A 243,793-nucleotide genomic window follows, 5' to 3' on the forward strand; every position below is an offset into this window, starting at 1 on the left:
GATATTTTGGATATATATTAGGTAGTATCATTACACTTGCAAACTGTGGGTACTTAAGAACACATGCAGAGCATGCTACATTTGCAGAAGGCATAGTGAACAAAACAACAAAATGCAAAACATAATGAGGTATGTCACAAGGGAATAGCACACATATGAATACCTCTTATTAAGGATCATATCTGCAGCATTAAGCCTCTCAGAATCCACTTTTGGAAATTCATGGTTTGATGCAAATGGGATGGATTCATGAATGTCCTGTATTGAGAACATTGAGCTGTTGCATGCACCAGTGACTCATCATCATTTATTATAAATATAGGTTATCCTTCCTGTCTGAAGGTCCTAATAGCCCAGCACCCCTACACTTGGATCTAGGATTGTTTCCATAGTAGGAAGGTGAATTTGCCTGTAGCTCTTTCTCACCAATAGCAGGACTAAGAGAACTGATTGCTAGTATTAAATAGCATGCCCTCTGGCTATGGAACAAAGCTTACCTAAGTGGTCAATGCAGGGATCAAACATGCAAATGAGTTCTTGCTTAGTACTGGGTTGACACAACTAAAATAAGCAGCCAGCATAATCAAAGAATCCTATGAAAAGCATGTTAGTGTATTAAAATCCGACATCGTTATTAAATACCTACTTGCAGAGGCCATCATGCTGCTCATTGTCAAGTAATTAAACAGGCACCAACATTACGGGTGATTTTAGCTAATGTCAGAGGCATTCCTCTCATTAAAGTCTGCCTAATCACTACATCATGATTGCCCAAGAAAGTAAAATTCAAAATTGCTGAAGGCATAAAAAAAATCTATTTTCATATTGCCTAATTATCTAAGGTGTGAATATATATGATTTCACAATTTGGGGAGCAGAATCTCCATGGTGATTATATGCAGCAAATTTCTTTTATAACTGTGAAGGAAAACTTTCCCAAATCTAGGGGAAAAGTGTTTGTTAACATCTGTATTCAATATGTTGGGAATCCATTTATGCAAGGTTTGTACATAAGTCCTAAGCACATTTTGCTGCTTTATTACAACCAAAGACTACTCAAATTTTTATCTTTCATTTCCTCCAAGATTCTTCAGTTTTCTTGGTTAAAAAAAAAAAAATGGTTCCTGCATGTAAAGTTTCTTAAAGCTCAATTTCACTGCATGTGGCAAGCAGAATACATATTTCTGAAGCTTATAAATTTTCCCAAATAGCAAGTAAGTTCAACACACTTAGTTTGATGTTTAGTTCTGCATAACTTTTTGTTATGTTAAGAAACATAATAGAAGATAAGTAAGTCCCATTACAAAATGTGCATTTTTCTAGTAATTTAGCAATAAGCTGCATTTATTGAAGCACAAATGTGTAAACAACAGTCAATCCTTTAGCAAGAATTTAACAAATCCCTACTACTTGTGTATCATGGCCCTGAGCATTACAGGAGATACAAAAATATAAAATCTGCCCTTCTTTAAGGAACTTATTGGGTATCATGAGGAGTAAATAGGAATGTGTCAGAATATTTTTGGCATGCTAAACTATAAAGGTTCTTATGTATTTGTGAGTGTTTTCCTACATATTTTCTACCATCTCTCCTCTTTCCCCAACCATGCCCTCCATATTTAAATATTTAGCTAGGCATAAATGCTTCTGATTTTCACTTTACATATGAAATGTGACACCATCAGGTAGAGGAAAAATATATTTCTTCCTAGTATTTTGATTTTCAAAAGGCTAGTACTTAAGAGAAAGTAAAAGATTCATAAGTAGATGAAAGATTTTGCAAAACACAAATAACAGTAAGCCTGTACTGTTCCCAGTCCTCATCCACCCAGGTTACACAAGAATCCCTAGGACTAGGATGGGGAGGAAGGGAACTGACAAAGGCAGACATATTGATGCATCCCAAAGATGAGGATCACATACCCTGGATGAAAAATAGCAACATTCTAGGAAGGCTTGTGGGAACAGAAAGCAAGAGGCCTGTACCTCACATCTCAGGTAAAGACACAGAGAGACATTAGGATTCCTTCCCAGGTGAAGACATGGGAGAGGAATGACCACGTGTAGCACACTGGCAGACACTGCCTTCTGTAGCCTCACTGGGATTTCTTCCCCTTTCATGGTGCAGCAACACAGAATGGTGTGGCCACATGACCAATGATGATATCAGGGCAGCAGAGAGAGCAATAGACCTGTGAGAGCCATATTGGTAGAGTACAAGTGCATCTCCAAAGCACCCTAATTAGAGGTGAAGACTAGCAGAAAATGCCATCCCATAATATGACTGTTGGAGCTCAGGACTTTCCAACCCAAAACATGCTGCTGTCATATATTGATTGGTTTAACCATAGGTGCTTGGAAAATAGCAAATGCTGGGAGAGGCTTTCTCTGAACTCTCCTTATTACCTAAAGACAGATCTTCCAAAAGAAGTTCAATTGTCACAAATACCCTCCCCAGGAGTTTCAACAACCAGGTAAAATTGACTCTTACCATGGGAGAAGAGACTAGAAGTCAACACCACACCCAGACAAACTTTGTGTCACAAACTATAATACTTCCCACCTATTCTTCTAAGAGCCCATTCATCTTTCCTAAAATTCATGTACTGTCCCCTAAGAGACCTTTATCCTCCATCACCTTTCCCTATCAAAATGGTATTTAAACTTTGAATTCTGAGCTACTTCAGAAACTTTATCATTTTCCCTGGGTATCTCTCTTGTGTACATGAGGTATACATGTCAATAAACTTCTTTTGTTTTTGTTTTTCTTTTATTAGTCGTTTTTATCATAGGAGTCTCAGCCACAAACTCAGAAGGGTAGAAAGAAGATTATTTCTTCTCCTCTATCATTGAATGGCCAAGGACTTGATGGGCCAATACACGCTTACTGTACTTGAGTTTTGACGTGTAACATTGAAGATCTAATGGCCCGACACTCACCAAAGTATTTCCCAAGTCTCTAGCCTCAGGTTCTATAGAGTTTAGACAATACTGTGGGGAAAAGGACAGTATAACTTTTCACTGGGGTTGTAGGTTGACCACCCCAATGAGAGAGTCAAAAGGTAAATTCACTAATTATAAGAAATGAAGAACTTTGAACTTTTCCTATATTTTAAAATTGCGAGTTTATATTTATAGCCAGCATTCTAGAGTAAAATCATTAGTACATAATTAGGTCCTATCTTACAGATAGCAAGAGCTCTGACTTCTCACATTTTTGAAGGCCTTCAAAATGAACATAAATCACTCTAAAATTTATCTGGGAGGGTTTCACAAGAGAGAATAAACCAGAGCTGGACATTTGAAGACAGGTAATGTTCAGGGAAGCTGGTTATCAGGAAGGGAAATTTACTGAGAGGAACAGAAAGACCAGAGAAAAAAGGAGAAAATGGGATCAGCATTACATGTCACAGAGTACGGACAGTGGCCAGCTAGAATAGAACATGTATGGATGTAGAATTAAATGAAGTATTTAACTAAAGATAGTAAGATCAGATGAGCTTGAACAACAGTGCGTTCTGCATGACCACACATGATAAGCAGTGAAAAGCCCAGTCTACATTAGGATTCTCTTAAATATGATCATTTCCAACCTTTATAAGCAATCTTAAAGAGGTTTTCTGAAACTAATTGACACACCAGATCATTCTTCTCTCTCTGCCAAGTGTTTGTGTGGCTGGAGGTACAGATAATAAACTGCAGAGCAAAACAGTGTAATAGGCAAGGAGGGAGACTTTGAAGAAGGGTCTTTCATCACCAGCACTAGAACAGAATGGCATTTACATGAAATTGATTTTCAGTGGTAAAATTATGCTTGTGATGTTCCATTGTAAATATTGACAGCATTAAAAGGAATGTCTAAAAGACGGGCACTAAAATGTCACCAGAAAAAGGCTGACTAGTATTTATGCTAAATTCCTCAAATTGCATCCCCTTTTTTACATAAGTAGTGATGCCTCAAGAAACAAAACAGATAATTCTCTAGAGCTATGAAGTGAAAGGAAATGAATGTGCCTACATTCATATACAAAGACACCCACTGCCTCTCGTCATAATGACACAGGGTTTTTTTTCCCCATCTTTGAGGATTCTCAGATAAGAAAGCTTACATCGTTCCCATATTGAGCTCAGAGGATGAATAGACAAAATAAAATCATCGTAAACATAAAGGCCCCTTTCAAACATTAAAGGATTTCTAGTTATTGAGCAGAGAATCAGTTATTGATGGGACTTTGACATTTGAACTTAGAAACATGTTTATCTATTTAATGAGGAATTAGACTAACAACTTGTTAATGATGGGAGGGGAAAAAATCAGACACTGCTGCTTCTCTATTAGTTGTAATAAAACAAAGGCTAAAAGGCACAATCTGAGGATTTCACTCAGCCGAATTTCTAGAAGCTTTTAGTTTGTCCTGTATCATTTTCCATGTCGACATCTAGCAGTTTCATTATGAATGATCAGTAGCTTGTGTACTGTCTAATTCAAGAAAATAGGAGGCAGTCTTGTGATCTCCGATATAATATTTAGAATTATATGCAATTATTCTGAAAGAAGAACTTGAAGAACTATCCTGGAATTCATTTTAAGAATATTATTACTCACATAGTACGTTTATTAAGTAATTTAGAGCAAAATATTTTATTGGGTTTCTAATTATATTACAGAACATTATATTATATTTTTGAGCTTGTGCTAAAATATCCTTGGAATGAATCATAATTCTAGGATTAATAGACTTACAGGTTTTGAAAAAAAGAAAGGTTCCCTTTGAAATATTGCAATTAGTGCTTTGCATTGCTACTGAATAATGCTTTCTTTCTCAAATTATTCTGAAGAACGTAATTTAGAGTGATTTGTGCAGAATTTTATTATAAATTTGAATTTTGACAATGACATTTTACATCAAGAGACAAATTTGTTGAGAAACACCAAATGCAGTCATTCTAAAACTGTTATAGAAGCTAAATACCTTCTGCTATGATCAATAACAAGCATATGCATAAAGGTACAGTTGCCATATCATAAGAAAGTCTATGGATCTCAGGAAGAATCACAATCGGCCATTTATTTGGGGTCAGCTAAATAGTAAGGCTACTTTTTTAAGTTGAGTGTCTGTGCCAAAGTGATGGTAGAGCTTATTAAAACAGAATAATTGGCAGAAAATAGGCCTGCTCTTCAAATGCCCTCAGAAAACTTTGAGCTATGAAAACGTTCAGTGTTCATTTCCTGAGTATCTATTAGACTGTGGCTTTCTAACATGAAGATAGTAGATGAAATCAATAAAGAGCCAATGAACTAAGTTGCTAGCCTAAGGGAGAAAGTTGGCATGATTTGGCCAAGGTCACCTGGGGCAAAACTGAATTCTGAGCACAAGCTTCCTAACTGCAAAATCAGGTCTACACATTATAATTCTCCTGATTTTCTCAGGAAAGGAAATAGTGGATATTGTCCATTTATATCTTTGTTTAGTTATGTCCACACTTGCATGTATGCCATGATTGAAGGCTAGGGGTGTATAAACTGGCTACTTTTGGGGAAAGAAGCACAGGCTGGAGTCTTAGAGTTAGAGCCTAAATTGGAGCCTAAAGCCCAAGGTTTAAAATCTGATGGCAGGGTTGTTTTAACGATCAATGAAAACAGTTTGAAATAGTGAAAAGTACACTAGAAAGGAAATAGAGATACGCAGGCTTTAGTTGCAAAAACAATTAAGTCTGAATGATTAGCTGTCTGTGGGCCAATAATTTAACCCCTAGATCCTGAACCTGTAAAACAAAGAAACTGGACTAAGAGCACCTTGTATTACATAAGATCTTTTACATTTTGGGGGAAAAAAAAACAAAACACAATTTCAACTTTTCTTCATTTTTTTCATCAGTTAAAAACTTCAGATGTTTGGATTCATCCTTAGTCTAATCAAGGTATTGTGCCTCATAAATACTAAGCTCACAATATACACTCCGTTCAATGAATAAAATTATTTTTGAAAAGAGGAATAAGGGAAAGATTTTATAACATAGGATATTATTTTGTAATTAACAATAAAATCAACAATAATCAAATTGGTTTCTCATGCTCACCACTGTTTCTTTATAACTGTATCTTACAGATCTGTCTGAATGTAAATACAGTATCTCGATTCTTCCCAACCTCCATCCAATCCTGAATTTCCTCTTGCCATTTTGAACACCATTGTGTTCTGGGGCTGCAATCTGTTTGTACCATTGATAAAGTCAGGGCCTCCAACCTTTGTCACCTTCTAAAAGGCAGGGAATACATCTGTCTAGGTATCCCATAAGCAGGTATCCATAAATTATATTATTTGAGAAATAGGTAATTGGTACGTTTGCTGGAGTTCCAAATACGATCCTTAAAATTACTAACCTAACAAGGCTGAAAGTTTGATATCCAAATATCCTTGTCTTTTTGAGTACTAAATCATACTGCCTAAAAATGTTTCTTCTAACTCATTGCTATAAGATTATCTGAAAAGTACTTAAATTGACAGGATTTATCCCCAACGTGTGGTGAAGACACCACTTGCTCATGGTCAGCATTCCTCCACCTTACCTCATTCTCTGGACCCAGCTCCCAGGCCCCACCACTTAAACCTAGAAGAGGTTAGAGGAGAGAAAAATCACTATCCAGCTAGAAAAAAAATAACTAGGAGTCCATCATCTTGTTTGAATTATTAGTAGGATCCTAGGGAAACCAGGCCACCTTGGTAGCACCTGAAGACCAGAAAGCTGGGTACAAAGACCAGACATGGAAATTCTGATAGGAGAGTAGAGGAATGTTGAAGACAGTCTTTTCCCATTTTAAATTTCTCCAAGGATCAGCCCAATTCACTAAATTTGAATATGACTTTACATTGGATGAGAACTCTAAGGTAATATCATAAGGAAGAGAGACAAGGTGTGCAAGGTTGTTTGAGGATTAAATTGGAAAATAAAAGTCAATCATTTATTATCAACCTTAATTTGTCTAGTTACCTTTTTTTAGACATAGGTTTTAAGCCAATTCTAAATGAGGGTTTGGATTCTAAATCAGGTTGGAATCATGTCATAGATCATTGGGCACAGATTTGGAAGTCCCCGACAGTCTAAACATTGAGATCTTGAGAGAAAACTGAGTTTGTTTTTCCCGTAAGATATCCTTAATATGTTTTGACAACCCAGACCCATACATTTTAGCGTATGTATGAAAGGTATGTGAAGACAATTTTAGCATTGGAGCTGGGTCAGCAGCCATTCTGCTAAAGCCCAACCATTCAGCATTTATGCTACTTACTTACCAACTGGCAAATACCTATAAAGGTAATGAGTTTAACTGGATTCATCTAAAGCAATGGTGCTTTAAGCCAGTGTCTAACAAAAACTCATTTGGAAGAGAGAAAGAAATCTCCACTTAATTGGGGACAAAACAATAATATATTTCCATCCTCAGCTGAGCTAAGTAATGAAGTGATGAAGGTGCAGTAAAGCAACACCCTGGCCAGAAGGGGTAACATACAACCAGAAGCTCTGTGTGATAGGACCTGCCTGTGGCCAAGGGTCTGAGAGGGGTTGTGTTTGGAATGGCTTGAGCCAGGGAATTAGTCATGGATACCAGGAAGATGAGGAAGAAAGGAGAGCAGAAAGAGAGGAGAGAAGAGGGGAAAGGCCAGGGGGGCAACAAGCAGGAGAATAAGGCGGGAAGCCAGTATTGGCTGGAGGGGGGGGCGGCAAATCCTCAATTACACTCCCACAAGTAGGCTATTTTTATGTCTCAAGTTTCCTTTAATAGACCTGCACTATCTGCCAAGTGTAAACCATTTTTCTATTTGTCCACTCTTCCGTTTCTTATTTTAAGGGCCTAATGAAATGAAAATTATGGAGGAAGAAAGGAGATCTTAATAATAAAGTTATTTTGGGAATAAAGACCACAGCCACGCATCCCCTCAGTGTTGATCCAGCACTCTGCTTCGAACTCAAGAGTTCTATGAAAAGCCTGAAATACGTAAAAAAAAAATAGGATAAGATGCAGAATACTCTGAAGACCCCCGTAACTGCTAGTCACCGTGGGTGTTTTCAAAGTTTACGATCATCTTACTTAATTACATTTTCTCCTGAGAAGCATGGAATGTTAAGAAGTTGAAAATGAAATAGACTTATCTATATACCTCGTATTATGCAGAAGAAACTGAGCCCCAAAGCCATTGAATGAATTGTGCTAAAACACACACAAGTTCGGTGATGATAACAGGGTAATGCCCAATTTTGATACCATTGCCACAATATTAAGATGGTATCTGTGCACACTTATATGAATATCTGTACCTCAATACACTATTCACTTTTGCCTATTCACACAACAACAACAACAACAACAGAAAGCTTTTAGGAAAAAAACTATTATGTTTTCTTTTCTGTAATCCATGCTTTGATCTCCTGAGACTGATTTAGAGTGAATAAAGACCGTATAAATAAGTCTTAGAAATGTGATTTCTTTAATGTTTGTAGTATTATAATGCAGTGTGTATTAAAATGTAATTGCCAATAATCTTCAGTTGGTCACACAATGAAGAATTCACTTTTATGGTTCTTTCTGTCTCAATCAGTAGGTTGAATCTTCAAGAGATTTCTCAAATGAAAATAAATGGCCAGTTAAGAGTTGGAAAATGTGTTTGAACTTTTTAATATAATCATCTATATATTGTTTCAAAGAATTTTCAGTATTCATTGAAAATATATTCCACGTAGAAAGTCTTCAGTGACAACCCAAAAGAATAAATACCAGATAAAAGGATAACATTAGTGTGTCACATCAATATGAAGAAGGAAGTGTGAAAAAAATAGCCATTACTCCTTTGGCTGAGGAAATAAATGTAACTTCTCTAAAGTTTGGTTCTGTCATTACAAAAAAACAAACAGAAAACAAACAAAAAATAGTATAATTCTTTTAAATTTTCACTGATGAAATGTATGTGTGCTCTTTAAAAGGGTAAGTAAAATGTAAAGTATAGGGACTTACTGCCATCTTGTGGAATGTTTGTTATTGTATTCTGAAATATCTTTTCCCGTGCATTTTTTAGAATGTCATTTTGTGTTGCTATTAGTTAGAAAATGACTCAATAGTTCCCCAGCAACTAACCACAACTAATATTATTTACAAAGCAAGAGATGAGAAAATGGATGCATTTTTCTTGATGAAGATTTTGATTTCTTAGTTGGAGATTTAATTTCCTCAGTGCCCCTTGTTTTTAGTCATTAACTTATCTACTTCCCCTGTTAAGTGGATTTCGCACATAATTTAATATTTTTGATTGTCAAGGATACAGAGTGGAAGAAAAGAAATGTTAACAGAGTGTTAACAGGCAAAGAAAAAAACAAAGAGCACATTTTGTCCTGGGAAGTTAGGGCAGTCCAAACATCTAGAGCAATTGTTGCAAAGTCAGTTGGTACTACACAAAGCTTGGTCCTGGGATTGGCATCACCTGGGAGCTGTTAGAAATGCAGAAACTTGGGCCTTATTCCAGACCTGCTGAATCAGAATTTGCATTTTTATGAGATCCCAACTGATTCACATACACAGTAAAATTTCAGAAGCACTAGCAAAGTCCTCCATATTTCACTCCACTTACTTAGAGCAGAATATGCATGCACGCGCACACACACACACACACACACACACATACAATGTTACCTGGAGTGATGACAAGAGGCAAGCATCAAAACACCTGGCTTCAAGTCTATATTATTTAATTTTGTGCATTTGAGTTCAAGCCCCAATAATTTAATTTTTGTGGATCTGAGATTTTTTTCTTCTGTAATGTGCAAAAGGGTGTTTATAAGATGATTCTAATGTCCTTTATCATTCTAAAATTGTTAGATTTATTATTTATGCATCAGTTGCTCATTGGGTTAAAGATCCATGCATGAGCAAATTGATCATCCCAATACTGATTTTGACCTGATGATTAAATTTCAAATTCATAGCTTGCAAACTATCTTTCATCCCAGCAGAAATGTTTTATCTGGTATGCAAGGTATTTTAAATTTTTGAAATTATTTACTAAGATTTTTTTAATTATGATTTTACCACAAAACTTTTGGATCTTCTTCTCTTGGAAAATCAGAAAACCTACCAATGCTTAGCTCACGTTTCCACATGGAAGCAATTACCTACGGTGGAACTCCACTCTGCCCCAGTCCCCACTCAGCCCTATTCTTCACATTGATGCCCGGTCCTTGTGGGCCTTGAGGTCAGTGACCTCTGGCTTCGATGGTGTTCTCAATCAAGTGTTTAAACATGTCCAAAATCTATAATGGACTAAATGAAAACTTCCCCTCCTTTATAAACTCTAATCTTCAAAGCTGAATGGTGTCTTTCTTTGTAGCAATAATACTCTTACTTAAAGGTAACCACTAAGTACATTTAAACAAGTAGAAGCCACATCACTGCCTTTTCCAGAGGAGGAAAATACCTTTGATCATGGGGGTTTTCACGAAGCAAATATTTACTGAACAAGGTGCAAGGTGGTAAAATAATTTTGCACAAGACAGAATAACTCTGCCCTCATAGAACTGACGGTTTTACAGGGGAGAGACATAATTGAATAAGTAATTCCAATAACATGTGATGGTGGTCCTGATAGAGGATGTGAGCTGGTCTAGAAGTGTTCATACCAGCCTTTAAGCTGAGACCTCAAAGGTAATAGTAGCCATCCAGTGACAGGGATGGGAAGAAGAATGTTCCAGAGAGGGAAGAGCATGAACAAAGCCCCAGGGGGAAAGGGAGCATGGCCAAAAATGAAAAGATAAACAATGTTGCTGGAATGAAAAGAAAGAAGCAGAAATCTGACATGAAATAAGCTTCAAGAGACAGGACAGTTTCTAGACGTTGGATGTTCTCCTAGGAGCTGGGGGAAGCCCCTCATGGGGCTTAAGTGAATAGCCAACTTCGAGCTTTTAAAGTATCACTCCGATTTAAGTATATGTCTATAAGCATGTGTATTCACAGAAACTATGGGCATCAAATACATTCATGTATGTATCACCATCAAATTCACAATGTACTTTGCCAAATTGATTACAAATATTAATTCATCATGCCCTAGATGCACCGTGGCCTAGTAAGGACGTATGTTTCATAGTTTACAACATATTTTTTTATGTTGTTGAATCTCTGTTGATGAATCTCTGAGATAGTACATATAACTTCATTTGGGGGTAATGCTAAAACGTCTAAGTTTGCGCCCTGTTGATGGTGAGGCAGGCAGAGCCCAATGGTCTCCCAGCTCCACTAACACAGACGCTTGCTATGTAGGGGAGCCAGCGTTCCAGCCCATGACCTTTACTCAGGGGTGCACATGAGGTTGAATGCATTATCCCTTGACCTCCTGGCTGAAAGCCAGTCTTGTCTGGATGATCCTACTGTTTCTAAGCAGTCCACAGCTGGGGGACTTATTTAAGATGGCACTTCAGTGTTTTTAAGGCATTCCTTCTGTTCAACCTGCTTATTTTATCCCGCTTAATGCAACAGCCAAGCACTGCCTGGGCCCCCTGCTGTCGGACATTGATGGCACATTTCAGTCTGAACGGAGTTAGATTGTGATTGCAAATAACATAGGAAGGTGAAGTCTCCAAAATTAATTTGGATTTACTTATTTTTTAAAAGCTGCACAAATTTTTCCCACCCTCCTCCACCCCCCAAATTTTCTTTCATTACCCTATTTTATGGCCACTTGAAAGTGTACAGTCACTTTCCTTTTTTCATGTCATTATTACCATGTACAATCAGTTTTCATGCCAATTACCTGTCATAAGAGCCTTACCCCAGTCAAATTGTGAAAGGGATGTTTCTTCAACTACAAAAATACTTTTCTCTATTTAGCTCCAGACATCTGAACCAGAAAAAAATCACCTTAAGTGATGAAAAGCATGGTGTGCAAATCAACTCTCTGGGTGCCTGTGGAGAGATTCACATCCAGGTAAATAACTCTTCAGGCCCCCTGGTCAGGACTTATCAGCAGAGACCCTTCCGGGCAAGTAGGAGTTGAGATGCAGGCGAGAGCAGCTGTGTGCAGTGTAGCTTCAAAGGCAGGCAGATAACTAGACAGATCTGCCTCCAGGCAGGTCCTCGACAAGAGAAAGCCTATCAGACAGGCAACACTTCTTGCCTGCCTAGAAAATAAACTGGAAGCCACAGGGGCTGGGGTTCCGAGTCAGGAAACTCCCTCAGCATGTCCTAGAAGGCAGGTCAGCATGAGGCAGGCAGGGCCACTGGGCACGGAACTACAGAAGCCCAGCCTTAGGCTCCTTTCAACATTCTTCCTTTCAGTGGAACAATGTCTCTGGAAGAAAAATAATTTCTTTTAATGAAGTACTCCCTTAGACTGAGGCAATGCTGAACTGTCTTGCTCTCGAAAGATAAAGGGGAGAGTGTAAGTGCTCGTGTGTGTTTGTTGTGTGAGGTATAAACGCAGCTGATATATCTGTGCATGTATTTACAAGTGTTCTATTCACACACAGTTGTAGCATTGATATGCAGCCCAGGTAATGATTCTTATTATCTTATCTTGAGTTCACAGCCTATGATTTCAGGAGAATTTATTTTTAAGGTGAATACAGAAATCAAATATGAGAAAGGAAACATAGCTGGCAGATTATTTAAAACAGCCACAGCAATAACAACAACTTATATAGGCTTGAATTTTCCCAGGTATAGTGTATCAGAGATAATGGTGATTATAAGAGATTCTAAGTCTGTCTTACACACCCCGCCTAGGACTGCCTGTTGGTTAGTTTTCTCTGTGAAATCAAGTTACAAATTTGGAAGTCTCAAAAAACAGACCATGAAAGAGCTGAGCAGATAACTGTGAGTGACTTAATACCCAGTGATATAGACACAATAAAGTCTAAATCAATGGTTTGATAACATGTGGCTCTAAATTTCCTGTCTTTAAAACAAATTAGAGCATGTAAATTTGGTTACATTACACAGTGTATTTTATAGAAGTTTTTGGCTACCCAGACTTATCCAAGGCTAATAGAATCCCAACCCCTAAATGCTAGCAATATTCCATATCTGGACCTATCACCACTTCCCCTGCTAGCATCCACCATTTCTAAGAACTTGTCTGTGACTATCAGTTCAGAAGGTGACCGCTTCTCATAGAGAAAGAGGAGGAGAAAGGTCAGAGAAATAAGAATAATGTGATCTTAGATAAAGGCCCTGGATAGAGCTAGGGAAGACATGTGAGTAGGACGTTTAAACACTCAGGAGAAAGTGAAATATGAAAAGCAAAGAGTATAAAGAGATCAACACAGATGGGGATTTTTTCCTAGCCTAACTGTGTTAATAGCAACTTCTCCAAATGTGTGTGTGTGTATAATAAGGCATTATATAACCAACCAGTGTTAGAAAGAAGCCAGATCACTGGGTGTCTAAGTATGATACTAGAGAAAAGATTACAAATGTATATATCCAGACAATTAAAGTCTGAATTATAGAGACAATAACACAGAAAGAGACCTTGAATCAAAAGACATACACACTACATAGCTCCTATCACATTCCAAAAGCATTATTAATTCATCAATCCACCCATCCAAGAAATGTTCACTGAGCATCACTTCAGTGTGTTAGATTCTATGCTCAGCCCTGGGGAATACAATGAACAAAACAGAATCCATTGTCTTATAAGGCACACACATTCTACAAAACAAGACAGAGAAAAAACATATAGACAAATATGTGACACGAGAGAAGATTGTGATAGGACTTTTGAGGCAAAATGAATCAGGTTAAGCGTTAGGCAGAATATGAACAGGGGACTGTGGTAGATAGTAGCTCTTCTACATGGGGGTTTGGGGGTTTGGGGAAGTCCTTTCTGAGTAACACAACAGAGCTGGGTCAGTGAATATCTGGAGAAAGGTGGTCACATGAGGCAAGAACAATGAGGGTCCAGCTCAAAGACAGTGACAAACTTGGGATGTCCAGGGAACAGGAACAAGCCAGAGTGAGCAAAGAGAGAGTGGCAGGAGCTGAAATGAGACTGACGGACAGGGCAACCCAAGTGGGGCTTTGGAGGCCATGGTAAGAAGTTTGGATTTTTTTCTAAGTGCATTATTAGAAAACACTGTGGGGGTGTGGATCAGGGGAGTGGGGAGTGGCATGATGTGATCTTTTCTTTGAAAAGATTTCCATCTCCTGTGTGGGAAACAAATTATATCCCCAACAGAATGGAAGCAGGGAGACCTGCTAATAGGATGCTATTGTGGTAACCCCGAAAGAAGATGACAGTGGATCAGAATACAGTGATAAAGGAGGTGATAGGATGTGGACTGTGACTTGAGTTTCTCCACACCTGACAAAGCTCGCAGAATCATTCTACTTCAGAAATTGCTATAGAGGTAATCTCAACCCAGGCCTCTATATTCCATCAATTACTTTGCTGTTTTGAATAACATCTACCTTGATGATGAGTTCCTCAAACTTGCCTAATGATAGGGACTGGTTAAATACACCGTCTGGGCCCCCCCGCCCCCTCCCTGCAGTTTCTGACTGTGTAACCTTGGTGTAACCTTGGTGGGGTCCATAAATCTGTTTAACAAGTTCTCTAGGAGATTTTAACAACAGGGCAAGTTGGGGAGCACCGACTTTAATAACTGAATTTTGTTATTCTCCGCATTGATAGACAAGTCCACCTCCCAGTGAAAAATGTACTCCTCATGACTAAAGGTATTGAGGATATCACCAAAGACATTGCTTCCAATTCTAGATGCAGTTCAGAATCACACAATGGCCTTGATAAAAATGTTTTTGATCAACAGACCAGAGTGAGCATGTAGTCTCACTTATCCTACAAATTTCTTCTATTTCCACTTGCTACTGTGCTGGTTCAAATTCTCATTATTTGTACTTATTTTCATTTTCAAAAGTTCTATCAGGAATTCCATTGCTAGCTCAATCTTCCTAGTACATTGCATTGAAAAATACTTCTCTCCTGCTTAGAAAGTTTACTTGGATCACTTTTTCTATAATTTCCCAAACTTTGGTTCAACTTTCAACAAAACCTGCTATGTATGACTGGTCCTCTGCATAACTTTGTAGTTTTCTCTGTTCCTATTCCCTTAAGAATCCCCCTGCTCTGACCTTTTAGGTCAACAGTGACAAGGACTTCACAATTCTTGTAGTTGGCTCATGTCATTCTTTCCTTCTTTCTAGAATTGTGCCTATCTAAACTTTACCCCTCCAGGGGGCGCCTGGGTGGCTGGGTTGGTTGAGCATTGGACTTGCATCTCAAGTCATAATCTCATGGCTCATGAGTTCGAGCCCAGCGTAGGTCTCTGTGCTGACGTCTCAGAGCCTGGAGCCTGCTTCGGATTCTGTGTCTCCCTCTCTCTCTGCCCATTCCCAGCTGGTGCTCTGTCTCTCTCTCTCTCTCAAAAATAAACTAAAAAAAAAAGAAAAAACAACTTTACTCCTCCTTCAAGGCCAGGAGTGGGCTGCTGTACCCATTTTCGCCAGCAAGAAGTGATTTCTCCTTTACCTCAACTTCTACGGAATGACTCGTTAAAAATTTTTTTTCCTTTCTTTTTTTAATTTTTTTTATGTTTTTAATATGAAATTTATTGTCAAATTGGTTTCTATACAACACCCAGTGCTCATCCCAACAGGTGCCCTCCTCAGTGCCCATCACCCACTTTCCCCTCCCTCCCACTCCCCATCAACCCTCAGTTTATTCTCAGTTTTTAAGAGTCTCTTATGGTTTGGCTCCCTCCCTCTCTAACTTTTTTTTCTTCCCTTCCCCCATGGTCTTCTGTTAGGTTTCTCAGGATCCACATAAGAGTGAAAACATATGGTATCTTCTTTGACAAAGCAGGAAAGAATATCCAACGGAAAAAAATTTAATGTTTATTCATTTTTGAGAGCCAGGCACAAGCAGAGGAGGGCAGAGAGAGGGGGAGACACAGAATCTGAAGCAGGCTCCAGACTCTGAGCTGTCAGCACAGAGCGGGATGTGGAGTGGGACCTGGGGCTCAAACCCACAAACTGTGAGATCATGACTTGAGCCAAAGTCAGAGGCTTAACCTACTGAGCCACCCAGGTACCTCTCTATGGAATGACTCTCCAGGCCATTTCTATATGTTCTTTCTTTTCTTTCTATTTCCAGTATCTGACACAAGTCAGGCTCTCAATAAATAACTGTATCACTTTGAGGCTCCTGGGTGGCTCAGTTGGTTAAGCATCCAACTTCTGCTAGGGTCATGATTTCATGACGGCTTGTGAGTTCGAACCCCACATTGGGCTCTACGCTGACAGCTCAGAGCCTGGAGCCTGCTTTGGATTCTGTGTCTCCCTCTCTCTCTAATCCTCCCCCGCATATACTCTGACACTCTCCCTCACTCTCTCTCTCTCTCTCTCAAAAATAAAAAAAAATAAAAGAAATTAAAAAAATAAGTGAGTCACTTTATAAACATGCATTCAGTGAAATACATTATTATGAAAGAATAAATGTATTGACAATGTTTTCTGAGTTTATTTATATCCTTCCTATCCTCCAGGTGATTCTGATGTGCACTCAGGGTCAGCAAGGCCTCAGACCACTTGTCATTGGCACTAAGTAAAACTCAACTGAATTCCCTGGGCTGGACAACACAGACCACCAGTTCTAGTGAAAAGAAAAAATGTCTAAACTGTAAAGCTTAGTCAGAACTAATGTTCAGGATTGAAGCAAATTTGTTAATAATCTAGAGGTGTAAAACCTTCCAAAACAAAGTCGTCTGCCTTGAATTGTCCCTGTGCTCTCTATAGATAGATCTAACTCACTGAAAAATTAATCTCATTTTTACTTCATCTAGCCCCAGTAGGACACAGCTGCACTCATGTTCATCTCAATTGATGGAGTGAAGAAGCCTCATCTTTATTCAGTGTGAAGCAGCTGCCAAGAGAAATAGCCTCTGAGAGATGTAATAAGTTCATGAGGATCACCTGTGTCGTGCAAAACAATATTTGATTTTTTTGAAAGTTTAAACCGATTGGAAAGAACATATGAATTAAGCATCTAGCTTGTGGGTGAAAAGTTTTGCTGCAGGGTGATGGAGTGCACCATCAAGGTGATACATTTCAGACATTGCCTTCATATGACACAAGGGGATCACGGAACAAATGGAACAGAGGAAATTATGACCCACTGACCAGCACGGATTCACAACACAGGAATGCTGCACAAATATGCTCTATTCTTATCGTGGAGAATAAGACTTTGGACAAATAAAACAAATGCCAAAGTACAGGTTTTCTCTGTGTCTGAACATAAGCTACGAAACAAGGCCGCAATGGAAATTTGTGATATATTTGGGAAACTATTCTCTGCTCCTCCACAAATGTTTCACCTTCCCTTTTTATCTTCAAATTCTAAATTTCTCCCTTTCTTCCTATTCTATTTGATGCAAAAGCTTTTTGTTTGACTGCTAACAAAACCTTAGTGTTATGCTCCAGAGGAGATTGTCTCTGCTCTTGTCTGTCAAACAGACATATGCTCAGTTTAACAAAATTGCTACCAAGGGAAGGCACACACTCTCTAAGAATTATGAAGCCATTCTCCTAGACTCATCAAGGTCTGACCTTTTAATAGGAGACAGTGTTTACTTTAAGGTGCTATAATATTGAAATTGGGAATAAAATATTGAGTTTTTTTACCTGGAAAGAAATGTGGAATGAAAATAAACACTGGCAAATTTCCCAATACATGTCATGGGCAGTTATAAGTAATTTACATTTACCTGTTAATTTACCTTTTATCACAACTCTTTAAAATCTCATTGTATAGATGAGGAAATGAAACAGAAATCACAAACCTGGGTCATCAGCTAATAAGTGACAGAGCCAGGATTTGAACTTGGGCAGTGTGGCTTTGTAGCCTTGATTTAGCCTCTTAAATACATTATGTTAAACTTCTACAATAGATTTTGGTTGGGCAATGTAAGGATTCACAGACCTTTGGAAAATTCTAGCTGAAGTGGTAATTTTTCTGGTATAAAGAATCTAAAGAAAATGGTATATGACTATCTTTCTGGGATCATTATAAAGTAGTCTGTCTTCTCAGCAAGTTATCATACTGCTTTTTTCTTTGTGTCCTTTCTGTAACATTGCAACAAGCAATAGCAAAATCTACAATATTCTTTCAGCTCCACCTCTGGCTTGTGGTTGACTTTCATCTCCTATGTATTTATCTTCATTCATAAACTTGAACCCTTCTTGTTATTGTCTCCCATTCTAAGCACAACCCAGGTAAAATCTCTATATAAATTTTGTGTTTTCTAGTTCAGAGTGAGTTAAGTATTCACTTACTCAGGTAACCAGAATAATCAAACCTTTTAGATTATTTTCATTAAATAATTATATAATACATATTATTATGAATATATTCATAGTATATATTCATATTATTTTCATATAGATTACTTCATTATTACTTTTTTAAGTGTATTTATTTATTTATTTTGAGAGACAGAGAGACAGAATGAGCAGAGAGGGACAGAAAAAGAGGAAGAGAAAGTATCCCAAGCAGGCTCTGTGTTGGGCTCAAACTCACGAAACTGTGAGATCATAACTTGAGTTGAAACCAAGAGTCAGATGCTTAACCGACTGAGCCACCCAGGAACCCCTCATTGTTACTTTCAATAAAAGCTATATTCATCTATAAAGGGAATCCTGGGCAGGTTGGTCTAAGAGATCTGAGCACAATGAAAAAGATACTAGACAAACAGATTGAATAAATTCCTATTAAAGATGGTTCATTAATGTATTTGCAAAGGACCAAAAACTGTTATACCAGAACCAAAAATTATTCTCTCATTCTTGGGTAAATTTCCCATAAATACACATCTTGGTCACTAAGCAAGTAAGTATAAAAGGATAAGCACAATGTTGTCCTCACTAGTAATAGAAAAGCAGCTCACAGAGCATGTCTTTTGTGCCAGGTTATATAACACACATAGGAACTCTAGGAGTGGCTTAAAATAAAAGCAAATGCAATTCAGTTGATAAGGTGGATCCAAGAGAAATACATTGAAGAATAAAGTGGTACCAAAAAAAGAAGCCTTAAGGATATATGTGACATATACGGAATGACTAACCTTCCTTCTCAGACTCATGCCTCATATCAGGAGGAGAAAGCCAGGCATTGAAAAGAAACATGGTGCCATTTAATGTCAAGTAAATAAAAGGGAACTTCTTTATGTAAACCATGGCCTGAAGATGAGAGACTAGAAAATGGTTGGTGCAAAGTGATTATAAGAAGCCCACTCCTCTAGCCTGTGAAATGGCTCTGGGGAACACCTGTAAAACAGAGAAATGTGCACATGGGATAAGATACTACATGAGGCACAAGGGTACCTACATAAGGTATACTACATAAGGTACACTACTCAGAGCACATGGTTTGCCATTGCTTCTATATATTTACAAACTGGATGTATCACGAGAGAACTTAATTAGAAGTCTGCTCAAATTTATTTGCAATCTTGGTGATCTCACCTCAGAGAGAATAATGGAAAAGTTAACACATGGAATCAAAGTGCAATCACTTTCTGCTGCTCTCCCATCTCTGTCTTAAACACCCCAACAGCAGACAAAGAAGATGCCTTTCCTGTGAGACACAAGGTAGAAGATGTAACTTACCGGCAGGTGTCAATTTTACCACTTCCCCAGAAAATAGAGATGAACACATTCTGTGGCCCAAGAATAAGTAACCTGTCACAGGAGTTACAATTAAATACTTTAAAGTTGAAGGCCAGTGTAAACATACATAAATGATGGAACTTCTTTGCTCAAGATCTCCTAGGTGCTCATGGCCCGCTTCTCATATCCCCAAATTGTTTAGCTTCCATTTACTTCCTCACTTCCAGATATTTAATCTCATGCATTGATTTTGTGACCAACTTTGAATACCTTACTTTGGCTCTCCATAAGTAATGCTATTCAGTACTGAAATAGCCAATTCCTTTCCTGAACTTCCTCCAGGGAATCACAATTAAATCTTTTCCTCCATTAAATAAGAGATGCCTCTAGGCAGTTCGCATTATTTACTCTAAGAGTTATATAGTCAAAAACAAGAAGCAAATCCTTACAAAGAGTTATCAGTTCTGTGTGGTCAGAAAAAAAATCAAGTCCCTTCCCTCACGAGTCTATAAGTCTTATTCTTCTAGGTCACATCAGCCGGAGAATACAAAAAATGTATACCAACATTTTCCAACCCAAAATGCAAGTTAAATAGCTATAGTAAAATACTTAATATGCTACATGACATCAACTATTTCTTCTTTTGTGGTTCCCCCAAATACTTAGTAACTTACATTTTTTATTATGCTTCAATAATTGCTCCACAGAAGTGGAGACCATGCCCTTGGCTTACACTCTTAATACACTATAAACCACAAAATCAACTCTTTTGTACTCCGATCTTATTGCAAGATCTCCAGTTATCCTACACATAATTTCAACAATTCTCATTTAATCAGTTTCCTATCCCATCCCTCTGGGTTTCACACCCTGGAGTTTGCCTAGAAGACCCCTCGAAGACCATTCTAGTGCCTTTTCTCTCCTTTTCCTAGGAGCCCTAGTAGATGTCTACTCACTAAGCCTTTTCATGTAAACTCTTTCCTTCCTCAAGAGGACACTGCTTCTTCACCAGACACTGCCATAGGTAACTGTGCATGGAGAAATTCTTTCTCTAAATAGAAACTTTGGGGACCATTACAAATAAGCCTCAATACTTTGAGTTTTTAAATTGCATGGGCATTCTATTTGTAGTTAGGATGTGGGAGATCTCTTGCTCCTGTGCTCTCATTATCTTACTGTTTCAAAAGCCTAAGGGACTGCCAGTCTCCCAATATCACAATCCATTTCAGCCTTTTCTTTGTACCTAATGCCCACGTTCCAATAAAAAATTACAATATATGTAAAGAAGCAGGAAAATGTGATCCTGATCAAAAATCAAGAGAAAAATCAGTTAATAAAAATAGGCAAACAGCCAAAATGCTGGAATTATAAAATAAGAACATAAAAATATTACTGATAAATTTGTATAAGAACCTACAGGATATTATAAATATAATGACCAAAGACATGTGAAACTTCAGGAAAGATTTAAAAACTATAGAAGAAAACCAAAATAGAAATCTTGAAACTAAGATGTAAGTATTTCAAATAAAATATTCATGGGATGTATTTTAGAAACATATTGGACACAACAAAGAATCAATACACTTGAAGACAGCATTTAGAAATCACTCAAACTAAACCACAAGTAGAAAGAAAAAGATTTAAAATAATGATTGGAATGTAACAGTATTGAGCAGTCAAACATATACTCTTGACATCCTACAAAGAAAGAAAGAAGGGGGAAAATGACACAGATAAAATATTAGTCAAGGTAATGGCTGAAAACTTTCCAACATAGGTTATAAACATCAAGTCAGAGATCCAGGAAGGCTAGTAACACCAAATATAATAAATGCAAAGATAACCACACCCAAGAATATCATACTCAAATGACATAAACCAAAATAAAGAGAAAAATCATATGGGGAAGGGATCCAAGATGGCAGTGCAGGAAGATCCTGAACTCACCCCCTCCCAAGGACACACCAAAACTACAATTGCATATGGATCATTTCCCTCTGAAAAAGACCTGAAAACTAGGTGAACAGGTTCTCCACAGTTAAGAACAAAAGAACCACATCGAGAGGTGTAGGAGAGGCAGAGACACAGTCTTGGCAAAAAACCTCACCTCCAGCCCAATGGTACATAACAGGGAGGGATCTCACCAGCCCAGTTCTTCTCCCAGAGGAGTAAGGGGTTCGTTCCCCACATCAGGCACCCTGGTCCTTGGTAGAGGACATGAGAGATGAGCTCCCAGAAGTGCCTGGCTTAGAAAACCAAGGGAAATAAAGTGCTATAGGAAACGGAGATTCTCCTTTTAACGGGCTCACATGCAGTCTCACTTGACCCAGGATCCAGTGCAAAAGCACCAGTTTGAAAAATGCCTTGACTGTATGTGAAGGAAATTCATTTTCTGGTCTGGAGGCATCTGCTAGAGGGTCATAGGACAGTTGGGGCTCTCTCCAAAGATGCAGGCACTAGCAGATGTCATGTCTATAGTCCCCATTTACCCCTCTGGCACAGTTGGGCACACTTGATGTAGCACCCTCCCGGTGCCTCATTGGGACAAGCAGAGGCAAGGGGTCGTGGCGCTGTCCCACTGCCTTGCTGAGGCCAGAAGGCATGGGTGTTGCAGTGATCCCGGCTCCTTGGCCCACACAGGTGAGTGCCAGTGGTCATGAACTTCTCTTGCCCTCAACCTGGGGCCTGCATGTGTGCAAACAGGCACTCTCTCACAGCATTGCTGGAGCCTGAGTGCACTCATTCTCACAGTCAAGACATTTCCCCACTGCCTTTCTGAGGCCAGTGAGTATGTCCCATTCCTACACTCACTGGCTGCCCTGCTAAAGCCAGTGGATACACACAAACTGCATGGGGTGGCCATGGGGACTGGTGTTCCTGAACGGATTTCAGGACTTACTCTAAAGCTACAGTAATTAAAACATGGGGTAGAGGCAAATGATAGAAAAACAGATCAATGAGCTAGAACTGACTCTAGAACTGGAGCCACATACATATGGCTAATTGATTTCAACAAAACTTCCAAGATACTGAGACAAAAATGTCTTTCCAACAAATGGTGCTAAAACAACTGGGTCTGCATATGGAAAAAAATAAGAAAAGCCCCACCCCTACCTCATACTATAACAAAATTAATTTTAAATGATCAGAGACCAAAAGTGGGGACTAAAAAATGTCAAGTATCCAGAAGAAAACACAGAAAGTAATCTTTGTCAAGAAATTGCAAAGATTGCTTAGATAAAAACTAACCATATTGATAAAATAAACTTTATCAAAATGTAAAACTTTTGCTCTTCAAAAGGCAAAACACAGATTGGGATAAAACATTTTCAACACATATGTATGGCAAAGAACTTGTATCCAAAATATTTTTTGAAAAACTCCTAGAATCCAATAATGAAAATGAAGAGCTCATTTAAAAAATGAGCAAAAGATTTGAACAGATACTGCACAAAAAAAATTCTAATGGCCAATACGCATATTGAAAGATGCTCAAAATCCTTAGTCATTAGAGATATGGAAATTCAAACAGCAGTGAGAAAAAGCTCCCATCATACTAAAATGGCTAAAAATAAAATGACTGACAATACCACGTGCTAGGGCAGAGGTGGTATGTTCCTGGTCTGTGAAACGGTATAATCACTTTGGAAAACAGAATTAAAAGATAAACTGAGGCATATCAAAATTTTTAGCTGTTTAAGCAAAGATCAATTCAAATTTGTCAGTGCCAAAGCAGAAGTGGTGAGGAGTGCTCTACAAAAGGAGCTCCTAGAGAGATTTTACAGAGAAAAGGCGGAAGCAAAGTAAGACAATTACTAATTGGCTATAGCTCAAAGCCTAGTTAGCTATTTGTGATTACTTGTCCCTGGGTTTCAATTTTGTACACTTGAGGCATTTATAGGTTTCTATTTTGATTAGCCACCACAGCATTAGAGCCACCTCAGTCTAATCATCTTACTAATTTCTCTTAAAGTTTTATTTATTTTTGAGATGAGAGAGACAGAGTGCTAATGGGGGAGGGACAGAGAGAGAGGGGGAAACACAGAATCCAAACCAGGCTCCAGGGCTCCAAGCTGTCAGCACAGAGCCCGTCGGCAGGGCTCGAAACCATGAACCATGAGATCATGACCCGAGCTGAAGTTGGACGCTTAACCGACTGAGCCACCCAGGCACCCCTCCTTATTAATTATTTTAACAATTGTTAACCATTTTTTTTAGAAAATGAAACATACATTTGCCACATAACCCAGCATCAACTGGTGAATGGCCAAACAAAACTAATAACAAATAAAAAGGGATAACTTATTGATACACATAACAGCAAAGATGTATCTCAAAAATATTACATATAGTAAATAAAGATTGACATAAAAGAACATACTGTATGACTTAATTTTTATAAAGATGTAGAGCAGGCAACACTAAGCTATGAAAATAGTAATCAGATAGGCTCACAATAAGGATTGAGAGTATTGGAATGGCCTACAAAGGACGGTATCAGGGAGTTTTGGGGGAGATGGAAATATTGTGTCTTGAATTAAGGTGCTAGTAACATGGGCATATTCATTTGTCAAAAGTCATCCAACTGTGCTTTTACACTATGTGCATTTTATGTGAGCAAATTATACTTTAATAAAGTGATTGAAAATTAGAGAGGAAAAGAGAGAGAAAGGGAGAGAGAGAAGGAGAGAGAGAATGATAACTAGATATTGTTTGCACAAATAGATCCCAGGTTGATTTCCAGATGTGCGTATCTAAACTCTTTGGTCCTTTTGTCTAGGGTCCTTGTTATTCTCCAGTGCCTTGGAAAGGCAATTTCCCTTCTAAGAGTGAACTGGGGAAAACCACTCTAACTGATTTGATCAACAAACCCAAACCCACCTCTATTTAAAGAGAAGCCAATTTGAACATCCTATAACTGCGTGCAGACCCTGCCTTGCTTGAAGGGGTCTGCCTAGCAATGCCATAACACATAACTCTGCTCCAAATGAGATTGTGGTTACTGAGGCAGAGCAGAAACATTTGCTATGCTTATTTGCATTAACCAATAGTCAGACTGGCCTTGGGGCTCAAAGCTATTTGTGGAAGGCTCTGTGGTCTACTGAGCTGATGAAATGCAGAGGTACGGGCAAAGGGAAGGTATAAAAAAGAAAATCGGCATACATAAGGCAGGTTTTTCCTTTCTAGCTTTTTTCCTTTTTATTCTTTGTTTTTCATTATATTCACAGTGTTACTGAAAGCGTTATATGTGCATAGGATGAAAATTATAAAAATAAATCAACGGTACAGAAGACTATACAGAGAAGAGTAAGTATCCCTCCTACCTAGTCCTTCTCTGTCTAGAGGCAAAATCTATTACTGTTTTCATATATGACATTTCAGAAATAGTTGATGTATCTGTAACTATATTTGCTTAAAAATGAAGCAAGCATCATGAAAAGCATGAATTCCTGGGCCAGGCTGCCTGAATAAGCGTCCTAGTCCCATTGTTTCCTATTTAGTGATCTTACTCCAGGTGTGGTCTCATTTCCCTTATTTGTGAAATGTGCGAAATGATCATACCTACTTGATGGGGTGTTGTGAGTATTCAACAAGTCAACCAACAGTAAACTGTCACCTAGAATAATGCATATTCTGTGCCTTGTTTTTGCCTTTAATGATGTGCTGTGGACACTTAGCAGGTCAAGCTATATAAAGGCATCTCAGTGTTTCTGACTTGCTTATTTTGTTCCATTTCACAGTTCCTTTTCACATGCTTTTTTTCCCTCTCCAAAATGACCACAATAGTTTGAGTTGATCTGTCAGCCTTTTTACCTCATATTTCCAATAGTTTAATCTTTCCCATTGTACAGCCTTTTATTTTCTTTTGCTGATATTTGCCCTGGCTTCTCTCACTGATGTTTTCATATTCTAAATATTCAAAGATCTTTTCTTGCACTTGCCAGAATGCTACTAGTGAGCTATCTTGCAACCAGGCTCAGACTGCATGTCAGTATTCAGTTTTTTTTCCTCAATGTACCTTCCGCTTCTCTCAGATTTGTTATGTCTGTGCTCTTGACGCACATATGATGAGGGTTAAATAAGCAGCCTATCATATTTGCACTTTTGCCTGTACATCTGTTAAGTGTAGGATTCTGGTAATGCAATATTACTCTTAACAGTAGTAGCAGATACTACATTAGAGCTTATAATATGACTGGTTTTGATCCAGCCATTTTGAAATCAGGTATGGCCAGAAGAACCATGTTTATGTTGCACAGATAGAACAGGGCTCTCTGAGGACCCAAGGCTGAGACTGGAGATTCTTGGAGATACAGTTGTTCATGTAAGAAAAAGAGGCACGCCATTTTTACGGATTTATTATTATTCTTCAGGTGGGAAGAAGATGCCATCATGAAAAAAAGCACATGGTCTTTGTTAACATAAGGCCAAAAAGGGTAGGCTCACTGTTAATAATCCCCACCCTTCACAATAAAAAATGAAGTCAGAATCCTAGTGGTGCTTCCATATTAACCTCTTACTCAGGAAATTGGGAAATAAAGGCTAAGCACTTCAGCCTAAACTTTGCAATATTACCATAAAACTCTATTTTCTTGTAAGTAAAATGGAGAGAGTAACAGTATCTATCCTCATAGGATTACTGTGAAAAGCAAAAGTTAGAGAAGCCAAGCACATGGGAAGAATTCACTAAGTATTAGCTGCAATCATAAATGTTTCTCAACAAAATCTTCCAGTGATGAGGATTTATCTGTTGGTCGCCTGGGAAAGGAATAAAACGGAGACCTCAGTGTACAGTGTCTAGGTAACACTTGAGAAAAGAGGCCCTTTTAAGGCAGACTGGATGTGAGGCAAACGGGCCAAGCAATAAGTCAGCTGCAATGAAATGCAGACCAAGGGAGCAGGTTTGGGCCTGAGGAGAGTGTCCATATTTAGGAGTGGAGCAACCTGGACTGGGTTTCTGGATTATAACTCAATCAAATAGGTTGAATACAGATTGCACATCTTGAGATTAAGTGAAATGCTCAGATTTATACAGCAGATCAGTGGCTAAACAGGATGAGGATTCAGCCCTGCTTTGTGAAGACGAGATCCGTTTATCAATCCCAGTAGGATTAAGAGAGTGGAGGGACAGTGGAGGCAATGCTCTTTATCCAGAAGAATGCCAAGATTCAATCTCTCTCTTAATAATGGAGTGAGGAGAAAATGCATTGAGTTGATCCTCTTTCAGGGCTGGCCCTGTATTCCCCTGCTTGGCAGGCAACCAGCCTCACAGGGCCTGGGTAGGAGAGGGGTAATAAACCCACCCCTTGGTGGCTGGACACTCCATCCAGTCCCTGAGCAATGATATGTGGAATCATATGTGGAAAAGAGGACGATGGCAGAAGAGTTTGCACTGTTCTCATACACAAACCCCTACTTATAATTTTACCAACTGACAGGGCCAGTGGCGCAATGGATAACGCGTCTGACTACGGATCAGAAGATTCTAATTTTAGCAACTGATCCAATTCTTTTTTCTTTAATTCTCTTTACGTATTTTTGTAAGTATTAAGTAACAAGCTCTTGTTTTTAAAATAATAACCCTATACTACTCTTACCATGCTTTGATACTCACATGTCTATATACTGTACATTATATTTATTTTAAAACATTATTTCTGTAAACTGGAGGTAGTGAAAGACCAATGCAGGTTCCTGTCTGTCACTGTGGTTTCCCCTCATCTCTGCTGCTTCTAGTCTGTTCTTGATTCCTGCACTTCATAGCCATCTGCCCTTCCTGACTGCCTGCCCTCAGACTTGAGGATCCTGACACAGAAGAAATAGATTCCCATGGCTGTTTAGCCAGTCCCTATGGTTTTTCGAGGTCAAAGCCCTGTAATAAATCCAGAGATAGAGAGATGGAGAGAGAGAGAGAGATAAATACATAGATGATAGAGGGATAGAATTCTTTCTGATTCTGCTTCTTCTCCCCTCATCAAATCCTAAACACCTTTCGTGTCTTTTTATTTTGTATGTTATTGTCCACTTTATCAAATTCAGCTAAGCTTTTTGAGGACAAAAGTTTGCATAGAATATTGCTGAATACCTAGAATACTTACTAACACAATGCTGGCACATAGTTAACTCTGAACCAACCTGTCCTACTATTAACTGTGTGATGTTTTTTCTGGATACATTTACATGCACCGACTCCCAGTCAGGTCTTCCTAACCTTGTGGAACATTTCATCTTTTAAAAACAGAACATTTCATCTTTTAACAGGTGCCGGGGCACCTGGGTTGCTCAGTCAGTTGGGCATCTGACTTCGGCTCAGATAATGATCTCATGGTTTGTGAGTTCGAGCCCTGCATTGGGCTCTCTGCTGTCAGCACAGAGCCTGTTTCAGATCCTCTGCCTCCTTCTCTCTCTGCCCCTCCTCTGCTCATATTCTCTCTTTCTCAAAAATAAATAAAAACATTTTTTAAAACTTATCACATTGTACCCTTAAAATATAAAAAAAAAAATAGTAAGTGTAGTAATAGTAGTAACTTGTACTATTAGTACTCACTAAATGCCAGACACTCACATACATTACCTAACTGAAGCTTCCCCACAACGTGACGCAAGTCACAACTGGGGAGGCTAGCTTTCAAGTCTGTGTTGTTAACCACTATGCTATCCTGCCTTTCAATGCAATGATTTATTATATATAGATTTTACACTGTCTAAGATTACACTAACCAAAATTTCTAGTGAATGAAACTTCTATTTGTAGGATTTATCTTTTTGAGTAATATATGTGTCAGGGTCCCAACAGGAAACAGATGGCACACTCAAAATAGGATAACTGCAGAGGATGTTATTTACAAAGGGAGTGTTGACATAATGAAGGTGTCACAAGGGAACAAGGAATGATGCAATAACCAGTGCCTTAGTAGCAGCTGAGTCCTTATCACCCCCTGGATCTGTAGGAACTAGGGGAGAACAGTTTCTGGAGGTAAGAGGGAGAAAGAATTGCAAAGTGAGCCACAGTGAGAGGTCAAGGGCACAGTCAGTTCAGGGCGATTTTGAGGCAAGGAACTAGAGAAAGAAATACTATGCCTTCTCTTTCTGTTTTCCAATCCCTTCTTGGGGCTTCTCCACTGGTGAAACCCAGCTGAAAGTCAGACAAGTGACAGGGGTCCATTGATGTGCGCTGTACAGATCACCCTGGTAGAATCAGAGAGCAGGGTGGAAAAGGGTAAGGGGATTGAGGGCATACTGAAATCTTCTGGCATGGGTCCATTCTGAAATGTTACCAAATAAAAGGCATAGGGCAGCTCACATGCCCGTCACCATCTTCCTCCCTGGGATATGAAATGTTTGCTTCCAAAGAAGACAAATTAAAACCTACAAATTGGGTAGCAGTACAGATTCTCTTTCTGCCAAACAATTAAGCTATGTCTAATGTATATAAACTTAAGTTTAACATTTCTCCTTGATCACAGATGAATCTCTGGATAATTTCCAAGACACTAGCACATGCTTGTGGTTCAGTTCTGCTCCGAGTTCATCCTGATGACAGCTGGTTTTTCCTATGGCTTAACTGTGTCTTTAAAAGCAAATCTCCAGATAACCATGTCACACAGAATAAAGAAAGCATTCCCTTTTTTCCCTCACACTGCAACCCTTTGCTTTCTGACATTGGACACATGCCATGTATTTTGCATTAGCTCTGTGGCAAATGTCTAGTGTTACAATCCAAGCACCAGTGCTCATTAGCCTTTTTAGGAGCATGGAGACCAGAGTTGGAAAGGTACAACTTGGAGAAATAATTCTCAGTGAGCAACTAGCAATTTGCCAAGCAGACAAAAAAAAAAAAAAAAAAAGAAACTGAGGAAGGGGGAGGAGGAAACCCAGACAAAGTTGTCTGAGTTAATGAACCAGAGTCTGAACCCATGACAGCAAAGGAAAAATAAAAATAGTCAAAGAACTCCTGCACAGCACTTACGGTAAAGAATAAAAAAGGATGCAATGAGTGGGGTTCTGTGAGCTGTTTCTTGTAAATTCACTGATGCTTAGCACCTATGTGGAAAGCAAAAGGACTAAGTGGCTGGGGAGTGAACCTGGACCATCCTGACAGATGGAGGGGAGGGCAGATCATCGGGAGTTCATGTCATGTTGAGAGAGGGCTGGGCGCCCAGCCTGGACACCAAAGCCTCTGCCCACTCTGGGCAGAAATACCTCCAACTGGAAGGATATGACACAGCTAATGCCAGTCTTTGTTGAAAGACCAGCCCATACCTGCTGTATTCTCACCCTCATTCAGCACACACACACACACACACACACACACAGATAGATAGATAGATAGATAGATAGATAGATAGATAGATAGATAGAAAACCATGAATATCCCAGGCACATACACTTCATCCTCTATGACTTTACTTATGCCTTCCATGCAGGCACAAACATTATAAAAGTTTCATTCTAGCAGAAGCCAAATTCTGCAGAATATTATATGAATGAAGGAATAACCAAGTCTGCTGGGGTTCTTTGTGTTTATCTGGCATGATAGAGCCTGAGGAATATTTAGGAAGAGTCTTGCCAAGGATCCACTACGATTCTAGTCACAAATGCCAATGTGTGGGTAATTTTTTTTCGCACCACCAAGCAATAGTCAGACACCAGCAGAGTGTCCTAAAATTCAACTCAATTCTAACACTGTCTACCTGTAGATAGCATCAGATCCCAAAGGTTGGGGGCTCAGTCAGATTTATTGTTATAAACTGCAATGTTACATCCACAAAAGCAAGAAATAGCATTTCAATCACAGAGGGCTAGAGACAAACTGGAAACTTGTCTTATTCACTATTGGAGTTTTTTGTATTTTTTTTAAAAATGTTTATTTATTTTTGAAGGAGAGAGAAACAGAGTGTGAGCGGGGGTGGAGCAGAGAAAGACACAGAGACATAAAATTCGAAGCAGGCTCCAGGCTCTGAGCTGCCAGCAGAGAGCCTGATGCAGGGCTCAAACTCACGAACCGCGAGATCATGACCTAAACAAACTGAGCCACCCAGGCACCCCGAGTTTTTCCTATTCTTAAAAAGATATGCAATTCCAAAGTTTGCCCAATCTATTTAAGGAAACAAAAGGTTGATATAACAGTAAACTAGATGTGTCTGTCAGTATGAATAGTCTTTATGGGAACTATTAAAAAAAGAAAAAGATAATAAGTATAGTCCCATGAACCAAGAAAGTGGATCTTTGCAGTTCTATAAATGAGAAACCTCATCAAAAATCTATGTGTGTTCTAAAAAAAATTTTTTTTTGAATTAAAAATGAAAAGTCATGTATCCTCCCCCCTTCCTCCTCCCAGCAGCAGGGAAAGGAATTGTGAGCAGCATCTAGTTCTATAGTAAGTTTAACAGATACTGCTGTCATTGTGTCCCTACTTGCCCTCTTATCAGATAGTGGCTAGAATGGTGCCAAGGTTTCACGTACAAACATTTCCTGACCTGTACACCATTCCCTAGGAGCTTTACTCTCTGATAAATAATCTAATAAACACATTTTGTGGAAAGGAGTTGAAATATTTACATTTCAATTCGGATTTGCTTAATACCTAACTTTGTTTTTTCTAAAACTAACTTACTCTGGATTGATCATTACAAATTGTGGTGGCTCCATACTGGGTTCTTTTTAGTTGAGGAGGCCCTGTGTTTGCCAGGAGATTCTTGCCTATGTGGTTCTGGGTTGTGGTTGCTCACAGAAAAATATTCATGAGAGTTGGAAGGTAGGGTTGAAGGGGTAGCCATTTTTACAGTTGGGAGGTTGGCTACTGTGGCAATAGCTTCTAGTGCCATCCCTGATCTTCAGCTCACCTTGTTGGGGAAGAAGGGGGACAAGCCAGGCTTCAGCTCCTCCCTCTTCCACCACTTACCCTCTCTGACTTCAAGACCTGGGCTGGATATGTGTGCACTTTCATGGTAAAGGCACTGGCTTGCCCTGCAGTCATCCGTGTGATGAAGATTAGAGATGGTGATGTTCAGATGTGGGTTCCACTTTGTCCTCATGGGTTCTAGCTTGGTCCTTGCAGATAGGAGTTTGTCATTGCTCTTCCTAACTTCATGTTCGACGTCCTTCTCCATTGCTGCCCAGCTGATGCATAGTCACTTCAGGCCCAGCACCTGGCATGAAGGGAATAGCCTTGCAGAGGCTACTCCCACCATTTCATAAGGATTGATCGACCATGACTGAGACACTAAGACACGCTTAGATTTGATCATTAAAGGTATCATGATTCCTTCCAGTTTAAAAATAAACTCTGGGAAAATACTCAGTTCAAAGTTCACAGTTGTTTCTTGACTGTCAAGGTACCTCTTTCCCATCAAAGTGAAAGCAGAATGCAAGGAGCAGGTCATGTGCCCACACTGGCACCTTGCTGGTGCAAATGACAAGTATTGATAGTACACTGGGCCTCTTAGCATCAACATATCTACCCACTCTAGAGCATAAGGGATATTTGGACAAGCACACAGAGCCCTTAGGCAACTGGGCATATGGCCCACAACCTCTCTAGACCCTTCCTGCTGTCAGTTTTACTCTCTCTTCTTGTGCTATGTTGGTCTCAGCAGCTTGCCAGTAAAGAGGTCTTCTCTGGGGAACAGGAGCTCTGTTGTTCTCAGGGTGTGCCTAACTTACCTGGTCTTCTGCCTTATCCTTATTTTAGGGAAATTGGCATAAGAAGGGAGCTGGAGCACTCAATTCTACATTCACTCGTTTCCCTCCCATCTCTGCAGATCCTTCTGCAAGCACAAGAAGCTTATGACCTTCCTTTGATTAGTGGAGAAAAGAACACTTCCGTTTCATTATACACTTCTCCTTCCCCTCTTACATTCTATGACTTCTATAAAAGCCCTATTATCTGAGTCAGCCAGCCTTGGTTCTTGTTAGAAGAAGGATGCTTTTGGAATTTAGAAAAACCCCTTCCCTCTCAATAAAGCCTTGCTCTGAAGACACTGTCTCATTGGAATATATAAAATGCCAATTTGAAACTAGAGTTAAACAATAACACCTTTGTTCTAGGCTTCCCTGAAGCAAATAAATAAATAATTGCCTCTGAATCAATGTCATCTAGGTAATGGGGACAATATAGAAAAAAAACTACATCAGTGTAATATCTCAATATTATTTTTTTTAACATTTATTTATTTTTGAGACAGGGATAGACAGAGTGTGAACAGGGGAGGGTCAGAGAGAGGGAGACACAGAATCTGAAACAGGCTCCAGGCTCTGAGCTGTCAGCACAGAGCCCGACGCGGGGCTAGAACTCACGGACTGCGAGATCATGACCTGAGCCGAAGTCGGCCACTTAACTGACTGAGCCACCCAGGCGCCCCAAAATTTATATTTCAATATTATTCTAGCATTATACCTTTCAAAATTTTAATTACTATATGTAATATCTAATAGTTTATAAAGATTATAGGTGAAAGTGAGGTAATGAATGCTTATATCCATAGATGCTTAAAATTGAAAAAGACCACAAGGTTAGGTGGTTAACTATACATGTTTCTGGTAGGCATTGTGTTTGGTTATTCATGAAAGAGACTGGAAATGGAAAAGGATATAAAAAGATGGAAGTTTTATTTTGTTTTTTTTCAGGTTATAAACAAAAGAAGGTAGATAGTCCAGGCTGATAAGGCCCTAAGAACTGAGCCTGTTTCTATCTTTTTGTGCTACCATAGTAAATGTGTCTCCTTCATCCTCAAGGTCATACCATCATTCTAAATACAGCTGGAGCTACCGCCAACACATCTGCATTTCAGGCAGGAAGCCAGAAGAGAGACAGGAAGGACAAAAAGACTTTGTCAAAAGTTCCCTCCAATGATTGCTCCTTATTGATCACAGTTATCTGCAAGGGAAGCGGGGAAATGTAATTTTTCATCGCAAACAATAATCCCAGATCCTGTTAGTAAGAAAGAAGAGAAAGGATACTGGTTAAGCCTTGAGCTGTCACTGCCATAACACACTTCTACCAAATTGTCATCCAGCTTCTGGACGATCTTCTCCAGTGACAGAAAAATCTGCCGCAACCAAAAGCAAACCAATTTAATAGCAGACTGACTTTTTCCTATGTCTACCTGAAATCTGCCTTCGTGATACACCTGCCTAGTCACTAGTTCTGCCCTATGGCATTGATGAGAACAAATAGTCTTCCTCCTCTACATTTGCCCTTCAGATACCTAAAAACACATTTTTCCAAAACTTCCTATTGTTACCTTGTTATTTTGTGTTGTTGTATTTGTTCTACCAGACTTCATTTGAAATAGTCTGGATTAATTCTGTTTCTGGATTTACCTCCCTTTGCAAGTTCCTCTTAAGGTAGGATCTCAAGGGTGAACACAATATGTTCAACCTATCAACCTATCAATAACTCCAGGTTATCTGGTTGCACCAGATCTAAGGAAGTGATTGGAATGATCACTCTCTTAGTTAATATATTGAGTGGCAATTAGATAGCCTGTATGGAAATAGTGGCATTAATCCAGAAGAATTTCTATAGAATTGGATACATTTACTCTATCTTTATCATAAGTGGTCATTTAGTCTACTGAGCACAGAGCTAGCTACAAATACACAGACACGTAAAAATGAACCATGCTCCACAGCTACAGCCCAGTTACATTACCAAGAATATAATTCCAGAGCTTAGAATGATAGTAATTTGAATAGGAAGGCCAGAAAAAATTCTCAGTCAGACTATTTTTACCTCCCACTCTGGCTTAGTCCTCCCTTCCCTAAGCCTGGACCAGACTCTCATTTTGCCATATGCTGCCTGGAGTTTGAGCAGTATGCTTATTTCTATATGACATGGGAATGGCACTCAAGAGGAACTAAGTGCCTTTGACTTACATGACTGAGTGAAAATTTGGAGGGAAAGAGCCCCCAGATGCAGATGGAAGAGGCACCATGTGGCTCAGCTGTAACTGCTGGAAGACTGGGTTTGCTGAGGAAGAAAGATGCTGACAATAGATGTCCACATAAAAACCGGGAATGTTGAACCTACCAATCTTTAGGTCCCACTGAGGTGGCAAAGTGGGATAATAGCCTCTACCATATGGCTGCCATTGATCATTCTTCCAGAAAAACCCAGCCAGTCCCACAAATCCAAGTCACCAGAGAGAGCGGCAACTCCATCCACCTAGTTCAGCTGTAGTCCCCTGGCCACCTGAGGGAGGCATTGGCATTGCTTGTTCACATTATATGGAAAGTGAAGTGTTCATCAAACCACTCAGAGACTTCATGAAGAAGGCCTCACCTATCAGGAAGCCAAACCCCAAATCCATGTGTTCAAAGTGTTGTACATTTAGCATGCCCCAGATGCTCAGAAGTCATTCGAGCATGCCTGTCAAAGACATCTGCCTATTGAGGCTATAATGCCTAATATGAGTTATCACTGGTTTCCCTGGTAGTTTTGCCCACAAAATCTTGGGATTTTGTATTGATCCCAAACCATTAAGTTCATTGCAAACAACATGAGCAAATTTGCATGCTAGAGTCCACACTAAGCACTTGGAATAAAATAAATAAGACGCGGTCTCTGTCCTCAAGAAATTCACAGTTTAGTGGCAGTGAAAAGACAAGGAAGTAAAATTTGAATATGATAATGTTATTTTAATTTCAAATCAGAAAAGTACCTTAAGCCAAAAAAAAAAAAAAAATTGTGTATGCTGGGAGGGGGACAGAATTTACTGACAAGAAAACTAGATGTGCTGGTTTCTGCCACAGATGGATGAATAGAGGTACTTAAACAATAATGTTCTGGATCCATTCTCCTGTTTTGCCTTTATTCTCATACTTGATCTCTTCCCAAAATGTCAGTAATGACCCATCCACAGCTCCTGATTACCCCAGTCTTAGTACCCTCAGCCTTTGAAGGAGGAAAGACTTCTTTACAAAAGATTCCAACAAATGTCCCGGGAAAGGGTTGTCATTGACTAGCTTAGTTCCATTCCCTGACCCTCTTCCACAAATGGGAAGGGGAGAGACTGCGCCACATGGTGGGGAGGAGTCCCTAAAGGAGAAGAGCTGTTCCACGACCAGAAGAAGAAATAGAAAACTTGACAGATTAAGGCAAGAGAGGATCTTCACACATGCAGTCATATGGAATAAGAATCATGCAAGATAGAAACACAATCTTATGAGAAAAAACTAGAGTGCAGAGTATATGATCAATGAGTATATGATCAATGAGTATATGATCAATGAGGCTGGATTCACACTATCAGTGCTGAGACCTAAGAAATGTTACATCAACTCTCAGCTTCAGTTTTCTCTGCTATAAAATGAGGATAATAAGCCTATCTGAATTACAGGGTCATCTGACCTTTAAATAGGCAATACTATTTATTGACTTTAAATAGGCAATACACATAAAATCCTTAGCTTACAGCCTGCACAGAATAAGTGCTCAATATATCTCTATCATCATCACCATTGTTGTTATTATTATTATTATTATGGTCATTATTTTAAGAGAATGGAAGAGACTAAGGACAGGGGAGGGGTAAGAGTTTAGGATAGGCCTGACATTTTGTGTTGATTAGGATTGGTATTGGAATTAATGGATTTAGGCTGGAACCAGGCTTTGTGCTACGGTTAGGGGATTCTAACTCACTGCGTGCCTCGCACTTTGATAACCTAGAGAACCATGAAATGTTCCCAATACAAGAGGCTGCATCAGAAAAGGCTTCAGGACCTCACCATGAGGCCAAAGGACAGGGCCCTGTGGTCTAGTGGCTGCTGGTACACGGTGGTCCTCTGGCCCAACAGTCCACTTCCCACTCCATCCAAAATCTGCACGTTTTTCTGTCTCTGTTGTGAGAAGCTGGGTTCTGCCTATCTTAGTAAACTATTTACCTGCCACTCACCTCTACTTACCTACCATCACTGGCACTAAATTTAATGGTCACTGTTGGATTCCTTTACTTATTCCATGTGCCCCTTACCAGTTTTGGTGACCTTTTTCTTCCTACTGCCAGCACTTCTGGCTCTTCAGCGTACTGTCTCAGGCCACTGACACTGATTTATGCTTTCTTACAGAGAGCACAAATTGCTCAGGAATTCATATTTCCCAGGGAAGCCCTTAGGTAGTGATAATAACAAGTGGAACTACATTCCAGAGTCCCCTGTAGGTGGAGCTGGAGCCACCCATCTCAGTACTGTACCTTCCCTTTCCTGCTCCCCCTGTTTGCCCACAGCATTCTTCTGGACTTGGCTGCCTTAATCAATCAGGGTCTACTTTGGGGAACTCAACCTAAGAAAATTGCTGACCATCCTACGCCTGGGTAATGTTCAACAATTTGGACAGCTTTATATTCTGCCCTCTGTCACAGAGGTTTCTTAAGTAACCATAACCAAGAATTTATTGGAAGCTATAGATTCTGCCCAGAGAGGGAAAAAAAATACACAAAATATTCCCCATTATTTCATAGGGTTCCTGAGCTCCCTAAAAGCCACCTATGGGTCTCAGTTTTTAAACATTTGACGTTGACACACAATTTAAGACAGGGAACAAAATGTAAACTACCAAAATGCCAGACAGATTAAGACAACACAAACTTAGTGTGTTTTACTTTTCCCAGGGCCACATTAATTGTGTATTTTTTTAAAGCTTATTTATTTTGAGAGAGAGAGTGAGGGAAGGGCAGAGAGACACAGGAAGAGACAGGATCCTGAGCAGACTCCCTGCTGTCAGTGCAGAGCCTGATGTGGGGCTTGATCCCCGAGATCAAGAGTCAGATGCTCAACCAACTGAGCCACCTGGACACCCCTACATTAATTTTATATTCTATCTCTTGTTTTGCTTTATTTTCCCTTAACAAGTTCATAATTGTACTGGATGCGTTTAATTTGACCCTCAGAGCACCTTTCCCCACCTTCTCTGTGCTTTAGGAACTGACTAGGCGGGCTGCCTTGCCCGCTGGCACTCCATTTGGCTAATAGGAATAACCATCAGGAGATTAGAGGGAAAAGGGAGAAGGAGGTCTGAGGTTTCCTTTCTGTTTCCTCCTGCACAGTAACCTCAGACAGGCAGTCTCCTCTGACCCAAGCACAGAGCTCCACGTCCTATGGCCCTCTTCACAGGACTTTCCTGCTCCACATTCTGGAAACTACTCCCTTCCCTATACCTTTAGGCTTAGAGTGGCAAAGGCTTACTAATTTTAAATTCCTGGGGTACCACACTATCCCATGTGGTTTCTCTCCGCTAACACAACTTTGTAAATAACCTTTTATTAAATTCAGCTTAATTTACTCAATTTGAGTGCCAGCTGTTTCCTGATAATGGCCTTAACTGATGCATAATAAATCACCAAAAGGCAGTGACTATTTTTCCTTTGTGAGGCTGGACAGAGGTTAGAACTGGGATAGAGCTGGGGCACCTGGGTGGCTCAGTGGGTTGAGGATCCGACTTCAGCTCAGGTCATAATCTCACTGTCTGTGGTTTCAAACCCCACATCTCACGGTTTGTGAGTTCAAACCATGGTCTGTGAGTTCAAAGCCTGCTTCAGATTCTATGTCCCCCTCTCTCTGTGCCCTTCCCCCACTCTCACTCTGTCTTTCTGTCTCTCTCACAAAAACAAATAAACATTAAAAAAAAAACTGGGCTAGAGCTCAATTAAAATTAGGATTGGGGGGGCACCTGGGTGGCTTAGTTGATTAAGCATCTGACTCGATTTTGGCTCAGGTCATGGTCTCATGGGTTCATGGAATCAAGCCCCATGTTGGGCTCTGCACTGACAGTGTGGAGTCTGCTTGGGATTCTCTCTCTCCCTCTCTCTCTCTGCCCTTCCCCTGCTCTGTCTCTCTCTCTAAATAAATCAATGAATAAGCCTCTAAAAAAAAACTATTAGGGTTTGAAAAGGTGACACTGCATGATACATAGAAAAGTTAAGAGAGTAAATCTGGAGCATTCTTATCATAAAGAAAAACATTTTCCCCTTTTTTCCTGTCTTTTCCTCTTTTTAAAATGTTTATTTATTTATTTTGAGAGAGAGACAGACAGAGAGTGTGAGTGGGTCAGGGGCAGATTGAGAGGGAGAGAGAGAATCCCATGTAGACATCATGCTGTCAGCACATAGATCCCGAGGCAGGGCTCGATCTCACAAACCATGATGAGATCATGACCTGAGCCGAAATCAAGAGTCAGTGCTTAAAGGCTGAGCCACCCAGCCACCCCTTTCATTTCTTTTAATTGTATCTTTATGAGAAGATGGATGTCAGCTGAACCTGTTATGGTCATCATCTCATAATGTATATAAATCAAATCATCAGAATGTATGCCTTAGATTATACAGTGATATATGCCAATTATTTCTCAGTAAAACTGGGGGAAAGAAGATTAGAGTTGAAGAGATAACAGCTATAAAGATGTGCCATCTTGCTCTTTGGTCTCAGCTGGAAATTTAAAGTTCAGACATCAGCCGGGGTGAATTTTGTCTTCTCCTGTTAGCTACTAGAGTCACAAGAATATTGCATGCTTAACACATGAGTAGTTATTTGTTGAAACCTAAAAATACATGCCAGACGTTGACAACCAAATATTAAAATGAAGAATGTGAAATAGCTCCATAATTTTTATATTGACTTCATGTTGAAAGAGTAACATTTTGGATATATTAGGTTTAGTATAATACATTATTAAAATTAATTTCAGTTATTTATTTTTACTGTTTTGGGGTTTTTTTTGTTTTCATTTTTTTTTTACTTATGTATTTTGTTTGAGAGAGAGAGAGCAAGTGGGGGAGGGACAGAGAGAGAAAGCGAGAGAGAAAATCCCAAGCAGGCTCCATGCTGACAGACACGGGGATTGATCCCATGACCCTGGGATCATGACCTGAGCCGAAATAGAGAGTCGAATGCTTAACTGACTGAGCCACCCAGAAGCACCTATTTTTACTCTTCTTAACCTGACTACTAGAAAATCTTAAATGACATATGTGTCTCATACTGTATTTCTACCCGACAATACTGCTATACTGTTATCACCTAGTTATGTTTCTCTCTCTCTCTCTCTCTCTCTCTCTCTCTCTCTCTCTCTCGAATTGCATATATTTTAGTTCCTTACATTTGGTTACTCTTCATAATGTCCTTCCCTAAGTTCCCTACTACATGTTCACCACTCCACAAGTCTCCTTCTATAATCTTCTCTGTCACTCTTAGTGCCCTCTATTTTAACATCACTGCTTTGATGCAAAATACATGGTCCACTGAAAACACAGAAAGCCAAAAGTATAATGACACCCAGTCTATAATCACTCCTGTTTGGAACACACGCTCTGCTTCTAATTTACATTTTTCATATTCTCTTGCAGCACTGAGAAAGTAAGAAATGCTAATTCTTTTAAAGTGCATGTAGCCATTCAAAGTGATAGGAATTTTCACAGGCATTCTATTGAAGGGTGAGCAGATTTTGGCAAGATGGCTACACTCACAAATTATGTTCATGTAAAAATATCTCATTTTTAGTGAGAAAACGACATACTGATTTCATACTCTTTTATAATGTAAGAAATGTATTCATGGTATCTTGATAATAAAACTGAGCATCAAATAATTGTTACACACATTGCGGCAGTTATCTTAGTGCTAGAAATACTAACCCTAACACACAGCCTTGCTAAAACTATGCCATATGATGTGACACGAACTTCCAAGCAGAAGGTCTGCCCTAGCCCCTGTAGCTCAGCAGGGTGAATCTGTTACCTTCAACATGATGGGAAAAAAATACATACAACCCCACTAGGCTATTTTTACGAGAATACTAAGATTTTCTTTTGATACCAATGAATTACACAGAACTCTCGGTGGCAAATAACCCAAATCTAACAGGCCTTGGTGGAAAAAGGGACTTTATTACTTATAATGAAAAAGCATTCCGATGAAGTCATATAAAATCTGTTTCTTGCTATCTCTCAGTTCTTTCTTTGGTATTACCTTAGCTTTCAGAAAAGCTCTTTCCATGTGTTGACAAAGATAGTGACAAGTCAATCAACACATATAGTCTACAGCTTAGCAACACAATCCAAAAGGAATCATCTCTTTCTGGAAAGCTCCGAGGGGAAGCCTCAGACCAGACTCTCACTGGGCAGAGCCCTACCCTTGAGCTAATCAATCACTGTGACCCTGGTTGACCAGGCTGGGATCACGAGTCTGACTCTCGAAAAGGAAGGAAAAATTATTCTTGAGAATGTGGAAGTAACATTTCCCAAGTAACAAGGGGGACTGTATCAGCAGAGTAAGGGATATCAGACCTGCCAAATTATCAGATGTGCATGACAACAAGGAGATAAGCAAATGAGAAGCTAACATGAAAAATAAAGCCCTCTTTCTTTTAACCCAAATTGCTTATGATACTTCATAGGCCAAAATTCTTCAATTCTGTTTAGCCATTGTTACTGAGAGAGAGAGAAAGAGAGAGAGAGAGAGAGAGAGAGAGAGAGAGAGAGAGACTTTATCAGTGAAAGTTTGAGAAAGGGTGTTCTTTCCTTAACCATTAAGACTAGACTTGATTCTGAATAAGCAATGGGTGGGAGGGTCGAAAGAGGTGCTCTAAATGTATCCTGGAGAATCCTGATGAGTAGGAGTAGAGGATGTTAACATTTTCAAATCTAAAATTTTAGGTTCAACCCAGTTGTGTCACTCAACCTGATTTCTGTTTGATACTTTGCTAACTTGATGATCTATCTTTGTCTACCAGCACAGAAGCAATCCTGGACCCAGAATGCTGACTGTGTTCAGATTATTGTCAATCCACAAATAGGCTCTTAATGTTTGGTGTGGGACTGACACAATGCTCAGTGCTCTGAGCGGTGCTAAAAACGTCTTAGACATGATCCTTACCCTTAAAGAGCTCTCCTTCTGGGGCACCTGGGTGGCTCAGTTGGTTGAGTCCGACTTCGGCTCAGGTCATGATCTTGTGGTTCGTGAATTTGAGCTCCGTGTCAAGGTCTCTGCTGTCAGCATAGAGCCTGCTTCGGATCCTCTGTCCCCTATCTTTCTGCCCCTCCACCTCATCTCTCAAAAATAAATAAACATTTAAAAAGCACACCTTTAAAGTGCAGAAATAAAGCTAACGTGCTTGAAACAAAACTGGACAGTCTTGAGCGATGACAACAGGGCTAAGTGTAACTGCCACAGGCCACTGCTCTGGAAACTCAGAGCAGAAGAAAATCAGTGGTAGTTATAACATGAGAGTTAAGAGGCCACTACTTTCTGCACTTGATCAAGAAAGAGTGAAGAGGAATGGCTAAATTATTAAATTCTGACTTCCTATCATTTAGCACTTTATTTCCTAATTGTTTACTAGAAGTGCATAAACACTTTTCTAAGCATTCTCTTTGTTTTTAGATTATTTCTATGCCCTTGAGCCTGTTAAACATTTGTAAATACAAGATAAAGTGAAGTGCAAAGAAACAAAGAATCAAAGATAAAAATCTTCAAGCAAATTGTTGACATGGTGTAAACAAATTTTTTTCTTAAAGTCACAGTCAATTCACTAATTTTCATTTAAAAAAAATTACATCTGCAATAGCTGATGTAAGCAAAGGGTGGGCTTTTGATATATATTTATTAAATACAAAATTTGAAAAAGTCGTTCTGTAAGAAGTCATCACACCGGTTAGAATTTGGTGGGTATATTGTGTATGTCATCTCTTTCATTGGCTAAAGCATGCATCTGTTAGGGTTGCTCCTAGGTCAGGTCATTTGTCTCTGGTCTCTGGAGCTGCAGAAGGTCCAACCTATTATTGATCCATGTGCTAGGCTGGTATTCTCTACAATGATTGGCAGTCTGGAAATCTTCAGTGGGATGTAAATAATGTGTAAAGCTTATAAAGGTAATTTGCTAACTAGCAAAACTGTATTACTGTTTTGAAGACAATAATTGTGAAGAATCACAAAAGCTACTCTTTACCCTTAATTGCATTTCTACCTGATTGCTGAAGATGATAAGGAACCTCGGAATGTGCTAATTAATATGTCATAGACATATTAACAACCAGAAATATGAGTCTTGATGTTCCTTTACTTTTAACCTGTCATAGAAACTTTTTTAAAGTCCTTTCTTAATTTATTATATCAAATGCAAATAAATGTTGCTCAAGGTTAAAATAATTTTATGCTGACAGAAATCAGATACTATGCATTATTTGATATAGAGCCTAATATTATATAGTATACAGCAGCTTGCACTTATTTCTATTTAAAGCAGCACTAAGTGACTAGTAATATCATATGATTTATATTTTCATATGTATAGTAGAAAACCTACAATTTTATATACTTAAGGCTTAAGTATGGGTTACAAACTACAAATGTTCTCCATTAAGAATCATATTTTATTAACAAAATAAATATTTCTGTCTTATTCTTAAAGATGCACATTAGTTTTAAATCTAATCTCTTGCCCACAGAATTGATGTAGTTTCATTTTTATTTAATAAGAAGTTTCTTTAAGAAAATCTATCATTATCTTTTGAGTGTTCTGCCGTATTCTGATAAGCAGATATTTAAGCTTTGAGTATTATTTAGCCAAGTCTGCTGCCTGCTCATTTCTTCTATTCATGGCTCCCCCTAAAAATGCATAAAGAGATGATTTTTTGGTTTTATAAATGCCAGCCCCCAACACTGAGGTTAAAGAATGAAGTTGGCTCTTTTCAGGCTACTAAGAGCTCTAACTTGCCTTTTGAATCCAAGCAATTCTCAAATATTTTTGAACACAGTCAGATTTAAATTGGGCAGAACTCAACTGATCCAGTACTGAACTCAGTTGCACACACCAGTAGTGAAAGAACAGCATGAAAAAGAATTTGAAAGGAGCTCATACAAATTATGTATCATTTACTTTTTAAAACAAGGGTCACAAACCTGTGATCTGTAGACGCCCCCTGGCTCACCAACTGCTTTTGTAAATAGTTTTGTGGGGTTTTTTTTTCATTTTACCACAGCCATGCCTATTTGTCTACATATTGTCTGTGGTGGCTTTTGTGCCACATCAAAGTTGAGTAGTGGTGATAATCTCCTTACAGTCTGCAGAGCCTTCAACCTTTGCTATCAAGCTTTTTACAGGAAAAAAAAAGTGCATATCCCTGGTTTAAAACAAGTGCAGTAGTATGTATATACACTGATATTATATGAATAGTAATTTTCTATGAACTTAATACTAACTAATTAACTTTATAAAGCATATCTTGATAGTAGTTTCAAGATACTTCTCAGCCAGACCATTGCCAATGAGCTGTCATAATAGAAGCAAAGTATAGGAGCACTGTGAAAATGTCTGCCTTGAGAAGTTTCATATGGGTGGAAGAGTAGAGCATATATATCTTAAAACTTCATTTGGAAAAATGTAGAAGGATTATGCTGAAGGATTAGCTATGCAAGAATTAAATGGTGATGATATAATGGCAATTTATAACTACAAAGCAAAAATAGCCACTGAAAGCCATCACTAAGGCATTATTGATGCTACCCTACTAATATGTAAGAGATCATCCCAATGACACATGTGTCTGTGCCCAGAAGCTTTCCAACAAGGCTTTGAGTAGAGTCCTGAATTCCGGGTCTCAGTAAACATACTAGCGAGGCAGTAGTTTTAAATTAAAAGGAGATGTTGGTAACCCTTATTAACATTCTGGTTTGGTTACCAGTAGGTGACCATTAGTCATCTGTGAAAGACGAAGTCTTTAAAATTATGAATTAGTTGCCTCTAAAGATGCAAAAAGTCTTGTCCATGTCCATAGTTCCTAAATTGTGTACCAGTATCTCAATCAAGGCAGCTTGACTTACTAGGCCCTGATGAGGGAGCATAAGGCAAGCTGACAGGCCACAAACACCACCCCCCCCCCCCAACCAGGTGGGATATGTGTGATATTCCTCCGGCTGCCCAAGAACAAAGGAAAGGGGGAAAACAAAGGGTTAACTGATAGAGATGATAGTCCTGCAGGGCCTAAGTCTCCATCACCCCTCCAAAGTGATGTGGGAAACAAAGACAGAAGGAAATGGCAGATAGAACTAAATTTCCTTAAGACCTGCAGTCCACTGACAAATACTTGAGGCTGGCAGACTAAAATGTTTCTCCTGGAACTCCTTACTGTCTTAATGTTAATGCTTTTCTAGAGGGAAAAACAACTTTAGTTTGACAATAGCCAGGCCTCCAACATCCTGTAAGTCTTTAGTATATGAAAAGCTCATTGGAAACTTTCCTTGGACTTTACCTCCCCCCAACTCCATAGTATAAAACCAGTCTCTCCTCATGATCCCCAGGGACAGCTCTTCCTCCCCACAGGTCCTGTCCCCATGCTTCAATAAAATCACCTTTTTGCACCAAAGACATCTTCAAGGATTCTTTCTTGGTCATTGGCTCCAGACCCACAGTCACCCCAAAAAACCTCATCAGCCTCGAGCAGGCTAGTTGGCTAAATTTAATAGCATATTTGAGGAAGGACTACAATAAATCACCTTTATTACAGAGATATAGAAGACTATTCCATACTACTCCTCTGTGATTCTCAGTCATCCCTATCTATCAAGCCAAGACCTAAATGGAGAGAACAGTCCAGGACCTGGAATGAACCACAGCCACACTCCCAGCATATTTTCTTTTATCATGTTTCTTTGTAGTATGAACTCAGAAGAGATAAAATCTCCACAAGCCCAGAATGCAAAAGTTATAAGGTTGTTTGATCCTGCCACAGGATGAGTATTCACAGCCAAAGAAAAAGTGCTCTCCTCAACCACAAGTCTCCTGACTCAAGGCTTACTGCTTTTTCTGCTACCAGTGGCACAGCCTTCTGGATGGCTTGATTGCTCAGCACCCGGAACACAATACTAGCTCTGAATTCTAGCAGGGAACACTTTGCCACCCCATTCTCTCTATCTACCACTGTTTTACCTTCCCATTTCATTAAATTCAAACTGCTCCAAAATCCAGCGAGACTTGGTCTATAAGGATCTTTCGGAAACTCAGCTACAGTCTTTGTCCTGACACACTGTGGGCTTTATATTTTATGCATCAACTAAAATTATACATACTTTTGGATTTATTTTCTTACAGAAATTTGGAGAATTTTTATTTTTTTTATTTATTTATTTTTTTTTTTTTTAATGTTTATTTATTTTTGAGACAATGTGAGAGACAGAGTACAAGCAGCGGAGGGACAGACAGAGGGAGACACAGAATCCGAAGTGGGCTCCAGGCTCTGAGCTGTCAGCCCAGAGCCTGACGTGGGGCTCAAACTCACGAACCATGAGATCATGACATGAGCCGAAGTCGGACGCTCACCCGACTGAGCCGCTCAGGCGCCTCTGGAGAATTTTTAAACTGCCATGCATTATTTTTTCATTTGGTTTCAGTTCTTCTTTGCAATGGACTCTTTTTCTTAAATCCTTTGGTTGATTGTCCCATGGCAAAAGAATCTTTGTCTTGCACATTCTCTAATGAAGGTTATCTAGAAGGAGTGATGTGCGTGCCACTGTCTTCAGATGGAGTGCTGCAGACAGATGGAGGGTGCTCGGGGGGAGAAGAGAAATGAGAAGCTGGATCACACTGTGTATTTCATTAGTATTTTGTAGAAAGATTATGGTTCAGTGGGTTGAGAATATCACATACATCTATTTCCTAAATGGTGAATAAATTCAAAGACTGTGCTTAAACTAACTTCAATTTTATAAGTGTAATTTGAAAACCTTCAATGTGCACATGGTGGCATGTACTTGCACTGCCCTGGATCGAATACATGAAGCAGTAATTCATTTGTTGGAGGCAGCACAGAGTGGTGAACAGAGCACTGGCCTGCTAGATAGAGCACCAGAACTCTCAAGCATGCCTGCCACCAGCTGGCTTTAGGACCCTCAGCAAGCTGCTTGACTCACCTTGGACTCAGAGTCCCTGTCTTTAAAATGAGATAACTGATTAGCGATAACCACAATAGACTCTTTCCAGCACTAACATTGTATAAATCTGCAAATTATCTAAAAGTCTTTGCCCTGAAAGAAATCCAGACCCGACCAAAACAAAACTAGGCAGTGTCTGTTTCTAATATTCCCAGAATTACTGAAATGATTCCAGGGAGTCTGAGAAGGTAATGAAATTTGTTTCAGTCTAGTGAGAGTCAATTTGAGCCTACTGAGTAGGTTAGTATAAATGAGTAATCACCTTGGGAATACAAGTAGCCAATTTGATACTGAAACCACATAACTGGGAAGGGAAATCACTTTTGTTTAAAGCTTGTATTTCAGAAACCAGAAAATTATTTTAGTAAGATGATCACCTGAATTTCTACTACACATACATTCTCAGGGCACCTGGGTGGCTCAGTCGGTTAAGTGTCTGACTTTGGCTCAGGTCATGATCTCACGGTTTGTGGGTTTGAGGCCCACGTCGGGCTTTGTGCTGACATCTCAGAGCCTGGAGCCTGCTTCAGATTCTGTGTCTCCCTCTCTCTCTACCCATCCCCCTACCCTGTTCATGCTCTGTCTCTCTGTCTCTCTCGAAAATAAACATTAAAAAATGCAAAAAAAGAATCCTTGTACATTCTTAAAGCAGAGTCTATATTCTTTCAGTTGTCCATGTACTATAGATGTATGAAGAGGATCTGGTAACAAAGGGGTGACTGGTCAAACCAGTAAATAGCAGACACTCTGTAGATATCTTTTGGTAAGGTGACTAATGCCATCACTTTAGAAATTTTGCTACAATTATTAAATTTTTGATCAGCATCTTTTATTTTCATTCTTATTGTTTGGTTATGAGATGCCCATAAACTCTAGTGCTGGTTTTGATACCATTCAAGAACAAAGCTACAGGAAATTTATTCTTGTATTTGTTTATTCATCCAAAAGAACACATTGTTGAAATGTGCCAGTCTATGCATCTGGTAAGACAAGTAGAAAAATCTCTCTTTTCCACCATGGAACAGAGGCGTATCAAATGACAGCAATGTTATCAGTGTTATAATAAAGATATACAAGAGGCTGATTAACAACCGAGAAGGATGCATTTGATTCTTTTTGGTGTGGGCAGGAGGGCTTCACAGAGGAGGTGACAGTGTTAGAGTGTCAGGGATTCTACACAGAGGAAATAGCATTTACAAAGGCGAAGTGGGAATTCCTGTAAGTAAGGCACCGTTAAAGAACTGTTTGCATTTAACATCGCTGAAGTACAGGGACAATTGTGGTGCCAACCGTGAGAGATTATCCTGGGCAAGAAAAGTCTCAGTCAGGGAGGTTTTATAGACTATGCTAAGGAATTCGGATCCCATCTATCAAAAGGGAAAACATTACATCATCCAGTATGCAGTTTAGAAAGAATGTGGAGGGAAGATGTGGAAAACAGATTGCAAGTGAGACAGCTGAAGAGATTACTTTACTTTATGCCATGTTTATAAAACCAAAAGAAACATTCTTTTTCCTGTAGAAAAATGACTATGGAAGGAGCATTGTCTTTTACTCCATTCTGCCTGAATAAAAAAAGTTACAGCCACAGGATTGTTGAAGCCCACTTGCTACTATTGATTTTACCCCTCTTAAGGATCCTTCCTGGGCTGTCTTCATCACAAAGGATGCCCTGGGGGTTTAATGACTCCTGTATTGGTCAAAGTCTCCATCTGAGGGGAGAAAAGAGAGCGGATGTACTGCATTTTGACTCTTGGAGCTGAAATTTGGAAAGAATAAAGAGAAGATAAATAAGAATGAACCCGTTAAGACAGGAGTCAACTAAGCATCTCTCCCCAGTGCGCACTCACTCAGTTGCCTTCCAGAAGAGGAAAGGCTATTTTAATTCCTCACGCTGTCCACTGAATAGTGGAAATAGGCTTGAAACTAATAGCTAGATGACACTGAATGTGATCTGTAGAATATTTTCTATCTCCATTTGGTAGAGAGATTCTTGTGTTTGACTATAAAAGTAAATTTTTCTGCATTTAAAGATTTATCTTTTGGTCTTGGTAATATAAAGTTCTAAGCATAGAAGCAGGTCCTCTATCTAATGGCATATACTTTTTATTGTAGTAAAATATGCATAATGTAAAGTTTACCATTTTTAACTATTTTTAAGCATTCAGTTCATTGGTTTAAGTACATTGATATTGCTGTGCAACCATCATCACCTCCATCTCCAGAACTTTTTTGTCTTCCCAATCTGAAACTCTAAACTCTCCATTCTTCCCTCTCCCACAGCCCTAACAACCACCATTCCATTTTCTACCTTTATGACTTTGACTACTCCAGGTATCTCGTATAAATGGAATCATGCAATAGTCATCCTTTTGTGCCTGGGTTATCTCATTTGACATAATGTCTTCAAGGTTCATCCATGTTGTCCCATGTGTTAGAATTTCATCCTTTTTTATGACTGAAGAACTTTTCATTATACGTGATTGCAGTATAGCCACATTTGGTTATCCATTCATTAGTTAATAGACTCTTGGGTTGTTTATACCTTTTGGCTATTGTGAATAAAGCTGTTGCAAACACTGATGTAGATAAGTATTCAAGTATTCAAGTCTCTACCTTCTCTTCTTCAATGCTTTCTAATTCACTTAAGTGGAATTTCTGGATCATATGGTAATCCTACACTTACTTTTTTTTGAGGAACCACCATACTGTTTTCCACAATAGTTGTTTCCACAATACATTGCCACCAGCAATGCACAAAAGTTCTAATTTCTCCACATCTTGTCAACAATGTGTTATTTTTCTCTCTCTGTGTATGTGTCTATTTGTGTGTGTGTGTGTGTTTAAATAGCCATCTTAATAGGTGTGAAATGTTATCTCACTGTGGTTTTGATTTGCATTTCCTTAGATAGTCTGCATCTTATTGTGTGCTTTTGGGCCATCTGTGTATCTTCTTTGGATAAGTGTCTATTCAAGTACTTTGCCCATTTTAAAATAGGGTGATCTGGGGGGTTTTGTTGTTGTTGTTGTTGTTGTTGCTGTTGTTGAGTTGTAGGAATTCTTTGAATATTCTGAATATTAATCCCTTATCAGATATATGATTTACAAGTATTTTCTCCCATGCCTTTTCATTCTGTTGATAGTGTCCAATAATGCACAAAAGTTTTTAATTTTGATTAAGTTCAGTTTCTCTATTTTTCTCTCTTTTTGCTTATGCTTTGATGTTATATCCAAGAAATCATTGCCAAATCCAAAATCATGAAGCTTCCCCCTATGTTTCCTTCTAAGAGTTTTATAATTTAATTCCTACATTTAGGCCTTTGACACATTTTTAGTTAATTTTTGTATATGGTATAAGGTAGGAGTCCAATTTTACTCTTTTGTATGTAGATATCCGGTTTTCCTAACACCATTCGTTGAAAAGACTCTCCTTTCTTCATTGAATGGTCTTGGCACCCTTGTCAAAAATCTCTGACATATACTTTTAAATGACTTTTAACTTGAGGAAAGTAGGAGGGCAACAATATTGCTTTTGCTTAGTTTATGCCTAACAATAAGAAAGTAAATATGTCTCTCTTAGCTGTGGCCCACTCCCTCAAAAATGTGGAACACTAATTGCTAGGAAGTAGAAAAGAGAGGATGGAATGATGGGAGAAATGTTATTTGTCATAAGATGTCATTTGCTCCAATAAAAGAGTAAAACCATAGCAGAAGAATAAGGCTACTTCACACAGCCCCACCTCATTCTATTCATTACCAGTTTGTTCCCTAGCTATGACTATTGTCTTCGATCCCATCTTCTGGTCTGGAAAATGGGGTTAAGTTTGTTATCCCACAGGATTAGTGGGGATAAATGTTCCTAGATATTCTGTAAAAAACAAAAGGCCCCTCAAATTTGATATCATTGTTGTTGATTTGTTGATGGTCTATGTAAATTGTACTATCTCTTTCATTATGCTTCTATTTCCTTACTTAAAAATCAGAAACAATAATACTACCTTCTCAATAATGTGTACCGTGTAACTACCTGTTCGACAAATATTAAAATGCCTCTTTCATATGTGACTTGAAGAAGCATGTCTCCTGCCACTCAATTTCAATTGCAGTAATATTTATTGAGAATTTACCTTATGCCAGACATGGTGATAGTTGGCTGAAATCCCAAGCTGAAAAAGCTAAAGTATCTGCAAATTATACCTGTAGTATAATTTAATCCCTTTAACTTCTAAAAAAAAAGTTTTACTGGCTTTTACTGCATAAATAAATACTTTCACTATCTTCAAATTTTATAAAGAAAACCATCATGTATATTTATGGATATATGCAGATATGCCCTTTTAATCAGTTGTGATTGATTTCAAACTTTGAATTCTGAACAGTTATACCAATTCAAGTATTTTTAAATTTGTAGCTTTTAAATAAAAGGATACCTGCATATTGAAACAAGTTGTGTTTGCTTTTTCTCTTCTGACAAAACACAAGGTTCATTGATTTCTCTGCATTAGATATATGAAAATGTATTCTGTAAACTTAAAAAAAAAGTTTGAATTAACAACAATGAAAGTTTATTTCCACTTACATAAAATTTTTTTTCTTAAAATAGACTGTGAGAGAAGATTCCTTTCCTGAGATTTACTTTGAAATCAATCAAAAGGAGTATAAAATCTAATGCTCTTCACAGAGAAAAATGTGACATTGACAGCTGAACTGTATTTTTCCAAAGATTTTTTATAAACAATACAGATTTGGTGCTGTTTGTCTCTTGCAACTTGGGAAATCAGTTTTTAACCTGGGAATTCTTTCTAAATACCAGAGACTAGCAACCATTGTTCTAGTAACCTAAGAAAGGACATAAAAGCATGGCATTTTTTATTACTTTTATATCCTTCACCTATCTGACTTCCTTCTTCAGTACAGACTCTATTTTTGAGAAATCTTCCTGACCCAGAATAATAGCCTTTGCCTGAAGACCAAGTATTTAATCTTTCTTCCACTTCTTTGACATTTATGCATTCATATGCCTTTACTTTCATTTCTTTATGTCTTTCTCCCTCACTAGACCAGAATCTTGTATTTATTTTTCATAGCCTCTGGCACACAGTAGGTACTTGATGTGCTTCCTAATGGTCCTCTTCTTCCGGGAGGTACCAACTGAGATAGAAGGGGGAGAGGTAAGGCAAAGAGTAGCTAACAGAGCATGCAGATATAAACATAGCTCCATTTATTCATTCAAGTGATATTTATTATGCACGATTTTTTTAGTGTGTCAGACACTGTTCAAGGAATTGGGAATATATCAGGGAACAGAAAAACAATGTCTCCACTGTTGTGAGTTTATACTTTCATGGGGAAAGATGGACTGCAAAAAATGCGTGTAGTTATGTACACATACACACACATTTGAAGTGCTGATGAGTGCTGGGATGAGATCTATACAGAGATAAAATATTGTCAATGGCTGCTTTTTATATAAGGCACATGGAGGCTTGACTGAGGGCAGCAAGAGAAGAAGCTAAAAGACAACTTAGGAGGCTACTGTACCAGGAGGCTGTCGTCCAATGAGATGCATCGGATTGGAGCACTGGAGGTGATAAGAAGGGATCATATTCTGCGTGTAATTTGAGGATAAATTTAACAGGATTTGCTTATTGGATGTGAGACGTGAGAATAAAGTCAGAGTTGACATTAGGATTTTTGGCCTGAGCACCTGGAAGGATGGAATTTCCATTTACTAAGATAGTGAAGCTCAGGGAAGAAGCTGGTGTGGGGAACAGAATGAGGATTTCTGGTTATGGACTGAACTGTGTCCCTCCAAAATACGTTGAAGCACTAACTCTCAGTATCTCAGAATGTGATTGTATTTGGAGATAGGGACTTTTAGGAGGCAATTAAGATTAATTAGGTTATAAGGATGAGGCCCTAATCCAATCTGACTGGTATCCTTCAAGGAAGAAAAGGAAGGCACGCCAGGGATAAACACACAGAGAAAAAGGTCCTGTGGAGACATAACACAAAGACATCTATCTATAAACCAAGGAGAAAACCAAACCTGAGAAAACCAAAGCTGACAACACCTTAATCTTGCAATTCCAGTCTCCGGAACTGTAAGAAAATACATTTCTATTGCATAGGCCACCTAGGCTATGGAGACTAATGCATCTGGATTTACTGCCTCTACTCACCACTTACAATTATTTAGAGGCTAAATGAATTCTGATGTTACCATATTTGTTCACTTGTTTAGTATTTGTTCACATGTGCTTGCCTGACTGCCTGGGAGGGTCACCCCTATCTATGACATGCCACAGGAAGAGCACACAGATACAAAAGCTTCATCTTATCAAGGTATCTTCTTCACCAGATAACATGTATTTTCTCTTTTCCTTGTTTTTAAATGTTTTTATTTATTTTTGAGAGAGAGAGAGAGAGAGAGAGAGAGAGAGAATGAGCAGGTGAGGGGCAGAGAGAGAGGGAGACACAGAATCTGAAGCAGGTCCCAGGCTCTGAGCTGTCAGCACAGCCCTATGCAAGGCTCAAATGCACAGACCAAGAGAAGATGACCTCAGCCAAAGTCATGCTCTTAAATGACTGAGCCACCCAGGCACCCCACTCTTTTCCTTTTGCATGAACTGGCTTTGATTTCTTGCTTCTCAAGTTGGTAATCATTTGCCATTGTCTTCACAGGGTATAGTTTTACAAAAGCATCACACATTTCCCCCCATTGCATTCTTTCAGATAGGTTGCCAGCAAAGTGTTAACACTGAATTCTGGACATTAGCACAAATACTTGATAAACTTTTAAATCTCTGATTGAATGTCAAAGCTATTGCTTGCCTATTGTATTCTTAGTTATCTCCTGGTAAACACACACACACACACACACACACACACACACACACATTCACACACACTGGCTTTGATTCTTCTGTCTTTCTTGTATCATAATTTGAACTCATATTGGCTTCAGTATTTCTGGCCCTTCAGAGGAGTGTAAATTGTATCAGAGGTTGTAAATTGTATTGGAGATAGACACAGGAGGCAAGAATGGGACGACGCTATTAATTTTCTACCAAAGTAATTCAATTCTCCACCTAACTTAGCGTGTGCAAACCTGGCTTAAAGACCTGGTTTTTAGCAGCACCGTCAAGGCCATTCCTAGAAACTGGAGCATTTGCTAACCCAGACGTAATGGCTTCATCCCATGTGCCTCTTTCAGTATTGCATTCCAGAGGGTGCATAATTGCTTTGGTGAAATATTGCAAAATGATCTTATAGTGTGATTAAAATATTTTCACAACTGTTGTCAAGGGAACAGTGTAAATAGATTTTTCCGTGTGATCAACTAGATAACCCTGAAGCTTAATGATGTGTCCCTGGCTTAGAGTAGGTTAGCATGAAATTTAATTTGTGGTAATCTGCCTCAGACCAATGGAGGACAAACTAACCTCTAACTGGGATTTACCCAGCTTCCAGCACATATAACTCAAGGGTGGCATCTCTAGAATGATGCCTCCCTCTGCAAGGAGGCAGAGGAAGCTGTGTTTTGCCATGAGAAATCATTCACCAAATTTTGTCAATTCTCCCTCTGTGATAACTCTCCCATTCATAGCTTCACCTTACCATCACTGTCACCTACTTGAGGAGACGCTTGTCACTTTAACTGTGGGTGAGGAAATAGCCTGCATCTTGGTTTACCTACATCTCTCTGCAGTTCCTTTTATTCCACCAGATGAATCTTCCTAAAGTATGCATTTTTTTCATGAGATTTCTTACTGAAAATCACTCAGTGGCACTTTTAACCTGGCACTTGAAAACAACTACCTTTCCAGACTTCACATCAGCAAGTCAAGTTTTTAGCTATTTTTCTCTAGCCTAAGTGTGTAAGAACAGTCTACTCAAAACGTAAACATTTTAGCTGTTTCCAGGTCTTTCTCCCAGTGTGACACCCACCTTCTTTGCTTGCCTTTCTTCCCACCCATCCTAAAGCACAGCTAAAATTGTGCCTTAAAGCATTTCCAATTCCAGACTTGGCCACGAGTAAATTTATCCTGGCTGCAACTGTTGTAAATCATTCTGTGTTAAGTATTCAGATCACAATAAGGCATTACTTCTACTACCTTCACCTTAACAAAATACATATATTTTAAGAGACTGGTCTTTGTGATTCCAGCAGAACACTAGAAGTTTGTTATCTATAGTGGGTGAAATAAATAAAGATCAAGGATGCTGTGTTGAAGGCAGAGATTTAATTAATGTTTTCAAAACGAAATTTGAAACACTCTTTTGGGAAGCATCAGTCAGCATTGGCTTTCCACATAGCCTCTTGAAGATTTGTCTTTGAGAAATGTGGCCAACAAGAAGAAATACCTAGATACTCTGATTTGAAGAATCTCCAATGAAAGATGCTGGTTAAATCAATTTACAGCAAAGACTACAGTCAAATGCCCCACACATGGAGACAAAACTTGGAGCTTTTTATGATCCTGTCTTAAGTATAATGAGCCTAGCATTTCAGGAGAACTCAAATAATAAAGACAAAGCCTAAACCAAAGAGCGAGAGGAAAACTTGGAGAAAATAGAAATATGAAAACAGAAGAAAGATTCACATACATATAATTCTTTTTATTGTCCTCAGAGATAAGAAAAAGGATACCATAAAAAATATTCAGAGAATACATTGGAGTTTTTAGAAATCATAAGATAGGAGGTGCCTGGGTGGCTCAGTTGGTTAAACCTCCTACTCTTGATTTTGGCTCAGGTAATGATTTCACCATGCATGAGATCAAGTCTTGCCTTGGGCTCTGCACTGATGGCACAGTGATGCTTTGGATTCTCTCTCTCCCTCTCTCTTGCCTGTCCCCTGTGTTCTGCCTCTCTCAAAAAAATTAATAAACATTAAAAAATAAAAGATAAGATGAAGAAATTTAAAACTCTGAAGAATATTTGGGAGATAAATTTGAGGAACTGTGGGAGGGAGGGAGGGAGGGACGGAGGAAGGAAGGAAAGGAAAGGAAAGGAGGGAGGGAAGAAAGGAGGGAGGGAAGAAGGAAGGAAGGGATGGACAGAAGAAGGAAAGAAGGGAGGGAGGAAGATAAAAATGAAGGAAACCCATTAGTGGCCCTCAAGACCTAATATCTGAATCACAGGAGTTTCATAAAGGGAAAAGATTGAAAACAGAGAGAATAAATTGTATCCAAAAAAGAATGAAGTTAATTCTGAAGAACTGAAGGGCTTGTGCTTATACAAAGGAAGGGACCGTCATAAAGGGTACACAAACGCAGGCAGCACAAGAAAGGAAAACAGGCACAGACAGTGCTGTCTCATCATTATAACATTTCAGAACCAGCGGGCAAAGAAAAGATCCTCAAAGCTTCCAGAAATAAACATACATACCCTACACAAAGAATTGAGCAACACTGTTGCAAGAGGTCATCGGAATGACGTGACCACAAATTGACCTGGGAGCTGAACGCTGGTAATGGAAGTCTCCTCGCCACCCCCGACCCCATTCATCAGGCGTGCTTGGGGAGTGAGTTCGGCTTGCCTTCCCCATTCCCAGAGGCTGCCCCAATGACACAGCCTGCAGATAGTGCTGTGGTCCTGAGACTCTGCGCGGTACTCGTGACTGAACCCAGTGAAGGCCTCTATATAGTCTTCTAAGATTTGGCAGGCGGGTGGAGATCTACCCCTCTCTAGCTAAAACCCCCAAGAGAAACCTCCCAAGTAAGTTCCCTTTTGCTTATTAAAACTGCCGCCACCGATCTGGAGAGGCCTGCCTCTTTCTTGGTTTTCTTCCTGTCCTCCGTGTACACTCAGAGAACACTGCAGAGGAAGGAGCTTGTGAACAAACAGAAACTAAAATACGCTGGAGGAGCAGCGTCCTTGAAATTCTGAGAGAAAATAATATCTAACTTAGGATTCTACATTCAGCAAAGCTAGCAGTAAATGGAAGGATGATACAAAGAGACGTTCGGGGATATGCACAGTCTCAAAATTTACCTGGCGGGCATTTTTCTTCAGGACACGACTGCTGGAAAAATCCAGGAAACAGGAACGCAGGATACCAGAACAGCAGGGAATCCGATAAGGAGAGAGGAGACCCGCGGCAGAAGGCTGGTGGAGAGAGATCCCAGGACCACGGCGCTATACAAGGTAGGAGTGGAAACAGACCAGATTGGAGCAGGTTAAAAGGCTCAGGAAGCAGCTCTTCAGAAAATGAAAATGATAATATTGACGGTGTCTGAATATACTGAATGCTATTATACATCTGAGAGAGGATTGGGGAGTAAATTAGTCTACATAAATAAAAATAAATAAATAAACAGGGGCACCTGGGTGGCTCAGTCTGTTGGGCGTCTGACTCTGTTGGTTTCGGGTCAGGTCATGACCTCAGGGCTGGTGGGTTCCAGCCCCACCTCCAAGTCTGCGCTGGCAGTGTGGAGCCTGCTTGGGATTCTCCCGCTGTCTGCCCCTCTCCATGTGCACTGTCTCTCTCTCTCAAAGTGAATGAATGAATGAATGAGTGAATGAATGAATGAATGAACAAACTTAAAAACAACTAAACAAATAAAAAAATAACAGAAGAAGGCTGTTACTCCATACAAATAAAAGTTGATCAAGTTGGGAAAAGTCATCCTAATCAACTACAGAGCTCAGCTAGTGATCGTATTTACATAATCATAATAATGTAAATCCTGCATATTAGTGGAATTGTAATGATAATGGGAGTTTATTAAAGGTAATAGAAGACAGGTGCATGTATATGTGTGCAACGTTCACACATGTGTGTGTGAGCATTTGTGTGTGGCTGTGTAAGATGTGTGAGAAAACGTGCTAAAGCCTCTTCTTTAGTAGTGGGAAGTCAATAGGTAATGCCTACCACAGAAAAATTCAGAAGTTGATCATTTATTATTTTGAGACATAGATAAAAAGTTTTTTAAGTGTTTAAAGAATGGGACATATGGGAGATGTTTTGGGAGATTGCCAGAATTTCTGTAGAATAAACCATGTTCATGTATAACTTGGATAAAAATTAAAACTAAGTTTAAAAATTCAATTAACGATGCACACATGCACACACACATGCACACACACCCACAGACACAGAAGAATGGAGAGCTTCCGAGGGCAAACTGGATTAATTCCGAGCATTAGAGCAGCTTGTCCCTACAGCGTTAGATCAATGCCATATCAATTTGAAGTTGGAAAATTCCCACAAACCTGCCTGGCCTGACTCCAGGGCAGAAACTGCTTACTAGCCACAGGCCCTTGGCTGCCCTCCGCATGGGCAGAGTACCTCACCCTCTAGGTCACAACACACTGGTGTAGAAAGATCAATTAATCTGTGTGTCCTAAAGAATTTGTTAATAAAATACATTAATTTGTGAATGATTTTCTTTTTTGTAAATTATTACAGATGCAAGTTTTTGCACATGTTTTTATTATATTATATTTCCTTAGGTGGTAGAAAAATGTGTGTACTGTAATTACACACATTATATACTATATACATATGTACATTACATACTACATTACAATAGTTATGGCAGAAAATTGGCTTAAGCTGAAACATATCTAATTAATGTTACTACCAAAACATGAGTAGTATGAAATACCATCCATCATGTGTGTTTTATCAACTTTGTTTTTGAAAAGTGAGTCTCTTTGATGTAATTAGATGCATCAGTGTATAACCGTGAACTTCATTTGTTGCAAATGACAGAAACTGCTAAAAATAACTTAAAGGAGGAAAAGATATATTAACTTCTCAAGTTTGGAAGTCAAGGAGTTATCCTTCAGGTATGGCTGGATCCAGGTGTATAAATTATATATCATTATGATTCTTTATCTATATATAGCAATGCCAATTCCAGTTGATTGTTTTCTTTCCTAAAAGGGAAATATTTCTTCCATGAAGCTAAGATTGATGGCAGTTATATAATTCAGAGTTTCCTGACCTTAATTTAGCAACTCTGATAGGGAAAAAGGGTTTTTTTTTTTCATGTGCTCATGTATGAATTTAAATAAAGAATTCTGATTGATATGTATGAGCAATATGCCTACCACCTGGACCAGTCACTCTTTCCTGGGAGACAAGTTTCAGTGATTGACCAAGCCTATATTATATACAATCCTATGGTATACTAAGATTGACAGTTCCACCAAAATTACACATAATGGGAGTAGAGCATTTCTTTACAGGAATGGATTATAATGTGCCCTCAATCCTATCACCCACTCCTCTACTGATGTATGCCTATCATCATATTATTAGAATTAAACACTTTGTTAAGGTTTTGATCTCTTTTAAAATATAAATATCACCAGGACAGGAACCTTTTTAAGCTATAGGCATATAAATCCTTCTGTTCCAATCAAAGTGCTAAGAGCAAGTTTGACAGGTTGAAGGAGGAGCAGTGGGGATTTTTCATGGTCAAATTCTAAAGCAGAAGGAGAGACTACATGAAATTACTAGGAGTGAAGACACTTTAAATACTTTATTATTTTGCCTTGATTTCTGTTCTACTTAGCTATGAATGCAAATGGTCCCCAAACCTAGGGGCTTAAAATGACAATAATTTTTCTCTTATCTCTTATGGGTATGAGGATTTATGGGTATCTACAGAATGATTCTCACTTGGCATCTGTCATCCAAGCATATGCAGATGGTCGTGGTGGCTGCAGTTCCTCAAAGCTCCTTCACTTACATACCTCGTACCTGTCCTGGAAGAGCTGGCAACAGGTCCACAACTCTCCGTGTAGCCTCCCCTACCCACCAGGTAGGGGCTTCTCTACAGTGTGCAGGGTAGTCAGGGTACTCACACTTTTCACCTGGCATCTGGCTTCTACCACAGTGTGTGATCCAAGAGAGTCAAGAGGAGCTACCACTTCTCTAAGACGCCAGGTTGGGACCTGATTGGCATCACTTTTGCTATATTGTTCAAAGCAGTCCCAGACCAGCCATATTTAAGATGATTGACGAATAGATTTCACCCATTGATGGGAGAATGGTTGACACAGACAGGGATGGAAGGAGTTGATGACTGCCATTTTGTAGATAAGCTGCTACAACTACCATGTTCTGGAATATTTTCTGTAAACAGCAAGGATGAAATTACTTTGTACCCACCTAAAAGATGCAAACGACTATTGATTGTTCACTTTTTGCCCATTCTTCAATGCATCTTTTCACATTCTCTTTACTTCAGAGAGATAGATGTAAATTTTCATAACCAAGAGACAGAAATGTACAATATAGTAAAAAAAATTGCATTTATTACAAATTTTACAATAATGCAATTTTTGATGGGATTTTTGGGATTTTTTTTGTTTGCTTATTGATCTTATCACCCACCAAATGAGCAAAAGTTAAAAAGCATATTCAAAAGTGAAAGCATGATATGAAAGATATAGTTTCATATTTTATAGTTGGGAATATATCAGCAACATGGCAACATAATGATGAGTGGAAAGAATATAAATTAAAGTGCCAATTTTCTTTGTCACAATAACTCCCATTTTGGGAAATCTATCCTTAGCAAGTTACTTGATGAGTATGGAGAAGAACGAAAAAGTTTTCATATAAAAAAGTTATTGTTGCATCATTATTTATAGTAACAAAAGTTTAGACTAATTTAAGTGCCCAACAATGGAAATATGGATAATAACCTTGATACACCAACCTAAAGGAACTTATGTCATCATAGAAAAATATATTTATAAATAATTTATAATATGGAAATATTTTTGCTTTCATTTTGAAAAAGAAAAAGAAAACAGAATACAAAATCATACATGGACAGCATAATCGCAGTATGCAATATGAATGAAAAGCTATGCCAACAGAAAAAAAGACAGAAACAAAACCTTCAAAAGATATACAATGTTTAAATAGCTAGATGATTGAACTATGAGTAAATGATTTTCTTTTTCTGACCTTTTTTTCTTCTTATTTGTTTATTTATTGAGAGAGAGAGAGAAAGAGGGAGAGAAAGAGAATGAAAGCAGGGAGGAAGGGCAGAGGGAGAGAGACTCTCAAGCAGGCTCTGTACAGTCAGGGCAGAGCCCAATGTGGGGCTCAATCCCACCACGCTGGGATCATGACCTGAGCTGAAATCAAGAGTGGGATGGTCAACCAACTGAGCCAGCCAAGTGCCCCTCCAGATTTCTTAATGACACTTGATCTTAGCCAAAAGACTGAGAAGGATTTTTTTTACCTGCCAATCTGAATTTGGAAAGAAAGAGGTAGTGTGAAATTCTACCTTCCTCTCGACCAGGACCACAGATAAGGATATGGAAGAGCTGACTTTGGTAAGATTCTCACCCTTTATAGCTTCTGCCAGTTTTTTCAGAACCCTGTCCGCAGGCTCTCGAATGAGGGATCCCATCCTGGTCACCCAGAAACTATAGAGGAGGACAAAACTTACCCTCTTCCCTCAATGGTGAGTGCTTGGCTGAGACCCCTTTTTCTCCAGAACACCTAGTAAACAGCTTATCTAGGTTAAAGCTGCTGTGTGTGGGCAGCTGGGGTGAACTCATTTGGTTAAGTGCCTGACTCTTGGTTTTCGCTCAGGTCATGATCTCACGGTTCGTGAGTTCTAGCCCCTCATTGGGCTCCACGCTGACAGCGCAGAACCTGCTTGGGATTTGGGATTCTCTCTCTCTCCCTCTCTCTCTGACCTTCCCCTGCTCATGCTCTCTCTCTCTCTCTCAAAATAAATAAACTTAAAAAAAATTTGCTCTACTCTGTGACCACTGTAATTCAAGTTTATCTTTGGTGATGCTAACCTGCATGTGCAGCCTTAAAACATAATGCTGTTCACCTGAGGCTTCACAGTGGACCCAGACCCAGTGGACCCCATCCATTTCCAAGTCAGATCCCGTCCAACACAGCAAGTTTCCAGACCCAGTCTGAAAAAAGAAATGTTCTGGTGAAGTCTGAAAGCCCAGAATGCAAACGCTGTAGAGGCAGGGTCTTACCCATCCTGGCATGAAAGCAGAAAACCCCAGGGGCTCAGCAGGCACCTTTGCCTGGTTGCTGTGGCTCCTGCCGGCCAATGGGGCTCTGTTTGGGTTTCCTCTTCTGACACGAGAACTATTAAAAAATAAACTGGGACATTTTAAACATTTTGAGTTTATTTGGAACAACAACAACAAAAATCAACTCAAATCAGTAGTTAGGAACCTAAATTTCTGTAATGACAAATGTCATTCATGTTCTTTAAAGAATGTGTGCAGCTTTTCTCACTTTGATTTTCATGTAATCAGGCAGCCTCCAAGAAGACAGCACCATGGCAAATGAAAAGAGATCTTTTTCTCTAATCATTCCAACTGGGGGGAAAAAAAGTCCAGATGAAGATGTCGGGGCACTTGACCCAATGGGAAGCAGAGTCTTTCCCTCTATCCTGGACCTAAAGTAAAAAGTGGCCTTTCAATACTGAAGTGTAAAGCCATTGAACAGAAACTCCAGGCATTTGTTAAAAGTTAAAAGGCCCTGAGGAAAAGGAGACAGATGGGCTTTAAATCATCAAAACACTATTTCATAGGCTGATAGCAAATCATAAATGATTCTGGAGTCTGAAAATTTTGCTGCTTTATAGACCTTGGCTGTAATTTGAGCAGAACTTAGATGAATTTCCACTGAAAGTTCAGACTCTAAAATGTTTATGAACATGTCCCAATTCAATTCAAAAAGCATTTATTAGATAGCATGAAAACATTTTGTAAACCTGGTGTGTTAGACAGACATGAGGAATATATAATAAACCCTCACTGTGGCTGCACGCTCTGCCCAAGCCACCAAGGCAGGCAGAGGTCATCCAGAGAGACAGGAGTGTCCCCATAACCTAGTGCAACCAAAATATGGCAGTGGGGTGCTTTCACCCCTCTGAGAAATGAGGGTAGAAATAGTGTAAGCATAATACATTGTGCCTTTAGTTGTGAAAAGCAAAGCATTGGCCATGTCCTGAAAGAAGGTGATATTTTCTGCTTAAAGAAGAGAAGCAGAGGGGCACCTGGGTGGCTCAGTTGTTTGAGCATCTGACTTCAGCTCAGGTCATGATCTCATAGCTCCTGAGTTCGAGCCCCACGTCGGGCTCTGTGCTGGCACCTCAGAGCCTGGAGCTGCTTCAGATTCTGTGTGTCTCTCTCTCTCTGCCCCTAACCCACTCGCATTCTGTCTCTGTCTCTCTCCAAAATAAATAAACATTAAAAAAAAATTAAAAAAATAAATAAAGAAAGAAGAAAAGCAGAGATTCAGTCCCATGTTTTCACAACAAGGACGAAAGTTTTCCCTGTTTTCTTTAGCACCTTAAAATGAAGTAAAGCTAGGTTTTTTGCAATTTGCCTTCTCAATTTTCTGATGAAAAATTATGTGCTAAACTATAACACATAGTCTCTTGGTAGGATATATTCCAGGTCTTAAAGCAGGCATTTAAGTGCTGTACCTATCAATGTTTGAGTGTATTGGGGGTGACTGGTGGCCATTGTCCATAGGGACAGAGTCCCACTCACTCCCACAGGGCAGAGCTGATGTTACACTCAAGACCCATGTATTTTGTAGGGCCCAGTATAAAATAAAATGTGGAGTCTCTTGTTTAAAAACTATTAAGAATTTCAAGGTGAGAAGAGCACTAAATGAAGCATTTGACCGTTCTGATCATGGAGCCCTTCTTAGCATGAGACTCTTTTGAGTCAGGGGCCTGTATGACAGCATGGCTCACATGCCCATGAAGTTGGCCCTCATGACATCTATCCTTCCAGGCTTGCGTTCCATATTCTTTCTTCTTTCGATTCTCTATATTCACACCTTAGGCTAGCCCTCAGCACATTTATAACTAGTGATTTCTGTTTCTATCTCTCTTCTCCCTCTCGCACTCCTTCCCATGACTCCCACAAGTCAGTGGTGCTCTGTTATTGCCTGATTCCTGCAGTCTTCCTTTATGACATCCCATACAGGCTTGACTCTTCAAAGATCCCTACTTAATAAACTTTTTTCCTTAAAACTTGGCCAAGTTGTACTCCATTTTTTCACAGTAGGAAAAAAAAAAAAACAGTTGATCATGCCAATGAAGATGTCTCCCAGAATATATACATTTACCCAAAATCACAGCATGTGCAGAACTTAATGTGAGTAGACAAAGATGGCAGAAGTGCTGGTTCTCCCAAAGATCACAGCATGTGCAGAACTTAATGTGAGTAGACAAAGATGGCAGAAGTGCTGGTTCTCCCAAAGATCAGTTGGGAGGATTCTTACTATTGAATAAGGGATTTGATTACCCCTAATCGTACCTCCGTCTATGGCCATAAATAACCACATTTAACCATGCCACTGGGTCTCTTCTCTTAAATGGCCTTCCGCTATGAGCATAAACAGGGAGATAAGCACAGAGACCATTTAATTGTCCCCAGGCAATTAAATGATGAGCCACTTTGTTGCAAAGATGATTCATTCCAACAGAACTGAATTCTCTGATTTCTCAATAAATATTCATTGAGCACCTATTTTTCACATTAGCCATTACTTTAAAAAATATGCACAAGATACTAGTCAGCCCAAATAGTATCTAGACGTGGTTTACCACACCAGTTGTCTCAGGTCAAGTACCTTAGAAGCAGATTCTGAGATGCTGTTCTTTTTCTTTCTTTCTTCTTTTTTTTTCAGTATCATTGATACACAATGTTATATTTGTTTCAGGTGTACATCTTAGTGATTTGACAAGTTCATACATTATATTATGTTCACACAAGTCTAGCTGCCATCTGTGCCGTTACATCGTTAACATCGCTAATACAATATCTTTGTATTCCCTGTGTTTCGCTTTGTAGTCTTGTGAATCCCTCATGCCATAACTGGAGGCCTGTATCTCCCACTCCCCTTCACCCATTTTGCCCAGCCCCCCACTCCCTTCCCCACTGGCAACTATCAGTTTGTTTTCTGTATTTATAGTTCTGATTCTGGTTTTTTGTTTCTTTATTCATTTTTTTTTTTTTTTAGATTCCACTTATGAGTGCAATCATACGGTTTTTGTCTTTCTTAGTCTGACTTACTTCACTTGGCATAATATCCTCTAGATCCATACATGTTGTTGCAAATGGTACAATCTCATCCTTTTTGATGGCTATGTAATTTTCCTGTGTGTGTGTGTCTCTGTGTGTGTGTGCGTGTATGATTTTCCTTATCCATTTGCCTGCTGATGGACACTTAGGTTGCTTCAATGTCTTGGCTATTGTAAATAATGCTGCAATGAACATAAGGGTGCATATATCTTTCTGAATTAGTGTTTTCGTTTTTCCTGGTAAGTACCCAATTGTGAAATTACTGGATCATATGGTATTTCTATTTTTAATTTTTTGAGTAACCTCCATACTGTTTTCTACAGTGGCTGCACCAGTTTGCATTCCCACCAACAGTGCATGAGGGTTCCTTTTTCTCCACATCCTCACCAACACTTGTTTCTTGTCTTGATTTTAGACATTCTAACAGGTGAGAGGTGATATATCTCATTGTAGTTTTGATTTGCATTTCTCTGATGATTAATGATGTTGAGCATCTTTTCATGTGTCTGTTAGCCATCTGTCTTGTTTGGAGAAATGTCTATTCAGGTCCTCTGCCCATTTTTTAATTGGATTGTTTGTTTTTTGGTATTGAGTTGTATAAGTTCTTCGTATATTTTGGATATTAACACTTTGTTGGATATATCATTTGCAAATATTTTCTCCCATTCAGTGGTTTGTCTCTTAGTTTTGTTGATGGTTTCCTTTTCTGTGCAAAACCTTTTTATTTTGATGTAGTCCCAATAGTTGATTTTTTTTATTTTATTTCACTCATTTTAGAAGACATATCCAGAAAAATGTTGCTATGTCTGATGTCACAGAAATTATTGCCTGTGCTTTCTTCCATGATTTTTGTGGTTCCAGGTCTTATGGTTATGTCTTTAATTCATTTTGAGTTTATTTTTGTGTATGGTGTGAGAAACTGGTCCACTTTCATTCTTTTACATGTAGCTGTCCAGTTTTCCCACTGCTATTTATTGAAAAGACTATCTTTTCCCCATTGTATATTCTTTCCTCCTTCATCATCATTTCTTTCATCAGTGTGTTTTATATTTTTCAGAGTACAGATTTTTCACCTCTTTGGTTAAGTTTATTCTTAGTTATTTTATTCTTTTTGGTGAAATTTTAAATGGTGCTACTTTTTAAACTTCTCTTTAAACAAATTTTTTGTTAGTGTATAGAAATGCTACTGATTTCTTGGTATTAATTTTATATCTTGCCACTTTACTCAATTCATTACTTCTAGTGAATGGAATAGTGGAGTCTTTAGGATGTTCTATATATATAGTATCATGTTACCTGCAAATAGTGACAGTTCAACTTTTTCTTTACCCATATGGATGCCTCTTCTTTTTTTTCCCAGTTGCTATGGCTAGGGCATCTAGTATTATGTTGAATAAAAGTGGCAAGAGTAGGCATCCTTAAGGTCATCTTGACCTTAGAGGGAAAGCTGTCAGTTGTTCACTTTTGAATATGATGTTAGCTGTTCATATATGGCCTTTATTATATTAAGGTATGTTCCCTTTAACCCCATTTTCTTGAGAGTTTTTATCATGAATGGATGATAAGTCTTATCAGATGCTTTTTCTGCATCTATTGAGATAATGTGATGTTTTTATCCTTTGTTTTATTGATGTGGTATATGAGATTGATTGACTCATGAATATTGAACCAGCCTTGCACTTGGGAATAAATCCCACCTAGTTGTGGTGAATGATCTTTTTAATGTATTGTTGTATGCAGTTTGCTACATTATATTATTTATAATATATTTAATATTATTATAGTAATATAATTATTAATATTTTGTTAAGGATTTTTACATCAGTTTTCAACAGAGATATTGGCCTATAATATTCTTTTTTTGTGTGGTGTCTTTATATGGTTTCAGTATCAGGGTAATCCTGGCCTCATGGAATGTATTTGGAAGTTTTCCTTATTCTATTGTTTGAAATTGTTTAGGAGAATAGATATTATCTCTTCTTTAAATGTCTGGTAGAATTCACTTGTGAATCCATCTGGTCCTTGATTTTAATTTTTTGGCGGTGTTTTTATTACCAATCCCATTTTGTTATTTGTAAACAGTCTGTTTAGATTTTCTGTTTCTTCCTGGTTCAGTTTTGGAAGATTTTATGCTTCTAGAAATTTACTAGAAGCATAAATTTACTAGAACCATTTCTAGAAGCTTCTACTAGAAGTAAATTTCTACTAGAAATTTACTAGAAGCATTTCTTCTAAATTGTCCAGTGTTTTGACATATAATTTTTCATAGTATTGTCTTACAATCCTTTGTATTTCTATGGTGTCAGTTGCTAATTCGCCTCTCTTGTTTCTGATTTTAATTATTTGTGTCTTTTCTCTTTTTTAATTGACAAGTTTGACAAAAGGTTTGTCAATTTCATTTATCTTTTCGAAGAACCAGTTCTTGATTTCAATGATTTTTAATTTTTTTAGTCTCCATATTATTTATTTCTGTTCTGACTTTTATTATTTTGTTTCTTCTATTCACCTTGGGCTTTGTTTATTCTTCTTTTTCTAGTTCGTTTAGGCATAAGGTTAGATTATTTATTTGAGTTTTCTCTTTTTTCTTGAAATAGGCTGTATTGCTATATACTTCTCTCTCAGAACTACTTTCACTATATCCTAGAGATTGTGGACTTTTCTGTTTTCATTTTCATTTGTCTCCATGTATTTTTTGTTATTCTTTGATTGCTTGATTGACCCACTGGCTGTTAATAGCATGTTATTTAGTCTCCATTTATTTGTGTTTTTCTGGGGTTTTTTTCTTGTGATATATTTCTAGCTTCATACCGTTGTTATAGGGAAAGATGCACTGTATGATTTAAATCATCTTAAATTTATTGAGGCTTGTTTTATGGCCTAATATGTGATCTATTCTGGAGAATGTCCCATGTGCACTTGAAAAGAATGTATATCTTGTTGTTTTTGAATGGAATGTTCTATACAGATCTGTTATGTTTATCTGGCCCAATGTGTCATTCAAAGACACTGTTTCTTTATTGATTTTCTTTCTTTCTTTCTTAATGTTTATTTATTTTATTTTGAGGAAAGAGAGAGAGTGGGGGTATAGAGAGGAGGATAAAAACAATCCCAAGCAGGTTGCCTGCTGTCAGCACAGAGTCTGACACAGGGCTTCAACTCACAAATCATGAGATCATTACCTGAGCCAAAATCAAGAGTCTGATGCTTAACTGACTAAACCACTGAGGCACCCCTCATTATTAATTTATCCATTGATATAAGTGCAGTGTTAGAGTTCCCTACTATTATTGTATTCCATCAGTTTCTTTATTTATGTCCAGTAATATTTACTGTATGTATTTAGGTGCTCCAGTGTTAGATACATAGGTATTTAAATTACTATATGCTCTTGTTGGACCTATCCCTTTCTCATTCTGTAATACCCTTCTTTGTCTCTTATTACAGTCTTTGTTTGAAAGTCTATTTTGTCTGATATAAATATTGCTACTCTAGCTTTTTTTCACTTCATTTGTTTGGTAAATATTTTTCCATCCCTTCACATTTAGTCTGTATGCATCTTTAGGTCTGAAGTCAGCCTCTTGGAGGCAGTATATAGATGATTTTTGTTTCTTTTTTTTAAATTTTTTTTAATGCTTTATTTATTTTTGAGACAGAGAGAGACAGAGCATGAGCAGGGGAGGGGCAGAGAGAGAGCGAGACACAGAATCCGAAGCAGGCTCCCAGCTGTCAGCACAGAGCCTGATGTGGGGCTCTGACTCATGAACTATGAGATCATGAACTGAGCTGAAGTCAGATGCTTAACCAACTGAGCCACCCAGGCACCCCACAGTCATTACTTTAAATTCTTTATCAGGCATATTGCTTGCTTATCTCTGTTTCATTTATTTCTTTTTCTGAGGTTTTCTCATGTTCTTTTTTTTTTTTTTTTTTTTTTTTTTTTTGCATATTCCTCTGTTTCCTCATTTTGCCTGACTTTCTGTTTTGTTTTTGTGGATTAAGTGAAACAGCTACTTCTCCTAAAGTTGAAGGAGTGGTCTTGCATATGGTATCCCCTATGCAGACTGTGTGTACTTGGTGACTTTAGCTGGCTGGCTGGAGCTGTAGCTATACATGCTAGTTACTCTTTTAAACCAGGGCTTTTTGTGGAAAAAATAAAGAAAAAATAATAAAATTTTTAAAAAGAAAAGAAGAACAGAGAAAAAAAGAAGAAAAGAAAAAAGAACACGAAAGAACAAACCAAAAGAAAAAATAAAAATAAGACAAAATTTTAAAGTTAAACACACACACACACACACACACACATACACACACACGCAACTATGGCTTGTTTTCTGTGACCCAGCACCACAAGGAGGCTGGTGTGGTCTTGTGGACCCTCCGCTACCTGAGGTCACAAGCTCATTGTGAGCCAGATCTTGCTCCAGTCTGGACCTTTAGGGTGGAGGGGGAAAGAATGTTCCTACAGTTGTTTGAAACCATGACTTTTTTCCATATGCCAGTGTAATTGGGGCTGCTGTGGGCTTGAGGACTCTGGGCTTGTTGAGATTGCAAGTTCCCTGTGACTGCCAAACCCACTAGTTATGGTGTCTGGATGCACTGTTGGGACCCACCAATTATGGTGTCCCAAGCTACCCCTTATGGCTTCCAGACCCTGCTCTGGTCTAGGCTTTTAAGGTGGAAAGGGGGAGAGCCTTACCACAGTTCCTCAGCCCTTTTAAACTGCCACATTTTTTTTCTGTGTCCCAACGCTACTGGGTCTGGTATGAGCTTGTAGTTCCTGGGCTTGCTGAGGTCACCAGCTATCTGTGACGATCTGACTCACCTGGACTCAGGATCCATGAATCATGGGGTCTGAACCTGCCTCTTATGGCAGCCAGACCCTGTTCCAATCCGGGTTTTTGAGGTGGAAGGAGAGTGCTCCTACAGTTCCCTGGCCTTTTTAAACCATGGCGTTTTTCTGTATCTGCATGTGACTAGGGCTAGTATGGATTTGTGGAGCCTGGGCTCCCCAGCTCACTGAAACAACCGGATCCACCAGTTAATGGCGTCCAGACCCTGCTCCAGTCTAGGTGGGGTGGGAACATAAACCCTGTTGATCTCCAGTCCCTGTGACCTGAAGAGATTTCCCTCAGCTGCCCTGCCACTTGGCAGAGTTCTAGTGTTCTCTCTTTTATATGCTAACTGCTCTTTTAAATTGCAACACTAATTTTTATGTGCCGAAGGACAGGAATCTGTTTCCAGTCCCTCACTACTATCCCTCCTCACTGCCCTTGGCAGCCTATGGAGAGGAAGTTCCCTTTGTTACCATGTCTCCTTCTATCTTTTTTGCTCTTCTCTTGCCGTTCTCTCTATGGTTGTTCAGTAGCTGTTCAGTCAACCCTCAGTTCTTCAGGAGGAATTGTTCTATTAATAGGTGTAATTTGGTGTGCTCTGTAGAAGTGAGTTCAGGGTCCTACACTGGCATCTTGAACTGGACCATCTGAGATGCTGTTTTAACAGGTAGTTCACTCACTAGGGAAGGCCCTTGAGATCTCACTGAAGGGAGAAAGGAGAAGAAAGAGGAATTAGACAGAAGGAGAAATAAAGCTGCAATTCAAGAAAAATGTCAACTTTAACCAATCCCATGGGGTCTCTGGTACTAGAACTCCCACTCAGAGAAATCCCAAGTAGGAGCTAAAAGGCCAGACATTTATACTCCATCAGTCACTGTGTGCAGTCCTACTAAGGGATGGCTCTTTTCAACTGAGACAATACCCAAAGAAGCTAACAGTCACGTCCACTACACCAGTTGTTAAAACATTGAAATACTCCATGTCTAGGGTTAATCAACCACTGTTCTGCTGCCTGGGCCACCTCAGCATCTTCTGGCCTCCAAAACTGATCTAACCTTATAACTAGTGTCTGTTCTGACTGATCAGTGCTCATGCTATACCAATTATCAAACGTTTTGGTTTGGGGTTGTTGTTTTTTTTTTTAATAAATCTTTTTGTTTGAGAGACAAATGAGAAGCATAAAATGAGGAAAGAGGTGGGCAGCTCTGGAAATACATTGAATCTAAAATATGTTGAATTCAAATTGTGGGAAATCCAAGTTTCTCAGTTCAATTTTAGATGATGAACTCAAAATTTAATTCTCTTTTTTCAATTCAGTTTCATTGATTACATGAAGTGCTCTGCTTTTCTGTCTTAATTAGAAAGATTGCTTAATTTAATTTGGATCTACTGACCAAAAGACTACTGATGGGTATTTGAATTCATAACGCACAGTGACAATCAGGTTATAGGGATTTTCTCTAGAGTATTACAAGATAGATTCATTAAATAGCATTCAAAACATTTCATTAAATAAAAATTTCTGAATCACAACTAATTTTAAAATTTACATAAAATATTTCAGAAGATTTCCAAGGTCAAATATACATTTCGTGATTAACTCTGGAGCTGAGGTTAAAAACCAGGTATCACTATAAGGTTGCCTTATCTCTATGAAAGAAATATTTAGGAAGAGCAGGTCAGAGATGAACATGAGACAAAAAGCTCTAAACATTTTATTGTCTCATTGGCAGACCCCATCACCTCAACTGCATTACTCATCCATTCTCAAATTCAATGCAGAGGCCTTCTGTAAATCAGGGAGAAATATGGAGCCTGGAACAGTTTAAGCATTATTTCCAAATGGTGGTCCAATGAGCTTTAGGAAATCTGCAAGATGCTCAGGGGAGTTCAGAGGGACAGAGGTGCTTCCCAGTGGGCTCCAAGCCTCCATTTCAAGCAGAAATGCTCTCCTGTATTTAGTTTTTAGAGAGACACCTCTTACAAAATATTTACCTAAAATAAAACAAAGTAGATTCTATGGTTTAAAAAATAAAAAAGGTTTGCAGACAATTGTCATAAAGTGGCTTAAATTGTAATTAGAATAAAAATTACAAATACATGTCATTTTAAGACAACTAAATGTATGTAAGTTAGATGAATTGAGAATTTGTAAATTCATCATTTATGGCGATTCAATCTTAAATTATGACCACATTGCTTTTTTCACTATATGTGTGGGGGGTGGGGGGTGGGGAATAGGTCAGCACAGAAAAGTTCTGACTAGTCAAGAAGGAAGTTTCAAGAGAGTGACCCAATTTCAAGCTAACTTTACATACAGTTTGATATTTATAAGTGGTTCTGATTAAAGCAAGTGAGATGAGCCCTTATTTATTGTGAGTAAAGAGTCACATTTGTGTAATTGGTTTAAATGAAATTTAATGACATGTCAGCATGTCTAATATAGGGATTTTTTACATTGCTGAGAGTAAACTTCCAATTCAATCTGAATTAATTATACCTAAATGTAGGCTAACTTAGTTAACAGAAAAAATATATAAATAAGTAATATAATCATTCAGGCAAAATCAGAGTACCTGACATTAGCAGCCATGGTAAGCCATAAAACCCTAAACTGAAGAATGGGAAAAACAACATTTGATCATGATAATGTTTGTTTTATTTAGAAAGTATCTGTTGAGTATGACACAGAAGAAAATTAAACCCAGCAGCAAAGTTAAACTGTGTGGACTTCAAATGTCAAACTGCTTGAGATTTGAAATGGTTATCCTTTGCTTTTGAGTACTTTTCTTTTTTTATTTATTTTTTTATTTTTTTATTTTTTGAGAGAAAGGGGGGGGGGGAGGGAGGGGTAGAGAGAGAGGGAGACACAGACTCTGAAGCAGGTTCCAGGCTCTGAACTATCAGCACAGAGCCAGATGTGGGGCTTGAACTCACGAACTGTGAGATCATGACCTGAGCAGAAGTCGGATGCTCAACCGACTGAGCCATTCAGGTGCCCCTAAGTATTTTTCTTTAACTTTAAGTTAAGAAGGTGTTATCTTCCAGGAACAGTTTACAGGGAAAATAATAGTTAAATTTATTCTTAATGAATTATTTCAATATCTTAAAAATTTAAAAATCATTAAATTTGAACCTAAATCTGATCATGACTTCAGTTCTAACAGTGAGCTTGTAGGATAAACCAGCCACAGAGAAACATGTGCAATGAAACCATGGAGATGGAGACAGCAAAGTGCAGAATATGGGAAATGCTATTGAGCCTGGATTATCAGCAAATAAACCACAAGGAAAAACAAAGACAGAGGGGACTCTGTAGATTAAAAGAGATTTAAGAAACACCAATGAATTACAATGTACATTTCTTATTTGGATCTTCATTTAAAAACCTGGACAAAATTTATACGATGGGGAAATCTAAATACAGCCCAGGTAAAGATTCTGAAATGTTAGGGATACATGCTAAAATATTTATGAACAATTGTAAGATTTCATAACTATGCTTCAAAAAAATCTTGCAAAAAGAATGGCTATTTCTGTAAATGAAAAAAGACTGGCTATGTGTTAACAAATGTTGATAGTGAGTGATGGGCACATGGGGTTTATTATGCTATCTCTCTGCTTTTGTGCTTGAAATTTTCTATCACAAAAAGTTAACAATAAAATGAAATAACAAGACAAATAATATTTTCCTATATAAAAATAAAATGATTGAAATTTCTATTTAGTAGAAGGATATTTTACATGTCTTATAAGCAGTGGAACCAGTCTTACTCTGTTTTGATTTCCATTGGTTATTTTGCATCAGCTTCAAATTCTATGACTTCCTTGGCTGAAGCAGGACATGGGAAATTGACATCAGACTTGGATCTTCCCATTAATGAAGTAAGCAGCTAAAAGCATATTACAGATAGACACACAATATTTCCTGAGAGTTTTCAGAACTGGCCTGCCGAGGGACCCCTAATTTAGTATCCCCAAATTCAATCCATGACTTGGCTCACTCTTTTCTCTTGTCCCCTCCCTGTCATCTCCTAGTCATTTCAATTCTGTGTGGACAGGTGTCTAGCCCAACCAACATTTAAATGTGCTTGGAAAGATAAGCCCAAATGACACCCTGATAATATTCTTAAAAACTGCAGTATTGAGTGTAGCAGAAAATACATTTTCCCTTTCTTCCTTCCAACAGAACTTCTACATGCTTAATTAAAGGTCCTCACCTTTCCAGAGTCTCACAAGACTCTGACATATGACATAGTCCTGGCCAAAAAAACTTAAGTGAAAGATTTTGAAAGAGGATTCCCAGAATATTCTTTCAAAAAGAACCAACTCATTCTGTTCTTTATTTTCTCATTTTTCTGTATGGATTACAGCCTGATACCTGGTGCTACAACTGCCATATTAGAACCATGGGAACAATACCTACAGGCTAAAGATGACAGAGCAGGAATAGGAAGAGTGCCTTCCTTAAACAGCTGACCAGCCAGGAACAACTTACCCCCAGTCCTTATGACATGAGAAAAATGGATCCCTATTTTATTAAGCCACTGCAATGAGATTCCAGCTATCTAGAGCTAAATGCAATCCCTTACTGACGTATATCACTTATTGAATGGCCAAAATGTGAAAAATGTGATTCTTACTACTAAATTCTCAGGGAAAAATATCAAAGTCCAAAAATTAAATCTGCAATATTTTGTAAGTATAAATCAAAGTGTACTAAAGTAAAAAATGCTATCCTAAAAATTTGTCACTTTGCTTAATCTCAATTAGAAGGTCCTCAACCAGATGCCTGGGAATGACATTTTCTACCATTTTAATATCCTCTGTGCCCATAACTCAGTTTAACAATCTTTTATTGAACATATACTACATCCTCACCTTTTATTTGTGCTGGAAGTAAGAACAGATGTGAAATGTAAGCTTCTAATATGAGAAACTCATACTTTCATTGGAAAGAGAAACATGCAAATGTACTGATTTAAATAAACAATGTATTGAAGTATCCTGTTACCACACTGTAACATAAAAGGCTAGAATAAGGGGGCACCACTACTAGCCCATATCCTGGCTTAGTGCAAATTATTTGAAAACTGTGCCTCTTATGCGAAGCATCTCACTTTTATCTAATATGTATTACTTAAATGTACAAGCATCCTATACAAAATATACGATGTCATTAGCTCCCCTAGAGGCATGCAGTGACAACCTGCACAGGGTTCTGCCCAATCTGGAATAAGGAGAAGTCACCGTAGACTAAAGAAGTCAGAGAAGACACATAGGGGAACAGTGTGAGTCAAACCCACAATATATTAGTAAGACAAAATAGACGAAAAGTTAAATTTTGTGTTTGATGGATTTTAAATCACATTTTCATTATTTCAAGGAAGAGCATCTATCCACAGAAAACAGTAAGCCATACCTCCAATACTGATCCCTGTATCCTGCTAAGTCTGTAAAAGTAAAGAACTGTTTAATTTTGCTATTAGAAATCCACGGATGCCTACTTTCCCATGCCATAAATGAATTCACTCACAGAGTGGCAGTAAACCAAATTATAGAAGGGCTTTTTATGGTCTTGAGAATCACACATTTGCAGGGGAATGAACATATGTAGTGGCAGCAGAGGAGCAATTACGCATCCTATGATACTCCACATGCAGCTGTGAATATCTGCGTTGCCACCGGTGAGTCGACAGCTCTCCTGGCTGAGACACCCAAGCCAGGGTTTTGCTTTGTTTTGTTTTAAAGAATATAGCTTTCAACCCCCTCCTGAACAAGACTATAACAAAGCAGAGGGCCTCGATTGAATGACTCTTTCCAGTAAAATGCTCACTTGAGTGCTCTGGAAAATGCCCTTCTGAATATCCCTATGGCTCCTTTAGAATAAAAAAAAAAAAAAATGGGAATGATCTCATCCTTGGGTGGGATCAGGTGGAAATTCATTTCTAGGTAGCTGGAGTCAAGAGTACTGAGCTTGATAGAGCATCCAGGGCCCTGAGAAGTTTTCAGTGCAAAAGTTTTCAATGCCTACCTCACTCCTCTTATCCCTGTATGGAAAGAGGAGCTGTAATCTTTTAAGTTCCTCATATGATTCAGGTTTTAGTCAGTGTGGCACTGGACTGATAGATCAGTTAACCTTTTAAAAACATAAACCATATAGTTATCCTGGTTCACATTTATTTTTCTTTATAGATGATTTTTTTAAATTTTTTTTAACGTTTATTTATTTTTGAGACAGAGAGAGACAGAGCATGAGCAGGGGAGGGTCAGAGAGAGAGGGAGACACAGAATCCGAAACAGGCTCCAGGCTCTGAGCTGTCAGCCCAGAGCCCAATGCAGGGCTCGAACTCACGGACCGTGAGATCATGACCTGAGCTGAAGTCGGACGCCCAGCCGACTGAGCCACCCAGGTGCCCCTCACATTTATTTTTCTATAGGAAGATGTTTCCCAGTCTTTCTTGAGCCATGTTGCTCATTGACAATAACCATATTTATAAAGCACACTGGGTAAATTGATGAGGTTGTTCACAGCCAGAGGCAAAATATCTGGGGATCTTGACACTGTAGTTTCAGACCAGTCCCCCAAACGTTGAGAAAATCAGGAACCTATAACCCATTCAAGGAAAAGGAAGAAATTTCATTAGTATCTTGTAACTTAGAAAAAGAAAGAAAGGAGCCAGGACATTGGGGTCCAATTAGTTTTCCTTTCCTCCTCAGTCCCAGAAATGTCTTTAATCTTCTTTAAGCAATAAGAAAAAAATGTATGCCTAATGTTATGCCTACGCTATGATGTTTAGAAAATATCTAAGTTGCATTCCCTCTGGTTTGGAGTATATAAACCCAGCTCCCAATGAAAGTTGGCTATTAAAAATAAAAAGCATTGATTTTAGACTATTATCTAGCTGTAGACTTTAAAACTCTTAAAAACTCTACTGTGAACCTCAAAGACTAAGGAGGCTACTTTGTTCTGGATGGAATCTTCCTTCCACTTCCCTGGACAATACTTTTTAGCTTCAAGGCAAATGCTTTAACATAGAATACAGTGAGGTAATTTATTAGATTGTATTATTTATTCATTTATTAGAGATGGTATTTCAGTAGGCTACAAAGACACAAACACAATAAACCTTGATATGAACAAGAACGTTACATATACTTGAGGAGAAGAATGTACCAAAGGTTCTTGGAGGTCCTTAATTGAAGTGATTTTCCTAAAAGGCAAAAAATATTTGGGGAGATATTAACCTGATATTTACTCATAAACATTCCTTATAAGCACATTACTTTTCATTTCAGAAACTAGTTCCATATGCACAAGACATAGCAATGCTCTATTGATTTAACCATTGTCAGTGAACAAGAATTCTGGTATTTGAGTTTTCCAGACAACTACAGCCTACCTCCTAAACACGTGATTCTAATTTTCTGCTTTATTATTTAACTTAGAAATTTTTTCTACAGAATGTAGCAAGACATGCTCACTGTGGGAGAGGTAAGGGGGGAATCAAAGCATATAATATAGTATAAAAGAAGAAAAAATACATAAAATATCACTACCTAAATATTAATAGCACTTTAGATATATCCTCCAGACATTTTTACACACATGGATATTCATGCGGAGTACTAAAATTTTTTTAAAGTATTATTTAATACTGATGTTTAGTAACCTGATTTTTATATTAAACATGGAATGGACATTGAAAGAGTGAGACTTTGAAAGGTTATCCAAACTTATTTAAACAATCATTTAATTATAGATTGGTTTTATATATATATATATATATATATATATATATACACATATATTTATATATATATATAGATAGATAGATCTTTGCATATGCCTTCGGGTGTTCCTAGAGAATTCAGAGTCCTAGAGGTAGGGTCTCTGGAGCAAAGTGCATTTACATTTAATAATTTGATAAATATCACCTAAGTGACTCCTAGACAGGTCAGCAAGTAATTGAGAATGATTGTAGCCCAATGCTGCCACCAACCGAACATTTTTTTTTCAAATAGTTTGTTAGTTATACCAAATCCATTTAATGACAAATTTTATCTTTTGCCACTAATTTGAAAGGCCTCTTTTATCATACACTAATTTCCATATATTCCTGCAACAGAGCTCCATATATGTATATATCCATATACACACATATACACATGTATACTGGTGTAATTTATATTTATATATGTATTTTATATATATATGTATGTATATATATACATATATATATATATCCTTCTTTTCCTGAATTAAAATTAGAATTTTGATTAAGATTATATAAGGATATAGATTTATTTGTGGAAAATTAATATTAACATTATTTCTTATTTCCATTCAAAAACATAAAATGTATAGTGCTTAGATAGTTCTCACATAGAGTTCTCACAGATACCATATTAATTACATTAATACACATATAACTTTTTTCTAACTGCTTATTTTGGATATATCAGGAAGATCATGATTTTAGGAGAGTTCGCTCATAACCAATCACTTAACTGAAGGTCCCATATTATTTATAATGGGTTTCAGTATACTCTCCTGCTTTTTCTGGGTCAAGGATCAACGACTCCAAAATAATGATAATTTTACCTCCAACCTTATAAAAGCTTTGAGCTGCTTCTCTCTATTGTAGTAATTACTCAACTGTGAACCAATTTTATTAAGATTGGGTATAAGTTCATGTTTTGGGGGAGCAGGAATGACTGTTTCCAATTTGCCCCATTTTTTGAGAGTTACATTGATAAATAAATGAGTATACATGTGGGGTTTTGATAACTTATGACCTGATCTCATTTTTTAAATTATCTTTTTTTTCTAAGTTCAATCTACTGTCCAACAGCTTTTAATTTTGGTTGCTATGTTTTTCATTTATAAAAGTTCTGTTTGGTTCTTTTTTTCAAATTTGCTAAGTCATTTTGAAAGTATGTTAAAGCTCATCAACTTTTTTGTTGTTTGCTAATTTTTTTTGAGAGAGAGAGACAGAGAGCAAGTGGGAGAGGGGCAGATAGACAGGGAGACACAGAATCTGAAGCAGGCTCCAGGCTCTGAGCTGTCAGCACAGAGCCCAACGCAGGACTCAAACTCACGTACTGCAAGATCATGACCTGAGCAGAAGTTGGACGCATAACGGACTGAGCTACCCCAGCGCCCAGTAAAGCTCATTGATTTTTAACTATGATGAGCTGAGTTCAAAATCTGCATATGATAATTCCAGCATTTGAATTATGCATCAAACTTTTTCTAAAGTCTGTTATTTCTGCTGGTTCTTTTTCTGCCCCAGTTTTATTAAAAAATAATTGACATATAATGTTGTGTAAATTTAAGGTGTACTACACCGTGATGATTTGATACATGTTTATATTGTGAAATGTTTGTCACAATAAGGTTAGCACATCTTTCACTCCACATAATTACCATTTTGTTCTTGCTATTTTTATGGTGAGAACATTTAACTTCTTATAACAGTTTTCAAGTGTATACTACAATATTGCTAACTACAGTCACAATAGTGTAAGTTAGATCCCAGGAACTTACTGATATTGTAACTGAAAGTTTGTATCTTTTGACCAACATCTTCCCATTTCTCCCACCGTTCAGTCCCAGGCAACCACCATTCTACTCTGTTTCTATAGAAATTCCACATATAAGTGAGATCATAAGTATTTGTCTTTGTCTGACTTATTTCACTTAGCATAATCCCCTCAAAGTCCACCCATGTTATTGCAAATAGCAAGATGTCCTTCTTTTTATGGCTGAATAATATTCCCTTGGGGATGTGTGTGTGTGTGTGTGTGTGTGTGTGTGTGTGTGCATGTGTATCACATTTCTTTATTCATTTATCCATCAGTGGGCATTAAGTTGTTTTCATGTGTCAGCTATTGTAAATAATGTTGCAATGCACATGGGAGTGCAAATATCTCTTCAATACAGTGATTTCATTTCCTTTGGATAGCCACATTAGAAGTGAGATTACTACATTACATGGTAGTTCTATTTTTAATTTTTTGAAGAAACTCCACAATGTTTTTCATATTGGGTACACATTCCTACCATCACTATACCAAGACTCCCTTTTCTCCACATCCCCATTAGCATTTGTCATTCCTTCTATTTTTGATAATAGTCTTTCTAACAGGTGTGAGGTGATATGTCACTGTGGATTTATTAAATTGTTAAATTATATGTCCATGTTCCCTTGCAGCTCTCTGAACATCTTTAAATAATCATTGTGAATTCTTTGTTGGGAACTTCCTGGATTTCCATTTCTCTGGAGTTAGTTAATGGAAGTTTCCTGTATTCTTTTGGTGGTGTCATGTTCCCTGATTCTTTATGATCCCTGTAGCCTTGCATAGGTGTCTGCATATTTGAAGAAGCAATCACCTCTTCCTGATTTCAGGACTGACTTCAGTAAGAAAAGGCCTTCACTTGTAGGTGGGGGGATGCCGGGAGATGCTGTGACCCAAGGTCTAGTGATGTGGGGCACTGAGTACAAGGGTGTGTGGTGGCTCAGGTTCTGGGTGGGGGGCATGGTGTCTCATCAGCTCAGACTGCTGGGGTGCACAGCAAAAACAACTGCATGGTCCTTGGTGGCACAGTTGTGGAGAGGGGGTGCACAGTGCCTGCAAGAACTATTGGGTTCCTCAGCAGCATCTCCAGATCCAGTCATTAGGGGCTAAGGCAGATAGTGATGTGGGTTGGAGCTGGTGGTGTATATACACACACCAGCTGTGGGGGCTAATTACAGATGCTTGTGTAGTGGCAGGGGCCAGTCACAGACACACACATAATGGTGGGGGGCAGGGCCAGAAGGAGGGGCCAGGGCCAAATGCAGGTATGTTGGCAGCTGCAGAGGCTTTGGCTGTAGGAATATACCCCTGTGGCTGCAGGGTCTCCTCACAGATGAATGCTCAGCAGTGGAAGAGGTAAAGGGAATCAGGCCAGCATGAGCAAGTGCACAACTGGAGGGACTAGTTGTCAGGCCAGTGACTGGAGATAAAGCCATATCTGGGCCCACAGCAGTTGTGGGGCCTTGGCTGTCAGCGTGTACTTCTATGGATTCGGGATCTCACCACAGGCATACACACAGCAGTCAAGGCCAACGAAGGGAGTCAGACCAGCAGCAGCATACAGGTGCACAGCTGGTGAACCTAGCCCCAGTTGCACTCACAGTGGTGGGGGTGCACCACGGTGTCTACACTGATATCTTGCACTCACTCAGCTGCAGAGCACTGGCTGACTGCCTGTGCAGATCCCAGTCTCCAGCTGAGGGGAGGGAGGTGGGCAGGGAGTCAAGTGGCTGGCATCTGTGAATGAAAATACCTGTAGGGTGAAAACTAATGAAATCTGCAGGAAGTTCATGGTAGTTATGTTGGCCATCAGTTTCATCAGTGGACAGAAGCTGTTGGGGTCCTTTCCAGAGCAGGTCACTGGGAACTATAGTCACTGTTGCTATTGTGGCTGATATTGGTAGATCTTGTTCTTCCTTGTTCCTAGCTATCTCTATGTGTCACCTTTGCTGTTTCCTGGGTGGGGTGAAATGGAAGCAGGTCCTTAACGAGGTGCCCTGAAAGGCTGGGGATGCTGGTCACTCACCCTGCTCTCTTTTCTGGTCGTGAACTCCTTCTGCCTTGAGAGTTCTTTCTTGGCACCAAGCAGTACTGGCCTGGAGGATGGGATGATGCAAGCACGATAGAGCCACACTTCCTTCCCTTTTTGGGTGGTTATTGTTGGGATTTTTGTTCCACTGTCTTGCTGAAGTTTCTTAAGTAGACTCCTGAGCAATCGCAGAGCTCACACATTGTTGATTTTTGCTGGGAGTGGGAATGGAGTCTGGGGTCTTTTTTTTACCATCTTGGTGACATCACTCTTGTTTCTACTGATTATTTTTCATGTTGCCTTGTTTCCTTGTGCTCCTAGTTGTCTTTGATAGTTTGATGATTACTGCTTTTGGGCAATTATTTGTGAGCGTTCCTTGGAACCAGGATTTACTTTGCCCTCTGCCAACAATATATTGTGACTGCTTTTGCCAAGTGCCTGGGACCACTATCACAGGTGGCCTTTTTAATCCGAGTTCAAGGATAGGAGTTCCTTGACCAATTCCAGCAATGTAACCTATGACCATAAAATCCTAGAAGTTATTTTCTTTTCTTTTTCTTCTGTTCTACTCAAAGCAGGATAGCTTTCTTTGAAGTTCGAGGTATGAGGTCAGGTAATGGATACATGGTCCAGATTTAGCATTTATAACTAAAGTGTTACACAGTAAAATGTGAATTTCAGATTAACAAAGAATCATTTTTTAGGCATGGGTATCCCCTCAAATATTACCTGGAACATAATTATACTGAGAAATTTTTCATTGTTCAGCTGAAATTAAAATTTGACTAGATGTCCTGTTTTCTACCTGACAGTCTTAATAATAGGTTTAGTTCCTGTACTTATCCTGGTAGTACCCACCCCAATCCTCAGGCCTTGGCTTTTCTCTGCCCTGCCTCAGAAGGCTGCAAATAAACTAGGGGTACAGCATGGACATATTCCCCCAAAAGCAGTGGCATTTGTGCTTGGATATCGTGCTTACATATCTGATTCAGGCTGTCTTCCCAAAACTTCTCTGGCAGGTAGCCACTATTTTTTTTTAGCTTGTCAGTGTCTTTAAATAAATGGATTTTGTTTTTTGTTGGTGGTAGTTGAGTTAGCTCACTATTTTGTTTATGTTGCTTAAGCAGAAGGTTTGACTTGAATAACCTAGTCCAAATTACCCAGGATGCTGGGGGTGGGGGGGGGACCATTTTCCATCACTGAGGACTGAAGACTGTCTTCTAAACAGCGGTACAGTTGCATATGAAGTGTGTAAAAAGGGAGCCACTCCACAACAGGCATAACTTCATCTGGCAGATATTTTTTTCATATGTGAAGCACTAGTAAACTCAACATGTAAAACTGGAGCTTTCATCCCAGCTGGAATTCATTCCTCCTTCCTCAGGGCTCTCAGAGCAATTTGTAACTCTAATGTGTCACAGAACCCTTCCCTTGGGTTGTAGATTTATATATACATGATGTCTTCCTTTCCTCTTCAGCGGAGAGCTTCTTGATGGTATGGTTTTGTGTCCTCAGCCTCAGACCCCAAAGAGCCCTCAGAATGGTGATGGCTGATAGACTTTCAGTACTCAAAAGATGTGTACTAAACTACATTGAATGAAAGGAAAATTGGTATAGATTTTATCCAAAAACAGAACTAATACTTCCTAACATTAAAAAAGTAGAGATGCAAACCGGCAAAGACAAGTTGAAGACAGCCCTTATATGAATTCTCTAAGACAGGCGGCAGAGCTGATATATAGTATTAACACCTCATTTTGAATCAGTTCACCAGTGACCTCGAGGGGGACAGGACAGTGAGAGGATGACACAGAGGACAGATATGTTAATGAAGTCAGAGAAGGGGTATGTTTGGGGACTGGGAACCACATGACCTGTTCAGGTGCACAGTATGGGACTGGAGAAAACCATTGACTGCAAACTAGAGACACTAGGAAGCAGGATAGAGCAACAGACAAGAGTGTATAGAATTGGAATCAAGAATTTAAAGAAAAGCCGTTTGTATTTTTATCTGAACCTAGAATGTGTAACCATCTTCTAGCCAACTGACTTTATAATGCTGGCTGAGTAAGGGCAGGACAGGAAGTAATGATAAGGGCAGGGTTCCAGGAAACTAGATCTAAACCTCCTTCAGCTTATCTCCCCATGATGAGGAATTCAGGTCCTGGGGAGCTATATGGTAAGTCATCTGTAAATCTCTCTGCACTAATGGCAATCTATCTCACCATTCTATATCCCTGCCTTGATCAGACGAGTTTGAAGGTAAGCCCCTGCTTTAGGGCTCAGAGAAATATAGAACAACAAAGTGAAAGAGAGTATTAGTGTCTTAAAGGGCATCACAGGAAGTGCCCAGAGCAGAGCAGCCATGATTTATCATCCTACACAGGGCAGGGGAGGCAGGATGGATACCACCTGACCCCAGATAGAAGACAGCAGGTAGTGCTGCTGGACAGCAGGTAGTTTCCAAAAGGAGACTTTCCTTTTGGAAAAATGCATGAACCCATAGTTTGTGGCTGTTGCATGTGTGGCTGGTGTTCTAGGTATTACCAAATGACAACTGCACTCCTCTGCCTTAGGTGTGATGGATAACTTTATGTGTCAATGTGGCCAGGCCACAGGTGCCTAGATGTTTGGTCAAACATTATTCTGGGTGTTCCGGTGAGGCCATTTTGGGATGACACTAACATTTAAATTAGAGGACTTTGAGGAAAGCCAATCACCTACCATAATGTGGGTGGGACTCATCCTACCAGTTGAAAGCTTGAACAGAACAAAACATCAACTTCTTTGAACAGGAGAATTCTACAGCAGTTGGCCTTCAGATTTCATCTGCATCATTGGCTCTTCTTGGTTCTACAGCAGACTGCCTTCATACTCAAACTGGAATATTGGCTTTCCTGGGTCTCTATTCTGCCAACCCAACCTGCAGTTTTGGGTTTGCAGTCTTCCATAATTGAATATTAGGAATGAGCTAATTCCTTATATTACATCTCTTTATATCTGCACATCCTATTTGTTCAGCTTATCTGGAAAACCCCAACTAATACAGAAAGGATGTTTACAGAGGATGGGGAGATGGCTTATAGGCAAACATAAGAAAACTGGCTCTACCCTGCACCCCAAAGAATGGCCACATGTATTATTTTTAAGTAATTTTTATGTCCCATTTCTCCATTTCCTTCCAGCTGTAACTCTATAAGTCCTGTATTATCTTTAAAAGAACCTATTGTGTGGCACAATACTGATGAGTTCATTGGACGTGTAGTGTCCATTTCAAGGGAATTCAGTCTCTTATCAAGATTGACTCCAAGAGGGGCACCTGGGTGGCTCAGTTGGTTAAGTGCCCAGCTCTTGATTTTGGCTCAGGTCATGATCTCACATTTCTTTTGTGAGTTTGAGTCCCGCATGGGGCTCTGCACTGACGGCACAGAGCCTGCTTGGGATTCTCTCTCTCTCCCTTTCTCTCTCTCCACCCCTCCCCCAGAAACTCACTCTTTCTCTCTCTTTCTTTCAAAAAAAAAAAAAAAAGGTTGACTCCAAGAGATTTTCACAAAAATTTTTGTGAGCATCATCATCCAGAAACACTGCTAACTTTGATCACTAGAGAGAGCAAACAGTTTTTTAAATATACTACTCTTTGACTACTCTGTCCATGTGACTTACAGTCTTTAAAAAAAACAACAGCACTATTTTCAGAAATTTTACCCCACTGGGATGGTTGGTCCCCCACCCTCTGTAAGGAACAGGAAGTGGTGAAAATAATGTACAGGTGCTAGCTCATCCTTTATGAAGCCTCACACAGAGACCTTGCAGCACATGCCCAAACTTCAAAAATCCCTAATTTTAAATGTTTCATATATTAGAGAGAAGAATACAGTCTGTTTTCACTTATCTTTCCTATACCCAAGTTTATAGAGGGCTCTACCCAAACCCCAAATCTGTACAGAAATGAACCTTCTCAACATGGAAAGAACAAAAGAAAGTCATGACACAGATGCTAGTCCATACGAAGGCATTGTCTCAAAGGCCACAGGAAGTGACAGAGCCGAGGGTCTACCCTGAAAATATTATTTCATGTCTGTCTAGTTCAATGGAGATATATATATATATATATATATACACACATATATACATATATATATACACATATATACATAATACACATATAAACATTATAATTCTACTAATTTACTCCACCATTTTGGAAATAATGATCATCCTGGTTCTGGATGGATTGGGAACTGCAGGACATATTTGTTCAGCACACACAATGTGGTATAGCAGTTAGGAGCACAAGCTCTGGTGTTGGACAACTGGGTCCAAACCCTGAGTCCACCACTTGCTGGGTGTCTGTAGGTATGTTATTTATCGTCTCCAAGCATCAGTTTCCTGTTTTGAGAAGAACGAATGATAAAGGACAAACTTCAGAAGATTTCTGTAAGGATTAAACGAAACAACTCATTCTAAGTGCTTAAGACTTAGGAAATGTTTAATAAATACTATTCATTATTGGAACCATTATTATGCACAGGAAGTTCATGCAAATCAATGGTCCTTGAGCAAAAGGTTTGAACCAATAATAAACTAAACAGGTGGGAGCCCTGCATGAAGTGTCTGTGTCATGAAAAGATAGACTTGCCTAGCATTCCTTAAAAAAAAAATCCCCTCTGTAAACTGCTTTGTGTTTACTACTATACAGAGCCTGGTCCATCTGCAGATGGCTTTGGGCCTTGCTTCAATGTGGAGAAACATTAGGGGTCATTCAAACCCTGAGTGCTGCTGGCTTCACCTTCAAATATGTCAAATAAATAAATTCCTGACCAATTAGGAGCCAGCTTTGGCTGGGAATACTCGACAAATTGATTTATCAAAGCTGGTCTGAGTCATTGCTTCACAGCTTCTTTATTGAGCTTTTTACAACTATAGAAAACTTTTCTTATTGAGATGATTCATAAATATATTAATATTTTAGGGGTGCCTATGTGGCTCAATTGGTTAAGCCAGGTTGAGTTCAGCTCAGGTTATGATCTCATGGTTCACTAGTTTAAGCCTCACCTCAGGCTCTGCGCCTGCTTGAGATTCTGTCTCCCTCTCTCTCTGACCCTCCCCCGTTTGCTCTCTCTCTCTCTCAAAATAAATTTAAATAATAATAAAAATAAAATAAAATAAAATAAAATAAAATAAAATAAAATAAAATATATTAATAGTTTAGTTGGAACTAAATATTTCTATGTTTCCAAATTTAAACTGATTGTGCCTATTTGTAAATGTATCGTTACATACCCATGTGCTAATGCGAGTAACAAAAAACAAAAGTGATGTAAAGTGGGCTTGATTTTTACCATACCAGAAAGAATTGAGTTATCAGGGTTCTCAAAAGGCTTCCCTGCTGGGAGAACAAAGCTCCAGTGGGAAGTAACAATATGCATTTGTTTTGTCTGCTTTGTTGGATTTCCAGAACATTCTTCTGTTCCCTATCTTAATTCTTTATCACAGAAAAAAAAATTGCCTGACAACTTGCTCTTCTTATCCAGATCATGTATTCTGCCTACCAGCAATTAATAAGTAAGTTTTAATTTCCCTGTATGCAGGAGAAAGGATTTTGGAAAAAGATTCTACCAGAGAGTTTCCGATGGCACGTTGAAAGTGAACTAACGCCCTGCTATCTGTGGTGCATATGAATTCTTATTTGAAAACTATAACTATTGGGGTTAACAAAGACTCTGCGCCTGCCAAGGTCAAGTTTAGTTATGAGAATCTGCTATGAACATCTCACCATAGGAAAAGGTCATTCTTTATGTCCTCAACTTGCTGAAGGAAGAAATTCCAGAGAGGTAATCTCTGCTTCCTGACTATGAAGGAGAAAGATGTCTTGGAGGCAGGTCTTTCCTGGAGAATGTTAAGATGGCAATCTTCGTGAAGAAGTAACCTTGCAGTTAAGAAAGGATGAACCATGGAAAGGTGCACTGGAAGATGCCCAGTCCTTCTTAAACACCCTGTATCGGTTTCATTCTAGTTTTTCTTGGTATTTTATGATACTTTCTGAAAAGTTCATATTGAAAAAGAAGTTAAAGTATCTTTACTGTCAGACAAATGATAGTGTATGAAGAGCATCCTAAGAAATCTACAAAAGCTACTAGAACTAATAAGTGAGTTTAACAAGGTTGCAAGAAAAAAGTTGAAAAATAAAGATTAATTACATTTGTATATATTACAATATATAAGACCTTTGAAAAGTAAAATTAAATTAAAAATTCAATTTATAGTGATATCCAAAAACATGAAATACTTAAGGATAAATTGAACAAATAAGTAAGAACTACGGAAACTATAAACCATTGTTAAAAAAAACTTAATGACCTAAATAAATGGAGAGATACACCTTTTTTGTGGCTGAGACTATATTGTTAAAATATCAAAGCAATTCCAATAAAAATTTTATCAGATGGTTTGCACAGATTGGCAAGCCAACTTCAAAATTTAATTGAAAATGCAGAGGACTGGGGCACCTGGGTGGCTCAGTCAGTTAAGCATCCAATTCTTCATTGGTCATGATTTCACAGTTTGTGAGATGGAGCCCTGCATCAGGCTCTGCACTGATAACATGAAGCCTGCTTGGGATTCTCTCTCTCCCTCTCTCTGCCCCTCCCCCTCTCATTCCCTCTCTCTCTCTCCCCCCCTTTGTCTCTCTCTCTCAAAATAAATCAATAAACTTAAAAAAATGCAAAGGACCTAGAATAGCTAAAGCGATTTTTTAAAAGAAGTACAAAGTTGAAGGACTTACACTCTTAATTTCAAGTCCTACAATAGGGCTAGAGTAATCAAGAGAGTGTTGTATTGATGTAAGAAGAGACATACAGAAGCGAATTGAGAATGTAGATATAAGTACACGCACTGATTTTTCACAAACTACCAATAAAAAAGGGGTGTCTTTTCCATAAATGATATTAGAAGAAGTTGAAAAAAATTAACCTCAATCTTTACCTCACTCTACATACAAATTAATTCAAATAGATTATAGACCTATATGTAACAGTACATGTAAAACTTCTAGTTGGAAATATTGTGATGTTGAGGTAGGTAAGGATTTCTTAGGCACAAAAAACTCACAAAGCATACTAGAAAAATTAAATATTGCATTTGATAAAGACTAGAAACATTTGCTATTCAAAAGACACCATTAAAAAAAGTAAGGAGAACCATAGACTATGAGAAAATTTCCATAATATATATATTTATGACAAAGAACTTGTATGTAAAATGTATTCCATCTCTATTAGCAGACAACTTAATTAAAAGCACAAAAAAATTCCAACTGACACTTCCCAAAGTAAGGAATTTTTTTTTTAATTTTCTTAAGTTTATTTATTTATTTTGAGAGAGACAGAGACAGCGTGAGTAGGAGAGGGGCAGGGAGAGAGGGGAAGAGAGAGAGAGAATCCCAAGCAGGCTCCGCGTTGCCAGCGCAGAGTCGGATGCGGGTCTTGAACTCACAAAACTGCAGGATCATGACCTGAGCCAAAACTGAGATGCTTAACTGACTGAGCCACCCAGGCACCCCAAAATAAGGAATTTTAGTAGCCACGAAGGACATGTGAAACTGCCCATCCTTATCACTCATCAGGAAAATGCAAAATTTAACTATGAAAAGCTCCCACTTTATACCTGTATGTGTAGCTAAAATTAAAAAAAAAACAAAAAAAACAAAAAACTGTACCTAATGTTGGCAAAGATAAGAAGCAACCGGAACTCTTAAGCCTTACTGGTAGGAGTATGAAATGGTCCAACTACTATGAAGAACAGCCTGGCAGTTTCTTTAACCCTTGCACATACAACACCCATATGATCCAGTTATTCTACATCTAGGTATCCTCCAAGGAGAAATGAAGCTATATATCCACAGAGTCTTGCGCGCAAATGTTTATAGAAGCTTTACTCATAATATCTACAAAGTGGATATGACCCAAATGTCTATCAAGAGTTGGATAAACAGATTGCAGCATGTCTACATACAATGGCATACTGCTCAGCCATAAGAAAGAACAAACTACAAATACATGCAACATGAATAAATCTCATAATTGCCATGTAGAGTGAAAGAAATCAGGCTCAAAAGAGTATATGCAGTTACATTTACTTCAAACTCTAGAGAAGACAAATCTAATCGGTAATGACGGGCAAGTTCATGGTTGCTTTGGAGCTGAGATGTTAAAGGAGTTCACTGAGAAGGAGAAAAGGACTCTTGATAGTGATCAAAACATTCCGTATTTTGATTGTGCTGGTTATTACATGGGTATATACCTTTGTCCAAACGCATTAAACTATACTCTTAAAATGAGTGCATTGGATTATATGTAAATTATATTTCAGTAGTCAATAATCATAAACTTTACTGAAACATAAGTATCAAAAGTAGCCCCCAAAATATGTTTCTCCCTTCTTTTCCCACTGCCATTTTCCCTTCCTCTGGCAGCCTGTCCATAACCCCTATACATACAAATACACTGGTACCTCACTGTTAGAGTTAATCAGGCACGTATGCAGGAAACTAAACATCTTCATAAAGTAGGGGGGAAAATCAGTCTGTCATGAAAGTCATTTAAATTTTTGGATGCTTAGAGTTAACCACCATAAGCATTATTTAAACATTTATGAAATTTAACTGTATTTATTTTTATTCAGTTTTAGAAACTGAAAGGCAGAACTAAGCAGTAAATAAACATATAATTAAAAAAATCAATTGCCTGAGTGCTTTCAAAGATAGACTGATTTCATAAACACTGGGAATAAAGGTATAGAATGACAAGGCGGGCTATTGTACTAACATGGGATCAGTCATGGTTCCTGGGCCCCTCAAAAGTGCAGGTAACATGAGGAAGAAAACTGAAATCTCCAATCACCCTGCCCACCCTTATCCATGACTTATATACCAACTGTGAGCCTTAGCACTTTCTCATGTTTTCAACTCTGCATGCACAGGAGCTCAAAATGACCGTCTGCTGTGCAGCAGAAACTTAGTTGAGGTTTAAAAAAAAAGGAAAAAAAAACCTGAGCAAAATTGGCTGCTATTTCTTCTGATTCCCAGCCCCTGGGGCTCAGATTTTATATGAAGACACAGATGCTAGGAAGATCAGTGGAGATATTTGCTAGGACAGGATCTAACAAACACTGTTGGGATTCCCACTGTCTGGGAGATAAAACTTTCTGCTTGATTAAATGGAAGAAGTAGCAAATATGAAAAAAAATAACTTAAAAATACTAGTTCACTCTTGCTTTTTTCAGAAGTATATTTAATCTAGAAAATTACTGTTCAAGTTCTCTTCCAACCAGCTTTCACTCCCTAGTGCTAACTTGCTACCATGTGAAAATGCTGTTCCTGTAGTGGCTAAAGGTCACAAAAAAGAAAAATTGGAAACCAAGAAAGATCTACAACAGTAACTGCAAATAAGAAGAAAATATATATAATGGGAATGTGACCAGGCTTTCAAAAGTGAACCTATCAACTCCTATTTGGGCTACAGATTCAGGATCACCCTGTCCTCTCCTCTTTGACCAATGTTGTGGACCTGTTCACATTACTGATCTCTCATGCATGTACACACACACACACACACACACACACACACACACACACCAGGCAACATTCTTGCCCTTATTTTTTCACTAACCTGAAGAACAAAAGCAACAATCTGCAAAAGTACATTCCCAATTCTGTAACTGCCATCACACAGATTCTGCAAAGAATTAACCCCCAAACTGAATCATCAATATATTCATTTCTTTAACACATTTTTAAGGATCCATTAGATAATTTACTGACCTTGATTCCAAATATTTTTCAGCACATCCAGAATGCTTCTGGTCTTTGGTTTTACAAGTTCAAAGGATTTTTGAAATTAATGGATTTATAAATTTCAGCATAAATATAAAGTGTGCTCTAAAGATGAAGAAATGGGAGAAGAGGGAGGAAGAAAAAAGAAAATGTGTCAAATGATATCACTTTCCACTGCCCGAGTTCGGTCTTCCAGTAACATTTAGGTGAGGACCTCATTCTGGACTGTTTCCCTGGGGAGGACCATCAACTCAAGACTACAGTATGACTTTGTATGAGTGACTTTGTGTAAATGGTCGCTCTCTCCTTCCACCTGCTGCCTTCCTCCTTCACTTCTTTCCTCCTTACTTCCTCACGCTTCCTCTCCTTTCTTCCTCTATCTTTTGAAAATTCATATCACATAAGTGTGAATTCACATACATCTACAAAATACTGATGCTTATTTTGTGCATATTTATATGTTTCTTTGTAATGTTTCTCTGCCATTTTGATTACCATATGGTTTTTCTCTCCACCCCTTATAAGTACTTGGAGGACAGAGTTGACAAATTCTTTTTGTCAGTCTCTTCCCTTTTCCACGTGTTTCACAGTCCAATTTACAAATATAAATAGAATCTTACAAAAGATTCTGCTCAAGACTGGTTCTTGGTAAATTCTTATTCTTTAAATGAGGGGTATCAAATAGACCAAATAAAATTACACTTAACCATGTGAAATCATGTAGATATCTTAAAATGATTACATTAAAAAGAACAAATCCTTTTTCAAATGCCACTGAACTGTCTAAACATAGATTTGCATTTATCGTGTTTTCTAAAGTTGACTCTACAAGGAGAGTCTTTTTCTAATCCTGTATGATAACAAAATACTCACAAGATTAATTTAGTAGATGCAGTGTATTGCATTAACAGCCAAATGACATCCACTTGATATACACGTCACTCATTGATCATATTAAAATACCGAGACTAAATTTGAATTACCTGTAATATTGAGAATTTCAGAAATATTCATGTATTCCACACTTGCAGCTTTCAAGTCTTGAGAAGATCAAAGAGATTTGTTCAACTGGGAAAACCTTCTTAAGAGCTTTCTAAGACTCTACACATCATACACATTTCATATATAAGACAAGATTTAGAAGAATTTAGGCCACAGTGGTATAAATGTCAGATTCATTTGCTTATAATATAAATAATGCAAATATTCTTTTATAGCAGCCATGATCAAATTCTACTTTTTGATGAAATATAGAAGCAGATGGCCCATTCATGGTGATTAAAGCTAAGTAAAGTATTTTAATATGACTAATTTAGCGAAAGAAGGAAGGGAGGTAGGTGGAAAGTTGAGAGAGAGGAAGAGAGAAGTCCTATTTAAATAATACCTATAATTAGAATAACTGGTGATGATCTGGTGCAAACAAATTTACTTTTTCAGGTGGGGAAACTAAGGCCCAGAATTTAGAAGTAGCTTGCCACTTTCCTTATGTTCCTATAGTGATTAGGACACCACAGCCTCATTAAATATGTGCTACAATATCCTAAGAAACAATCAACCTGTAACCTGCTGCATTTAAAGAAAGATAAGTCTTCCTTCTTCTTACTGGAATCCCAAGTTAAAGTACTTTCATTCTTGTAAAAAAAAAAAAAAACCTGAGTATATTTAATAAATAAGATAAAATAATGAGCCTAGAATCAATCTCTAGATCTCTAATGAACATGAAAGGGGGAAACTGGTATATTTACCCTAATGTATTAAAGGAAAAGATAGATGCAAACTGAATGCTTCCTTAGGCAAGAGTTCAAGGAGTTCATGGTAAAATAATGGAAAATAAATAGGGTTTGGAATTAAAAAAATATAATAATAACTGAATTTTAATTCCTCATCTAATCACTAATGGTTATGTGTTACGGAGCAGGGAACATAACTAACTTGACCTCAGTTTCTCTCATCCTTAAAATTAGTATAATAATGTCCATGTTATGCAATTATACTGCAGATTGTAGGAGACAACACATTTAAAAAGACAGTACACAGTCTAGCATGTAAAAATCCTCAGTCAACTTTATTTATTATTGTTACTTTTATTACTATCTTCATCTTTTTAGTATCATGTCAATCACAATATTATTGGTTCACCTTCAGAAAATCACCTAATTTGTGGTCTGATCCTCATCTTTGTAGCATATTATGAAGCTTAATTGTTTCATATCATCTAAACCAACAAGTGATAGATCTGAATATTAGAATATTAATATTTTCATTTAAAATGGAAACGGGTTATTTATAGGGTGTGCCACTATACTTAAGAGAACAAATTATATATCAAGTCGTGTTTGATAGCCATTTCAAAAGGAGATGAAAAATAGTTATAATAGTAAATAGCAATTAGATGGTTACGTTGTGTGGAAGCGTTTTCTCATTTTTTTTTTTCATTTAATCCAATATAAACCCTGTGACCTAGGCACTTTTGTTATCTCCATTTCACAGATGAAGTAAATTGAGGCACAGCGCTTCAGTACCTTGCTCAAGTTTACATATCACGCAAGCAATGGAGCTGAACCTGCACCATTAACCTTAATATAATTCTACCTTCCTAGGCCCTGGTATCTATTTCTAGTAAGATAAGATACTCTGATAAAATACCCTGAGGCACTTGTATTAGTTTGGATTTACACCATAACAGAGAGCACAGAGACTCAAAATCCTGATTCTTCAAAGTTATTTTATTTCTCCATCATACAAAAGTCCAGGTGGGTGTTCCATAGCTGCTAGGGCAGCCCCATAATCATCAGGAATTTAGTTCCTTTCTCTTCTGTTGCTATACATAGACTTTCCATGTACAAGCACATATACCTTTCTCCACATACCCCTTTTGTGTAATGGTACAGGGTGGCTGCTCCAGCTCCTACCACCACACTTGCTTTTCTGCTGGTGAGAAGAAGGAAAATGCACAAGAGTTAGGTGGGCATTTCAGTGTTTGGCCCAGACTTTTCCCACACTTCTGTTTCTGTTCCATTGGCCAGCACTTAGTCACATAGCACAACTAGCTGCAAGAGATGCTAAAAATATATATGTTCGGTTGCAGATAGCATGTGCTCAGCTAACATTATATTAATGTGAAAAGGCCTATTCCACACCATCCTATTTCTGTCTATTTAATGTAGGAGTAAAGATTCAGAGTATCCTCTCCCTGAGATGTTGTTATAAACACACTGACACATTCCATACTCTGCACTTACATAGTCCACCACGATTGAATTTGCACAGTAACAGTGATCTGCTACTGGCACATGATTATAGCTCATTGTGCATTAATCATTATTTAATATGAGTCTTTCCTTTACCTAATGTGGGACATGCTTTTATTTCATGTCAAGGGAGTTGTTCTTTCTAAGCCTAAGTGCCTCCCATCTAATTGCCTTTGATCTAAGAAGATCTCCTGTGTTCCTTGCCAGAAATTTGCTAGTCTTGGGAAGATCACACTTAGATAATAACAGAACTTTCCAGTATGAGAGTTTCCAAGAACGGGGCTTCAAAAGTTGTCTATTTAGGGGTAAATTATCTGGTTCTCTTTTGATAGCTGTCTTTGGTTCTCCACTGGCCAGTGACTACTTGACTAAGGACTTGCATTAGTCAGGGTCCCAGAGAAACACACACACACAGACACACAGACACACACGCACATGCCTGTATGTACAGAAAGAGAGAGAAAGAGATTTATTATAAGGAATTGGCCCATGTGACTATGGACACAGATAAGTTCCAAGATCTGCTGTCTGCAGGCTGGCAATACAGAAGAGCTGATGTGTACTTCCAGTCTTTGCATAGGAGAAGACCAATGTCTCAGCTCAAAAGTAGTCAGAGAGAGCGAATTTTTGCTTACTCTGCCTTTTGTGCTATTCAGGCCTCCAAAAGATTGGATGAGGCTCACCCACACTGGGGATGGAAACCTGCTTTACTCATTATACTAATTAAAATGTCAGTCTTACCCAGATCTTTAACATGCCTGGAATAATGTTTAACCAAATATCTGGGCACCCCATCTCCCAGTCAAGTTAACACATATAATTAACCATCACAGTGGCCAACCAACACATGAAAAGATGATCAACAGTACTTATCATCAGAGAAATGCAAATCAAAGCCACAGTGATACATTACCTCACACCTGTCCAAATGGCTAAAATTAACAGCTCAAGAAACAATAGGTGCTGGTGAGGATGTGGAGAAAGGAATCCTCTTGCACTGTCAGTGATTGACAAAGTAAACTTGTGCAGCCACTCTGAAAAACAGTATGGAGCTTCCTCAAAAAGTTAAAAATACAACTACCCTACAATGCAGCAATGGCACTATTCAGTATTTACCTAAAGATACAAAAATACCAATTCAAAAGGATACATGTACCATGATGTTTATGGCAGCATTATCTACAATAGCCAAATTATGGAATTATCAGGTGCCCAGTTCATTGACTGATGAATGGATAGCAAAGATGTGTGTGTGTGTGTATGTGTGTGTGTGTGTGTATACACACACATATGTATGTATATATGTGTATTTATGTGGGTGTGTATAATGAATATATATATAAAACATATATAATGAAATATTACTCAGCCATAAAAAGGAATGAAATTTTGCCATTTGCAATGATATGGAAGGAGCTAGAGAGTATTATGCTAAGTGAAATAAGTCAGTCAGAAAAAGACAAATACCATATGATTTCACTCATATGTGGAATTAAAGAAAATAAAAACAAACAAAGCGGAAAAAAAAGAGAGCAAGAGTGATAGAGGGGGGTGGGAACCAAGAAACAGATTCTTAACTATAGAGAACACACTGATGGCTACCAGAGGGGAGGTGGGTGGAGGGATGGAGGATGGGGGATGGTTACCAGAGGGGAGGTGATGGGGATTAAAGAGGGCACTTGCTGCGATGAGCACTGGCTGTTGTATGGAAATGTTGAATCACTATATTGTACACCTGGAATTAATGTTACACTATATGTTAACTAACTGGAATTTAAATAAAAACTTTAAATTTAAATTAAAAAAAAATTAACCTCGCAGGACTGAAGATACCTCAGGATAAAAAGGTGAAAGTAGAGGTCTTGATGAAGGAACTGCTAGTTTTCTAACCTGTTGGAAAATATGGCAGCATTATGAGACCAAACCACAATCATCTAAACTGCACTGGACAAGCAATTCTCCGGTGAACTGAGACTTATTAGACAATCTTCTTGTTAACAGTTAGTGAATGGGATTATTTCCTTCCGGAAAAAAACAAAAAACAAAAAACAAAAAAACAAGACACAGCCAAAATGAGTGGACAAACAAAAACACTTTGAAACACTATTCTACACTGCCTATATAATTTTTATTTTTCTTACTCTCTTAGGCAATACCTTCAGTACAAGCTTGTAAAATCATAGCCTAACCTACTCTTGACTTTAAAGTAATCAAGCTATCTGGTGTCTTTTAAGCTCTGAAAACAGGGAGAAGAGCACCACAACAACAGGATCAACTGTGTTTCCTGTAGACAACTGCAAGGGTCAAAAAATGATGGCCATTCCAGTAGCACTATGTATTTAGAAAGTGACTCCATTTTATTTTTCATGCCAGAGACAGAAAACAATGCAACCATCTCACTTCAATAAGGAACTAAAAATCAAATGGAAAACCAGACAAATACAGAATGGGTTTGGAACAAAGTTGCAGAGTTTCTGGGCCTCACTGTGCACAAGGTTTCAAAGATCCACATCATGCTGTTCAGAAGCAGAAGTAAACATTGCTGTGCAACAATCAATATTTTTGTAGTTCTGCAATGGCAGAGCACTCAGAAGCTGAATGGGAAGTGACACAGACTCAGCCTGATCAGCAATCCTAAATCAGAGACCTGGGCGTGACCCCAGTGGAGAGCCCTGCTGCCCTAAGAGACACAAGCCTTCCAGAAGAAGGATAGAGCTTTTGGCAGCTTCTCACCCTGACTCTGATAAGGATAGCTAATTGCACTTGTTTTACCACTTGAAACTGTGTCTTCTTGGTGCACTGTGGATTTTCAGAGGGTCTCTGAACGCTGCTTCAAATGACATCTCTTCCTCAAATGGTAAAGATTCATCATGACAGATGATGGACCCAGAGGAGAATGGCATCACAGACAAGTGGAAATACAAGCAGTTCTTGCTGGAAGCTGACAGCAACTTCACACTGAGGCTGAGATATTGTTTTATTGAACATGGGAGAAAGTATCTGCTTAACAGCCTTGAAAAGCGAGTATCTCAGAGATGGGGTGCTTTGGTTTATTAGACTTTCGGTTATCTGAAAGCCCTTGATACTTCAAGTCTTATCACTGGAATTCTATGAACTTGGAGGAGTCAAGTTCCCATATTAGTATGTATTTTAGAAGTACACTCAACATGACTGAACTAGTGGCTGGGGATTTGGCACAGAAGCTTGAATTGTCAGTAGATATGGATGAGGAACTTATGAGGGATTGGAGCTGAGTGATACTGACCCTAGGACGTATACCAAAAGGGCATTTGTCCATTAATCAAATAATTATTCAATTTCTAGTCTCTGCCAGACATGGAGATCAAATCTGCCTGAGTGGAAGGGGAAGAATTGACAAAATATTTCACAAATAAATATTTAATCAGAGCCAGCTGTGTTTAATGCTATAAAAGCAGTGAGCAACTGACAAATTAAACCAAGGGGCCCTTCCTTTGCTGGCAGTCAGTGAAAGTTTACTTGAGGAGCTGATGTTTAACCCAAAACCAAGCAGAACAAAGAGCACTTACAATTATGTTTAAAGCAAATTTCTGTTATTTTAAACTATTTTTAATATAAGCTGCAAAAAACTACAATATACAGAATAACAGAATATCTTTTTCCATAGTCAAATATTGCATCCGAATAGCACACTTTATTAGTAAAGTATGTTTGCAAATATTATAATTGTTTTAATTTGCATTTTTTATTGCTTCCGAGGCTGAGTATCTATTCAAATATTTATTGGCTATGTGGATTTTCCCTTCTGGGTGTACCTATTCCTAGCCTTCATCCATTACTTTGTACTTCATTTCTTTCTTGTTGATTAGGGAATTTCTCCTGTTCTAGAGATGAGCCCTTTGCCTATACACTGAAAACCTCTCTGATTCTGGTGTTATCATTCTGTTTATGGTCTTTTACCTTGTGCAGAGATTTTAATATTAACATGGCCAAAATGAACAGTCTTCTTAAAATTGTGAGTGTTTTAGGCTTTGATTATCATTAGTTACTTTAAGGTTGCAAAATTCTGTCCGCCTTTAAATAAAATTTGTTGTTTGGTATGAATTATGCAGATTCTTTTATTTATTATTTTGGCCAGTAAACCAATCGCCACAGCATCATTTATTGAAAACATTATTCCTTATTGATTTGAAATATCTTTTCTGTCATTTATCAAGTTTCAGTAGGCGTTCCTGAGCTCTTTAATCCGCCCCCTCCCTTTATTTCCATTTGCTTATCTTACGACCAATATATATCATACTATAGTTGTATAACCAGTTTTGCTATGTAGAAAGGTTGTTCCCTAACTTTGTTGCTTTTTAAAGACAATTTTGGTTATTTTTGGCACTTGATTTTTCCATCTGAATTTTAGAATCTCCTTATTAGCATTTTGATTGGAATCGTACTGAATTGGGGGACAGAATAACTATCTTTACAATATTGAGACTTCTGGTTCATGGATCTGGTACCTACCTCTATTTTCTCATTTCTAAACTTTCTGTGATTTGATTGTACTTTAAAAATATTAAAAAATTAAAATTCTGCTTATCTTAGTTTTCAGTTATCTGAGATTTAAACCTCAAAACAAGGGGCTTCCAAAGAGCTTGATAAATTGCTGGCTTGGACTTGGAAAAGTTAAGTCCCCTGTTCTGAAGTGTCTATAGGTTCAGGAGATGATGACTTCGGTAAAATCATGTTTCATAGCAAGTACAATGTTTTCTGAGCCTTTCTTAAGGATTACAAACACCATTTTATCTCAGGAATTTCCTTTTACTGTGATCTTTGTCTGCTGTGCCTTGGGAGAATTTTTCCCTATTGCCTTTCTTATTTCTAAATTGGTTTTAGCCAAGAAGAAAATTGCACATCTGCAGGAGATAATGCTCAGCTTCAGTCTGATTCAGTACTACAGCAGGTATTTGATTTCAGGCCAAAACTTCTAACAGCGAGTATAGCAAATGTTGAAAAGAAAATGAAAGTATAGTATAACTTCATTACATTTATTTACGGTCATTTTGGCTTCGAAATAATCCTTTTGGGCTTACTTTTCCAGCATACAAACATCTGTTATGTTTCTTTTTCTTTCTGTTTTTCTAGCTCTCTGTTAATTCCGTTTTACAACATTTTCTAATAAATACATAGGGGAAGCATATTCTCTAGAGTTCCAGTAGATGGCAGCATAGAGCTATTGTTCCAGCTGATACGTGAATTCAGTTCTGCTGAGCAGAATCAACCCTGCTTAACAGTGGTGAGTCCCAGATACAGAATCTGAGTTCAGTGTGTAAGCCAAGTCCAACCCAACTGACAAATATAACATCTCCAAATTTCCTGAGCACCAGCCAATGGGCCTTCAGAGTGAAAACTATAACATTGCAAATAGCAAATAAAACGAAAAGAAATGTACTTCTTACAACACTGGCTGGTTCACTGGAAGCATTTGGAAGGCAGTAAAAAGAACATTTGTGAATTTGAATATTCTTTATTGGTCAGTTAGGGGAAAGAAACTAGAAGCCTAAGTGCTTCCTGGTGATTACTTTGTTACCAGGACTGATTAAAGATAGTAACTGCTGGTATGACACAGGGCTCCCAGCCATCAAAAAGTTGCCTGACCAGCCAGCAGAAGATACAGAGACTCATCCCCTAACCGTACTTGAGGGCTGAATTTCATCCCTCTTCCTGGAAATAATCAAAAGCTGGGGTCTCACTGCAGGGAGACTTGGGGATAACCTAAAGATCTTTCCCTGATGGCCATCTTTTCTGACCCTCAATTTTTTTCACTTGCCAAGTTGTAATAATAGGTCTTTCTCTGCTTCCTATAGAGCTTTGATGGGGACTGGAGGAGGCTAGGAACACAGTACCGGGTATCAGGAGACAGACAGAGGCAGCAGAATCTGGCACACAGCCATGGGCTCTGTGGCCACCAATGAGGTCTTGAACCCACATCCATACCATTAACCATTCAACTATGGACAGATTACTCAAGCTCTCTATGCCCCAGTGACCCCCACTGTAAGACAGGTTTAGTTTCTAAGACTAGAATATATTTATTCTGTTTTCTCTGTTTAATGCATATTTGCTATTATCATTAAGAAGCATAAATTTTGCCCTGGCCTTGCCATTAACATCTCTGTGGACTTGGGTATATCACACAGCCTCTGAAGCCTGGGCTTCCTCATTTCTAAAATAAAAAGTTGGACTTTAACCCCATTTGATTCAAAATATGTCATATATTTGTAAATTGAAAAACACCATATACATGAAAAGTATCCTTACTAAGTGGAAATCTGAAGGAAATAGATGAACTCAGCTGACAGGTGTTTTCATGGAAGTGGCCAGGTTTGGGGACTGAGTTTATTAGAGGCTTATTGCCGTGATCCATAAATACTTCTCTAGGTAATCAGAGTAAAGTCATGTATTAGATGGAACAAGTGACAAAGGCCAAGGGCAACACCAAAGCAGCTAGGCCTGGAACACTGGCCAAGGCTGGGCGATTCAGGCTTGAAGAGCTACAGGTGCTTCCTAAGTGGAAGATATCTCATCCAACCACCATTTGACATCTGCACATGGAGGAGACTCCACTAGAGACTTTGCCACAATTCTATGAGTGTCAGTCCTGGGTAATCCATGGCCTATCCCGGATTATCTAAGGACATGGATTTGTGGCACTTATACCGCCCTCCTCAAATCAACCCCATAAACCTGCCAGAGGTTTCCAATATTAAGTCATCCTAAGGAAGAAATGGGATTCTTATAAGTCAGACACAACAAATCTGGAATATTTCTTTACTATTATTAGGAGATCAGAGCCTGAGGAAACATCATGCACACCTTTAATGGAGTGGTAGAAAAGGTCATGGTGAGGAGTTCAGGCTCAGGCCGGGTCGGTGGAATGCTCTAATGAGGAGCCCAGGACACACGGAGGAAGGAGACACCCGACAGGTGTGTGGAGTTCACCTCGGTTGGAAGAGAAAATGAGAAACTGACTAGCACTTGTCAGGGCTGCAGAGTTTTAGTCTGTCATCACAAGTTGACAGAGAACTCAGTGATCGAAACAGAAGATGTGAAGTCCTGATAAAATAAATCGTAGTGGTTAAACTTCAGCCAAGAGCAAATCATATCTTAAGATGTCCCAGGCAAACCGAAATAAAGCCAGAAGGCTTCTTGGTGACTCTAGCAAATTAGAGCTAGAAAGGCATCTGGAGGTGGTCCAGGCCAAGGACACTGAGGAGAGCACTCACCACTTTGGGCTAGGGTCTGCAGACACCCCCAGTATCCCATTGCCCTTTACTGAGGGACAGTTGACCTCAGGGTCCTCCCATGATCAGCACGTGAGGGGAAGGATAGAAGAAGGAAGGCTTTCTCACCATCTTCTCCACATGCCTACAACACACTGGAAGTGTTTCATTAATGGACAGCTTCTCATTCCTGCCTGCCCTTATCTCTGACGCCATCAAACTCAATCTCTTGCTTTTAGTCTCTGATAAATGGCAGTAACAATTGGGGAGCATTTACAAAACGCTTTAATATGTGTTAATTTAATAATCACAAGAACCCTATGCAAATTATAAACCCCACTTTATTCGTGAGGAAAATGGGACTCAGATCATTTAAATAGCCTAATGTATGATATCTGGTAAACAATGTACCAAGATATGAACCCAGAGGGATGGATTTCTGAGCTCTTGTTTCTAACTACACCAAGAAGCAGGCAATAGCAAAGCTGCCCTGATACATAAATAGAGAATGGGAAGTGAAGTGAAATATGTGCTTTAAAATCCCTTCTTCCATTCCCTTCAGTAATCATCCCTATGTTATCCCCTGAAAATAGCAATGTTACCAACCCAATCTAGATTAAATAAATGAACAAGCAGGATTATTCATCATATTAAAAACTTTAAGGGGCGCCTGGGTGGCTCAGTCGGTTGAGCGTCCAACTTCGGCTCAGGTCATGATCTCACAGTCTGTGGGCTCGAGCCCTGTGTCGGGCTCTGTGCTGACAGCTCAGAGCCTGGAGCCTGTTTCAGATTCTGTGTCTCCCTCTTTCTCTGACCCTCCCCTGTTCATGCTGTCTCTCTGTCTCAAAAATAAATAAACGTTAAAAAAAAAATTAAAAAAAAAAAACTTTAAGTATTGATACATATGGCATATATTGAAAATGAACAAGCAGGAGTTTAATGTATGAAGTTAGTGTTTCACTCATAAGCTTTTGTTCAATTATATTTCGGAATGACCCAAAATAGGTGTATAATATTGATCCTCTATATTAATCATCTTATATGCACACTGGAAAGAATAATGTGTATTATTCTAAATTTTTCATTCTTTTTTCATGTGTTTCTTTTTCTTTTTTTTTAATTTTTTTTTTATTATTTTAGAGAGAGAGAGAGAAAGCACGAGTGGGGGAGAGTGGCAGAGGGACAGAGAGACCTTTAGCACACACCAACCTCAGTGCAAAGCCCAACCTGGGGTTCAATTCCATGACCCTGATATCATGACCTGAGACAAATCAAGAGTCAGACACTCAACCAACTGAGCCACCCAGATATCCTACTTTTTCTTAATTCCATTGATTAAACTATGATTTTGCCTGTTAAATCTAATAATAAGGAATTGGGATTTGCATTTCTATGTTTTATTAATTTCATTATTCTAGTAATTAATTTTTAGTTTATTTTATGAAAGTGCCCACCCAATGGCTTGGGAGGCAGCCTGGTGCTTCAGCATAGATAATTAGAGAAACACTAGTGTTATATATACAAAGGTGAGTTAGACTAAGAATTTTCCTGTAAGAGTCTAATGGATCTATGAATTAAGTGAAAATTTGTTTGCTTATGAACAAAACCAAAATAGTTGTTTTTTTAAGTTTATTTATTTTGAGAGAGAGAGAGAAAACAAGCAGGGGAGGGGCAGAGAGAGAGAGGGAGAGAGAGAATCTGAAGCAGAATCCATGCTATCAGTACAGAGCCTGAAGTGGGGCTCAAACCCACGAACTGGAAGATTGCCACCTGAGCCAAAGCCAAGAGTCAGGCATTTAACCAACTAAGCCACCCAAATAGTTGTGTTTTAACCAAAATAGATCTCAAGATCATTTCCTGGCCCAAAATGGCTGGTGCATTTCACCTGCTATCTTCATTCCAGACAGCACAAACGAAGTAGAAAAAAATGGCTTGCCTCCCAGCTTTTATGTAGATTTCCAGATTCTCATATAGGTCAACAAATAAAATTAACATACAATCTAAGGGCCATGAGAGAAGTACTGAGAAAAAGCTAAGGGAGTTAAGAGGCTAATTCCTTCTAAGGGGAAACCCTTATCCAACAGAAAAGGAGGTAACACTGGTATATACCATTATCTATCAGGCGCTGTACTGGGTGAATTATAGGCTTTGCCTCATTCTTTCTCATAACAATCCTACCAGATACAGTAAGTAATATTTTTAAAATTACACAGTGAATAAGTGGTAGAATACTGATTATTAAAGAAGGTATAAGAATATTCCAGCATGAGAAGCATAAGATGAGAAAAGATGGAAAATTGCAGGACTTCTGCACCAATGACAAGGATCTCAGTTTCTCTGGAACACAGAGATCCTAAGAGGGGATAAGGCTGCAGGGTTAGCCTGAGGCTGGATCCTGCATAGAATGGATTCCAGCCTCCAGAATTAGAAGTTTAGTTTGTCTCAGGACAGGATTGTGGAAAATGCCACAGACTTAGGCCTGGGAGGGTAAGAGGATTTGGGGTGGGGAGTAATCATTTATAAAAATAGAGTCAAGGGGAAGGAAAGCAATGTAAGTTAGAAGACATCTTATTCAATAGTCAGGAACAATACTTAGTCACATTTTAGAAATGGGCATAGGGGGCAATGATATAACGTGCTACATACATGCATTAAGCATGTGTCTCAATATGACAAAAGTGAATTATCTTTTTATAGAGAGTGGTTAGAATTCCTCCTCGTTTCTTCCATAAACTACCTCAAAATTCATCATCTATAATTTCCAGGCTTTTCATAGATCTTAATAACACTGTGAAGCAAAGGGAGTACAGAATCTTTGTAGATTTTTACAGTTCCCCAAGAAACTTGTAGACACAATGTGACACTATGTTTTGACAACTTGGCTTTATTGATTCCAAGCATTAAACTGATTTTTCATAGAAGCAAGTTTTTTTCACACTTACATTTCATCAGTTACTTAGTTATATAATTATAATAACAAGTTATAGAATTACAATAACAAGTCCAGCAGGCATAAACAGGCTTGGGAACCAACACTTGTGACCCCTGGTAAGTATATGACTCAGCTGATAGGTGCATAACTTTTGGGAACATGATTAGTCATGAGATAAGTAAGTAGTGCACTTGTGTGCCTCAGCCAATACAATATGTTTTATAGAAAAAGAGACGCCTGTCAGTTAAACAACTTAATTGGTTAAAGAGAAGTCAGGTAAGAGACCGTCCACTGCATTAGATATGAGGTATCACTATTTTTTCTCCTCACATTTTTTTCCATCATTTTGCTTATTTTTTTCCAAACACTTTCTTCAAATAGTTTCAAGCACCTATAAAAAGTTATGTTACTTCTATTCCCCCAAATTTAACTCATGGATTGCTTTTGCATGAAACCCAACATGATACGTTCCATCGTGATCCTGTCTTATATGTTGACACATTGTTCACACATTCTTCTCAATTCACAGAACGGTTGACTTAGAAGGATTTTAGAGACCATTAGGTTAAATGCCTACATCTTCTAAATCCATGTTGCCCAGTGGAAATATAATGCAACATACAAATATAAATTTAAATTTTCTAGTAGTCATATTTAAAAAGTTGAAAAGAACATGAAATTAATTTTAATGTATTGTTTAATCCAATGTATCAAATATTATCATTTCACCTTGTAAACAATATAAAATTATCAATAAAAGTTTTTCCTTCTTTCTGTACCAAGTCTTTGAAACCCAGCATGTATTTTACATTTACAACACATCTCACTTCAGACTTAACACATTTCAAGTGTTCATTGGCCACATATGACTAGTGTCTACTATATTGGACAGTGGAGTTCTAGGTGACTGGAGATGTTGAATCTCTTGTTCAGGAAGTTTAAATTACTTGCCCGAGGTCATCTAACCATGATTAGTCTTAGCCCAGTGAGACTCCTCACTCCTGCCACCAACATCATGGGTAAAGAATGGTGCTGTGCTAATGTAGCTTACCAAACCTATCAGAAGATTTACAGATTTTTTTTTAAAACTCTTTAGGTTTTTTTTTTTATTTTGGGGGGGGAGGGGTGGTTAGTTTTTCTTTTATTGTTTCAAGTTTTTATTTAAATTCTAGTTAGTTAACATAACATTGATTTCAGAACATTGATTACATCACTCATGTAAGTGAGTGATTCCTCACTTACATGTAACACCCAGTGCTCATCACAGTGCCCTCCTTAATACCCATCACCCATGTAGCCCATCCCCCATGAACCTCCTCTCTAGCAACCCTCAGTTTCTTCTCTATCATTAAGAGTCTCTTGGGGCGCCTGGGTGGTTCAGTCAGTTAAGCATCCGACTTCTGCTCAGGTCATGATCTCATGGTTTGGGGGTTTGAGCCCCACATTGGGCTCTGTGCTGACACTCAGAGCCTAGAGCCTACTTTAGGTTCTGTGTCTCCCTCTCTCTGCCCACCACTCTCTCTCTCTGTCTCTCTCTGTCTCTCTCTCAAAAATAAATAAACATTTTTAAAAAAAGAACTTCTTATGATTTTTCTCCCTCTCTTTTTTTTTCCCTTCCTCTATGTTCCTTTATTTTGTTTCTTGAATTCCACATATGAGTGAAATCATATGCTGCTTGTTTTTCTCTGACTGACTTACTTAGCTTAGAATAATACTCTCTAGCTCCGTCTGTGTCTTTGCAAATGGCAAGATTTCATTTTTCAAAAAATACTTATATATTTATTTAGAGAGAGAGAGAGAGAGGGAAAGGGGCAGAGAGAGGGAGAGAGACCAAGCAGGCTCCATGCCCAGCGCAGAGCCCAATGCGGGGCTCGATCCCACAACCATGAGATCATGACCTGAGCCAAAATCAAGAGTCAGGCACTTGACCCACTGAGCCACCCAGGTGCCCCAAGATTTCATTCTTTTTGATGGGTGAGTACTATTCCATTATATATATAGCATATTATATATATTCTATTATATATATCATATATGTGAGATATATATATATATATATATATATATATATATATATATATCACATCTTCTTTATCCATTCATCAGTCAATAGACATTAGCTATTGTTGATAATGCTGCTATCAGGGTGCATGTGCCTCTTCAAACCAGTATTTTTAAATCCTTTGGGTAAATACCTAGTAGTTTTACAGATCTAATGACTTACCTAATATTGCATTTTTCTGATTATAGAATATAACCTTATTGTAGAGAATGTAAAAAAAAAAATACAGAAGTATATGTGGAAAAAATTTTAAAAATCACTGCTGAGAACAATCACAAATATAAAAAAAAAACTATGAACAGTATAATACTCGTGTTAAAAATAACTGAATATACTAAATATTATTTTGAGATTTATTCCCTTTCTTTCCTAGTCTTTGACCTGTGTTTCTGTGTTCTCAAAGTTTTCTCTTTTTTTTTAGTTTAAATTATTTCCTCTCTCTCTGCATTTAAAATGTTGTATAATTTTTTAATCCTACTATCAAAAGAGCAGCTGTCCAAAATATCAGTTTATTAGCACAGGGGCAGAGAAGCACAGCTAGGATCTGGCATCATTGTATATTTAAATACTTCTAATGATCCAAATGTAGCCCTGCCAGAGTCTTCCAGCTGTTAAGAAAGGTAGACGCCAGGTTTATGAATTCATCTCTCCCAAATCAACTTATTCTTAGAGTAAAATAATTTTTTCAATAAAACAAAACATCCTTCTGCAGGACACAGTCTGAAATGTGGCTAAAGTATCTTGTAATTTAAACATACTATGTTCCTTATATTTAGTTTTATACAACAACCCAACCAAAGGCTACGTGTAGTAGAAAGTCAGAATGAGCTACATAAGAATCACATTCTGCCACTCACATAAAGAGCCACTCTGGGTACTTACACACAAGAATAAAGTTATGACTTAAATATAAAAATGAAAAAAGAATGATATAGAATGAAAAGATTTTGGAAGCACGTGGTATGTAGGAGAAAACGCAGAACATCAAATCACAGCAGAGAAATAAAAAGGAAATTGAAAAATTGAATTAGAGGGGGTAAGATGATAATTGAGTTATTTCCAGCTAATATCACAGAAATTTGTTTGCACCTAATCGTGACCAATCCAGACAATACCAAATGCTTATGCTGACCAGCCCCTGGTTGCAGCTGGGGAATAACTCCGCATACATGGAAGCGTTATTGGCCACATTTGTAGGAGGGGACAGAGTTCTGCTTTTAAAATTCTCCCAACAATCAACAAGCAAACCACTCCCTGAACGATGTGTGGTGAAGCACACAGAGCCTAATTCTCTTACAGCCAACTACTCACCACAATTCATCATATTTGGCTTCACGTTTCTCAGTCTGTTCTGGAACATTTGACCTGGCTTTGATTGTGCATTTAAAGGCGATCTGTTCTGACTGGGGCTCCCCAGCTGGGCAGGAAGATTTTGTGGCCTCAGGCCATGCAAAACAGGCTGCTTGTCTACATCTCTGCTTACAGACCTTCACCAATTGTTTTACAAAGGAAAAGAGGTCAGGGTAACCCTTGGGGGGAGGGAGGGTAGGAATTTCTTATATATTTTTAATAATTTCCAAAGTTTGAGGAGGTTGTTAATTAAAGCAGTTTGAAAGGTAATTTGTAGGGGTTCCTGGGTGGCTCAGTCAGTTAAGTGTCCAACTTCTGATTTCAGCTCAGGTCATGACCTCAGGGTCGTAGAATCAAGCCCCATGTAGGGCTCTGCACTGAGTATGGAGACTGCTTAAGATTTTCTCTCTCTCTCCCCCTCTCCCCCTGCTCACACTCTCTCTCTCTCTCTCTCTCTCTCTCTCTCTCAAATTAAAAAAAAAAAAGTCACAAAGAGTAATTTCTGATACCTCCTGCACTTAACTAGAAAAACAAGTCCGGTACTCAAGGCTCTCTGAAATTTACCCAAGTATCATCATAAATATTTTAACATAACCCTTTTCTTGTCATACTGGTTTATTTAATATCACCTCCATATACAACTCCATTTTAACTTTTGCACCTTCATTCAAGCATGAAATATCTTTCCAGTCTCATGTTGCTGCCCAGGGCTTCCCAATCCTGAAGGCCCAGCAGAATCACTTATATGTGAAGCTTTTCAGAGTATCCAGAGTGGAGCCCAGGCACCTGAAGTTTCCAAAGCCACCACCGATGATTCTAAGGCACAATAAGTTACAAATTACTACTTCATGCCAAGTTCCCCAAATGTTGATGTGTGAGTGAAATATAACACTGACACAGTTGTTCAGCAGAAAAAAAAAAAAAATAGTCAGTTAGCCATTTCTATGTCACTCCTTCACAAGTAATGGAAGAAAGAGCCACTGGCGAATCCCCCGTCCTACGGTGGCAAAACTCTAGAGGCAACAACACAAAGTAAGCCTATGTCCTTATGTCCTCAGGATAAAATTTACTGAACTCAGAAGTGTCTTGTTATTTTAGTTGTTTAGGGAAAGCATCATTTAACTATCAAGATGGTGCATAAGTTTGAGAATAAAAATAGCTGATAGCATTGCAAGTGTTTGGTTTTCTTTTATAATAGATTTTGAGTTTTTTTGAGTTGTTCATTTTCCTTTCAATGTATGTCTTTTCCCCCTTTACATATCCTAGTGAGTTGCTCTTTGATTTTTCACTGGTGATTGCAGAAGATGTTTTGGAACAAGTCCTGTTACAACTTGGAATCAGCCAAAAACTTGTTGATTTAAGAGATCTGTTTGATTTCCTAAGCCAGACCTATCTGGTGATGCTGCCTGCTGGGAGAATGCCCATCGTGAGCTTGCAAGACTGAGGAGACTGCAAAACTATTGTCTCTCAATGTCACAGCTGAAGGAACTAAAAGACCTTACATAGCTCTTAGCATTTAAGAATCTCTGTTCTGAGAAGAAAAAAATAAAGTTAAACCAATATGAAAAATCCAAAATGAGAAATCAAGAAATTCTCATCCTAAACCATACAAATAAAACAGGGTTGGGGGAGGGAAGCAAGAAAAAAAAAAATCTCACCCTACAATTCCCATTTGTGCACCAGTGATTGCCCAACATCTAACAGTCTAGTCTGGAACACAGTAGGTGTTTCTGTAATATCTGTTGAATGGTGAATTAACTCATAGATAAGTTAACTACTTCTGAGAAAATGCTGGTGGATACTATAATAAACTTGGAACTTGAATATCAGTAAGACCAAAAGAAAATAATGTAGATGGATTTTAATAATAAGGTATATATAATTATCATTTACATGGTTCTTTTGTTGCAAAAGACACCTTAGATTAATAAAATAGTATAGCAATCTAGTTAATAGCATGGGAATAGTAAGAATTTTGGGTTTGACACTTGTTAAATGGATGACTTTGGGCAAATTACTTAACCTCACTGAACTTCATGTTTCACAATGAATATACATCAATTTTAAAATTAGGAAAATATTACTAAATTTTAAAATTAAAAACTGTGCCTTATGTAAAAAAAAAAAAAAAAAAAAAAAGGATAGCTATCCCTAAAATAACATATAAATATGGTAAAGTGCTAGAAGTACAAAAGGTGTAATTATTTGAAAAATGAGATATTGACCAGAAATGAAAGGGCAGCATTAGAACAGTTTCCCTCCTTCCTACCCCCCCCCCAAAAAAAAAACAGAAAAGAAAATAATTTAAAGAAAGAAATGTGGCCAAGTGGGAAACAAATTACTAGAACAGAAAATGGTAACCCTAGTAATTATAAAGACATCACATATGAAAATTCCTTACCTAATAGGATTTTGGCTGGGTGAGGATTGTTTAGGCTCGACGCTGAGTGTAAAGCCTGCTTAAGATTCTCTCTCCCTCTGCCCCCTAGCCCCCTTGTGTGCGCGCTCTCTCTTTCTCTCTCAAATAAGAAATAAATAAAATAAATGGGAAGCACAGCCACACTGGTCACCCAAAGGAACAGAACCCTAAAAAGCACAGCTATAGACGTGCAGGCAGTAGCTGTGATTAGGAATAGCCACGTCCTTTCCTACAGCCTCCAACCCCACCATAACTAGAAGAGAGGCGGACTTCTTGTGAATCAAGCTGTACCATATTTAAAGTGTCAGTGGAAATAACATCAGTGACGGTGTTATTGTGAAAGACTTCACAGTGCTTCTTGATTAATTGACTATAAGGAATCAGGGTAGAAAAGGTTCAGCAGAATTCTATGAACATACAAATGTATCTTGCCCAACTAAAATATATTTAACAGACTGTAACAAGATATTACAGGTAAATGCTTCTTGTGATATGGTCTGAAGAAGAGAGGAAAATCCGTGCAACTTAAAATATGTCCTCTACAAGTTTGCTTGATGTTGAATGTTCCCCATTCTTGACTTCACACATGAAATTTCTAATGAGGCACAGTGCATATAACCAGTAAGATACTGTATAGTAACTAAAATCCCAGGTCTTAGAAGTAATCAAATTGAGATTCAAATGCCAACTTTACTACTTTCCTATCTTATGACCTTACAAAATATTCTTTAAATGAAGTCTTTGCTTGTTCTTAAGAAAAATGGTATAGTAATTCCAGAAAGTTATATTGTTTCAAGGGTTATAATAAAATGTGCATAAATCACTTAACACTGTTTCTGACATATAAACAATGTTAAATAAATAACAGCCATTACTGTATTCTCAGAGGAGTATACAAAAACAGGAATAAGGAAACAAATGGGGAGTGTGTTCGTCATGTTCTGGAAATACTACCTATGCTTTTCGTTAAACTTCACAATTCACCCAAGGTCACAAAGACAGTAACTAGTAGAGTTTGGATTTGAATATAAGACTATCTGACTTCAAAGACCATGCCCTTCTCACTAAAATTCCTAACCTGAATTCTGTTAGTATATCATCAGATAAAAATCCCTTTTCTCTTTCTTTTCTCCACACATCACTTATAAAAGATGATACCTTTGTGGACATGGTACAGCTGAGAGGAAATGTTTGATCAGAAGAATGAAATAAGCAAAGCCTCAGAAAATTTGGTCCAAAAAGAGGAGACTCCCCAGTACCATGTGAGCTCACCCAGGTGCCAAGGGAGTGGGGGTAGATGAAGAGGAATGAGGAGAAAATAAAACAGACTATTGAGAACTAGGAAGATGAACTACATAAGCAGCCCTGTCCAACTCCAAACCCTTCCCAGACCAAATATTTAAATTTGGAGTCATATTAGAAATCTTAACATTTTATAATTATGTATCAAACATTGACAGTTCATTCCAGTTAATTAATATGTAGGGATATCAGTCACGTACACTGCATACTTTCACATTCTGTAGAGATAGAAAGGAGCATAAATGCAGTCTCTCTCTTCAGGGAGTTTGCCAGGTGGCGCTTCTGTTAAGACATTCTCAGATAAAAATGACACTAACATACACCACAACGTTTCAGAAACATTTCATGAGCGGTGCTCACAAACATCTATGGAAGGAACTCAGAAACCAAGATATGACTACCAGTTGGATAAACCAGGGAAAGGTCCACTTAAGTGAAACTTTGAAAATGTATTTGAAATAAAGGAGGGGGGGGTTCATATTTTGGAGGAGGCAAAGCAATAAAGTAATGGGCATGAGGATAGCGCTGTATGTCAGAACAGTAGTAATTTGCTTTGGCTGGGGATGATAATCTAGGTTGAAAAGTTATAAAATAAAAGGCTGAGAAAAATAAGTTGTTGCTGAAGGATAGAGGACTTTCAGTCTCAGGCTATGCTATTTCATTTTCCCTTTCTAATAGGAAGAAAACTTTAAAGTTTGGGTTTTGTTTGTTGTCTTACTCAAGGAGTGATGATCAATAGGCTTAAAGATATTCTCTACTGACAAAAGTGTTCTTTATCTTCATTCAAGCTTTCCTCTGGGTACCTAACAGTGTTTTAAGGACATTGATGATTCTCATGTCCCCTCAAAGAGAGGATATATAGCCATTCACTAGGTAAAGACAAAGATGAAAGTATTGTCCAGCTCACAAAACAACCAAAATGAGACATCAGATTGCTAACAGTCAGTTTCCAATTTCTAGGTTTGAAAAAAATCCTGTTCTTGAAAATCTAGGAAAATTACTTGATATGTGAACCTCAGTTTCTTTCTTGCCCAGCCCCCACCATGGGATTTATAGAGATCTAGGCAGTGATTAATATGAAAATTTTTAAGGGGCGCCTGGGTGGCTCAGTCAGTTAAGCGTCCGACTTCAGCTCAGGTCATGATCTCGTGGTTTTGTGGGTTCGAGCCCTGCGTTGGGCTCTGTGCTGACAGCTGAGAGCCTAGAGCCTGCTTCTGATTCTGTGTTTCCCTCTCTCTCTGCCCCTCCCTCACCCATGCTCTGTCTCTCTCTGACTCTCAAAAATAAGTAATGAAAAAAGTTTAAAAAATATGAAAATTTTAAAAAAGAAATGCTTTGTTGACAGCTAAGTAGTAAACAAATGCAAAACATTGTAAAAATTATATTGACTATTGGAACAGGGAGCATTTGCTGACAATACATGGTCACAATGTGGTGACACGAGTGACCATGAGTCACATGAGTGTCTTGCCCACACTTCCCTTGAGTCATCATCTTCCCTGCTCTGCCACTTTTGTAGACACACAGACAGAGGTTCAGAGACAGGGTAACTTGTTCAATCGTCATAAAGAAAATACCAAATAGATAGCCCCTATGGAAAACAGTAAGGAATTTCCTCAAAAAATTACAAGTAGAACTACCATAAGTTCCAGCAATTCCACTTCTGGGACTATATCTGATGGAAATGAAAATGCTATGTTGAAGAGATCTCTGCACCCCCATGTTCATAGCAGCATTATTTATAATAGCAGAGGTATGGAAACAGCCTAAGTTCATAGATGGATGAATGGATAAAGAAGTTATAGTGTAGATAGATAGATAGATAGATAGATAGATAGATAGATAGATACAGATAGATACACACTACATGTGGTAGTATACATATATATGTGTGTGTGTGTGTCTATCTATATATGTGTGTGTGTGTGTGTATCTGCACACACACACACACACACACATACACAATGGAATATTACTCAGCCATAAAAAAAGTGGAAAAACTGTCGTTTGTGACAAAATGGGTGGATCCTGAAGACATTATGCTACATGAAATAAGTCAGAGAAAGACACTGTCTATGATCTCACTTATATGTGGAATCTAAACAACAACAAAACCAAATTCATAGAAAAAGAGATCAGATTTGTGGTTACCAGAGATGAGGTGAGGGGGAATTGGATGAAGCTGATCAAAAGATACAAACTTCCAGTTATAAGACAAGTAAGTACTGAAGATGTCATGTATAGAATCATGATGTACTACTGCTGTATGGTAATATTTAAAAGAGTAAATCCTAAGAGTTCTCACTACAAAGATAAGGTTTTTTTCTTTTTTTATATATCTCTATGAGATGATGGATGTTAACTAAACTTACGCTAATCATTTCATGACATATGTAAGTCAAATCATTATGCTGTACACCTTAAACTGAAAAATAAAAGATAGAAATGGTAGTTAAAACTCCACTCCTCATTTCTTCTCCCCAGTTTGATCTTTAAATTCAAATTTCAGCCCCAGTATAACTCTCAGGAAGGTTTTTGGTGGGTTTTGTTTTTTGTTTGTTTGTTTGTTTGTTTGCAAATATTGACATGCTGATTCTAAAAATTTACATGGGAAGGCAAAGGAACTAGAATAGCCAATTCTGAAATTTTGGGAAAAAAAAAAAAAGAATAGTCAGAGGCCTCACATTTCTGGATTACAAAATTTATTCTAAAGCTATCAAAGCTATCGTCATCAAGGCAATGTTTTGTCAAAAGGACACACACATAGATCAATCAAACAGAATGGAGAGCCGGAAACAGATGACACAAATATAGTCAACTGATTCTTGACAAATGTTCAAAAGCAAGTCAATGGAGAAAGACTTTTAGAATAATTGGATATCCAAAAAGAAAAAACAAACAAACAAATAACTTTGATCCATACCACCTACTGTATTTAAAACAAACAAACAAAAAACTTAAAATGATCATAGACCTAAAACTTCTTCTAGGAGAGATCTGCATTACATGGGGTATGTCGGAGAGTTTTTAGATACAACTCTAAAAGAACAACACATAAAAGAAAATATTGATTAGTTGGGCTTTCAAAATTGTATACTTTGGCTCTGTGAAAGACCTTATTAAAAAGATAAAAAGACAGTCCACAGAATAGGAAAAAAAATATTTGTAAATCATATATCTGGTAAAAGTTTTATATTGAGAATATATAAACACTACCCAAGTTCAATAATTAAAAACAAAAACACCAGATAGAAAATGGGCAAAATATTGGAAGAGACACTTTACCAAAGAAGCTATATGGAAATCATCCTCATTATCCTTAGTTTTTAGGGAATAACAAATTAAAAACACAATGAGAATTTGCTATATACCTATTAAAATTTTAAACTATGACAATATCGAATGTGGATGAAGATGTGGAAGAATTGTAACTATCATACACTGCTTGTGGGAATTCAAAATGGTAGACACTGGAAAGCGGTTTGTTAGTTCCTTTTAAACTTAAACAGACCTTTGATATATGATCCAGTAATCCCACTACTACGTATTTATACCCAGCTAAATTGAAAAACAAATGTTCACACAGCTTTATTCCTAATTGCCAAAAACAAGAAAGAACCTAGATGTTTTTCACAGGAGAAACAAACTCCAAAATATCTGTACAATGCAACACAGAAATTATCTATTTATTCGTGCAACAATATGGATGAGACATGAAAGCATTTTGCTAAATGAAAGAGGCCAGATCCCAAAGGCTACATATTTTTTTGATTTCCAGAAAAAGGGAAAACTATTGGGATGGAAAATAAATTAGTGGCTGCCAGGGTTTGGAATTATGGGTTGAGTACAAAGGGATAGTTTAAGAAATTTGTGAGGAAATTGAAACTGCATACATTTGCCAAAATCCATAAAACCATACATTACAAAGAGGGAGTTTTACTGTATGCAAAACAAAAACTAAAAAACACCGACTTCTATTCCACACTGATTTTAATTTTCTGGTTTCTTACCAGGTCACATACATAAGTCTAACTTACAACCTTTGCTCTCATTTTTCCTTCCCCATGTTCAATGCAGAGACAAAAATCCAGACACATTTGACTTTCCCATGACTCACTAAATCTCACCTGTGTGCAGGAAGACGTGGCTATTATGCCACGTGGCTATTATGTGCTTCTCTTTGTGTCTCTCAAAATATATTTTTGGTTACACTAGTCACAAAAGAGGCACTCAAAAAGTTCCAAGAAAAAAAAAATTAAGGCCTTTAAATAGTCCATGAATAAATCAATTTAACTTTATTTTATCTAGACTTCCCTAAACTTAGTTGAACTCAGGATTTTTTGTTCATATCTACTAACTTTCCTTGGAGGTGGTTTAGTAAAATATACTTTGAGAAACATTTATGGATGTTGAAATACATTTTTGCACTTTGGATAATACTTAAAAGATTAATTTTGGACTCAGAAAAGGTACTGAGGTCTTAAGAAATTTCAAAGATTGGGGTGAATTGTTTTGACTGCCAATTTAAAGACCATGTGATATTCATGAAGCCTGTTATATACATATAACCATTACAAAGCCACAGTTCACATAGTCCAGTCCCACAAAGGGGTCGTAATTTAAAGAATCCAATCTGTGTGATGAAATTAATTTCAAGATAACTTGTTATTTATTTAGTAACTTATTTTTTACTTATTTGGTTAATATTAACTTAGTATCTTGAATACCATGAAAAAGCTGCATTGTCCGTGTAATATTTTTTTAAATCCCCTTTTTCCCTTTCCACTGCATTTATATACTAAAACTTTTTCCAGCTCTCTCTTCTTAACTGCTCCTGAAAAACTCCTCAAACCTTCACTACCTCGTCTCTTTTGGTTCTGCTTCACTCACCATTTACTCTTGAATTGCCACTGAGGTCCAGGGAATCTGGCCAGGAAGGACTTTCTTCAGGGAGAAAAAAAAGGGGAAGCAATCAACGGGCCCAAGCAGAACCCTCTTAGCAGGCAGAGGAAGGAAAAGCCAGGAAATACTTAGTAGTAATATTTATTCCCCATTAACTACTTAAAGAGGGGCATAGTGATCCCTGAGCAAGACTTTTTAACAGTAAATGATCAGGCAGTCAATGTTAGGGAAACTGAGGGCCTCCATCTTTTGGCCCCGTTGTGACCATTGTGGCCAATTTTCAGTTGGGTAAATTTAAAAAGGAGTATAAAACTAAGAGATGATGCCAGTCAAGGTTCAGTCAGGATGGGGTGCCTGGCTGGTTCAGTTGGTAGAGCATGTGACTCTTGATCTCAGGGTTGTAAGTTTGAGGGTGTAGACATTATTTAAAAATAAGATGTTTAATTTTTTAAATGTTTATTTATTTTGGACAGAGAGAGACAAAGAGAGAGAGAGAGCGAAGGGCAAAGAGAGAGGGAGACACAGAATCTGAAGCGGGCTCCAGGCTCTGAGCTGGCAGCACAGAGCTGGGGCTCGAACACAGGAACTGCGAGATCATGACCTGAGCCAAAGTCAGATAAACCGACTGAGCCACCCAGGCACCCCAAAAAATAAAATCATGAAAAAAAAAAAGGTTCAGTGAGTATATTTTGAGAAGCCAAGCAGTTTCATGAAGGGAAATCCATGGAGTGATCTAGGGAAAGATGTCCGTGTGACCACCACTCCGTGGATCCACACCAAGCTTCCAGAGAGGGGCTTAGGGCCGTGACTGCCCAGTAGGCACAGCCACTGGAAAGAAGAGCTGGATACAGATGGAGGAGAGTGAGGGCAGGCTAGAACTCTTGGTCTAATCTGTGTGTCTCTCTATTAGAAGCTGAAGAGCTTGAGAGAGGAATGGCTGCCTCCGGGCTTCAGACGTTCTGGATCTCATGCAGATATAGATCTCTTTGGCCAGCTGTAACACACAACTATGTAGGGGAAAGGATCCTAGGAAATGTGGTTCCTAGCTTGATGGAATCACATAGAGAAACCTAACACAGGGGTTATTAGTGAAAAGAAAAAAGGAAAACATCTCCTTTGTGGTTGAAAACGGCATTTGCGTGATTCAGATTTAACAAGTTTTGGGGGGATTTCCACTCAAAGTCAGACATGATGGCAGTTATTTTTACATAATGTACACACACATACACACAACTTCTTCAGTAATATCACACTATATGCTACTTTTCCCCATTTCTATTGGTTACAAATGAGAAAAATGAAGAGTTTGAGTAGATCTGGAACTTTACTGACAAGATGTAAACAGCAATACTCTGTGAGACAATATTGTGCAATGGTTAAGAGATATAGTTCCAGAGTGTCTGGGTCTAAATCTTGGGTCCTGTCATATAACAGTTGAGCGATCTTGGGAAAAAATACTTAATTCCTCTATTCCTCAGCTTTGTCATTGCAAATTTCAGATAATACCCACCTTACAGGGTTGTTGTAATAATTATATATGATAATATATGTACAGCACCTGGGGTTAAAAAAAATAGAAAGTCCAATTTAGGAATGATTAAAAACAAGTGTTAGTGAGATTCCTGCTTATGCCTATAAATATAATTTTTTAAAGACTCAATTGCTAAACAGAAGGGTTTTTAATTATACTTATGCATTTTTTTAAAGTTTATTTATTTTGAGAGAGAGAGAGAGAGTGAGTAAGGGAAGGGCAGAGAGAGAGAGAGAAAGAGAGAGAATACCAAGCAGTCTCCACGCTGACAATGCAGGGCCCGATGCGAGGCTCAAACCCACAAACCATGAGATCATGACCTGAGCTGAAACCAAGAGTTGGACGCTTAACCGACTGAGCCACCCAGGAGCTCCTATACTTAGGTATTTTTAACTTATGTTCTCTCTTTTTTGCTATCAATCAAAATGCTTATACCTATCATTATTTAATAACATACAGATAACTGAATATGTTACATATATCATACAGTCCCAGAATCCAGAATATTCAGTTTCTAAATTATAATCTGAAGTTATACATAGATATGAACTGACATAAATAATTCCAAATTACTGAATGAACAACTGAAAATAATTGAGTTAAAGAGAGCACAAATTATATTTTAATGACTTAAAAAATAAAATGGGACATTCTATTGCCCTGTATATTGCTAAATCTATATGTCTGCATGAACTTTCTGCTAACACAGCTTCATAATCTGGATCTCTGCCTAAATTAATGTCAAACCATTAGGCCTTTCTCTTCATTATTTCTTGATAATCAATAGTGATCTCCTGTCCTTGGTTCTTCCTTTATAGCTATTTATCCTAAATGGGACAATCATTCATTTTGCTACAATAAGTAAGACTGTGTCTCCCAAATTATATGGCGTTGACTGTCACTTGTTCACCGTTTTTCACTCACATGATACGCTCTTTTCTGCAATCCTAATTAAAGCATAATGTACTTCTCTAGATCATTTATAAGATTCTTAAAAAAGGAAAGACCACGGACAGAAAATATGGTTTGATTAGCATAAATTGGATGAATTTTAACTCATACAAAATATTAGCTACCTTTCAAGTGTTCTGATCAGAACTATTAGCATTGGCATGTGCTTTTTACCTAGTAATAGTGCAAATTAACTGGAAAGGGTTTTTTTATTAACTTCTCTGTTCTTCCCTTTTATACACATGAAGACATGGGAATATTGACTGATTCTGTATAGCTCGTTTTAAATTAATGGCTTATTTTTATCCATTCACATTATTCAGCAAAGTGAGAATCAGATTTAAGCTATGGATGGTCAACCATTTCAAGGAGCAATGAGCAGGCGGGGGCCCACCCGTTACATTTCACTTATATTACAACCATATGACTCCTAATTGAGGGATTCTCTGATCTAGAAGACAATGAGTGATCCTTAGCAGCGATATCCTTCAAGAATGCAGGTCCTCAGTATGTGTCAGCATGTGCTACAACATATGGTATGTATTCAGTCCCTAGACAAAGTTATACTTAAAAGAGTTATGACAGTTGGCTAGCTCATGCTTTATGAGGCAATGCCACATTTGGCCAGTAGATAGCACTCAAGATATTTCAATAAATGAAGAGAAGGCATCTTGGTGTGATGATTACTCTGCTAAGGAAACAGACAAGTTCATTTTAGATCAGCAGAGGGGCAAAATAGATGCTTCCAAATGCTTAGAAATTGGGATTTTCATACCAAATCTCAATAGCCTTTTAATGTAAACCTGTACTTTATTAGGATAGGAAAATTACCCCACTTGTTTTCTAACAGTTTCTGTTTGAAGGCAAGGAAAGTACCATCCATTTGACACAGCTTGAAATAAAACATGAGAGCAGCACTTGAATAGAAATGCTGGGGTCCAGAGGGACTACGAAGTGAAATATGGCAGTTGTATTTTACAAAAAGGCTCAAAACGCAACCCTGTAGGATTCATCCATCCTGCTAAAGAGCACAGTTCAAAAGCTATAGGTATTTCCAAATACAATGTTTAAACAAATAAGAACCTGGCTGAAAAAAAAAAAAAAAAAAAAAAAAAAGACCCTAATTGCTTGAAGCTGGTAGACAGTGCCTTGGTGTGGTTAAAACCACAGGTATATGTAGCTGCTGCTATGCTTTGGTAAGTGATGGCTTTCATGGTGTGTACGGAAGAACTCTTGTACCTTTAGAGGTGGGAATAGCTGCGGGCTACTCCTGTGATTTTGCACCATCTTCCACAGGTTACACTCCCAGTTCATCTGATGCAGCAAGTATGGGTCTGTGCTGACAAACAAGATGCTGGGCATGGAGGTGTTGTCCAGGCAGATACAGAAAAGCAGAGTGTGAGAAGTTAGGAGATGAGAGTCATTTGAATATCTAGCAAAGAAAACTGGAGGCAAGAAACGACCACCTCAAGGAAAAAAGACATCTGAAAAAGAATCTGTGAGAAAACTAAAGAAACAACTTCAACTTCCTTCTGCAGAAAATCAGTGGTGGTTGGAAGGTGTCAGGCTATTTACAAAAGTCAGCTCCTGGGAGGTTTTATTCCTTGCTCCCTGGGGCTCCAACCTCAAGCTTCCTGCAGCGGCTGCCCCAGCCTCCTTTAATGCACTTACACACCCAGGATGGCCAACCCAATATTCTGCTCAAAAATTTCTTAATCTAGCATCAAAATGCCTGAAACTACCTTCAGACTTTGAACTTACTATTAATGGGAATCATTACAATGCTTCTCTTGTCATTGTTTGATTTGAACTGTGTTTGGACAGTAGCAACCAAGAGTGCCCTGTTAATATGTGAGGGAAGTAGGGGGTCCTCTCTAACCTTTTTTCATCCAGGATTTCTGTCTTCCCTCTTCTAGGAACCCTAAGCATTCCACTCAAATTGGAAATTTTCCATTTAATTACTTAAGATCGTGTTCTGTAAATGTGGTTTTCCTTTGCTGTCCCTTTCTTAACTTACGGATCAGCTGTAGGAACTCCACAGCTCCACCCCACCCGAGTAAGCCTAGCATAGTCAAAGTCAAAAAAGCAACTGGAGTCTGGTCTTCTCCTGCCATGGTATGGCTGTGTGACCTTGGGAACATCACTTTCCCTCTCTGTGCCTCAGTTTCTTCATCTATAAACTAATGGGCTAAGAAAGATGTTATAACTCTAACCTTCTATGATCTGTTCTCCTGCCTTCACTCCATCTATGGAGCAACATTCAAAGCAGGTTAAATGATTTCCTAGTTATGACACCCATCATATTTGATGTACAAGTAGAAAAGGTGTTTATTCTGTCAAATAATCACACATATATGGACAGTGCATGGAAACATACATGCAAAGATAATGACACGTTTATAAAAATCAATCCAATTTGGTAGAGATGTAATATTAGCACTCAGGGAGAAACTCTCTCCTGCCTTGTCAGTCTTGAGTGATGTTCTCTTCACCCAGTAACCCTCTCATCACAAGACCCACTGGGAACCCCGGACCACCTCCCTCCCCTCTAGACTCTCCTCTTGATTGCTGACAGTGGCATCAACCAGTACATTCCTGGTAACACCTTTTAACATCCAAGGAAGAGATGGTGAAGAGATACTGTTGTGACAATCAACATTGGAGAAAAAACAATTTCCCTACAGAGGAATCCTTTGATTTGTGTTTGAACCAGGAGCCACTGATAAGTTCATGTGATAAAACTTTATAAATCCTCCAGTCACGCCCAAATATCTACAAAGAAAATGTCTAGCTTTCTCCTGAGAAGTCCTATATAAGAATAAAAATAGGTTCAAATGATATTCTGTTAAAACCTCAGTGCATTCTAAATGGGAGGCAACAATTCTGTAGGGGAAGGAAGGAAGGAAGGAAGGAAGGAAGGAAGGAAGGAAGGAAGGAAGGAAGGGAAAAAAATAAGTTTCTGGTAGAGCAGTAATTCTCAACCATGACTGTATAGTGAAATCTCCTTGGTGAAAAATATCAGTGCTCAAGTCCACTTTTAGAGACGTTAATGTCCCCAGTGATTCCATGTGCAGTCAAGGTTTAAAGTCACTGTAATATGGCATCATATTTTATTAAATAGTAACTCAAGAATACTCAATTACTCAACAAGAATGGCAACTTAAAAGGATTTTAGTTGTTCAGAACTGCTACTAAAAGCCCACCAGCTTATTACAGAGGTCTAAGAGTTCCAAAGGCTTCCTGAGAATTCCCTCTATCCTTGGGGTAAGTAGTGCCATATTCCTGAGTCCTGAATCCCACTTCCCTAAAGGCTGCAGAGTAGCCCCATGCCACGTAATTCTCTTCATGTCTCACTCTTCTAAAATTATTACCAGATCAATGCTTCAGGCTCAGTCCAGTCAAGCTTCTTTTCCTAATAATAAGATAGATTCTGGGGCTTTTAGCATCCATAGATCATTCCCACAACCCTTATTAGCTAAAGGTTCATTCATTCACTACATCAAAACTTTTATAACTGCCGGCCAGTTGAAAAATACCTGAGGAAGAGTGATGAATTGAAAAGAGCACTGAACTATGAAGCCGGAGGCCTTGAATCAAGTTTCGGATTTGCCCCCACCTCTCCAGATGACCTGAAGCAAGTCACATAACCTTTTGAGCTCCCATTTCCTTAAACATAAAAGTGAGAAAGTTGGTTAATGTCTAATATCTACCGCAACTCTGAAATGCTATCCTGTGTAACATGTTCTTACCCACATGCTGGTGATGATGCTAATGAACAGTAGAGACTGAGAAATTAAGTACAGAGGAGAAGCACAAGAAGCAAGCTAATTGTCCAGATGAGCAACAAGTTGACAAATTTGCTCTCAAAGCATTGACAGCCCTGTAAGCTGCCTTTTTAAAAGACAACAATGGAGTCATATGGCAGTAAAATTTGTTAGGCTCTACTTTCTGCCACTTGTCTGTATGAGAAGACTATTTTCACTCCCCTCACACTGTGAAAACCACCCTTGCAAAATGAAAAGGCAATGATCTGATTCTCTAGCTGTTAAACTGCCTATAAGAAAGAAAGTGGTGATGTTTAAAGGGAAAAAAAAATCCTCCAATATGCCAGGAAAGTTTAAAAATATTCCAACCCCAAGTTCAGTTCACTGTTCCATTATAATAAGCTCATGTACCCACGTCTCTCCATTCTTGTCTTTTCAGCTACCAGGACCATCACGTCTTGGGACCTCCTCCTCAAGACCACCCTGCATGTATATATCTTTATGCCACTTGGTGTATGACTTTCCTCCTCCAAAAAGTTGTAAGATTCCTTATTTCCTACAGATCAAGCTAAACTATTTAGCTTGGCATTCTTGGATCTCTACATTCTGGTGCATAGCCCACCTTTCCTCTTGCTTTTCCTCAACACATGTCCCCCAGCCAGTCTGCTGCACTTACTGTCCATCCTTCAATTATGTCACATGCAGTCCCCCACACTGCCTTTGCTCATGCTCTTCCTGCCACATGAAATGGCTCTTCCCCTTTTCTCCCGATAGACTCATCTTGGCCATTCCTGGAAACTGAGCCAGTTCCCATTTCATGTCTGCTACAAAACATCCATACTGGCCTACAATGATCTTTTTTCCCTCCAGCTGTACGAGGCAGCACTTAAGCTTACACTTTCCTGTAATGTCTGCTGTGTTTTGTTTATTGAATGTTTCCTAATTAGACTGTATATGCTGAAGGACAAAGCAACGTATTAAATGCTACTTTCTGCCTATCTTTCCTCCTTCCTCCCTCCCTCCCTCTTTCTCTCCTTCCTTCCTTTGTTCCACTTTCCCATGTACGGGCAGCCAAATTTAGAGAATACAATACATTATCGGCAGTCACCTTATAAATGAACACAGTAATACCAGACCTTAATCAATGAGGCCCTTGTTGCTTCTCTTACATGGCCTTATCAATGGGACAGAAAAGTTCTCTCATGTCCCTTAGTTTTTAGCTTGGAATTCAACACCCTTCAGTATGTTCCTTTGTGAGAAACTTTGTACTACTAGGACACATGTCCAAGTATAGCTTCCTTTAAAATTTTCTGTATGTTTCTCAAAAGTGCAGAAATGGTGTCAGAAATATGAACAACTTTAAAGAGTGAAGTATCCCAGTAATTAAATCCCTTAATTATTTATTTCAATAGTGTGTTAAGTCATACACTCATCATTTAGAGAGTTAGTAGTAACAGAATTGGAAACTACTAAGTCAGAAAGGGATCTCACCCTCTGGTTTTATAGATGAGTCAGCTGAGGCTCAGACTCTAAATGAGTCAAAATCTTGCAAAGTCCTTTGCCCTCCCCTTCCTCTTCTAGCAGCACACCTCCAAACAGGGGTTCCTCTATGTCTGCCAAACCCTTCCCATTGAGTCCTTCTTGTTTCCCAAAGACTGTCTGTGAATAAAATCCTTATTCAGGACCTAAAGTAGAACAAGGAGATCTTCTAATTTTCAAAATGATCTTACTTATGCTTCGAGGATAGAATAACTTTCTAGAAGTGGGCTCTAAGCCTCGGTAAAGAGAATTCTATGGACCTGAGGGGTGGCTCTAGGAAGTGAGTTATAGATTTACATATGCAAATAGCGATTGTGTCTAAAAGTCTGTTGCAAAGAATAGTAAGAGTCTGAGGACAAGCAAAAGCGGGAAGGGTCTGCTGCATCCTTTGCCATAGGGCCCTGGGACTCCCAGTCAGTCTTGGCAAGGGGTTAAGAAGGATACATGACCCTTCTTGCCTCCCTACCTCTATAAACAGAATAGAGTTGCATTTGAGAGATACCCCACCTACAGCCTCAGGAACAACGTGCTCTCAAAGTCGCACTGGGATCTCAGAACACTGGAATAAACTCCTTCCCCATCTGTACAGTCTTGGCATCCCCAGTGAAATGGTGGGACCTTGCCCTACCCAAGTCAATTCTATTATCCTTGGGACCTACCACGGAGGCTGCTCTGCTTCAAACGTGGTCCTGGACCATTTAAAGACTTACAAAACTCCCCTTCTTTTCCTGTTTTGGGGTGGGAGGTGGGCAGTAAGAAGAGAAGGGTTTTCTTAAAATTCCCCTAGGAATTTCCCGTAAGATTCTATCCCAAACTTCACTTTTTGTTGTTTTATTTTTTGAAGGCTGGAAATCAATCGCAATTCTTCTCCCTTGCATCAGTATGTTTTTCTTCCGTAAGTAAGAGCTTTGTGTTTCTGGGTGTAGGAAATAACCTTGTTTTGCTCATTCTTGTCGAAGCAGCTGCCCAGAGACTCATCCCTGGAAAAGTGACTGTACTTCTCTGGACCTTAAATTTCCCACCTGTTCAATAAAAGGGTTGATGAATGGTGGCTACATTCCCATCCACCATAAACATTGGAAGAGCCTGAGGCCCATTGCCCTTTGACTTTTCCCCTCGAATGTCCAGCACAGAGATGGTTAAAGGTTCAGGATCTCTCCAATGGCGAGTTGTTAACATGGGGGTGAGGTTCACTAGCTGCAGGTGTACAGCCTCACCCGGTCTCAAAGATACCCCTCTCCAAGATTTCCCGAGTGGGAGGCTGCAGTGGGGTTTTCTCCGTTCTTCTCCCGCGTCCCGGCAGGTTTGCGCGGCGCAGCTCCGTTGGTCTCTGGGCCACCCAAGCTGTCTACACCACCTTCAAACCCGAGCAAGCCCCGACCGCACACCTAGCTCGATTTCTCCTGGCTCTGCCGCTACCCCTTCTCCAGGTCCCTCTCGGTTCCCCCTACTTCCCACTTCCAGAAATCCTTCCAGCCACGCCAGCCACACTTCGCACCCCTCGCTCAGGGCTCAGGAGCTAGGCGCTGCCGCAGAGTGGGGCGCTCTCCCAAGGCGTCCGGGGCTCCAGCCCCACCTCCCCGCTTCAGCCTTTCTTGTTCGCAGCCCCCCACGCCCCGCCCAGGACGCTGCTGTTGCCTACGCTTCAAACTCCTTGGGTGTTCTCTCGGAGCCCTCTTTCTCGCAGCCATACAGGGAGACTCCCCCCGCCCTACCTCCCCAGTAAAACGAGAGCGGGTCAGCGGGCACCGGACAGGCCCTCTGCTGGGCGGGGACGGGGGCAGAGAGGGCTCCGGGCCTCCCCCGGCTCCGGGACGCGCTCAGCTCTGCTCTGCAGCTGCACCGTGGGGCCGGATCCCTAGAGCAGCCTCGCGCGGGAACGGGTACCAAAGCTCCTGAGCCGCCGCCTCCGGCCCGCAGGCGTCCCCCGCGCTCACCCAGACCCCGGAACACCGGAGTCCCGGGCACCCCTGGAGCCCCGCGTAGCGTGCGGGTCTCGAGCGGCCCCACACGCTCCTTTCCAGGCCCCCTCCAAGGAGTGGCGCGCTGGGGGCCCCAGAAGCACCTCCCGCCAGCCCGCCCTCCCCCTTCACCTTGCCCGCCCGCCCACCCGGCCCGCGCGGCGCGGCGCTGCGCTTGGATTCCGGGAGGAAAGCGCCGCACAGTGTCCCTGGCGTCTTCAGTCCTGCCCCTCGAAGTGGAGATGCGCGAGAGGCAGGCAAGGGCGCGCAGCTCGTGAGACGCCGCGCCAGCCGGCACCATGCGCCTGCGGCCGCTGCCCCTCGTCGTGGTCCCCGGCTTGCTGCAGCTGGTGAGTGCCCGGCCGGCTGCGCGCCCCACGCGCTGGGGACGCGTTTCGGCGGGAAAACCGCGCGGGTGGCCGACTCGGAAGCCGAGCCTGGGGCTTCATGGGACCTTGGGGCTAGGAGTGCGCGGAGTGGAAGGAGTTTGGGGTTGCTTTAGGGGTTAGAGGGGAAGGATCGCAGAATGGAATAGAGGGGATCTGGAGGCGGATGAGGGGCTTAGCAAGGGTTGGGACTTGAGAGCTGGGGTAAAGTAGGCGGAAAGTGGCCGGGAAGAAGGTGCGAGAAGGGATGAGGGTACCGGGATACGATGAGAATGGTCTGAAAGATTTGCCTCCAGCCCAGAGTTTGAGGGGCTTGGTGGTCTTTATATTTCACATGGTATTTTGCCCAGCTGTCTGCAGACACTTCTTTCAAACCCTGACATCGTGCCTCCTTGTTTTTAGGGTCAGAGGCTCCAGGCTAGGGGAAAACTTAAGCAAAGGACCGATTGGGGGGTGGGGGGGAACGCAGACTGGATTTCTCTTCGTTTTCCGTCCGGCGCTGGGGACTGGGATGGGGATTTCTGCCGGTGGGGATGCAGGGTCTAACTTTCACGCCAAAGTCCACGCTGGAGCCCCCTCTCGGGAATCTCCAAGCAGTATGTTACCAAAGACCTCTGCTGCCTGGTCTGGCGCCTGAAGGGGCTCTAAGGAATATGAAGGGTATTAGATAGAAGGTGGTTCAGGGTTTGCCAGCGAGGCTTTGGGCGACTGCTCGCGTTGTAACTATCTTCTCTCCTCGCTTTTCCCGCGTGGCGCCGTGCTCGCCTCCTTCCGAAATATACCTACATACTGTATGTATTGCTAGTTAATTCTATGTCAGGGAGTCACCAGTAAAAGCGTCAAGAGGACCACTTTTAAAGTAAAATTACAGAAAGGGACTGCTTTCGCCTGTGTGATGGTTTTCTCCTGCTCTCTTGGCACTTACCTTGATACGGTGCTGTTAAAGAGAGCTTTCTCCAGATCCCACGCTTTTTGGTCCTCATACTTAAGATTTTACTCAGTTAGCTCCGGGCTGTTAAAAAAAGGTTAAGGAAACCAAGCACTTAGAGAATGACAATGTCTTCTCTTCTCTTCTCTTCTCTTCTCTTCTCTTCTCTTCTCTCTTTCTATTATTTCCTTCTGGAGGGTAAGAACAAGTAACTTATGAAAGTTTCTCTATCAGATGTATGATACTGTAGATGCAGAGATACTTTGCAAGTTTGGAGAATGGAAGGGATTCTAAAAGGTCTTAGTGAAGGGGAGAGGATAAGAAAGAGCCTGGCCATTCTCCTTAAAACAGAGATTAGCTCCACTTGCACAGCATTAAGGAGAAATTCTTCAGTGGCATCAAGAGGAAAATGCAGTGGTGTTCCCAGATGTCCTTCAGTGAGCTATCACATGCTGCCTATATACAATACTGCATGTTACAAGACATTTTAAATCTAAGGCATTGTGCATGCAACATATATGCCACATCAGACTTTAGTGTCACTTGCTTTTTCAAATGTTTAAGCTGGATTCCAATAAAAGGTGATCTGGTCAGCAGCGTTTGTATGGTGTGTGTAAGTGAAACTAAAAGCCTGAGGAAATCAGGTACTTAGGTAAGGTCTTCAGGATATCTTCATGAATCTCTTAGTTCGTTAATTTAATTTTGCATTCAGTGACCATGAACTGTGTATGTGTTCCACTGTGTTAGACTCTTAAAGATGAGGAAATACATTTGGGCATCTGTTGGGAAAAAGTTCTCCCATTAGCTGCTATACTGGAAATGTTAGATTCTTTTTTTTTCCACAACACCATAGTCAATAGGGAATAGGAAATACATCTTGAAGGAATTATATACCCTTCTTAAGAGCTAGATTCTAATATTACAGCACGGATTGATTGATTCATTTTTAAGGAAGCTTATGTCAAATTCTAATCCGTTTTTGGATTGTGCTTGGGTTGTAATGTTTTTTTTTTTTTTTTTTTCCTGGAGCACTTTATCATGGTAAGTGAGGTGGGAGCTGCAGCCCTGTGATAAGCCCGCATTTCTTACACTGCCATCCTTTTGGACAATAAAAGGCTGTTTACATTCTCCACGTTCTTAGAGCTGTTTCCAGCCTTATAACACAAGGAGGTTACGGTGTAAAGGAAAACAGAGTGGCTTAGGAGGGTGGATCTAAATGAAAACATTCCCCAATCCCATCATGTACCCCACCCCAGCAGGTATAAAAAAGGGCAGATCTAATTCCACCCTTTGGGTGGCTCACAGCTTTAGTCTACCTTTTCCAGCTGATATTGAACTGATTTGCTAAGTCCTAACAGCAAGTGGATAACATGTTTTCTAGATTTGAAAACTAGTCTTTTAATTTTCTAGGAACTAGAAACATATGTAGTTAGTAGAGGTGCCATTGGGGAGGTGGGGGGGGGAGGGGCGGGGCAAGGTTGGGTTATTGCTGGAATCGGCTTTTACTTTTTCATCCATACTGGCAATCTGAAGAATATACTTTTTAAAAACTGCTAAATATTTTAAGTGAGTAGTGCATTCATTTGGGGATGTTGAAATTTAATTTTAAGAAAATTGCCTTTTTCATCAAAAGCAGTCACAGGGAGTTGGGTCTAAATAAGTCACTAACCACCTGATACTGGTACAATAGCTAGAATGTTTTTACTTGTTTTTTTAATACTTAAAATTTTTAAGAAAACAATAAACTGAATTGATAAATATTCCAGGCAACCTATGAAGTATGTGTGTATGTTACTTGTCCCTGCCCAGTTTTCCTTGCCTGCGTGTGTCCGGTGTTTTAACAGATAGGTTACTTTCCCTAATTAACAGGATTACTAGGCATTTGCAAAATTTAAATATCAATCCTGAATGTATTATTTTCTCTGAAATCCTTATTCAGCAACACATTCTTTATTACAGTATTAACAGCGCATTATTTCTTTTCTGCCATCTAATGATGAGAAAATTAGCATTTGAAATTAATATTATAATACAATGAGTGTTATTTCCTGACATGATACAAAGACTTTGCCAGATGACAACTTCTTACAGATTTACATGATAATGTGTAACTCATAATAAGTGTGATTTTTGCCTTTAAGTAAAAAGCAGATTGTAAAAAGATTAAATTTGAATTTAAATGGATTACTAGCTTGAGTTTAATATAAAATTCAGTGATCATTTTTTAAATAAGTTTGTTACACATTTCAACTTGTTTTCTGTGATATAATAATTTTATAAAGTAAAATATAAACTAGAAGTGATGTAAGGTAGCGAATTTTAGAATTCTATAAATCAGAATACTTGTGATGCAGGTATTACAATTTTAAGTTCATCCTTGTAGAATATCATCCCACATAAACTTACTAAGGGTATTTTGTTTATCCTTTAACAAGTTAATAATTTTAGTATTTGTTTAGTACAATATTTGTACTACATATTTATTCTCAGCTCTATATTTACAAAAAGTGGAAACTCATGACTGTCTTCCATTCAGAAATCACAATTTCCCTCTTAGAGTTCTGATCAATAAACATCAAAACAGTATTTTCTAGTGTAGGATCAATAGTTGTCTGTTGGCTAGATGGCAATGCACAGTAGAACTACTGCCATGTCATGGTTACCACTTAGAGTTGGCTGGGCATTAAAATTAATTCCTCATTAAAAGCATCATTATCTTAGACATTTTTAAAGATGAGAATCAAGATCACACAGCGAAGCCCTCCATTCTAGCCACTCTTGCAGTCTAAGTTGTGTCCCTCTGGTCTGTTCTGAGATTTATGTTATCTGGTTCAGTTTTAAATGCCTTTCACACAGGAAACTGACTCCTCTTGGGAACTTATTTTATAGCTTAATAGATTTCCAAATGGAAAAGAAAAGCTTTCTTAATCTTTGTTCTGTTTTGCTTTGTTTTTTAATATTCTTTTCTCATTGTTTTTGATTAATGGTCAAAATGCTAAATAAGGCAGAAGGCTTTCTGAAAAACCTTTTAGAGGTTTTACATTGTCAGCTTAAAATGTGTAGCTCTTGCAAATCGAATGAATTAAGAAATGTTGATTTTATAATACGTTGCCCACCTTTTACCTATGAAGGATCTAATCAATACACTTTGAATGATTTAGACATTTAGCGGTGGCGATCAACAGTGAATATCAATGTGTCAAGGGTTGTGATTTCGTAAAAGCTCTGACGTCTCTTACTGTTTACATATTCTGCGGACTCCTTTACCTGAAGCATTGCTGGGTAAGATTTGAAAAAAGAATTATAGCTGCACACTCAAGTGCCTACAGTTAGGGCTGTGTCAGCGTTTCTGTAAAGAATCTCATTTCTATCTTAGCCATAAGCATTATTGCCGGTAAGAAGTTGGCATTTAATATCTGGATTTGGGAGTCAATTATTTTAAAGCTGCTTTAAAAAATTGGACCAAATGATTTTGGGCACTCACCCATGTGAGGCTACTCTCTCAGTACTCTTATGGTATGCAACAAACTAATTTCTGTATTATTTTGGCCCAGAGGTTATAGTGTTTAACGTATTTTAAATAATCCTTTCCCAGTTAACCTGTTTATTGCATCATTGTAGGATTTTGTAACATGACTTCATCAAGAGTGTTTTTAATGGTGTCAAATTCAGATGCCCTAATGATTGTTTTTATGAGTCTTTATTTGCTAACAATCTACTTAAATGTTTTACTATTTTTGATATGACCAATGGTGTTGATGACATCTCTTTATGTTGATGGCATTCTTTATTTCAAAACCCTGTTCAATAGAAAAGGATCTAAAGCAATTTACAGCATGGAGTTTCATACTATAGAAAGAATCCTAAGATAGAATTGATTGAAAACTTCTATTTTATGTTATTTTTAATGTATGGAAATCTAGAAAAAAACCTTCAAACAAATGTTTGGTTCATTGTGCTCTAAGATCAATATATAATAAGGAATTCTGTTTCTTTATGGAACGACCATTAAAAATTAAAGTTTCGTTATTTAAACCCAAAAGCCATAGAACATATTTTCCTTTTTCCTAGCCAGTCATTCAAGAAATTAAAATAGTGCCTTTAAAATTGCATTCTTGTGAATTTTGTCTTTCTTAGGCAATGGTCATACGGTAAGAGATAAAGGAAGTTTTGTACTCTTAAACTACAATAATAACGTTCTCTGAGATTTGCATACACTCACCCTTTTCAAGTTTCTTTTATATGGTTTATCACGTTCTATTCTCCCAATAAAACTATAAGATCTAGAAGGATGTCTTAAACATTTCCATTTTGAACAATGCATTCGGTGTTCCATTTCTAAATAAATTGCACCCTCAACAAATATTGACTGACTGACTGTTTGAACCCAGACTACACACGGAGAGAATAGCAGATGTTGAGGACATAGCAGCCAACAAAATAGGACTGGCCTAAGAGTGTGAGTGTGTGAATGTGTGCACATACATGTGTGTGTATGTATCTTGGGCAACTCATTTAACAACCTCAAACCCTTCATCTGTAAATGAAGTCATTAATGATAAAGTGGATGAAAAATGATTTCTGGCATCACTCTCCTTTTTTTAATACATGGTAACAGTGTTTCTGGATTTTTCTTTTTAGGAATTACATCTTTAGTTACTGTACAATTTAAAGTATGTCTTACAAACATATTGTTTTAAATATAAATTTTACTTTGAGTTTATGCTGTTAACCACATCACAAAGGATATGTATATTTAGAAGTAGATTTAAAACGCTGCAAGATTGACTAATGTTATCCCTGTTATGGGAAGGGAAAATTAGTTGAAAGTAGGCAAAGGGAATTGATGAACATTTATTTAACCCATATAATCAACCAAATCAATAAAATTTAAATTAAAATTGTGCATTCAGGCTCTTTCCCCTCTATACTATTTTTAAATAGTAAACTACTAACATCTAGTGATTACTTTAATTTAAATAAAAAGTAAATTGACTCTCAGTTAAATTCTAATTATTAAGATAAACAACATTACAGTTTAATACTGTACTTCAACCAGAAAAAAGATCATATGACTTTTGTGTGCCTCAATAGAATCCAGCCTATTTGACGCAGAAATACTTTTAATTACTAAGATTTCAGGAGTTCAAATGTAAATGGTACAACACTTTTAAAAGAAAACCAATAAAGAGCTGGTATGTGAGACCCTATCAAAGATGGAGAAATGTCAGTGGTCATAACTTTAGGCAACAAGCCATCTGAAACAGACTGACTGGTCCTGGGGATCAGTCCAGCTACACTTGAAACAATGTAAATGTCTAAAAACGAACCCTGACTTTGTGATATTGCTGTTTGGACCAAATAAGGTGATTCTAGGGTCAAAAAAACACTCACTTAAATCTCTTCATGCAAGAATATGCGAGATTGTGATTTTCAAGCATTGTAATATAATACTGACACTTTTAAAATCTCTCTCATCAATTTTACCTTAAGTTACCTAGCATGTATATATATTCATTCAAAACGGTAATTAATTTAAGAAATAGTCTAGATGATTTGCAAGGAAAGACCACATGTTTAATTTATATGGTTATATGAAGTCCACGTGATTTCCATTCCAGAATTCTACCCCTCTTTTGTGTGTGCAGGCTTAACCAGTGAAAGTGATCTATTGAGTCTGACAATCTGCACAACATTTTGAACAGATAATGTCTACAGTAAGAGAATTGAGACTCAAAAGAACTGTTTAACATTTTGTAGTAATGATAACGATAATTTTTATTAACAAAGTTTTGCATTTTGATAATCCACGATAGAAGACAGTTGGGGTCAGTATAGGAATATTGCTATGAAAATAAAAAAGGAGGTGAAGTTTTCAAAGGTGTGTTTTCCATAGTCGTGAATTCACGTGTTGCTCCTATGTTGATGACTCCCAAATTTGAACCTCAGTCTCTACCCTGTTGTTCAGGATCCAAGGCCATATCTCCAGAGCTTACCGTTCATTGTAACTTGGATGTTTTACTACTTTCTCAGCTTAACATATTCAAAGCCACACACATCTTTCCTGAACAAGTTCCTTACACTATTCATGGGTTTAGATCTTGAGGTCACCTCTTCCCCCTTTTTAACGTCTGGTATCCTTGTATTCAGACAAGTGACTTGGAATAAAGCACTACATGGTTTACTACAGTCTTTCACACATGTGATCTCATTTTATCTTCACATCAGCTTGGAAAGGTAACCAAAATAATAGTTACTGCATCCACTTTACAGATGAAGAAACAAAACCTTTGAAGGTTTCAGAGATGGACTGTAGACCAGACAAAGATAAAACTTGAATCATGTACCTAGTCCAGCTCTTAGGTCAGGCAGCATCCATTTGTAGCAGAAGGCTGTGAGATCTGTCTTTGATGTCCTGAATGATAGGCTTGAGGGACACTTCTAGGAAATGTCTCATTCTGTTCAGTGTCCATGCTGTGGTAGAAACCTCAACTCATTCATTTTAGGAATGTTTTAAACAGTTTCTCATAAAGTCAAAGAAGGTAAACACAACAAACAGATTCTTGGATCATGTCCCTTAATCAGGAGTTCTATTTAGGACTTAGCCTCATAGAGTTTGCCAAGTACTTTGGCTTTTATACAGCTTTAGGGTTAAGTTGTTGGCTAAGTAAATATGGTTCCAGTTAAGATCAACAGAGGATTTGAGAGTTCCTCTAATTTCTCAAGATCTCAACCTGTACCACTTCAGATTGAAAAAATGAAAAGGAAGAGAGTGAAAAGTCTTAATTTCTATTAAAGGCCATTTAATCCTGGTTGTCTAATGGGCAGGCGGGAATAAGAGAAGGAGCCTGGGGGATGGGGCGGGGCTACCTAGTAGGTGCTCACACTGGTGCAGAACTTGCAAGCATTCATATTGAATTTTGCTTTACCAGTAGCATACTTCCTCTTGCTCTCTCTTCCCTTTCTTACATTTTATGACAATATGTATCTTATTATAAAGGTAATAATATATCATAGTAGATTTTGTTGGCTGTTCACCCAGATCTCTTTGAAATGTTGAAAAGACATTTCTATGGACCACCCCTGTAACCTTCGTTCCCCACCCCCAGCCTCCACCTTTTGGTTTCTATTCTAACACTGGGCAACTGTGACTCTCCTTCAGAGGAGCACCCCAGGTGTTGGTGTTGATGCACCTTGCCAGAGAGCACTCAGAGTCGCATTGTCCTGTTCCCTTCCCACCCCCTTCAGCCAGCTCTTAACAGATAAGTGACTCACAGGTGCCAGGGTGTGAAAAGCCACGTTCCCTTGCTCTGAGATGTAGCAGAATGTTCTGGAGTTCCCTTTGAGGCAGCAGGCTGAATCTACCTCAAGTGCATTTTGCTTGAGATCACATAGTTCCATGGCTTCCTTCCATTCTCTGACCTGCGGCCTCTCTCCCTTACCCGACTTCCCTGCAACCGCTTCATGATAAATCACTTGCATTCAAACACTTGTCTCAGGATTTGCTTCTGGAGAACCCAACCTCAGATTTCTGTTTAAATTTTTTTTTTAATATTCATAAAATTTAAAGTAGCCATTCTCAGCCTTGTCTGCTTTCTGCCTTCTTGCAGTTAGAGATAATCACTACTAATAATTTAATGTATATTTTTCCAGAAATTGTGGGTATATATGCTTTTATCATAATTATAACAATACAGTATTCTGTAACGTATTTTTAATACAATAATATATTGTGGCCATTTTTATGCAATATAGAACAACTTGTATTTTTGAGCATTCATAGTATTTCACAGCATTGACATACCATAATGTATTTGATTAGTCCTTTATTAATATTTTGATTGTTTTTAATTTTTTTAGTATAATTGTGAATATATAAAATGAATTCCTAGAACTGAAAATACTGGTTCAATGCTGGGAATGTACAATATGGTTTTTGGTAAATATAAATTACCCCCTAAAAGACCATACCAAAATACAGCACCACACACAGTGTATTTGCATATCTATGTCCCTATCTGAATAGTGTTTTCCCTCTTTTTTTTTTTTTAACTTTGCTAATCTATTAGAGGAAAACACCTCATTGTTTATTAGGAAGGTAACGTGTGTTTTCATATTTAACCATTTGTATTCTTACTCTTATAAATTTTCTTAATTTTTCCATTTTTTTCTACAGCTTTAAACTTCAATATTTTTTTTATTTTGCTTTTGCGCAGTTGTTTATTTTACTATTCTTGGACATTTTATACATTGTAGGGTTGTTGTGGACACTGTTTCTATGCCTGACATTTAAAAATTATATTTTGCTGGAATATAATGAAATATATTTATTTTCATATATTTGTGTTTATATGAGTAGAACTCAGAAATGTAATTTCTGAAGTAGTTTTTATTTTTAGTAATTCTTAATTTGATTCTCCTGGATTTTATGTATAGACAATTATATTATCTATAAATAATCTTATGTTTGGCTCTTTCTATTAAACACTGATGCCTCTTGAATTAAAATTTATTCTCCTAGCATATGGAGTAGAAGCTTCAGAATATTGTTGACTAACACTGGAAAGGTAGGTATTTTTTTTCATATTTCCAACTGTAATGTAAACTTTACTAAATATGATGTTTCCTTTTAGCTTCTGATAATCAATCAAGTTACATTCCAAATTAAAATAAATTTGTTGATCATAGAGGTCGATTTGAGATATGTTTTCAGCATCCTTCAAAATGATCATTTTTTTTAAAAAAATGCCTACCTCTTTATGTTTCTTATTTATGAATAGTTATCCTAATAAACTGCTTAAACCAAGTTAAATTGTCTGCATTTTATTGTATTTTTTTAAAAAAATTTTAAAGGTTTATTTATTTTTGAGAAAGAGAGAGATAGAGTGCTAGCAGGGGAGGGGCAGAGAGAGAAGGAGACACAGAATCCTAAGCAGGCTCTAGGCTCTGAGCTGTCAGCACTACTTGTCAGCCGGGCTCAAACTTATGAACAGTGAGATCATGATCTGAGCTGAAGTCAGACGCTTAACTTACTGAGCCATCCAGATGCCTCAAATTATCTGTATATTAATACACTGACACATGTGTTTTTATATTGTTAGTATTTTGTTTAGGAACACTATTCATAAATAAAATATAGCAAAAGTGTAACACAGCAGGTTTTGCATTAGGATTATTCAAGGACCATAATTAGAAGGACTTCTATTTATTTTTCTCAGTTCTGGGAGATATTAAAATAGTTGAGAATTGCTTTCTCTTAGAAGTTTGTTAGAGGTTATTTAATCCATTTGAGCCTTTTTGTTTTAGGAGAGAGCTTTTATTTTCTTTTTAGAGAGAGAAAGCGCGAGTGTGAGCGGGGGAGAATGGCAGAGGGAGAGGGAGAGAGAGAATCTTAAGAAGTCTTCATGCTTAGCATGGATCCCGACATGCGGCTTGATCCCATGACCCTGGGACCATGACCTGAGCCTAAATCAAAGTCCGATGCTCAGTCCACTCAGCCACCCAGGTGCCTCAGGAGAGATTTTTTTTTTAATGTTTTAAATTTTTTTTTTTTTTTTTTTTTTTTTTTTGGCGGGGAGAAGGGGCAGAGAGAGAGACCCACACACACAGAATTGGAAGCAGGCTCCAGGCTCTGAGCTGTCAGCACAGAGCCCTACACGGGGCCTCAAGTTCAAGAGGCGTGAAATCTTGACCAGAGTTGAAGTCCGACACTTAACCAACTGAGCCACCCAGATGCCCCAGGAGAAACCTTTTATAAACATTTCATTGTCATTATGGCTCCTTCTCCTTTCAGATTTTTTCTTCAGCCCTTATGGAATCGCTTTTATTAATTTTAAAAGAAAATTATGCATTTTTGCATATCTTCAGATTTATTTAGCATAACATTATATATGTTCTTAACTTAATTTTTAAAAATTTACTCCACACTTTTGTGAGTGCCATATTTCCCCCTCAAGTTTGTATGTTTTGGAACAGGAGTAGGGAACTGCCTTCATTCCCTCTCTAGGTCTACTGCTGTAACTGGAAGCTTTCTGTGGCAGATTCCATGGTTAATTCTATACAGTCCAAGGTGAATGAAGCCTCACATTAAGGGGTGAGCCTCCAGGCCACGTCCCTCTTTTTGCTCATTAGAAGACTTTGCGGCCACCTGGGAGCTGGCCTGGTGCCTGCATGCACTCCTAGCTCTTCCTGGGCTGAGCGTGGTGGTGAGAAGAGTGTATTCCACATGGGGTAAACCCTAGCTTAGTGCTCAGGTGCTGTTCTCCTTTGTCTTTGTTGGTTGCAGACTGCTCAGCATATCCGGCTTTTGCATCATTCTGATTCACTCTTCTTTCCTTCCTCTAGAAGTTCTCAAATCTTGTGGACTCTTGGCATCTTTGCTTCTTTCTAGCACCGCAATGCATTCAGTCTTATTTTTGCATTCCTAGTTCATTTCATTGGAAATTTGGGAGGGAGGCAAGGTAAATACATTCACTCAGCTTTCCCCTGCAACTGGAAATCTTTTAGTCATTTTTGGCTCATTTTCTTCATCCCCTACAATATCCATTCAGTCACAAAATCCTATGAAATTTCCTTCCAAATCCTTCTGTAAACTGTCTCTTCCTCTCCACCTGCTGCCATTTCATCACTACAGCAGCCTCCTAGCCAGTCTACTTTATTCCAATGCAAGCCTTCTAAATTCACACCACATGTCATAGAATCATCTTTCTTAAATCTTCCTTTGATTTACTATGTCACTCGACTTTTAAGAATGAGATTGTGATTCCCTTTTTCTTAACACACCTAGTCTAAATGTTTCTACCTGCTTTTGCGGCCTTAGATTTCTCATCAAATATTCATCACACACTGATACCCACAGCCAGGTCTGTATCTTTAATACTCCATGAATACTTCAGATGAGGGGAAAAAAGCATACGTTTAGATGTCAGATTGACTTGGATTCCAGTTCTTTTTTTGGCATCTTGGACAAGCCAATAAATCTACTCAATTTCAGTTTCTTCATAAAGTAATGTCAATTATAGCTATTTCATAGGGTTATGGTCATTATATACAAAAATGTAAAATGCCCAGTACCTAGAGTTAGCTTAACAAAGATCAGTTTTCCTTTCCATCTGCAACACCGTCAGTTCTTGGTGTTCAAGCAACAGAAGCTAACAATGACAAACTTAGGCAGAGAAGAAACTCATGAAAACAGGTGGCTCATGTGAAAGGTTGCAGAACCAGGCATGTCTAGAGCAGAATCAAGGGTCTAGGTATCTGGAAGGTATCAATTGGACAAGATGATGAATAAATGCCAAGCTTTTTTTTTTTTTTCCTGCAGTTCTTGTTTTGCTTCGTTTAATACGTCATGCTCTTGGCTTGGGTCATTTGCCTTGGCTTGAAAAGGGTGGGATACTTTGATCAACAGTTGTACACATCCTAGGGAATCAACACTATATATTGTCACTAGAGATCTTGTAATCGGAACTCCCACTGAAGGAAGAACTCTATTAGAAAGAGAGACCCAAACACCTACAAAAAAGACCCATTCCAGTTCTTCATATTAATTAGCATGATTTTTCACTCATAGACCTAGATAACCAAAGATTACCAGACATTTGAGAGAAATCATTAGCAAGAAGGAGGATGAGGAAGAGGAAGATGAGGCGCTACCCTGGAGGAAACAGATAATATAGGGGACAGATTTCAACTTTAAAGACTCCTAATTAGTATTCTCAGAAACTCAAGAGTATATTGCATCCTGAAAATAAGAACATGCTGCTATGAAGAAAGATCAACTGAGCAATGAGAAAAATTCTTAGAAATGAAATATATAACTGATAAAATTAAAAAGTTGGGGAGAGGGTTGAAAAGAAAGGGCAAAAGTTCGTGCTGGTGAACTGTGTGACGTGAATTCAAGGAAGTCTGTCATGACAGAACCAAAAGACCAAAATGGGAAATAGGAGTTAACAGTGAAGAGACACAGAGAACCAATTCCAGAAAATCCAGTGAGGAGCCCCAGAAACAGAGACCATGAAGGGAGGTGACCTAGTCAAAAAAATAGTGTTGAAGGGACTGATTTAAAAACAAGAGAATCTGGTGAAATTTCTGAACTCAAAGGAAATAATAGAAAACCCTAAGAGCTTTCAGAGAGACAAGAGATTACTGACAAACACACATACGTCTCTTTAACCACACTAGATGTTAGAAACAATGGAATAATGCCTTAAAAGTTCTGAGGGGGAAGGGATATTGAGCCAACAGCCAAATTATATTAAATATGAAAGGGAAAGAAGAAGAAAAAAGAGAAAATCAGAAAAAATGAAAAATGACGTTTGGGGCATGCAAGGATCTCTGGGGAGTTACCACTCACACCATATGGAATAATCTTCAAAGACCTAGCTCAGCCAAGCAGGAAGAAATATAGAACAGGGGAATGAGGTGGGACACAGTGGTGTCTGAGCATGACTCAGAAGAAGTAAAGAAAGCAAAGAAAGGAACAGTTAGCTTCTGACCTTGGGAAGGTGTCAAAGGTGTCGGGTTCCGTTTCCTTCTCTGTGTCTGGTCACACTATGACTCTACAGGGAAGCCATTTCACTCTTTTCAGTTTTATAAATGCTGTTTGTTTACTGTGTTTGGAATGGATTTATACACAAAGCATGAGTGATTTCAATATAGTCTAAGAATGGAATGTAAGCATAATAAATATTAATGAACTAAAGTAATAGAATATGATAAAAATTTGGAGGTAAAAGGAATACACAGGTAAAGGTAGATGAGCATGCCAGTCTCCTTACCTTTCATAGTAAGAAGAGAAGCTGTCTAATGTTAATAAATTAAGAAATAGGGTTAAAGTCTTAAAAGCTGCCAAATAGAAGACTTAAAAGTAATACAACCAACAAAAATTCTGCATATAAATTTATTTACAATGTGCTTTTATTCTTTGTCATATAAACAGGTTAGAATAATAAATTTAATATTACCAACTGGAAACTGCATTTTGACCTTCAAATGTGATTTTGGATATGTGCACTTGTTTTTTGTGAAGTGCTTTTGGCGTATACTATCGCTGTGAATTTCAAAATAAGGGTGTTCTTTTTTAGTGGAGGGAGCTGCCCGGCAGTTATAAAGGCATGCTTGTAAGGTCCTGAGTGTGCATTCACTAGGATGTGATGGATATGTGAATGGCAGAGATGGTGGTGATCGTTTCATGAGTGTATACTTATCTCTTAGTGTATACATTATACATATATAGTATTTTGTATGTCAGTCATGCCTCAATAAAGTGATTTGGAAAAAAAATAAAGGTAAGCAGAGGCAACCTATTTAGTCATGCTATATGGCAGGGTTTCCCAAATTCAGCACTATTGTTGACATCTTGTGCCAAGTAATTACTTGAATGGAAGGTTAGGGGCAGGGAAAAGGAGGCTGCCCTGTGCATTGTGGGATGCTCAGCAGCATCCCTGGACTCTACCAGCTCACTAGATGCCAGTAGTACACTCTCCCAATTGTGACAACCAAAAATGTCTCCAGACATTGACAATTGTGCACTGGGGAGCAAACACCCCCTGATGAGGACCACTGCTGTAGGCGATTCCTGGCTGTGAAAAGCTGAACCAAATGACCTCTTTGACCTCTTCCAGTTAAATGCATTGTTGGAAAGGGGTTAGCATTTTGCATAGACCTAGTTTCTTAACACTGTTTTCCCCATATCTCAGGCAAGTTTCCTTCAGTTCAGTTCAATTCAAACAATATTTTTGAATGCCAACTCTGTTAGGCACTCTGCCCAGGGTACACATCTCTGTTAAACAAATTTCCCTTTTTAAGGGAAATGGATGAGTGATTCCCCTGATATTGCTCTCCTGGATAGGATTTCCCTCTTTAGTAGAAATTCACACATTTCATTTTGCCTCAGGTGCAGCTCTTACCAGTTGTTAGGGCTGGCTCAGAGAATTTTAGTAAAGCCTTTGAATTTCCATATTTTAAAATGCAGTAATAAGAAAAAAAATTACCTTGTAAAAGATAGAAGACAGCAACTAAAACTGAAAATGACAATCATAAATAATAATTGGTTAATAAAAATGTGAACTGAATCACATTTGATGTGTGTATTTGTTACAATTAACATATAGTAGGGTTACATTCTTCAATGAGTTTATCACAAACCCAGATTATATTATGCATATCAAAACTGGAGAGTAGTGCTTTTGAGTAGGAAATTCCATTTAGTGTTTTTGACATTTTAAAAAGTAGCTTAAAATTATTAAATTCATACTAAAATATAAGCTCCGAGTTACTCTTTTTATGAATGGTATAAATCACTTCTACATTGGAATGCATTCTTTCAAGTTTATTTATTTTTATTTTTGAGAGAGAGAGTGAGCAGGGGAGGGGCAGACAGAAAGGGAAAGAGAGAATCCCAAGCAGGTTCTGTGCCGTCAGTACAGAGCCCCATGTGGGGCTCGATCTCACCTTGTGAGATCATGACCTGAGCCCAAACCAAGAGTCAGACACTAAACTGACTGAGCCACCCAATTGGAATGCATTTTTAATTACATTTCTTCTTTAAGGCAATTCTCATTTTTAAAACATGTACCTGTGAAGGTATATACACTGTAAGAGTTGCTTCTTCTCCTCCAGAGATAAACATGGCAATAAATAAGTACACAGAATCCTTGCTGGTGTTAAAATTTGAAACATAGTATGTTTTCATGAAATTATAGCTAATTTCTATAAATAATGACTACTTATTGGGACAAAGTCTGAGAACCACAGTGGACTACAGCTCTTTGCCTTTATATCTATGGTAGATGAACCTGTGCATAGGCTCCTGTAGCCTCTGGAGTGAGTGTGTTGAGGGCACCGTGGGCAGGCCAGTACATCCTTCCTACTGCCCTTATACATACACACATGCCCTGCACAGAGAACACTCTCCTACTGAACTCTCACCACCACATCAAAAGTGGTATCTTTTCATTGGCAGGAGGATGTTTTTTCTCTACCTTGAAAGTTATAGACCTGTTTATATTGTGCTAATGTCATTCTCTACAAATGCCTGCACAAGCCATTATTTATTGATATTCTCCTACCTTCCATCAAAGGTTAATGTAGGAGATAGCCTTAGAAAAACAGGTGTTTTTTGTTTTTTGTTTTTTGTTTTTTTTGCAACACATATATTCATATTTTCATTCATGGCTTCATATGCCAGTTTAAGTGTCTTGTAGGCATAGTACTATGCCAAGCTTTTCCTTAGAATATATTCCTAGGAACAAAAGTATTTTTCCCTAAATCAACTATCATGACTTAAAGAATAAGAGTTTCAACTCAGTGTTTTCTATTTACTTTTTCTACCAGGAAAAGCAGAGCAAATTTATAGCTCATTGCAATGAGTACCTTTACTAAAACCAATTTTCTTGAAGGTTTTCTCTCCCACTATATAGTTCTTGACCTTGTATTCTTTTACATATGGTCCTATGATATACAGCTTATATCATGTGCCTTGAAAATACTTTTTGAAAGTATTTGTGCTAAAAGTTTCTTGGCCAGATGTTTCTCCATTGCTGTTCCTGAAATTTGATGGAGTCTTTTCATTTCTGCAGGTATGAATTTCCTCTAAAAGTTTCCTTCTGAAAATTGAGGTGGTTGGATTCAGTGATTCCCAAATGCTGGTCTATGTATGCCGACTGCAACAGCCACAATGAAAGAGTGTGTTCAGAGCCTTCAGGCATGTTATATCAGTGTCTGTGGGTTGGGGCCAAGACACCAGGTGTTGCTGGGGCCCAGCCAGATTTGGGAACCCCTAAGCCAGATGGTCTCTTAGATGTTCTTTGGCTTTATGAATTTATGATGCTGTTGGAGCCTTGGCCTCTGATGGGTGGAATATAAGCCATATTATTATGGCTTATGGAAGGAGCTACAGTTACCCTGGCCACCATCACAGGAAGGAGATGGCCTCAGGTCACACACCAGGGGTTTTCCCAGCTTCTGCAGACCTTTCCTCCAAAGGCATGTTAAGTGCTTTTCTCTGGGCTCCTGCATACTGCTCACACCTCCACTGGAGACGGAAGCATCTCTTTGTATAGTTCACTTAAATGAAATCTATAAACACTGAGAACGTAGATGTCAGTTTCTAACACCACAGCCAACCACCCAGTAGGCATCCAATAAATGCTCAAATGACTGAATGAATGAACTTTTGAGAGAAATCACTCAATAACCTCCTTGATGAGCCATGCTTCAAAGCCAATGGAAAACTACCTGTAACAGATTACAAGGAAGAAATTTGAGTGACAGATTAAATCTAAGTGCTATACGTTAGCATCCCTGAACTCCTTCAGAGTGCACCCGAACCCCCTTTGTTTTGGAACTCTGGGTTTATATGAGAAAAGGCCCTTAACTTTTCTTAATGGTATCATCGCAAGGATCCTCTGGGACAAAACTTTTACACCTAAGTTACAGCACCATAAAAAGATAGATTTATTTGCTCTGTGTGATTATTTTAAGACTAAGTCTGTTATCTTCTATTAGAACAAAGAAAGGATATTCTCAATAGCCAAGGAACTGATTGATTCCAGTGTTTACCCTTTTAGAAGTAAATACAGATAGGCACAAATAAAATTTGATGTTGGTTCACAAACATGCCCCTTATAAAGCTTTATAATCTCTTCTTATCATTATTATTGACTCCTGTGTTTTTAATAAAATATGCTGTGCTGTTGCCCTTTTTAATATATTAAAATTTATATACTTAGAGAAATAGATAACAGGGAAAATTTTATTTCTAAAGTTTAGAGTTAAATCATTTGATAGAAAAATTTAACGAAAATAAGGATTTAGACGTTCAACAATTTTAAATTTATGATCAAGATTTCTGATCTGGTTTTTAACTCTGAAATTTCAAAGACCACACACAGTTTTAACAGTCATCCCTTTACCTATCAGTAAGCACTGTAACCTTCTTGTAAAATGACATGTGCCCCAACTCTCCCACTTTAAATATAAGTAAATGTAATGTGAATGGAAGTAGGCATGGCCCGACCTGAGGAGCCAAGCTTGGTTCTGTAGGATATGGAGCCTCTTTTCATTATACTAAACAAGCATATTTCCAGCAGATAAAGAAGCAGATTTCCTTTCAGTTGAAGAGTATTATTTGTAGACAGTTATGGTTTAAGCAGGACACAGCTCACAAGCTCCATGTGATAAAATCATCCTCTGTTTATTCATAGGGAAGGTACTTGCACTTTCACTCAGGAACAGCTTTTCTTCTGGGTTCTAACAACACAAATATTATAGTATAATAAGCTCTTTTTATGTGTTGTACAACATTTAAGTTAGCAGACCAAAATTGACACGGTGAAGGCACATGACCAAATCATTAAAAAATTCCTTTTATAATATTTGGCTTTGGGTTTATATTGGGGAGATGTAGAACCAAATCAAAATGTATCCCAGTTGTTATTAAATAATACACCTGCAGTAGGAGAATGGTATTTTATGAGTGCCAGTAGTGAGCAAAAGCTGTCATCTTTGAATGTGATTAATGAGAGACTTAAAGTTTTTATTAAGCATTCTGGTGTGCTAGAGGCATCTGGGTAAAGTGTGAATCATGGGGAGAGATGCCAGAATTGGTGTGAAATCTGGTTTCTTTGGCAATGTCATACATAGCATAGCTTGTGGACACCCATGATCTCGATTGACCTTTTTGATGACATAATACAGTGTCGTTCAAGGCTCTCATCTCCAGATATGTCAGGGATAGGTTACACGTTGTGCTATAAAAGAAGCAAAAGTCATGCTTTTTCTCTTTACATCTGTTCCCTTCTTTCACCTCACATACACTCAGCTTTGAATCTGCTTAATGTGCTTTCTAACAGAAACTTCTGCTAAGCTCTTTCTCTGGGGACCCAAGTGGTCCTGGCTACTTCCCAGTTCTGCGTATACCAGAACTGCGTATATCTCTAATTCAGGAAAGAAACTCTCTAAATTTCAGTCGTGTTTAATCCTTATGCTACTCTGGATTTCAACAAGCCTAATCTAGGATCTCCACCTTTGTAACCTTGTACTCTGAAATGTGATGACGTTTTGTGTGGTTAGCACTACTCCCCTGACACCCTCTTGAATCCCGCAAGCGTCTTAAATGGTTAGCTTCAGATGCCTGCTTTTTAATTTTCTAATTCTCAGAGCTGCTAGGTTTCTCTTTAGCTGAATCTGCTAACCTTTTTTATCTTCAGATAATCCACACATTTGGATGCACATGATGAAGCATACTTTGCCTTAGATATGTACTTCAATCAGAATCTTTGAAAGTTAAATGTTCTTGTATCTGCAAGCGACCAGAAAACCACTTTTCCAACTTTATTTTAGTGAACTTTGGGGGTGGAGGAAGATGTACTTGGGTACTAAAGCCCAAGCCAGGATCCTCCTTCCTCAGCTTCAAATGGCACAGGAAACCCCCTTCAGATTTCCAGCATGCTGTCTCAGAATAGCTCTCATTTCTGTGCCACAGAACACGCTTTGGCTTCTCGCTGAGAGCCAACAGGAGGCACAGCAGATGTATTAGTAAATCACAGACATTACAAAACTATGAGGAAATACAGCCACATAACATTGAAGAGCTCCGAATGCATAAATGTAACTGGGAGTGTGCTGTGGCCTCGACTGTTGGGGACCTGGCCAAGAAACTAGGTGTCAAGGTTGCCCCATTGCTAGAATAATTGACAGCCATAGGTGAGTGGTGAGATCAGCTACTACAAATCAGAAAAAAATGTTTGGTTTGGGGTTAGCCATGTGTGGCCAGAGAATATTTTAGAGACTGGTGAAAATAACTGAGGTTAGGCAGAGCATAAGTGGGGAAGACAGGAATGACCTGAACAGGTTCAAATGGAGGGGAGGGTTGGGCAGATGGCTGCTATAGGTCAGACATAAGGACAAAAGCTTTGGACCTTTGTGGCTCTCTGAGCTTCAGGTAAAGCTAGCTCTAGCACCTGAAAATCTCCTTAGGACAGACGTTTACTTGGCAGCAGTATTAATCAGTTACAGGCTTGTATGTGCCACAGCCTGGTTTAGTCAGGCAGCCACCCTTGCCCTGGATATTTGCTTAGCAAATGGAGCTCAGGCCTTTGTCCTCAGCCTGGGTCCTGCAAAAACGTGAAGTTATTCTTCTTTCTGCATTTGGCTTCAGAAAGAAGGTCCACGTCTGGTCTGACTGAGAACTCTTCCAGCGTGTCTACTCAGTCCATGAGTCTGGCATATTAATCTGAGAGAGTGCTTCTCAACTTTTAGTTTGCAACCACCTGGGAAGATGGCTAAAACTGCAGGTTCTTGGCTGCTGCTTAAGGAGATAGGTGAATAAGGGGGTGCCCAGAAGCCTGAATTTTAGGCAGCATCTAAAGGGTTTCTAAAGCAGGTTTTATAGTCAGTTGAAGGAACACTAGCCTAAAGGGAACTGGTTCTACTTCCTCTAGAGACTTTAATGGCAGAGTATTACTTAAAAATCCTGACAGAATTTGTCCTGTAAAGCAGGACAAATTTGTCCTGTAAAGCAGAATTTGTCCTGTGAAGTGGTTTTCATGTGATTGCCCATACTCTCCATATATAAACGTCACAGGATTTCAGCATTGGAAAGTGTGTTGTTAACACATATAGTTCTTTCTGTTTTGGAGGGTCAGGTTGAGTCATCTTAAAACTTAAGCTATTCTGAGTCTGTCCACATACTCAATATCTGCAACAGGACAAGAAGGAGAGTGGCTTGCAGATGGGTTTATTACCATTCACCAGTAGTTGGGGAGCTGGTAGCCCACTTATTCTACTGTTGTGTCTATTAGATATATGGTATTTATCCCATACAGGGTTGGGTTTCTTAATTTTTTCAGTTGTCTTTGAGAATGAACCAATTGCAGGTGAGTTTTAGCTTCTTGATTTGGGGGGGGGAAAGTTTAAAATGGGTTATTATGATTTTGAAGACTTTTTCAAAATGATTGTTAATTCTGAGGAAGAGTGGCATAAAAGTCTATGGCAGAGACTATTGGGCTGGCTGTCACAATCACCATCTACAACCTCTTTGTTCTGTGTAAAATTCTAGCACAGTAGGATTGTAAAATTCTCACAATTCTTAGAAGACATTGCTATGACCAATGGCATACAAGTCAAAATTTTCTGAGTGCTACTTTCAGGAAAAAAATAAATAAATCAGTAAAATAAAATAAGGATAAATTGGGTTGGAATGCCTTTTGCCCTTTGGCATTTTGCCCCTTTTCCACTTGGATTATAGAATTGTAGCTAGTGGGTACAGCAGCCATCCTGTGAACATGAGGCAGCAAGCATGGGCAGAGGGCTACATCTCAGGGATGGAAGAAAGGAAGGATGACAAAGACTGAGTCTCATGGCTTTGTGGAGCATCTGTGCCAGCCCTTGTCTGCCTGTTTCAGGACTTCTTGTTTCTTCTGTACCTGCCTACTTAAGCCACATAGTGTCCTAACTGATACAGGATACTCAAACATTTTGTGAAAGGTTCCACCTTAGTAAAAACACCCATTATCAAAGATTGTTGTGAACCCAGGCACTTGGGTGGCTCAGTCTGTTGTGTGTTCACCTCTTAATTATGGCTCAGATCACGATCTCAGAGTCATGGATCAACCTCTGCGTCAGATTCTTAAGATTCTCTCTCTCTCTCTCTCTCTCTCTCTCTCTCTCTCTCCGCCCTTCTTCCCCACACATTCTCTCTCTCTAAAATAATATAAAATAAAATAAATAATTTAAATTAAAAAATATAGTTGTGAACCATTATGAATGGGACAACTTAATTAAAAAGAAAGGAAGAAAGAAAAATGCCCTCACAAACCATACACCAGACTGATGGGATTCAGAAAGAATTACAAAGGGTTTCAAATGATAGGCTGTTCCTCCTACAGCGTACATGGCCTCAGATTGCTTTGTAACTTGAGGTAGGGGCGACAAAATGTCTCAGGATCTGAGATGGTGAGTTCTGTATCTTATAAAGTAAGCAGAGGAAACACTTTCACGACATGAATGTATTATGATATAAGAACTAGACCAACTCTCATCCGCTCAGAATGGGAGACTGAGAATGGAATGTGTCAGAACCACTTTTCATGAACTTTTTGCTGGCATTCTTGGTGAGGTACAATGGGTGTAAACAAAATCTGAGGACTTAAGAGTGCTCCAGACATGGTAAACCAGTCAGAGAAATGGATCCACAAGGCTGCATCTCTAATTATAAGTCTTTCAATTTTGAGAGCTGGAATTTGGAAAGGCAAGCATGTGACTTAACAAAACTTAGGACATTTCATAGTGTGGCAGGACATGTTTGTGCCAGAAGGCTTATGTAGGAGTTCACAGAGCTCAATCAGGTAGAGAAGGCATGAGTTGAGCACAGAAACCGTATTGTGTAAGGAACTCTGGATTGAGGGCAAGAATTTGAACCTGAAAATTAGATTCTTCTTGTTGACTAGCTGAGTGATTCTGAACAAGTCACAATGTCACTCAACCTCAGTGTTTTTCCATGAAAATGTTATGTGAACTTTAAAGTTATGCCTAGACCTAAAATTCTGTGATTCTACAGTAATTTCATAAGGATAGAGGGTTGCGGTCCTTCGGGTCAAAGCAGATTTCAAGCAGAGGCCTCCTAGGTACCTGAATAGCTCCTTGGCAATAAAATTTAATAATATTATAGAGAGAACCCAGGTGATATTATTCAAATCAGTGACCAGTTTTTTCAAAAGAAGTTCAGTCTTATTCATGTATGATTTTTCATTTTCCTGGAGTCTTCCGTTGTAAAAGGTTGTGGCCTCTCTTTTTGAGATCTAGTCTGTGAAATATAAGAGATAGAAATTTCCTTAAAAACTTGAGTACGAGCATCATCCTTGATTCAATCCCTTTCTCATCACATAGCTTGTTGAAAGCTACATCATAACAGTGTTCTTTCTTGGACCATCACTCGTCACTCAGAAACATGACTCTGGGAAAAAGTTCATTGGTATGTGTATTAGTCAAGGTTCAACCAGGCAAGCAGAATCAATGGGAGATTAGATGGATGGATGGATGGATGGATGGATAGATAGATAGGAGGATAGATGGATGGGTGGATAGATAGATAGATAGATAGATACACATACATACATATGTATCCATCCAGCCATATATGTGTGTAAGCACACACATTGTTCAGTATTCATTGATACAAAATTAAGGCTATAGTTTAATAATACAATGAATTACCTTGTAACCTACTTAACTAGTTTGCCAGCTGAATTAGTGGCTTTATCTCTCTCTGTCAAACACACTGACTAATCCTATGGAACACTGAGAGTTTGAATCTCTTAGAAACCTTTCTGAGCACTTAGTACAATAGAGCTTCTGTTGTCAAGTCTGTTTTCTTTTGCACCCAGTTTATTCATGACCCTTTAAGTGTTATTGATTCTGTAATTTAATTATTATCATGAATTGTTAAAAATCGTTTCTGAAGAGAAGGCAATTTCATTTATTAAAATTTATTTAAGTGTCTTTGAAAGAGTAAATAAAGGCTAGTTATTACTTTTCTAATAAATATGGGCAAGGCAACTAAAGAAAAAGGCAAATTGTCTTCTAAAATTCTAGGCAGTTTCCGCATATAGATTACTTTGGAAGTGTGTTCATTTTGAAGGTACTTAAAGGAATTGGTACTGAAAATCTTAGAGAAAGTGTGGTTTTTATAAGAAATAGATATAACTTCCATCATGAGGCCATTCTCAAAGAAACGTTCTTGATCTTACAATGAAATATTGGCATATTTATATATTTTGATCAAAATAAAATATGTTTAGGGGTGCCTGGGTGGCTCAGTTGGTTAAGCAATCGAATTTGGCTCAGGTCACGATCTCATAGTTCATGGGTTCGAGCCCCATGTCGGGCTCTGTACTCACAGCTCAGAGCCTGGAGCCTGCTTCGGATTCTGTGTCTCCCTCTCTCTCTGCCCCTCCCCCGCTTGCACTCTGTCTCTCTCTCAAAAATGAATAAACGTTTAAAAAATAAAAATAAATAAATATATAAATAAAATATGTTTATATTAGAATCCTTGCTAGTGCATTAAGACAAGGAAAATAAATAAACAGTGTTCATATTAGAAAAGAATGAATAAAACAGGTGACATGATTACGTAACTAGAAAATTCCCCCAAAAAATTAATAACGGCAAAAAGCCCTGGAACTAAGAGGTGAGTCTAGCAAAGCCTCAGGATACAAGGTTAATACACAAAAGTCAATTTCTGTCTTACATACCAGCAAAAATCAATTGAACTTTGAAATTTAAAAAATAATACCATTACAACAACATCAAAATTAATGAAGTACTTAAGTAAAAATCTAACAAAATATGTCAGGATCTCTCTATGAAAAACTACAAAACACTGATGAAATAAAACAAAGCAGAACTAAATAAATGGAGACATGTGCTGTATGCATGGATTGGAATTCTCAATATTGTTAAAATGCCATTTCTTACTAATTTGATCTACAGAGTAATCTAATACCATTGAAAAACCCCAGCAAGCCATTTTGTAGACATTGAAAAACTGGTCTTAAAATTTATGTGGAAAGACAAAGACCCAGAAAACCAATATAGTGCTGAAGCAGAAGAACAAAGTTGGAAGACAGACACTACCCAATTTTAGGAATTACTATTAGGCCATGGTAATCAAGACAGTATGGAAATGTAAAAGAATAGACACATGGATTCCTAGAACAGCATAGAGGACCCAGTAATAGATCCACCTAAATATAGTCAACTGATCTTTAACAAAGGAGCCAGGGCAACTCAACAGAGAAAGGACAGTTTTTACAACAGATGGTGGTGGAACAATTGGATATACATATGTAAGATATGTAACTAGACACAGAGTTTACATCTTTCACAAAAACTAACTCAAAATCATAAACTTAACTATAAAATGCAAAACTATAAAACTTCTAGAAGAAAACATAGGAGACAATCGAGGTGACCTTGGGTCTGTTGATGGAATTTTTAAATAGAAAGCCAAAAGCACAATCCAGGAAAGGGGGAAAAAATGATAATTTTGTCCTTATTAAAAAATAAAAACTTCTTGGTGAAAGCACTAATGAAAGAATGAAAAGAAAACCACAGACTGAAAGAAAATATTTGTGGAGTGAATATCTGATAAGGGAATTGTATACAGATTATACAAAGAATTCTCAAAACTCAATAATAAAAACAATTTAAAAATGGGCAAAAGATCTGAATCTCATCATAGAAGACATACAAATGGCAGGAGTGCCTGGGATGGCTCAGTCCATTAAGCTTCTGACTTCGGCTCAGGTCATGATCTCGAGTTCGTGAGTTCGAGCCCCACATTGGGCTCTGTGTTAACAGCTCAGAGCCTGGAGCCTGCTTCCGATTCTGTGTCTCCCTCTCTCTCTGCCCCTTTCCTACTCACACTCTTTCTCTCAAAAATAAATAAACATTAGGAAAAAAATTTTAATAAAAAAAGAAGACATACGATGGCAAATAGCCATATGAAAAGATGATCAATATCATTTGTCATAGGAAAATCACATATTAAAACAACTATGAGATACCACTACACATCTGTTGAAATACCTACAATCCAAATAACTTCCAATACCAATTGCTGGCAAGGATGTGGAAAACAGGAATCTCATTCATTTGCTGATGAGAATTCAGAATGGTACTGACACTTTGGAAAACAGTTGGCAGTTTCTTACAAAGCTAAACATAGTTTTATCATAGGATTCACAACTGAGCTTCTACATATTTACCCAACAGAATTGAAAACTTCTATTTATGCACAAACCCCTGCATGCAAATGTTTATAACATCTTTATTCATAATCACCAAAAACTGGAAGCACACAAGATGTCCTTCAATAAGTGAGCAGATAAGCAGATAATGGTACATCTGTACAATAAAATATTATCCAGTAATAAAAAGTGTGAGTTGCAAGCTAGGAAAATATATGAATGAATCTTAAATGCATATTGCTAAGTGAAAGGAGCCAGGCTAAATGTCCACACACTTTATGATTACAATTATATTACAGTCTGGAAAGAGGAAACTATAGAGACCATAAACAGATTAGTGATTGGCAAGGGCTTGGGGGCAGGGGAGGATATGAATGGCAAAGCATAAGAGACATTTTAGGACAGTGAAGTTATTCTGCATGATATTGTAATGGTGGATATATGACACCAGGCATTGTTATAGTACATACAATTTTGCAGCACAAAGCATGAATCTTCATGTATGCAAAAAAAACAAAAACAAAAACAAAAACATTTAGGAGGTCAAGAGATTCTGGGACGGAATGCAGAATATGACAAAATAATCTAATTGCATTACCAATGCATGAAACAACCTCACTAAAGAGGATGGGGGTCTGAGAGAGTTGCTGACCTAAGTAACTTCACAAGTGAGTGGGGTCTGTAAAGCTAAAGGCAAGAAACTGTATGTAGGCACTGTACTCTAGTTGATAAAATTGTTTCCCCTGAAGGTCCAAGTCAGCAGTCCTTACATCGCTATGCATGTACACTGGAATCAATCAATTAAGGAAGTGTGTGGTCCATGTGGGAGCTAGATTTCTTTGGAGCTGGAATCTGCTGATCAGGAAAGGCGGGAGGCTAGAATGATCCATGTGATAATGGATTAGACTTGGAGTCATCAGTATAAACTCATGCTTAGTATAAATATAGATGGTTGCACTTAGAAAGATGTGTGTACATACACAGGTTAGTATATACACATGTATCCCCTTGCTCTGCCAGCTCATAGCCTAGCAACAACATCACCCCAGTAGCAATGAGCACACATAGCAACCACATCTTAGTTTCTAATACCTTTTTTTTTTTCCCCCAGTAAAAGGAACCAGGGCTTCTTAGATAAATGACCGATTCTAGAACTAAGGCAGGAAATATACAGCTCATGTCTGGAGCATCTCGTAGTGCCAGAGGGTAAGAAAGTGTTCAAAAAGAGAAAAAAAAATCCTCAACAATGGTGTATGTCAAAAGGACATAAGAGCCAACTGAAAGCTTCCAGTGGTCAAAATAATGTGAGCAGCGAAGTAAAATAATATTGGATTATAACCCAAGGCTTAAAATAAATGAGTCCTTACTGATATAAATTACTGAATAAACAAATCTCCCAGGCAGGAGGGTTCCAAATGTTGTGTGTAGATACTCCGCCCTCAAGGAGGGGTAAAATGTTCCACTCCTTAAGCTTGGGCTATGCATAGTGATTTCCTTCCAAGCAGTTCTGTATGGAAAGGGGAAAAACTCATTTGTGGTGAAAGCTGACAAACACTGCCTTGGCCAGATAAAGTTAAAATCAATGTGGATAGTAGATTTCCTTGATACAATGAGATGAACATGGCACTTTAGCTGTTAGTCTTCCTCCCAAAAAACAGTCTCATCACGAGAAAAACATGTGAGGGGCACCTGGGTGGCTCAGTCAGTTTAGCGTCCAACTCTTGATTTCAGCTCAGGCCGTGATCTCACGGTTTGTGAGGTAGAGCCCCACATTGGGCTCTGTGCACTGATCATGGAGCCTGCTTGGGATTCTGTCTCCCTCTTTCTCTGACCCTCCTCTGTTCTCTCTCTCTGTCAAGAAATAAATAAACCAATAATTTTTTTTTCTAATTTTTTTCTGAGGTGCCTGGGTGGCTCAGTCAGTTTAGCGTCCAATCTTGATTTCAACTCAAGCCATGATCTCACAGTTTGTGAGGTCGAGCCCTGCATTGGGCTCAGAGCCCATTTGGGATTCTCTCTCGCTCCCTCTTTCTCTGCCCATCCCCCACTTGCATTTGCTCACTCTCTCTCTCTCTCTCTCTCTCTCTCAAAATAAATAAATAAACATTTTTAAAAATCTGACAAATCTGAATGGAGGGCCATCCTACAAAATACCTGCCGAGTACTCCTCAAAACTAAGGTGATCCAAAAGAAAGTCTGAGAACTCCAGCCAAGAGGCGCTTAAGACATGATGACTAAAAGTACTATGTGTCCTAGATGGCATCCTGGAACAGAAGAAGGACACTAAAGGAAAACTAAGGAAATCTGAACGAAGTATGGGCTTTAGTTAATAGTAATGTACCAATATTGGTTTATTAATTACAACAAATATACTATACTGATGTAAGATGTGAATAATAGTGTAAATCGGGTACGGGGTAAATGGGAGCGCTATAGTAACCTCACAGTTTTCTGCAAATTAAATACTTACAAAATATATAGCTTATTTAAAAAATGTTTAAGGTGTGTGTCATATTTAATGTACATATCTCTTTTAAACTGGCCAAGGGCAAGGGCTAATCTCATCAGATGAGAGGGCTTCTCCTGAAATCTCTGCCATTAATTCAGGAAGGGGAAATTCCACTAGAAACCTTATTTTTGTTATTTCATTCAGTCCCTACCACAACCCCACGGGGATAGTGATTTTCTTCAGATCTATGAATAAGGAGTCTGATGCTGACAGAAAATGGGGGGCTTGCCAGAATTTTATTCCTAACAAATAAGATTTGGGTTCAAAATAAATCATATGTGGGCTTTTTTCTCCTTACATTTCCTCTTCACATTGTCAGATACAGGGAGCTCTTAAAGCCGTGTTGTTAGTAGAATTAAATCATTTTTTATTGCTCTCTTCTCAAAATTTATTTTTTAATCCCTTCAGGCCTCCATTCCATTAATGTATCTTTGAGACCAAACTCAAAGTAATTTAGGCATCTCAAATATTCCTAAAGTCATCTCCCTACAATCTCAATGATGTCTGTTACTCAATTTAGTATATTTAGTGTTGACTATTAAGTTTAGTATTTAGTATTACAATTTAAATTCAGTATTCCTCACAACCTTTCAAATAAGAATTGAAGTTACCCTGGAAAGAAGAATATAGTAAAATTAATTTAAGAAAAATCTAAACAGAGTTATGAGGGGATAAACAAATACTTTAACCATAAAAGTTAATAGAGTTGTTAAAATTCATCATGAAAGCTGCCACAATTTTATTTGGTGGCCAAGAAAAACAAGGAAATGTGATTAAATTATATGTCCCCTTTGAAGAGGGAACATACCAGTTTCTCAGAGAAGCAAAACTTTCCCTTGTTCCAGATTCTGAAAGAATTTATATTTAGGGCATGTCAAGGGGGTAAAATAAAGAATTGTTTGCAATGGTTTCACAGCCAATATGGAAATAAAATTTATATGGTTGTTTCTCATAACAACTGACTAAAAGATTGAAGCCATAATAATAAAAGGCAATTCAATGCACATAGTTATTTGAGATGATATTGTAATGTAGTCCAAGTATATTGTAGTAGATTCCAAATTCTAATTCACTTGGAGAATATCTGAGACAGTAAGAGTGGTATATACATAGTTTGTTCCTCAAATTGTCTTCTCTAACTACTATCTTTCTCATCTGGATGTCTGTGAGTAGCTGGGTCTCAAAGAGAGCATGGTATATTCTCTAATATGTGATCTTTACTACTCGTTGATTTCTTGCACAAATATTTCTTTCCAAGTACCTTCTATATCCCCAAATATCCTGGTTCATTTGGCAACAGACACCTGCTATCATGAGTGTATGTTCTAGTGAGAAAGACAGAAGGGAGCAGGTCAATAAACCATCAAGAGATGGTCAGACAATAACAGGTGCTATGCAGGAAAAATACCCAGGGTAATGAGACAGAGGTGGGATGGAAGAGTGGCAGTAGGGATGCAAGGGGGACTGAGCAGGGGCCAAAGTTTTATAGAGGGTAGTAATAAAAGGCCTCTCTGACTTAACATTAGAGGTGTCACCAGAGTGAAAGAAAGAAGCCGGACATGGGAATACCTGAGGAAATAGAATCTATTCCCAGGGAGAGGGAATAGAAAATGCAATGGCTGCCATTTTTGCCCATTTTAGGCATTAATGGATGAGTGAAAACAATGTTGAAATAGTAAAATATAAGTTTTTTTTATGTTTATTTTTGAGAGCAAGAGAGAGACAGAGCATGAGTGGGGGAGGGGCAGAGAGAGAGGGAGACACAGAATCCGAAGCAGGCTCCAGGCTCTGAGCTGTCAGCACAGAGCCTGATGTGGGGCTCGAACTCACAGACTGCAAGATCATGACCTGAACCAAAGTTGGCGGCTTTACTGACTGAGCCACCCACCCAGGCGCCCCTTTTTTAAATATTTTTTAAAATTTTTAAATTTTTCATTTTTTTACTTTATTACTATTATTTTAGTAAAATATAAGTTTTAAACAAAGGAGGCTTAGGCTTATTCTGACATTACAATTTTTAGCATTATCTGGTTCAGCAGGAAGCCTTTTTGCTTCCCTTGATGGTGGTGATGTTACTACAATGCAGCTTTTGAAAGAGTAGTTTAATAAAACAGGAGACTGTGACTTTGAAAGATGTAAATACTTACATTTTGCTTGGAATATTTTTCCTATAAGATGAGAAAGATTATAATGAGAACAGGTTTGCTTCTCCTAAAATAAATATTGGATTGAGAGACATAAATTTGCTACTAATTAAAAATAGAATTTTTTAAAGCTAGGAATAATACTGAAGTACAGTATTGAAAGAATTTGGTAAATTAATGGGCCTACGATTGTGAGGACCAAACTTATGGCCGTTTTAGTTATATTTTTAATTTACGTTCAGGGAATTATTGCTAAACTAAAGGGTAAAATGAAGAAAATAATCTGCGAAAGGCCAATGGAAGGGTTTAGGTGTTAGCAGAAAGAAGTATTTAACGGGTCTTCTTGCCTTATCTAGCAAGAAGCTTAGGATCATGGATTTTGAAGCATATTTCCTGGAACTAAAAAGCTGTATGTCATTACTTTAAGATTATGTCACACATCATTCACCAAGTACATATCTTCCCAAACTTATTGCATTCTAAGAGCTAAGCCAAGTGCCTCCCATGGGCTTTTATTTTATACTTTTTAAAGTAACAAAGCATTTGTTACAAAATATTGAATAAAATAAGCTCTGTTTAATTTAACTCAGTGTATATAACTAACTCTTGGTTAGTTTCTTCCTTTTTTTTTTTTTTTTTTTGAGAGAGAGAGAGAATGCGAGTGGGGGGAGAAGGGGCAGAGGAACAGAGAGAGAGAGAGAGAGAGAGAGAGAGAGAATCCTAAGCAGGCTCCATGCCACATGGGGCTTGATCTCACAACCCAGAGATCATGACCTGAGCGGAAATCAAGAATTAGACGCTTAACGGACTGAGCCACCCAGGGGCCTTACTTCTGTATGCTTGTAAAACAACCTAAAAATGTTTTATCATGTTCAAGGGGCACATTCAGCCACAAAATGTTCTCAGTCAGGCTGGCCAGGTCTTTCAGCCAAAAGATCTATCCTCTGCCACACTATGTGAGAAGCCACAGAATATTCTATGGCAATAGAACCCACCACTATTATTTGTTACTTGGAATGAGAGATTCAACACTTCTGCTTTCCCTGTAGCTTGTAATATTTAGATTTTTATTTTTGGTTGTCTTCAAGTTGCTGAGGCTACACATACATCTCTTTTTCCTTTTAATTTAATTTTTGAAGTCACGCAATTGTCCAATAGATTTTTTGGACAATATCTATTCATTCACTTGTCTGTAAGGCCTTCAGGGTAAGAACTGGTTCTTATTCACCTTTGTGTCACCAATACCGATAGTCTCTGTTCTTGTAGCAGCACTTGCAAATGTTTGGTGGACAGATGGACAAATGAATGAGGCCCCACTCTGCTGCTACCCAGTTAAAGCTCTGATTGCTGGGCTGCATCCATGATGTTTGTGTTATCTAAAATATGTTCTAGATAGATTTTTTTTCTTATTTCATGAGCTTCTTTTATTTTAATGTCCAAATCGAATTATTTAATTCTTCATGTGCTTATGCCATTGGCTGAATTTGGACTTATATTAATGTTTAGAATTAAATCATTTGCATACATTCCAAGATTTTGTTTTTGTTTTCTTAATTTTTGCTGCATGAGAGATACTAAAAGCAGAATACATGGATGACTTTCACATTCACAAAATGTTTCTTTTGAACATAGTAAATGGTGAACTATAAAAAGAAATATCACTTTAGTCTTCACCATGGAGAAGAATAAAATAAGACCTGCATTCTGGATGCAACAAAAGGTTGCATTATTATTTTCATCCTGTAGGAGCCTCACATCACCCTGAATGTCATTGTGTGTGTATCTCGTGTGTTTTCTGTTTGAGACCAAGAGTAAAAAAGTGTTTCAGCTGAAATGCCTCCTAATCAATGAAATGCCTACTATTCCCCTATCTTTCCTGAGATTCAAAGGGAATGGACAGCTGTTCCCTAGGTTCCTGGCTTCTACCTCACATGTCAGCATCTTTTGAAATGAAACACAAAACAAGTCCTTTATAGAAGCAACATAGTCCCTGCTATTGATTTGATTTAAGATACCGGGAAACGCTTGCACTGGTCTTAAATTAAGTTCGTAGAGGAATGTTTGCTCATTTAAATTCATCCTTATGAGGAACAAAACGTAAATGTGGTGTCTTCATAAAAGAAATACCTCATGTCAATAAAATTTATTATTGCATCCTGACATTATAAACTGTACTCTTAACTATTTGTGATTTAAAATTATCACTTTTTTTGCTCTGTAGTTCAAGCAACTATCTTCAAAACTTTGAATGCTTTTGCTGTTTTCCTTTTTTTTTTTTTAAGTCTATTTATTTTGAGGGAGGTAGGGGCAGAAAGGGAAAGAGAGAAAGAATCCCAAGCAGACTTTGCACTGTCAGCACAGAGCCCGACATGGGGCTCAAACCCACAAGCCGGGAAATCATGACCTGAGCCAAAATCAAGAGTCAGATGCTTAACTGACTGAGCCACCCAGGCCCCCCTTTGCTGTTTTACTTTTTAAACTAAGAATTCAGCTTGGGATAAAAAGGCAGGTGGAATTAAAGTGTAGGGAAACCTCTAATTCTCGAATTCATTTAAAATTTTCTCTTTTCTTAATAAAGAGTTTATTCTTTGAATATATGTTCAGGGTGAATCATTATAAAATTCAAACACATTAATAACATAAGACAAAGTATTTGAAAGTAATTTGATAAACATAAAGGAGCATCTAAGGTATTATCATCAATAAAAGCTTTACTAAATCAAATCTGAAAATTCAGGACTGAAGGAACTAAGTCGTATATTTCAGCCTTTTGGTAAGAGAAGGAGTAGAAACAAGAATGGAAAACTTTGTTTCTTTTATTCCATTTTATTATACAATCACAAAGGAGTCCTTAAGCTTGCTGACCACAATGCACACTTTTCTTTTTTAAAAAACTTCCATTCTTGGGGCTCCTGGGTGGCTCAGACAGTTAAGTGTCAGACTGTTGATGTCAGCTTAAGTCATGATCTCATGGTTTGTGAGATTGAGGCCTGTGTCGGGCTCTATGCTGACAGCATGGAGCCTGCTTGGGATTCTCAATCTCTCTCTCTCTCTGTCTCTCTCTCTGCCCCTCCCCAGCTTGCACATTGGATGCATGTGCTCTTTCTCAAAATAAATAAATTAAACATCAAAAAAAAATTTTAACTGCCATTCTCCAAGCGCTCTGTTTTGTATATTGACTGCCTTTATCCATAGGGTTGCAGTAACATGTCATCTTTGTTTTCTAAAAGCAAATCCAGTAGTCGTTAAGTCGAAATTTCATTTCCACTATTTAGATATGAAAATGTCTTCTTCCTCTCCTAATAAATACATTTTCCACAGTATACTATTGTGTGTGTGCATGCATGTGTGTGTACCTCTCAAATCAGGCATTTTCCATGTCTAGCTCATCTCTATCCACTTTAGTAATAAATGTATTTAGGTGGCACTGTAATACTTGCACACTTTTTTGTGGTTTACTTTGTCATTCTGATCCAGCGATTGGACCATGACGGGGAGGCAGCTCTGGGAGCGGCCCCTCTGGGCAAAAGGTTGCGTCACGCCCCGCTGACCTGTAAAGGATATAAATGATGACACTGAGCTAACTTTCAATGAGCGCTCACTCTCAACCACTATGCTGAGTAAGAGCTTTCTGGCAGTGCTCACCATAGTCCTCTGAGATTGATACCACCTTTTGTTTCTGTGGCACAGAGGAGGAAACAGGCTGGTGAGGTTAAGCCAACGAATTGATTGTCATTCCTCTTCCTTGCTGACACACAGCAGTGTCACTAGCACCACCACAGTTCCAGGCATCTAGCAGCACGCAGGTAACACTGGATGAATGAATTCATGTAGTAACTTGCCCTGGTAAATGTCAAAGCCACAAAGGAATCCATAGCATCTGATTCCAAACCCAATCACCTAACCTCAAAAATCATGTCAGAGGGGGGCTGTTAACATCAGCCTGAGCCAATGAGAGGAGCAAGGAAGCCCTCAAGGTGAGAAGAATAAGAGTTAGAGGTGTGGAGGTAAAAACAAGTCTAACTAAGGTGGAGGAAGACAATAAGCTAAAACTGGAGAAAGGAGAGGCATTGTAACAGCTGAAACTGCGTCCTTAGCTTTGGCAGCCACACATGGAATAGTGATATCTCGGTACACAGTCCTGCATTTGCACCCTAAAAGTTGCATAGCTGAGAGCCCTAAACTCTCATGGAACAGGTGTCCACTATATGAGGATGTGGAGATGAGAGGAAGTCTCTGGAAGCAGCAGTCTGTACTCAGAGATCCCCCACCCAACCTGGGAAGATTGAGCCTGGCTCGCAGATCCTCCCATGGTGGGCTAGAGCCAGGGAGAACTCTCCCCCTCACACAGTGGAAGAAGCCAGACCTCAAGGATCAGAGTTATGCCCAAGAGAACGTAACAGGGAAGCATGTTTGGGCTGGTCTATGAAGGAAAAGAGGCTTAGAAGGAGGAGGAAGTCTGGACACTTGAAGGAGGGAGCTCTAGGGCAGACCGATGGCAAGGAATAGCAGATTGAGGGCATCAGGAACTACATGGAGGATCAGATCGACACCTACCCAATCCCAAAACATTGACCTAACCAAAGCAAAGCTTAGTCAAAGAGGTGATGGTGGACACTGGTAGAGCAACCTGTTTATACAGTCCTCCAAGGAGTAATGTAAATAGTAGGACCAGTGCCAAAGACAACAATAAATTACTGTCTTCCCTACCTTGGAGAGAATCTTTCTTTTGTCCTTTTCTTCTTTTCACTTTTCCTTTTTTTGACAGAAAAGACATCCATTATTAAGCCAATCCATTCACAGATTATTTGTCTATACTAATTAGGGGGAAAATGCTGTCATCTATTTTATATACGGAGACATAATTCTTAGAACAGTATATTCTCATGGTCACAGCAAATTCTTAACATTATGACTACTGAAAACATAGTTTTTATTATGGCCAAGTCACTCCCCTACTAGTAATGTTTGTAAAGAGAGTTGGATATTTAAAGACATGGTAAAAAAAAAAAAAAGATAGATTAAAATAACAGGATACCTTCAGTCATTTCTGTAACAGTCTCATTAAGATATAATCTCAGACCATGAAATCTACCCTTTGAAAAAATGTACAGTTCAATGGTTTGTAGTAAATACACAGAGTTGTACAACAACCACTATCTAATTTTAGAACATTTTCATTACCCCCCAAAAGATATTCTATACCCATTAGCAGTCATTCTCTATCCCCCACTCCCTCCAGCCCTAAACAACTCAATTTACTTCTTTATGGAGTGCTGATTCATTTCATACAAATGGAGTCACATAGTACCTGGGCATTTATGACTGGCTTTCTTCACTTAGCATAATGTTTTCAAGGTTCATCCATATTATAGCAGGTATCAGTACTTCATTCCTTTGTTTGATTGATTAATATTCCATTATACCACATTATACCACATATACCACAATTTATTTATCCATTCACCAGTTCAGGGACATTAGTTTGTCTTTTTCCAACTAGAAGTGGACTCTATCCAGATGACCATGACCTCAAAGAGATACCTCATGGCATATGTAAATCCATTTCTCCCTGCACTGGGTAGAGACTAACCACCTTAGTCACAAGCAACCAAAAGAACTACTTTGACACTATGGTAACTCTCTTGAAATATATTTGAGAATGCTTTGTTTCAGCCAGTTCTTTGAAATGAAATATTTACCATAATTAATAGTCTTGCAAATAAGAAATGATCTCATAGGCTTAATACCAATATGTATTGATGTAGAACTGAAAATGCATGATAAAAATATTGTTGCTGTTTGTGTTTGCCATATCCAAGAGCAGGCAATATTTGTTACTTTGAATCACTATCATATGTCTATTGTGATGCAGACCATTCTGTTCCAGGCTAGTCTGTATGCCTTCGTGGATACCTTTGGAACCTGAACTTCAAGAACACTGTCGACACCACAAAACTTGAGTCAGGATTTAAATGAGGTCTCTATTTCCTCTTATTTGGGTTCATCCAATAAAGGTGACTTGTTCTGGGCCCAGCAAAGGTTGGGGTGCCTTCTTGCTGGGATTGGTTACAATTTCAGCCAATTGAGGGGTCTGCATTGCTCATTGTGTCCTGCTGTGTCTTACACACACTCCTGTCACATTCATACATTATGGCATCCACTATTGTCCATGGACACTTACTGGTGTTTTGAGAATCTTGGAAACAAACCTTTAATCTCATTTTATATGACCCCATAATAGTACCAGAGTTTGTTTTTTGTTTGTTTAACTGAAGTATAGTTGACACAATGTTACATTAGTTTCAGGCAGATAGTGGTTTAAAAACTCTGTAAGTTGTGCTATGCTCAGTTCACCACACGTGTAGCTACCATCTGTCACTATACATTGCTATTACAATACCATACCAGAGGGGTTTTTTTTTGAAATGAATATTCACCAAAAATATTAGCAAGAAAATTCCTGTCAAAAATACATTGATATTTTCCTATAAGATCCAAATTCGTCTCTTCATTATCAATATGCTCTATTAGTACCCACCTTACCCTAGGATTCCTCACTATTTTAACCTATGTAAGTTCCAGAAAAAAAATCCACACTGCCCTCAGGGCTCCAGCCCCTTATCCCAGAGGAACACCCAAAGATAGATTCAAGTGTTAGCTCAAAGACATCTCACATCTGCAAGGCTGTCAGACACCCAGCTCTGAAGTTGTTGAGGATAAATTAAACAATCTGAATTCTCAGCCCAAGACTCATTATTCCTGGGATTAATACCTTAGTAATGAACTGGTTCAATTCCAGCCAAATTTTGTGTTGCTCTCTTTCCTTTGGAATGCTGACAGTTGGCTGGAATTATGGGCTAATGATGGCATGGGATTGACTTTTCAGGCTCGTAAATAGAGAGCAATATGCCAGCTTCCATGGAACGTGTAGCCATGAATTAGCAATAGTGTATTTTACCATGGTAACATTCTTCCCATTAATGCTCAAATTGAGTGCAGTACAGGGCTTTGTCTGCTTTGGGGATCCTCTACTTCTCTCTATTCTGCATCTAGGTAATTCTATAAGGGCTGGAAGGAAACAGAAGTAAATGCAGTTGATATCCAAACATCTCTAGTTGCAATCCAGAATGGAATTAGATGTAACCACTACAGAAAGTACATAATACACTAAATACCTTGCTTTCACATCAATTTTTGCTACTTTTGTTGCTTTAACCTAGATTTTTTTTTCTGGTAAATTAGGGTATTTGTGTCTAGGTTATTTCATTTCAGGACTCCACATAATTTATGAGTGGTGCAACTTCTGCAGATACGGAAATTAGTTCAATGACAAGAGGTGCCACTCCTAATTGAGAAATTAGGTTACTTGTTTATCTCTTCCAGAAGTAACTGGGATTTGGATCATACAATTTCAGAACTTCAATAGGGAGAAATATAAACCAAAAAAGTGGGGGATGATTCCCTATTTTTCTAGCATTCTCAGAAATCACTTCAGAGAGAAGGTTAGCAAAGGTAGCTCTCAGGGTCTCTGACCTAACATTTCTCCATTGTTTCCGAGCTCCCCAGTGCTAGTCCCTGTCTGAGTGGCCGCGTGAATGAGTATGTGCACGGCTGTGCAGGGCATCCATCTCTTGGGCCAATGGTGCCCATAGCTCTGCCAATGCTATCTTGGCTGGAGATGGTAATGGCCTCTGAACATCATGCTACCATGGACTGATCCCCCCTCCACTCGTTCCCATCCACAACAAAGTGGAACCGTCACCGGCACTCATGGAGAATCAGGCCAAGTTGTCAAACAAAGGTGTTTTCATTCCCGTTCTCAGATCTGTTAAGTGGATTTCTGTGTTGTTATGTTTCAAAAGAAGTCATTTTCAACAGGAGTTGATACAACGCCTATTACTTGCCAGGAAAAAGGGAAGGGAGAAGTGAGACACAAGGGAATTGTCCCAACATGGCTCTTCTCTCTAAGGATCTGTTTCAAGACATATTTTTCCCCACCCCAACCCCCACTCACATCTCGACTTTTATTGGCTGCTCAAAAGTACAGGAGGCAACGGCACTTGTTTCTAACTCTGCTTTAGCCAATTTGCCCCAGGGTTTCGCGCTCATCATTTCAGATCCGTTGCATAGCCTCCCTTTCCCCCTCAGGCCCCATTGTGAACGAATTCTTACTGTGATCTATAAAGCAAGCAAGAGACTTTAAACTTTATAATGCAATAAGAATTAAAATTTTGGATGATAAAAGTTATTACACATGAGTGAGTTTGTCTCTCCAAATCAAGGAAATAAATTAGGTTCCCTGCTTTGTAGCATATGGTATCCTCAGAATTGCCTTCATATAATTATAACTCTGTTTATTAAAAAGAATTATGTAACAGTATGGTTGATTTATTCTGATGTGATTGGCTTAGTAACTTAATTGGACTAAAGCAATATACCCGAGATAAAATTAATTTAATTAGCTGATTCATTTCAAGATGACTAGAACCCCTCATTGCACTTTGATAATCCTCTGAAAAGGTGTGCAAGCAAACAAGTGAAGTTCAAGAACAATTGGATACCTATGTGGCATGTAGATTAGAGAAAAACAGAAGGGGTGCCTGGGAGGCTCAGTCAGTTAAGCATCTGACTTGTTAAGCATCCCACTTCAGCTCAGGCCATGAGCTTGCGGTTTGCAGTTTGAGCCCCACATCGGACTCTGCTGACAGCTCAGAGCCTGGAGCCTGCTTCGGATTCTGTGTCTCCCTCTGTCTCTGCCCTTCCCCCACTTTGTTCTCTCTCTCTCTCTCTCTCTCAAAAATAAATAAACATTAAAAGAGAGAGAGAGAAACAGAAAAAACCAAGTACCAGAATACCTCTAGCCAGAGAGTTGAAAAATAATATTGTACCTCGTGCTCTTAACTGCAACAGAGATTTTCTCAGACGTCTACATACCCTCTTTTCCTGAGTTAACCAGGACCTAGTTACTAAAATCTACTCTTAACTTGTCCCTCCCTTTCCTACTGCAGATCATAGTCATGATCTCCAGCTGGTAAGGTCATTCGTGCCACTAGGGCCCTAAGGTGAAGAACTGAGCATGAACTTGAGCCCCATGTGACCAGTTTGCATGGTTCTTTTCTGTGGATTGAGAACCCAATGTGCAAATTTGTACCATTTTGCACAAGAGGATTTTAGTGAGCAGATATGAATGGATTAGGGGGAAATTGCCACAGTTGTTACAAAAGCAACTCCAAGTGTACGTATCCAGATAATTCTAGGGTCAAGGATTACATCTTCCCGCCTGCTTCCTGTCTGTTCTCCCTGCTCATGATTTCCCCCCCCCTTCACATTCTAATCTATTCTGTGCAGTGCCACTGTATAATATATAATATATATAATATGTAATATGTATATTATATCTTTTTGTTTCTTTATGCATATGTACAGTTCCTGCCTCATCCCTGAGGAAGATTCACTACTGCTAGGTTAATCTCGCACCGCATCTTTGATCATATGTCATTTCCCTACTTGAGAGCAGATGGCTTTCATCAGCTAAACTGCAGAGGAAAAATCCCAGTTCTTCAGCCTGGTGCTCATGTCCCTCTGCAACCTTCTCCCACCATATTCCTCTGGCCTTGCCTAATGTGACCCCACTGTGGGTGACAGGCACTTGGGACTTCTTGCCGTTTCTTCCCTCGGCCTCTCCCTTCCTCTTCCTTCGTGCCCTACAGACCTCAGCTCGTTCCATATTCTATTTCCAAAATAGTTCCTCACCACATTTCATTACTGTTTACCATATGAAGCCTTTTCTGATCACTGGAGTCAATGCTTATTTCTCCCTCTTCTGAAAGTGTGTGTGTGTGAGTGTAAAATTTTGGTGGCAGATATTTTGGTGTTTGTTTACCTAGGGGCTGTGACACTCCTGTCCCCTGTGCCTCCTGGTACAGCAATCAAATCTGGAATCTAAGGTGGAATTTGATGATTCCTTGTTGCATAAATGAAAGCACATTATTATGATTGTGGTTGTGCTTGTTCTCATTTTTGTTGATATTTTGTTTTTATCACTGATACAGACACATCTCAGAGATCCTGTGGGTTCGGGTCCAGACTACTGCAGTAAAGGGAGTATTATAAAGCCAGTCAAATGATTTCACTTTATTTTTTTTTTAGTTTCCGAGTGCATACAAAAGTTATGTTTAGGGGCGCCTGGCTGGCTCAGTCAGTAAGCACACGACTCTCGATCTCAGGGTTGCGAGTTCAAGCCCCATGTTGGGTGTAGAGATTACTTAAAGATAAAATCTTTAAAAAAAAAGCTATGTTTACACTATACTATAGTCTCTTGAGTGTGCAATAACATTATGTCTTTAAAAATGTACATACCTTAGGGGTGCCTGGGTGGCTCAGTCGGTTAGGCGGACAACTTCGGCCCAGGTCATGATCTCGCGGTCTGTGAGTTCGAGCCCCGCGTCGGGCTCTGTGCTGACAGCTCGGAGGCTGGAGCCTGTTTCAGATTCTGTGTCTCCCTCTCTCTGACCCTCCCCCGTTCATGCTTTGTCTCTCTCTGTCTCAAAAATAAATAAACGCTCAAAAAAAAAATTTAAAAAAACAAAATGTACATACCTTAACTAAAAAATACATTATTGGTAAAAAATGTTAACCATCATCTGAACTTTTAGCAAGATGTTGATGGCTACTCACTAAACAGGGTGGTGGTTACTGAAGGCAGAGGTGGCCATGGCCATTTCTTAAAATAAGACCCCAGACGAGTTTGCCACATTGATGGACTCTTCCTTTCATGAACAATTTCTCTGTAGCATGTGACACTGTTTGGTAGCATTTACCCACAGTAGAACTTCTTTTAAAGTTGGAGTCAATCCTCTCAAACCCTGCTGGCGGTTTATCAACTAAGTTTACGTAACGTTCTAAATCCTTTGTTGTCATTTCAACAATCTTCCCAGCATCGTTACCAGGAATAGATTCCGTCTCAAGTAACCACTTTCTTTCTTATCCATAAGAAGCAACTCCTCATCCGTGAAAGTGTTATCATGAGATTGCAGCACATCTTCAGACTCCACTTCTAATTCTAGTTCTCTTGCTATTTCAACCACATCTGTAGTTACTTCCTACAGTGAAGTCTTGAACCCCTCCAAGTCATCCAGGAGGGTTGGAATCACCTTCTTCCAAATCCCTGTAAATGCTGATATTTTGACCTCTTCCCATGAACCGCGAGTGCTCTTAATGGCATCTAGAATGGTGACTCCTTCTCAGAAGGTTTTCAATTAACTTTGCCCAGATCCATCAGCGGAATCACTATCTATGCTTTGCGAACTATGTTGTTGTTGTTGTTGTTGTTGTTGTTTTTAAATAATAAGACTTGAAAGTCAAGACTTGATCCAAGGGCTGCAGGATGGAGGTTGTGTTAGCAGGCATGAAAACAACCTCAATCTCATTGTACATCTCCCTCAGAGCTCTTGGGTGACCAAGTGCATTGTCAATGAGCAGTAATATTTTGAAAGAAATATTTTTCCTGAGCAGTAAGTCTCACAGTGGGCTTAAAATGTTCAGTAAACCATGTCATAAACAAATATGCTGTCATCCAGGCTTTGTTGTTCCATTTATAGAGCATAGGCAGAGTAGATTTGGCATAATTTATAAGGGCTCTTGGATTTTCAGAATGATAAGTGAACACTGGCTTTAACTTAAAGTCACCAGCTGCATTAGCTCCTACCAACAGAGTCAACCTGTCCTCTGAAGCTTTGAAGCCAGGCATTGACTTCTCTAGAGCTATGAAAGTCGTAGATGGCATCTTCTTCTGCTAGAAAGCTGTTTTGATTAAATTGAAAATCTTAAGTGTAGCCACCATCATTAATTATCTTAGCTAGATCTCCTGGATGAGGTGCTGCAGCTTCTACGTCAGCCCTTCCTGCTTCATCTTCTACTTTTATATTATCAAGATGGCTTCTTTCGGTACATTTGATGAACCAAATTCTGAAAGCTTCAAACTTTTCTCCTGAAGCTTCCTCACCTCTCTCAGCCTTCATAGAAATGAAGAGAGTTAGACCCTTGCCCTGGATTAGGCTCTGGTTAAGGGAATGTTATGGTTGGTTTGATCTTCTATCCAGACTAATGAAACCTTCTCCATTTCAGCAATAAGGCTGTTGTGCTTTCTTATCATTCGTGTGTTCCCTGGAGTAGCACTTTTAATTCCCTTCAAGAACTTCTTTTTTGCATTTGCAACTTGGCTAACTGTTTGGCATCAGAAGCCTCACTTTTGGCCTATATGGCTTTCAACATGCCTTCCTCACCGAGCTTAATCATTTCTATCTTTTGATTGAAAGTGAGAGACAAGACATTCGACTCTTCCTTTCACTTGAACATTTACAGGTCATTGTATAGCTATTGATTGCCCTAATTCCAATATTATTGTGTTTCAGGGTATAGGGAGGCCTGAGGGGAAAGAGAGAGATGGGGGAATGGCTGGTTGGTGGAGCAGTCAGAACACACACAGCATTTATCAATTAAGTTTGCTGTTTTATATGGCATAGTTTGTGGTGCCCCAACACAATGACTGTAGTAACATCCCAAATCACTGATCACAGATCACCATAACAAATATAATAATGATGAAATTATTGCATAAAATAATAATGAATAATATTATAGCATGAAATAATAATGAATAGTAATGCAATAGTGAAATATTGCAAGAATCACCAAAATGTGACACAAAGACATGGCATGAGCAAATGCTGTTGGAAAAATGACATCAATAGACTTGCTTGATGCAAGGTTGCCACAAACTTGCAATTTTTAAAAAAACAAAATGCAATAAAGTGAAATGCAATAACATGAGGTATGCTTATACAGTGCTTTGTAGTTTCTCTTCCTCAGGCAATCAAACGTTGCCCATGGAAGCAATAATTGCTAATTTATTCACCATCCCATATTCAGTATGAACTTTAACCTATTGTTTTAAGAAGCTTTTCTTCTTAAAATAGTAGACACTGTTTCCCAAGAGTTCATTAATTTTCAAAGCCTAGATGTCTTTGAGGGTTTGTTGACTTCCATTGTACTGTGTAGTGGTGAGTTTGTGAGTTGCAGGCAGATAAGTCTCTGAGGATGGTGTCATAGGTATGTTATAGATGTTATAGCTTCCCAAAGAAGCTGATGAGAGACAAAATCCCCAGTTCACCTGATTCTGCCCCCTTTGATGCTGCAGTACATGTGGCCTGTGTGATAACATATTTCCCGCAAGCAGCACTCACCGGGCAGAGCAAGGGGAAAAAATTCAGGCAGTCCCTTCAGTTCTGACTCTTTGTTTCAGTGAAGTTAGATTAGGGTTGCTCGGCACTGCATTGAACTTGGGTGCTTTGATTTCTTTTGTTGTAGGAACAAAACTGTAAAAGAGAGAATAGAACAGAGGTGCTGCTATAATGAGCATTGAAGTGATCGAGGAAATCTATATTGGACAAAAGACCCATTTATCAGTGCCATGAAAATCCTTTGAATAACCACAGTGTTTTTTTTTCCCCCTTAAAGTCTTTTATCCTTGTAGACTGAGGTAATAGGTATATCTCTAAAGATTAGATAGAGATTTTTGCACACAATGAGGGAAGATGAAAATATGTTTTCCAAAATAAAAATAGAAATAGCAATTACCATTTGGGAGTGATCCCCTAAGTGTCATGCACTATTCCAGGTGTTTTTTTCTCCATTATCTTATTTAATTGCAAGAACAGCCCCATAACCTCCATAGAATCACCATTTGACAGATAAAAAAAAAAATAAGTCATAACAAGTGATAAAATGGAATTTGGAGCCCCAAACCTAATCCAAACTCTGTTTTCTACCTCACTGGACTGTGTCTACATATGAGAATAAAGATCTTCAGTCTAACCAGACAATAGAACAACTCCTTCGTGTTGATCACTGGATTATTAACCACAAATTAGACTGGCAATGTCTTTCAAAGAATGACAGAATACATAATGATTCAAAGAAGCACTCTTATTAGTTGCCTGAAAGTCGTGTATTTTACACATACTGATTAGGATACCCACAATTTGAAGGTCTGGAGGGGGTATCTGACTAATTCCAACACATTGCTCTTGACTTGAGAGAGAATAGCCCTGAAAGGCTGAGACATTCCAGAGACAGATGGACTCTGAAATACATATTAAAATGTGTGGGGATTGGTGACATGGAAAGAAAGAAAGTAAGAAAATAAGGACACCATAATGGGATTCCAACTCTGAAACCTCCTACAAAAATTAGTCTCAACCATCAGCTCTTTTTGTATTTACAGAATCATAGGAGATTTATGATCTTTTGGGTTATAAAACTCAACATTTCCAAGTTCAGGCATCCATTATCATGGATTTTCCAGAATAGCACCATATTTATATTTAAGCACAGGTTCTTGCCTGCCACAAACCCCTTTCCCACCCAACCTCAAACTACTGACTTCCTCAAGATTTTGTTCTTGGCCTTCTCACTTGGTAAAACATCTACCATACCCTGCATAATACCACCCACTATCAAGACTACCACTTAACAAACTGAGGACTTCTAGATCTACATCTGTGACATTGATCATTTTTCTGATTTCTATCTCTTGATTCCACATTTTTATCAAGATGCCTCTGGGCTATCACAAACTCAATTCACAAAACACTGAATTCCCTCTTTTCTCCTCTTGTCCCTGAACATCTCCTGCTCGCCATATTGCTTCTCTCTGGTAATGGTACACCAGCTATCCAAGCACCCAAATACAAATCTGGGTGCATTTCTTCTTCACCTCCCTTACCCACCCCCATCAGCACTAGGGCCTATTCATTCTGCCATTTATAAATCTTCCTCCACTCCTGACACGTCCCTCTGGCTTTTTGCTGTCACCTTTCTAATTGGCATTCATTCCCTCAATCCCATAGTCCATCCTTCTACAAGCACACATTCACTTTTCAAGGTTTAGCTCAAACATATCCCTTTAACTTTCCCTAGCTGGGACATAAACTTTCCCTAGCTTGGACATTTTTTCCTCTCTGCCACCCATCACATTGAATAGTTACTTTGCTTAACTCATTGCCTCCCCATGATATTATGAGTTATATGGAGTACGTACTTGGTTATTCGGGTGACCCAAGTATGTTTCTCATACATATTTGGTCTTCATTTTTGGTTCTTAACTTGCAGCTTCCCAAACCCTTGGAATTTCCTCAACAATAAGAGCAATCCTGTCCTCTATTCCTAAAAACCACTCCAGAGCCATATAGGTGTAATGGGTTGTCTTGTTGTTCATAACAAGCCCCTTTGCACCACAACTGGATCTATGATAATGAGGTGACTTCTCTATAGCACCTAAGGAGTGGGGCTGGTTGCCTGTGATTAAAGGGTTGGCCATTTCAGTCCCATACCCCTGACCTTTGGGGAGTTGAAAGGAGATAGATGTTGAAGCAGTCAACCTGATTGCTTAATGAATCATGCCTGTGTAATGAAACCTTCATAAAAACTCCAAAGGAAGACATTCAGAGAGCTTCCAGGTTGGTGAACACATGGGGATTTGGAGAGAGTAGCACACTTGGAGAGGGCATGAAAGCTCTGCACCATTTCACCTCACCTTGTCCTGTGCATCTCTTTATTCTGGTCATTCCTGAGTTAAGTCCTTTTATAATAAACCAGTGATCTAGTAAGTAAAACGTTTCTCTGAGTTCTGCGAGGCATGCTAGCAAATGAATCAAATCCAAGAAAGGTCATTGGAACCTCCAAAAAGTAGATAGTCAGAAGCACAGGTCGTGACTGAACTTGCAACTGGCATCCCAAATTGGGGAGGGGGGCAGTCTTACTGGACTGAGACCTTAACCTGTGGGATGTGATGCTATGTCTGGATAGATAGTGTTAACCTATAAAGGAGGCAAAACTGAAAAAGAACAAAGGCTTTATGTAGGGGTTGAGGATTGTAATTCAGGGAACACAGATTCCAGCAGTAATGGGAAAAGTGTCCAAGGTAAAAGCAGGGAAAGAAGAAGGGGAGCAATTAATGACTTGGATAAAAGAGGGGAAAAATTGTCAATTGAGACTAACAGGCAGAGCCACTTTTGGTTACACATTGATCAACTATTCTATTGGTGTTAGCAAATGAAACTACTCTTGGTGTTCATTAGTTAGCTATTAGGTCTTTAAAATGTCCACAACCCACAGCCTTAAGATCAGAATGTCCATTGTCCTGTTGACCTTACCAACAATTGCTTGTAAAACACTTGCTGTTTCTGGCCCAGTCTGAAGGTCTTTTTGCCCATTTCACAACGAGTTCATTTACCATTTGTTTTAGAACGGAAAATGGGGCTTTTTTTCAAAATGGAGTCTCTCATGTCCAGAAGTTTTACATAATTCCACAATAGTGTCAGACTTAAGTTAAATTCTAAGACACTCAGCTGGTGCCAGAGTATTGCTTGTTGGGCGGAGGTGGGGAGGGGATAACAACCCCATAGGTTGAAATTGCATATTTAGAAGTTTGCTCCCCTTCTAAAATATAAAGTTGAGGGTCACCTGTGTGGCTCAGTCAGTTAAGCTTCTGACTTTGGCTCAGTTCATGATCTCATGGTTTGTGAGTTGGAGGCTTGCGTCAGGCTCTGTGCTGACAGCTCAAAGCCTGGACCTTCTTCGGATTCTGTGTCTGTCTCTCTCTCACTCAATAATAAATAAACATTAAAAAAATTAAAATATAAAGTTGAGAACAGAGATTGAGTTCTATTCATCCTTGTATTCCCCATGCTCAGAACATAATAAGTAGTTAAGCTTTTCTTAAGTCAAATATCCCCAAGCTGAGTTCTGCTTCTCAATAATTTCCATGCATTATTCTAGACCTACCCTTTAAAACTACCCAAATGCCCTTTTTTTTTATTTGACACTTTTTTCTAATATTTACAAATAGCACTCTGATTGTCTCTGATATCTTCTTGCTTCTTGATGTATAACTACAAATCCTTCCATTACCCCTGATTTCATATTCAGGAAACTTCCAGATCCTGGTCACCATCTTCTGGAAACAACTCATTACTCAATATCCCTTTTAGAACCAAATATGAATATCAAGACATGATCTGAGTCCAAGGGCACAGTAACCTCCTTTGATGGTCCCATATGATCTGCTTCTATAATGTAGCTAAAAGTTGGGAGAGTTTTCTGTTGCTTAAGTGTAGCTAGAGGACAACTAAACATACAGATATTTTTTCACATGAAATGACAATTTCCACTGAAACTTTTTCCAAATATAAGTGCAAGACTTCACATTTCCCTCCATTAATTTCATATTCTTTCCTTTTTGCCTTTCAGGATCTTTTTGATTCTTGGTTCTGTAATCTGACATGTTAATAATTTTTCCTATCTTGGAGTAACCTGCATATTTGATAGATGGTTTCCCTCTTGATTTATACAGATGTGAAATATCTAGATGTTTATTCAGTCCCTGTTTTAAGTCAGATATTCTCTCTAAAATTTTTATAACTTTCCCTTCTTTCCTTCTAAGTTACCCCCCCATTAATAAAATGGCCTTCTGTGTATCTTGATTTCTTTAGATACGCTTATCACAGGACCACTCATACAAAACAATCTCATAGAAATTTTTCAGTCAATATGAAAATCATCTTTAAGGAAATTTCTCCCTCAAATCACTTAATTATAGGTCATGTTGATACAGTGAATGAAAGAATTTTTAGAACATACAATACAGGTTACTTCAATACATTCACTTTTCTCAACTTCCTAAAAAAAAAGAAAAGAAAAGAGCTATGCAAGGTATTTGAAGGATTTGTGTGTGTTAAACACGACAAGAGATGATTTAAGAGCAAGAAGTCACAGAAGCTGCATTTTGAAAAGGTGGAAATGTAATCAATTGCTTGAAAGTTTATTTTGCACAATACCAAATATTTGTGATTTGCCTCGGGTTTTTTCCATTTAATCTGGAGGTTTGGGCTTTCTACAAAATATGCCATGAGGTATATAGTCAATAGCAGTCAACAAACCTCTAAAAGTGGAATAAAAAGAATAAGCAATGGAGTTAGCAAGAGCCATATTATTCAGAATTATAAAGAGCCAGTTATTAAGACTTCAAATAAATGATTAAGGACACAAACTAAATCTGAATGCCAGCAGAAGGAACATTTGAAAGACCCTAGGTTCAGAAAGATAGGTCAATGAGATGACAGCACAAGCTCATAAAGCCAAGGTGACAAGGCAGGAGGAGGGCAGAGTCTTTAGAGTGAAGCTTTAAGGTGCAGGACTCAGAAGGCTGGGCCAGTGTACCTGAGGTTCTCTCTCCATTTAAAAAGAAGTCCACAGCCTCAGGCCTGACACTGACACAAGTTTGTTTGTTTGTTTGTTTGTTTGATTTTTTAGATGAGACCTTCTTCTAAAAGGAGTCCCCACCTTGACACTTTAAGAGTTAGGTTTTCAACTCTTTTTTTCTTACCTAACTATGAAGGTGCCTTTTAAAAAGTTCAGTTATGGGACACCTGGGTGGCTCAGTCAGTTGAGCATCTGACTCTTGATTTCTGTTTGGGTCATGATCTCATGGTTCCTGAATTTGAGTCCCGCGTCGGGGTCTGTGCTGACAGCGTGGAGCCTGCTTTGGATTCTCTCTCTCCCTCTCTTTCTGCCCCTCCCCTGCTCACTTTCTCACACTCTCTCAGTCTCTCTCACAATAAATAAATAAACATTTTTTAAAAAAAGTCCAACTGCACATCCTACTCTCCTCCCGGGCCATGTATATGACAGGCCACCTAAGTAGCTTCCCAATCTCCTCCTCTTCTCTAGGACTTTCCATGGACCAAATTTCTCTCCAGGATTCTAAAAACATGTTTGGTTGCCTGAGATGATTATATCCCTAATCACAAAGTTCCCCTTTCTGACACAGCATGTATGAGATCAGCAAACTTGGAAAGCAATACAGTCCATGGTTTCTTACTTTTAATTTGACATACTTTGGATGTAAACCAAGATGTCTGAGAACAAACAGCCAGTTCCTTAACCTTCTTTGCCATGTTAGTCACATTTTTATTTCTGTTTCCTTTTATCCACACATGCATCCTCACCTGCCTACTCAGAACAGCCTACGCAGACATCATTTTCAGATTTTGGCAGAGGTGCATACACACAGATCATAGGTTGAGGCAATATATAAATCATGAGAACTGAGAACCATAACTGGAAACAAATGCAACACTTTGGGGGCAAGAACAACAAAGAAAAAGGTACTATTACAAGAGGAAGGGGGTTTTAGGAATTCTGACGCTGGACCTGTCAAGGCCATGATACCACCTCCTCCGTGTGATGGCTTAATGGTGCTGCTCACTATAGACCAGAATGCTGACCTTGGGCCTTAGGACTCCAGCACTCTCCCTGGGTTGACCTCCATGGTTTCTAGCAGACCTATCTATAGATTTGCTTAAATATTTCATCTTTAGTGTCCACAGACTCTTAATGGCTCCGCCTGGTGTTTATGGAAGAACATAGAAACAGCCTCATCCACCAAGGGCACACTCTCTTGGGCATTTTTAGCCAGTAGTTTCATCACTTTGACTCCCATGTTAAGTTGCCAAAACCCTGGGAAGACTATGCTAAAAAGCAGACTATTTGTGAGTTGACACAGTGCTGTCCACTGGAGGACTTATTTAGCATTTGGGTTTCCTTGGTGGTCATTGCACTATCAGTTCCTAGATTAGAGTTAGCAGGAACAGGTACTCAAAGCGCCCTGCTTAAGTTTAACCACGCCTCTTCCTAAATCCCATCATTTACTTTCAATGACTTTTTCCAACAAGAACAGAGCAACATCGAACCGATAGTCATCTATCTATATAATAAGTATTCCACAGCTTCTGATTATGAGCCCATAAAGCATATCTGATCTGGGCGAACAAATGAAAAGTGATTCCTACTCTTAAAAACCAAGGAGTATCGTGGAAGAGGCAGAAACTGAATAATAAAAATAAGTGATTAAATGCTGTTTAAGTGTTTATATGCTGTGAAGGAGGAGGATAAGGAACTCAAGACAAATGAAAGGGGACACTTTACGCTGGCCATCAGAAGAGACCTCTTTCAGGAGGTGATGCTTAAGGATGATGGCGGAGAGCAGAGGGAAGAGCATTCCAGGGAAAGAAAAGAGCATATGTGAAGCCCCGTGATGGTGTTACCCTTATCTATTGCTGTATAACAAACCACCCCAAACTTAGTGGCATAAAACAACCAATTTACTGTGCTCAGGGGTCCTGTGGGTGAAGAGTTTGGATAGGCTGCAGCCTGCAGGATGGCTTGTGTCTGCTCCACAAAGTATTGGGTGACTTGGATGGCTAAGGGCTGAAATCAGCTGGAGTTATTAGGATTTCACTCCCATGACTGGCTCTTGTGCTAGCACAGCTCAAAGGTCAGGCTGAGCTGAGGCTGTGAACCCGAGAATCTACATGTGGTCTGTCCAGTGGCTTGGACTTCTCCACAGCATGGTGCCCCAAGGTAGTCATATTTCTTACATAGTGGCTTAGGGCCTCAGAGTGAACAACATCTAAAAGATGCCTTTTAGAACCTGGCCTCAGAAGTGTTATGGGCTGACTTATGTCCCTCCAAATTCATATTCTGAAGTCCTGTGCTCCAGTACCTTGGATGAGACTATATTTGGAGGTAAAACTTTCAAAAAGGTAATTAAGGTAAAATGAGACCATAGGAGTGGGCCCTTTCACTCTGGTATCCTTACAAGAGGAAATTAGGACTCGACAATGCAGACCAAGGGACGACCAGGTGAGGACAGAGTGAGGTGATGTCTGCTTCCAAGCCAAGAAGAGATGCTTCGGAAGAAACCAACTCTGCCGGCACCTTGATCTTGGGCTTCCTGCCTCCAGAACTGCAAGGAAATAAATTTCTGTTGGTTAAGCCACACACTCTGTGGTATTTGCTACAATAGTCTTAGCATACTAATACATCACATAGTGTCACTTCTTATATACTCTCTTGATCAGAGCAGTCACAAAGCCACCCAGATTCAAACAGGGGAGACATGGACTTCTCTTCTTCATGACAGGAGTGTTGAAAGATATGGGGCAGTGTTTTAAAACTGCAGCATGTTGGAAGGAGCTTGGCAGTTGGAGGACCTAAAAGCCAGTATGGCTCGGACACGGTGGGCAAGGCGTCACATGGTAAGAAGTTAAATGTGAGGAGGTAGGCAGGGATCAACTATTTGAAGACTTTGTTGTCCCAACAAAGAGTTCAGATTGTGCTCTAAGTGCAGCAGGATTTTATTTTTTTTAATGTTTATTTATTTTATTTGAGAGGGAGAGAGATGGAGCACAAGCAGAAGAGGGGTAGAGAGAGAAGGAGACACAGAATCTGAAGCAGGCTCCAGGCTCTGGGCTGTCAGCTCAGAGCCCCACACAGAGCTTGAACTCACAGACTGAGAGATCATGACCTGAGCCGAAGTTGGATGCTTAGTTGACTGAGCCACCTAGGTGCCCCAAAATGCAGCAGGATTTTAAAAAGTTAATCCAGAGAAAGAGGTTTTGATTTATAGTTTTGAATAGCACTGATACAACTGTGAAAAAGAGGACAACTGGAAACAGAGTGACTGATTATTTTTTTTAACTTTACTTATTTTGAGAGAGAGAGAGAGAGAGAGCAAGTGGGAGATGGGCAGAGAGAGGGAGAGCAGGCTCCAAGCAGGCCCAACATGAGGCTGAATCCCACAAACCATGAGATCATGACCTGAGATAAAGTCGGATGCTTAACCAACTGAGCCACCCAGGTGCCCCACAGAGTACAACTGAGCCACCCAGGCACCCCAAGGAGTGACTGATCATTACGCTAACTGAAGGGTTCAGGTGAACAAAGCTGTTGGCTTGGAGAAAGGTATTGGCCATGAAGATAAACAGGGACAGATGGGTACAAAATAGTGTTTGAAAGTAAAATTGGCAAGACTTGAAGAATTGAATGTGAGTATGCAGGGAACTGAAGGTATGAAAGATCACTACCAGATTTCCAGCTTGAGAAAGTAATGATGCTATTTACTGGGATGAGAAAAGAGAGATAGACCTGGCAGGAAGGTACATGCAAATCGAAGCTTTATTTCATATATATAAAGCATCTTTTGAACTTCCTCAAATCGAATTTAGCAAATCTCCCCCTAAAACAATAACCCAGAAATGAAAAGGCCCCCCTAAGTTTATTCACACTCCTTTCTTTTAATGTGAGTAGAAAGAAATTACCTCAGGGCGCCTGGGTGGCTCAGTCGGTTAAGTGTCCCACTCTAGATTTCAGCTCAGGTCATGATCTTACGGTTCGTGAATTTGAAGCCAGCGTCAGGCTCCCAGCTGGCAGTGCAGAGCCTACTTGGGATTCTCTCTCTCTCTCTCTCTCTGCCCCTCCCAGCTTTCTCTCTCTCTCTCTCTCTCTCTCTCTCTCTCTCTCTCTCAAAGTAAATAAAGTTTTAAAAAAATAATAGCTAATATTTATTGAGCTCTTTCTATATGTCAGGTACTGTGCTAAGTAATTGAAATGACTTTCTTTTTTATCCAAATACTTCTTGTTGGGTATGTGCTATTTTTGTATCTAGTGGATTAAAAACTGTTTTAGACATTGTGTTAGTCTGCTAGGGCTGCTAAAACAAAATACCACCGACTGGGTGGTTTAAACAACAGAAATTCATTTCTCACAGTTCTGGAGGCTTGATGTCCTAGATCAAGGTAGGGTGGTGTCTGGTGAGACCACCCTTCCTGCCTTGCAGATATGCATCTTCTCTCTCTGTCCTCACGTGGCCTTCCCTTGGAGGGTGCACCTACAGAGATCTCTGAAGTGTCTTGTTTCTCCTCCTCCTCCTCCTCCTCTCCTTCCTCCTCCCCCTCCCCTTTCCCTCCCTCCTCTTCTTCTTCTTCTTCTTCTTCTTCTTCTTTTAAAGATTATTCATTTTTAGAGAAAGAGGAAGAGTGCAAGGGGAGGACAGAAAGAGAGGGGGAGAGAGAGAATCCCAAGCAGGCTCTGCACTGTCAACACAGAGCCCGTTGTAGGGCTTGATCTCACAAACTCGTGAGATCATGACCTGAGCTGAAATCAAGAGTCAGACTCTTAACTGACTGAGCTGCCTAGGCTCCCCTCTTCCTCTTCTTCTAAGGACACCAGTGTTATCAGAGTGGAGTTCTAGTCTTATGACCTCATTTAATCTTACCTTGCCTCTATGAAAACCCTGTCTCCAAATAGTGTCACATTGAGGTTTAGGGCGTCAACATATAAGCTTTTTGAGGAAAACAGTACAGTCTGTCACAGAGATATTAAGAAACTTACATGAGGTCATGTACCTAGGAAATACAGGAACAGGTTAGGAACCTAGTCAGTCTGACTCTAGAAGTCTATGTTACATTTTCACTTACTTTGCCTTATATAGGAACATCTGTCTCTGTCTTCCAGATCTTGGCAGGTACACAAAAATTAGAAGTAATAAAATCCACAGAAATTTATTTGGATCAAATAACATGAAAACACATTTCATGTACTCAACCAATAAATTTAGTCTTTGGTACTGTGTTGGAGATATTTTGTGTGTGTTTGTGTTTCTTTTTTATTGTTTCAAATTGATAACAAATAAAACAGCTTACTTTAGTATGGATTGAATATTTTTAATCTCCAGAAATCCTAAGGAAAGAATAGCAGTAATAATAATGGTCCATTTCAGTAACACCATTTCTGTATCTAGGTTAATAATCTAGGGGGAAATATATCAACATTATGTTAATTAAACTCTCAGTTGCCTGTACCTTGGGACATGTTATGAATGGTGCTGAAGAGAAAAAGTCAATATGCAAATAGTTACAATATCAAGATGTAGTCAGGAAATTGTGGCACAGATGAGACAAACTCATACATGCATGAAAGAATATAAATGTAGATAATGTGAATGGCAGTAAATACTAGAAGCAGGCATACTGGAACAATGACAATACTTCTTACTTGTGCTTTTGAAAATTCTTTACACACAGCACATGGGGTTTTTAATGCAGGAAAATAAAAAAAAAAGCACAGAGACTGTCAGAGAAAGCCACTGATCATTGAAGCTGGAAAATACAATTCATTGTCAGAAGACTATTTTTAAATACAAAGAACAACTATATACATAGCTTGGTGGAACAAATGTGGGATAAATCCAACAGAAAGCAGTGTATCTACAATGCCAGATACCATATAACAGAAGACTAGAACATCCTTTCACCACAATCTTGAATTAAAACTATGAAAAAAAAAAAACTTGCTTTCATGAACTTCACCTAAAACAAACAGTCACAATTTTACATCTATTCTTAATTATTTGCCTTCAAGTCAACATACATTTACTGAAAAATCAGACCCTCAGATAAGAAATCATAGCTTTTTGGATTCATCTCCTTTCTCCATCCTCTCCCATGGACCTCATATTTATCCCAAATTGGGACACTAGTAAAATATGGTAAAATCTGACTTCAGATGGGTAGATACATGAGTTAGTCTTATCTATTTGGGGACTCAGAGTCCATTTAACACAGCATCAGATGAAAAACTCTAAAAGCAGCCACTTGGTAAATATGTGTCGTACATAACCTCAAATACCCGCAGTTTAAAAACTTGCAGAGGTTTAAAATAGTAGGATAAAATATTCAATAATTAACTGTCCTCTCCACTCTTTTGTTCTGGAGTAGACATAATCCATGTTTATCTTTCAGACTCCATTTTCAAAGCAAATACAAATTGTATTCTAACCATGCTATGTCTTAGCTCATGTTTCCTGGCTCCCACTTGTTAGCACAAAAAGTAGTGAACCATCACAATGTGGAATGCCAGAAGGGAGGGCTCAGTAATAGTAGCAGTAGCAGGCACAGCAACGGCTGTCCTTAGTAGAGCTTCTTCCATTCACAGATTGACTTTCAGCTATGTGTAATCTTATTGTGTTATGAGTGCCTAGCTCCAAAGAGAGCATGTAGCACAATGCCTGCTGCATAGTAAGCACCCCACTGCTGTTGGTTTAATTAATCAATTACAATATTCATCTTCTTGAGCCGCTAACAGACTAATTTGGACAGGAAACACAGACACACACAAACAATTATCGGTAGTGCAGTTTCATCATTTCACCAAATCCCTTTAGTATTAACAGTCCGATTATGAGCTACTCCTATTATGAGCTCCTCCGAGTGTCTCCCACCTTCTCCGGCAAGGTTATCTTTTCTTAAAGGTGGAAATAGCAATAAATAGTTTGGGAAGGAAACAATTAGGAAGGAAGAGACAGGTATCCAACAGCGAACAATGATCTGCTGAGCTCTGCCCCATCGGGCCTTAACATGGTGCCATATACAACGTTATTAAGTCCATGCGCATGCGCCTGCGCTCATCCCATCAGACAGCAGTGTTTGGGGGAAGTTAGGTCCAACATGAATTCGTGCCGTAGTGTAGCCATGTCACATACTGCAAACTCTGAAGACATGACAGAAAACGGCTAAGTGTGATGTGGCGCCCCTAAAGTTGATAAAACGTCTTATCTACCTGATGGTTTAAGAGTAATGGTGAAAGAATCCAGGAGCTCAGGGAGCGTAAATACTAGCCAGTGATGGAGAAGGACATCTGAGGCCAGAGAGGAGAGGCTTTGGGAGGCATCTCCGCTCAGTCGTACCGCAGCTTCATGGTGTACCAGCTGCGAGGCTTAGGGCCAGTCTCAAGCACAACCTCTGAAAAATGGGATAATGAGAGTTAGCCTAGAGTGGCAGTGTGAGAACAGAACTGAATGCCAAGGACCTGATAGGAGACAGATGCCCAGTAAATGTAGGTTTCCTTTTTTTAGTGTAAAATCTAAGGGCCTTTCAGATGCCTTAGAAAAGGGCCAGGTTCAGCCTTTTCCAACGAGATACAGCTAAGAAAAGCTAGGATACTAAGAAATACCAAGGCTGGACCCCTAACACTTGGCTTAACATGAAAAAAATCACTTGGAGAAGACAGGCCTTTTGGTTTAATCACTGAAAACTAGATTTTAGGGACAGGTTTGAGCCAAACTGTTTTGTTTCACTTCGAATGCCAGGTATTCTGCTAAGTACTTAACCATGGCTTTTCCATCCATTTTCCAGTATTTATAATGTTCAATGAGTTTCCTTTTTTCATTGATTCTTTCTGGAATGAAATCCTCTACCACTGTCAATTGTTGCTTTTCAAGGCTTCATTAAAGCTACTTGGATTAAGGCTTTGAGCCTCGAGAAACACTGTTTGTTTGCTTCACTTGGCTGTGCTTTAACATGAAGGCCTATAATGAATTTCCTCAGAGTTGTTCTGAGAAAGAAAATATCTTGTCTCAAGCATTTCTTGTCTCTGCTTGCCCTGGTGATAGATATTAAATAATGTGGTGCTTAACCTCTTCATTTTTTTTTTTTACCCAGAAAACATGCAGTCAAGGACATAGGAGGCAGTAGGTAATAGCTGAAGAAGCACCCTGTAGCACTATATTTTTCCCTTTATTTTACTCTTCTTTCTCTGTGTCATTTACGATTGAGGCATCTACTGATGAGGAGGGAACTTCTGGCGAAAAATCAAAACTCAGACCTAATTGATACGGGGCTTCATGCTATTCTTTCGTCCTCCTGCCCACCCCCCGCCCCACCTTACCCCTTGTGCCACTCTTGACTATGTATGTTCTGCATACGAACACCTGGAGAGTGTGAAGCTAAAGAACTTCAAAGGAAAGTGGAAGTGAACTTGAGTTTTTGAGCAACTATTAAATTTTAGGCATTTTTTTTTAACTTTGTTTTATTCTTACAAGACCAGCCAAAATTTATTGAGCCAATGGTCACACCTTGGCCATCCATCAGCAAATCCTGGTAGTACCACCTTCTAAAACATCCAGAATATAACCACCCGATCACCCCTTCAACTCCTAGTCTCATTTTCATTGTTTGACTGATCACAGTTCTCTTTGCAGTGGGATTCTCTCTCCTCCTAATGCACCTGCAGTTGGTACTCAGCAAGGCAGCCTCGTGATGCCCACGCAAGTCAGATGGCGCCTCTGCTCTGCTCAGGACGACTTCCCCTCTCTCTGCCCACCCAGAGGGATGCTGGCTGGATGCCTGTCTACCCGTGCTGACTGGCTGAGCCTCCATGCAGCCCACATATCCCACGTGGTCTCCCCTGCACCACCTGCTTGCTCTCCACGGCTTTCTATTCCCATCACACACACCTCCTCAAGATTCCTGCCCCCATGCCCAGCTTTCTTCCACACCGGGACCTTTGCACTTGCTGTTTCCCAGACCCAGAATTCTTTTTTCCAAATATCTTCAAAACTCACTTCTTCACTTCCTACAAGTGTGTGCTCAGGTGGGACCTTATCAGAAGATGCCTTCGTTGACCATTTTACACAAAAAGCAGCCCTCAGTTACTCTCCATCTCCTCATGCTGCTTTGTTCTTCTTCACTACACTCATCATCTTTGGTATATACTTATTTATTGATGTCCATGTGTGTCCATTAGTGTGTAAATTTTATGAACGAGAGACCAGCAAATTAGATTAAGTTTCTGAGAGAAATGAACTTACCCATGATGTCCATAGAGCAGCTAGGCTGGCAATCTCTGCAGCCTATGCTCTCTCTGCTATAATCACGCAGCTGACTTTGAAGCAGCTTCATCCATTGCTATTACAGGTCTGCACATTCAATAAAGACAGGATGCTCAGGGCGCACTACCCTTTTGTATCTACCTGATGCATCTAAATCCTGCAAACTCACAGTGTTATCCATTTGCTGACAAGACTACTCAGCCTGGGGAGGTTTAAGCCTTTGTCGGTCTTAGGTTTGCAGGAGAAAAAAGAGGGGTAAGAGAACAAGACTGAACATAATGCAGGATTCGTTAGTTCCAGAACTTGTGTCCCCTCTCTAGCTACTCAGCATGCTCTTTTTTACTAGCTTTTTTCTGCACATGCCGTATCTCTCCCATTGCAAATATAAATACATACATACATACATACATACATACATAAAAAAAAATAACAGGTCTAAATGCTTCTTTTGAAATCAAATGATCCTCCTGCCTGCAGTGTTGCTGAAAAGCCCCACCTCCAAATTCCTCCAGCACATCTCTGTACTGTTGCCAGGAGGGTTTTTTAAAGACATGCATCGTACTATTCCATTTTGAGAAAGGAAAAAAAAAAATTGCACTAACATACAATCATGATTCCTTGACTTAGCATACACACTAGCAGGATTTCTTACTGAAATCCCATGTCCCTCGCAGCCCTCTGCTCAGGCTTGCCCCTCTAGCAGCTTTTAATTTCACAACACAGAAATATCTAGAAGACCCCACATACATCATTCAGTGTCACGTTTTAATACTTTTATCTACTCCAGAAACACTACCTTCTCTGCCTGATTTCTGTCGGTTGTACATTTCTGATTGCTGTTAACACTGGCATCTACTGAGAGCCCTCTGTGTGTCAGGCGGTGTTCGTCGTGAGGTATATATTGTTCCATGCTCACAACAGCCCTCGTCACAAGGGTTGTCAGCCCATATTTTACAGGTAAGGAAGTGAAGCTCAGAGAGTCCAAGATCCCATGACTAGACAATAGGAGAGCAGGGATCTGAGCCACATGTTCTTGTCACAGCCCCATGCCTGTCATCTTTCTGCACTGCTGGGTGCCATGCGTCTGCTCCTGTGATTCTATCTCGTCCTAAGATTGCAAGCCTCTTCCTGGCAGAACTTTCTCTTTCCTTTTGTAGCTACAGTGCCTCAGCTACCGACTGGGGTCATCAGTTTTGTGGTTACATAAATAGAATTAATTATCTGTGAAAAGGACCATGACTGAGAATTACATCTGAACACTAACAGCCTTGGGGCAGTCAGCCCTCATCTTGACTGTGTGGCCTTTTCCCTCACCCCCCCGCCCCACCCCCATTCAAAGCTAACAAATGCCCACATTTTGCAGGAGTTTGTTCAGTTTATGGTGACCGCAGGTCTATGAACACAGCCATCCATAAACACTAATGCTTGTTCTGGTCTGCCTATGAGGAAGTTTACAGGCATACTTTTTTTCTGTTACGGAGGAGTTTGTTTTATGTATGAAGATAAGGTTCTCTAATATTTACTGCTGGTGTTCTTCATACAGTCAACAGCAGACCTGTTTTACGTTGTCCTTTCTAGGGTGGAGATGACCTTTGTTGATTTAAACGTACTGCTTTTTTTATTTAGAATTTTTTTATTACAGTGATAATATATTTTCATGTGATCCCCCCAAGAATTCAGTAGATTTATATTTTGTACTGGACTCAATGATTTGAAAGTTCATATGGAAAAAAATAAATGCAAGAATTCTCAAGAATGTGAGAGGGAGAAAGAATAATGATGCATTCAGGTAGTACCAGATACTGGAATTTACTTTAAAGCTAATGTAATAAAAAAAAAAATGATATTTACACAAGAAAAAGCAAATAGAGCAGTAGAATTGAATCAGATCGAGAAATGTATGTAAGTAAATGTGGGAAGTTACTGTATGATAATAAGAGTATTTCCATTCCAGAGGAAATAGAGAGTTTATTTAATAAATAATTGGCATTATTTGGTTATCAAAATAAAAAAAGTTTGAATTTTAATGATATACTTAAACGTTCAGTTTTAACCGAAGAAAGTAAGGAAAAATCACACTATACATTTATAAATTTAGATTTTTCGACTTGTTACAACACATATTGCCTTTGTAATGTACAATAATTAGAATTTGTTTTAAAAGTAATATTTACATGTTGCAAATTATATATTACATGTTCCCAACATTAAAACAATTCAGAGATTATAAAAGTAAATATTGAGAGACTCCTTCATCTTTCCAATACCCTCAGTTTATAGTTTTTCTTCCCTGATATTTTTATGTGCATTTACATATACCCATGCAGAGATACATTTTTTTTTTACCTTAATGGGATGACATTATTTTGCAAATTTTATTTTTTTTTCATTAAATGTATCATTGTGGACAACCTTCCAAAAAGATATATCTTGACAAATGCCAGTCTTTCCAAAGGCTACACACAGTGTTCCATTATATGATTCTAACTTAAATTTATTTAAGTAATCCTTTATCCCTATTAATAATATATTGTTAGAAATCTAATCACACAGAAGGGACAGAAATGAAAAGTCAAGTTCTCTATAACTCTATTTCCAACATTCTTCCCCATAAACAAAAATGGTTCTGTGTTATAGTGCTGGGATTAGTTAAGACACTAAACTCTAGCCACTCACAGGATGATGGCCCAAACCTGAAGGTCTAATGGTTTCTCTTAATCTTTTGAGTTTTTTTCCTCTTAAGTCATGTCAGCTGCTACTCCTGTAGCTCATGGCATACTCTTTTTTAATTATTTCTTTTTTTGTTTGATCTGCTGGGGAGCCTTATTGAGTAAAGCTTTTGGAAAGCTTGTGAGGGTGATAAACTTTGTGACAATTTGCATGACTGGGAATGTTACATAAAGAATAGTTTAAGTACGGAAATTCTAAATTCATAGTCATTATTCCATGAGTTTTTGGACAGTCTTTGTTCTTTCAAGTTCTAGTGTCCAGTGTTGCTGATAGAAAATTCTACTATCAATCTAATTCTCCTTTCTTTATGGACGGCATCGTTCTTTTCTCTCTCTGGAAGTTTTTAAAATTTTCTTTCCAGAGATTTCAATAAAGCATGTTTAAGCATGGATCTTTTTTCTATCTACCTCACCTCAGTGAAGCTTTCAATATGAAGGATCTTATGCTTCTTCAGTCTGTAATATTTTTATTTCATTATTTCTTTTATTATCCCCCCCTCTTTTCTGTCTTCTCTTGGAACTCCTTTTAATCAACTATTGAGCCTCTCAGACCCATTCCTCATATTTTCAAACTTTCCCTTTTCTTCCTTCCTTCTTTTCTGTTTGTTGTTTTAGGTTGCTGAAAATTTCTTTGCTTGAGCTTCCAAATCAAAAACATGGTTTCTAACTCTCTTAAAATGCAGTGGTCCGTTGATGTTTAAATTTCAGCCATCACATTTTAATTTCTAAAATTCTTTCTTGTTCCATAGGTGCAGTAGCCTCTCTAATTTTTCTAAAGATAATATTTAGAATTTTTAGGGACATTTGAGATCATTTTGTTTCCTCACATTTCTGCTCATATTTGTGAATCACATAGGTTGACCTGAGGTGCCATGCTGTCAGTATTGTAAAAGTTCTTCAGGTGATTCTCATTTGGTGTCAAGATGTAGAGGGATCTCTGCCAGGTAATAGGGCAGATGCGTGACTAGGTACATGCTTTTTCACTTTGTCTTCTCTCATCTAATAACATGTCCTGCAGGGTTTTTTTCACCAGTGTATGGAAAGCTCCCTCCTTTTTTAGAGCTTTATAGCATTCCATTGTGTGGATGTCCCATAGCTATTTCATTATTTCCCTATTGGTTTCAAACACTTGAGTTGTTTCAAATATTAGAGCAAGGAATTCTTTCCTCTAATGCTGCAATAAATAATCTTATCCATCTGTCATTTTGTACCTGTGCAGTTACACCTGCAAAATAAATTCTCTAAAGACAGAATGGGTAAAAAAGTTAAATGTATTTTTACTTTTGATGAATTTTGACAAATTGCCCTTCAGTTTGAAACATGAGGAAACACGGGCGCCTGCGTGGCTCAGTTGGTTGCACATCTGACTCTTGATTTTGGCTCAGGTCATGATCTCACGGTTTGTGAGATCGAACCCTGCATCCAGCTCTGGCAGTGCAGAACCTGCTTGGGATTCTCTCTCTTTCTCCCTCTCTCTGCCCCTCTCCTGTTCTTGCCCCCCCCCCAAATAAATAAATGAACTTTAAAGAAAGTGAGGAAACAGCCCCAGAAAGGTGAGGTGACTTAATAATAGGTGCATAGCAAATTTATGCCAGTATGGGGAACAGAACCATCACCTCGTGACATTCAGTTTAGTATTTCTTCTGCTGTATAACATTTCCCTCACTGTGTTCTATAAGCAGGGACCAAAGCTATGTCAGGTAATTTGGTGAACTGATTGATCATCAGGGGTCATCCAAGATGAATCAGCGCCTGGAAAAGGACTAAATACCCACATCCATTCCCCATAGCCTCACAGAAATAATAGAAAAGACATATGCATATGAAGACAATGCAACAATGATATGTAGATAGCACAAAGCAAAATAAAAATGGATTAGCAGTGGACCTAAAAGTTCAAAGAAATGTTGGAGAGAGAAAGCAGGATAGGAAAAACTATAGCCAGAAACACCAGAGACAAAATTAGTTCTCAAGATAGCTTGCAAGGAAACTCCAAGTTTAAAGTCAATTAGGACAAAGGCAAAAGTTGATCATCAGGCAAACAGCAAGATTTTTAAGACCTAAATTTAAAACTGCCAGTTCAACTGTCTTCCTAGCTCTCACTTCACCCCAATATACAGAGGCTACTACAGAGCTGGTATGGGAAGTTTTGCTATTGGTACTGAAGACCTATTCGTCCATCCACTTATTAACCACACTCAACCCTGCTTAGCTTCCAAGATCAGATGAGACCAGGTACGTTCAGGATGGTATGGCCATAGACTGAAGACCTATTCTCTAAAGAACAGGTGGCTGAGGAGATTGGGGAAGAGTCTTAGTACATGTACTGGACTTGAGAGAGAACAGAAATGGAGATTTAGGTAACCCTGCATGTCTATCTACTTGAGAGAGCATGAGGAAACACGAACGAAGCAGTTCTGGCCATCAGTAAAAACAGGAGAGCCTTCTAACCATAAAAATAGGGCCCTGGACTGTTGTGGGATTCCAAGCCTCTTGTCTGCTCCAAGCCAGCATGTCTTCCTGGGAAGCCTGCCTCTCAGAATGCCTGGATACAGTCACAGGTGAATTCTACCCTCCAGTTCAGAAAGCATTTGGTAAGCCAGCCTGCCCCAGGAGTGTGTTTTAATTCATCCAGATATGCATAAAAAGATTGTGCAATATTACATACCTCATAAAAACTCCCTCCCCAAGTAATTATTTTTTTAAGTTTATTTATTTTGAAAGACAGAGAGAGAGAGAGAGAAAGAGAGAGAGGGAGAGAGAGTCAGCAAGGGAGGGGCAGAGAGAATCCTAAACAGGCTGCACATTGTCAGCACAGAACCTGATGCAGGGCTCAAAGTCATGAACACTGAGATTATGACCTGAGCCAAAATCAAGAGTCAGATGCTTAACCAGCTGAGCCACCCAGGTGCCCCAAAACTCCCCAAGTAATTCTAAGTGGCATCCAGGATTGAGAAACACTTGTCTAAACAACTGACTAGAATAGTTGTACCTGTGTAGTATAAAATAGTCTCTGCTCATTTAAAATTGAGTTTAGAGTGAAAAATCAAATTCTAAATCTGTTTAATAAATGATTGTTTTTGTGCCAAGAGAGCTATTAGCTTATAGTCAATTATAATAAATATACAGAGACTGTAGTGAAAAACAAAGCCACTGTAGTGGACCCACAATGAAATATTCTTTTCAGCATGTTTGGATGAGTGTACCTAGAGTTGATGGAACATCCTTGTCTCCATCACTGACAAGTAACATATTTTTGCTTCAAATTTCACCTCTTTGTCATTGATGTTTGGGAATTTCCACTCCGATGTATCTACTCATGGAATTGTTTTACTCATATGCTTTGGATTATTTTCTGTAAATTAGTCTTTCATCCAGTCTGGAAAATTCTCATTTTCCCTTCAAATGTTTCTTCTCTTCCATTCCTTCTGATTCCTCTTTCTGAGATTCTAATAAGACATATGCTAAGAACTTTTCATTCACTTCATATTTTTAAACTTTTCTTTTGTATTTCCATCTTTTTCCTCTCTGTGCTGATATTTTCCTCAGATATCCCTTTCTGTTCATTAATTCTCTCTTTAGCTCTACCTAAATGGCACTTCGCCTTTTCCTTCCCCAAAGTATTTCCCCTTTTTAGAGTTTCTGTTTGATCCCTTTATAAGTCTACCAGGCAATTCCTTCTTTCTTGCTTGTTTTTTTCTATTCCTATATTATTTCTTTAAATTGTTCACACATTCTACGTTCTATATCTGATAGTTCCAATCTCTGCAATCCTCAAGTGTCAGCTCTGTTCCTTGTCATGTGCTCTGACTCTCACTCCTGGAGCTTGGTGCACTTTGATTTTAAGCTTTTTGTTTGTTCTTCCTCTGTGGGGATCCTGTGGAGATGCTTTCCTGAGAAAAGTATCTCTGCTTCTTCTGTGAACTAAGGGTCTGCGCCAACCTGGGACCATTTCATCCCTCTGAGAGTGACAGTTCAAGACAGGATTCTCAGGCTCAGCTTGTCTATGGTGTTGGTCCCAAGGCTCAAGGTCTAATTTATGACATAAGACCCCAGGGCGACCCTGCCCCTACCTGCCACTCCCACTCCCAAGTAGCTTATGGTTTGGAGTTTTTGTGCACCCTAACTAGACTCTTTTCTACAGAAGGAGAGTCCCTCCCAACCATATTGCCCACCATATTGCTAGAGGCAGTTATCATTATGAAATATTTTTAGCAGTGTTTTGGGGAGCCGAGCCTGATTTTATCAAAAGTAAATGAGCACAGCATGGAAGAATGTTTAGTGAATTAGGATAAACTGTAATTGGCTGGTTATCATATTAATATAGTGAAAATAACTTTCTGTCTGATGTCTTTTGTATCAGTCCGACATTTCTTTTCTAACATCTCTAATTAATTCCTAAATTAATTTGTTTGGCCACAATGTTTTATGAATTTTCATTAAAAAGTGTGAGAAAAATGTGTTAATAAGTCTATTAACTAATTTTGCAAGTAACTTTACCGCACATATGTAATGCTTCCTCTGATTTTCTGTGTTTCTCTGGTTAAAAGAATCATAGAGGTCATACTGATGGACATCAACAATCAAAAAAATGTATCAGTATCTATGTATCTATCGATATTGTATATGTGTATGCCTTTAGATGTTATAATATATGGCACAAGGTTAGGTTGTTTTAGTACGTGGTCTAATTTCTTTCAGCTGCTGGACTTTTGCACATGGTAGAAATAAAGTCATTCAAATGACTCAATACCATTATCTCAGAGGTGGACATAGTTCTTCAGTACCTCACCTCTTATTTTTTATCAGTTAATTAGCAGGAAATCTTTTCCAGTTTGTGGGGAAGTGAACACAGCCTGTTTCCTGCCTCTGTGATTAGTAGAGTTCATCATTCTCCTTGCATATCACCTTCAAAAAGACTTCAAGTTTTTTTCCTGAGGTGCTAGGAATAGGGAAGTCTTCTATTAATGTGAGAAGTGTCGCTCCATTTCTAGGAATTGAAAGAAATTCAGGACACGAACTTCAACTCAATGAGGGTATATCCAGCATGGAGTGAGATATATGACAGGCACTTAATATTTTTTATTTGTTGAATGAATGAAAAAAAAAATAAATTAATGAATCTTTTAAGATAGGGAGCCAGTACAGGCACTTGGGTGGCTCAGTTGGTTGAGTGCCCGACTCCTGATTTTGGCTCAGGTCATAATCCCAGGATTGTGAAATCAAGCCCCACTTCAAGCTCTGTGTTAAGTGTGGAGTGTGCTTGGGATTCTCTTTCTCTCTCCCTCTGCTCCTCTCCCACACTCACACACTCTCTCTATATAATAAAAATAAAATATAAAATAAAATAAAATAAGGATCCAATAATAGAAAACTATCCCACTAGTGGTGATTTCATGGTGGGATTGTATTTGCTCTTTTATTTAGTATGCCTTCATCCCACCATATACATACACATACAGCAAAAGAGAGAAGCAGGGGTAGAAAAGAATTTAATTTATTCCAGTGAATTTGGAGGCCAGAAATAACCAATAATTATAGTCCAAATGAGTGACCTATTGCATTAGGACATACATTTAAGCTTCTATACTTTTATAACAACAAGAAAAAAGAAAGAAGCTCTTCTCACTGATTTTTCTGGCTTATTTTGTTCTACCAACTGCAGGTTTTTTTGTTTTGTTTTGTTTTTACATAATTTGAGAGTGGTGCACTGACTAGGAATGTGCCAGTAGGAACTAAAATTTATCTTGTGAGGAGATAAAAATGAGTATCTGGAGGATTGTTTGGTAATTCACACTGAAAACAGAAAGGTTTGATAAGAAACACATTGGATTCCCCTGGTGGGTACATTGTGAGTCTGTGCGAAACAAAGGCTGGGAAGGATCCCCTGTGCCCAGTGTCCTGTCTCAGGCCTATTGTCTGGGCCCACAGCCTCATCACAGAACAAACGTTGTGGTAGCATTTCTCTTGGGATCCTGGGCGAATGGAAATTCTGCCTGCACTAATTTTGCAATTTTTGAAAAAGGCTTCCACAATTGACTTTAAGTGCAGTTAAAGCCAGGTTTTAGAAAGCGTTTTATATTCCTTGTGTTCTCATTTCCTATTCATTCCGTTTCCCTCACTGAAATCAGGAAGTGGATACTGAGCATACCCGATAACCCAGCACTGTGCAGCAAAGCTATGACCAAAGTTTGCTCAGTTTGTATTTAGTCTCCTGTCATTTGGAGGCTTCTAAAGATGGCAGAGGGAAAAAAATTAATCTGTTACTCCTAGGAGAAAATGGTTTCTCTTCAGACTGAGTCGGCATCCTCTTCAGCATGCTCTCCTGTGACTTCTGAGGCTTGCTACTTGAATGAGGTAGGTCAGACCCCAATCAGAAGGGCAGCAATCAAGGTCAGCTGCAGAAGGAGCAGGGTGGGGGCAAATCCTCAGTGGCTGCCCAACCCAGGTTCCTCTCAGCAGGAAACCCCTTTGGAATTAGCAGGGATGGTTACTTTACAGTTGACTATATAAGGCTTGAAAGCATTGGATTATTTATTTATTTATTTATTTATATTCAGAGCATTTTTGTTAGCCACCAATATTTAAAACTGTCTCAAAACAATTAGTAATGGTAGGCATAGCTGAGAAAAAGAAGAATTAGAGGGAATTTATCACAGAGTGTTTGCTATGATGGTCTCTGCTTGTTCCTTTATGCAATAGTACTGGCCGAATACCTGCTATGTAGTAGGCCATGTAGAGTGTAGACAGATACACAAGACATTGGCCTAGTTTTCAAAGAGTTTTCCATTCACACGTGGAAATAAGGACTGAGCCCAAGTACTTATAGTGCAATGGATTTTCTTCTCGGTGGCACAGAGTGATCAGTGCATGGCAGAATAGTAAAATAATACCTAAGAACATGGACAGGAGGGGAAATAAGCTTTGCTTTCTCAGAGTTAAGCTAAGAAGATACACTCAGACACATTCGAAAGGTTGAACTTGATTTGAGGATAAACCAAAGACAATATGCCGCTGCAGATTTGGGGAAAAGTAAAACTAGATTCACAGGTGTCTGAATATCTCAAGGACAGAGAGTGGAAGGTTGGAAGAGGACAGGTAGGGTAATATTGTGGCAAACTGCATTTAAGCTGTTGAGAATAAAACTGAATCACAAGAAAGTAGTCAGCCCAGAGAGGAGAGAATTCCAAAGTCCATTTTTCACTGGCCTAAGGAGATGAGCAATTCAGCCCCTGGGACAGAAGAATGAATCCCCATTTTGGTATTGATTCTATACTCATTTAATATTATGATTATAAATTGGCTTCTAGGGGCACCTGTAGCCCAGTCGGTTGAGCATCTGACTCTGGGTTTCAGCTTAGGTCATGATCTCGTGGATCATGGGATCAAGCCCTGCGTGGGGCTCCATACTGTCAGGGCAGAGCCTGCTTGGGATTCTTTCTCTCCCTGTCTCTCTCTGCCATCCCTCACTCACACTGGCAATAAATAAACAAAGAAACAAGCTTCTAATTTAAGTCTATCCATCAGGGAGACACCCTTCTACTCATGTGACATACCTGCTTTTATCTATGTAGGTTATAGCTGTCATTGTTACTTAACTAATATAATAGCATTCTGCAATGCACATACACCCACACTAGTTCCATGAGCTCAGGTAATGTGTGTCCATTCCTAAGAAACAATTCTTCCCAGCATGCACTGTTCAAAGTCAGGTGCTCCATCTACCATACTGAGGATTAGACCCTGGCATTGGTGAACGTCCCAAGGTGAACTAATTGAGACCATCTGGCAGGTAGCCATCTTCCCTCTTGTAATGACACCCCAAGCTCACTGGATGCTTTTCAGATTGAGCTAAAACATAAAGCAAATGCTACAAACTACATGAGACCAGCAAAGGATATACATTTCTCTTGTAGCTGGAATTATCATGGAACCTCTACCCCTGAACAAATGTAGAGGTTCATTAAGCAAAGGGCTTTGGTGAATGGGAAACTAAAGGCCAGGTCATGAGCCAGATGCAGAGGGAGGTGCACAGCCTGTGCAGATGGGAACTGCTAGGAAATAGTGGGAGCTGGTGTGGGAAAGATGGATTGGGCCAGCCACTGTGGGAGGCCTGAACTGCTAGAACCAGGTGTTTGAATCCTACTGAGTAGGAACTAAGGAAAAATTGAAGAGTTTGAGTACAAGAATTTGTGCTGTAAGAGATACAGTATGATTGCAATAGACAAGATAGATCCGACTGCATTAACTGAAGCAATGATATCCTGCAGTGCGCACACACACACACACACACACACCAGTTCCGTGAGCTCAGATAATGTGTATCTGACTGAGGTGCAGTTTAGAGGCAAAGGGACAAGTATGGATGAGTTTGGAAGCTGTTGTCATGAGGTAACTCTGGCCTCAAGTAGGATGGAGGCAGATGGATGACTGAAAGTGTAAGTGCTAGAAAAAAACAGAGGAAATTCCTGTTGAAGTGTTCACTAATTAGTTAGGCTAAGATTTTCAAATAGAATTATGCCAGTCATAAGACAGCACTGTGCATTTTCAGAGTGGAAAGGAGCATGTCAACCTCATTTTATTAAGTGAGTAGCCGGCCCTAGGAAGAGGGCAGCAAGATGCATGAACTGAGGGGCATGGAGAATGTCAACAGGAAGTGCTGAGTGGCCCAGCGGAGCTCAGGCAAAGCCTGAGGAGGGGTGGGAGTGTCAGGTTGGTTAAGTGTCTAGCCTGAGTTGTTTAGCTACACTCAAGTCTGAGGTGGATGAGACACTTCAGACAGAGAGTGAGTGAATGTGGGATGGTGAAGGGCCTGAGACAGAGAAAAGGAGGTCCCAGTGAGGGGAACTCCAGGGGGAGCTGTAGCTCCAGGGCTGATAAACTGTAATAGCTTATAGTAGAATTTATCTCACAGAGTCTGAGGTGGAGGAAGGATGCCAGGTACCTTCAAAGTTACCCTCCAGTAAACGAACTCTTGTACATGGCTAGTGAAAATGTGAAATGGCGCATTTGCTGTGGAAAACAGTTTGGTGGCTCCTCAGACAGCTAAACATAGAATTACCAGGTGATGCAGCATCCCATTTCTAGGTATTGAAAATAAGAAAATTGGGGGGACCTTGTGGCTCAGTCGGTGGAACATCTGACTCTTAATTTTGGCCCAGGTCATGATCTCACAGCCGTGGGATAGAGCGCTGCATTGGGCTCTGTGCTGAGTGTGGAGCCTGCTTAAGATTCTTTCTCTCTCTCCCTTTATCCCTCTCCTCCACTTGCACTCTCTCTCTTTCTCAAATACATGAACAAACAAACAAACTGAAAAGAATTGAGAACAGGAACTCAAACAAGTACTTGTACACCAGTGTTCACTGAAAAATTTATTCACTGTAGCTAAAGGTGGAAACAACCCAAATGTCACCAACAGATGAACGGATCAACAACACATGGTACATAGGTACAACTGAATGTTATCTGGCCATTAAAGGAATAAAGTTCTGATATATGCTACCTAACGGATGAATCTTGAAAGCATTATGCTGAGTACAATAAGCCAGGCACAAGAGGACAAATATTGTATAAGTCACTTATAAAAAAAAAAAATATCTAGAAGAAGTAAATTCATTGAGCTGGAAAGTAGGTTACCAGGGCCTTGGGATGAATAGAGTTACTGCTTAATGATTACAGCATTTTTCTTTGGGTGATGAAGAAGTTTTGGAAATAATGGTGATGGTTGCATGCACAACAACATGGATGTACTTAATGCAACTAAATTACACACTTAAAAAACATTAAAATGGTGGATTTTATCTTATACATATTTTATCACAATCTAAAAACATGTTTTTTTTTAAAAGAGAAGTTGCAAAGGCTGTTTGTAGGGCTAAGAGTGAGAGAGAAAATGCAGTTTGAGCCTCCCAGGTCCTGAGAGTCCTCCTCAGGAATGCCGAGCCCCACGGCTGCCCCTATGACCCTGAGAGGATGGCGGGTGCTCTTTGTACCACCATAACGCATAGTCAGAACTGCCAGCTCCATCCCAGCTTCCCCCAGTGGCTCCCAGAGTCAGCTCTGTAGGGTCTAAACACCAGTTAACTCCACTGTCAGTGACTGCTGCTAGAATACACATGGGGACCAGGGGAATATTGAAAGTGCTGGTTTCTGCAGCTTTTGTTTGGTAGAATGCCAGAGAACACAGCTTTTGCTGTCATAATTGGTCTAAATTTAAATACTCGTTTTTGTTTCACATTGGTTTGTGCGTGCGTGGACACAGCCTAGCTTTGTGGGCAGAGAGTGTATTTTGTCAACACGGAGAGAGTGAATCAGGAGGGTTTGCTATCTAAACCAGCCCTTGTTTTCAGTCTTGGTTTCCCTGCGCCTTGATAAATGTCCTCCAGCCTTTGAGTCAAGGAGAGGTTGGAATCCAACCACTTAATTGGAGGTTTTCCAGTTCACAATAGTTAATTTTTCTACAACTTGTCTCCTTAATTTAGAACAACATTCAAAGAGTAATGAGTGTTATAGCTCACATTAGTTTGGGCCTATTTCTAGACTGCTGTGTAGAATATTCAGAAGTAAAAGACATTTATTGTCTTTCAAGAGTTTTCAATAAGATTGTAAAGGAAAAAAAATTGTCTTGAGGTTTATTAGTTAATTTCAGTTAAATTGTTAAATGGGGTGATTTAGTATTTTTCAGTGAGTGCAGCATTAATTTGCATATTAAATCACATTACATCTGCCTCCATTAATGAAGTTATTTTTAGGAAATCAATACAGTCTTCTGCAATATTCAAATCATGATGTAAGAAGTAGCACTGGCTCAATTGTATGTTCAGATACTTGGTAAAACATCTTAATTAGTCTATGCTCATCTTTCTGCCAAGTTTAGATTCATGGCTTTGGTGATCATTGGAAAGTGGTTTGTGTGTATGACAGCTGGGCAAGGTAGCAGCTACTTTTGTTTTTCCAAATAGGCCTTGCTTGAAGGAAAAATACGATAGGGGCACCTGGGTGGCCCAGTCGGTTAAGCATCCAACTTGATTTCAGCTCAGTTCATGATCTCATCGTTTAGTGAGTTTGTGCCCGGGTCTGGCTCTGGCTCTGTGCTGACAGTGCAGAGCATGCTTGGGATTCTCCCTCTCTCTCTACCCCTCCCTCACTCATGCGATCTCTTTCTCTTTCAAAATAAATAAATAGACTTTAAAAAACAATAAGATAAAAACAGAGGAAGGCAAACCATAAAAGACTCTTAAAAACAGAGAACAAACTGAGGGTTCCTGCAGGGTGTTGGGTGGGGAGATGGGCTAAACCGCGTTGGCCATTAAGGACGGCATGTGTAAGGATGAGCACTGGGTGTTATATGTAAGTGACGAATCACTAAACTCTACTCCTGAAACCATTATTACACTATATGTTAACTAACTTGGCTTTAAATAAAATTTTAAAAAACAACAACAACAAACAGGGCTTCCTTGTCATCCTATGCCAGAAAACGAGTTAAATTCTCTGATTTAAACACATTTATTAAATGCCCTGTGTTTAGACTAAATGCACTTGTGGATGAGACACACACAGTGCCACGCATGAGGCTCTGCCGGAAGATAGCCCTGGCACCTTGGGACAGCCAGAGTTGTGACTGCAATCACAAATTATTCCAATGAGGAGGAAATGGAGACCATATCTCCATTTACAAGTAGTAATCAGCTTGACTGCCCAGGGAGCCTTCTGACAAGGTCAGATTTTAAAAGGGCAGATGCAAGTCTTAACTTATTAAATTACCTGATGACGTGAGGCTCAGAGAGAGAGGGGGGACGTGTTGGCTGACAGGATTCAGAAGGATCTCAGCAGGCTAGAATGATGGGCCAAATCCACAAAGAAGAAAGTTAAAAGGGATCATTGTGAAGTCTGGTACTTGGATGCAAAAAGGACCACCACCAAAGGATGAAGGATATATGGTTAGCAAGTATGGAAAAGTTTTAACTAAAATAAACTGAAGTTGTGAGTCATCAATATGGTGAACACTTTTCAAATGTGCATGAGTTTTCCAGAATGCTTATGCAATCCTAGACTGTATTAATAGACTATGGTATTTAGTAAGAGAACAGCGATAGCATAAAGCATTTGCAGGCAATGTACACAGATGTCAAGCAAATGCTCTTTGGGATCAGACAACCATTTTTCAGATCCCATCTCCGGCTCATTGTGTAGTAGAAGCTCTTTAGGAGTGATTCATAAAAATATCAAGTGTACACCAAACTTTTTAACTTAAACTCTGAATGTTCATTCTTTCATGCATTTTTTGATGTAGGGTCAAGCCTTTTCCTTTGAGAGTAGGTCTTACCTCCAGCCAGTACACACTTGTATGGCCAGGCCTGTGATTGGTGACAGACCCCCATTCGCATGGCTAGGTGGGTGTTCTCATTGGTTATAACAATATTTGCAATATTATTCCTTTGAATAGGGATCCCTGACTGGAGTTTTCATTTTCGCATTTAAATAAACCCCATCCTTTAACAAATTATCTAAGATTTCTAGCTGCTGCTTTTTGAAAATGGAGGATGTACCTAAAGACATCTTCTAATCCAAATTGTTCTACAATTTTTGCATTTTTTTCCTTTTACAGTTGTCTTGCTTTCACTTATTTCAACAGCAATATTTTAAGAGACTCATCTGCAAAAAGTTTCTCCAGGCATTGAACTTACTTTTTATATAAATAGCTTTCTTTTCTCACTCATATTTCATCCGCTTATGTAATATTTTATTAAATTACATAATTAAAAAGACCAATATAATGGGCGTAAACAGGGTGGAGACAAAAGCTGTGTCACATACATTAAGAAGGTGGGTACCAGAGAAGAGCCCACTAAATGGTGAGCGGTCAGTGTACTGTGTAACAGGGTCGTAATCAGAGGGAAGGCACCAGGAGGGTTATGGGAATTGAAAGGTGGCTCATGATTGATCAAGTGGAGGCATTTAGTCTAAAAAGGGGCTGATTCAAAAATGTCCTCAGCTGCTGGAGTGTTTATCACTCCATGGAAGACTCACCAAGCTTTTTCCCTAGGACTCCAGAGAGAGAGAGAGAAAGTGGGAGAGAGAGAGAAAGAAAGAGAGAGAAAGAGAGAGAATACAGATCAGTGAATAACGGTATAGGCAGATAAATTTCAACTCATACCAGTATGAATTTTAGTAGAAAATTTAAATATGACTTAGGGCCTCTTGAAAATACCCGTCACTGGACATGTTCAATGTCCAGGCAGGATGACCAACTGGGCAGTGATGGTATAGAACAAATTCAGGATAATGTGGGGAATTCGATTAGGTAATGGTGACTTCTCAAATCGTAATGGCAATGCCAGGAAATCAGTAACTCAGGACAGTCTGCTAAAAAGGATTAGGTAGAAGACATTCCTTGGGCTTTTACGTTGCCAAAAGAAGGGCAGTCCTAAATGTCATTGTTTCATATTAATTTGAAAAACAACAACAACAAACTTGTTTCAAAAGAATGATTATTGTGTCAAGATACATGAACTACAACTAAGAATATACATACATATATGTATACATACATAGATACACAGATATATATGAGTCTATGTGTATATATATTCTTGATCAGTACAAGACTCCATATCTGAAATCAAAGCAAAAAGAAACAAAGAAACACAGATCTTATTAATATTATTAACAATAACATTTCCTGGAATAGGATTATTTTACATCTCCACTACACAAAGATATGTTAAATGAATTTGTTATATGAATTTAAAATGACTTACAAATCTGAAAAGAAATATATAAGGTTGATAATGCTTAATAATGCTTACTTTGAAAAATACGATGGATCCTACTCTGTCGAAGAAAATCCACTTGATACAGTTACAGATGTCAGAGTATAGTAATGTAAAAGTATAGACATCCTTTATTCTGTTATTAGGAGACAAGATACAATAGCCACATTATGGTAGTCTTTAACTCTAGACAGTTGTCACATCTTGAGGGATGTAATTTGAGCCCCAGTATGTCTTTGCTCCATTCCATAAAGGGGTTTTACCCTACTTCACAGCCACTGTGAGCCTATCAGTTTCCAATTTAGAATCCCTTTAAATACATCTGTAGGGGCTGGAAAAATATCTTCCCATTACACGGGGCTGCACCTGTCTGTATTAACTCAGACTTCTTCACGAAGAGATGCATCCCACTTGGACCCTCTAATAGGAAAGGCTGATCTTCAGCTGGTACTGGCACTTGTAGTGCTTGTTTATAGCCTGCGTCTGTTCTGATCAGAAGCCACTGACCAGCTTCTATTCTAGTCACTTAGGAACTGTGCTGAACCAGTTGTTAGATCTATTTAGTATGGTCGCATGAGAATCCCCTGTGGAGCATAATACCCAGGAGATGCTCAAGCTCCACGTCTCCTTCATTCTGATTTGATTGGTCTGAAGTGGCACAAGCTTTCTAGGTCAGTGTTTCTCAAACCATCTTTGTAAATAACCAGTGGTTGTTTTGTTGTTGCTTGTTTTAAGTTCTGATACCTTTGTAAAATGAAAAACCATATGACTGAATGTTGTTACAATGTCAAATTGCTATAGAAATTTCTAAACAGAAAAGTATTTATCTTGGGGGCGCCTGGGTTGCTCAGTCAGGTAAGTGTCTGACTTGTGATTTCGGCTCAGGTCATGGTCTCATTGTTCATGGAATCAAGCCTCACATCAGGCTCTGTGCTGACAGGGCAGAGCCTGCTTGGGATTCTCTTTCTCCCCCACCCCTTCCACCCCTCCTCTACTCATGCACGCGCTCTCTCTCTCTCTCTCTCTCTCAATATATAAACTTTAAAATAAATAAACAAACTTAAAAAAATGAATTATTTATTTTGGACTGGTAACAGTTTGTGAATCATACTTTAAGAAGCACTGATTCTAACCCAAAGTGAGAGTAAGGAACCACAGGTTTAGAAAGCCTGAGTTGTCTGTCAGTCATTGCTTTCCATGTAACTTCTTACATTATCTACTTGTATTTCACACTCCAGTATCCTGAAGACATTTTTAGGCAGGGCCATTTATTATAAGGAATTGGCTTACATGGTTATGGATGCTGGCAAGTGCCACGGTCTGCAGGGTGAGTTGGCAAGCTGGAGACCCAGGAGAGCCAATGGTGTAGTTCCAGTCCAAAGGCCAGCACCCTAGACACCCAGGAAGAGCCAACATTCCAGGCCAAGTTAGAAGGCAGGAAAAAAGCCAATGTTCCAGTTTGAAGGGTATCAAGAGGAAAGAACTCTCTATACTCAGGGAAGGGTCAGCCTTTTTGTTTTATTTAAGCCTTCAACTGATTGAATGAGGCCCACTCATATTGGAGAGAGAAATCTGCTTTACTCAAGTCTACTGCCTTACATGCTAGTCTTCTCCAAAAACTCTATCACAGAAATGCCCAGAATGTTTCACCATAAATCTAAGCTCCTTGTGGCTTAGTCAAGTTGACCATAAAGTTAATCATCAGATCATGACACATAAGAAAATGCTAGACCTTTATTAAATATTTTGTATCACAGGCATTGGCTAAGGCTCTCAGGGACACCAGGTGACTCAGATCTGGTCTCACTCTCGATAAGCTCATTGGATATGAGCAAGGGGAATGTAGCTAGTTAGCACCCATTCACACCATTACCACACAATTTAGTAAGTGTTGCAATGAAGTCATATCCAGTGTGTTGTTGTAGGAAAAGCCTGTAGCTCCCAAGGGTTCCGTAAGTTTGGAATGAAGCCTATTTGTATTTTTTCAAAAGTCCCCCTAACCCACCTTGGTAAATGACAAATAGGGATCGGCACACAGATCCGCAGTAAGTACATGTTTCTCAATTTGGAGACTGTTTGCCACCCTTCTTACAATAGCTTAGTCACCATGCTAAGCACCCATTACAATGTGTATGAAGAATCAGTGTTGGGGTGCCTGGGTGGCTCAGTTGGTTAAGCGATCGACTCTTAATTTCAGCTCAGATCGTGACCTCTTGGTTTGTGGGATCAAGCCTCACATCAGGCTCTGCTGTCAGTACGGAACTTACTTAGGATTCTCTCTCCCTCTCACTCTGCCCCTCCCCTGCTCGCACTCTCTCTTTCTCAAAAATAGATCGGTAAGCATTAAAAAAAAAAAAAAAAAAAAAGAATCACTGTCATTTGTGTTTCGTTATATTGGTCACTTAGTCACATTTACTCATATCATGTCCCAAACATGGTACCTGAAGTAGAATCTTTGAGACTCCCTTAAAACAGAAGTAACAGTAAAAGCTGTTCTTACTTAAAACTAATTGTGGTTAGAACCTGTGCTAGTTTTTTTTTTTTCTTTTTTAATGTTTATTTTTGAGAGAGACAGAGATGGAGCTTGAGCAGGGGAGGGGCAGAGAGAGAGGGAGACACAGAATCTGAAGCCGGCTCCAGGCTCCGAGCTGTCAGCACGGAGCCCGACGCGGGGCTCGAGCTCCCGGACCGTGAGATCATGACCTGAGCCAAAGTCGGATGCCCAACCGACTGAGCCACCCAGGCACCCCCCTGGGCTAGGTTTTAGTAATATACCTCTCACACACCTACTGGGCTGCTAGGTAATGACCCCCAGGATCTGTCTTTCAGTTGTACTCAAGTGGCTGGGAATAGTTTGCTGTGGCACCTCTGCCTTTAAAAGGCACTGGGGACTTATTATTTTAATCCTTGTACAGCCTGATTTATCCCTTCAAACATCTGTCAGCTGTGCTTTGTCTTGAAATTGGTACCGATGCTGCTGCTGATTTTTCAACAGCAGCTGGGAGACGTTCATTAGTTAGACTCTCAGAGGGTGTGTATGGCTGTAATATTTTCTTTTACTAATGATCTCTGAAGCCTTAAACATTATGCATCCCATATCTACAGGAAATCTCAAATTTTTATTTCGCTGCTTCACGATTTGAAGTATTAAGTTTTACTCAATTAGCTAAATTATTAACAACCTTGTCCCGGGGTCCTGGAGATATAAAAGAAAAATGGACTTTTAGTTCCTAGGTTAAACACTTGTTATTTAACACAGGGGAGAGAACATGGTACATTCTTTCCAGCAGATATAAATAAGAGCTGAGGCACAATTTTTCTTGAAAGATTTTCAAATTAATTTATCAATAGACCATCCCTTCACTTAGCCCTCATTTCCTTTTACATTCTATACTCACAACAGAGGACAGGTTTTTGCCTTCCTAGGCTTCTCTATCCTACCTTTGGTTGGCCATTGTTAAGGTTCTTATTTGTCTGTGCAAAGATCTTTCATGTTTCTTGTTCTTGGCACCTCGCAACTTCTCATAGGTGAACTAAGGCAGCAGCATTTTATACTGTACTTGAAGCTTTGAATATTCTGTCAAAGAAGTACACTTTCCCTCTGGCCCCATTGTTCCTGCACTTCCATCATGAATTTTTGTTCCCCAAGTTAATTTATTCAGGCTATTTGGGGTGGGTGCAGGTGGAGTAGGAAGGAAACTCACGAAAACTTTTGAATCATCTCTAATTCTCCTGGGAGTGGATGCTGTGAGTAGGAGCCCCAAGATGATATGATGCCAAGGCCAAATTTATAATACTACTCAAGGCAGGACCTGAGTCTGGAATATATTAAAAGATAAAGAGATCGCCTCTAAAAAAATCATAAAGTAACTTCTGTGTTGTGAGAATTCTCTCAGTATTCCTGGAGGACACTGCTGAGGTCTTTAAGGAAGGATTCATGTCTTACTCATCTTTTTCTCTCTGAAATATGGAGAAGCATCATGTAATGGAAAACACATAGAGTATGACATTGGACAACCAGGGTCTCAAATCCAGATTCTCATCTCTCTAAGCCTTAGTTTCCTCATCTGTACAGTGCAGGTAATCCTCATCTAACCCAGAGACCCTAATCGAGCACACAATAACATTCAGTAAATGCTCATTCTTATCGGCCTGACTCCTCTAGTGAGTTGTGAGTAGTTGATGCTTAGGAGATACTGTGGCATTTCCCCAGGATGTGTTTTTTTTCCTTCCCCTTACTGACATCCTCTATCCTATCCATCTTTTTATTCCTATTCCCTTTTTTTAAAAACCTATTCCCTTTTTCTGGTTTTTTGTTTGTTTGTTTGTTTTTTAGTTTGCCTTTTTTTTCCCCCTTCCTCACTTCTTTATACCTTAAGTCTGAGAATTGCACTCAGTTCTGCCAACCAGTGGGCATTCCTCAGGCTGGTGGATGCCATTCCAGGGCAAAGATAGCACTGACCTTTATCCTAAAACAAGGAATAACCCACACCACCTCACTTCCCACCCACTCGGGCCAGCAGATTGCAAATGCTCCAGGAGTTAGATCAGCTCATGCAGTTAAAATCCTCCCAACTTGACCACAGGACTATTACCTGCTGTGCTTCCTATTTGATTGCTTCCTCCCCCCACCCACCCACACACACACAGAAGGTAGGATCATGAATAGTTTTACAATTGAGTCTATTTACCATATTTACAATTCTTCCTGCCTGCCTTTGTTGCTTTCCTTAAAACACAGTTCTCTACATCTGTTTCAAACTGCCTACTTTTTTGAGTGCCAAGGTAACTCTTGCTCAAGGCTCCAGGGGATGAGAACAGATGTGAAATTCTCCTGCAGTTAGAAGATAGCACCACTGCGGTTCAATCGCCGATATGAACCAACAGATAATTACAGTTTAAAATTAGTATTTTAATGAACCAGTCTTAGCAAATGTAAAGTGAAATCTCTTAGGCTTTCAAGAAATGAGCAGGAGGGAGGACATTAACTAAGAAGTCCAACAGACGGATGGCCAGCAGGTGCTGGTCTGATAGAGTGTTGAACGTTCCAGTTTTTATGTGCTACACAAGGCAGGGAAAAGCCCATATTTAAAGGTGAACAGAAATACCTAAAGAGCAATGTCAGATTCTAACCAATCATAGATCTGAGGCTTCAATCCAAGAACTACAAATTAAATATCAGCGCAAAATATAGGGAAATAAATTCCTTCTTCATTTAGGCCTAATGTCAAGGTTCTCTTTCAGAAATTAATGGCATCATTAAATATTTATGTAGCCTGATACCCAGCAGTAATTGTTAGCAATATTATAAACTGTTTCAACAAAATAGAAATATTAGAAACCAGATGTAGGGAGGTGAAAAGATCGTTCAGTTGTTAAGGTTTAAATATTTATAGTGCTAAATGTTTAAATGTTTATAGCGTTAAACATGTATTTTACCAAGGGCTTGGATGTTATACCACCTATTCAATTAAAAGAAAAGCCATGGATCGTGTTAAAAATGTTTTGAATGTTGGATGAAAATGGCCTATTAGATGCATCTCTGTAGGGGCAATAAAAGGAGCAGGATTCTGTTTATTTTCCAGGTTCACTTGCTAGAGAACTTGGATTAGTTGCTTAAACTCTCTGTGCCCTGATCTCTCATCTGCAAAATGAGGCTATTACCATTTGCCTACATGGCTTACTGGGAAATAGGGAAAATGGAATTCAGCAATGTCCTCAAACTACACCAGCCAGCACAAGGACATGTCCAGTACATGTGTGGAACAATGTGGCATTATTGCATAGAGCGTGCATTGACAAGACCTACCACACAAGCCTCAATTTCTATTTTAATACATTTGGCCTCCTGTAGAATCTTGGATTAAAGGTTGCTATTAACAAGAAAATAAGCACAAACGTATTTCCACAGCCAGTGCTTTGCACCCAGCAGGAGATTGGCTGGGATCAGGTAGGATACTTGCTCACCCAAAGCCCTGACTCTAATCCCTGCAGAAGAAAGCCCCCTCATGCTGGCATCCATCATCTGTCATCTGTCCTCCCAGAAGCTGGGCACAGCAAGATCTGCCCTCACTTTCACCCCACCTTAGGCTAGCTCCTTTAACCTGCTTAGATCTTGAACCCTGATCATCCGTTCTCACTGCCGTGTTTTCAGGCCAGCTCTCATCCCAGTGACTGGATGCTGCTGTAACAGGAAGTAGTTTCTGGATTAGATAAAGCACAAAGCAAAGAGGGGAATATTTTGCCCTCTCTTCTCCTGCTCCATTAAGAATGATTTTTCTTTTTTTTTTTAATTTTTTCGAACAAGTTACCTATGCTTGCTGTTCTTTTTTTTTTTTTTAATTTTTTTTAATGTTTATTTATTTTTGAGAGAGAGAGATAGAGTGCCAGCAAGGGAGGGGCAGAGAGAGAGGGACATGGAATCTGAAGCAAGCTCCAGGCTCCCAGCTGTCAGCACAGAGCCTGACGTGGGGCTCGAACTCAAACCGTGAGATCATGACCTAAGCCAAAGTCAGACACTTACCTGACTGAGCCCTCAGGTATCCCTTTTTAATTGTTTTAATGTTTATTTAGTTTTGAGAGAGAGAAAGACAGAGCATGAGTAGGAGAGGGGCAGAGAGAGAGGGAGACCCAGAATGTGAAGCAGGAACCAGTCTCTGAGCTGTCAGTGCAGAGCCTGACGTGGGGCTTGAACAGTGAGATCATGATCTGAGCCAAAGTCGGATGCTTAACCGACTGAGCCACGCAGGCGTCCCCAAGAATAATTCTTGTTAATGAACTGTTCACAAGGTATCAACTGGTAACCCAGTTTGTATTGTTTCTTGACTTCTATTTTCAACAGCTCCCCAGTGGGCAAGCGAGCTGATTGGATAAGGAAATGCACCTTCCTCCCAGGGTTCTTTTCTCCCAGGGCCATGGGGCAACACTTACATTTCAGTAGACACTTACTCCTGCTCACATAGGATTAAATTTGCACTTCGTTGACAACTCCAGAATGAGGTTGCATTCATTCCAATTTTCTCTGCATATATTGTTGAAACTTTTTACACACTGTTGATTAATTTGGGAGATTGCTTTATATCGTGTATTTATGTGCATACACATCCATATACATCTTCAATATGTTTTTCATTTCTGTTCATTGTAACTCGCACTTATTTAACCATCATGTCCTAGGTATTATGCTAAGTGTCATATGTACAAATCTAAATTTGTTGAGTGCCATATTGTTTACTGTCCAGGCACTGAAGTAGTTTGATTCCCAAAACTTATTACCCTTTTCAATTTCACCAGATGCTAGAAGTCTAAAGGATTCTACCTGAGATAGCAAATTGCCTGAATGTATTAACCTTGATCTGGGCATATTTTAACTCCAAAATCTTATTTGGGAATAATTATTATATTTATACTATACTATATATTTATACTGTTGACTGTTTTCAAAATATACAAATGCATTAAAAATAGGGAGAAAATTATCAATGACCTTTCTGCCTAGTTGTAACCTATAAGTATTTTAGGATATTTATTCTAACTTGGACCCATTTATTTATTTTTATTTTTTAAAAATGTTTGTTTATTTTTTGAGAGAGAGAGCGAGAGAGAGTGCGAGCGGGGGAGGTACACAGAGAGAGGGAGACACAGAACCTGAATCAGGTTTAGGCTCTGAGCTGTCCACACAGAGCCCAATGTGGGGCTGGAATCCATGACCCATGAGATCATGACCTGAGCCGAAGTCTGAAGTTGAACCGACTGAGCCACCCAGGTGCCCCTTTCCATTTATTTTTAATATACAATGTAGTTGAAATAATACCTTATATACAGTTTTGTAGCTATTTTAACCTAACATTATAGAAGTAAGTATTCCCCCAAGTTATTAAAACCTGCATCATTTTTAAATTTCAGTTAATAAGCTTTTTAAATAAGTGTATCTGGGCACCTGGGTGGTGCAGTTGGTTGAGCATCCAACTTCGGCTCAGGTACTGATCTCGCAGTTCATGAGTTCAAGCCCTACATCGGGCTCACTGCTGACAGCACAGAGCCCACTTCAGATTCTCTGTTCCCCTCTTGGCTCCTCTTCCATTTGCGCTCTTTCAAAAATGAATAAACATCTTAAAAATAAATAAATGAATAAATAAATAAGTGTATCAAAATCACTTAACAATTTTCCTAAATTTTTAGAGATTTTGGTTGTGTGCAGTTTATCATTATATAAATAACACTGTAGTGAACATCACTGTGCATACATCACAGGTATTTTGAAAAAATTTCCTATTGCTAGTACTTCAGAAGTGCAATTATTACATTAAAAGGAATGAGGAATTTTAAGGCTTTTTATTCATATAATAAAGAAATGCTCTACTAATTTATATTGCCCTAACAAAGTATGGAAAATATTCTTTCCGGCAATAGATAATCTCATTCTGAAACATATTTCTTTTCATGCATTTTATATTTGCTAATGTGTTAATCACAGAAGCATCTGTTTTTTTAATTTGTGCTAGTTTGGTTAGAAATCAGGTTGAACGTGTTATTGAATGGATAATATATATTTACTCTAAAGAGAATTACTTTATCAATTTATAAATTTTATTTTGTTTTTCTTCAATACCTGCATTTTTAATTTTTTCAAATTAGAAAAGTAATACAGATTTAATGTATAAAATGAATCATAGTGATAAGTATGAAGAAGAAACTAAGAAACACCAAGAATTCACTATCCTGAGACAACTCAGTAGTGTTTTGGTATGTGTCCTGCAAATATTTTTTTTTTCCACTTGTGCCACTTTATTTTTTTATTGCAGTATAGCTAACATACAATGTTATATTAGTTTGAGGCATACAATATAGTGAATTAACCATTCCATACATTATTCAGCGCTCACCATAAGTGACCATCTATCACTATACAAAGTTACTACAGTCTTACTGATTTTATTCCCTATGCTGTACCTTTTATCTTCGTGACTTATTTTATAATCAGAAGTTTGTGCCTCTTAATCCCCTTCACCTATTTCACCCATTCCCCCACCCCCTTCAGCTTGTTTTCTGTGTTTATGAATCTATTCTCTCTTTTATTTGTTCCTTTGTTTTATTTATTAGATTCTACACATAAATGAAATCATATGGTATTTGTCTTTCTCTGGCTTATATCACTTAGTGTGATACCCTCTAGGTCCATCCATGTTCTCATGAATGGCAAGATTTCATTCTTTCTTATGGCTGCAGAATATTCCATTGTGAAAATACACCACATCTTCCTTATCCATTCGTGTTATCAGTGGGCACTGAGGTTGTTTTCCTATCTTGGCTATTGTAAATAATGCTACAATAAACATGTCTTTTCAAATTACTGTTTTTGTTTTCTTTGAGTAAATACCCAGCAGTGGAATTACTGGATCATATGGTATTTCTATTTTTAATTTTTTGAGGAACATCCATACTGTTCTCCACCATGGTTACACCAATTTATATTTCCACCAACAGTGCACAGAGGTTCCCTTTTCTCTATATCCATGCTAGCATTTGTTATTTCTTGACTTTTTGATACTAGCATTTCTGACATGTGTGAGGTGATACGTCATTGTGGTTTTGATTTGCATTTCCTTGATGATTACTGATGTTGAGTGTCTTTTCTTATGTCTTTTGGCCACTGTATGTCTTCTTTGGTCCTACGAATAATTTTTAACATGTATGTAAACTATTTTTCCCAAAATGGTATCACTTTTTCCCAGTTAGCAGTATTTCATTTCTCATGTTATTAAATGTTCTTTATTTACATTATTTTGATCGATCCTCATACAAATTATATTTTATTGCTTCCATTAAATGTGTATACTATATATATTGCTATTATGAATAATGCTATAATTAATATGCTTGTATAGAAATTGTGTGCATCATTTCTTGTACATTTTTAATCTTTTAAGAGATAGACTTACACATAATAGATTTAACTATTTTAAGAAGACAGTTCCAAAAGTTTTGACAAATACATACACATGTGTAATTACCACCACAATCAAGCTATAGAACTTTTCCATCAGTTTGGAAACTTCTCTGAAATCCCTTTGAAGTCAGCACTACCACTAGCCCGTGGTCAAAGACAGCCTCTGATCTGCCTATAGATTAGTTTTGCCTGTTCTAGAATTTCTTATCAATGGATCATGAATTATATATAGACTCTTCTATTTTCTGAGTAACTAGTTTGTTTTTTATGCTAAGTGGTATTTCACTGTATGAAATTATCCATTTATATTTCTCTTTGGAGAATTACTTTTTTATCTAATGGTTTTATTGTTTTTCTTTTCAATTTGATTATCCATTATTTTCAATTTGATTATCCATTATTCACTTATTCATATTCGATGGTACATGATCTGGACATTTGGATTGTTTTCACTTAAGGGCTATTATGAATAAAGATGCTACAAATATTTTTGTAAAAGCCTTTCTCTGGATATGAACAGGCAGGACCACATTTCATTCTATGTCACCATATTGCACTTTACTGATAATTGCTTTTGTTTTACCAAATGAAGGTTTGTGGAAACCCTGTGTTGAGCAAGAGTGTCGGCACCATTTTTTCCAACAGCATTTGCTGACTTCATGTCTCTGTGTCACATTTTGGTAATACTTGCAGTATTTCAAACTTTTTCATTATTGTATTTGAATTGCTGCAATCTCATGATAAAACTTTTATAGGTAAGGAGTTGCTTCCTGTGGGTGAGCAAAGAAAGTGGTTTCTTGAGATGGAAACTACTCCTGAAGATGCTGTGAAGATTGCTGAAATGACAAAAAAAGTATATGGAATATGACATAAACTTAGTTGCTAGAGCAGCTGGCAGGATTTGAAAGGATTGATTCCAATTTTGAAAGAAGTTCTACTATAGGTAAAATGCTATCAAACAGCTTGAATGCTACAGACATATCGTTCATGAAAAGAAAAATCAATCTATAAGGCAAACTTCACTGTTGTGTTACTTTAAGAGATGACCGCAGCCACGCCAGCCTTCAGCAACCACCACCCTGAGCAGTCAGCAGCCATCAACATCGAGGCTGGATCCTTACCAGCAAAAGGTTACAACTCGCTGAAAGCTCAGATGATGGTTAGCATTTTTTTACCAATAAAGTATTTTTAGATTAAGGTATATACATTTTTTAGACATAATGCTTTTATACACTTAATAGAGTATAAACATGACTTTAGAAAAAACATAACTTTCATATGCACTAGAAAATTTTTAAAATTTTTGGCTTGCTTTATTGCAATATTTGCTTTATTGTTGTGGTCTGAAACCAAATGCACAATATATGTAATGCATTGCTGTATATTCATTTCTCTTGGATAAATACCTGGGAGTAAAATCACTGGGTCTTAGTGTAGATATATCTTTAACTTTATATGAGAGTGTCAGATTGCTTTCCAAAGTTGCATTTTACATTTTACTTTCTCAACAGCAATGTACAAGAGTTTTAGTTAATCCGCATCTGATACCAATGTTAGGATCTGGTAGTGTATGTTTTTTTTTTCATTTTCACCATTTGGGTATGTAGTGCTATCTCTTGCAGATTTCATTTTAATTTCCCTAATGGCTAATGAGGTGGAGCATTTTGTAATAAGTGTATTGGCCATTTGTATCTCTCTAGTGAAATATACCTTCTTTTGCTCAACCATTTCCCATTTTTAAAAACTGAGCTGTTTGTCTTATTGAGTTGAGTGGGTTCTTTACCATATTCTGGATACAAACCCTTTGTAAGATAATTATATATTGTGATTATGTTTTCCCAGTCTGTGGCTTGTCTTTCACTTTCTTAACAGCATCTTTCAAAGAGCAGACCATGTGAATTTTAGTGACATACAATTAAAAAACGTTTTTTTTCCTTTTATACTTTTTGTTTTTTATATCTTATCTAAGAAAACTTGGCTTTATGCCAAGTTGTTGAACATTTTTTTTCTTTTCCTTTTTCTTTCTTTCTTTCTTTTTTTTTTTTTTTTAGAAGTCTTATAATTTTAACTTTTATGTTTAGGTCTAAGATCCATTAGTTCTAATAATCATTGGATTTATCTCATTTATTGAGTTTGGTGTAAGAGAATCTTTTTATCCATGTGGATATCCAGGTAGTTCAGCACCATTTATTGAAAAGATGGCGCTTTCTCCATCTAATTACTTTGGCACTTTTATTGAAAATCAATTGCTCATATATATGTGGGTTTACTTCAGGGCTCTTTACTCTGTTCCATTGCTGTGGGCATCATTTTGCCTTAAGGTAAATTCTTAACCATGAAGAATTGGGCTCAGGGTATCACAGTTTTTAGGGCTATCAGTTAATGTGCTTAAGTGTCTCTCTAGAAAGAGTGTATCCTATTTATTTTTCCAGACACGTTCCCAACCTTCAGCATTGATTGTGTCACTTTAAAAACTTCTTGCCAATTTAACTTTTGGAAATATTATGTTATTATTTTAAGTGGATACTTGTCTTTTTTCCCCAATATTCATTAGCTATTTGTTTATCTTGTGAAATTTATGTTTTTATCCTTTGTGTTTCCATTGTGGTTTTTACCTCTTTTCTTAATGATATCTAAAATCTCTTTATATGATAAGATGTGAATCTCTTTTCTACCATGTTTGTTCAAAATAGCTTACCAGTTCATGTTTGTGTTTAACTTCATTAATCAAGTTTTTTATATCAAGAGGGGTTTAAAATTTATTTCTAAATGGACTTTAAAATCATTTTTTCAAGGGGTGCCGAGGTGGCTCAGTTGGTTAAGTGTCCACCTTTGGCTCAGGTCGTGATCTCGTGGTCTGTGAGTTCAAGCCCCACATCAGGCTCTGCTGATAGCTCAGAGCCTGGAGCCTGCTTCAGATTCTGTGTTTCCCTTTCTCTCTGCCCCTTCCCCATGTGCATTCTGTCTCTGTCTGTGAAAAATAAATAAACATTTAAAAATAAATAAATAAATGACTTAAAAAATCATTTTTTAACGTTCTCCAAAAAACCCTGTTTGAATTTTTAGATCAAATTACATAAAATGTATATACATTTATTTGGACAGAAGTGATATCTTCACACAATCCATTCTTCCCAGTCAAGCACATGTTATGTCTCCATTTAGTGCAGACTTCCTTCATTTCTCTTGGTAGAGTTCTATAAATTTACTCACAGAAGTTCTAGATATTTCTTGTTAAAGCCGTTTCTACATATGTTAAACTTTATGTTTCCACCATGAACAGCATGTTTTCAACTTACATCTAACACTTTTAATATTAAAATATAGAAAACTATTTATTTTTGCTTATTGATCTTTTATCTGGTCATTTTGCTGGACTAGTATCAATTTTGAATCCTTTTTACTTGATTTCCTTGGATTCCTTGTTTATGCAACTTACTTCTTTCACTTTTCAGGTAGTGATAATATAGTCATTTCATGGCCAGGAGCTTTTCCAATTATCTTCCTTATGCCTTACTGAATTGGTCAGAACTCCTGCAACAATTTTATTCTTTTGTTATTTTTTCTAAGTTTTATTTATTTAGAGAGAGAGAGAGAAAGAGAGGAGTGGGGAGGGGCAGAGAGAGGATGGGGAGGAAGAGAGAGAATCCTAAGCAGGCTGTGCCCTGTCAGCACAGATCCCGATGTGGTGTTCGATCTCAGGAACCGTGAGATCATGACCTGAACCAAAACCTGGTTTTGTTGGATGCTTAACTGACTGAGCCACTCAGGCACCCCAGAACTTCTACAGCAATTTTAAATAATAATGGCAATAGTAGGTCCATGATCCAGTATCATTTACGGACCATAGAAAAGTATATTAAAAATGAAGGTAATTTGAGACTGGAAAAAAATGTAAAGGCTGTCTAAGTCAATGCTTACTTTATGAATTTCCCTCACCACCTCAGATATTCTGCTTTAACATCCGGAGTGATGAGGACAGAGAAGTTCACTGTGTTAGTTTTCTAGGACTGCCGTGACAAAGTACTACAAACTGGATCAGTTAAAACAACAGAAATTTCTTCTTTAGCAGTGGGCAGGCTGCAAGTCCGAAATCAAGGTGTTGGCAAGGGCAAGCTCCCTCGGAAGCCTCGATGGGAGGATGCTTCCTTGCCTGCTTCAGGTTTTGGTAGCTTCAGGTGTTCCTCATTTGGTGGCAGTGTAAGTCCACTTCCGCCTCCATCTTAAGAGATTGTGTCTTTTTGTCTATGTCTTCACAGCGTGTTTTACCTGTGTGTTTTTTCTTCTCTTCTTATAAAGACCCCAGTCATGTTGGATTAGGGCCCACCCTAATGACTTCATCTTAACTTGATTAAATATGCTAAGACCCTATTTCCAATACAATCCCATTCACAGGTACCAGAGGTTAGGACTAAAAGTCTTACCTTTGTGGAGGGGACACAATCCAACCCATAACACTGTCATAGGAGCAGATTCTTCTATAGATGAGCAGTCCTCGTGGTTAGAAATCCCTTCCTTTTACCAAACCATGGTCTACCTACCTCTTGTCTCCATACTCGGACCTAAGGCAAACTACTATAAATCTCACCTGGCTTCTGGTAGACAGCTCTTCAGATGTACCAAAACCTCATAGCTCACTGTTTAGAGAGTCACACCTTTGAAGAAAGGTGAAAGAAAGGTGAAGAAAGAAAGAAAGAAAGAAAGAAAGAACTTGCCACAATTAAGAATTTGCAAAATACATAGAAACTACTTATCACCAGTTCACAGAAAATACTTCAGAGGTACACAAAATAAATGTAGGTGATAGGACTTGTGAGTTTTAAACATCCTGCTCCTGACCCTCATCAGTGACCTCCTCAGAGAGTAATCTCAAATTCTGCCTATCTGCATGGTATTGGAGCATCTGAACTGATCTGTGGCATACCTGATCAGCATACTCACAGGCACATACCTTACTTTACATTTTTAACCTGACCAAGAGCCAGTAATAGAGAAACTCCCGTGCTTTTGTATCCATGAGTTCAGTCCTACAGATGCATAGTTGGGGAGGAAGTGGATGATTCCTATTTTCTTAGCTACTTTTTCCCTGACCACAGTGGCCTGAAGCATGGGGCAAACCATGAAAGTAAATCAAGCAAAGACAATGAAGAGGGGATAGGATGAAAGAGAGACAAGCAGGTTCTTCAGTGTTATTAATCATTAAGTCTTTGCTTGAAACTTCTTTTAAAAAGAGAATATGTGTGAAATGGAAATACAACTTAAATGCACTGTGTAAGAAGGGGGAGAAAATTTAATTTACTTAAAAAAAGCTTTCTTAAGGTTCTGACAGCTGACTTAAGAAACCAGGTCTCTTCTAATTGTTTTCTCCTCTGCTCTCCTCTGTTATTGATGTGACTCCTTCATTAATATTGCAAATCTCCAAGTATTCTGAAGCACCTACTTTTTAGAATTAGGTCATATCAAGATGAGAAGTGAGATATATTAAAGATCAAATAAGCTCTGCATAAAAATGATGTCTGTTGTGAGTATATTAAAAGAGTAAAAACCAGCACTCCTGAATTTCGCCTGCTTTCTGTTGGCCTGGTTTAATAGTACCTACTCAATCATTTTCTTCTATTAAGGTATCCACTCAGAATTAACATTTAAGCATCTTCTTCAGGGCAAAAACGTGCCTGAATAAGACCCAAGACAGATAGAAATTCTTAAGCAAAACTAACAGAGGTGGTTACTCTTACACCTATCTTGAATATCATTGAAATATATAAATTGACCAAAGCTCTGCATTGTCTGGTGAGGAGCTGGCATTGATTCCTTGGTGGTACAAACATGTCTTATGGAAGTCATACCAACAGTCTGGACTCAGGTGGTCATGTTCAGTGTTGCCCAGGGATTGGTTATGGACTTTTCAGGAGCTGCCTTAGTGAGGACTGTGAAATCCTAGAGGCAGAGTTTAGGAAGGCCCTGGGGCTTTGTGTAGGATCCATACATCAGAATGACTCAGGGCTGAATCATCCGGGCTAATTCTGCAGGTCACTCCAGATGCAGATAATCTTATCTACAGGACAAAGTTCCAATTATCTCTTTAGCACTTGCACATTGTGGTTCCACCTCTATCATCTCACAGACTTACACGTGCCCTCCATGTTTCAGCTATTGACTGCATCAAAAACTACCTTCACAATTTGAAATCTTGAGAAAGCAGCCATTTTATTATATCTCATGATGTTGTGGATCCAAAATTTGGACAGGTTTTAGTTGATCGATTCTCTTACTCTGAGTAGCATTTACTGGGATTGCTCAGAGATACTCCATGGCACTTGAAGAGGTCTGAAAGGTTCAGGATGACATCTCTCTCATGCATGGGGCCTGGGAAGGGATGCCTGGACATTTGGACTCAACTGGGCTCCTTTCCCTATCCATGTAATTTAAGAGCTTCTACACACAACGTCTCCAGCAGAGTAATTTGACTTGTTACCTGCCTGCTCAAGTTTTAAGAGTGCGTATATTAGAGAGTTATAACTCAGTCCCAATAGTGAGGAAAAGCTTCCTTGATGTACAAAATACATGGGACGTAATCAGCCAAAAGAAGTTCAGGGAAGGAGGAGCATCCAGGCAGGGACCAATATTTGTTCCTAGAATTAAGATAAACTCAGGAAAACTATCAGTAGCCATCACCCATTCTGATAAAAGACTGTCGATTAATGCATGTCAATCATGTTCAATCTGTGCATGATAGAAGCTGGAATTGTCACCTTTAGATGCTGACATCTCCACACTACTTCTGTGTCTTCATTTATATTTAACTGTCTATAGTGATACTAGAAAGGGCTCTCAACAAGGAATGTGGAGACCTTAGTTCTAGATTTTTTTCCCTAAAGAGCTCAATGTATTAGCCTGTGTAACTTTGCAGTTGGCATATACTCCTCTCATGAAAACTCAACAAATATTTATTAAACGTTTCTTATAAGTAAGATGCAGTGCCCAAGTGATCTGACCCTTGCCTGCTCCTCCAGAATGGCCTTGTGTCCTTTCTCCTGTCACTGAACGCCTTCATAGAACTCTTGGAGTCCACCCAGCTTTATCTGGTCATGAGGCCTTTCGTGAACTGCCCCTCTGCCCAGAACACTACTTCTGAACTGTTCCTGTAATTATGTCCTTGTGAGATTAAGTACCACCCACTCTAAAGTGACCTGCCCTATTCTCTGGTGCATCTTTTGTTGGTTTTCCTCTCTGCACTCCAACGATTTGCTTTTATGTTGTAAATACATGTGTTTACAAAGTTTCTGTCCGTCTTCCACACTAGGCACTATGCTCCATAAAGTGGGAGGTTTGTCTTACTCACTGCTGCACCTCATTGCCAAGCCCAGGGCCTGCAATGCAGAAGTGCTTTCCAAAACATGTGTGGAATGGACGTTATGGAGACCCAAAGTCAATTTGCTATCTAGTGAGAGAAAGCAAATGAGGCAGAACATTAATGTGCCTTAAGATAAAAACTATAAGCAAAGTTCCCTGTTGGTTTCAAAAGGAGTAGACAGAAGGTCACAGAAAGCTTCTGCCCAAGAGAAAGTGGAGCACACTTTGGAAAGGCAGAAGGAACCATAGCCAGAGGTCCTTGCTCACCATTTGAGGGGTCTGAATTTTATTCTTAATGCAGTGGAATACGCTGACGAGTTTGAGCAACAGAGGGATGTGGCCAGGTTGTATAAAGGTCACTGTGTGGAGGATGAGTGAAAGATTGCACACAGGAGATTCTGAATGTGTCCAAGAGAGAGACCACCAAAGGAGGTGGAGGAGACAGCGAAGGTGAAGAGAGGGAGACAGATTTAAAATAGATTTGGGAACAGAATACAGAAATTCGTGATGGATTAGATGTGGGAGGGTGAAAACAGGGAACGGCTCAAGCATAATTCAAGGTTCTGGGTTCAATTACCGGTGGAGGGAGATGCACTAGGTGGGAAAGATAAGGTGGCAAAGGGAGGAGAATATGTTTGCAAGAGGGAATCAGAAAGGAACTAAGCGCAGATGACCGTGTCCTCATGTAGGGGATGAGCACTATTGAAGATAAGTTTACAGTTCAAGTTTCTCAGTCTGTGGATATTTACTTTCTTACCACTTCCTTCCTCTGCCACGACTTCAGGCTACCCGTTCATTTCACTGCAAGTTCATGATGAGGAAATGTTCCCCGAGTGATCTTTACATCAGAGTTGCTCAATAAGCACCAACGTGAAGCAAGTTTAATTAACAGGTTAATTAGTTCTTTATACTTATTTGTACATTAGGACCTAGTGAATCACTGGTTTTTCCTCCCTTGCCCAATAACACATTGGGAAGGCATCCACTGGTTATTGAGTATTCTGACTTAATACAGTATTCTGGTTTACTTAATAGATTGTTAAATATGTCTACAAAAACCAAGTGCAGTATAGTGAGAAATGGAGCATTTACCTATGTGCTTTAGGTCCAGAGCACTTTTAGTCTAAAATAATCAGATCTCTCCACAACACTGTAACTTATCTAAGTAGCCTCTTCCCTTGTCCTTTACTTTGACATGGACACTACTAGACGAGTGTGCTCTCTCTCTCCTTAGCAATTCAGTGGATGCTGCACTAATTCTTCCCTGGACACTGAAGGACACTCTTCACAGTAGTCTTTTCCCTTCCCCTCATTAAATAGGGTAAGCCACAACATCCCTTTTTCAGACTCCTTCCTGAATATGACCATACTCCTGAACCAAGCCCAACAACCCTTGTCTTCTGGATCCCAGGAGTTGGGATTATGCTGGAGTCTCCAAGGCAGGTGGCGAGGATCTCATCAGAAATTGTTTGCAGCATCCCATTTTGTTCCTTTCTCAATTATGGCTTTTCTCCCCAGGTTCCCTACAAAAACCACAGAGAGTTAAACTTTTTGAATTTGATCCCCAATAATTTAAAAATATTATATGGTCGTTTGGGTACAGGCCAGAAATGATTTTATAATGCATAAAACCTACTGGGAAAATTTAACCAAGTCATTCAGTTAATATTGAAATTATATCAGCACTTTAGGGGAAGGGTTACACTTTTTTAGCAATGTATGTTTACTCAACTTGTGTACTTTATTTTAAACATTGTGCTGGGCTTTGGGAATATAACAAAGAATACTAAAATGTCCGGATCTCTAAATAATTTGGCCTTGTGAAGGGATACCGACCAATTCTGGTGCTATTGTAAGAGTATAATGGCGGGCCCACCAATAGGTGGAGAGTGACCAAATCCTCTAGATTATCAAAGACATTCTATGGTAGAGATGTTGCCACAAACTATTTTGAGGCTGATATGACTGCAACAATCATCTACTACCTCTGATTTCAAGTTTTGTGTTTGTTTTAAGATCCTTATTGCTCTCATTCATGAAGCTTATAATAATAATTGTTAAACATTTGAACTCACATATAATTGTGCATTAATAAATGGCATTGGTGTCTCTTGTATATATTAAAATTCTACAAAAGCCTACTTTAAGGCAAAAAAAAAAAAAAAGATTACATCGCTTTGTAATTGTGAAAACACCATCCTAGGTAAAAGGGAGTTATTTAAAGGCTCACAGTTAGAACACAGATTTTAGAAAACATACTGGACCAGATGCCTGATAGGTGTGGTTTGACAGGAAATGTTTGCAAGAAAGAGCCAGGGCTACCGCCTGTAAGCTTGAACCAGCATCTAATCCCAGGACAGTTCTGTTCGACTTTTCCCAGGACTTCTGAACCATTTGATGGGAGAAGAGTGGGGGGAGAATGGTGGAAGGCTACTCAAGAGTTTGCCAGAGAGACAGAAGAGACTTTGATTTGACCTTATTTGCAAATGATTGCAGACGGAAGAAAGAAGCCATGACCAGTCTTAGCTGGTATCAGATGACTGAAAGACAACTCCCTTGGTGTCTACCTACTGTGCCAGTTATCAGCAAGGCACAAAAGCCCATAGGGTTGTGCGAACACAATATCAGCCCAGTAGAGATTATATGAGGCAGCATTGTAATCATTTGACTTGTAACAAAGAGTTCCTCTGCCCCCGCCTCCCATTAAAAAACTTCTACCCTCATTTTCAACTGCTACGTACACCATCATGGAAGAATCATATCATGTTTTGCAAAATGGGAGGCTATTGTTGTGTACTTTCCATGGCTCAATTAAAGTGAACCTATCTGTTACAGATCTAGATCCATAGAACTTAAACTGCAGATAAATTCTGGGCTAACAGTGGACATCTGCGAATGAATCTCAGCTTCTACGTAGAGGACAAAGTCCCAGAACAACTACCCCCTTGAGAGTAATAACATTCAGTCCCTTTTATAATACTCTGTAAGTTAAGTCTTCCAGTAATTACTGCCAACCTTTTTAAATGTTATTTTGAAATTTTTTCTGTTTAGTTTTTATTATTCCTCTATCAGATAGATGATCGTTACTTCTTATTCAGTTCCATTCTCCCAACGTGTAAGTCCTTTTTCCCCATCGCCACTGTTTTTCTAGTTGACTATTTTATCGACTACATTTTATTTAGGATTTAGAACATTTTCCAAAGTGGCCTAAGAGTAAAGCCTAGGGAAATAAAAACTTGTGAAAGGTTCAGGATGTTACACACCGCCATTCAGATTTATGTAGTCCTTTTTTATTAGGCACTTATTGTGAATCAAGCACAGTTATAAGTGCTAGAGATATAAAGGCGAACAAGATCTAGTAGCTGTCTTCAAGGAGTTTGCAAGAGGAAGAGTCAAGTAAAAAGTAAATAATAATGATAATAATAAACAATATGACAGGTGAAAGTCTATCTGAACTTTCACAGTTTACTCTTGGAAGAACATGGAGACAATTGACCCTAAATCTGACCCAGTGATGAGGTTGCAATCAAGTATCCCCTATATTCTGAGGAGAATATAAGACAGTAAGAGACATAAATGAATCATGAAAATAAAATGTTCACACATGAACATAATTATTAAAATTAAAAGGCAGTGTATTGGAGTTCTCCAAGGATACAGAATCAGTAGGATAAATAGATGATAAATAAATGGATGGATAGATGGATAGATAAATGGAAACCCAAAAGCTGTATTTCCAGGCATAGGTTCTTGTAATTGTTTTAAGATGTTTCAACTGATTGTATAAGGTCCACCCACAACATCAAGAATAATCTCCTTTACTTAGAGTCAAACTGATCTGCTCTGGAGAAAACACCAAAGGTGTGGCTAGACAACTTTTGCTAAAGACACTAGGTCTATGACTCATGGATCCAATCAACTATCTCAACAGAAACCAGGAATAGACAAACAGTTATCCAGAAAAGATGTGTGGAGGGCACTCTTGTTAATGGCTTAGAACCCCAGTGAATGACACAGGAGACTGTCACAAGGTTTTAAGAAATTTATACCACCAGAAAGGTTGTCAGCCTGCACTGAAAGTTACAGGGAAAGGGCAGGATGAAAACAGAATGACTCCAAGGGCAGAGACATGGATGCAAAGACCAGAGCTGACAAAACCTCCTTGGGCTTCAAAAGGGTGGAGATACCACACCAGCCAGTCCAAAGGACAGTGACTTTGCTCCTGCCCAAAAAGATCCAAATGACTCTGATTTGCACTTTGATGACAAATGATGGAAAAGCAAAGTATCCAAGATTTAGGGAAGAGGTCTACAAAAAATTGACCCTGCTTTGGATTTAGATTTTACTGTTTGTAATAGTGAGATTTTTCTCTTCTACAGCATTTGAACTAGTATTCAACTGAATACAATATTATTTTCCTTAAAAGTAATTAAAGGTAATATACAAAAGATGATTATTTATATTACATAACGTAAAAATATAAATGCATATTAAAATATTCACAGTCATCTGTGGGACGCCTTGGTGGCTCAATCCATTAAGCATCTGACTCTTGATTTCAGGCCAAATCATTATCTCACAGTTGGGGAGATTGAGCCCCACATCATACTCTGTGCTGACAGGCAGAGCCTGCTTGAAATTCTCTCTCTCCCTCTCTTTCTGCCCCTTCTCTGCCCTCACCTATAGCATTCTCTCTCTCAAGATAAATAAGTAAACTTTAGGATAAAATAAAATATTCACAGTTATCTGACTTTAATTTTCTTCAGTTTTCTTAGTTTCATTTTCTAGAATAAAATTCATTTTGTAATGAAAAGAATTTTTTTCTTTGTAAGGTAAATATTTTATATTATATTATTTATATTATATTGTCCAAGTTATTTTTTGGTGTCAGGCCCCTTAGAGTATTTTTAAAAATTTTTATTTTTAATGTTTATTTTTTGAGAGAGAGAGAGAGAGACAGAGCATGAATGAGTGGGGGAAGGGAAAGAGAGAGGGAGACAGAATCTGAAGCAGGCTCCAGGCTCCCAGCTGTCAGCACAGAGCCCAACGCAGGGTTCAAACTCATGGACCGTGATATCATGACCTGAAGTCAATGAGCTGAAGTCAGACACTAAATCTGAGCCACCCAGGCACCCCAGGCCCATTAGAGTGTTAATGTGGAAAAAACAGTGACTTGATAAAAAAAAAAGACCTGATTCCTAGATTTATTGCTGCCTTTCAATATGTGGACCATGGACAATCCCTCTTAAGCTTTTTAAGGCTATATCCTGCCCTACACACCTCACAAAGTAGGCATAAGAACAAATGAGGTCATTTATGTAGACGGTAGTTCTCAGTGTAAAGGTTAGGAATGGTTATTACAAAAAAAATTTAACACAATAATCAGTTTCATATACAGAAGTAATATGCATTTGTGTTTTTTATTAAATAGACATTTTATCATATGGAAACTATCACTGATTTTATAAAACATTTATATCATGTCATAATAAAGCAACACATTTTTGTAGGATCATGTAAAAATCCCCAATCGACTATGAATGTTTACATTTAAAGTGAAATATCATACTGTGTATCTAAAACCATTTGAAGGTTTATTTTAAATTAATAAATGTCATGTTTGGTGAAAGAAGGTTAACCAATAAACACTATCATTTTGAAATGAAAAAGAGAAAGTCAGCTGATTGTGGATGTTAATCACATCTACAATATACCTTCACAGCTACACCTAGATTAGTATTTGAATAACTGAGAACTGCAGCCTAGCCAAGGAGACACTTAAAACTAACCATAATGGTGCCTGGCTGGCTCAGTTCATAGAGTATGTGACTCTCAATCCTGAGGTATGAGTTCAAGCCCCATGTTGGATATAGTAGAGTGTACTGAAAAAGAATTAAAAATTTAAAATACTAACCATCACAGGCAGTAATTGTTAATTGCAGACTAATGGTACCAGAAGATTGAAATAGCAAATGGATTTGATGGTAAAATACAAAACCATGCACCTGTGCACTTTTCCTAACCCCCATCTGTTGCCTCTCTGCACCCCTCCCCTGCACCCATGTTTCCTCATTGAAACTCTGCCTAAACTGACATAGAACTACAATATCTGGCATTTCTACTCCTCATTTGACTGTTCTTCCCTCTTTTGTAACTTTCCTTTTTAAATGCCAGCTTTTAGAGGTCAGGACATATTCATGTTGTTTCTCCCAGGCATTATATTTGAGAAGTCTTGATGGGTTCCTACCACGTGAAGCTCTTCTCTCACATTGAAAACTTGGTTGAGGCTATAAGGACACGTGGGTGAAAACAGACAGTACCACTCACCATTCTGAGGCATTTCTGTCTTTTTTGTTTTTTAATGTTTGTTTATTTATTTTTGAGAGAGAAGGAGGGAGGGAGAGGCAAAGAGAGAGGGAGACAGAAAATCCCAAGCAGGCTCCGCACTGTCAGTGCAGAGCCTGATGCAGGGCTCAGACTCACGAACCATGAGATTGTGACCTGAGCCGAAACCAAGAGTCAGATGCTCAACCGATTGAGCCACCCAGGTGCCCCTGAGTCATTTATCTCTTAACTGCTAAAAGACTATTTTTTTTTCTATTGGATTATCGAAAGAATACCTTGTTTGACTTTGCAAACCTTGCATTAAATGAGACTGCCATCTGCCCCTGTTTCATTCTGGAAGTGTGGTCACATCATAACACTTAGCAGCCCCCTAGCACAAGGCATGTTCAGTATTTGGTTCTAGCATGTTCATTATTTGTTTAAGAACCCCTTTTATTCAGCTTGCTAATACAAAATGAAGTCTAAGTTACCTTTCACACCATTTCCCCTAAACATTTGCAGAAGTTATGGTATGTGCATGCACACATGTGTTCATACACATGATATTTCTGTGTATCAGTGTGTGTGTGTGTGTGTGTGTGTGTGTGTGCAATTTTTTGCAGAGGTTGTGTCATTGATTTTCCAGATTACTGTCATCAAGATAAAATAGGAATTGCCATATTTAACCTTAGCAATAAAAGTACTGCCAAGCATTGCAATCTAGCTTTTTGGCTCTTACTGCTAAGATTTCTGTCTTCACATTTATGTTTCCTGTTAGTTCCTGTATCAATTTAGAAAAATGTAAAGGGTAGCTATTAAAAGATATCTGGGAGGTAAAATGAATTTGCTACTCTCAGCAGAAAGGAAGGATGTCCACTGTTAAGCTTTCTTCTCCTAAGCAATCATTTGTTTTTCAACTTGCAAAATGAATTTTGAAACAATGCCACATTATGCCACAAGATATTAATAGGCACAATTAATATATTGATGTATGTTTGATTCTACCATCCTTCATCCCCTTTATGTCATTCTTCTTTTAATCTGCTGTGACAGTTCAGTAATGGAGCCCCAGAAATATGACTTTAGGGCAAGCTGTACTACTAATCATCAATACAACATTGTATGTTCCCTACCAGATACGTAATACCTGTTTTGTTAACGATGATGATACTCTGTAAAATTTCTACTCAGAGAAAATGCTTTCCAAGATTCGTTTACAAGCAAAAAATTTAATGGGATGCTGAGTTTGATCATGACAGGGATTTTTTTTTTTTTTTTTAAATTCATAAATTTTTTTATTTATTTTTGGGACAGAGAGAGACAGAGCATGAACAGGGGAGGGACAGAGAAAGAGGGAGACACAGAATCGGAAACAGGCTCCAGGCTCTGAGCCATCAGCCCAGAGCCCGACGCGGGGCTCGAACTCACGGACCGTGAGATCGTGACCTGGCTGAAGTCGGCCGCTCAACCAACTGCGCCACCCAGGCGCCCCGACAGGGATTTTTTTTTTCTTTCTTTCCTTTTTCTTTTTTTTTTTTTTTTTTTCTGCTGAGCAGGTTGTCGTTTTAGTTTTAACTACAGGATACAGGATAGAATTGTTAAAGCAATCCAATTATATAAGCTATATGTAGGCAGTAAAAATGAGGCTTTAGACCACCTTCTTCATTGGCTCTATAATTCTTCAGCTATAATGGGACCTGCAAGCCACCTCTAAATTGTATAACAGTGGTCACTTTTGGGGTTCTTGGCTTAAACTAATAGCCCCAGTTAAATAATTAATGGCTAGCTACATGGATTCCATCATGAACAACATTATAAACAGATCTATTAAACAAACCAGTTATTCTTCCAAACTGGCACTTAGCAGTGATTGTCACTCTGAAAGAACATTAATGAATGCTTACAGGATATCCAAAGGGGGCAAGCCAGCTGCCTTTAAAAAATATTTGTACAGATCTGTATCAATTTATCTCTTAGAGTATATGCCACTCCTGTTATTAAGAAAAAGACAACACTCCCAGCTTGGTACCAATCCAGTAATTTGGAGCATTGAGTTCATTCTGACTGGTTCTGGAAAGTCAGAATTTTTTTTCTTTAATGGACAGAGGACTACATATTTTTAGTGCAGTGTAAAACAGGGATATGGCCTTCCTTGTTAATGGTAGGTGATCTATTCAATGTAAGCGTGGTGTTTTATGTATATTTTGGCAAATGATTCATGGAAAAATAGTATGGGCTGTAAGTATTTTATATTCAATCATAAAGACAGAAAACTGAAAACATCCTCTTGAGGCATAGACGTCTCTTCAATGCTATGATTATGGAAAAACAATTAGGTTGTTTTGTTTCACCTTTTATTTAGAGCATTCATTATTTCTCATGAAAATCATAGATGCCAGCCAAATTTGTTGTGTATTAGCGTATTTTCACACACTTAGAAACATAAAGACAAACCTACATTATTTCAGAATATGGCTATTTATCCAGAGCATACTTAGCTCATTATAAATCAACATTAATATATGTTGTATTAATTACATAAAATTACAGAAAAGGGTTATAACACAATTATGGCCAAGGTCTGACTGTCCCAGAACCCAATAATATACATAGTTTACCCTTGAACAACACAAGGAGCTAGTGGTGCTGACCCTCATGCAGTCAAAAATCCACGTATAGCTTTTGACTCCCCTAAAACTCAACTACTTGTTTTTTTTTTAAGTTTTTATTTTTATTTATTTTGAGAGAGATACAGAGAACAAGCAGGGGAGGGGCAGAGAGAGAGGGAAAGAGAGAATCCCAAGCAGGCTCTGCACTGTCAACACAGAGCAAGATGTGGGGCTGGAACTCACAAACCATGAGATCATGACCTGAGGCTGAAATCGAGAGTCGGACGCCTAACCGACTGAGCCACCCAGGTGCCCCAAAACTCAACTACTAATAACCTATTGACTGGAAGACTTACCCATAACATAAACAGTTGATTAACACATATTTTGTACATTATATGTATTATATACTGTATTCTCACAATAAAGTAAGCTAGAGAAAAGAAAATATTATTAAGAAAATCATAAGGAAGAAAAATTCATTTACAGTAATGTCCAGTATTTATTGAAAACTACGTGCATATAAATGGACAGAGTTCAAACCCATGTTGTTCCAGGGTCAGCTGTATTATAAACCTTCAGCAGCTCTTAGGAGGTTTAAGGGTGAAAGACAAGGCCTGCGAGGGTGCCACCTGCCAGCACTAGCCCTCCTAATCAGGAATTCAGCACTGACTGAACACTGGAGCCTACTTACGGTTAATAGAAGTGGCCATGTATTTTCACTTATAAGATGAATAAGTTCTTTGGGTCTAACGTACAGCATGGTGACTGTAATTGATAATACTGTGTTGTATAATTGAAATTTGCTAAGAACCCTTTCTTAAGGGTTCTCATCCCCCTCTCCCTCCCATAAGGTGACTGTGAGGTGATGGATGTGTTAATTAACTGGATGCTGGGGATCCTTTCACACTGTAAACGTGTATCAAATCATCACGTGGTACACCTTAAATATATTACAATTTTGTTTGTCAATTACACCTCAATAAAGCTGGGGAAAAAAAGGAAAAGAAAAAATTAACCTTTCACTGGAAGAAATAGAACTATTGTCTTATAATGTTATCACACTCTCATTAGTAATTATAAACAAATCGATATACAATTTGGAACAGGAAAAAAGGAATATAAATACCAAGATCGATTCGTTTTCTTGACACTGATTCATTCATTGTCAACCATCAACTAGTAAATCTTGGATTTCATTTCTCTCATCAGAATAAAGGTATTAATTACTCAATTCTATTCACTCCCTGTACTGTTGCTTCCCCTGTTAAGGACTAGCTCTCTCTACTCCCTGTTATACTGATATGTGTACATATAGATAGAGATATAAATTTCCAGGACCTCATGACAATTATAAGTAAGTGAGATATTTATGTATGATTAATGCTTCTTTTCCCTGCTCTTCTGCAATTCCCATGAAGGCAGGAACTCTGTCCCTTGAGCAATGTGCTCCCAATATCTAGTGCCTAAATGATGTACCTGGAAGGCATTCAACAAAATGTGTTGAATCGGTGATCAAAGATGAACATGTACATCTGGCCACAGTTCCGGGTCACCTCAATCCTCTGGACTACGGAATTCTCCTCATTACGAGTATCCTGCCCACAGAGCCACCTCACTCTGATTCACTTTCTACCTCACAACCTCCTTTTTCTCCCTCAAGTGTAACTCCACCCTTTTTTTTTCTCCCCACCATTTTACCCTGGAGAAAATGGTCATGGCTTCCCCAGGATGATGGGACCATAAGTGACAGTGCCAGATTACTATCCCAGTGTTTCTGATGCCAACTCCTTCCAGCAAATCAAAGCACTGCTATTTCCATCTCTCACTGTTTCCCGCTGCAGTTTTTAACCTATTGTGATTGAGTTCCTTGTGCCTGCTTCTTTCATTCATTCCTTCACTCAGAATCGTTTTTCTGTTTGGGCAAATTCAGCCACTGAAGGATGTGCCAACAGATTCTTTCTACAATGCACAGACTTGCTTGGGACTCTCCATTTCTTTTCCCAGTCCAATCATTGACAAGTGCAATGTGGGAGCAGAGTTGCATTCATCTGATTGCAGGTATAGGCTAAAGTCAGTGAAGCAATAAATTTACCCTTACAAAAGTAAAATAATTTTTGTGGGGGGCGCCTGGGTGGCTCAGTCAGTTAAGCGTCTGAGTTCAGCTCAGGTCATAATCTCACGGTTCATAAGCTGGAGCCCGGTGTTGGTCTCTGTGCTGAGAGCTCGGAGCCTGGAGCCTGCTTCGGATTCTGTGTCTCCCTCTCTCTCTGCCCCTTCGCATTCCCACTCGGTCTCTCTCACTATCTCCAAAATAAATAAACATTAAAAAAATAATAATAAAATAATTTTTGTGGAAATATTTCCAAGCTGTCTTAGTCTCCCTACTTTCTTAAACAAGGTGTGTTAATGTCATCCAGTCTGGTCTTGCTAAGTCAGGAGAACTGTATATAGAAACTGTGAGCTTCAAGGGTTAAGCTTCAATTCCTTAAGAAATCCAAGCCTCTCCTACTCCCCTGGTGCCATGTAAGTGAAGAGTGAATGGCTATTAAATAAAAGTGTCAGTTATAATTGTTAAACACTGGACTAGGACAGCAAGGCTGGTGGGGATATCTCCTCCCCTGGCATTTCTTCAAATAAAAACAGCATCTGTTAGAAGTGCTATAGGATAGAACTATCTGGACCGATAATGGCATGGCATACATTGAATGGAATTTGAACCCCAGAAGCTCAAAGCTTTAAATGTCTTTCACTTCCTTTCTGTTATTTGCTGTGTGTAAAGAAATCTTCTCCCTCTTCTCTACTCCCAGCCCTAGAGCATACAGCTACAGGGAAGAAGCAAAGCTATCACAGTATGGACATATAGAAAAGAAAAGGATTATCCCATAATTATGGCAAAGGTCTCACTGTCCCAAATCCCACAAGAGACCAAGTAGCATTCATGGTAGTGTAGCACCAGAATACTATGAATATAGAATACCCTTTTGAGAGGTTTTCTTTCATTAGCTCCATTCCCGTTGCCAAACAGGTACAAAGAAAAGTTGATACTGACTCACTGGATATGGAGAATCAAGTACAGTGGACAGCCTCCAAAACTGAGAAAAGAGACATTTGAATCTGATGTAGTCGGTGTCTAATTCTACATAAGATATTGATAGAACAAGCTCTTCCTATTGAGCTACCAGGTATCGAAATAGACCCAGTTTTTAAGAAATTAATACTAAATAAAAATAAAATAATAAATAATGAGGACAGACATATTTATAGCACATAATGTTGCTGAGATACTTTATAAGTAGTGTATTATTTCCCAAGCAACTCTGAGGTTATTTTAGATAATTCAGGGATGCACTAGTTATAAATTGAAATGCTTGAGAATGCTTCACTTAAAAAAAAATTAACCCTAACCAAGTGCCACTGAATTAAGTGTAAATTAAACTAAGCTTATGGTAGGGGACACCTGGGTGGCTCAGTTGATTAAGCATCTGACTTTGGCTCAGGTCATGATCTCACGATTCGTGAGTTCGAGCCCCGTGTTGGGCTCTGAGCCAACAGCTCAGAGCCTGTTGCCTGCTTTGGATTCTGTGTCTCTCTCTGCTCCTCCCTTGCTCACACTCTGTCTCTCTCTCTCCTCTCAAAAATAAATAAACATTAAAACAATTTTAAACTAAGCTTATGATAACAAAAATGAATAAGCCTTGTGAAAATTCTGAAAGGAAAAATTTATTTTTTTTAATGTTCATTTATTTATCTTGAGAGAGAAAGAGCTCAAGCATGAGTGGGACAGGGGCAGAGAGAGAGGGAAAGAGAGAATACCACACAGACTCTGTGCTATCAGCACAAAGCCCAACACAGGGCTCAATCTCACAAACGGTAAGATCATGACCTGAACTGAAATCAAGAGTCAGAAGCTTAACCGACTGAGCCACCCAAGTGCCCCCTGAAAGGAAAACTTTAAAAAGAGGATCTTCTCTCCCTAAGCCAAATATTAAGAGTAACATCAATAGTCATAAAATATGTTGCTAACATGGACCCTTGAGATGAAGTGATGAAAATGGTACCTTACCTCTGTGTTCTTCCTCCCCAAATCTGTAACTCCAGTGTAAATATGAGAAAAAATCAGACAAACTCAAATTGGAGGACATTCTACAAAATGCCTAACCAATACTCTTCAAAACATACAAAATGTCATCAAAAACAAGGAAAGACATAGACAAGACAAACCTAAGGACTCATGATGACCAAATGTACTGTGGCATTCTAGATGGGATCCTCAAATAGATAAAGGACATTAAGGAAAAATGAAGGAAATCTGAGCAAACTATGGACTTTAGTTCATAATAATATGTCATTATTGGTTCATTAGTTGTGACAAGTGTGTTGCAGTGTAAGAAGTTAACAATATAGGAAATGGGGTGCAGGGCATATGGTAACTCTGTATTACACAGCTTTTCTCCGTAAACTAAAATTATTCTAAAATAAAGTGCTTATTGAAAAATACATGACAAATGCAGTTTTTAAAAGGATCTTCTGATATAGTATTTGCAGATGAAGATGCTTTTTGGTTTATAAATTATTTCCATAATTCGTGACAGTTCTCACATCTGCTACTATAAAATTCATTGCAACTTCTTTGCCTCTTGGGGAAAAAAATGCATTTAATTATCAGCGAAATTCAACTCCAGCTTGTTATGATGAATGATTTGAACCTGTCAGCTTCTTTCCCCCTAAAAACAAAGAATTGAAATGAAATACAGTCTTCTTCCTCTATTCCCTTCCTTCCACCTGCTTCATTTAATTGATGAAGGTTTGAGCTTTTATTAATCTTTTTGAGCTCCTCTGTAAGATGCAGAAAAAGCTAATATGATATCATTGTATCTCGCTAATGTGTGTGCTTTGTGAAATGGATACACTCTGCCAAGACATAAATTACTTAAACTTTGATAAATGTGTGGAAATCAGGGAGTGTTCAAACAGATAAAGCACAGCAATTCCTCTTTTTTCTCCCTTTTTTAAACTCCATTTGGTGCTTGCAGTTAAATGTTTTTGCATTATTATTGCGATATGATGGGACAAAAGACAGCAGTGATACCGACAGAGTCCCAGAAAGTACAAAAGTAACCAGGGGGAATATAACCATGTGTTTTGTAGATAACATCTAACAACATTGTCTTGGACAGAGTGGTTTGCCAACAGGTTCAGAACCACCTGCAGTCTCTCCCAGCATGCTGTATCATGGAAATTGTCTGTTCAGGAACGAGGGCACCTGCCAGACACTTTGTACTTTCAGGTCCCTTTGCTGACTCATTCGGTAGGTTGGAATCAAAGATCCACAAACACATTTTGTTGGCAAAGAGAGCTTACCTGTGCCTGTGATCTGGCTATAACTCAGATGCCAGCAAGACTGGAAATAGGAGGAAACGATTGATTGATGTTCTGGGGCTGAGAAGGGTATTTTCTACTCAGTCATTAATTTGTCATATGGCACTGAACAAGTTGCTTGATTAACCATTAATCAGTTTCCTGGAGGCCCGAGAGTTCATACAACCCTTTGAAGACAGTTCTTGAATAGGAAACATGGTACTATCCATTGGACCATGCAAGAGCCATCAGTCACTGAATGACTCTTGCCAGAGATTGGGCTCAGTAATTTCCATCCATTCTTTCATTTTGTCCTTACAATTGATCAACAAGGGAGATATAGGTGAGAAAACGGGTTCACATCAAACACTTAAGTGAGGGGTGTGAGGTCATCAGGCACCAAATCCCTGTGCTTTTTCCACCATGCTGATTCTATACTGGGAGTGTATGGATGAGTGTGGGGCAAGATTATATTTCCTCCAACCCTTCGTCATCCCTGATTAGGTCTCTGAGATTAAGCATGAGCTTTGGGGACTTAGATCATACAATACTCCTTGTAGACCGGGTCTAGGGGAGGGTGCCCTCTCAGCAGTGATGTATTCATTTGAAGAAAACATTCCAGGGGTGAAGCCAAACGAGCTATACCAAAGGGAGAGTGAATTGGAAGAGGAGGTACAGTCGTCTTCTCTTTAGGACAATTAGCAATATATTTGTCCTTTTAATGACACTCTTCTGCCAATATATCATTATCTAATAACGTTTTGAGATTGGGGTTTATGTTTGGAAATCAGTATTTATGATAATAAGTAATAAACAGATAAGCTTACACACAGCTTTTCTCAACTTCTTTAATATTGCTGTCAAAGCAAGCTAGACATGTGATGGTCTAGGGCAAAGCAAAAAAATTAAAACATATGTACATCTTTTTATCTAAGGAACTGTCTGAGTATTTTTATGAGAACAGAGACCAATTATAGATCTGTGCTATTCGTTAAATTTTATTATTTTTTATATAAGCCAACCTTCAAATCAAGAGCTCCTTGAATAAGTTTGAACCTGAAGAGTATTGTGTTAAAATATATTTTTTAGAAATTAAATTACATTTTAAATTCATATGGGAAATCTTTTCTGAAGTGTTGAAGAGCCTTTCTAAAAGCAAGTAATCACATCTAAGTTATCTGCTTGATAAACTAGGATTTTTTTTTTTTTTTACATACTTATTGCTCAGGGTTTGTCAACATATGTTTGGATCAAGTTGTTACAACATAAATTACTACAAAGAAAATCTTCATTTTTTTTAAGCTCAGTAAATGATCATTTATTATTATTCTTGTTTTTGTTATCATTGAGTAATCTCAGAACCATCACAGCAGAAGTCCTAGAGAAAGAGGATTTCTTAACATCTGTCTCATAACGGCTTCTGCAATGAATAAGCCAATACCAGTTAACTTGCAAATTTACTTGTCATTGAATGGTGGGTTCAATGTTTATAGGTTTTCAATAATGGAAAAGTAAGGAGAAAGCCAGGCCAAGCACTAAATGAGAACAAATGACCCAGGTAGAAAAAATTCAGGAAAATGTATAATGTAAAACAAACATTTTTAGGGGAAAATAAAAAAGATCAGGTTGCTGTTGGTAACAAAAAATGTTCTCATACTTCTGAGCAAGAAAAATGTTTTTGAATAGAGAATGGGTCTTAGTTCTACTAACATAGTATTGATCGGCAGCATGGTACATAAAGGTAAGAACCAAGATTGTTTAACAATTTAGAAGGGGAAAATGTCAGAAGGGATTTATCCTATGAAGAGAAAGGAAGGAAGGCAGGAGTGAGAAAAGAAGTTTGGAAGTTGTACCACATAGGGGAGTAGAGATCAGGAAGTAAAGTTCTTGTTTACAAGATTCTAGTAAGTGGTAGGTATGTCTGTCAGCATTGACCAAACAAGGCACATCTCATGAAATACTGGAAATGGATGAAAAATAAATAATAGAATCTGGACAACAAGAATCATAATCACAGAGAAGGGAAATTGGGCCTTGATCAGCAAGGGGTTTCTTATCTGCCCATGTGTCCTTGTCCTTGCTGGGGAGAGGCTGGACACATCAGTTGGACCAGCCTGCAGCAGTCAGTTCTCAGGAAACTCAAGTTATAACTGAAGGCAGTACTGAACTTCGTGGGTTATTACCAATGGTTTTGAATGAGATTTGTGCACATCATAATTATGAGTATTCAAAATCAGAAAGCTAGTTACAGTATCAGAAACACGCAGAATATTTTGAACCAGAAATACAGACTAAGGATTCTTTTTTTCCTGGTGAATATACTAATCTTTCAATGCCAGCAAAGGAAAGAAGTATCAACTCAGGATTCACAAGCTCCTAAGAAGGCGGTATGCATTTAGGTTCTGAATATAGTAAGAATGTGCATTGTATCAATTTGCCCTCCTACCAAACCTCAGTAATTTAAGGGAAAAGAATTTTTAAAGATAGTAGACATGAGGAAGGAAAACATTCAGGAAACTAATCAGAAGCAAATATATAGATTATGAACTCTGCCTCACCGCCCAAAGTACAAAAAAGGGGAAAAAAGCACGCATGCATTGAAGTCCTTGGTTTCTGACTCTAAAGTGATCCTGGGGACAAGGTGTAGGTGAAAACACTTTGCACAAAGCTCTATTAGAACTTCTAAACTTTTGTGAATATATCAAAGATAACCTCAGGTTATTAAACTCTACCATACAGTCAAGTGAAATATTTATAATCCAAGCTATGTCTCTTTTTTTTTCCTCAAAATTGGATTGAAAGTAATAATTTTTTGTAATGATCTGAGACTATTTTTACTAGGTGCTTTGCCAAGTTTGAAAGGGTTGGGGAAACAGTTCATAAATACAGCTTCACTTCTTTCTCATCCTTTTCATCATGCTGACAGTTTTCTGGAGAATCATTACCAGAGTGGTTTGTGCCATTAGAGATAAGAGGCTATCTGTGTTTCCACCAGAAGCCTCTATTTTCCGGACTTCATAAGTCATCCATAAATATTCACTCCAGGCAACAGTTTCATATATTATGATTCTGTCCCTCCAAATCAATATTGACTTAACTAAATGATTTTTAGAAATTATGGGGACTCTTACACTACAAAAAGAATAAAAAGAAAAATCAGATGCAGATTAAGTGCTATGTTTCAGTGGGTGGGATCTGAACCACGTTCTGTGGAATCCATAAAACATTTGCATCCTTTTAAGCAATTCTTTCGGGGTATATAATTCAGTTGTAATAACATTTGTTGAATAATACATAGTCTGTTACTAATTAAAAATATACATTTGGAATTTGTGTAAAGACCACAAAATTTGAAATTATATTCTTTCAACTAAAACGTTTGTGGACCGTTCTATTACTATTCATGCTCCTTTTTTGTTAGAGAGTTTGAGATGGAATTATCAAAAGTTATGAAATGATATGACATAAGCCTTTGAATATAATAATACCCTTAATATTTCCAAATATATTTAAGAGACTTATTAATATTTTATATTTGGATGGTTGCTAGCTTCTTAGTAGAAACCTTCAGCATTCTGGAGTTGTCTTCTACCTGAAGTAGAAGACTTCACAAATTGAATGATTTTTTTGTTTTTGTCATACAAATTGAATGTTTTTATTGAATGAGATACCAAAATACATTCCTTCCTCCAATCTGGAAAGATAGTATTGTAAAGATTAGGAAGCTGAGACTAAAACCACATCAATCCATTAAAATAAAATACTCTCTTCCTAATTACATTTTAATTTTGGTACTCACAATTTTACAGTGTTTGAATGAAATGCCCGTCTCGTTGCACTGTTGAGCCCAGCTGTGTGTGTGAAATGCTATTTATCAAGAATCGAAATAATACTGCAAGCATTTCCCCTGTGCTTTAGCTTTAGTGTGTACGCTCGAAGCATAACCTAAAGTTTATTTCTCTTTCTTCTTTTCAAACAGTTATTTTGTGAAAGTAAGAAGGTGGTGCATGCCACAGAGGGGCTGGATTGGGAAGACAAAGATGCTCCGGGGACATTGGTCGGAAACGTGGTGCACTCAAGGATCATCAATCCTCTGCGCCTGTTTGTTAAACAGTCTCCAGTCCCAAAGCCTGGACACTTGGCGTATGCGGACAGCATGGAAAACTTTTGGGATTGGCTGGCCAATGTCACCGAGGTTCAGGAGCCATTGGCAAGAACTAAACGGAGGCCGATAGTAAAAACGGGAAAATTTAAGAAGATGTTCGGATGGGGTGATTTCCATTCCAACATTAAAACTGTCAAACTCAACCTCCTCATCACAGGGAAAATTGTTGACCACGGAAATGGAACCTTCAGTGTTTATTTCCGACATAATTCCACAGGCCTGGGCAATGTTTCAGTGAGTTTGGTACCCCCCTCCAAAGTGGTGGAATTTGAAGTTTCCCCGCAGTCTACCTTGGAGACCAAGGAGTCCAAATCTTTCAATTGTCGCATTGAATATGAAAAAACAGATCGGGCGAAGAAGACTGCCCTGTGCAACTTTGACCCCTCGAAGATCTGCTACCAGGAGCAGACTCAGAGCCATGTGTCTTGGTTGTGCTCCAAACCCTTCAAGGTCATTTGCATTTACATTGCCTTTTACAGTGTTGATTATAAACTTGTGCAGAAAGTCTGCCCTGACTACAATTACCATAGCGAGACTCCATACTTATCTTCCGGCTGAATTTTTCCACAGTGATGTAAATGAGGGGTGACTATATATTTAATTAGAATGACCAAGAACCAAGCCCAGCTCTTCATGATAAAGGATCCCTTTTGTTTCTGGCAGTGAACCTTAGTTCCCTATTAGATTTCAAATTTAAAAAACAAACAAAAAAAAGAAAGATCTTTAAATGTAAAAATGTGTTTGTTTCGGTCTTAAGTACCTTAATCTAAAAAGTCAAACTGTGTATGAAGCCATCGCTTTCATGTAGGATGGCTAAGTCCTAGAAATATTGTTGTTTCTCTAAAAGAAGCATCAATGGTAGCAACATGTAATGAGAAAGAACCGAATTATGCATGTGATAAACATTGCTCTTGAAATGAGCCTGCCTTTGAAATATGTTTTGGAAGGTTACCTTAAAATAGCAGATTCCGTAAAGTAACTGAAAAGATTGTATTTGATAGAGGAATCACATTTCTGACATCAAACTCTCGTTTTTATTGCTGTCTTTCCTCCCACATCTATGCTGTTATTGATATGAGAGATGAAGGGGTAAAATTTGTTTCAGACCTCATGTGTGAAGTTACAGTGCCACAGTGGAACAGAATACATTATTATCTGAGCTTGAGTGGGATGTGACTTAAACATTTAGCCCTTTGCTGGTCACCATCCTGAGGCTACTCACCTGAGTAGTAATATTAGTGGGTTGGGAAAGCTAATCTGGTTATATTTTAAGTGAGTCCCACAATAATGAAGGCCATGATGTTTTTAGATTCATTTGCCAAATTCAATGCTGTGAGATTGCCAAAAATACCATTAAATCTGTATCCACCCTATAACCTATAGCTTCGTTCTATTCATTTGACAGTGTGATTTTTATACACATAGAGAACAACTCTGAAAGTGAAAGTGGTTGTTCCCTAGAGGTTAGAATAAGGAAAACAATTGGAAGTGGACAAACAAAATTCCAGGATTATGGATTCATTATTTCTAGCCTCCCAGATTCAGTTCTCTTTGCATTTAGTTAATTATTTGAATGAGGGATTAAATTCTATGTAGAAATGAAGAGTATATTTAAACATTACTGATTATTATTAAGTGCTAACAACAAAGATACCTGATGCACCAGGCTTTTGAAATCACTTCAACATTATTGTGGCTTCACCATTGGTGTCCTTGCCATCTTCTCTGAGGCGGGTGGACAGTCATCCTGCATTGTAGAACTGGATGATCTTTGCATTAGTCCAGAAAGAGGGTCTGGCTGGCCAGTAATGTTTCTAGAACTTGTAAGACTCGTGGAACAGCTACTCTTTTTACAGTAGGTATTAACTTTACCCAGCCCCCACTCCTTATTTGTAAAATATCAGTTGAAGTAAAACATTAAACTGAAGGAAGACCAGTCTAACCAACAAAAATGCTCTTACTGCATTATTTAAAAAGCCAACAGCTCTTGTCCTCTATTTTGCTTTTCATTCCTTTCCTTTTACTGGTGATATCTGTACAGTGTTTGATTTTGTCTTTTGAAAAATTGTACTAGGCTTAGTGTGTGGTAGTACAGGCTTGAAATTTTTGCTCTGAGTTCATCAGGTGCTTTTGCAATTTTGTGGTTGGTGTGAAATATTTTAAGGCATCTTTTTATTTTCATCTAGAAACAAGATTAAAATAATATTTATTGTAAAATATGTGGGAACCATATATGTGTATATACTTAGAATTTTCTGTGTACAGAGAAAGTATGTGTACACATTTCTATGTAAATAAAAAGAATTTGCTAAATCTGTCACATGATTTCAGGCTTTTTTTAAGACTCTTCTTTCTTTTCTCAGGGTGTGTGTGTGTGTGTGTGTGTGTGTGTGTGTGTAACACCAAGGGAGCATTAAGATTTTCCTTATGCATATATTAAATAAAGCACCTTGGCTATGAGGACTTTAATGTAAAGTAAAAGGATAATTCACATAAGCACTTGGCATATAGTCTGGTACCTGGTAAGAGCTCTGTAAGCGTAAGCTTCCATTATGATTGGAATAATAATTATTATTATTGCAGCATGAAATATGATTAAAAACTCTGGTGTTCAAATGTTGAGTGATATGAACATATCCATACAAAGGGAAAAATATAAATTGGTTTACAAAATTCTTGGATTTTAGCAGGGTTTGTGGAATTAAAAAAAAAGAAAGAAAGATAATTTCCTTAGGCATATTTTTTAATTGGAGTAGAACATATGTCACATACATTTTTAAGTCATAATTTTATTTCAAAGACTACATAATTGTCAGTAACGGTACTTGGCACCATATAAATCAGATCCCATTTAAACATGCAAATGCATACATTTCTACAAAACCATTTTTACCTTTGAATATTGAGGTTGCAGTTGAGGAAAAGGACATTCATGTAAGCTAACTTTACACTCAATTATAAATTCATCAAAAGTTAAAGAATAGGCCCTTTAAAAATAAAAATTAAACCAACAATTGTACACCTGAAACTACAATAATGTTATATGGCAATTGTGTTTCAATAAATTTTTTGTAAGTTAAAAAAAACACACTCAGCAGAAATTTAATCTTCAGGGAGATGTCAGGCATCTTTCCAGGGTCTCTCTAGGCTTACTGCTTACTAGAAAGCAAACTAGTTTGAAGACCTTTTCACCCTTCAGCAGAAACAATCATTTTACTCATCACACTGAATGAGGAAAGAGACTGTATTTCCATGACTAAGAACAATGTGATCATACCAGCCATAGACTCTATAAAATGTATGGAAGGGAAATGAGAGAAAGAGCCAATGGACAGCATGCGGGAAAGCAGCAATCAGTAAAAAGGAAACAATTTTCTTCTTACTGCTTGGTTCTTGGAATTTCAATACATTCTTATGATTAGAATAACAGCAACAATGAGTGTGGTTCTCTGATATGGCCACCCAAAAGAGCACCTGATACATATTACATTATATTCTTTAATCTTTATTCTTGCAACACCTTTCTTATTTACATGACTCAGATGCTACATGCTACATTTAGGCATGATCCTTATTCTTCCTTCATTCAAAACATGGTTCTGCGAGGTTGGAACTGCCATTACAGCTTCAAGAGCCTTGCTCTTCAGTGTGGTGGGCAGATCAGCAGTGTTACTTCTAAGCTTGTTAGAAATGCAGAATCTCTGGGGGCACCTGGGTGGCTCAATCAGTCAAGCATCTGACTTCAGCTCAGGTCATGATCTCACGATTCGTGAGTTTGAGCCCAGCAATAGGCTCTGTGCTAACAGCTCAGAGCCTGGAGCCTGCTTCAGATTCTGTGTCTCCCTCTCTCTCCCTACCTCTCCCCGACTCACACTCTCTGTCTCTCAAAAAATAAATAAGTGTTAAAAAAAAAAACAAAAGAAAAAGAAATGCAGAATCTCAGGTACTACCCCCAGACACACTGAACTGGAAGTTTTCCTTTTTAATAAGATCCCCATATGACTTGTATACACATTAACCACCGAGAAGTATTTCCCTAGAGAGTCTGATCTGATTTAGTGAATGTGCTATAGGGATTATACATTTTTTATAGGGAACCTACATCTTTTTTTAACCTTTAAATTTTTTAAAAAATTAATAATTGACACACAATGTTATTTGGGTTTCAGATGTACAACATGTGATTCAAATTCTCTATACATTATGCTATGCTCACTACCTGTGTAGCTACCATCTGTCACCATACAGTGCTATTACAATGTCATTGACTATAGGATTCTACATCTTAATAAGCATCCTAGGTTATGCTCATTCAAATAAGCTTCCGACAATACTTTCCTAAAAGTTAAAGGAGCAGACTCTTTTAACAACGAAAATTAAAGTAGTAGATTGATAACCAAATAAAGAAAAGTAAGCAACCCGATACGAAGATACATAAGAGTAGTATTCCAAAGAGAGTGCACCCTACCTATCTTCTAGTTCAACTCCCTCATTTGACAAACAAGTTGACCAAGACCCCATCAGAGTAAAGAACATGCCCAGTATTAAGTGACAAACCTGACTGAATCCTAATCTCAGGTCTTGTGTCACATAAGAAAGATAAATTGAAACAGATATTCAGGACAAAACAAAAATAATTGTAGTGAGTGTATAACAAGACATGATTCAGAAGCCAAACTAAACATGAACATGGCTAGAAATGCACTCCCTCCAAAACCTTCATAGTTATAATTTCCCCATGAACATAAAATTTTTAAAACTAAAACTATAGAAAAATAAAGTCAGGATAGAACAATCATATCCAAAGATAAGAGTCGTGGGATATATTAGAGGCATGACTGGATAAGAACTAACATCAGTAAAACACCACATTTGGCAGAATTTTCCAGTGATTTTAACTCCCGAAAATATAATTTCACAGAACTAGGTAAATTGTGTGAAATACTTTAATTGCCTAACGGTCCGATTTTACCTTATAAAGAATCTTAAATTAATTGGTTTATAAAATAGAGGATGGAGTCATGCATTTTTACTTGCAATAAAACTAGTTAACCTCAGCTTAATTAATCATAACTTTCAATGAATGGAAATGTAGTATGTTCAATTATAAGGGACAAATTATAAGGAAACATTTATAGGAAAATATTAGAGATATTTTTCTTCACAAAAATCTTATAGAAGATATTCCAGGGTCATTTCATATTTATGCCTTCATCTCTTGCCCTAAACTGTGAGGTCTAGAATCCTGGGCACATAACTTAGTCTGCTTCATTTTTAATCTTCCTTTTTCTTCATCCAGCTCAGCTCCTCCATAAATAGTATGTAATCTATTCTCAAAAAGAATGAATTAACTTCTTTGTGTCTTCCAGAGCACCTGGCTCAAAGTGTCTGGTATGGAGTAGTTGCTTGATCAATATCTGTCACTTGATTTTTTTAAAAAATTTCCAGTGCCATACAGGGATTATTCAAGACCCACTCTACCCACATAAGAGTTACTGTGCACCATTTCGAACATGAACACATTACTCCACCTGAACACAATACCCATTGAATGCTAGCTCCCAGAACCACAGAAGTGTAAAGGTGGAAACAAGTTTAGAAATCATCTGGAACAAGTTTTGTTTATTAGATAAAGAAATGGAGGCTTGTTCTTCCTGACCGGGTAAAGTCATTCATTCTGTTTTTTATCCTTCCCAATCATTGATGTTCCCCACATTTGTGACAGAGATTGTCAACTGCCCACCAGAATGGACCTTCCTCCTTCTCCCATTGCAAGAGGTCAAATATGTGGCTAGCCAACTGCATGCCCCTGCCTCTCAGCTAATGAAATGTAGAAGGAAGGGATGTCTTCATTCCAGGAGTAGACTCAAATAAAAGTGCTCTCAGGCTTCTCTGCGCTCTCTTCCCTTTGGGTGTCTCAGAGAGATGCCCTGTGGGTCCTGAGAGACTATACAGTGAAGGAGGCAAAGCAACTGCCAGTCTGAGCGCCTTTCCCACCATGGAGTAGAGCCACGCAGCTAACCAAAAGCCCACCCTGGACTGCTACATAAGAAATAAACCAACATATCCCTCTCACAGTCGCTGAATTATTAGGATGGATTTGTTACTGCATCTCAGCCCTACCTAACGAATACAAACATTGCATAAAACTTCTCTGTGAACTCGAGCTCCACTCTGATCTCCATCTGTTTAAATTGTGTCAAGTCTATGCTAAGCATTGCAGTAATAATTCTGTACACACACTTTTAGCTTGCCTTATTATTTATACTTCTTCATAGGTCCTAGAAAGAAAAGTAGGCTCACCAAAGCCAGAAATTACATTTTGTACTTAATTTAAATGTCTCACAATGCCAAGATAAAGCCATTGCCTTTTAAGTGGATGATAAGTTGCACTCAAAGATAACATAGGAAGTTATTTACTTAAAAAATTGGTTTTCTGAATGACCCATGTAAAATACTGATGGGAAATTCTTAAAAAATAATGAAACAGCAATTTCAGAATCATGCTAATTCTACTTCACCTACTGAGACAGGGAGAAATGTATATGTTTTCATTTTTATTTTTTTGTTAGTAATCCACTTACATGGATTCATAATTCCAAATTTACCAGTACAGTAGATGATACAAGGCCTGTTTCCCAGGCATTTTCTATAGCCAGCCTTTTCCATCTCTAGAGGAAAATCATAGTATCAACTTCTAGTGTATCGTGACAGAGATACATCAGTATGTTTTGGAATGTTTTAAATGATTAAAAAATGTTCTCTTCAGTTTTACAAGATGCTCCCTTTGATGTGTATTCTGGCTTGCTGAAGCATTATGGTACATTTATTTGTTATTGTTTCCTTTTTTAATTCAATAAACCACTTTCAAATACTCAAATTTTTAAAAATTAAAAATACTACCCATCATCCCATCACTAATAAATTAAATCTATTTATTCTTATATTTTCCTCCTCATCTTTGTCCATATATATGTATGTGTGTGTGTGTGTGTGTGTGCACAGCTTTTATAGAGTTGTAATTATGTACAGCATGGTAATTAATAAATAGATCATTATATCTTATGTATAAAACTCTTGACTGAAAGACAAAGAGAC

The 243,793-nt window shown here is 38.6% G+C and overlaps 1 protein-coding gene and 1 long non-coding RNA gene across 2 annotated transcripts; both read left to right on the forward strand.

Annotated features, from left to right (window-relative positions):
* Positions 1-55,689: 55,689 nt before the first annotated feature.
* Positions 55,690-98,263, forward strand: LOC109270459 (uncharacterized). Its single transcript, XR_002081538.2, has 3 exons — positions 55,690-56,320; positions 56,618-56,749; positions 96,415-98,263. It is a non-coding gene; the product is annotated as an uncharacterized LOC109270459 (long non-coding RNA).
* A 27,293-nt stretch (positions 98,264-125,556) lies between these two features.
* NXPH2 (neurexophilin 2) lies at positions 125,557-239,013 on the forward strand. Its single transcript, XM_019455021.2, has 2 exons — positions 125,557-126,493; positions 236,510-239,013. Exons 1-2 carry the CDS (start codon positions 126,443-126,445, stop codon positions 237,251-237,253), a joined length of 795 nt encoding a protein of 264 aa, XP_019310566.1. The 5' UTR covers positions 125,557-126,442; the 3' UTR covers positions 237,254-239,013.
* The last annotated feature ends 4,780 nt before the right edge of the window (positions 239,014-243,793 follow it).

The sequence above is a fragment of the Panthera pardus genome, unplaced genomic scaffold, assembly GCF_024362965.1.
Source record: "Panthera pardus isolate Hobbes unplaced genomic scaffold, ASM2436296v1 HiC_scaffold_10, whole genome shotgun sequence".
Classification (NCBI taxonomy): Eukaryota; Metazoa; Chordata; class Mammalia; order Carnivora; family Felidae; genus Panthera; species Panthera pardus.

Coding starts and splice junctions, on each gene's coding strand:
- NXPH2 (XM_019455021.2), top strand. CDS start 126,443: ATGCGCCTGCGGCCGCTGCCCCTCGTCGTGGTCCCCGGCTTGCTGCAG. Junction 126,494..236,509: donor TCCCCGGCTTGCTGCAGCTG/GTGAGTGCCCGG, acceptor CTTTTCAAACAG/TTATTTTGTGAAAGTAAGAA.